The sequence below is a fragment of the Sminthopsis crassicaudata genome, chromosome 2 (genome assembly GCF_048593235.1).
Source record: "Sminthopsis crassicaudata isolate SCR6 chromosome 2, ASM4859323v1, whole genome shotgun sequence".
Classification (NCBI taxonomy): Eukaryota; Metazoa; Chordata; class Mammalia; order Dasyuromorphia; family Dasyuridae; genus Sminthopsis; species Sminthopsis crassicaudata.
This window is the reverse complement of record NC_133618.1, coordinates 302,163,504-302,451,861: the sequence shown is the minus strand read 5'-3', so window position 1 is coordinate 302,451,861 and position 288,358 is coordinate 302,163,504.

Genomic DNA, 288,358 nt, shown 5'->3' with positions numbered 1-288,358 from the left:
TAAGTTGACAATACTCACTAAACTAATCTATTTATTTAGTACTATACCAATCAGACTCCCAAGAAACTATTTTAATGACCTAGAAAAAATAACAACAGAATTCATATGGAAGAATAAAAGGTCGAGAATTGCAAGGGAAGAGGGGGGCGGAGCCAAGATGGCAGAGAAGAAACACACGACTCCGTGAACGTCCTCACTCCCTCGCAACCAATTAGATACATTACGTCTCAAAATAAGCCCAGGACTGACAGATACCACAAGGACTGGAAGCACAACTTACCAGCTGAAGAGAATCTGGAGTTTCAACAGAGAAGGTCAGTTCCCAGGGGAGGAAGAAGAGAGACCAGCACAGACGGTGGGGTAGTGGCACACTGCACCCATTGCGCTGGGAAGGGCTCTGGGATCAGAGAAGCCACTGAGGTAAAGGAATCTGGCACAGGCTGTTAGCTCTTCTCTGCTAATTATTTAGCAGTTCAGAAGAGAAAGCCAAAATATTTTAAAATTCAGATTAGATTTTCCCCTGACCCTGGAGGTGACTCAGCAGATCTCGGCACCAGGGGGCGTGGCCTCAGCTACCACCTGAGAATAGTTAAGAGATTGAGAAGTGGGTGGATACTGCCCAAGGCAACACACACTGCCTAGTTTAGCTGGAGGGAGTGGAACTCAGCTCCAGGAAGTCCCAGAGAAGCGGAACCTTTGAACTAGGGACCGAGGTTTCTGGCAGACACTTCCCAGTTTGAGCACAGGGGCTTTTTTCGTCACCTGCTGCAGACATCCATGCCCCACCCCGACACATAGACTAGGCTTTGTGCTGCCTTTACAGTTCAGTCTCAAATCTCAGGGAAGCCTCTAAAACACAGCGCCCTCCGCACAGCAGTGCTAATCACCTCTGAGGCACTTCCAGGGAGGGGGTGGGGAACTCTCTCCGAGAGCTCTATCTTAGCTCAGGCGCGGGGGCCGCTGCATCCATCCAGTCTGGGAGGAAGCTGGTAAAGAAGTAAATAAATAATTTCCTACCCCAGGGACAGACCCCAAAAGATTTTTTTAAGTATGAGCAAAAAAGCCAGAAAAACTATAGATTCCTTCTGCACAGAGAAAGAGCAGGTATCCAACCCCGAGGAAGTTAACAGCAGAGAGTCAGCAGATAACAACCTAAAGGGGAACGATTCCTGCCCCCCATCACATAACTCTCTCCTAGAAGAAACTCTTAAAAAATTGAGGGAGATTGAAGAAAAATGGGGAAAGGAAAGGGAAGCTATGATATAGAATAACAACATCCTGAAATTGGAGTTGGAAAAAATAAAGAATTCACAGGAGATGCAGGGAAACAAAATTTATGAATTAGAAAAGGTTAAAAAAACACAGGAAAGTAGGATTTCTGAATTGGAAAAGATAAAAAAGTCTCAAGAAAATAGAATTTCTGAATTGGAAAAAGAAAATAATTCTCAAAAAAACAAAATTAGGGAAATGGAAAAAAATTCAATAGAGCAAAATAATTCATTTAAAAACGAACTGTGAAAGAAGAAAATAACTCCTTAAAAGTCAGGATGGAACAAATAGAAATGAATGATTCACAGAGAACCCAAGAATCAGTCATACAAAACAAAAAAAAAAAAAATGAGAAGCTGGAAAACAACGTCAAATACTTACTGGGAAAATCTATAGACCTGGAAAATAGATCTAGGAGAGATAATCTGCGGATTATTGGACTTCCAGAAAACTATGACCAAAAAAAGAGCCTAGATTCTATTTTACAGGAAATTATCAAAGAGAACTGTCCAGAGATAATAGAAACAGAAGGGAAAGTAGATGTGGAAAGAATTCATCGAACTCCTTCTGAAATAGACCCTAAAAAAAGAACACCACGGAATATTGTGGCTAAGCTGCAGAATTACCACACAAAGGAGAAAATCCTGCAAGCAGCTAGAAAAAAACAATTTAAATACCAAGGTGCCACAATAAGGGTCACCCAAGATCTGGCTGCCTCCACATTAAAAGATAGAAGGGCCTGGAACCTGATATTCCGCAAGGCAAAAGATCAAGGACTGCAACCAAGAATGAACTACCCAGCTAAGTTTAGCATCTTTTTCCATGGAAGAAGATGGTCATTCAATGAAACAGAGGAATTCTATATGTTTCTAAGAAAAAAACCAGACTTAAACAAAAAATTTTGATCTACATCCACAAGACTGAAGAGAAACAGAAAAAGGTACACAGAACCCTTGAGAACTGTAACTCTGTTTTGAGTATATATAAAGTACTCAAGGATAATTTGATTTTACTGATATAAAAGAAAAAAAGGGGGGTGTAGTAAAGGGAAGGAGGTCGGTTCAGAAAAAGGGGAAGGAATGATAAAAAGGGGAAACTACATACCAGGAAGAGGCATAGAAAATACACCATATCTGAGGGAACTTAGTGAGGGGGAGAATCATTGTGTGAATCTTACTCTCATCAGGAGAGGCTCAAAGAGTAAATAATTAACATATTTGTTTTTTAGAGAATTTTCTCTCACCTCATTAAAAGGGTGGAGAGGAAAAGGGAAAAGGAAAAGGAGAATAAGTGAAGGGACTTGGAGGGAGGGGGGAGGGATCCTAAAAAAAAAAAAAAAAAAAAAAAAGAGGGAGGGTTGCGCGTCACAAGGGGGGTCTGTAAATTAAATATTGGGGAGGGGGATCAGGGGGGTCAAGGGAAAAAGCATAATCTGGGGAATAATACGATGGCAGGAAATACAGAATTAGTAATTTTAACTGTAAATGTAAATGGGATGAACGATCCCATCAAACGGAGACGGATAGCAGATTGGATCAAAAAGCAGAACCCTACAATATGTTGTCTACAGGAAACACACTTAAAGCAGGGAGATACATACAGAGTAAAGGTAAAAGGTTGGAACAGAGCCTATTATGCTTCAGGTAAAGCCAAAAAAGCAGGGGTAGCTATCCTTATCTCAGATCAAGCAAAAGCAGAAGTAGATCTCCTTAAAAAAGATAAGGAAGGAAACTATATCCTGCTGAAAGGTAGCATAAATAATGAAGCCATATCAATACTAAACATATATGCACCAAGTGGTATAGCATCTAACTTTCTAAAGGAAAAGTTAAGAGAACTGCAAGAAGAAATAGACAGTAAAACTATAATAGTGGGACATCTCAACCTTGCACTCTCAGATTTAGACAAATCAAACCACAAAACAAACAAGAAAGAAATTAAAAAAGAGAATTGCAAGGGAAGTAATGAAAAAAAATTAAATGAAGGTGGTCTAGCTGTAACTGTTCTAGAACTATATTATTAAGCAATTTATCTCCTCCTCTGTTAATCCAAGAAGCCTATATTTTTGGAGGTAGTCATCCATTTCACTTAAGTTATCAAATTTATTGGCATAAAATTGGGCAAAGTAATTCATTATTTCTCTAATTTCCTCTTCATTAGTAGAAAGATTCCCCTTTTCATTTGTAACACTAAAAATTTGACTTTCCTCTTTCCTTTTTCTGATCAGATTTACCAAAGGTTTATCTGTTTTATTGGCTTTTTCATAAAACCAGATCTTGGTTTTATTTATTAATTCAATAGTTTTTTTGAGGTTTTTTTTTTTTTACTTTCAATATTATTGATTTCTCCTTTTAATTTTAGTATTTCAATGTTTACTTTTTAGTTGGGGGGTTTTTATTTGGTGTTTTTATAGCTTTTTAAGTTGCAGGCCAATTCATTAATCTCTTTCTCTATTTTGTTCAAATAAGCCTCTAAAGATATAAAATTTCCACTTATTACCGCTTTATCTGCACCCCACAAATTTTGGTATGATGTCTCATCGTTTTCATTATTTTGGGTGAAATTATTTTTTTATAATTTTTTTCACAGTATATATGCATGAGTAATTTTTTTTATAATATTATCCCTTGTATTCATTTTTCCAAATTATCCTCTCCCTCCGTCTACTCCCTCAGCTTGATGACAGGCAATCCCATACATTTTACATATGTTACAATATAATTTAGATACAATATATGTGTGTAACTACCATTTTCTTGTTACACATTAAGTATTAGATTCTGAAGGTATGAGTAACCTGGGTAGATAGACAGTAGTGCTAACAATTTACATTCACTTCCTAGTGTTCCTTCTCTGGGTATAGTTATTTCTGTCCATCATTGATCAACTGGAAGTGAGTTGGATCTTCTTTATGTTGAAGATATCCACTTCCATCAGAATATATCTTCATACAGTATTGTTTTTGAAGTGTATAGTGATCTTCTGGTTCTGCTCATTTCACTCAGCATCATTTCATGTAGGTCTCTCGAAGCCTCTTTGTATTCCTCCTGCTGGTCATTTCTTACAGAGGAATAATATTCCATAACCTTCACATACCATAATTTACCCAACCATTCTCCAATTGATGGACATCCATTCATCTTCCAGTTTCTAGCTGCTTCAAAAAGAGCTGCCACAAACATTTTGGCACATACAAGTCCCTTTCCCCTTCTCAGTATTTCTTTGGGATATAAACCCAATAGTAGCAATGCTGGATCAAAGGGTATGCACAGTTTGATAACTTTTTTGGAATAGTTCCAAATTGCTCTCCAGAATAGCTGGATTCCTTCACAACTTCACCAGCAATGTATTATATTGTCCCAGTTTTCCCACATCCCCTCCAACATTCATTATTATTTGTTCCTGTCATCTTAGCCAATCTGACAGGTGTGTAGTGGTATCTCAGAGTTGTCTTAATTTGCATTTCTCTGATCAGTAGTGATTTGGACCACTCTTTCATATGATTGGTATAGTTTCAATTTCATCATCTGAGAATTGTCTGTTCATATCCTTTGACCATTTATCAATTGGAGAATGGTTTGATTTCTTATAAATTAGGGTCAGTTCTCTATATATTTTGAAAATGCAACCTATGTCAGAATCTTTAACTTTAAAAATATTTTCCCAATTTGTTACTTTCCTTCTAATCTTGTTTGCATTAGTATTGTTTGTACAGAAACTTTTTAGTTTGATGTAATCAAAATCTTCTATTTTGTGATCAATAATGATCTCTAGTTCTCCTCTGATCATAAATTCCTTCCTCCTCCACAGGTCTGAGAGGTAGACTATTCTTTGTTCCTCTGATCTATTTATTATCTCACTCTTTATGCCTAAGTCATGGACCCATTTTGATCTTATCTTGGTATATGGTGTTAAGTGTGGATCCATATCTAATTTCTGCCATACTAATTTCCAGTTTTCCCAACAGTTTTTTTTTTCCCAAATAATGAATTTTTATCCCTAATGTTGGTATCTTTGGGTTTGTCAAAGACTAGATTACTATAGATGTACCCTTTTTTGTCCTTTGTATCTAATCTGTTCCACTGATCTACTGGTCTATTTCTTAGCCAATACCAAATGGTTTTGGTGGCTGCTGCTATATAATAAAGCTTTAGATCAGGTGCACTTAGACCACCTTCCTCTGATTTTTTTTCATTAGTTCCCTTGCAATTCTCGACCTTTTATTCTTCCATATGAATTTTGTTGTTATTTTTTCTAGGGCAATAAAATAGTTTCTTGGGAGTCTGATTGGTATAGCACTAAATAAATAGATTAGTTTGAGGAGTACTGTCATCTTTATTATATTTGCTCAGCCTATCCAAGAGCATTGAATGTCTTTCTAATTATTTAAATCTGACTTTATTTTTGTGGCAAGTGTTTTGTAATTTTTCTCATATAATTCCTGACTATTCTTTGGTGGATGGATTCTCAAATACTTTATACTCTCAACATTTGTTTGGAATGGAATTTCTCTTTGTATCGCTTGCTGTTGCATTTTATTGGTGATATATAAAAATGCTGAGGATTTATGTGGATTTATTTTGTATCCTGCCACTTTGCTAAAATTCTGAATTATTTTTAATAGCTTTTTAGCAGAGTCTTTGGGGTTCTCTAAGTATACCATCATGTCATCTGCAAAGAGTGATAGTTTGATTTCCTCATTTACTACTCTAATTCCTGGAATCTCTTTCTCGGCTGTTATTGCGAAGGCTAGCGATTCTAGTACTATATTGAATGGTAGGGGTGATAGTGGGCAAACTTGTTTCATTCCTGTTCTTACGGGGAAAGGTTCCAGTTTATTTCTATTGCATATTATGCTTACTGACAGTCATAAATATATGCTCCTGATTATTCTAAGGAATAGTCCACTTAGTCCTATACTCTCAAGAGTTTTTACTAGGAATGGATGTTGGATTTTATCAAATGCTTTTTCTGCATCTATTGAGATGATCATATGTTTTTTTATTAATTTGATTATTAATATGGTCAATTATACTAATAGTTTTCCTAATATAAAACCATTTCTGCATTCTTGGTATAAATCCTACTTGATCATAATGTATTATCCTGGGGATGATTTTCTGAAGTCTTTTTGCTAATATCTTATTTAAGATTTTAGCATCAATATTCATTAAGGAAATTGGTCTATAATTTTCTTTCTCAGTTTTCAATCGACCTGGTTTAGGTATCAGTACCATGTCTGTGTCATAAAAGGAGTTTGGTAGGAGTCTTTCACCCCTATTTTTTCAAATAGTTTATATAGCATTGGGGATAATTGTTCTTTAAATGTTTGGTAGAATTCACATGTAAATCCATCTGGTCCTGGGGATTTTTTCCTGGGGAGTTGATTAATAACTTGTTCTATTTCTTTTTCTGAAATGGGACTATTTAAGCAATTTATCTCCTCCTCTGTTAATCTAGGAAGCCTATATTTTTGGAGGAAGTCATCCATTTCACTTAAGTTATCAAATTTATTGGCATAAAGTTGGGCAAAGTAACTCCTTATTATTTCTCTAATTTCTTCCTCATTGGTGGAAAGATCTCCCTTTTCAATTGTAAGACTAAAAATTTGATTTTCCTCTTTCTTTTTTCTGATCAGATTTACCAACGGTTTATGTATTTTCTTGGCTTTTTCTAAAACAAACTCTTGGTTTAATTTATTATTTCAATAGTTTTTTTACTTTCAATATTATTGATTTCTCCTTTTAAGGTTTTGTATTTCAAGTTTAATTTTTGCTTGGGGGTTTTTAATTTGGTCTTTTTCTAGCTTTTTATGTTTCAGGCCCAATTCGATAATCTTCTCTTTCTCTATTTTGTTCAAATAAGCCTCTAAAGATATAAAATTTCCCCTTATTACCGCCTTAGGTGCATCCCACAGATTTTGCTATGATGTCTCACCATTGTCATTATCTTGGGTGAAATTATTAATTGTTTCTATAATTTGCTGTTTCACCCAGTCATTCTTTAAGATGAGATTATTCAGTTTCCAATTACTTTTTGGTCTACTTACCCCTAACTTCTTACTGCATGTAGCTTTTATTGCATTATGATGTGAGAAGAAGGCATTTATTATTTCTGCCTTCCTACATTTAATTTTGAGATTTTTATGTCCTAATATATGGTCAATTTTTGTATAGGATCTATGAACTGCTGAGAAGAAAGTGTAATCCTTTCTATTGCCATTCAGTTTTCTCCAAAGTTCTATCACACCTAGTTTTTCTAATGTTCTATTTATTTTTTAAATTTCTTTCTTATTTGTTTTGTGGTTTGATTTGTCCAACTCTGAGGAAGTTAATAGCAGAGTTTCAGCAGATAACAGCCTAAAGGTGAACGATACCTGCCCCCCATCACATAACTCTCCCCTAGAAGAGACTATTAATAAGTTAAGAGAGTTTGAAGAAAAATGGGGAAAGGAAAGAGAAGCTATGATAGAGAATAACAACGTTCTGAAATTGCAGTTGGAAAAAATAAAGAATTCACAGGATATGCAGGGAAACAAAATTTGTGAATTAGAAAAGGTTAAAAAATCACAGGAAAGTAGGATTTCTGAATTGGAAAAGATAAAAAAAAATCTCAAGAACACAGGATTTCTGAATTGGAAAAAGAAAATAATTCTCTAAAAAAATTAGGGAATGTAAAAAAAAATCAATTGAGCAAAATAATTCATTTAAAAACTCAATTGGGCATATAAAAATGAACTAAAAACTGTGAATGAAAAAAATAACTCCTTAAAAATCAGGACGGAACAAATAGAAATGAATGATTCATTGAGACCCCAAGAATCAGTCAAACACAACAAAAAAAAAAAAAAAAAGAAAAGCTGGAGAATAACTTCAAATACTTACTGGGAAAATCAATAGACCTGGAAAATAGATCTAAGAGAGATAATCTGAGGATCATTGGACTTCCCGAAAACTATGACCAAAAAAAGAGCCTAGATTCTATTTTACAGGAAATCACCAAAGAGAACTGTCCAGAGATAATAGAACCAGAAGGGAAAATAGGCATTGAGAGAATTCATCGACAACCTTCTGGAAAAGACCCTAAAAAAAGAATACCACATAATATTGTGGCTGAGCTGCAGAATTATCACACAAAGGAGAAAATCTTGCAAGCAGCTAGAAACATAATTTGCTGTTTCACCCAGTCATTCTTTAAGATGATATTGTACAGTTTCCAATTACTTTTTGGTCTATTTACCCCTAACTTCTTATTGAATGTAGTTTTTATTGCATTGTGATCTGGGAAGAAGGCATTTAATATTTCTGCCTTCCTGCATTTAATGTTGAGACCTTTATGTCCTAATATATGGTCAATTTTTGTATAGGTTCCATGAACTGCTGAGAAGAAAGTATACTCCTTTCTATCACCATTCAGTTTTCTCCAAAGGTCTATCATACATAGTTTTTCTAATGTTCTATTTACCTTTTTAATTTCTTTCTTATTTATTTTGTGGTTTGATTTGTCTAATTCTAAGAGTGTAAGGTTGAGATCTCCCACTATTATAGTTTTGCTGTCTATTTCTTCTTGCAACTCTCTTAACTTTTCCTTTAGGAAGTTAGATGCTATACCACTTGGTGCATATGTGTTTACTATTGATATGGCTTCATTGTCTATACTACCTTTTAGCAGCATAGAATGATTTAAAAGGATTCCTTCCTCATCTCTTTTAATTAGATCAATTTCTGCTTTTGCTTGATCTGAGATAAGGATGCCTACCACTGCTTTTTTGGCTTTACCTGAAGCATAATAAATTCTGCTCCAACTTTTTACCTTTACTCTGTATGTATCTCCCTGCTTTAAGTGTGTTTCCTTTAAAAATATATTGTAGGATTCTGACTTTTGATCCAATTTGCTATCTGCCTCTGTTTAATGGGAGAGTTCATCCCATTCGTATTTACTGTTAAAATTACTAATTCTGTATTTCCTGCCATCATATTATCCCCAGATTATGTTTTTTTCCCTTGACCCCCCTTGAATCTTTTCCCCAATATTTAATTCATAGACCCCACTTGTGATGCACAGACTTTTCTTTTTACTATCCCTCCCCCTCCTTTTAAGTCCCTTCCCCTTTCTTGTACCTTCCCTTATTCCCTTTTTCCTTTTCCCTTTTCATCTTCCCCCTTTTAATGAGGTGAGAGAGGATTCTCTGAAAAACAAATATGTCAATTATTTACTCTTTGAGCCTACTCTGATGAAAGTAAGATTCACACAATGTTTCTCCCACTCTCTAAATTCCCTCATATGTGGTAGATTTTCTATGCCTCTTCCTGGCATTTAGCTTCTCTCTTTTTAACTCTCCTTCCCCTTTTTCTGATACTATCCCCTTCCCTTTACTATTTCCCTTTATTAAAAATATTATATCAGTAAAATCAAATTATCCATGTGGACTTTCTTTATATCCACAACAGAGATACAGTTCTCAAGAGTTCTTTTTACCTTTTTCTGCTTCTCTTAAGTCTTGTGCATGTAGATCAAAATTTTTGTTTTAGTCTGGCTTTTTTCTTAGAAACAAATGGAATTCCTCTGTTTCATTAAATGACCATCTTCTTCCATGGAAGAAAATGTTAAACTTAGCTGGGTAGTTTATTCTTGGTTGCAAACCTTGTTCTTTTGCCTTTCGGAATATCAGGTTCTAGGCCCTTCGATCCTTTAATGTGGATGCAGCCAGATCTTGCTTGACCCTTTTTGTGACACCTTGATACTTAAATTGTTTTTTCCTCGCTGCTTGCAATATTTTTTTCCTTAGTATGGTAGTTCTGCAGCTTAGCCACAATATTCCGTGGAGTTATTTTTTTAATGTCTTTTTCAGAAGGCATTCGATGTATTCTTTCAACACCTATTTTCCCTTCTGTTTCTATTATCTCTGGACAGTTCTCTTTGATGATTTCCTGTAAAATAAAAACTAAGCTCTTTTTTTGATCATAGTTTCCAGGAAGTCCAATGATCCTCAGATTATCTCTCCTAGATCTATTTTCCAAGTCTATAGATTTTTCTAGTAAGTATTTGACGTTATTCTCCAGCTTTTCTTTTTTTTTTTTTTTTTATTTTGTTTTTGTTTTGTTTTGTTTTGTTTTATTTGACTGATTCTTGGTTTCTCAATGAATCATTCATTTCTATTTGTTCAGTCCTGATTTTTAATGAGTTGTTTTCTTCATTCACATTTTTTATTTCTTTTTGTATATGCCCAATTGAGTTTTTAAATGAATTATTTTGCTCTGTTGAATTTTTTTTCCATTTCACTAATTTTTTTGTGAGTTATTTTCTTTTTCCAATTCAGAAATCCTACTTTCTTGATAATTTTTTTTATCTTTTCCAATTCAGAAATGCTACTTTCCTGTAATTTTTTAACCTTTTCTAATTCACAAATTTTGTTTCCCTGCATCTCCAGTGAATTCTTTATTTTTTCCAACTCAAATTTCAGGACATTGTTATTCTCTATCATAGCTTCTCTTTCCTTTCCCCATTTTTCTTCAAACTCTCTTAACTTTTTAATAGTCTCTTCTAGGAGAGAGTTATGTGATGATGGGCAGGTATCATTTCTCTTTAGAGTGTTATCTACAGACTCTCTGCTGTTAGCTTCTCTGGGGTTGGATACCAGCTCTTTCTCTGTGTAGAAGGTGTCAATCATTCTCTTCAGCTTCTTATTCATTGTCAAAAAATCTGTTGAGGTTTACCCTTGGGGTAATAAGTTTATTTATTTATTTACCAATTTCCTCCCAGACTAGGGGTGGGTGGGTGGGTAGAATTAAACAACCCTGTGCCTGAGGTAAGAGAGAGCTCTAGGAGAGAATTCCTCTCCCCACTCCCTGAAAATGCCTCAGAGGTGTTTAACATGGCTACTCTGTGAAGAGTGCCCAGTGAAGGACCGGCTGTGTGGCCTTGTGACTGCCCTGAGGGTTAAGGCTGAATAGTGAAAGTGTCACAAACCCCAGGCAATGCCTCCCTTGGGACTGTGGATGTCAGCAGTTGATGTTAAAAGTTCCTTTGCTCAAACTGGTAGTGTCTGCCAGGAAACCATGGTCCCTACTACAAAGGTTCCTGTTCTCTGGGAGTTCTGCTTCTCTGGGAATTCTGCTGCTGCTAGAATTCTACTGCTTTAGGCTGAGCCCCAAACTATGTGGATTATAGGCTGACTAAGGCTGTGTCCCAGCTTTTCAGGCTCTCAATTACCCCAAAGAGTAGCCCCAGGAAGCAGAAGGCATCTACACAGTCTTTGCAGCCCAGCCATAAGGAGATCTATTAGGTAACTTCCTTATTGGGGTGGATTTAGGATCTGGATTTATATTTTAAAGTGGCTTGATTTCTCTTCTGAACTTCTGTTTTATAAGCAGAGAAGAGCTTACAGCCTGTATCAGATTCCTCTAGCTCAGTGGCTTCTCTGATCCCAGAGTTCTCCCCAACCCAGTCGGCACAGTGTGTTAGCACCCAGTCCAACCCTGTCTGTGCTGTTTTTTTTTTTTTTTTTTTTTTTTCCTCCCCTTGTACTGACCTTTTCAGTTGAAATTCCAGATTCTCTTCAGCTGGTAAATTGTGCTTCTAATCCTTGTGGTTTTTATCAGTCCAGTGTTATTTTTGAGGCTGATTTAACTAATTGGTCATGAGGGAAGAAGGGAGCTTACAAATTCCCCTGTATCTTCTCTGACATCTTGCCTCCGCCCCTCCCATATGGATTATATCACAGAGTAAGAGAATAATTATCACATACTTCCCAGATCACAATATCTTGGAAGCATTAAAAACCATCCAAATTTCCAGAACTAATTCTGAACAGAGTAGTGCAATAAATCTTGTAATTTGGGACATGGCCTATCTCCTCTTTCTATGACCCTTGGCAGAAAGAAAGCAGTACCTTCATGCAAAATTCTATGTAAAATTAATATAAAATTGAGGGAAGAAATTACATAAAAACTTACCAAGGTAGAAATGCAAATTAAGACAACTCTGAGATACCACTACACACCTATCAGATTGGCTAAGATGACAGGAACAAATAACGATGAATGTTGGAAGGACTGTGGGAAAACTGGGACACTGATGCAATGTTGGTGGTGTTGTGAAAGAATCCAACCATCCTGGAGAGCAATCTGGAATTATGCCCAAAAAATTATCAAAATGTGCATACCCTTTGACCCAGCAGTACTACTATTGTGCTTATATCCCAAGGAAAAACTAAAGAAGGGAAAGGGACCTTTATGTACCAAAATGTTTGTGGCAGCCCTTTTTGTAGTGGCCAGAAACTGGAAAATGAATGAGTGTTCATCAATTGGAGAATGGTTGGGTAATTTATGGTATATGAATGTTATGGAATATTATTGTTCTGTAAGAAATGACCAACAGGAGGAATACAGAGAGGCTTGGAGAGTTTTATATCAACTGATGCAGAGTGAAACAAGCAGAACTAGGAGATCATTATTCACTTCAACAACAATACTGTATGAAGATGTATTCTGATGGAAGTGGATATCTTCAACATAGAGAAGAGCTAATCCAATTCCAATTGATCAATGATGGACAGAGAAGGAACACTGGGAAATGAGTGTAAACTGTGAGCATTTTTTTGTTTGTTTTTTTGTTTTTCTTCCCAGATTATTTTTACCTTCCGAATACAATTCTTCCTTTGCAACAACAACAAAATTCGGTTCTGCACATATATACTGTACCTAGGATATACTGTAAGATATTTAATATGTATGGGAATGCCTGCCATCTAGGGGAGGGGGTGGAGGGAAGGAGGGGAACATTTTGGAACAGAAGGGAGTACAAGGGATAATGTTGTAAAAAAAAAAAATTCCTATGCTTATGTACTGTCAAAAAAATATTATAGTTATAAAAAAAAAAAAAAAAAAAAAACTTACCAAGGTGGCAGGAAAGATTTAGAAACAAATTCGGAAGAACACAATGATCTCAAAATGGATATAAACAAAATCTTAAAGGAAAACAAAATAATTGTGATTTGGATAAATGTCCTAAAAATAATTCCATGAAGAGGGAAGATTCTGGGAAGATTGCAGAGTATGTTGGTAAATTTCAAGATCTCTTGATTTCCCCCACAAATAGAAGAAATTTGTACCTCAAGGTGAACATAGGTGAAAAATCAAGGGAAATTGGGCATAAGAGGAGTCTTCCTAATACTACCCAAATCTGAAGAAAGATCCAGTGATGAGAATTAACCTGTCTGAAATGCAAACACCTCCAGGCTAGTTTTGTCAAAATATCAAATGGGACATTTGGGCTAGTGGTGTGTGGCTGATGCCTCAGCAAGAACCACTGAGACTTTCACCTCCCTGTCTGTTTTTGAGTTGGGGTTTGAGTCCCAGAAGACTAAGTGAACCTCAGCTGATTGGGAATTCCAGATCCAAATATGCTGCTGAAATGACCATGAACAAAAAAGAACCAGACCCCAGTGAGTGCAGAAACATGGGGTAGGGATACTACTGGCTGTAGGTACATTCAGGAGGGTAGAGCTCTTGGTTTGGAGATCTTGCTGAGAGGGATGAGCTGATGGGAAGCTTGAGGCACCATACCCCATCCTATACTTCAAGTTGCTTCCACTAATATCTCTCATAAAAAAAACAAATGTCCTAGCAAAGAAGAAAGAACCATATCACTGAAACATATTATGGAAACAGGGAAGACTGAGGTTCATCTTTAGAGAAGGACATTTTATTAAAAAAAATCTTCTACTCCTAAGAATAATGTGAAATGGCTCCCTGTCCAGATTGAATTTATAGAAAAACAAAAAAAGAAATCAAATGTCAATGAGTGAGAAATATTGAGCAAAAAAAAATAAATAAAAAAATAAAAACCATCCAAGAAAAACAAGAAGCTCATGGGGGAAAAAAAAGCCTAGAAAAAGAGATGCAAAAGCTCAAAGATGAAAATAACAGTAAATAACAAAATAGATTATAAGGAATGAGAAAATGGAATAGAATGTGCAACATCTTATAAGAAAAATGACAGATCTGAAGAACAGATTAAGAAGAGAAAATATAAGAATAATTAGATTTCCAGAAAGTTGTGACCAAAAAGAGAACCTTGACACAAAAATGCATGAAGTAATACAATAAAATTATTCTAGAGTGATAGAACATGAGAGAAAAGTAGAAATAGAAGAAAAAAATTATCAGTCACCACCACAAAGAGATCCTTAGTAGAAAATGCACAGGGATATTATTGTCAAATTTCAAAGGCCCCAGATCAAAAAGAAAAATAGAATAGAAAAAAAAACAATTCAAATATGCTGGGACTAGCATTGTTTAAGACTTATCAGTAACTACAGTAAAAGACCACAGGTCCTATTGCTATCATATACAGAAAAAATTATCTATAATTTTAAATGAGAAAAAAACATGAACCTTCAAGGAATTGTAATTTTTCAGAAGTTTTCATCAGTCAGACCCATATTAAACAAAAAATTAACATATCAAAGCTAATATCAGATATCATTTTAAGAAACTCAGCATGGAAAAATTGTTTAAACATGAACAAATTGTATATATATTTTTTAACATGGGCAATGTATATTATGTGTTTAAGATTCACATTAACAATAAGGCTGCTCAAAGGAAAGATCATCAGATTTAAGGTAAAAATAGTAATCATGTTATATAAATGAGGTTCAAAGGAATTAATTAACTGGTTAACAGAGGCATTAGAAAGAAGAGGAGGGTTCATGGTTCCAAAATCTATTCATATCACTAATGGGTTCACTAGGCAACACTCCATATATACCATGAAGAGTATAGTGCCCTGCAAAATCTATAAAGAAAAAAAAAGGGGGGAAAGGATGTGTGGATGGGGAAGCAAAGTGTGAGGGAAGAAGACAAAAGAAGAATCTGTAGATGAAGGTAAGCTATTCCTTGCTAAGTAATAGCAAGACAAGTTATACAACAGAATTTAATCAGAGTCATTCAGGATGGGAAAATTGTTGTGTATGAGGGTATATGAGTGTGATAGTGTATATGTATATCTTTTCTTATGCATATCTTTTCTTAATTGCAGCTTGCTGTTAGGTGAGGGAAGAATGAAAGGGAGGAAAATGAATAAAATAAATGCAGCAGAGAACCAAAGAACAATTTATAAGGAAGTAAAGAAAAAAAAATAAACATTCACGAATAAAATTTCTTCTACATATATATATATATACATATATATATAAACATATATTTTATTGATCTGATAATTTGTTAATATATATTTTAAATTCTCCCTGATGTTCTGCTGGGCACATGACAGTGTTGTCTTCCATTTTGCTTTATTTTATTTGTTTTTCTTTTCTGTTATTCTTTTTTTCTTTCTTTTAAAATAATTTTATTTTTTCAAATGAAAAGCATTTTAAAAATAATAATTCCATGAAAACTGTAAATTTATTTTGAAAATCAAATAAGAGTAGCAGAAGGAAAATTAGGTTAAAAATGAGAGGAAGGGAAGAAAATTGGGAAAAGAAAATTGACAAACTGGCAAGAGATACAAAACTATTGAAGAAAATTAATTATAAAAATGCAAAAAAAATTCTGCTTAATAATATGTAGAAATGCTGAGTGTTTATAGGGATTTATCTTATATTCTACAACTTTTCCAAGACTGTTAATCATTTCTCCTCACTGTCATTTGTGTGGAGGATTAATTGAAGAAATGAAAATATTGAAGCAATGAGCTAAATTTAGAAGCTATTTTTAAAGCTCAGGTTAGAGTTGATGAGGACCTGAACTAGACTGCTTGCCATATGTATAGATAAAAAGACCTATATGCTAGAGAAATATATGCTATGTAAAATAGCAATAATGTTGATGATGATGATTGATGGTAATTATTACAATCTAGCAATTGGCTGTATATAGAGTAAGAATAAGTAAGAAGTGTCAGATGGCTCTAAGACTATAAACTTATTTGACTGGAAAGATGAGAGTGCCTTGACAAAACAGAGAAATGAAAGAGTAATGGATTTGAAAAGAAATATAAATTATATTTTGAATCTGTTGAGTTTGAGGTCAAAATCAACCAAAACCAATTGAAGGTACAATAGATGATCTTAGAAAAGTATCCTGGATATATAAACATCGCAATGATCCACATTGAGATTAAATAAGAGAACTCAAGATACTCTCTTCATGTATACTTCCATATAGGAAGTGTGATATTGATTGTAATGACAGAAATGCCACTCTTAGGAGTGCACAGAAAAATAGAAGTCCTATAAGAAAGAACAGTATCATCAAAACTACAAAAAAGAAAAAAAAAAAGGAAATAGATTGATAGAGACTGACAAAAAAAGAGGTATAGATAAATAATTTAAAGGATATATAAATAAGAAGATAAATCAATGCATGAATGAACAAAAAGAGTAAGAACAAGGTCAGTAATATCAAATGTGACAAGGTTGAAAAAAATTAAGACAGAAAAATAAAATGTCATTCAATCTTAGAATGAAGATATCACTGGTAATTTTAGAGACAGCAGTTTCACTTGAGTGATGATTTGAATAGAAACATATTTAAAAATTATTGCATAATGAGGAATAAGTTAGGGAGTAGAGGCAACAAGCATAGGGAATATTTTTTTTCCTTTCTAGGATTTTAGCTATTAGTGGAAAGACCTTTGAACTCCTTTAATGGTGTTAACTAAGTACATTGCCTTGTCTCAAGTTCTGGTCCATAATATCTGTAAGAATCCTAACACAATAGTGTATGTTTCCTGATCAGATAATTCATTCATTTCTCTGAGCTAGACTATTGGTTACCTCATAAACTAGATATGTTAATGCATATGTAAATAAAGCCACTCTTCTTATTTGCTATGCTGCTTAATTAAGTATGCATTGCTAATCTATATTTATTTAATGCTCACCAATGTATTTAATTTCATCAATTAAAAGGTACAGCAGGCTAAAATAATGTATATTTAATTAACACATACTATTGTCCTGTATTCCTCCCTTCATAGCAAAAATCTTAAAATACCTCATAATTATAGTAGTTTTCTAGTGTCTATTTATGTTAATGACTAGAGAGACTGCTTATATTTTTCTCATTTTTAAGTTAATATCTTCTGCTTTTATATGAATTGAAATCTTAATAGATCATTCATATAACTAGAAAGCCTCTTCTTGTAAGACAGGGGCTGGGTTGTGCTCTGAGTGGAATGTAGTCATTAAAGTCTATTCTTGTCAAAATTTTAAGGCAATTAATGTATATGAGTTACGGTTGAACAAAACTCATTTGGTCAAGTGAAGTTTCTATATACTTCTTTGTAATAATGCGTACTTTACAATGTTAAGTGTACTTTAGACTTGCCATATTTTTCAATATAGGCATATTATGGAATAATTCTTCCTCAACCATTCTGACATAATCAATAATCATAAAATTTTGAAACATCTTTATAGTGGTCAAAAACTGGAAACTGAGTGGATACTCAACAATTAGTCAATGGCTGAATAAATTGTGGTATATGAATGTCATAGAATATTATTGTTCTGTAAGAAATGACTAGCAGGATGATTTCAGAAAGGCCTGGAGAGACTTACATGAACTAATGCTGAGTGAAATGAGCAGAACTAGAAGATCATTATATTGTGATCCAGTAACTCTTGCCTCTTTTCTCTTTTTCCAGTGAGAATTTTGAGCTTTTAAGCTGGGGCATTCTCACCAACTGTCTCCCATCCCTGCAATTTTCTGTTTTCTTGTCTCAGTTTCCTGATTGCCTATAGTTCATTCAAGTCTCAGTCAAAATCCTACTTTTTACAATAAGTCTTTCCTGATCCTTTTAATACCTTACCTCTGATATTATTTCTAATTTGTCTTATATATTGATTATTTATTTATTTATTTTTATTACAGCATCTTATTTACAAGATGTATGCATGGGTAATTTTTCTACTTATGTATTTGTTATATTTTTACTAATTTTTAACTCTTACCAGTTACAATCTAATCTAATTTTGGTGAGAATGACTTGCCAAAACTTGTATAGGTCACAGAATATGATAGAACAGGGACTTGAATTTAGGTCCTCTTACTTCAGATATGGACTCTTTCTATTTTATTGTCTTTCCTTTCCACATAAAATCATTCTAGTTCAAAATCTAAGATTTTATGCCATGGTCAATGTTATAAATCATGTTCAACCCTTCAGGAATCCATTGGAGATATTCTTGGGCAAAGATACTGAAATGGTTTGCCATTTCATTTTCCAGTTTATTTTAGGGATAAGGAAATAAGGCAAACAGAGTTAATGGACTAGTCCAAGCTCACAAAACTGGTAAGGTGTGAAGCCAGACTTAAATTCAAAAAAATCAGTCTGACTTTGAAAGCTCCAGGCTCAGTGCTCCATTGGAACGTCATTGCCCCCCAAAATAGAGTAATTATTAAATACTTATTACATGTCAGGCTCCATACTAGATACTGAGGATTTAAATATAAACAAACAAGACAGTTTTACTTTACACTGGAATGGGGGACAACAATATATAAAAGAAGCTGGAGGAGGAGCAGAGAAAAGTTAGCTATTGAATAGGTGGGAAAGCTAGAGAGAGAGAGTTGAGATAGGAGTGAAGTGAGCATGAAATGATCTTGACTAGACTGGTGTTTCATAAATTGGGAAATTGAACTTCAAAGTGCTTGTTTTTCCTAGGGTGACAAACATAGTAATCATATCAACACCATTCTGAAATTGATAAAGGTAAAAATTAAGAAAAAATATATAAAATGGTGACCACATCAGACAATGTACAGAGCTTTTCTTAACAGTTCTCCACCTCTCTTCTCTAAGAAAGAAGAAATGTTTCATTTTCTGTTCTCTGCAACTTTCTTTCCCCCTCCCATTATTTTGAGTTACAATCCTCTAGGTAAACTATTCATTTTTTCAAGGTAATAAAACATTTTTGTAATGATGAAAAATAAAATAAGATCATCATAAAGCATCATATATAATGGGGACAAACAAGAGCCATTCCCAGTCAGGGATGAAACAAATTTGCACATTAACATCATTACTATTCAATATTGTATTAGAAATGCTAGCCTTGGCAATAAGAGAAGAAAAAGAGATTAAAGGAATTAGAGTAGATAATAAGGAAAACAAATTATTACTGTTTACAGATGCTAGGATGGTATTCTAAGAGAACCTTAGAGAATCAATTAAAATAATACAAGAAACAATTCATAATTTTAGCAAAGTTGCAGGATACAAAAGAAAACCACACAAAATATGAGTATTTTGTTATCTTACCAGCAAAATGCAGGAACAAGAGTAACAAAGAGAATTTCCATTTAAAATAATCTTCTGTGGTATAAAATATTTGGGATTTTATTTGCCAAGGTAAAGTCAGGAACTATATGAACAAAATGACAAAACGCTTTCCACACAAATAAAGTCAGATCTAATAAGTTGTAAAAACATCAAGTTCTCTTGGGTAGGCCAAGCAAATATAATATAAATGACAATGCTTCCTAAATTAATTTACTTATTTAGCGCCATGCTAATGCAACTAACAAGAAATTATTTTACAGATCTAGAAAAAATAGCAATGAAGTTCAACTGAATTAATAAAAGGTCAAGCATTTCAAGGGAATTAGTGAAAAATGCCAATGAGGGTGGCCTAGTTGTGCTAGACCTAAAACTAAATTATAAAGCAAGGGTCATCAAATTTGGTACTACCTAAGAAATAGAAGAGTTTATCAGTGGAATAGGTAAGGTACACCAGACAAAATAGTCAATAGCTATAGGAATCTAGTTATTGATAATTCCAAAGACCTCAACTTTTGGGATAAGAATTCATTATTTCACAAAAACTGCTGGGAAACTTAAAAACCACTACTGCAGAAACTAAGCATTGGTCTACACCTAATACCATATACCAAAGTAAGGTTGAAATGGATTCATGATTTACACATAAAGTGTAATATTATAGGCAAATTATAAGAACATAATATTCTTCTCTCAGATATGTGAAGAAAGGAATTTTTGACCAAAGAAAAACTGTAACTCATTATTAAACACTGAATAGATAATTTTGATTATATTAAGTTAAAAAGTATACAAAGCTAATGCAGACAAGATTAGAAGGGAAACAAAACTGGGAAAATATGTTTACATTTAAGGGTTCTGAGAATGGCCTCATTTCTAAAATATATGGAGAAGTGAGTCAAATTTATAAAAATTCAAGCCATTCTCCAATTGATATGGTCAAAGGATATGAATATACAATTGTCACATGAAAAAATTAAAACCATTTCTACTAGTATGAAAAGATGCTCTAAATGACTATTGAGCAGAAAAATGCAAATGAAGACAACTCTGAGGTACCACTACACATCTCTAAGATGAGCTAAGAGGACAGGAAAAAAATAATAATTTTTATTGGAGAGGATGTGGGAAAACTGGGACAGTAATACGTTGTTGGTGCAACTGTGACCTGATCTCACCATACTGGAGAGCAATTTGAAACTATGCCCAAAGAGTTATCAAACTGTGCACACTGATAAATCATCAACGTTTTTTATACATCACTAACAAAATCCAACAGCAAGAGATACAAAGAGAAATTCCTTTTAAAATAATTGCCAATAGTATAAAATATTTGGGAACCTGTCTGCCAAAGTAAAGTCAGGAAGCATATGAAAAAAAAAAAAAAAAACTACACAACATTTTCCACACAAATAAACAACTGGAAAAATATCTTGGATATTTTTCTTGGAACGATTGACAACATAACTTAATTTATTTATTTAGTATACCAATCAAACTCTCAAGAAACTATTTTACTGACCTAAAAAAAAATAACAATAAAATTTATCTGGAAGAAAAAAAAGTTAAGAATTTCAAGGGAACTATTATCTAATAGTATATTATAAAGCAGTGGTCATCAAACCATTTGGTACTAGCCAAGAAACAGATTTGTAGTTTAGTGGAATAGGTTAGTTTTATAGGGCAAAATAGCCAATAACTAGAGCAATCTAGTGTTTGACAAACCCAAAGACCCCAGCTTTGGAGATTATAATTTTCTATTTAACAAAAAAAACTGCTGGGAAAATTGGAAACTATTATGTCAGGAACTAGGCATTGACTAATACTTAACATTGCATACCAAGATAAAGTCAAAATAGGTTCATGATCTAGACATTAAGAATTAGTTGTAGGGACTTCCGGCCAAGATGGCAGGGTGGAGGCAGACAGCTGCTTGAGCTCCTCGTTTTCTCTCAGAACTTACTTCATGACAAGCCTCTGACTTAATGCTTGACCCAGAAAGAAATCCACAAATTATCACCAAGAGAAGACATCCTTGAAAGTCGCCAGAAAAGGTCTGTCTTTGCTCGGGGGAGGGTCAATCAGACTGGGCGCAGACTGAGGGCAGACAGCCAGAGCAAGACAGGCAGCTCACACAGCTCAGACCTGAGGGGGAGGGGTGTGATCTCCGCCGTTTCTGTGAAAGGGCTTTTGCCCCAGTGTGGATGCTCCGTCTTGGCAGCAAGCCAGGAGTGGTGAAGAGGGTGTAAACACCGGAGGTGAAGATTAAAACCCCAGAAAGCCAGCGTCTCTCAGAGCCCGGCCACCCCCAACCCCCACCTGGACTGACTCGGTGCGTTCTCGGAGCCTCAGAGCACAGACTCAGCGCAGCCATCACTGTTCTGTTAGTGGCTCTCTGCTGCCCTACCCCCAGTCTGTAGAGGAAGCCCATTAATACTATCCAGCCCCATCCCCCGCAAAACAGACCAATTGTTTCTCTTGTCAGTTTGTTTTCTTTGATTCCTGCTCTGACAAAATGAACAAAAAATTCAAAAGGGCTCTAACCATTGACAGCTTCTGTGTGGAGAGGGAGCAGAATTCAAATGCTGAGGAGACTAGGAACAGACTGTCCTCAGAGGAATCCCCTGGGAGGGATATAAGCTGCTCCTCAATACAAAAGAACCTCATAGAGGAAATCAAAAAGGCTCTCACAAGAGAGCTGGAAGAGAAATGGGAAAAGGAAAGGGAAGCTTGGCAAGAGAGCCTGGAGAAGTCATCCCATGCATTCAAAGACAGAGTGGATAAGGAAATCAAATCATTGAGAAACAAGATTAGTGAGCTGGAAAAGGTAAACAACTCCAAGGAAAACAGGATTAGTGAGCTGGAAAAAGAAATCAGCTCTCTAAAAAATAAAATGGATAAAATGGAAAAAAATTCCATAGAAGATAAAAACTCAATTGGACAATTACAAAGAGATATAAAAAAAGTGAGTGAAGAAAATACATCATTGAAAATTAGACAGGAACAAGTGGAAATGAATGACTCAAGGAGAAACCAAGAGGGAGTCAAGCAAAACCAGAGAAATGAAACAATTGAAAAGACTGTCAAGTACCTTACCAGAAAGACAACAGACCTGGAAAACAGATCCAGGAGAGACAATTTGAGAATAATTGGACTCCCTGAAAAATGGGAGGAAAAAAAGAGCTTGGACACCATTTTCGAGGAAATTATCAAAGAGAACTGCCCAGACGTTTTGGAAACAGAGGGTAAAATAGACATTGAAAAAATTCATCGATCACCTACTGAAAGGGACCCTAAAATCAAAACGCCAAGAAATATAGTGGCCAAGTTCAAGAACCATCAGACAAAGGAAAAGATATTGGAAGCTGCTACAAAAAAAAAATTCAGATATGGAGGATCCACAATAAGGATAACACAGGATCTAGCAGCGTCCACATTAAAAGAACGCAGGGCCTGGAACATGATATTCTGAAAGGCTAAGGAACTTGGTATGCAGCCAAGAATAACTTACCCAGCAAGAATGAGCATCGTTTTCCAGGGAAGAAGATGGACATTTAACGAAATAAATGAATTCCATCTATTTTTGATGAAAAAACCAGACCTACATAAAAGGTTTGATCTTCAAATACAGAAAACAAGAGATTTCTAAAAAGGTAAAAAGAAATCTTGAGAACTATATTTCCGTCAAAAAAATATGTAAAGAACATATGTACAATTTGTCTTAGAAACTAGTGGTGGAAAGGAGATTATATCATAAAAAAGTGTAAAGTGGTGGTACTACATCTCATGAAGAGGCAAAGGTAACCTATTAGATCTGAGAGAAAGAAAGGAGGGAGATGAACATAGCGTGTATCAATAGACATATTCGATTTATGGTGAAACTTCTTCCACTTCATTGAAAAGTGAAAGGGAAGGAGTAAGCTAAGGGGAAGGGAATACAGTAATTTCGAGGAAAAGGGGTAAAATAAGGGGAGGATCTTTAAGGTGGGGGAGGGATCCTAAAAAGGGAGGGCTGTGAAAAGCAAGTGGTGTTCACCAGTTTAATACTGGATAGGAGGGTAAAAGGGAAGGAAAGGGGAAAAGCATAAGCAGGGGTTAATAGGATGGCAAGCAATATAGAATTAGTCCTTCTAACCATAAATGTGAATGGGGCAAACTGCCTTATAAAGAGGAAGCAGTTAGCAGACTGGATTAAAAGTCAGAATCCTACTATATGTTGTTTACAGGAAACACACCTGAAACAGGATGATACATTCAAACTAAAAGTAAAAGGGTGGAGCAGAATCTATTATGCTTCAGGCAAAACCAAAAAAGCAGGAGTAGCCATCCTCATCTCAGATCAAGCAAAAACAAAAATTGATCTAATTAAAAGAGATAAGGAAGGGCATTATATCCTGCTAAAGGGAAGCATCAATAGTGAAGCAGTATCAATATTAAACATGTATGCACCAAGTGGTGCAGCATCTAAATTCTTTTTTTTTTTTTTTTTTTTTTTTTTTTTTTTTATTTTTATTTTTTTAATTATATATATATTTTATAATATTATCCCTTGTATTCATTTTTCCAAATTGCCCCCCCTCCCTCTATTCCCTCCCCCCGACGACAGGCAATACCATACATTTTACATGTGTTACAATATAGTCTAGGTACAATACATGTGTGTGAATATCATTTTCTTGTTGCACAATAAACATTAGAATCCGAAGGTACATGCAACCTGGGCAGACAGATATTAGTGCTAACAATTTACATTCGCTTCCCAGTGTTCCTTCTCTGGGTATAGTTATTTCTGTCCATCATTGATCAACTGGAAGTGAGTTGGATCTTCTTTATGTTGAAGATTTCCACTTCCATCAGAATACATCCTCATACAGTATTGTTGTTGAAGTATACAGTGATCTTCTGGTTCTGCTCATTTCACTCAGCATCAGTTGACCTAAGTCTCTCCAGGCCTCTCTGTATTCCTCCTGCTGGTCATTTCTTACAGAGCAATAATATTCCATAACCTTCATATACCACAATTTACCCAACCATTCTCCAACTGATGGACATCCATTCATCTTCCAGTTTCTAGCTACAACAAAAAGAGCTGCTACAAACATTTTGGCACATATATGTCTCTTTCCGCTCTTTAGTATTTCTTTGGGATATAATCCCAGTAGTAGCGCTGTTGGGTCAAAGGGTATGCACAGTTTGATAACTTTTTGGGCATAATTCCAGATTGCTCTCCAGAATGGCTGGATTCTTTCACAACTCCACCAGCAATGTATCAGTGTCCCAATTTCCCCACATCCCCTCCAACATTTGTCATTATTTGTTCCTGTCATCTTAGCCAATCTGACAGGTGTGTAGTGGTATCTCAGAGTGGTCTTAATTTGCATTTCTCTGATCAGTAGTGATTTGGAACACTCTTTCATGTGAGTGGATATAGTTTCAATTTCTTCCTCTGAGAATTGTCTGTTCATATCCTTTGACCATTTATCAATTGGAGAATGGTTCGGTTTCTTATAAATTATGGTCAGTTCTCTATATATTTTGGAAATGAGACCTTTGTCAGAACCTTTGTTTTTAAAAATATTTTCCCAATTTGTTACTTCCCTTCTAATCTTGTTTGCATTAGTATTATTTGTACAGAAACTTTTTAGTTTGATGTAATCAAAATCTTCTATTTTGTGATCAATAATGATCTCTAGTTCTCCTCTGGTCATAAATTCCTTCCTCCTCCACAAGTCTGAGAGGTAGATTATCCTCTGTTCCTCTAATCTATTTATTATCTCCCTCTTTATGCCTAAATCATGGACCCATTTTGATCTTATCTTGGTATATGGTGTTAAGTGTGGATCCATATCTAATTTCTGCCATACTAATTTCCAGTTTTCCCAAGAGTTTTTTCCGAATAATGAATTTTTATCCCTAATGTTGGAATCTTTGGGTTTGTCAAAGATTAGATTGTTATAGATGTACCCTTTTTTGTCCTTTGTATCTAATCTGTTCCACTGATCTACCGGTCTATTTCTTAGCCAATACCAAATGGTTTTGGTGACTGCTGCTATATAATATAGCTTTAGATCAGGTACACTTAGACCACCTTCCTCTGAGTTTTTTTTCATTAGTTCCCTTGCAATTCTTGACCTTTTATTCTTCCATATGAATTTTGTTGTTATTTTTTCTAGGTCATTAAAATAGTTTCTTGGGAGTCTGATTGGTATAGCACTAAATAAATAGATTAGTTTGGGGAGTATTGTCATCTTTATTATATTCGCTCGGCCTATCCAAGAGCACTGAATGTCTTTCCAATTATTTAAATCTGATTTTATTTTTGTGGCAAGTGTTTTGTAATTTTTCTCATATAATTCCTGACTTTTCTTTGGTAGATGGATTCCCAAATATTTTATACTCTCAACATTTGTTTGGAATGGAATTTCTCTTTGTATCTCTTGCTGTTGCATTTTGTTAGTGATATATAAAAATGCCGAGGATTTATGTGGATTTATTTTGTATCCTGCCACTTTGCTGAAATTTTGAATTATTTCTAGTAGCTTTTTAGCAGAGTCTTTGGGTTCTCTAAGTATACCATCATGTCATCTGCAAAAAGTGATAGTTTAATTTCCTCATTTCCTACTCTAATTCCTTGAATCTCTTTCTCGGCTCTTATTGCCGAGGCTAGCGTTTCTAGTACTATATTGAATAGTAATGGTGATAGTGGGCAACCTTGTTTCACTCCTGATCTTACTGGGAAAGGTTGCAGTTTATTTCTATTGCATATTATGCTTACTGACGGTCTTAAATATATACTCCTGATTATTCTAAGGAATAATCCATTTATTCCTATACTCTCAAGAGTTTTTAGTAGGAATGGATGTTGGATTTTGTCAAATGCTTTTTCTGCATCTATTGAGATGATCATATGGTTCTTATTAATTTGATTATTAATATGGTCAATTATATTAATAGTTTTCCTAATATTAAACCAGCCCTGCATTCCTGGAATAAATCCTACTTGATCATAGTGTATTATCTTGGAGATGATTTTCTGAAGTCTTTTTGCTAATATCTTATTTAAGATTTTAGCATCAATATTCATTAAGGAGATTGGTCTATAATTTTCTTTCTCAGTTTTCGTTCTACCAGGTTTAGGTATCAGTACCATGTCTGTGTCATAAAAGGAGTTTGGTAGGACTCCTTCATCCCCTATTTTTTCAAATAATTTATATAACATTGGGGCTAATTGTTCTTTAAATGTTTGGTAGAATTCACATGTGAATCCATCTGGCCCTGGGGATTTTTTCCTGGGGAGTTGATTAATAGCTTGTTCTATTTCTTTTTCTGAAATGGGACTATTTAAGCAATTTATCTCCTCCTCTGTTAATCTAGGGAGCCTATATTTTTGGAGAAAGTCATCCATTTCACTTAAGTTATCAAATTTATTGGCATAAAGTTGGGCAAAGTAACTCCTTATTATTTCTCTAATTTCCTCTTCATTGGTGGAAAGATCCCCCTTTTCATTTGTAAGACTATCAATTTGATTTTCCTCTTTCTTTTTTTTGATCAAATTTACCAAAGGTTTATCTATTTTATTGGCTTTTTCATAAAACCAACTCTTGGTTTTATTTATTAATTCAATAGTTTTTTTACTTTCAATTTTATTGATTTCTCCTTTTAATTTTTGTATTTCGAGTTTAATTTTTGGTTGGGGGTTTACAATTTGGTCTTTTTCTAGCCTTTTAAGTTGTAAGCCCAATTCGTTAATCTTCTCTTTCTCAATTTTCTTCAAATAAGCCTCTAAAGATATAAAATTTCCCCTTATTACTGCTTTAGCTGCATCCCAAAGATTTTGATATGATGTCTCATCATTATCATTATCTTGGGTGAAATTATTAATTGTTTCTATAATTTGCTCTTTCACCCAGTCATTCTTTAAGATGAGATTATTCAGTTTCCAATTACTTTTTGGTCTATTTACCCCTAACTTTTTACTGAATGTAGCTTTTATTGCATTGTGATCTGAGAAGAAGGCATTTATTATTTCTGCCTTCCTACATTTAATTTTGAGATCTTTATGTCCTAGTATATGGTCAATTTTTGTATAGGATCCATGAACTGCTGAGAAGAAAGTATATTCCTTCCTATTGCCATTCAGTTTTCCAAAGGTCTATCATACCTAGTTTTTCTAATGTTCTATTTACTTTTTTAATTTCTTTCTGGTTTGTTTTGTGGTTTGATTTGTCTAAATCTGAGAGTGCAAGGTTGAGATCTCCCACTATTATAGTTTTACTGTCTATTTCTTCTTGCAGTTCTCCTAACTTTTCCTTTAGAAAGTTAGATGCTATACCACTTGGTGCATATATGTTTAGTATTGATATGGCTTCATTATTTATGCTACCTTTCAGCAGGATATAGTTTCCTTCCTTATCTTTTTTAACAAGATCTACTTCTGCTTTTGCTTGATCTGAGATAAGGATAGCTACCCCTGCTTTTTTGGCTTTACCTGAAGCATAATAGGCTCTGTTCCAACCTTTTACCTTTACTCTGTATATATCTCCCTGCTTTAAGTGTGTTTCCTGTAGGCAACATATTGTAGGGTTCTGCTTTTTGATCCAATCTACTATCCGTCTCCGTTTGATGGGATCGTTCATCCCATTTACATTTACAGTTAAAATTACTAATTCTGTATTTCCTGCCATCGTATTATCCCCAGCTTATGCTTTTTTCCCTTGACCCCCCTGATCCCCCTCCCCAATATTTAATTTACAGACCCCCCTTGTGCCGCACAACCCTCCCTCTTTTTTTTTTTTGGATCCCTCCCCCCTCCCTCCAAGTCCCTTCACTTATTCTCATTTTCCTTTTCCCTTTTCCTCTCCCCCCTTTTAATGAGGTGAGAGAAAATTCTCTAAAAAACAAATATGTTAATTATTTACTCTTTGAGCCTCTTCTGATGAGAGTAAGATTCACACAATGATTCTCCCCCTCACTAAGTTCCCTCAGATATGGTGTATTTTCTATGTCTCTTCCTGGGATGTAGTTTCCCTCTTTTTATCACTCCTTCCCCTTTTTCTGAACCGACCTCCTTCCCTTTACTACACCCCCCTTTTTTTCTTTTATATCAGTAAAATCAAATTATCCTTGAGTATTTTTTATATACCCACAACAGAGTTACAGTTCTCAAGGGTTCTGTGTACCTTTTTCTGTTTCTCTTCAGTCTTGTGGATGTAGATCAAATTTTTTGTTTAAGTCTGGTTTTTTTCTTAGAAGCATATAGAATTCCTCTGTTTCATTGAATGACCATCTTCTTCCATGGAAAAAGATGCTAAACTTAGCTGGGTAGTTCATTCTTGGTTGCAGTCCTTGATCTTTTGCCTTTCGGAATATCAGGTTCCAGGCCCTTCTATCTTTTAATGTGGAGGCAGCCAGATCTTGGGTGACCCTTATTGTGGCACCTTGGTATTTAAATTGTTTTTTTCTAGCTGCTTGCAGGATTTTCTCCTTTGTGTGGTAATTCTGCAGCTTAGCCACAATATTCCGTGGTGTTCTTTTTTTAGGGTCTATTTCAGAAGGAGTTCGATGAATTCTTTCCACATCTACTTTCCCTTCTGTTTCTATTATCTCTGGACAGTTCTCTTTGATAATTTCCTGTAAAATAGAATCTAGGCTCTTTTTTTGGTCATAGTTTTCGGAAGTCCAATAATCCGCAGATTATCTCTCCTAGATCTATTTTCCAGGTCTATAGATTTTCCCAGTAAGTATTTGACGTTGTTCTCCAGCTTCTCATTTTTTTTGTTTTGTTTGACTGATTCTTGGGTTCTCTGTGAATCATTCATTTCTATTTGTTCCATCCTGACTTTTAAGGAGTTATTTTCTTCTTTCACAGTTTTTAGTTCTTTTTGTAAATGCCCAATTTCGTTTTTAAATGAGTTATTTTGCTCTATTGAATTTTTTTCCATTTCCCTAATTTTTTTTTTTTGAGAATTATTTTCTTTTTCCAATTCAGAAATTCTATTTTCTTGAGACTTTTTCATCTTTTCCAATTCAGAAATCCTACTTTCCTGTGTTTTTTTAACCTTTTCTAATTCACTAATTTTGTTTCCCTGCATCTCCTGTGAATTCTTTATTTTTTCCAACTCCAATTTCAGGACATTGTTATTCTCTATCATAACTTCTCTTTCCTTTCCCCATTTTTCTTCGATCTCCCTCAATTTTTTTAGAGCTTCTTCTAGGAGGGAGTTATGTGATGGGGGGCAGGAATCGTTCCCCTTTAGGTTGTTATCTTCTGAATCTTTGCTGTTAACTTCCTCGGGGTTGGATACCCGCTCTTTCTCTGTATAGAAGGAATCTATAGTTTTTCTAGCTTTTTTGCTCATACTTAAAAAATGTTTTGGGGCCTGTCCCTGGGGTAGGAAATTATTTACTTCTTTACCAGCTTCCTCCCAGACCGGATGGATGCAGCGGCCCCTGAGCCGGAGCTAAGAGAGAGCTCTGGGAGAGAGTTCCCCACCCCCTCCCTGGAAGTGCCCCAGAGGTGATTAGCACTGCTGTGCTTCAAGGGCGTAGAATAGTGAAGACTGCAGGAAGCCCAGGCTATGTGTCCGGGTGGGGAGTGGATGTTTGCAGCAGGTGACGTGAGAAGCCCCTGTGCTCAAACTGGAAGTGTCTGCCAGAAACCGCGGTCCCTAGTTCAAAGGTTCCGCTTCTCTGGGACTTCCTGGAGCTGAGTTCCACTCCCTCCAGCTAAGCTAGGCAGTGTGTGTTGCCTTGGGCCGTATCCACCCACTTGTCAGTCTCTTAACTATTCTCAGGAGGTAGCTGAGGCCACACCCCCTGGTGCCGATTCTCTGCTGAGTCACCCCCAGGGTCGGGAAGGGGGGGGGGGGGGAATCTAATCTGAGTTTTAAAATATTTTGGCTTTCTCTTCTGAACTGCTAAATAATTAGCAGAGAAGAGCTAACAGCCTGTGCCAGATTCCTTTACCTCAGTGGCTTCTCTGATCCCAGAGCCCTTCCCAGCGCAATGGGCGCAGTGTGCCCCTACCCCACCGTCTGTGCTGGTCTTTCTTATTCCTCCCCTGAGAACTGACCTTTCCTGTTGAAACTCCAGATTCTCTTCAGCTGGTAAGTCGTGCTTCCAGTCCTTGTGGTATCTATCAGTCCTGAGCTAATTTTGAGACTTAATTTATCTAATTGGTTGTGAGGGAGTGAGGACGTTCACTGAGTCGTGTGTTTCTTCTCCGCCATCTTGGCTCCGCCCCCTGTCAGCATCTAAATTCTTAAAAGAGAAATTAAGAGAGCTGCAAGAGGAAATAGATAGCAAAACTATAATAGCAGGAGATCTCAACCTTGCACTCTCAGAATTAGATAAATCAAACCACAAAATAAATAAGAAAGAAGTCAAAGAGGTAAATAGAATACTAGAAAAGATTGATATGATAGATCTTTGTCGAAAGCTAAATGGAGACAGAAAGGAATATACTTTCTTCTCAGCAGTTCATGGAACCTATACAAAAATTGATCATATACTAGGGCATAAAAACCTCAAAATCAAATGTAGTAAGGCAGAAATAGTAAATGCATCCTTTTCAGACCATAATGCAATCAAAATAACATTTGATAAAAAGCCAGGGGAAAATAGACCAAAAAATAATTGGAAACTAAATAATCTTATACTAAAGAATGATTGGGTAAAACAGCAAATCATAGACACAATTAATAACTTCACCCAAGAAAATGACAATAATGAGACATCATACCAAAATGTGTGGGATACAGCCAAAGCAGTAATAAATAAGAGCCGAGAAAGAGATCCAAGGAATTAGAGTAGGAAATGAAGAAATCAAATTGTCACTTTTCGCAGATGACATGATGGTATACTTAGAGAACCCCAAAGACTCTGCTAAAAAGCTATTAGAAATAATTCAGAATTTTAGCAAAGTCGCAGGATACAAAATAAATCCACATTAATCCTTAGGATTTTTATACATTACCAACACAATCCAACAGCAAGAGATACAAAGAGAAATTCCATTCAAAATAACAGTCGATAGTATAAAATATTTGGGAATATATCTACCAAAGGAGAGTCAGGAATTATATGAGCAAAATTGCAAAACACTTGCCACAAAAATAAAGTCAGATTTAAATAATTGGAAAGACATTCAGTGTTCTTGGATAGGCCGAGCGAATATAATAAAGATGACAATACTCCCCAAACTAATCTATTTATTTAGTGCTATACCAATCAGACTCCCAAGAAACTATTTTAATGACCTAGAAAAAATAAAAACAAAATTCATATGGAAGAATAAAAGGTTGAGAATTGCAAGGGAACTAATGAAAAAAAAGTCAGAGGAAGGTGGTCTAAGTGTACCTGATTTAAAGCTATATTATAAAGCAACAGTCACCAAAACCATTTGGTATTGGCTAAGAAATAGACTAGTTGATCAGTGGCATAGATTAGGTTCACAGGGCAAGATAGTGAATAAAAGTAGCAATCTAATCTTTGACAAACCCAAAGATCCCAAATTTTGGGATAAGAATTCATTATTTGACAAAAACTGCTGGGAAAACTGGAAATTAGTATGGCAGAAACTAGGCATGGACCCACATTTAACACTACATACTAAGATTAGATCAAAAATGGGTCCAAGATTTAGGCATAAAGAACGAAATCATAAATAAATTGGAGGAACATGGGATGGTTTACCTCTCAGACTTGTGGAGGAGGAAGGAGTTTGTGTCTAAGGGAGAACTAGAGACCATTATTGATCACAAAATAGAACATTTTGATTACACCAAATAAAAAGTTTCTGCCACAAACAAAACTAATGCAAGCAAGATTAGAAGGGAAGTAACAAATTGGGAAAACATTTTTACAGTTAAAGGTTCTGATAAAGGCCTCATCTCCAAAATATACAGAGAATTGACTTTAATTTATAAGAAATCAAGCCATTCTCCAATTGATAAATGGTCAAAGGATATGAACAGACAATTTTCAGATGATGAAATTAAAACTATTTCCACTCATATGAAAGAGTGTTCCAAATCACTATTGATCAGAGAAATGCAAATTAAGACAACTCTGAGGTATCATTACACACCTGTCAGATTGGCTAAGATGACAGGAACAAATAACGATGAATGTTGGAGGGGCTGTGGGAAAACTGGGACACTGATGCATTGTTGGTGGAGTTGTGAAAGAATCCAACCATTCTGGAGAGCAATCTGGAATTATGCCCAAAAAGTTATCAAAATGTGCATACCCTTTGACCCAGCCATACTACTACTGGGCTTATACCCCAAGGAACTACTAAAGAAGGGAAAGGGTCCTGTATGTGCCAAAATGTTTGTGGCAACCCTTTTCATAGTGGCTAGAAGCTGGAAGATGAATGGATGTCCATCAATTGGAGAATGGTTGGGTAAACTATGGTATATGAATGTTATGGAATATTATTGTTCTGTAAGAAATGACCAACAGGAGGAATACAGAGAGGCTTGGTGAGTTTTATATCAACTGATGCTGAGTGAAACGAGCAGAACCAGAAGATCATTATACACTTCAACAATGATACTGTACGAGGATGTATGCTGATGGAAGTGGATTTCTTCAACATAGAGAAGAGCTAATCCAATTCCAATTGATTAATGATGGACAGAACCAGCTACATCCAGAAAAGGAACACTGGGAAATGAATGTAAACTGTTATTTTTACCTTCTGAACCCAATTCTTCCTGTGCAACAAAAAATTCGGTTCTACACACATATATTGTATCTAGAATATACTGTAATATATTTAACATATATAAGACTGCTTGCCATCTGGGGAAGGGGGTTGGGGGAGGAAGGGAAAAAATCTGAATAGAAGTAAGTGCAAGGGATAATGTTGTAAAAAAATTACCCATGCATATGTACTGTCAAAAAAATGTTATAATTATAAAATAAAATAAAAATTAAAATAAATAAATAAATAAATAAATAAATAAATTACATGACTAAAACCAAAAAAAAAAAAAAAAAAAAAAAAAAAAAGAATTAGTTGTAAATTTGAAGAACACAGGATAGTTTATCTCTCAGACCTGTGAAGAAGGAAGGGATTTTTGACCAGAGGAGAACTAGAAATAATTATTTGATCACAAAATAGATGCTTTTGATTATATTAATTTAAATTGTGATATATGAATGTTATGGAATATTATTGTTCTGTAAGAGATGACCACCAGGATGATTTCATAAAGGCCTAGAAAGACTTATATGAACTGATGTTGAGTGAAATGAGCAGGACCAGGAAATCAGTATATACTTCAACAACAATACTGTATAATACTGTATGATGATCAATTCTGATGGATGTGGCCCTCTTCAACAATGAGATGAACCAAATCTGTTCTGATAGACCAGTAATGAATTGAAACAGCTACATCCAGTGAAAGAACTCCGGGAAATCAGTGTGAACTATTACATAGAATTTCCAATCCCTCTATTTTTGTCCACTTGCATTTTTGATTTCCTTCGCAGGTTAATTATACACTATTTCAAATTCTGATTCTTCTTGTGCAGCAAAATACCTGTATGGACATTATACATATATTGTATTTAACTTTCTTTGAGGGTAGAAGATTTTTTTTATTATTATTATTAAGGTATTCTCCTCTGAATATGAATCCTGGTTTCCATATATTTTTATGTTTCAATGATGGGATTCTTCTTAGCTGATTCATGTTTTAATAGGCCATATTAGTGTAAGCACCTCAAATCATGGGGTGCAGAGATGGTGCCTCAAACTTTCTTTCAGGTCTCCACTCTGACCAGGAGCCCAAACCAAGAGCTCCATCATACTGAAAGTGCCCACAGCAAGCAGCTTTCTTGCCCCACTCTCTCTCCATTTATGGTGTGGGGCAGGGCTGATTCCTTGTCATCCAGGGGTACATCTTGGCAGTATAGCTGGGCTGTCATTCCCAATCATCTGAGGTTAACTTAATCTTCCTGGGCTCAAACCCTAACTCCACAAATAGTGTGGGAAATGAAAGTCACTGGTGTTCCTGCTGGGACTTCAGTAACACACAGCTAATAGGAAGAGGACCCATCTGATATTTCTGTGAAGCTATCCCTGAGGTATTTGCACTTCAGACAACTCAATCCCCAACACAGGGCCTTTCTTTACATCTTCTCAGGTTGTATCTTGAGGACCCCCTATTCTGCTCCAAGTCTTTATTTTTTTTACATTTTCCCTGAGGCATAAATTTGTTTTATTTGTGGGAGAAATTAGGAGAGTTTGAAATTTACCAACATATTTCATCATCTTTCCCTTGTTTTTAAAAATAAAATATGTACAGGATAGACTCAAATTTACAAGAATACAACTCATTCTTCAGTGATAAATAGTCAAAAAATATAAACACACTCTTTTCAGATGATGAAATTAAAGAAATCTTTAGTCACATAAAAATATTCTAAACCATTATTGATTGTAGAAATGCAAATTTAAAAAACTCTGAGATACTACCTCACTTCTATCAGAATAACTAAGAATATAGGAAAAGATAATCACCAATTTTGGAGGGAATGTGGGGAATACTTACATTAATACATTACTAATAGTATTGTGAACTGATTTTCTTTTGGTGGTAACAAGTTTTAAATTGAAAAAAGATCTATCAGTTGGGGATGACTGAATATGTTATAGTATAAGAATGTAATGGAATATTATTTTTCTATAAGAAATGATGAGTAAGTAGGTAGATTTCAGAAAAGCCTGGAAAGATTTACATGAGTTGATACTGCATGAAATGAGCAAAAATCAGGAAAATATTGTACATTACAATAACTACAAGACTGTGATGATCATCTGTGATAAACTGAAAATAATACAATGGTACAAAATAATTCAAATAGACTTTGAATACAATTTGTGATTTGCATCCAGAGAAAGAAATATAGAGACTGAATGTCAATGGAAGCAAAGAGTTTCCTTGTTTTTCTTGTGGCTTTTCCCCTTTGTTATGATTTTTTCTCACCATGATTTTTTCCAAACTATGATTGGTATGGAAATTTTAAAAGTTTATTTTACATATTTTATCAGTTTGATTGCTGTCTTGATGAGTGAAGAGGCAAAAGAAGAGAAGAAGAAAAAAAATGAAACTCAAAATTTTACAAAAAATGAATGTTTTAACACCATCTTTACTTGCAATTGGAAAAAATAAAATACCATTTAAATAAAATGATTTTTAAAATTACTTCCAATGATTTAACAAGCAAATTTGCAATTTATTTTACTATTTTAGGATGTAATTCACCTTCATAGGTGAATCCTGCAAAGGATTACTTGCATTTATCTCAGTATACTGTTAAATTTATTGAGTATCAATTACCTATTGGCATTTTTTTTAGTTCTTTTTTTTATTATTACAGGAAATGAAAACAAATTAAAGTTCATAAATTTTATTTTGATCTAATCTCATTCATTCCAATACAGATACTTTGTTTTCCCACAATATAGTCTTCTCGGGGGAAAATCTTATTTTTCATTTGGTAGCTTAATTTAAGAAATAACTTTAGCACTCTTCACTCTGTTTTTGTCTTGCTATCTTTTTGTAACCATACTTTAAATCTGACTTTCATTCCACCTTTTGTGTATTAAAATTATTATTTCTTCTGTTTTATGAATATTTATGGCTTAAAAAGCATCACCTATGATTTGCCTATAGTAGATTGGACTCACGAATGTGTGTGTGTGTGTGTGTGTGTGTGTGTGTGTGTGTGTGTGTGTGTGTGTGTTTGTGTGTGTGTATGTGTGAGTGGGTGTATCTTTTGATCAGATTAGTAGATTTTATAAGAGATTGTTTTGGTCTGACAAAGGTTTTAAGAATATACCACAATTAAGCACTAGTCGAAATTTTGGGAAGAACATTTACATATGTAGTAGAAAAGTCAGTAGAATTCTGGTGTCAGATGACCAGAGTTTGAATCACAATTATGCCAGTTACTCTCTGACAACTCTGCTAGTTATTCTCTTATAAAAGGAATGTCTTAATTTTGCCTCATTAAGCGATACATTTATCATGATGAGAATGCTAAATTAGATAATGGCTAAAACCACAAGACTTAGATCTCTGCCACATAAGCTAAATCCCTGATTTTATAGATGAGAAAATTCAGTCTCCGAGAAGTTAAGTAACTTGGTCAGGTAACATAATTTTAAAACAGCATAGTCAGTATTTAAACATCATTCTTCTGTTTCAAATATGGCATTCTTTTTAATGTATTGTGATATACCTTCTTTCTTAATGACACTGTTAAATATAATAAGTGAAGTATTTTATTTAATAAAAAATACTTTTAAAGTTATATATGCCAGATATTGAAATAACAGGAACGACAATTTTTTTTAAACATTTTGGTAACAATTACAATATAAATATGTGTAGGAATGCATGCAGATGAAGCAGGCTATAACATATTTAAACTTCCTCCAGCAGTGGTGACCCTTTTCAAACCCAGATGTTTAAATGAGTGTTCAATGGGGGATATTTGGAATTATAAATATTTCCCATCTGCTGCTACCGTCTGGCTCTGCTCAAAAGTTATAAAATCATCTATAGGACCTTGGGATAGGAGGAGGCTCAATTTAGAGCTATAGGAATTGTGGTCACAAACGTTTCTCATAGAAAAGACTTTTACCATTAACTCAAAGGAATAAGGGAAAGTTAAAGCAATCTCTTATTTAATATTTTTTTGGATGGGACAAATTTGGGGCATAGTTTCAATTGAGAGGATTTAGCAATCTAGAAAATCATAAACAAGAATGAACTGCATTTAAATTTTCAACATGGAATACCTATGAGGATGCTGTACACACCAAAGAAAAAGAAAATATCTATATATTTTTAAAAAAATAATATTAGACACTTAGATAATGCTAACAATCATCCAAAAACTTATTCAAACCAATTAACAGCTTTAGCAAAGTTTCAGAATATAAAATAGAAACAAATTATTAGCCTTTCTATATATTAATGACAAAGCCCAGCAGATATAAAGAGAAAATCCATTTTAAATAATTGTAGACAAAATAAAATATTTTTTATTTTACAAGACAAGCACAGCAACTACATGAACACAATTACAGAACACTTATCACATAAAGAAAATCAGATATAAATAATTGGAAAAATGTCAAATATTCATGGACAGGCTGAGCTAATATAATAAAAATGACAATTCTGTCTAAATTGGTCTACTTTTTAAATTCCATACCAATCAAACTGCCAAAAATCATTTTATTGAAAAAGCAAAAATAATAACAAAATTTATGTGGAAGAACAGAAAAACAAAATGTCAAGAATGTTATGGAAATTAATGAAAAAATTACAAAGGATGGTGGCTTAGCAGTACCAAGAATAAAACTATATTATAAAGCAACAGTAATCAAAACCATTTTTTACTCACTATAAAATAGAGTAGTAGATCAGTGGAAGAGGTTAAATATATATGACATAGTAATCAATGCTTATTACAATACATCATTTGATCAATCCACAAACTTCAACTTCTGGGATAAAAACTCACTATTTGACAACAATTGTTGAGAAAACTGGAAAATAATATTCAGAAAGTTGGCATAGATCTACATCTCACACTCCATATCAAAATAAGTTCAAAATGGGTGCAAGATCTGGAAAAAGGGTGATAACATAAGCAAATTAAGAGAGCAAAGGATAATTAACCTATTTAGAGAATAGAGAACTAGAGAACATTATGAAAGGGAAAATGGACAATTCTGATTGTAATAAATTAAAAAAATATTGCACAAACAAAATGAAAAGAAATAAGAATAAAAGAGAAATACAAAGCTAGGAAAAATTTTACAGTCAAAGTTTCTGATAAAGGTCTCATTTCTAAAATATATTTAAAAAGGTGTATTGAATTTATATGAATACAAGTCATTCCCCAATTGAAAAATGGTCAAAGAAAATGAACAGACAATTTTCAGAGGACAAACTTATAGTCATGAAAAAATTTCTCTAGATTAGAAGAGTTAAGATTATATTAATTATTTTTCTCTGGTTTTACCAGGAACTTAATGATTGGAAATCAGTAGTACTAATTATACTAGAAAAATATGAGCCTTATCCATTTACTGATGAGGCTATGATTAGAGAAATGCAAATTAAAACAACTATGAAGAACCACCTCAAATCTCTCAAATTAGGTAAGGTGACAGGAAAAGATAGCAATAAACGTTGGATGGTACAGTAATGCATTGTTTTTGGAGGTGTGAAATGATCCAACTATTCTAGAGATCAAATTGGAACTATCCCCAAAGGGCTATATAATTCCTCTGATCCATGAGTGGTATCACTGGGTCTGTATCCCAAGGCCATCAAAAAGAAAGGGAAAGGGCCTACATGGGCAAAAATGTTTGCAACAGCTCTTTTTCTGATAGCAAGAACTTGGAAAATGAGTAAATGTCCATCAGTTCAGGAATGACTGAATAAGGTGTGGTATATGAAGGGAGTGGAATATCATTGTTCTATAAAAATGATAAAAACAAGCTGATTTTAGAAAGGCCTGGAGATATTTACATAAACTGATGTTGAGTGAAACAAGCTTAACCAGTAATACATTGTACACAATAACAGCAACAATATGTGATGATCACCTATGAAAGACTTGGGTCTTTTCAGTGGTTCAATGATTCAAGGAAATCCAAAGAGAGTTTTGTTATGTGATTTGAAAGAAAAGTTCCTATCCTCTCCTATCAGAACCGCTCCTATAAATGAAACTCTCAGACTCAATTAAAGTGAAAGTAAAATTTACTTATATGATGCAATGAATCGAATGCTTACAGTAACAACTAATACAGCAAGTAATACATAAAAACAAAAAAATAATGAGAATTATGATTAAAATAGCAGAGAAGGGAAGAGAATACATCACCAATTTGGAAGAGCACTAACACTAGATTTCACAGGCTAGGGAGTCCCAATATCACCAGCCTCTAGGTTCCAAATGGGAAAAAATGGTCCCAGACAGATCACAAGAATGTGGGAGAAGGCAGGGCTCCAACTGCGGGATTATCATCCCACACACTACCATCTTTATGGGTGAAACTCCAAATAGGGAATGTATTACCCACCTTTTATAGTGATTGGAACAAAGAAGGCTTTGAGCTAAGTAAAGACATCATATAAGATAGTAACATACCAACAAGGGCTCCAGATGGTTATAGTCAAGTGTTGTTTTGACAAGGGGACCAGCCCTTATCAACAGCAATTATTCCAAGGAGTGGCGAGTTCTTAGAATCACATATTTGGAGCTAAAACACCCGCAGTACATTCCCATCTCATAGGTTAAAAAATGGTATGTTGTAGGGGCAGAACCAAGATGGCGGAGAAGAAACACACAACTCTGTGAACCTTCTTACTCCCTCACAACCAATTACATAAATCAGCCTCAGTAATAGCGCTGGACTGATAGATACCACAAGGACTGGAAGCACGACTTACCAGCTGAAGAGAATCTGGAGTTTCAACAGAAAAGGTCAGTTCCCAGGGGAGGAAGAAGAGAGGCCAGCACAGACAGCCGGGTGCTAGCATACTGAGCTGATTGTGCTGGGAAGGGCTCTGGGATCAGAGAAGCCACTGAGATAAGGAATCTGGCACAGGCTGTTAGCTCTTCTCTGCTTGTGGTGCAGCAGTTCAGAGGAGAAATCAAGCCAAATTAATTTAAAACCAGACTGGATCTTCCCGGATCCCTGGAGTGACTCAGCAGATCTTGACACTGGGGGGTGGGGCCCCTAGCTCCTACCTGAGACTAGTTAAGAGATTGAGAAGGGGGCAGATACGGCCCAAGGCAACACACACTGCCTAGCTCAGCTGGAGGGTGTGGAACTCAGCTCCAGAAGTCACAGAGAAGCAGAACCTTTGAACTAGGGACCACGGTTTCTGGCAGACACTTCCAGTTTGAACACAGAGGCTTTTCATGTCACCTGCTGCAGACAACCACGCCCCACCGGGATGCATAGGCTAGGCTTTGTGTTGCCTTTACTGTTCAGTCTCAAACATCAGGGAAGCTGCTAAAACACAGCGCCCTCAAGGCACAGCAGTGCAAGTCACCTCTGAGGCACTTCCAGGGAGGGGGTGGGGAACTCTCTCCCAGAGCACTCTCTTAGCTCAGGCACAGGAGCCACTGCATCCATCCTGTCTGGGAGGAAGCTGGTAAAGAAACAAATAAATAATTTCCTACCCCAGGGACAGACCCCAAAAGATTTTTTATGTATGAACAAAATAGCAAGAAAAACTATACAATCCTTCTACACAGAGAAAGAGCGGGTATCCAACCCTGAGGAAGTTAACAGCAGAGAGTCAGCAGATAACAACCTAAAGGGGAATGATTCCTGCCCCCCATCACATAACTCTCTCCTAGAAGAGACTATTAAAAAGTTAAGAGTTTGAAGAAAAATGGGGAAAGGAAAGAGAAGCTATGATAGAGAATAACAACGTCCTGAAATTGGAGTTGGAAAAAATAAAGAATTCACAGGAGATGCAGGGAAATAAAATTTGTGAATTAGAAAAGGTTAAAAAATCACAGGAAAGTAGGATTTCTGAATTGGAAAAAATAAAAAAGTCTCAAAAAAATAGAATTTCTGAATTGGAAAAAGAAAATAATTCTCAAAAAAAAATTAGGGAAATGGAAAAAAATTCAATAGAGCAAAATAATTCATTTAAAAACGAAATTGGGCATTTACAAAAAGAACTAAAAATTGTGAAAGAAGAAAATAACTCCTTAAAAGTCAGGATGGAACAAATATAAATGAATGATCCATTGAGAACCCAAGAATCAGTCAAACAAAACAAAAAAAAAAAAAAAATGAGAAGCTGGAGAACAATGTCAAATACTTACTGGGAAAATCTATAGACATGGAAAATAGATCTAGGAAAGATAATCTGCGGATCATTGGACTTCCCAAAAACTATGACCAAAAAAAGAGCCTAGATTCTATTTTACAGGAAATTATCAAAGAGAACTGTCCAGAGATAATAGAAACAGAAGGGAAAGTAGATGTGGAAAGAATTCATCGAACTCCTTCTGAAATAGACCCAAAAAAAGAACACCATGGAATATTGTGGCTCAGCTGCAGAATTACCACACAAAGGAGAAAATCCTGCAAGCAGCTAGAAAAAAACAATTTAAATACCAAGGTGCCACAATAAGGGTCACTCAAGATCTGGCTGCCTCCACATTAAAAGATAGAAGGGCCTGGAACCTGATATTCTGTAAGGCAAAAGATCAAGGACTGCAACCAAGAATGAATTACCCAGCTAAGTTTAGCATCTTTTTCCATGGAAGAAGATGGTCATTCAATGAAATAGAGGAATTCTATATATTTCTAAGAAAAAACCAGACTTAAACAAAAAATTTGATCTACATCCACAAGACTGAAGAGAAACAGAAAAAGGTACACAGAACCCTTGAGAACTGTAACTCTGTTGTGGGTATACAAAAAGTACTCATGGATAATTTGATTTTACTGATATAAAAGAAAAAAAGGGGGGTGTAGTAAAGGGAAAGAGGTCATTTCAGAAAAAGGGGAAGGAATGATAAAAAGAGGGAAACTACATTCCAGGAAGAGGCATAGAAAATACACCATATCTGAGGGAATTTAGTGAGGGGGAGAATCATTGTGTGAATCTTACTCTCATCAGAAGAGGCTCAAAGAGTAAATAATTGACATATTTGTTTTTCAGAGAATTTTCTCTCACCTCATTAAAAGGGGGGAGAGGAAAAGGGAAAAGGAAAAGGAGAATAAGTGAAGGGACTTGGAGGGAGGGGGGAGGGATACTAAAAATGTTTGTGGCAACTCTTTTTGTTGTAGCTAGAAACTGGAAGATGAATGAATGTCCATCAGTTGGAGAATGGTTGGGTAAATTATGGTATATGAAGGTTATGGAATATTATAGCTCTGTAAGAAATGACCAGCAGGAGGAATACAGAGAGGCTTGGAGAGACCTACATCAACTGATGCTGAGTGAAATGAGTATAACCAGAAGATCACTGTACACTGCAACAACAATACTCTATGAGGATGTATTCTGATGGAAGTGGAAATCTTCAACATAAAGAAGAGCCAACTCACTTCCAGTTGATCAATGATGGACAGAGGTAGCTACACCCAGAGAAGAAACACTGGGAAGTGAATGTAAATTGTTAGCACTAATATATGTCTGCCCAGGTTACATGTACCTTCTGAATCTAATGCTTATTGTGCAACAAGAAAATGGTATTTACACACATGAATTGTATCTAGGTTATATTGTAACACATGTAAAATGTATGGGATTGCCTGTCATCGGGGGAGGGAGTAGAGGGAGGGGGGGATAATTTGGAAAAATGAATAGAAGGGATAATATTATAAAAATATATAATAAAAAAAGAAAAAAATGGTATGTTGTTATGGGTTAAGGAACAGTCAATGTTATGGGTTTAAGAAATGGTCAGGTTCTCATAGGAGAAGTCATATCCTACCTCAATTAGGTTCATATGGCTTACATGGGAATTAGGTTATTAGGCTCACATGGTTCAAATGGAAATCAGGTTCACATGAAGAGAGTCATGTTCTTTCAATGATTTGAAATGAACTTATTAATAATATAGAAATTTCTTATTCAACTTTGTATGGAAAATGCCATCTACATCCAGAAAAATAACTATGGAGACTTAATGTAACTTTTAATAATCTGTCCCATAAACTCTACTACTTCAACAAATATTTAAAGCAGCAGACTACATTCTAATCATAAATTTTCAGAAAAAAAAACTCAGAGTGCATTACTTTTGTAACCAAAATCAATGCAGATAAGATTAGAAGGGAAGCAATAAACTGGGAAAACATTTTTATAGTCAAAGATTCAGATAAAGTCCTCATTTCCAAAATATATAGAGAATTGACTCTAATATATAAGAAATCAAGCCAATGTCTAATTGATAAATGGCCAAAGGATATGAACAGACAATTCTCGGATGAAGAAATTGAAACTATTTCTAGTCATATGAAAAGATGCTCCAAATAATTATTAATCAGAGAAATGCAAATTAAGGCAACTCTGAGATACCACTATACATCTGTCAGATTGGCTAAAATGACAGGAAAAGGTAATGCAGAATGTTAGAGGAGATGTGGGAAAATAGGGACACTGATACATTGCTGGTGGAACTGTGAATACATCCAGCCATTCTGGAGAGCAATTTGGAACTAGGATCAAAAAGTTATCAAACTGTGCATACCCTTTGACCCAGCAGTGTTGCTACTGGGTTTGTATCCCAAAGAGATCTTCAAGAAGGGAAAGAGACCTGTATGTGCAAGAATGTTTGTGGCAGCCCTCTTTGTGGTGGCCAAAAACTAGAAACTATGTGAATGCCTATCAATTGCAGATTGGTTGAATAAATTGTGGTATATGAATATTATGGAATATTATTGTTCTGTAAGAAATGAACAATAAAATTATTTCAGAAAGGCTGGGAGATACTTACATGAACTCGTGCTGAGTGAAGTGAGCAGGACCAGGAGATCGTTGTATTAATCAACAACAATACTATATGACGATCAATTCTGCTGGATATGGCCATTTTCAAATATGAGAAGAACCAAATGAGTTCCAATAGAGCAGCAATGAATTGAACCAGCTACACCCAGCAAAAGAACTCTAGGAGATGATTATGAACCACTATACAGAATTTCCAATTCCTCTAATATTGTCCGCCTGCATTTTGGATTTCCTTCACAAGCTAATTGTACACTATTTCAAAGTCCGATTCTTTTTGTACAGCAAAATAACTGTTTGGTCATGTATACATATATTGTATTTAATTTATACTCTAACTATTTAACATGTATTGATCAACCTGCCATCTTGGGGAGGGAGAAGGAAGGGAAAATTAGAACAAAAGTTTTGGCAATTGTCAATGTTGTAAAATTACCCATGCATATATCTTGTAAATAAAAACTATTAAAAAAAAAACTCATTTAAAAACTCAATTGGACAAATACAAAAAGAAAGAAAAAAATGAAAAATTCATTAAAAATCAGACTTGAACAAATAGAAATGAATTTCTTCATGGGACACTAAAAATTAGTCAAGCAAAACCAACAAAATGAAAACATAGAAAAAAAAAAGTGTTAAATACCTGCTTGGGTAAACAATAGGTGTGGAAAATAGATCTAAAAGAGATAATCTAAGAACTATTATACTTCCTGAAAATCATGATGAAAAAAGAGCCTAGACACAATCAATTTTTCAGGAAGTCAGAAAAGAAAACTTTCCAGATGTTATAGAAACAAAAGGCAGACATTGAAGGTATTCATTGATTTCCTACTAAAAGACATCCAAAAATCCTAACTCCAAGAAATAGTGTGGCTAAGTTCCAGACTTATCAGACCAAGAAAACATACTACAATCAGTCAGATAAAAACAGCAATTCAAATAATGAGGAGCCACCATAAGGATCACTCAGGATCTAGCAGCATCCACATAAAAGGATCAAAAGGCCTGGAATCTGATAATCTGAAAAGCAAAGGTAAATAGTCAAGAATAAATTACCTAGTCAAACTGAGCTTTTTGAGCTTGTTTTTTTTTTTCTTTTTTTTTTCCTCAGGGAAGAAGATGGACATTAAAAAAACAAAACAAAACAAAACAAAACAAAAAAACAAAAACAAACAAACAAACAACAACAAAAAAAAAACAGAGTTAAACAAAAAGTTTGATCTCCAAATATAAGTCTCAAGAAAAGCACAAAAAGGTAAAAAGAACTCTTGAGAACTGTATTTCCGTTATGGATAAACATAAAGAGTACATGAATAAATTGGTTTTACTGTTATAAAAAAAAAAAAATGAACTAGAAGTGGAAAGGAAATTGTCCTAGAAAAAGGGAAAAGTGGATGTAAAAAGAGGGAAACTACATCTCACAAAGAGAATGAAGGGAGGGGGATGAACATAGTGTGATTATTAACTATCATCACATTTGGTTCAAAGAGGAAATAGTAGACATACTTGTTTTACATAGAAACTTCTTCCACCTCATTGGAAATTGGGAGGGAGGGGGGAAATGAAAAGTGAAGGGTTAGTGTAAATAGAAGGGAATACTGAAATAGTAAGGAAAATTATGAAGAAAAAGGCAGGGACTTCAAGGATCAGGAGGGATTCTAAAGAGGAAGTGCTGTGTGAGGCCAGTGGTGGTCATAAGTCTAATACTGGGGAAGGAGTGTAAGGGGGGAAGAAAAGAGTAAGGCATAATTTGGGGATATTAAAATTGCAGGAACTAAAGAATTACTAATTTTAATCATAAATGTCAATGGGGTAAACTCCTCTATAAAACATGGATGTATAGCAGACTGGATTAAAAGCTAGAATCCTACAATATGTTGTTTACAGAAAACACTTGAAACAGGGTGAGATATACAGAATAAAGGTAAAAGGCTGAAGCAGAATTGATTATGCTTCAGGTGAAGCCAGAAAAGCAGGGGTAGCCATCCTGATCTCAGATCAAGGAAAAGCAAAAATTGATGTAATTAAAAGAGATAAGGAAGGGCACTATATCATGCTAAAGGGTAGCATAGATAATGAAGCAATATCAATATTAAACATTAAGGCACCAAGTGGTATAGTATCTAAATTCCTAAAGAAGAAATTGAGAGGTGAAAGAAGAAAAAAACGGCAAAACTATAATAGTGGGAAATTTCAACCTTGAATTCCCAGAACTAGATAAATCAAATCACAAAATAAATAAGAAAGAAGTTAAAGAGCTAAATAGAACACTAGAAAAGTTAGGTAAAACAGATCTTTGGAGAAAACTGAATGGAGACAGAAAGGGGTACACTTTCTTCTTGGCACTTCATGGAACCTATACAAAAATTGACCATATATTAGGACATAAAGATCTCAAATTCAAATGCAGAAAGGTAGAAGTAGTAAATGCATCCTTCTCAGTTCACGATGCAATAAAAATTACATTCAACAAAAAGGCAGGGGAAAATAGACCAAAATGTAATTGGAAACTAAATAATCTCAACCTAACAATTATTGGGTGAAACAGACAATCATAGATAGACACAATTAATAATTTCACCCAAGAAAATGACAATGATGAGACAGCATACTAAAATGTATGGGATGTAGCCAAAGTGGTAATAAGGGGAAATTTTATATCTCTAGAGGCTTAGTTGCACAAAATAGAGAAAGAGAAAATCAATGAATTAAGCTCATAACTAAAAACGCTAGAAAAAGAGCAAATTTAAAAAAAAAAAACTCAATCAAACACTAAACTTGGCATTCTAAAAATAAAAAATAAAAATAAAAATGTAATTTAACATAAAAAATTATTGCATTAATAAATAAAACTTAGAATTGGTTTTATGAAAAAAACAACAAAATCGAAAAACCCTTGTAAATTTGATTAGAAAAAGGAAAGAGATAAATCAAATTATTAGACTTAAGAATGAAAAGAAAGAAATTTCTACTAATGAAGAAGAAATTAGAGCAATAATTAAAGTTATTTTTCCCAATTTTATGCCAATAAATTTGATAACTTAAATGAAATGGATAAGTGTTTTCAAAAATATAGATTGCCCAGATTAACAGAAGAAGAAGCAAATTCATTAATTAGTCCCATTTTAGAAAAATAAATAGAACAAGCTATTAATCAACTCCTTTAAAAAGTCCCCAGGACCAGATGGATTTACATGGGAATTCTACGAAACATTTAAAGAACAATTAACTCCATTGCTATATAAACTATTTGAAAAAATAGGGATTGAAGGAGTCCTGCCAAATTCCTTTTATGTCACAGACCTGGTACTGATACCTAAGCCAGGTAAAATGAAAGCAATTAGAAATTATAGACTAAGTTCCCTAATGGACATGGATGCAAAAATATTAAATAAAGGCTTAGCAAAAAGACAACAGAAAATCATCTCTGGGACAATACACCATGAACAAATAGGATTTGTACCAGGAATTCAGGGCTGATTTAATATTAGGAAAACTATTAGCATAATTGACTATATCAATGACCAAATTAACAAAAAACATATGATCATCTTAATAGATGTAGAAAAAGCATTTGATAAAATCCAACACCCATTCCCATTAAAAACACTAAAGAGTATAGGAATAAATAGACTTTTCCTTAAAATAGTCCATAACATCTATTTAAGACTATCAATAAGCATCATATGTAATGGTGATAAACTGGAATCATTCCCAGTAAAATCAGGAGTGAAACAAGGTTGCCTACTTTGACCATTACTATTTAATATTGTATTAGAAATGTTAGCTTCAATGATGGGTCATAGATCCAATGAGGGCCAAGGAAGTCCTTATTCTTGTTTGTGATAGAACAGGAAAGGTCCAGTTATAAGTGTGATAACTTCTGATATGTAGGAGCAAGGACATAAATAAGAAATTGTTTAATTTTAACACAGATAAAGTATTATTAATAATAATAAACACTTAGAACATATGTATCTAAATTCCCAGTGAGACCTATACAAACTTAGGGATTTCTCTCTCTCTCTCTCTCTCTCTCTCTCTCTCTCTCTCTCTCTCTCTCTCTCTCTCTCTCTCTCTCTCTCTCTCTCTCTCTCTCTCTCTCTCTCTCTCTCTCTCTCTCTCTCTCTCTCTCTCTCTCTCTCTCTTCTCCCTCCAATCACACATACCAAAGATATATTTATTAATAAAAGTGACAGAATAATCTTTCTTTCTTCCTAAATAGAAATGTATAAAATGATCCCATCAAGTTCATTCACCTTTCTTATTTCCTGATCTTATTTTTACCTAAGGATAACTCTATTGCTATTTTCAACCAAGACAATGCTTTCATGAAAATAAGAGTCTTCTAAAATCACTTATTATATGAAAGAAGTTTTAATTCACTATAAGCACCCAGTTGAAAATTATAAGAAAAACATATGAGTTATAGCTCAATGACAATTTTACCAGAGGTATCTTGCCCATCACATATTCTCCTACTGCCAATACATGTAATATCCCTGTTTTATCATTATAAGCTTAAGATATTTTTATATTAATAGATATTTAGCATAATGCAATTAATAATTCACAAAAGTGAATAGGATTTTTAAATTAGATGAAAGAAAAGTCATTTAAAATATTTAGATACTTCATATCAACAATTAGTATTTTTGTATTTTTGTGTATTTCATCATAATATATATGCTTTCATGTATTTCTAGAGAAGCATTAGGAAAATGTAAATATACACATATAACACACAGACACATAGATAGATAGATAGATAGATAGATAGATAGATAGATAGATAGATAGACAGATAGATAGAAATAGATGGAGATATTTTACTGAAGATACAATTTTTTTTTAATAGGAAGGAACACATTCCCAGCTAGCATAGCTATTTAAAACTCCCATGTAGGCAGAGCAGAACCAAGATGGAGAGCAGACACGTCTCTATGTGACTTCCTCTGAACTTCCCTCAAATTGTCAGCACATTAAACTTCTAAACTGGTCTTGGAGTGCCAGAACCCACAAATATTTGGAGTGAAACAAATTTTCTACTTCGGAAGAATTTCAGAAAGGCTCTGTTTCAATTGGGAAGGGAAAGAGGCTGCAGAGACCAGACCAGAGCACAGGGAGTCTCAGGCAGGGAGTTGAGTTGATAGCCAGGGTGTTGAGGCTGTCACACACCAGGAAATCTATTGGTAGGCTCTTATTCTAGTCTGTCCTGGTTACAAGCCCATGATTCAGCAGATTTGTTGTAAAATACCCAAAAGCAAATACAAAAGGCAAATTGTGAGTCACTGAGCCCCAGAAGAATGTGATTCTTGGCCATGTTTACACAGCACTAGAAGTCAGTCAACAAAACCACCCCAAACTCTTTTGCCTTAAGAGGAGACCCCAACCTTTAAAAATGAGCAAAACAGCAAAAAAGAAATCTGACCATAGACAGGTTTTATGGAGAAAAAGAACAGACCTCAAACCCTGAGGTGCCTAAAGACAAATCAACTCTAGATGAAGTACCAAAGGGTGATATGAGTTGGTCCCCATTTAACAAAGTTTTCTTGCAAGAACTCAAAAAGAATCTTAAAAGAATGTTAGAAGAAAAATGAGGAAAGAAAGTGAGATTTTTACAAGACAGTATCAAAAAAGAAAACCAGAAATTACCTGAATAAAACTCCTTAAAATAGACTTGGTGAAATGGGGAAAAAACACATATAACTCCTTTTAAAATAGAAATTAAAAAGAAACCAGTTCATTGCCAAAAAAAAAAAAAAAAAAAAAATCTGTGAATCGGAAAAAAAAAAAAAACATGCAATGAACAAAACACTTTATATAAAAGTGCAATTGGCCAAATGCAAAATGAGATAAAAAATCTAACTGAAGAAAATAATTCTTTTAAAATTAGAATTGAACAAATAAAAGGGAATAATCAATGAGATTTTAAGAATCAGACCAAAAAAAAAAAAAAACATAGAAGAAAATGGGGAAAAAACTGATATGGAAAATAGATCTAGGAGAGACAATCTAAGAATTATTGAATTTCTTGAAATTCATGTTGACTAAAAGAACCTAGACATTATCTTTCAGAAATCATTAAGGAAAACTGCCTAAATGTCCTAGAACCAGAGGGCAAAATAGCCATTGAAAGAATTCACTGGTCACCTCCTGAAAGAGACCTCAAAATAAAAACTCCAAGGAGCATCACAGCTAAATTTGAGAATTATCAAATCAAGGAGAAAATATTGCAAGCAGCCTGAAGGAAACAATTTAATATCGAGGAGCAACAATCAGGATTACCCAGGACCTAGCAGCTTTTCACATTAAAAACCAGAAACCAATATTTTGTTGTTTACAAGAAACTCATTTAAATTATTATGATACATTTAGAGTAAAGGTAAAATGATAGAACAGAATCTATTATGCTTCAGCTGAGGTAAAGAAATCAAGGATAGTAATCCTTAAATCAGGTCAAGCAATAGGTTCAATAAAAGAGATAAGGAAAGAAACTGCATCCTACTTAAAGATATCATAGATAATGAAGTAATATCAATAAGTGGTATAGCACCCAAGTTCCTAAAGGAGATATTAAGAGAGGTGAAAGAAGAAGAGAGATTAAAGGGATTAGAATAGATGAGGAAATAAAATTATCTCCCTTTGCAGATAATATGATGATATAATTTGAGAACCTTAGAGAACCAACTAAACTTACAAGAATTCAAAACTTTAGTAAAGTTGCAGGATACAAAATAAACCACATAAATTATCAGCATTTTTATATACTACTCACAAAATCAAACAAGAAGAGATACAAAGTGAAATTCCTTCTAAAATAGCTGTCAATGATATTAAGTATTTGGGAGTCTATCTGCCAAAGCAAATTCAAGACCTATATGAACACAACTACAATAAAGTTTTTCCCACAAATAAAGTCATATCTAATCATTTGAAAAAATTGATAGTGCTCATGGGTAGGCTAAGGTTATGTAATAAAAATGACAATACTACGTAACCTAATCTATATATTTAGTGCTATACATTTCAAACTCCCAAGAAACTATTTACTGACATCGAAATAACAACAAAATTCATCTTGAAGAACAAAAGATCAAGAATTTCAAGTGAATTAATGAAAAAAATGGAAATGAAATGAAGATGGGTTAGCTGTGCCAGATCTAAAACTATATTACAAAGCAGTAGTCATTAAATCAATTTAGCACTGGCTAAGAAATTGTCAATCAGTGGAATAGGTTAGATTCACAGAACAAAATAGTCAATAAGTATAGTAATCTAGAGTTTGACAAACCCAAAGATCCCAACTTCTCGGATAAGAACTCACTACTTGACAAAAACTTCGAAGAAAATTGGAAACTAGTATGAGAGAAATTAGGCATTGACCCACACCTAAATGCGGGATATAGGAGCCACCTGCCACCTGAAGTTCTGACTCAGACCTATAGAATGCATCTCTTCATATGAGGGGGTGATTGTTAGGATTACTAGGTGAGAACTCAGGTTGTCTGGATAGTGACAAGGTGAGAATTCAGGTTGTCTGGACAATTACAAGGTGAGAACTCAGGTTGACTTGATAGAAGGAGCAAGCTCATTGGCTGAAGTGGTTCTTCCCAGAAGCCCTTGCATTATCCCACGCCCATTCTCTGGGAGGATAAAAGAGACAACAGTGGGAAAGTTAGTCAGCCTGGAGAAGGATAAGAGCTGGAGGAGATTCAGAGCCAGGATTGAAGAAGAAGACTCTGCACTACGTCTGGCTTGACGCAGCTCTCTGCAGGAAGGGAAGTCGGCTCTCTGCAGGAAGGGAAGTCACTTCTCTGGACAAGAGTTAACAGCAACTGCCTGGAGACAACTTGAGTTCTCACCTAGTAATCCTAACAGGAGATGATAATACAAAGAGACTGAGAGGCAGTTGCTTTCTCTGACCTCTCTCCTCTTCCCTCTGCCTCCAATTTATTTCATTCCCTATCCATAAGCAACACCTGAGACAGTAAAGGCTGCTTTGCAACTACTTCAGATGTTATGACTCACAGTTGTGGAGGCTCTCAGAGAAGTGACCTGTCCCTTCATCTAAGCATGGTCCTTAACACAACACCATGTACCAACATAATATTGAAATGGGTTCATGATCTACATCTAAGAAGTGATTTTTATAATCAAATTAGAAGAACAAAGAATAGTTTACCTCTCAGATAGGTGGAGAAGGAAAGAATTTGTGGCCAAAGAAGAGCTGGAACCCACTATTAAACACTAAATAGATCATTTTGATTATATTAAGTTTCCCATATCACAAGTCTCTTTTGGAAGAATTCTAAGAAAGAATTATACCAAATGGTAGAGCATCTAAATTCTTAGAGGAGAAGCTGAGATTTCTTAATGGTTTAGCTTAAGAAGGAGGACTCCTCTGGTAACAAGAGCCATCTCCAGTTCTGATCCATATATGAACATTGGACTCAGATGGTTCTGGAGAGGAAAGTAATATGACTTTCCACTGCATTTTGTCACTTAAAATCAATTCACTTGCATATCATGGTATGACTTCCCTCATGTTATGTTACTCTTCAAAAGCAAAGAATAAGCATCAAAACATCAACAATAATGGTAATCTAATCTATCTATATCTATATCTATCTATCTATCTATCTATCTATCTATCTATTTATCTATCTATCAGTCTGTCTGTCTTTCATGTATTTCATGACTGGAGATGACCCTGGGATAGGAGTCAATATATTATACATATGTATATACATATATTATAGTGTATATACATACATATATATATATATACACACACATACATACAAAAACTTTATAATACATAATCTTTCTACATCATCTCATATTCAGCCATTCTCCAACTGATGAACATCTACTCAGTTTCCAGGTTCTTGCCACTACCAAAAGGGCTGCCACAAACATTTTTGCACATGTGGTTCCCTTTCCCTCCTTTAAGATTACTTTGGGACACAACCCAAGTAGAAACATAAAAGGGTATGCACAGTTTGATAGCCCTTTGTGCAGAGTTCCAAATTACACTCTAGAATGGTTGGATCAACTTTACCTACAATGTATAAGTGGTTCAGTTTTTCCACATCCACCCTAATAACAATCATTATGTTTTGCTGTCATCTTAGCCAATCTGATAGGTGCATAGTGATACCTCAAAGTTGTTTTAATTTGCATTTTTCTGATGAATAGTGATTTAGAGCATTTTTTCATATTACTAGAAATGATTTCAATTTCTTCAACTGAAAATTGTCTCTTCATATCCTTTGATTATTTATCAATAGGAGAATGGCTTGATTTATTATAAATTTGAGTCAGTTTTCTATATAATTTAGAAATGAGTCCATTCTCAGAACCCTTAAGTGTAAAAATGTTTTCCCATTTTATTGTTTCCCTTCTATTATCCTGTGGGACTTCATCTGGAGATGATTTGCCTTTACTGTTCTCAGAGTTTTGTGTCTGTTCTTCTCAGTCTATATAAAAACTATCCATGGTCAGAGTTCTTTTTGCATTTTTGCTCACTTTTTAAAGGTTGAGGTCTTTTCTTAGGGCAAAGGTCTGGTTGTCTCAAGCTTCCTCTACAGATGACAGAGACTTTACATTGTGCTGCGCTAGTGCTGCTGACTTTTTTGGAGTGCTATGTGTCTGTGGCCAACTCCTGTGTTATTCTGGGGTTCATAGGCTCACTATTTGTTTTTTGTATTTGCATTGGATTTCTCACAACTCCACTGAATTCTGCACCAGGAGAGAGTAGCCAACACTGCTGTATTTTGGCTAAGATACCCCTGGAAAATTCTCAGGCATGCAAAGATCGTACTGCCCTGCATCCCTATGCTATGCCTACACTTGGCCATCTTCCCCCCAACCCCATTCCCTGCACAATTGAAACAGATATTTTCTGAAGTTCTTCCAAAACTATTCAGCTGGAAATTTTTTACACTTGAAATATTTTTGGATTCTGTCACTCCAAAACTCCACCAGAGGCTTAATCTGATGTTGATCTGAGGTATGCCAGGAAGTGCTCAAATAAAGACCTGTCTACTATCTAACATCTTGGTTCTGCTTCCAACTCATTATTTTAAAAGAATTGTTCTCTTTAGTGGGTTTATTTTCCATTTGGCAATTTCTAATTTTAAGGAGGGCTTATTAAAGTAAAGTTTTGTGCTTACTTTTCTAAGCTGCTGACTTTTTTATCATAATTTTCATTCATAATTTTAATTTTCCCTATTTTTCTTCAAATTATCTTACTTGATTTTTAAAATTCTTTCTGAGAGTGAGACTAATTCATTTTCCTCTTTGAGGCTTCACATATAGGCATTTTGTCATCACTGTCCTGTTCTAAGTTTGTTTTCATCTTCCCTGTCAGTACAGTAACTTTCTATTTATTGTCAGTTCTCTTATCTATATTTTACTCCTTTTAGACTATTTTGTGACTTTTAAAGTTGTGCTCTGTTCCTGAAGGATAAAAGACACTTTACTGTTTCCTGTTCTGGGGTTAAGGACCTGGTCACTGGCTTTTTTATTTTGGAACCTGAGATGCTGGTGACTTACATGCTGTGCTGTGGTTCCAAAGCTTGCAATCTGACTTCCACATTGAAATTGGAGGCCTCATAGTTGTCCTGATGTGTTGAGTTTGCTGAGTCAGAACCAAGTGGCCTTGGTTGCTTATATGTGCTGTGGAAGATCCTTTTGCTTCCTTGCTTGCACTGTGCTGGGTTGTGCTCTCCCTTTACCCAAGAGAAATAGTCCTTTGCTGAAGTCCTTTTATGTTATTTTAATCTGGAAAACTGTTTTACTCTGTCTTATTGTGGGTCCTGTAACTACAGAATTTTTATATGGAGAAAATGTAGTGATTGAATTAAGAGTTTATTAAGCATTTATCATATGTAAATCACTGTAGATACACACAGAAAAGATCATAAAAATACTGTTAAGGAATGCACATTGATTTAAAGGAAGAGAACATATATATGGACCATTTCAGCTTGAAGTAAAATGTAAAGATATAGTAAAGTATAGTAAGAAAAGACATGATGATGGGTCTTTTTTAATGTAAATTCTTCTGATGAAGTATTTTGTGTTTCTGATATTAAACTATTTGACAGTGCAAAGAAATATTGTGACAAGATCCTTCCTTTCTGGATCTTCAAAAGATACAGCTACAGTTCCTATAGGGGCTAGTAAAAATAGCAATTGATCTGAAGCTAGTAATTCTATATTTGAATCTTTTCCAAGCTATATGACTTTGATAATTAATAATGATAGTTGACATTTATAAAGTGCCCTATAGTTACACATTACCTCATTTGATTCTTACAATACTTTTTTTAAGTTCATACCACATTTAACAAAGCTGAACATAGCATAGTACTTTGCACCCAATATGTGCTTAATCAATATTTAATAGGTGCTTATTGCAATTCCTTCATCTACTTGACCTTTAAATTCTTCAACTAATCTAATTGAATACACATTAATTAAGAAGCTTGCTTAAGTGAGGTGTTGTATATATTATAAAGATACCTTAAAATAGTCTCTATCAGGGTAGATAGATGGTACAGTGGATAAAGTACCAGCTCTGAAATCAGGAGGACTTGAATTCAAATCTGGTCTCAGACATTTAACACTTCCTAGCTCTGTGACCCTGGACAAGTTACTTAACCCTAATTGTTTCAGAAAAAATAAATAAAATAGTCTCTATCACCAAGGAGTTTACATGGCACAGTGGGAGTTGCAGCTAGGGATGTAGCCTGTAAATAGATAAGTATGCATATGATGATTTGAGATGGGGGAGAGAGAGAGAACACTAACAGAAACTCAATGTGATTATCTATAAAATAAACACATTACATTTGTAGCATAGATTAAAATTAGGAAGTATACTATTCAAGTTTCACATTTGATAAATGTTGGCATGAAATTCTGGGAAAATCACAACTCAGGAACTCCCAAAAATATAAAATTGAAACTGGTACCCTTTTGTGTTGGTAGAATTAATTTCCTTATTTAAAAGATCCTTGCTAATGCAATCACAGGTCTAGTTAAACAAGCAATAAAACGTGTGTGTGTGTGTGTGTGTGTGTGTGTGTCTTTGTGTGTGTGTATTACATGAGATAACTAACACACACATTGACAACTACATAGCATTATAGAAAGGCAAACTATTTTATATGCCAGTTGTCTCAGTGAAAGAATGAGTTATCTACCATTGAAAGAGGTAGTACAATATTCAGAATGTAGGAGAATTTTGAAAAGTTTAGAAAAGGAGAACTTTTATTCATATTAATATATATATATATATATTTGTTAATTATGGTCATATATAATTCAAGTCACAAATATCTGAAAAATGGCATTTCAAAGCACTGACATATTTCCATTCATTATATCTACTAGACACAGACAATGAATAGATATGTTTGAGTTAATATTATTCCTTGAGTGATGACTTTGGTCACTAATTACCTAGAAGGGGGATAAAGGAAGTTATCTCTTGAATTTTAGTTGTTTTCTGTTGCCAGGAAGGTTCATTGTCAGCATCTTACTGATGCCAATGGGATAATCCTAGGATGGATTAAAAACAAGCAAACAAACACAACAAACTATGATTCTGATACTTGACATAAATGCACATCAGACATTGCTCAGTAAAGTATATTTTCTTCCTGTTTTTTTTTTTTTTTAATTATGTGATTTTGGGACTTTTTCAGTGCAGAATTATCTGTACCATATCCTCTTACAATCACAAATTAGCCAATATGATATTACCATATTATATTTAAAAAAACTCATCTGACATAAAACCCAAAGAATTTGGCATAAAATGGTATACATTACACATGTAAAATACATTCTATAGGAAGGAAAATTAAGCCAGAAATCAAAAGAAGTAGTTTTTAAATTCTCCCACTGCAATCTATTATATAAGGAAACAATTTTTTTTCTGAGTTTGTTTTATTCATCTATAAAATGAGAATAATAATCCTGGGGACAACAGACTTAACAGTATTAATGTGAGGATTAAAATGAAATACTACAGGTTAACTTATCTTATTAAACCCAAAAGTTATATGAAATTTAATTATTATGTTTTTTCTCATCCTCTTTCTCTTTTTATCATCAACATTATTATTATTTTTCCAGACAATAACTAATCAGACACCCAAGGTTTTTGAATCTTGAATTCTTAGACTGGATCTGCTGAGTACAAAATTGAGAGTTTCTATCCAGAAAGCTTGAAGTAATGACAATAACAGTGGCAACAACAACAACAACTATCATTTTTCTCTGGAGCGTAAAAGTTTAGAAAAGGCATTATAAATATTATCTCATTAAATCCTCAAAATCATCTTGTAAGTACATCTGATTATTTTCTTCATTTTACAAATGTTAAAATTGAGTTGGTAAGTCATGTGAAACATTCAGTCACAAATCTTTTTGAGTCAAGTATTGGATGATGTCTTTCAGATTTCCATTTCAGTACTTTGTACAGTGAATCATCTATGTTCCCCCTGAAATTATATTGATGCCATATTGACATCAGTATATAACTTCTAATAAACACTCTAGATTAAGTGATCAATGATATGAATTTATTATAGTTAAATTAAGGTTATTGTCCAACAATCAGTGAATTCAAGTAAGATTATAGGAACTGTGACATTCATATTTCACCATTATAATTTTTTAAAATGTATTTTATAATTATAACTTTTTTTTGACAGTACATATGCATGGGTAATTTTTTACAACATTATCCCTTGCACTTACTTCTATTCAGATTTTTTCCCTTCCTCCCCCAACCCCCTCCCCCAGATGGCAGGCAGTCTTATACATTTTAAATATATTACAGTATATTCTAGATACAATATATGTGTGTAGAACCGAATTTCTTGTTGCACAGGAAGAATTGGATTCAGAAGGTAAAAATAACATTTTACACTCATTTCCCAGTGTTCCTTTGCTGGATGTAGCTGATTCTGTCCATCATTAATCAATTGGAATTAGATTAGCTCTTCTCTATGTTGAAAATATCCACTTCCATCAGCATACATCCTCGTACAGTATCATTGTTGAAGTGTATAATGATCTTCTGGTTCTGCTCGTTTCACTCAGCATCAGTTGATGTAAGTCTCTCCAAGCCTCTCTGTATTTCTCCTGTTGGTCATTTCTTACAGAACAATAATATTCCATAACATTCATATACCATAATTTACCCAACCATTCTCCAATTGATGGACATCCATTCATCTTCCAGCTTCTAGCCACTATGAAAAGGGCTGCCACAAACATTTTGGCACATACAGGTCCCTTTCCCTTCTTTAGTATTTCCTTGGGATATAAGCCCAGTAGTAGTATGGCTGGGTCAAAGGGTATGCACATTTTGATAACCTTTTGGGCATAATTCCAGAATGCTCTCCAGAATGGTTGGATTCTTCCACAACTCCACCAACAATGCATCAGTGTCCCAGTTTTACCACATCCCCTCCAACATTCATTATTATTTGTTCCTGTCATCTTAGCCAATCTGACAGGTGTGTAATGATACCTCAGAGTTGTCTTAATTTGCATTTCTCTGATCAATAGTGATTTGGAACACTCTTTCATATGAGTGGAAATAGTTTTAATTTCATCATCTGAAAATTGTCTGTTCATATCCTTTGACCATTTATCAATTGGAGAATGGCTTGATTTCTTATAAATTAAAGTCAATTCTCTGTATATTTTGGAGATGAGGCCTTTATCAGAACCTTTAACTGTAAAAATGTTTTCCCAATTTGTTACTTCCCTTCTAATCTTGCTTGCATTAGTTTTGTTTGTGCAGAAACTTTTTAATTTAGTGTAATCAAAATTTTCTATTTTGTGATCAATAATCATCTCTAATTCTCATTTGGTCACAAACTCCTTCCTCCTCCACAAGTCTGAGAGGTAAACCATCCCATGTTCCTCCAATTTATTTATGATTTCGTTCTTTATGCCTAAATCTTGGACCCATTTTGATCTAATCTTAGTATGTGGTGTTAAATGTGGGTCCATGCCTAGTTTCTGCCATACTAATTTCCAGTTTTCCCAGCAGTTTTTGTCAAATAATGAATTCTTATCCCAAAATTTGGGATCTTTGGGTTTGTCAAACACTAGATTGCTATTTTTATTCACTATCTTGCCCTGTGAATCTAGTCTATTACACTGATCAACTAGTCTATTTCTTAGCCAATACCAAATGGTTTTGGTGACTGTTGCTTTATAATATAGTTCTAGATCAGGTACAGCTAGACCACCTTCATTTAATTTTTTTTCATTACTTCCCTTGAAATTATCGACCTTTTGTTGTTCCATATGAATTCTGTTGTTATTTTTTCTAGGTTATTTAAATAGTTTCTTGGAAGTCTGATTGGTATAGCACTAAATAAATAGATTAGTTTAGGGAGTATTGTCATTTTGATTCTATTACCTTCGCCTATTCAAGAGACCTTAATGTCTTTCCAATTATTTAAATCTGACTTTATTTTTGTGGTAAGTGTTTTGTAATTTTGCTCATATAATTCCTGACTCTCCTTTGGTAGATATATTCCCAAATATTTTATACTATCAACCGTTATTTTGAATGGAATTTCTCTTTGTATCTCTTGCTGTTGGATTGTTTTGTTAATGTATAAAAATCCTGAGGATTTATGTGGATTTATTTTGTATCCTGAAACTTTGCTAAAATTCTGAATTATTTCTAATAGCTCACCATTATAAATTAAAAATACATAAAAATAGCCAACAAATCAAAAAATGGTTCATATGTTAACTTCAGAGAGGAAGAAAAAGAATAGAACCAATTTGTGGAAGATGAAGACAAATTGATTTGGTCTAGAGATAAACAAACACTTCCTAACAATTTAAAGTTGTCCAACTAAAATGATTATTCAAAAAATGCATGAGTACCTCCTTAACTGGTGGTCTTCAAATGGAGACTGGAAGCAGAAAAAAAGAGAAAAATAAATTCTCCATTAATTCAGCTTGTAAACGAGTATAAATTATTTTATATAGAAAATATGAACATGTATAATATAATACATACATATGCATATATACAACTATTCATATAGATATGCACATACAAATAGACAAATAGATCATTAGATGATATGTGCTGTGATAAGTGTTGGAAGTACAAAGAAAGGCATATGATTTATGAGCTCATAGATCTTATATTTTCAATTATTCCAATTAAGGTTGAACTAAATGCTATTAGAATGGATGAAAATTATGTTTGAAGACCTATACTACCTTCTAGATTTTATGAATTCCTGATTGATACTAAAATATTTTGATTGTAGGTACTGTGGATTTTTCTATTATATTATCCAATTATAGTTCTAAATCTTTATTTGGATTTGTCTATGCTATTAATTAGATTTAAAACTTACACTGAGTTATAAAGAATATCAACAATTAACCTATCCTCACTTGAACTCACTGAAGGCTAAATCAGAAGAAAGCAAAGATTTAGAGTCATGGTTCATGTTAACAATTCTAGAGAATAAGGAAGTCCTGACAATTTGACCTGGAGTTTGTCTCTTTTCACTAACTGTATGTTAGGGAGTTAAATGGCACTTAATTCAGCAAGGAACTAAGAAAATGGTATTCTTAATATTTTGATTCCAAATGCATCACAACTACTGAAGAAATGCTTCATAATATATTTGTCCTTGTTTTATATATATATATATATATGTTTGAATTCTATATAGTGGTGAATAATCATGAATATTAAGGAAGTCTAATCACAAAGCACACTTTTACCTCTTGTCTAAGAGATGATGAAGTAGATCAAGGGTGGGAAACATTTTTACTGCATATTTATGTATAACATTATCTATGGAGTGAACAAAATTATTAGCTTATAGAAGTGAATGAGTGGGGCATGATTGTATCTAATTTTCAGCCCATCATCAGCTAAAGTTGTCTTTATCAAATGAATCACATGATGCTAGGATATAGAACAAAAACTCTTTTTATTTTTTAACAGCATTTAAGGAATTCTATGTAAAACAAAACATGCCAAAATACTCAGTAAAAAGCTCATAACCTTAAGTAAATGTAGTGTATATGATATAGACAATAAAACATCTTTTCTCCCTCCACTTTTTGTAGATGTATAATCACTAATTCAAGTTTTAAATACCCGGGGTATATGGTGCACCCATGAGTCACCAATAAAATTTTGTCTTCTCTAATTCCACATACTACAATGCAAAGTATTATACCCAATGGACATTCAATAAATATTAATTGAAAATTATAATGATTATAATTCACTTGATATTTTGGCATTCTAAAGGAAAAGTACATGGCCCGTGCATTATTACATTAAGTATTTGCAATTCCAGAACATTCCCAATACAAGAAACCCCAGGGAAAATGCAGTTCCATAATATAATAAAATTGGAAATCAACTCAATTGACTTCTCAGTTTTTCACCATTTGATTCCTTCTTATACATTCTTTTTTAAAGAAAGAAAACCAGCTCTCAAAAATATAACATTTTTCTTAAGAATTCAGGGAGAAAATTAGAACAGTTCTAATATATGCTTCAGTATGTATTTATTTCACTAGCTAATCTAACATTTTTTGAAATTAATATGTCATATCATATAATGATGATTTCCGTTATGAAGAATTATCTTTGCCCTCTGACTTCCTTACTTACAAGCTTTATAAACTTGACAGGGGGTGGGGAAGTTGGGGGGAAGGAAGGGGAGAAATAATCTCTTTGTCTTAATTTATCTTATTCTTATAAAATAATGTTTTCTTTCAAATTTGCTTTGAGGAAAAAACAATGTTTCTGGTCTCAAACCATGAGGATTCTTCCCTGGAGGGAGTGTAGGAGCGTGGAAAAGAAGGCAAAATGTACAGCTTTTTACTATGCTTCTAGCTTCCTCTCTTGTTATTCCAAATTGTAAACATAAAGCTCAAGCAGCCTGATTATATTTAGAATGAGATTCTTGTGCTTCTTGAAATAAAGGAGTATTGGCCTATAAAGTTCTTGAATTGTAAACGTCTTCTCTAAGTTATCCTTCCAGAATGCGGTCTCAACTCAATCTCCCAGCCAGACTCTTTCCTTCCAGGCTGCTGTCCCAACTGGGTCCCAGACTCGACTACTCCCCAGACCCAATGCTGCCCTCTTTTATCCTCACAGAGATTGTAGTGAGAACTCAACAGGGCTTGTGAGAAAATACTTCAACCAATGAACTTGCTCCTCTTAATGGTGCAAACTTATTTTAAACTTGTAAACTCTATCTCATAAGATCAAAGGTGTAACCTCCCTTCAAAGGCCCAAACCAAAGGTATGAATTCTGAGCTAGAGAATTGCCCAGAAAACCTGAGTTATCACCTTGCAATCCTAACATCAGAAAATGCTTAATAGTAGTTAACCAAAGGTACCTTTTTTTTCACTAAATGGTCTTTACTAAGATAAAAAGGAAGGTTTAAATTGATTTTCACTAATAATAGCTTAAATATTTCTTGTTTTGCTTTTTTAAATTCAGTTTCAATTGACATGAATACCACATTCTTTAAGTATGAAAGTTCAATTTTAGGATAAATATAAATCCAATAATTAGCATTTCCAAATTATGTGAATTCCTGTTAAGTTAGATGTGAAAAAGTAATATACTTACTAAAAAATAAGTCATAGGGCTTAACCACAGTTAGATATTTATCTCAATGCTTTTAAGAAGACAACCAATGCTAACTACCTGCTAGAAAGGATAATTAGCTACTCTGCATCACCAAAATTCTGAAGTTGGCAAATTGTTTCATTCTTCTTGGGCAGAGGATTCAAGTGTTCTTAATAGATTCCAATTAGAACTCACTACAATAATACAATTTGGAAACTTTTAGGAAGATGTCAGGAAAATCACATACTCATAAGTGGGAGGCTTTTATAATCATCATACCTAGAACATCAGGAATATGATTTTTTTAATGTACATGTAATAACAAAATAGAGAAAAATTAATATCATACCGTATCATTTAATAATTAATATTGCTTTGTAAATCGACCATTTCCCCCATTTTATCAGACCTATTTCTCAGTTTAGCTAATTCTCATCCTTGGAGTAGTTGTTGGCTAACTAGTTTAAATGGGATCCTTATTGTTATTTGTATAAAAATATAGAATCATCTTGTGTTAGATCCTCCCCAAGTGACTAACTCTTCTGTCTCATTATAAAATTAGGAGTGATTCAGTATTTAAAGGTGAGACCAAATTAGAGAATGGAACATTTGAGCAATATTACTAGAGGTAGCTGAGTCCCATAAAAAGTCAACATTGTCAGAGAAGGGTTCTGTCTCCTGAGAATTGGTCCCATCTCTTATGTAGGAAATAATATGGAAGAGCTGAGGTAACTTTCTGCCTCCTCATTAAATTGTATAGAGATTGAGGTTCTCTAGATAGCATGGTGGATAAAACATCAGCCTTGTAGTCTGGAGTCCCTGAATCCAAATGTGACCTAACTGTGTTCTCCTTGATAAATCACTTAACACCAATTTCCTTGCAATAAAAATGCCTATGGATTATTTTACCTCTTCTCAGGAAGGTCCAAATGATGCATTGTCAAGTCAGTCAAAATGAAGACATTAAAAAAAATTTCTTTCTCTTTTTTAACCCAACTAGTTTTAGTTATCTCTGTCATAAAAGAAATTTTATAGAATTTTATAGAACTATTTCTTTCCATATTTTTACAATTAATTTACATAATATTGGAACTAACTATTCTTTAAATGTTTGCTACTTTTAACTTGTAAATTTATCTGGTCCTGCAGATTTATTCTTAGAAAGTTGATTAACAACTTCTTCAATTTTTTTTTTTAAATGGGACTAAATACTTTATTTCCTCCTCTGTTAATCTGGGCAATTTATATTTTTACATATAAATTTAAGTTATTTACATATATTTTTCATTTCACTTACTCATATTTGTTGGTATACAGTTGGACAAAATAATTTTTTAATTATTGTTCTAATATCTTGTTTATGGGTGGAAAATTCATTGTTTTCCTCTTTTATACTAACAATTTGATCGTCTTCTTTCCCTTTGTAATCAAATTAACTAAGGGTTAATGCATTTTGCTGGATTTCTCATAAAATTAAGTTAGTTTTGTTTATTAGTTCAATAGTTTTCTTATTTTCAATTTTGTGGATCTTCCCTTTTATTTTCAGCATTTGAAATTTGGTATTTAATTTGGGTTTTTTCATTTGTTTATTTTTTCTATATTTTTACTTACACAATCAATTCATTGATCTTTTTTTTCCTCTTAATTTTTTGAAATAACTATCTAGAGATATAAAATTTCTCCTAAAAATTGTTTTAACTGCATCCATTAAATTTGGCTGTATTGTGTGATTATTGTCATTTCTCTTGGATGAAATTTTCAATTGTGTCTATGGTTTGTTGTTTTACACACCACTCATTCTTTAGTATTAGATTATTTAGTTTCCAATTAATTTAATTATGCCTTGCACTCACTTCTGTTCTGACTTTTCCCTTCCCTCCCTCTGCCTCCTCTCCTGGATGGCAAGCAGTCTTATACATATTAAATATGTAATAGTATATCCTAGATGCAATATATGTGTGCAGAACTGAACAGTTCTATTTTTGCACAGGAAAAACTGCATTCAGAAAAAAAAAATAATCTGTGAAGAAAAACAAAAATGAAAAACAGTTTATACTAATTTCCTACACCCAGAGACAGGACTATTGGAACTTAGTGTGTACATAGCATTTTCACTCTTTCTGTTGTTATTTGCTTGAATTTTTGTTTTCTTTCTCAAGTTTATTTTTTCTTCTTGATTTGATTTTTCTTGTGCAGCAAGATAACTTTATAAACATATATACACATATTGGATTTAACATATATTTTAACATATTTAACATGTATTAGACTACCTACCATCCAGGGGAAGGAGTGGATTGAAGGAGGGGAAAATTTGGAACAGAAGGTTTTGCAAGGGTCAGTGTTGGAAAATTACCCATGATGTTTTGTAAATAAAAGTCTATAATAAAATAAAATAATAATAGCTTTTTATTTTTCAAAGTAAATGCACAGATTTTTTAAAACATTCAGTCTGTAAAAGTTTCTGTTCCAATTTTTCTCACTCTCTCCCCCCTCCCTTAGACAGCAAACAATTCAATAAAGGATAAACATGTGCAATTCTCATAAACATATTTCCACATTTATCATGCCACACAAAAGAAATCAGATCAAAAGAGGGAAAATGAAAGGGGAAAAAACAAGCAAATAACAACAAAAAAACAGTGAAAAAACTATGTTGTGATTCACATTCAGTCCTCAACGTCCTCTTTATAGATGCTAATGGGTCTCTCCATCACAAGTCTATTGGAATTCTTCTTAGTTACCTCAATGTTGAAAAGAACCAACTCCATCAAAGTGGCAAATTGCTCTCCATAAAGATTGGTGCACTTCACAATTCCACCAAGAATGTATTAGTATCTCAGTTTTCTCACATCCCTTCTAACATTTATCATCTTTTCCTGTCATCTTAGTCATTTAGAGAGGTGTGAGGTGGTACCTCAAAATTGTTTTAATTTTCATTTCTCTAATAAATAATGATATAGAGGATTTTTTCATTTGACTAAAATTGGCCTTAATTTCTGAATCTGAACCTTTTATCCTTAACCATTTATCAATTGGAGAATGTCTTGTATTCTTATAAATTTGAGTCAATTGCCTATATATTTTAAAAATGAAGTCTTTATCTTGCATGTAAATTTTTTCCCGTTTTTTGCATCCCTTCTCATCATGGCTTGCATTGGTTTCATTTATACAAAGCTATTTGGTCTTTATATAATCAAAATTATTTATTTTGCTTTTCATAATGTTCTCTAATTCTTCTTTGATCACAAAACCCTTATTCTTCACAGATATGAGAGGTAGTTTCTTTTTTTTTCCCCTAATTTGCTTACAGAATCAACCTTTTTGTATAAACCATGCACCCATTTCAGACTTATCTTGATATAGAGTGTTAGGTCTTGGTAATGCCTAGTTTCTACAATAATGATTTTCAATTTCCCTAACAACTTTTTGTCAAATAGTGAGTTCTGATCCCAGAAACAGGAGTCTTTGGGTTTACCAAATGCTAGATTACTGAAGTCATTGACAATTGTATTTTGTAAACTTAACCTATTCCATTGACCAACTATTCTTTTTCTCAGCCAGTACTTAATGGTTTGTATGAGTGCTCCTTTATGATATAGTTTTAGATCTGATATAGCTAGGACATCTTCATCAAAATTTTTTTCATTGAATGTCTTGAAATTTAGGACCTTTTGTTATTCTAGAATTTTATTGTAAAATGAAGGATACTTAACCCTGGGCAGTCATTTCATTTGTGAATGTCCTAGAGTTACTCTGCAACTCCTTATATTAATATTCTGTTAACTCCCAAGTGAACACCAGGTCTGCAAGTGACCCATGTGCTCACTATCAAGCTCCTTATCTCTTAACTATCCATCCATTTGGCTGGGTTTCCCCAGGACAAAGAAGCTGACCTCTTGCTGCAATTAAGAAGTAGATTTATTTATGTGTTGTCATTTTTGTTATAAGTTTAGTCTATCCGTGTATATTTTTCTAACTGATTAGATCTGATTTTATTAGTGTGGAAAGTGTTCATATAGTCCTTTATTTTTCCTTGATAGGTAGACTTCCAAGTGTTTAATATTACCTACAGTTATTTTAAATGGAATTTCTCTTTGAATATCTTGCTGCTGGACTTTGTTGGCAACATATAAAAATGCTGATGATGTCTGTGGATTTATTATGCATCCTGCACCTTGCTAAAAATGGGAATTGTTTCTAGTAGTTTTTTAGCTGCTTCTCTAGGATTCTCTAAATGCTAAATCATATCATCTGCAAAGAATGATAATTGTTTCCTCATTACCTATTCTAACTTCTTTAATTTCTTTTTCGTAACTTTTTTATTAATATTTCTAATATAATATTGAATACTGATGGTGTTAGTGGGCAAACTTGTATCACCCCTGATGTTACTGGGAATGCTTCTTGTTTATCTCCATTACATATGATTCTTGTTGATGGCTTTAAATAGATAATTCTGATCATTTTAAGGAAAACTCTTCTATTCCTATTCTCTCTGATATTTTAATAGGAATGGATGTTGGATTTTGTCAAATGATTTTTCTGCATCTATTGAGATAATCACATTTCTATTCGTTGGATTATTGATGTAGTCAGTTATGCAAATAGTTTTCCTAATATTGAAAAAGATCTACATTACTATTATAAATTTTACTTGGTCATGGTATAGTATCCTTGTGTTAACTTATTGTAATTGTATGAGCAATTGTAAAATATCTACCATTTTCTATAATGAATGTTGAGACAAAATTTTAAATAAAATATTAGCAATTACAATTTTTATTTACATAATCAATTCATTGATCTTTCTTTCCTCTATTTTTTTTTCAAATAACTATCTAGAGATATAAAATTTCTCCTAAAATTATTTTCATTGCATCCATTAAATTTGGCTGTATTGTGTGATTGTTGTCATTTCTCTTGGATGAAATTTTCAGTTGTGTCTATGATTTGTTGTTTTACCCACCGTTCATTCTTTAGTATTAGATTATTTAGTTTCCAATTAATTTTTGTTTGGGGGTTTTTTTTGGTTCTTTTTTATTTATAATTTTTATTGTATCATGTTCTGAAAAAAAAAAGCATTTAATATTTCTGCCTTTCTGCATTGGATTTTGAGGATTTATGCCCTAATATATTGGCAGTTTTTATATAGTTTCTGTAATCCTATACAACAGAAAAAAATAAATTTCTTTATGGATACATTTAATTTTCTCCAAAGATTTGTCATATCAATTGTTCTTTTTTTTTTTTTAATTTATTTATTTATTTATTTATTTATTTATTATTCATTTTTCCAAATTATCCCCTCTCTCCCTCTACTCCCTCCCCCCCGATGACAGGTAATCCCATACATTTTACATGTGTTACAATATAACCTAGGTACAATATATGTGTGTAAATACCATTTTCTTGTTGCACATTAAGTATTAGATTCCGAAGGTATAAGTAACCTGGGTAGATAGACAGTAGTGTTAACAATTTACATTCACTTTCCAGTGTTCCTTCTCTGGGTGTAATTATTTCTGTCCATCACTGATCAACTGGAAGTGAGTTGGATCTTCTTTTTGTTGAAGATTTCCACTTCCATCAGAATACATCCTCATATAGTATTGTTGTTGCAGTGTATAGTGATCTTCTGGTTCTGCTCATTTCACTCAGCAACAGTTGATTTAAGTCTCTCCAAGCCTCTCTGTATTCCTCCTGCTGGTCATTTCTTACAGAGCAATAATATTCCATAACTTTCATATACCACAATTTACCCAACCATTCTCCAATTGATGGACATCCATTCAACTTCCAGTTTCTAGCTACAACAAAAAGAGCTGCCACAAACATTTTGGCACATACAGGTCCCTTTCCGCTGTTTAGTATTTCTTTGGGATATAATCCCAATAACAGCAATGCTGGGTCACATATCAATTTGTCTAATGTTCTCTTTACTTCCTTTACTTCTATCTTATGTATTTTGTTCCAACGTATCTAGTTCTGAGAGAGCAAGGCTGAGATTCCCTACTAGTATAGTTTTGCTTTCTATTTCTTCTGGCATCTTTCTTAACTTCTCCTCTAGGAATATTGCTGTTGTACCACTTGGTGCATATATGTTTAGTATTGATATTTCTTCATTATCTATGGTAATCTTTAATAAAATTTACTTTCCTTCCTTATTTCTTTAAATTAGAATTATCTTTGGTTTTAATTGATGTAAGATCAGGATTGCTACCCCTGCTTTTTTTTTTAACTTCATTCTAAGCATAATAAATTCTGCTTCAGTATTTTACCTTCACTCAGTATGTATGTTCAAATGTGTTTCTTGTAAATAACACATTGTAAGATTCTGACTTTTAATCCAGTCTGCTATCCCCTTCTGTTTTATAGGAGAGTTCATCACATTGACATTCACAGTTAAAATAAGTAATTCTGTATTTCCTGTCATCTTTTTCACCCTAAGTTATGCTTTTCTCTTTCCTTTCCCCCTTCCCTTCTCCTCAGTAATTTGTTTCTGATCACTACCTCCCTCAAACAGTTGTCCTTCTTTGCAGTTCCTCCTTCTTTTTTATACCTTTCCCATACTACTTCTGTTTTTTCCTTCTATTTGCCTGTATTCCCCTTCCACTTCCTTATAAGGTGAGACAAGTTTCTCTGTGAAATCAAATATGTCTGATATTCTTTCTCTTTGAGTCAAATCTGATAAGAGTAAGATTCATACAATGTTCATTCCTCTCCCTTCTTTCCCTCAATTATTATAGGTCTTTTTTGCCTCTTTGTGAGATGCATTTTCCCTTATTTTCTCTCCTTTTTCCTCTTTTTTTTCCAATGTGATCCCCTTTCCATTTCTAGCTTCATTTTCATATTACCATAATAAAATCAAATTATACCTACACTCTCTAAGTATACCAATTATAGAAATACAGTTCTCAAGAGTTCTTTATTTTTTTAAATTTTTTATGCTTCTATTCAGTTCTGTATTTGAAGATCAAATTTTATCTTCACCTCTGGTCTTTTCACCAGAAATAGATGAAATTCACGTTTCTGTGAAGATTCATTTTTCCCTGAGAGACAATGCTCAGTTTTGTTGAACAGTTTATTCTTGGCTGAACCCAAAATATTTTTTTTTCCTTTCAGAATATCTGATTCCATGCCCTTCAGTCTTTTAAAGTGGAAGCTGCTAAGTCCTATGTTATCTTGATTGTGGCTACTCAATATTTGAATTGCTTCTTTCTGCCTGCTTGCAATATTTTTTCTTGGTCCAATAGTTCTGAAGTTTAGCCCTGATATTATCTGGATTTTTTATTTTGGGGTTCATATCAGAAGGTGAGGAGTGAATTGCTTCCATGGCTATTTTCATCATGGCTTTCAGAAATTCCAATAATCCTTAGATTGTCTTTCCTTGAATGATTTTCCAGTTCAGGTGTTTTTCCTAGGAGGTATTTCATATTTTCTTCTGTTTTTTTTTTCATACATTCTGGTTTTGTTGGACTAATTCTTGATGTCTTTTTGAGTCATTCACTTCCATTTGCTTAATTCTAATTTTACTGTATTATTTTCTTCAGTTATGTCCTTTTGTATTTTGCCAATTTGTAATGTCTGGACTAACTCCCTGGAGGCCTCAGGACCAGCCAGTTTCAGTATAAGTAAAAGTCGTTGGTCTTTAGGGGGAGAATTGAAGGAGACAGACAAATTGACACAGGCTTGCCACCAACCTTTCTCCTCCTCGTCCTGACAAAAAATGAGTCTGGCCTATCTCACACCACTCTAATACTTCCTATGATTATCTGTATACACCAAACATAGAGCCGGCACAGAACAGTGAGAAAGGTCATTTTTCCAAACATATGCTAATAGAATCATTGCCTGTTAGGATTACTAAGTGAGAACTGAGGTTGTCTGGATAGTGACAAGGTGAGAATTCAGGTTGGACAATTACAAGGTGAGAACTCAGGTTGACTTGATAGAGGGGGCAAGCTCATTGGCTGAGGTGGTTCTTCCCACAAGCCCTTGCATTATCCCACGCCCATTCTCTGGGAGAATAAAAGAGAGGACTCCCAGAGATAAAAAGAAGACTCTGAATTGCATCAGGCTTGACGGGGCTCTCTGCAGGAAGGGAAGTCACTTCTTTGGACAAGAGTTAACAGCAACTACCTGGAGACAACGGTTCACTACAGGAAGAAGAATCTGTCTGAAAGATTTGAGTAGACACAGCAGATCTCTTCCCAGAGAGCGATCCAGCAGCTTCTGGAGACGATAGCTCGCTACAATTGCCCAATAGGTAATTAGTCATAAGTGCTCCCTTGTCTGATTCAAGCACACCTTTTAAGAGTTTCAGCCCTTTACACCAATTGAATTGTTTTGTTTATTGTATTTTTTCCATTAAAAAAATCATGTTTTTCAATGAATTGGAATCTTTTTCATATCTATTTTGTAAGGAGTTATATACTTTTCCATTTCATCAAATTAGTTTTAAGGAGTTTTCTTCAGATAATTTGATTTTCCATTTCCATACTCTCTTGCAGAGATTTTATTTCCTTTCCCCATTTTTTTTAACTCTCCTTTAATACCCTTTTTTGAAGTCTTCCAAAAAAAGCCTTTTGAAATGGGGACCAGCTCATATCTCCTTTTGTGACTTCATCTTAATTTGATTGGTGTTTAGGAACCTCAGATTTTGCATTTTGTTCTTTCTCTCCACAAAAGTTGTTTATAGTCAGAGTTATTTTTTTTTATTTTTTTATTTTTTATTGTTCATTTTTAAAGGTTGATATCTACTCTTAAGGCAAAGGAATGACAGTTACTTAAGTTTGCCCTAAGGCCAATGTTTCTGACTGACTTCAGATACTGGATAATCCTGGCCAGGTGCTGAGTTCTTCTAAAGCTCAGCAGTTTGTAATTTGTACCTTCTATTTACTTTTGGGTGTTTTACAGCAAATCTGCTAACACCTGATTGCAAACAGGATGGAGTAGCATAAGATACTCACAGAAGTTTCCCTGGTGTGTGAAAGCTGCAAGCTCTGCCTCCCTGTCCCAGCTCTTTGCTCCAGCCTCCCTGTGCTGCCCTTGTGGGCTCAGCAGACTCCCTGCCTGTTTGAAACAAACCTGTTTTGAAGTTCTTCCAAGGTATCTTCTTCTGGGAATGTGTTATATACCAGATATCTGTGTGTTCTTTCACTCAGAATTCAGTTTAGAAGCTTAATCTATTGTTGATTTGAGAGAAGGTCAGAGGAAGTCACAGAAAATCATGTCTACTCTCTGCTATCTTGGCATTATCCCAACCATAGTAATCATTATATGTTGTATATTTGTTCATCTCTTTTGGCAATCTAATAATACTTATGGACTCTTTTTAAAAAAATAATGCTTTAAATGCAAAACATATGTACTATTAGAAAGAAAATTAATTATAATTTTACAAAGAATTGTTTCAGATGATGAACCCCCAAACAGAGAAATAATTTGATAAATGTCATATACCATTAGAGGCAAAATTAGGCATAACAATTGAATTTTTCCAAACACCTTAGTCCCAAGAAAGATTAACTTATTCATTAAAGTTATCTTTAGAGTGAGTTGTAAAATAGTGAGTTTTCTGTCACTGAATATTCTTAAAGAAAAGCTAAGTGATTTTCCAGTAGGAATGTTATAGCAAGAGCTCCTTCTTTGGAAAGAATGCTGAACTGCTGATCCTTATGGTTCTTTTCACCTTTTAAGCTTCTCTATTACATATGTAAGAAGAGAATGTATATATTAGTTGATTTCTAGAAATTCCTGAATAAATTGCTTCTTCCAGTTCCTCAGATAATGAACCAAAAAAGTATCAAAGCATGAAAAACTTCCAAAAAAGGAATGATTTCCTATGCTACTGAATAGTATAAGATCTATTTTGTTTGAATTCAGTTTTAATAATTTGTACGTACTTTTAAGTTTGGGCTAAGTTATAAATGAAGCATAAAAGTAAATCAAATGCTTTATAAAAATAATCATCTGAAAGCTCATTCTATGAAGCAAAGGCAAAAATTGTAAACATCTAAATGGACATTTACTGCCTACATGGCATAACTCTTCAATATCTAAATTGGAGTCAAAAAATCTGACATTGAGCTATGCATATATTAGGGAAACTGAAAAAAACGGTTGGAACTACACCCAAAATATTATGACTTACAAGTCTGTGATTTAGAGAAGTCTGTTTATTTGATGTTTTGTTTTTTGGTTTTGGTGCAAAGTAAACATCTATTGTCTTAAGTTTGACTTAAGTATGTGTATGAGTAGTCATATTTAACCTTCTGTATTGCCTAGTTACCTTTTTTAAAAGTATCACATAAACTTCCACATTTTCATCATATACTTGAATTTCTACATATACATATATATGTATATATATATATACATATATATGTGTATATATGTATATATACATATATGTGTGTGTGTGTGCAAAATGATTTAAATGATTAAGTGATTTTTCTGACAATAACTTCATTATTCTCCATTACATTTTATTTCCGTCAATTGTGAGGTGGTAAGGCTATGGTCCACCATAGAAAAATGTGATTTTTTTGTTATTAATACATTCAGTAAGGACACTATCGATTTATATACAGGTGATTCTTATAAGGCTTATATAGCCACATATATAAACAAACACACATACACAAAGAGAGACAGAGATAGAGACAAAGAGATAGAAACAGACAAAAAGTTACAGAGAGACACAGAGATAAATGTCAGGAGTAATTGATATTTATTCATTTTCTTTTTTGTCCCACTATTAACAGAGGATCAAGGTTTTCCCAAATCTTTAGCATCTTGCTATGTTTTCAGGTCTTGGCTATGGATTTCTTAATGCCCTTAAAATTTTGTTACATCCAGCATAGATTTCTGATGCATAAATAAATCTACATTTACTCCCATTGACTCACCCTGACACACACATGCACATTGAGATATATACAGACATGGGGACAGCTAGGTGGCACAGTGGATAGAGCACCAGCCTTGAATTCAGGAGGACCCGAATTCAAATCTGGTCTCAGACACTTAACACTTCCTAGCTGTGTTACCCTAGGCAAGTCACTTAACCCCAGTCTCAGAAAGAAAAGGAAAAAAAAAATATATATATATATATACACACATATATACAGACATGTATGTTAATATATAAAATGCATATATGCATGCATATATATGTATGCATATATATGCATGTATGTGTGGGCATACACATGTACATATATACATATCCCTACACACATAAAACACATATTATATATATGAATGTTTGTATATGTATATGCATTCCTTGCTTTATTCTTTTTAATATTATCTCTAATGTATTTTTTCTATTTATTCCTGTACATCCCAGAGTATAATATCACCTTATTTAAATATAATTTTCAGTATGTCACATACCTTCTCTTCATCTATTTGCTATCACATCCATTCTCTAACTCAACCAGGTTTGAAGGCTCTCTCTTTATTAGTGAAACCCTAGTTGATTTTTTCTTCCCCTCCTCTATAACATATGACTTCCCCTTTAGTATATCTGTTACTATTTACCTATAATCTATCAATGTCTATCTTTCTTTCTCTATCTGTGCATCTATCTACATATGTACATCTGTATCTATTAATCAATCTAAACTTTCCTGATTTTACTATCCTTGTCTATCTTTTATTTTCTCAGATGCTGCATATTTACAAAAGTTTAATTTTTTTCAAAAGCTATTTATTCTTGGGTTTTTTTTTTAAATTTCTGCTTTTACTGAAATGTTCTGGCAAAAAAATAATAATAGTGGTAGTATCAATGACTCATCTATCTATTGATTTAAGCTTTGCAGAATGCTTTAAATGCATGTTTTCATTTGATCTTTATATGAAATGTGCTTTGACAATAAAGTCAGAAGTCATAGGGTCAAATCTCCATTCAGATCTTTGTTCCTTATGTGAATTTGGAGAAGTACTTTACTTTTTCCCAAACCTCAATTTAGTCATTTCAAAAATAATGTACTGACTGTTTCCTAATGTCCATTCTATCTTTAGTTATATGAAGCTATGAAATCTGTGAAACAACTAATTTTAAATGAAATATTTACAGATGAAGCTTACTGAAGCTAAGATATTAGGTAACTTACTCTGAATTTTATTTTTATGTCCTTTGATATTGAATGAATAAAATTTTCATTTTACAACATTGCCATGTCTGAAGCTAAGTGTCTATGTGATTATAATCAAGTCACTTTGTCTTTCTGAAATTAAGTCTCCTCATTGCAAAATGTATTAAACAAAATACCACTAGATTATATCTAATCTCATAGGGCTCATAGGGCATACAGTATCAAATGAGAAAGCATGTGTGTGTGCATATGAGTGTGTGTTTGTATAAAAATTAAGATTCAATATCAATGTTGGTTTTTTTAGTTGTGTGAATTATATGCCTACTTGGAGAGTTAATATCAGCATATATAAAGTTACTGATAATAATTTTCTGAGAAATTTTATTGAATTTTCTGATCAATAAATATGTAAGCCAAAAGAATCAGAAATAATACATATATTTGAAGATATATTTGAATTATTTGGCATGATTAGAGCTTCTGACCTGAATTGCAAAAGTTGATAGTAGGCAATTCATTCAACAATAAAATTTAAAGAAAGCATTCATAGTATGTCTTAAAGTAAGACATATTATGCTTGGTTTCCCTTTCCTTTCCTCTCTGTATTATTGCAGAAATTTTCAGAATCATGACTAGGGATCACTGCAGAAGTTTGCTATTACATTTAGTTTGCCATTTATGGTGCAAGAGAGAGAAAATTATGTCATGGGAAGAAGTTCTCCTCATTTAATTAAATATTGGAAATTACTGAATATTCATTTACCCAGATTTCTGAGTACCTGAGTTCTCTAGTTAATTGATTCTTTAAGATAATTAATTTCCAATATGAAATATATTTAAAATTATAACAAGAATATAACCATAAGGTATATTTATAAATATACTTTAAATCCCAATTTTTATTTAAAAATATTGTTTCATAGAGAAAGCATTTAGGGAATATATCATAACAGTGCATCCCACAACTTTCACTTTTGGTTCATATGATGCATCATTGTTTAATGAAATGGCCCTTCAGAAATTAACCAATGTACAGCTGCTCAAGGATTTAGTAAAAATTACAGCTACCATTTTAAAATAGCATTTTACTTTTTTATTTACATGTAAAGACAATCTTCAATACTGATTTTTTTATTATAGCTTTTTATTGACAAAATATATGCATGGGAAATTTTTCAACCTTGACCCTTGCAAAAACTTCTGTTTTTTCCCTCCTTCCCTCCACCCCCTCACCTAGATGACAGGTAATTCTATACATGTTAAATATGTTAAAGTATATGTTAAATACAATATATCAACATTGATTTTTGTAAGTTTTTTGAGTTCCATTTTCTCTCTCTCCTTCCCTCTATTTTCCCCCTCCCCGAGACCACAAGCCATCCAACACAGATTATAGATGTGAAATCATATAAAAGTTATTTCTATATTAGTTATGTTGTGAATACAGCTACCATTTAAGAATTGGGAATTACTTTAATTTAGTACTTTATTTGATTTTTTTCAAAGACTCTATGATGTAGTAGTTATTATTACCATTTTACAAAGAGGAAATTGAGGCTGAAGGAGGTTATTGTCTAGTAATTATATAATGTAAAATTTGAGTGGAAATATAATATTTTTACTCCGTCTATCATTTTATTTACTGCACTAGCAAGCTAGCAATAATATGACTGTTGAGATGTTGCTAAGCACAGATCTCTAGTTCTTAGAAGAGCTAAAAGCTATGTTGAGTGAAACAAATATACAATACCAACAACAAAAATGAGGAGGATAGGGAAGAAAGGAATCTTTATGGGATGATTAATACTGAAAAGCCAGCAAAGAGGCTGGCTGAAGAATTGAAATATAACAACAACAAATAAAAAAAAAGAACTCCTGTAAAGTTGACTCAGGAAATTAAAGAACTTTGGGAGATATGTAACAAAAAAAGAACATTTCTACAGTAACAAAAATTATAAGTACAGATAAGAATAGTATTGACTAAGATCCCCTATGAGTGCTTGAAAAGTTTAATAAAATGAAACTACTCAATATTTTTCAAATCACCTCTTCATATACTTTACCTTTTCATTATGAATCTCAGATTGATGCTATCCTAACACATATCTTAAGTCTTATTTAAGGTCATTTGAAATTGTTTAAATTTCTCCTGTTATGTCTTCTTAGTTCCTTGGTTTGTAAATCTCTTGAGAGGATTCTTTGGAGTTGAAAACCTATACAGATTCTCTCAAAAACTTCACTGTGTGCCTAGTGATTTGTTGAGATGAATCATGTGGTATAAAGATGGTTCTGTAATTTACTAGAAATTCCTGCACCCTTGATCTTTGAAACAGTTCCTAAGAGATGGCACTACAAAGGCACTTGTGTGATGCCAATGACAATTAGATACTTCCTACATTAATCTCTCAATTTTAATTCTTATTCAAGTCTCTTTTGCTAGCCTGTGCAAGTAGCAATAGTGTGTTCTAAAAATAAATATAATTTCCTTATTTTGTCAGTGTTTTTATTTTTTCCTTTTTTGGAGGGAAATTGGGCATTATATTTTACAATGGTCTGACAAAATATATAAATTTCTATAATGTTAGCTTAAACATTTCAATTAATAGGCTGAAAGTAAGAGGGGGGATATGAAGAGAAGGGCCTGAAGCAAAAAGAAAAAAAAATCCATTTTTTTTTGAGGCAATTGGGGTTAAGTGACTTGCCCAGGGTCACATAGCTAGAAAGTGTTAACTAACTGTGACCAGATTTGAAATCAAGCCCTCCTGATTTAAGGGCTGGTGCTTTATCCACTGATATATGCTTGGGTAACATTGACAATTGCCAAACCCCTTGTACCATTTTTCCCCCTTCCTCCCTCTCCCAGATGGCAAATATGACAGAGTATAAATTAAATATGATATATGTATACATGATCAAACAGTTGTTTTGCTGTACAAAAAGAATCGGACTTTGAAATAGTGTACAATTAGCCTGTGAAGGAAATACAATATGCAGGCAGACAAAATTAGAGGGACTGGAAATTCTATTTAGTGGTTCATAATCATCTCCTAGAGTTCTTTTGCTGGGTGTAGCTGGTTCAGTTAACTACTGTTCTATTGGAACTGATTTGGTTCATCTCATTATTGAAAATGGCCTCATCCATCAGAATTGATCATCATATAGTATTGTTGTTGATGTATACAATGATCTCCTGGTCCTGCTCATTTCACTCAGCATCAGTTCGTGTAAGTATCTCCAGGACTTTCTGAAATCATCCTGTTGGTCATTTCTTACAAAACAATAATATTCCATAATATTTATATACTACAGTTTATTCAGCCAATCTCGAATTGATGGACATCCCTGCAGTTTCCAGTTTCTAGCCACCACAAGAGGGATGTCACAAACATTTTTGCACATACAGGTCCCTTTCCCTTTTTGAAGATCTCTTTGGGGTACAAACCCAGTAGCAACACTGCTGGGTCAAAGGGTATGCTCAGTTTGATAACTTTTTGAGCATAGTTCCAAATAGATCTCCAGAATGGCTGGATGTATTCCATCAACAATGTATCAGTGTGGCACTGATTTCCCACATCCCCTCCAACATTGTGCATTACCTTTTCTTGTCATTCTAGCCAATCTGATAGGTGTGTAGTGGTATCTCAGAGTTGTCTTAATTTGCATTTCTCTGATTAATAATTATTTGGAGCATCTTTTCATATGACTAGAAATAGTTTCAATTTCTTCATCCAAGAATTGCCTGTTCACATCCTTTGACCATATTTATCAATTGGATATTGACTTGATTTCTTATATATTAGAGTCAATTCTCTATATATTTTGGAAATGAGGCCTTTACCTGAACCTTTGACTGTAAAAATGTTTTCCCAATTTATTGTTTCCCTTCTAATATTATCTGCATTGATTTTGCTTGTATAAAGACTTTTCAATTTGATATAATCATTCTTTATTCCTAGGTCATGAACCCATTTTGTCCTGACCTTGGTGTACGGTGTTAAGTGTGGGTCAATGCCTAGTTTCTGCCATATTAATTTCCAATTTTCCCAACAATTTTTGTCAAACATTGAGTACTTATCCCAAAGGCTGAGGTCCTTGGGTTTGTCAAACACTAGGTTATTAGACTTATTGATTACTTTGTCCTTTGGACCTAACCTATTCCACTGATTAACTAGTCTATTTCTTAGCCAATACCAAATGTTTTTGGTAACTGCTGCTTTATAATATAATTTTAGATCTGGTACAGCTAGTCCACCCTCATTTGATTTTTTTTTCATTAATTCCCTTGAAATTCTTGACCTTTTGTTTTTCCATATGAACTTTGTTGTATTTTTTCTAGGTCATTAAAATACTTTTTTGGGAGTCCAATTGGTATAGTGCTAAAAAAATAGATTAGTTTAGGTGGTATTGTCATCTTTATTATATTTGCTCACTCTATCCAAGAGCATTTAATATTTTTTTTCCAATTAGTTAGATTGGACTTAATTTGTGTGGAAAGTGTTTTGTAGTTGTGCTTATATAGTTTCTGATTTTCCCTTGGCAGAGAGATTCCTAAATATTTTATACTATTGGTAGTTACTTTAAATGGAGTTTCTCTCTGTAACTCTAACTGTTGGATTTTGTTAGTGACATATAAGAATGCTGATGATTCATGTGGGTTTATTTTGTATCCTGCAACTTTTCTAAAGGTGTGGATTAATTCTAATAGCTTTTTAGTTGAATCTTAGGGGTTCTCTATGTATACCATCATATCATCAGCAAAGATTGATAATATGGTTTCCTCATTACATACTCTAATTTCTTTAATCTCTTTCTCACTCTTATTGCCAAAGCTAACATTTCTAATACAATATTAAATAGAAATGGTGATAGTGGATAACCTTGTTTCACCCCTGATCTCAATGAGAATGGTTGCAATCTTTCCCATTATATATAATGCTTATTGATGGTTTTAAATAAATGCTACTGATTATTTTAAGGAAAAGTCCATTTATTCCTATACTTTCAAGTGCTTTTAATAAAAATGGATGTTGTATTTTATCAAATGCTTTTTCTGCACCTATTGAGATGATCATATGATTTTTGTTAATTTGATTATTAACATAGCCAATTATACTGATAGTTTTCCTAATATTGAACCAGCCCTGCATTCCTGGTATAAATCCTACTTGAATGTATGATCCTGGGGATGATGATTTTCTGTAGTCTTTTTGCTAATATTTTATTAAGATTTTAGCATCAATATTCATTAGAGAGATTGGCCTATAGTTTACTTTCTCAGTTTTCAACCTACCTGGTTTAGGTATCAGTACCATGTCTGTGTCATAAAAGGAATTTGGTAGCACTCCTTCACACCCAATTTTATCAAATAGTTTATATAACATTAAAGCTAATTGTTCTTTGAATATTTTGTAGAATTCACCTGTGAATTCATCTGGTGCTGGAGATTTTTAAAAGGAATTAATTAATATCTTGCTCTATTGTTGTTTCTGAAATGGGACTATTTAAGCAATTTACTTCCTTCTCTGTTAATCTGGAAAGCCTATATTTTTTAAGGTAGTCCTCCAATTCACTTATGTTATCAAATTTATTGGCATAAAGTTGGGCAAAGTAACTCCTTATTATTTCTCTAATTTCCCCCTCATTGGTGGACATTTCCCTGTTTTCATTTTTAAGACTAACAATTTGATTTTCATCTCTCCTTTTTCTAATCAGATTTACCAAAGGTTTATCTATTTTATTTATTGTTTTTTTTTTCATAAAACTAACTCTTAGTTTTATTTATTGGTTCAATAGTATTTTTACTTTCAATATTATTAATTTCTACTTTTAATTTTAGAACTTCAATTTTAGTATTTGATTGTGGGGGTTTAATTTGGTCTTTTTCTAGATTTTTAAGTTGCAAGCCCAATTCATTGATCTTCTCTTTCTCTATTTTCTTCCAGTAAGCTTGCAAAGATAAAATTTCCCCTTATTACTCCTTTAACTGAATACCACAAATTTTGTTATGATGTATCATCATTGTCATTATCTTATGTGAAATTACTAATTGTGTCTATAATTTGCTGTTTCACCCAATCATTCTTTAAGATGAGATTATTTATTTTCCAATTACTTTTTGATCTTTTTACCTCTAACATCTTGTTGAATATAGTTTTTATTGCACCGTGATCTGAAAAGAAAGTCTTTACTATTTCTGCCTTCCTGCATGTAATTTTCAGATCGTTTGTCCTAAAATACAGTCCAGTTTTGTATAGGTTCCATGAACTGATGAGAAGAAATTATACTCCTTTCTATCACCATTCAGTTTTCTCCAAAGATCTATCATACCTAATTTTCCTAATATTCAATTTACCTCTTTAATTTCTTTCTTATTTGCTTTGTGGTTTGATTTATCTAATTCTGAGAGTGCAAGGTTGAGATCTCCCACTATTATAGTTTTGTTGTCTATTTCTTGCAACTCTCTTAGGAATCTCTCTTTAGGAAGTTAGATGCTATACCCCTTGGTGAATATATATATTTAGAATTGAAATTGCTTCATTGCCTATGCTACCCTTTAGCAAGATAGTTTCCTTCCTTATCTCTTTTGATTAAATCAATTTTTGCTTTTCCTTGATATGAGATAAGGATGGCTACCCCTGCTTTTTTGACTTCACTTGAGGCATAATACATTTTGCTCCAGCCTTTTACCTTTACTCTGTATGTATCTCCCTGCTTTAAATGTGTTTTCTGTAAACAATATATTGTAGGGTGATGACTTTTTATCCAATCTGCTATCCTTCTCCACTTAATGGGAGAGTTCATCTCATTCACATTTACAATTGAACTTACTAATTCTGTACTTCCTGCCATCATATTATCCCCTGATAGTGCTTTTTTTCCCCTTAACTCCCCCGAACCCCTTCCCCAGTATTAAACTTATGAGCCCCACTTATGTCACACAGATCACCCTCTTTAGTATCCCTCCCTCCTCCCTTTAAATCCCTTTCTCTTTCTTGTCCCTTTCCTTATTGCTCTTTTCCTTTTACCTTTTCCTCTCCCCCTTTTTAACGAGGTGAGAAAGAATTTTCTGTAAAACAAATATGTCAATTATTTTCTCTTTGAGCCAATTCTGATTGGAGTAACATTCACACAATGTTCCTCCCCCTCTCTAACTTCCCTCAGATATGGTAGGTGTTCTTTGCTTTTTTGTGGGATGTCGTTTCCCTCTTTTTATCTCCCCTTTCCTCTTTTTCTGACACTATCCCCTTTCCATTTCTACTTCCCCTTTTTTTGTTATATCCTTAAAATCAAATTATACTTGTAGTCTTAATATATATTCATAACAGAAATAGAGTTTTCAAGAGTTCATTTTACTTTTTTCTGCTTCTCTTGAGTCCTATGATTGGAGAGCAAATTTTTTGCTTAGATCTGTTTTTTTTTTCCTTAGACACATATGTAATTAATCTGTTTCATTAAATATCCAACTTCTTCCATGGAAGAAAATGCTCAACTTAGCTAGGTAGTTTATTCCAGGCTGCATTCCAAGTTCTTTTGCCTTTTGGAATTTTGGAATATCAGATTCCAGGCCCTTTGATCCTTAAATTTAGAGGCAGACAGATCTTGAGAGAACTTTATTGTGGCACCTTGGTATTTGAATTGTTTTTTCTTGGCTTTTTGTAATATTTTTTCCTTAGTTTGATAGTTCTGAAATTTAGCCACAATGTTCTGTGGAGCTGTTTTTTTTTTTTTTGGGGGGGGGGAGGGGGGTTCAGAAGGTGTTTGATGAATTATTTCAATGTCTATTTTACCTTCTGGTTCTATTACCTCTGGGTAGTTCTGTTTGATGATTTCTTGTAAAACAGTATCTAAGCTCCTTTTTTCATCATAATTTTCGGGAAGTCCAATAATCTTCAGATTGTCTCTCCTATATCTGTTTTCCAGGTCTGTCGTTTTGGCAAGTAGATAGCTGACATTTTTCTCCAGATTTTCTTTCTTTCTCTCTTTTTTTTTTATTTTGCTTGACTGATTCTTGGTGTCTCAATGATTCATTCATTTCTATTTGTTCAGTTATGATTTTTTAATGAGCTATTTTCTTTATTAGCTTTTTAAACTTCTTTTTGTATGTGTCCAATTGAGTTTTTTAATGAGTTGTTTTGCTCTATGGAATTTTTTTCCATTTCACTATATTTGTTTTTTAGTGAGTTATTTTCTTTTTCCAATTCACAGATCCTACTTTCCTGTGATTTCTTTATCTTTTCCAATTCCCTAATTGTTTCCCTGCACTTCCTGTGAATTCTTTACCTTTTCCAATTCACATTTAAGGAAGTTGTTTACCTTTTGTAATTCACATTTTGGAACATTGTTATTCTCTGGCATAGCTTCTATTTCCTTTCCCCATTTTTTTTCCTAATTCTCTCTTCAGAGTTTTAATAGTTTCTTCTAGGAGAGTGTTATTTGGGGTATTGTCTAAAGGCTGTCTGTTGTTAGTCTCCTCAGGGTTGGAAATCTGTTCTTTTTCTGCATATAAGCTGTCAATCGTTTTCTTTATTTTTTTGCTCATTTTTTTAAAGCCTTCAGGGTCTACCTTCAGTATAAGGGAAATTACCAGCTTTCTCTGCAGAGCAAGGATGGGTATATGGACAGAAATGCCCTCTCAATGGGCTGCAAGGAACGGCAGAGCTGCAGGAGGGCTCTGGGAAGAGCTCCACAACTGAGTGAGTATTCTTGGGTATCACTGGCCAGGCTGTATAAGTGCTCTGTGAGGAGCCCCGCTGTGAGGATTAGTGACCACCTTGGGGCTAGAGGTTAAGGAGTAAAGGTATAACTGCACCTCACACAAACGCCTTCTTTGAGTACTTACAGTTATCCTGTCCCTCACTGCACCTGAAATGTCTCTACCTGGGGAGTGCAATCTGGCTGGGGAAATTCCACTACCCCCGGCCAAGCCTCTCACTATACAGATGAGAGGCTGCTCCGAGCTGTGCCCCTGCTGTGTGTGACTCTCTCCCACCACGAGCCCCTTGCTGCAGAATGCCACAAAGATCTGTGTTATGGTCTGCACTAGGGCACTTCTGGTCCTGGGTGAGTGCAGCCAGATCCTCCCAGGCTTTGGTGTCCCTCAGAGTACCCTCTACCCCAGACTCCAACTTCTCTGCTGGTCCACTACTCTGCCACCAAAGCAAAGCAGCCAGGCTACAGCAGAGAGCTCTATGTAAATTTTCCAACCACAGAGGCCTCCCCGCTCCTGTTTCTCTCCCTGCTCTGTGCCGATCCACTCTCAACACCTCTGGTCAAACCTTTTCTGGTGATATTCCAGATTCTCTTCCATTGGTAAGTTTTTGTATTTCTAATCTTCGTGGGTTTTACCCATCAAGCACTGTTTTTGAGGCTGAATTAAATAGTTGGTAGATAGGGAATTAGAGATTTTAGAATGTTCTGTTTTGCTTCTCTGCCATCTTGGCTCCGCCCCTGAAAAAAATTCTTAATGAAAATTCGGTAATGCCAAACAAAATTGAATGCCCTGTCATAAGGTAGATGACAAATTCAGAAAAGCTTTCAGGAAAGAATTCTAAGGAGGACCAAAGTGACAGCAGAATTTGTAACCTTTGACCTTATATAATTGGTCATCAATATTTGACTAAAATCAAGAAATAGGGTGTTTGAGGAAAACTGGCACCTAAGTTATGAGCATCTGCGAATTTTTTTTAAAAGAAATATTCATCCACCTTTGATGTCTACCTTATCTGTGAGTCTATATAGCTATACATAGTGCAATGGTTATACCCCAGCAAAAGATAGCAAATCAGCAGAGGGGTTAAAAGAGGTGAAGGCAATCAAAGAACCTCAAGATCATTGGTGAGTTGGGGGGAATGTCTGTGCCAAGCATGGGAATACTTCCCTGGTGGAATGAGATAAGAAAAATGTGTTCTAAACGTCATGAAAATGTGTGGAACAGAGGTTTTAAAGCTATTAAAACTTGGTTACACTTCAAAAACATAAAAGTCATCTATGGCATCTTAGGCCATTACCAGTCATCTTGATTTTTGTCCTGTCACTGGCTCTGGCAAAAAGAATAAGGCTGAAAAGTTTACATAACTCTGCCTCACTTAAATCCAAGTTATGCACATGATACATAATCCACTGTTTTATTGCAATATTGTGATGCTTATTGAACCCTTCAAAAACGAAGAACAAACAACAACAAAAATGAAGAAATTCAAAGAGTTTACCAAGTGCAGAATGTAATTTAGCAGGCAAATAATTTGTTTGATTAGAATAAAGCCAGGGATTTTTAAGACTCTCTGATATAACATTGTAATCCTACATTATAATTATGTCCTTAAGGATTTGGGGCTCAGAGTAGTGCAACTGTTAAATAGCAATATTTCTACAATAGCACAAAACTGAAGAAAAATCCTAATCACAAAAAAGAGAATGAGAAGGATATTCCCAATTATCTGTGATTCATGCGCTGGCGTCACACAAATATGAATACATATTCTTTATGTATAGATATGCATACACATAATCTGAAATGTTTATTACAGAGAGTAATTAATATTCTGCTATTCTCTAGATATGTAATCTTAAACAAGTCATCTCATACCTTCCAGTTTTATTTTTCTGATTAGTAAAATGAGAGAAACTAAAATGCCCAAATGCCTGAAAGACATAAAATGCAACTTAGAGGTTATCTAGATCAGTCACATCATTTTACAAATAGATAATTGAAGCAATGAGAGATTATGTGACTTAATTATCAAACTCATTTAGGTAGCAAGTAGCAGTCAATGTGTGAATCTATAGATTTCTACTATTGATTATATAGACACAAACACATACACATATTCACATATATATATGAATGCATAAATTTACATTAAAGGCATAGTTATTTGCACATATATATCCATATATAAATATGCATACATGTATGTATAGACTTTTTAAAAATCTAAAACATAATTAATTATGTTGGTATTTAGCAGGTTAAGCTTGAAGTTCTCTTTATGAAGTTTCTGATAATAGAAAAATTCTAATGATGAAATTCAATTTTGACTATTATGCTATCCCATTATACACATTTGTCTTTAATGACACATTTGAAGTATGTTACATATGAAGTTACATATAAATATAAATAAATAAATATATATATATATGAAGTTAGTTACATGAAATTAACTTTAATATTTTTGGGAATAAGTACTAAAAACCAACTGTATCTTATATTATGAAATTATCCAATAGAATGAAAATATAATATTTGAGAAGACTTAAGCTATGGAAGTACTTAATAGTTTAGGATCTGTTTCAAGTGGCTTTCAATTTTTATTAGATTCTGCAAATTTCCTTTTACTAATGTCCTTTTGTTCTGATTTCTAATATTTTCCTTATTCAGTAATTATGGGACCCATGTTTCTTCTTTTCTTTTCCAATAGAATATGCTTTTAGAGGTACTTTGTTTTTTGCCCTTGAAGGTTTTCAAGTAGAGAATAGATGATTACTTGCCTAGTATATTATGTACAGGATTGATTTTCTGAATACTGAAAGATGTTCTAATTTGTAACCCCCCTCATTTTTCTTCCTGAAAATTAATGATATTCAGCTAGTCATTCCTAGTTCCTGAATTACTTATTCAATTCCTAGTAACACTGTAACAAGTCATATATTATATCTTCAAAATTCTTTAACCCTTATGTATCAAATTAAGCAAATTGAAATAGTTTCCTAACATTCACACACATGATAGCATAGTTGACATCAAACTAATTGAAAGCTTAATCCCTTAGCAAAGAGGTTCTCAAACCTGATCTTTCCCCTTCTGTCAGAAAGTAACCAGTAAGAAACAATCAAAATGACATCACCACTAATTGAATTGCTAAGATAACATTCTACAATTTAATATTAACACTGATGGATGCTTCTTTTTTAAATTTTTTTATTAATTTTTATAATTATAACATTTTCTTTGACAGTACATATTCATAGGTAATTTTTTTTACAACATTATCCATTGTACTCCCTTCTGTTCCAAATTTTCCCCCTCCTTTCCTCCACCCCCTTCCCTAGATGGCAGGCATTCCCATACATATTAAATATCTTATAGTATATGCTTGGTACAATATATATGTGCAGAACCGAATTTTGTTGTTGTTGTTGTTGCAAAGGAAGAATTGTATTTGGAAGCTAAAAATAATCTGGGAAGAAAAACACAACAAAACAGTGCTCACAGTTTATACTCATTTCCCAGTGTTCCTTTTCTGGATGTAGCTGATTTGGTCCATCATTGATCAATTGGAATTGGATTAGCTCCTCTCTATGTTGAAGATATCCACTTCACTGATGGATGCTTCTGATGGTGCTTTACATTGGCAAGATTGAGATTTGTTTTATAGGACTGATGAGTATGACCTTTAAAATAATGTAGTTGCTATAAAAAGGAAGGAAACTATAACCAGAATTTATTGGCTACAAAGTCACTTCCCAGAAAGTCATCTGATTACAATCAAAATGACCCACCAAAATGAAACAGTTTACCTGTGATCAATTTAATGTGGTAGTGAAATGCTAATTATGAAGGGAAACACATTCAAGGTTTGTGTTATTGTCTATAAAACCTATAAGGAATTCAAAATTTAGTGCTGTGTAACACATATGGATAAACAGATGTCTGAAAAATTATTTTTAAAAAACAGGACTTTTGCTTACAAAATACAGAATTGGGACAGTGTGATTGGAAAGCTAAGAAGGGGTTATTTATGATTCAATAAGCTCATGTGCAGTAATTGGATTCTTTCCCAACAGCATATTAAAAAAGACTCAGTAAAAATGTTTATCAAAAAAAGGTATAAAAGGATAACTTATTTCTTCTCATAAAGTATTTCCATAATTTTCATAAAAAGGAAAAATCTACCTTAGTTCTCCCAATATCATCTTCTCCCTTCCTCCAACTTCTAATTTGCCTTATTTTTATTGAAAAGCAAAAGAGATAGGGGTAACTTGCATCAAACACCATTCAAAAGCAATTTTAACCTCTACCACTCTTGTCACAAATTTAAAAATCAAATCTTTAAGATTAATGAAAGAAATAAGATGTTAAGGAGGGTTCTGTGAAGATGGCTGAGTAGGTTGGTAAATTTCAAGTTCCCCTGATTTTCCCCACAAATGGAACAAATTTGCCCCTTAGGGAAAACATAGACTTTTGAAAAGTGAAAAACACTTGGGGCAGAATGAGGGTCTTCCTTTTATAACCCAAGAAGATCTGAAGAAAAACCCTGGGACTGGAATTAAACTGTCTGAAGTACAAACACATCTGGATTATTTCAGAGGAAACATCAACTGGGGAAGCCATGAGCTAACTGGTTTGGTTAGATTCTCAGCAGGAACCACAGAGGTTTTTACTTCCGGGTCTGTTAGTCCAGTAGTAGAGGTTTGGATCCAGAAAGACAGAGTAAAAATCATTTGATTGGGAACATCAGGCCCAGCTAGGATGCTGAAACCTGGCTCTGAACAAGAACTCACCTAGTGAGTGTACAAGCAGTGGGGCAGGGATGCTGCTGACTGTGAACACTTGCAAGAGGTTAGAATTGGAGTTTGGAGTTTCTGGTCAGAATGGACAGCTAAAAGGAAATTTGAGGCACCACCCCCACTCCACAATTTGAAATGCCTACATTAATATCTCCTATTTTAAAAAAATGAACCAGCAAAGAAGAACCTCATCATTGAAATATATGGAAACAGAGAACATCAGGGTTCATCTTTAGAGGAAGACGCAAGTAAAATAAACAGTTTCTACCCCAAAAGGTAGCATGCTTCCTGCCTCGAGAGAATTTATAGAAAAAAATCAAAAAATAATTCAAAAATAAAACGATAAATATAAAGGAAAAATTAAGAAAAGAAATAAAACCATTCAAGAATAACAAAAAGATTATGAAGAAAAAGTCAAATTAAAGATCAGCTTTAAAGAAATCAATATGGATAAACTGAGCAAAAGCTAAAATAGCAATCATGTTATATAAATTAAATGAATAGGAAGAACTGACAGAGGCATTAGAAGAGGGAAGAGAGCTTTTAGTTCTAAATACCTAAACCCATCAGGAATGGTTTCAATAGACAACACGACATATATATATATATATATATATATATATATATATATATATATATATACGATGAAGTATATAGCACCTTCATAATTTATAAAGAAATAAGGGGGTGAGGATAAATGGTTAGGAAAGAAATAGTGAAGGAATAAGACAATGAAGGAATCTGTGGATAGAAGGAGGTTAAGTAATAGTAAAAAAAAAAAAAAAAAACAGTTATAGAAGAGAATTTAATTAAAGAGTCATCAGGTAGATCTAGAACTATATTATAAAGCAGCAGTCACCAAAACCATTTGGTATTGGCTAAGAAATAGACTAAGAAATAGATCAGTGGAATAGATTAGGTTCACAGGACAAGATAGTGAATAAAAATAGCAATCCAGTGTTTGACAAACCCAAAGATCCCAACTTTTGGGATAATAATTCATTATTTGACAAAAACTGCTGGGAAAACTGGAAATTAGTATGGCAGGAACTAAACATGGACCCACACTTAACACCACATACTCAGATAAGATAAAAATGGGTCCATGATTTGGGCATAAAGAATGAGATCATAAATAAATAGGATAGTTTACCTCTCAGACTTGTGGAGGAGGAAGAAATTTGTGACCAAAGGAGAACTAGAGATCATTATTGATCAGAAAATAGAAAATTTTGATTACATCAAATTAAAAAAAAAAGCTTTTGTCCAAATAAAACTAATGCAAATAAGATTAGAAGGGAAGTAACAAATTGGGAAAACATTTTTAAAGGAAAAGGTTCTGATAAAGGCCTCATCTCCAAAATATTCAGAGAATTAACTCTAATTTATAAGAAATCAAGCCATTCTCCAATTGATAAATGGTCAAAGGAAATGAACAGACAATTTTCAGATGATAAAATTGAAACTATTTAGTCTCATATGAAAGTGTTCCAAATCACTACTGATCAAGAAAACTCTGAGATACCACTACACACCTGTCAGACTGGCTAAGATGACAGGAAAAAATAATGATGAATGTTGGAGGAGATATGGGAAAACTGGGACACTGATGCATTGTTGATGGAGTTGTGAAAGAATCCAACCATTGTGGAGAGCAATCTGGAATTATGCCCAAAAAGTTATCAAACTGTGCATACCCTTTGATCCAGCAGTCTTACTACTGGGCTTATATCCCAAGGAAATACTAAAGAAGGGAAAGGGACCTGTATGTGCCAAAATGTTTGTGGCAGCTCTTTTTGTAGTGGTTAGAAACTAGAAAATGAACGGATGCCCATCAATTGGAGAATTGTTGGGTAAATTATGGTATATGAATGTTATGGAATATTATTGTTCTGTAAGAAATAACCAACAGGATGAATTCAGAGAGGTTTCAAGAGACTTCCATCAACTGATGCTGAGTGAAATGAGCAGAACTAAGAGATCATTATACACTTCAACAGTGATACTATATGAGAATGTATTCTGATGGAAGTGGCTATCTTCAACATAGAGAAGAGCTAATCCAATTCCAATTGATCAATAATGGACAAAATCCTAGCAACACCCAGTGAAGAAACACTGGGAAATGAGAGTAAACTGTTAGCAGTTTTTGTTTTTCTCCCCAAAATATTTTTACCTTCTGAATCCAATTCTTCCTTTGGAACAACAACAACAACAACAACAACAACAACAACAACAAAATTCAGTTCTGCACATATATATTGTACATAGGATATACTATAACATATTTAATATGTATGGGAATGCCTGCCATCTAGGGGAGGGGGTGGAAGGAAGGAGGGGGAAATTCAGAATAGAAGGTATTACAAGGGATAATGTTGTAAAAAATTACCTATGCATATGTACTGTCAAAAATGTTATAATTATAAAATTAATAATTTTTAAAAGAGTCATCAGGTATAGAAAAACATGTATGTATATCTGAGGTAGATATGTGGGTGATTGTGTGCATGTATGTGTATATATATATACACATACACACACATACCACACATACATACATACATACACAACAAACCATTTGGTAGTGGCTAAGAGATAGACTATTTGATCAGTGGATTCACAGGAAAAAATAGGGTACAACTCTAGAAATCTAGTGTTTGACAAACCCAAAGATCCCAACTTTTGGGATAAGAATTCATTATTTGACAAAAACTACTGAGAAAACTGGAAATTAGAATGGCAGAAACTAGATATGGACCCACACTGAACTATACCAAGATAAAATAAAAACGGGTCTATGATTGAGGCATAAAAATGAGATTATAAATAGATTAGAAAAATATAGGATAGTTTACTTCTCAGACTTGTGGAGGAGGAAGGAAGTTGTGACCAAAGGAGAACTAGAGATAATTATTCATTACAAAATAGAAAATTTTGATCATATGAAATTTAAAAGCTTTTGTACAAATAAAATGAATGCAAACAAGATTAGAAGGGAAGTAACAAATTAGGAAAATATTTTTACAGTTAAAACTTCTGATAAAGGCCTCATTTCCAAAATATATGGAGAACTGACTCTAATTTATAAGAAATCAACATTCTCCAATTCATAAATGGTCAAAGGATATGAACAGACAATTTTCAGATGATGTACTTGAAACTATTTAGACTCATACGAGTGTCCCAAATCACTATTGATCAGAGAAATGCAAATTAAGACAACTCTGAGCTACCTCTACACACCTGCCAGATTGGCTAAGATAACAGGAAAAAATAATGATGAATGTTTGAGGGGCTTTGGGAAAACTGGGACATTGATACATTGTCTGTGGAGTTATTAAAGAATCCAGCCATTCTGGAGAGCAATCTGGAATTATGCCCAAAAAGTTATCAAACTATGCATACCCTTTGATCCAGCAGTGCTACTATTGGGCTTATATCCCAAAGAAATGCTAAAGAAGGGAAAGGGACCTGTGTGTGCCAAAATGTTTGTGGCAACCCTTTTTGTAGTGGCTAGAAACTGGATAAAGAATAGATGCCTGTTAGGATTACAAGGTGATAACTCAGGTTGTCTAAACAATTCGAATTTAAACCTTTAGTTCAAACCTTTAAAAGGAGTTTACACCTTTAGACTTCTGAAAAGGAGTTTACATATTTAAAGGAGCTTACACCTTTAAAAGTAGCAAGTTCATTGGTTGAAGTATTTCTCACAAGCCCCTGAGTTCTCACAAGCACATTCTCTGCAAGGATAAAAGAAGGCAACATTGAGTCTAAAGGTAGTTTAGACTGGGATATAGAGTTTGGACGGCAGTATGGAAGGATAGAGTCTAGATTGGGAGAAGAACAAGACTTCCAGGAAGAACTTCAGACAAGCTTGAGGAGATTCAGAGACAGGATTCAGGAAAAAGAGGATTTGATATTCTACCTTCACTCTGTCTGGAGGCTCCAGAAGCCTTCCAAGAAACCTGCTCTCAGAGGAAAAGATTATAGAAAAAAGAAATCTCCTCCCAGAGAAGAATTAAAACTAAGAGACGACAGAACTTTACAATTTGGCGCCCAACATGGGTCCAGGACTGTTTCTGAGCCCTTCAGAGGAGCTAGCCTGGACCTTCACAGATGCTCATCAATTGGAGAATTGTTGAACAAATTATGGTATATGAATGTTGTGGAATATCATTGCTCTGTAAGAAATGACCAGCAGGATGAATACAGAGAGGCTTGGAGAGACATACATGAACTGATGTTGAATGAAATGAGCAGAACCAGGAGATCATTATACACTTCAACAATGATACTGTATGAAGATTTATTCTGATGAAAGTGGATATCAACATAGAGAAAATCTAATTCAATTCTAGTGGATCAATGATGGACAGAATCAGCTATACCCAGAGAAGGAACACTGGGAAATAAGTGTAAACTGTTTGCACTATTGTCTTTCTTCCCAGCTTACTTCTACCTTCTGAATCCAATTCTTCCTGTGCAACAAGAAATTTGGTTCTGCACACATATATTGTTTCTAGGATATACTATAACATATTTAACATGTATGGGATTGCCTGTCATCTAGGGGAGGGGGTAGAGGGAAGGAGGGGAAAATTCGGAATTGAAGTGAGTGCAAAAAATATATAATTATGAAATTAATTAAAATTTTTAAAAAATAAAAGAAAAATAAAGTGAGAGCCAGAGACGGAGACAGAGGAAAAAAATCCTAAAGGAGTATTATAGTAAATGTATTATATTACATTATAATGTATTTATAGTTAATGTAGTATTATAGTTTGTTTTTTTCTGGACTGAAATCCAAAATTAAGAGTTCTATCTTCCTGCAAAGGAGAATGACATATTTCTTCTATTTAATCCAGAATGAAAGAAGATGAAATTTATAAAATTATACAATCAAAATGTAGATTTAATAGTATAGAAAACAAAAGAAAAAAAGAAAAATAGTTTAAAATGTAGAGTTCTCAAAAGTGAGAGATGCTGCGTGCTATATAGTTTTCATGGAGGTATTTAAAATGAAATTTCAAGATTTGTCAAATTCTGAAAAAGGCAAAAAATTTGCTTAATATTTGGTCCATAACATCTGTGATCCTCTCTAACTTTATATTTCTATAATTCTATGTAAAACTTTAAAAGAGTATACAGATTTGAGCTAGTATCATTCAGATTTCTTAATTACTTGATTAAAGATCCATCTTCTCAGTTTTCCCTAAGGACTAGAATATAATCATAAACAGATGTAAAATTATATTCTTATAAGATGTTGTCACTTTGTCCCATTACTCTTTTTAATTTTCCTCTTCTCTTGATTAAAGTATTTCATGTAGACTCATAAATTTTGGTTTCTTGGAGTAACTGACAGAACCACGAAAGCTTGGTATCACATTCATATTCTAGATAAATTGACTTCATATTAGAAGTTCACAATTTTAATGGTAACATTCTTATATGTGACATTGTATGTCTTCAAAACGATGGTATTGACAGGATTCTGGAAATGTGACAGAGTACATTAGAAAATTCCAAACTCTCCAGACTTTCCCCACAAACAAAACAAAAAGCATCTTAGTGAAAATGTGGAGTTGTTAAAAAAATATAAGTATTAAGACAGAACAGTGATCCTCTGTGATAATCTGAACAGGTCCAAAGAAACATACTAGCACTGAAGTTTAGCTTTTATGTTGTATAAATACTTCAAGCCTACCTCCAATGCAACCCAATGAGTCTTGGAACTAGCTATTTTGGGAGATAACTGCTCCAGCCATAGGAATTTTCACTTCCCAGGTAATTTGGGAAGACAGGCATCTAAGTAAGGGAAGGTTGAAGGGACCTCTAATGATAGGGACTTCAGACCCAGCAGTGTCTCCAATATATGGCCCTTGGTGAAAAGGAACCAGTCAGAGTGAGAAGGAACATGCCATGTGAGGGCAAAAGCATTTAAGCAGGAATTCTGCTTAATAAGGGCCTTTGTAGGAAGGCAGAGTTGCTAATTTTGGATTCCTGTCCAGGAGCAAAAACTGATGGAGGACCTAAAGTCAGAGAAACCATTCCTCCATACTACAGAACCAGAGATGATGATATTTACCCATCTGCTATAAATAAAAGAAAAGAAAAGAACAGACAATGGAGAAAGAACCCAACCATAGAAAGTTACTATGGGAATAGAAAAGGCCAAAGGAGGATACTGAAAAAGCAGAAGCTTCTCCTATCCCAAAGAATAATAACATTAAATGGTCATCTGTCCAAAAAAATTGAAAGAAGTCAAAACATATTTTACACAATAGATTTTTATTTTCAAAATATATGCAAAAATAGTTTTCCACATTCACCATTGCAAAATCTTGTGTTCCAGATTTTTCTCCTTCCTTTCCCTTCACCCAGTCCCCTAGAAAGCAAGTTAACCAATATATGTTAAATATGTTCAATTATTTCTATACATATTACTGACCATATTTATCAGGTAAGACAAGAAAAATCAGATCAAAAATGGAAAAATGAGAAACAAAAAAAAAGTAATAAACAGCAACAAAAAAGGCAAAAATACTGTGCTATGATCCACATTCATCCATATTTTTTGGATACAGATAGCTCTCTCCATGACAGTATATTGAAATTGGCCTGAATAACCTCAAGTCCATCAAAATTGATCATCACATATAATCTTATTGTAGCTGTATACAATGTTCTCTTGGTCATCCTCATTTTACTTTGCATCAGTTCATGTAACTCTTTACACTTTTTTCTGAAAACATCCTGCTGATCATTTCTAATAGAAGAATAACATTCCATAGCATTCATATACCATAACTTAATAAACCATTCTCCAACTGATGGGCATCCACTCAGTTTCCAGTTCCTTGGCACTACAAAAATGACTGCTGCAAAATTTTTTGCACATAAGTGTTGTTTCTCCTTTTTATGATCTTTTTGGGATAAACATCCAGGAAAGAAATGCTGAATAAAAAGGTACACACAGCTTGATAGTCCTTTGGACATAGTTTCAAATTCCTCTCCAGAATGGTTGGATCAGTTTGCAAGTCCAGCAACATGTTAATGTCCTAGTTTTCACACAGTCTTTCCAATATTTATCATTACCTTTTCCTGTCATCTTAGCCAATTTGAGAGGTATATAATGATACCTCGGTATTGTTTTAATTTACACTTCTCTGATCAATATTGACTTAGAACATTTTTTCACATGAGTAGATATGTTTTTTGTTTTTTTTTTCCATTATATATATTTTTATAATATTATCCCTTGTATTCATTTTTCCAAATTATCCCCCCCTCCCTCTACTCCCTCCCCCCGATGACAGGTAATCCCATACATTTTACATGTGTTATAATATAACCTAGATACAATACATATGTGTAAATACCATTTTTTTGTTGCACAATAAGCATTAGATTCCAAAGGTACATGTAACCTGGGCAGACAGATATTAGTGCTAACAATTTACATTCACTTCCCAGTGTTCCTTCTCTGGGTGTAGCTACCTCTGTCCACCATTGATCAACTGGAAGTGAGTTGGCTCTTCTTTATGTTGAAGATTTCCACTTCCATCAGAATATATCCTCATAGAGTATTGTTGTTGAAGTGTATAGTGATCTTCTGGTTCTGCTCATTTCACTCAGCATCAGTTGATTGATGTAAGTCTCTCCAAGCCTCTCTGTATTCCTCCTGCTGTTCATTTCTTACATAGCAATAATATTCCATAACCATCATATACCATAATTTACCCAACCATTCTCCAACTGATGGACATCCATTCATCTTCCAGTTTCTAGCTACAACAAAAAGAGCTGCCACAAACATTTTGGCATATACAGGTCTCTTTCTGCTCTTTAGTATTTCTTTGGGATATAATCCCAATAACAGCAATGCTGAGTCAAAGGGTATGCACAGTTTGATAACTTTTTGGGCATAGTTACAAATTACTCTCCAGAATGGCTGGATTCTTTCACAACTCCACCAACAATGTATCAGTGCCCCAGTTTTCCCACATCCCCTCCAACATTCATCATTATTTGTTCCTGTCATCTTAGCCAATCTGACAGGTGTGTAGTGATATCTCAGAGTTGTCTTAATTTGCATTTCTCTGATCAGTAGTGATTTGGAACACTCTTTCATATGAGTGGATATAGTTTCAATTTCATCATCTGAGAATTGTCTGTTCATATCTTTGACCATTTATCAATTGGAGAATGGTTCGATTTCTTATAAATTAGGGTCAGTTCTCTAAATATTTTGGAAATGAGACCTTAGTCAGAACCTTTGCTATTAAAAATATTTTCCCAATTTGTTACTTCCCTTCTAATCTTGTTTACATTAGTTTTGTTTGTACAGAAACTTTTTAGTTTGATGTAATCAAAATCTTCTATTTTGTGATCAATAATGATCTCTAGTTAGCCTCTGGTCATAAATTCCTTCCTCCTCCACAATTCTGAGAGGTAGACTATCCTCTGTTCCTCTAATCTATTTATTATCTCACTCTTTATGCCTAAATCATGGACCCATTTTGATCTTATCTTGGTATATGGTGTTAAGTGTGGATCCATATCTAATTTCTGCCATATTAATTTCCAGTTTTCCCAACAGTTTTTTTGCAAATAATGAATTTTTATCCCTAATGTTGGTATCTTTGGGTTTGTCAAAGATTAGGTTGCTATATATGTTTCCTTTTTTGTCCTTTGTATCTAATCTGTTCCACTGATCTACCGGTCTATTTCTTAGCCAATACCAAATGGTTTTGGTGACTGCTGCTATACAATATAGCTTTAGATCAGGTACACTTAGACCACCTTCCTCTGAGTTTTTTTTTTTTTTTTTTCATTAGTTTCCTTGCAATTCTCGACCTTTTATTCTTCCATATGAATTTTGTTGTTATTTTTTCTAGGTCATTGAAATAGTTTCTTGGGAGTCTGATTGGTATAGCACTAAATAAATAGATTAGTTTGGGGAGTATTGTCATCTTTATTATATTCACTCGGCCTATCCAAGAGCACTGAATGTCTTTCCAATTATTTCAATCTGACTTTATTTTTGTGGCAAGTGTTTTGTAATTTTTCTCATATAATTCCTGACTTTTCTTTGGTAGATGGATTCCCAAATACTTTATACTCTCAACATTTGTTTGGAATGGAATTTCTCTTTGTATCTCTTGCTGTTGCATTTTGTTAGTGATATATAAAAATGCTGAGGATTTATGTGGATTTATTTTGTATCCTGCCACTTTGATGAAATTTTGAATTATTTCTAATAGCTTTTTAGCAGAGTCTTTGGGGTTCTCTAAGTATACCATCATGTCATCTGCAAAGAGTGATAGTTTGATTTCCTCATTTCCTACTCTAATTCCTTGAATCTCTTTCTCGGCTCTTATTGCCGAGGCTAGCGTTTCTAGTACTATATTGAATAGTAATGGTGATAGTGGGCAACCTTGTTTCATTCGTGATCTTACTGGGAAAGGTTGCAGTTTATTTCTATTGCATATTATGCTTACTGACTGTCTTAAATATATGCTCCTGATTATTCTAAGGAATAGTCCATTTATTCCTATACTCTCAAGAGTTTTTAGTAGGAATGGATGTTGGATTTTGTCAAATGCTTTTTCTGCATCTATTGAGATGATCATATGGTTTTTATTAATTTGATTATTAATATGGTCAATTATATTAATAGTTTTCCTAATATTAAACCAGCCCTGCATTCCTGGAATAAATCCTACCTGATCATAATGTAATATCCTGGAGATGATTTTCTGAAGTCTTTTTGCTAATATCTTATTTAAGATTTTAGCATCAATATTCATTAAGGAAATTGGTCTATAATTTTCTTTCTCAGTTTTCGATCATCCTGGTTTAGGTATCAGTACCATGTCTGTGTCATAAAAGGAGTTTGGTACTCCTTCATCCCATAATTTTTCAAATAATTTATATAACATTGGGGCTAATTGTTATTTAAATGTTTGGTAGAATTCACATGTGAATGCATCTGGTCCTGAGGATTTTTTCCTGGGGAGTTGATTTTGTTCTATTTCTTTTTCTGAAATGGGACTATTTAAGCAATTTATCTCCTCTGTTAATCTAGGGAGCCTATATTTTTGGAGGAAGTCATCCATTTCACTTAAGTTATCAAATTTATTGGCATAAAGTTGGGCAAAGTAACTCATTATTTCTCTAATTTCCTCTTCATTGGTGGAAAGATCCCCCTTTTCATTTGTAAGACTAACAATTTGATTTTCCTCTTTCTTTTTTCTGATCAAATTTACCAAAGTTTTATCTATTTTATTGGCTTTTTCATAAAACCATCTCTTGGTTTTATTTATTAATTCAATAGTTTTTTTTTTACTTTCAATATTATTTTTTTCTCCTTTTAATTTTTGTATTTCAAGTTTAATTTTTGGTTGGGGGACATATGGTTTTAATTTCATCATCTGAAAATTGTCTGTTCATAACTTTGTATATTTTGCAATTGGATAATACCTCATATCCCTATATATATGAGTCAATATTCTATATATTTTAGAAATAAAGCCTTTATCAGAACCCTTGAAAGTATTTTTTCATTTTTCTGCTTCCCTCCTTTATTGTCTGTATTTGTTTTGTTTTACAAACATTTTTAAAATTTTATATAATCAAAATTTTCCATTTTGCATTCCATAATGTTCTCTAATTCTTCTTTGGCCATAAATTCTCTTTTTTCCCCTCAGATCTAAGAGGTATACTATCTTCTATTCTCATAATTTACTTATAGTATCATTTATCATGCCTAAATCATGAACCCATTTAAATGTTATCTTGGTACAGGGTGTTAAGTGTTGATCAACGTCTAGTTTCTCTCATACTATTTTCCATTTTTTCCCAGACATTTTTTATCAGTTAGTGAGTTCTTATACCTCCAGAAACTGGAGTCTTTGGATTTATATAACATTAGGTACTATTGTCATTGACTATTGACTTATGTCTTGTGATCCTAAATTATTCTACTGTTCAACTACTTAATTTCTTAGCTAGTACTAAATTGTTTTGATGGCTGCTACTTTATAATATAGTTTTAGATCTGGTACAACTAAACTATCTTAGTTTGAATTTTTTTCATTAATTTCCCTGAAATTCTTGATCTTTTGTTCTTCTAGGTGAACTTTGTTATCATTCTTTCTACCTCTGTTAAATAATTTCTTGGCAGTTTGATTAATTTGGATAGAATTGTCATTTTTTTATTATATTATCTTGGCTTATCCATGAGCACTTGATATTCTAACAATTATTTAGATCTAATTTTATTTGTATTGAAAGTGTTTTGTGATTGTTTTCATGTAATACCTGACTTTGTCTTGGCAGGGAAACCCTCAAATATTTTATATTATTTACAGTTATTTTAAATGGAATTTCTCTTTTTATCTCTTGCTGCTAGAATTTATTGGTAACATATAAAATGCTTATGGTTTATGTAAATTTATTAAAAAATGATTTTAAAAATCAAATGAAGTAGTCACAATAGCAGAAGCAGTAACTATAGAGGCAACTAGAGATGGTAAGGACATCAGAAAACTGATTAAAAAGAGATTACAGGGCATTTAGCAGACACTGAGTGGAGATAGTCCTGGTTGCGAGCTATATTGTCCATAAGAAGTTCTGGATCATCATTTTAGGATGAAGAGAAGAATTTGTGATTGATTATGAGGATGCTTGGTCATAAACAATTCTGGGTTTTTCCTCCAGGACCAAGAGTAACATTAGTACTTGTGGTTAAAGGGGACCAGGCACATGAACATAATAATGTACATAACATTAACAGCATACTGTGATGATTGTCTATGATTGAGTTCACTCTTTTCAGCAGATTGATGATTCAGGGAAAATGCAAAAGACTCATGAAGGAAGATGATATTCATGACTAGATAAAAAAATGCTGGACTCTGAGTGCTGACTGAGGGATATTTTTCACTTACCTTATTTTTTTCATGTTTTTTTTTTTCATTTTGATATTTTTTTCTTTCACAAATTTGACCAATATGGAGCTATATTTTACATGATATCCATGTATAAACTAATTCAAACTACCTACCATCTTCAAAAAATAAAAAAGAGGAAGAAAGAAGGAAATTTTGGAATTCAAAATCTTGTAAAATTCAATTTAAAAAATGTTATTGATGTCTAACTAGGAATAATGAAATATTATTTAAAAAATGTATTTCAAGAAGAAAATAATGCTGATTCAAGGAGGGTAGATTTAAGGAGTTAGTAGTTAGAAGCAAAACAATGGTGAGAATGACAGGGTGAAAGAAAAGAGAAAAAGGCCATCAGGGATAGAATATGATGGAAGAAAATACACAATAAGTAATTATGACTATGAATGTGAATGGTATGAACTCTCCTTCCAAAATGGGTGTGAATAGTAGAGTAGATTAAAAGCTACAATACATTGTTTATAAGAAACACATTTGAAGCAGAAAGCTACACACAGAGTAAAGGGGAAAAGCTGGAGTAGTATATGTTTTGCTTCAGAAAAAGGCAAAGTTAAAAATTGTGATCTCAGAAAAATCTAAAATAGGTCTAAATAATAGTTTAGATAATGAAATATTACATAATCAACATATATGAGCCAAATAATATAACAACCAAATTCTTAGAGATGTTCTTAGAGATGTTAAGTGAGTTTCAGTAAGAAATAGACAGCAAATACTAGTGGGGGAATCTCAACCTCTCCCCTCAGAATTAAATCTCTCTAACCCAAAAATAACAAGAAAGACATTAAGGAAGAGAATATAATTTGAAAAAGTTATATATGATAGACCTTTGAAAAAAATTAAATGGGGGGGGCGGAGCCAAGATGGCGGAGAAGATACACACAACTCTGTGAACCTTCTTACTCCCTCACAACCAATTACATAAATCAACCTCAGTAATAGCGCTGGACTGATAGATACCACAAGGACTGGAAGCACGACTTACCAGCTGAAGAGAATCTGGAGTTTCAACAGAAAAGGTCAGTTCCCAGGGGAGGAAGAAGAGAGGCCAGCACAGACGGCCGGGTGTTAGCATACTGAGCTGATTGTGCTGGGAAGGGCTCTGGGATCGGAGTAGCCACTGAGATAAGGAATCTGGCACAGGCTGTTAGCTCTTCTCTGCTTGTGGTGCAGCAGTTCAGAGGAGAAATCAAGCCAAATTAATTTAAAACCAGACTGGATCTTCCCGGATCCCTGGAGTGACTCAGCAGATCTTGACACTGGGGGGTGGGGCCCCTAGCTCCTACCTGAGACTAGTTAAGAGATTGAGAAGGGGGCAGATACGGCCCAAGGCAACACACACTGCCTAGCTCAGCGGGAGGGTGTGGAACTCAGCTCCAGAAGTCCCAGAGAAGCAGAACCTTTGAACTAGGGACCACGGTTTCTGGCAGACACTTCCAGTTTGAGCACAGGGGCTTTTCATGTCACCTGCTGCAGACATCCATGCCCCACCAGGATGCATAGGCTAGGCTTGTGTCGCCTTTACTGTTCAGTCTCAAACATCAGGAAAGCTGCTAAAACATAGCGCCCTCAAGGCACAGCAGTACAAGTCACCTCTGAGGCACTTCCAGGGAGGGGGTGGGGAACTCTCTCCCAGGGCTCTCTCTTAGCTCAGGCACAGGAGCCACTGCATCCATCCTGTCTGGGAGGAAACTGGTAAAGAAACAAATAAATAATTTCCTATCCCAGGGACAGACCCCAAAAGATTTTTTAAGTATGAACAAAATAGCAAGAAAAACTATAGAATCCTTCTACACAGAGAAAGAGCGGGTATCCAACCCTGAAGAAGTTAACAGCAGAGAGTCAGCAGATAACAACCTAAAGGGGAATGATTCCTGCCCCCATCACAGAACTCTCTCCTAGAAGAGACTATTAAAAAGTTAAGCGAGTTTGAAGAAAAACGGGGAAAGGAAAGAGAAGCTATGATAGAGAATAACAACGTCCTGAAATTGGAGTTGGAAAAAATAAAGAATTCACAGGAGATGCAGGGAAACAAAATTTGTGAATTAGAAAAGGTAAAAAATAACAGGAAAGTAGGATTTCTGAATTGGAAAAGATAAAAAAGTCTCACAAAAATAGAATTTCTGAATTGGAAAAAGAAAATAATTCTCAAAAAAAAATAGGGAAATGGAAAAAATTTCAATAGAGCAAAATAATTCATTTAAAAACGAAACTGGGCATTTACAAAAAGAACTAAAAACTGTGAAAGAAGAAAATAACTCCTTAAAAGTCAGGATGGAACAAAAAGAAATGAATGATTCACAGAGAACCCAAGAATCAGTCAAACAAAATAAAAAAAAAATGAGAAGTTGGAGAATAACATCAAATACTTACTGGGAAAATCTATAGACATGGAAAATAGATCTAGGAGAGATAATCTGCAGATCGTTGGACTTCCCGAAAACTATGACCAAAAAAAGAGCCTAGACTCCATTTTACAGGAAATTATCAAAATAATAGAAACAGAAGGGAAAGTACATGTGGAAAGAATTCATCGAACTCCTTCTGAAATAGACCCTAAAAAAAGAACACCACGGAATATTGTGGCTCAGCTGCAGAATTACCACACAAAAAAGAAAATCTTGCAAGCAGCTAGAAAAAAGCAATTTAAATACACCAAGGTGCCACAATAAGGGTCACACAAGATCTGGCTGCCTCCACATTAAAAGATAGAAGGGCCTGGAACCTGATATTCCGTAAGGCAAAAGATCAAGGACTGCAACCAAGAATGAACTACCCAGCTAAGTTTAGCATCTTTTTCCATGGAAGAAGATGGTCATTCAATGAAATAGAGGAATTCTATATGTTTCTAAAAAAAAAAAAACAGACTTAAACAAAAAAATTGATCTACATCCATAAGACTGAAGAGAAACAGAAAAAGGTACACAGAACCCTTGAGAACTGTAACTCTGTTGTGGGTATATAAAAAGTACTCAGGGATAATTTGATTTTACTGATATAAAAGAAAAAAAGGGGGGTGTAGTAAAGGGAAGGAGGTCGTTCCAGAAAAAGGGGAAGGAATGATAAAAAGAGGGAAACAACATCCAAGGAAGAGGCATAGAAAATACACCATATCTGAGGGAATTTAGTGAGGGGGAGAATCATTGTGTGAATCTTACTCTCATCAGAAGAGGTTCAAAGAGTAAATAATTGACATATTAGTTTTTCATAGAATTTTCTCTCACCTCATTAAAAGGGGGGAGAGGAAAAGGGAAAAGGAAAAGGAGAATAAGTGAAGGGACTTGGAGGGAAGGGGGAGGAATACTAAAAAAAGGGAGAGCTGCGTGTCACAAGGGGGGCCTATAAATTAAATATCAGGGAAGGGGATAAGGGGGGTCAAGGGAAAAGACATAATCTGGGGATAATATGATGGCAGGAAATAAAGATTTAGTAATTTTAACTGTAAATATGAATGGGATGAACGGTCCCATCAAATGGAGACAGATAGCAGATTGGATCAAAAATCAGAACCTTACAATATGTTGTCTACAGGAAACACTTAATGCAGGGAGATACAGAGTAAAAAGGTTGCAACAGAGCCTTTTATGCTTCAGGTAAAGCCAAAAAAAGCAGGGGTAGCTATCCTTATTTCAGATCAAGCAAAAGCAGAAGTTGATCTAGTTAAAAGAGATAAGGAAGGAAACTATATCCTGCTGAAAGATAGCATAAATAATGAAGCCATATCAATACTAAACATATATGCACCAAGTGGTATAGCATCTAACTTTCTAAAGGAAAAGTTAAGAGAATTGCAAGAAGAAATAGACAGTAAAACTATAATAGTGGGAGACCTCAACCTTGCACTCTCAGAATTAGACAAATCAAACCACAAAACAAATAAGAAAGAAATTAAAAAAGTAAATAGAACATTAGAAAAGTTAGCTATAATAGACCTTTGGAGAAAACTGAATGGCAATAGAAAGGAATATACTTTCTTCTCAGCAGTTCATGGATCCTATATAAAAATAGACCATATATTAGGATATAAAGATCTCAAAATTAAATGTAGGAAGGCAGAAATAATAAATGCCTTCTTCTCAGATCACAATGCAAAAAAAGCTACATTCAGTAAAAAGTTAGGGGTAAATAGTCAAAATAGTAATTGGAAACTGAATAATCTCATCTTAAAGAATGACTGGGTAAAAGAGCAAATTATAGAAACAATTAACAATTTCACCCAAGATAATGACAATGATGAGACATCATATCAAAATCTTTGGGATGCAGCTAAAGCAGTAATAAGGGGAAATTTTATATCTTTAGAGGCTTATTTGAAGAAAATAGAGAAAGAGAAGATTAACGAATTGGGCTTACAACTTAAAAGGCTAGAAAAAGACCAAATTATAAACCCCCAACCAAAAATTAAACTTGAAATACAAAAATTAAAAGGAGAAATCAATAAAATTGAAAGTAAAAAAACTATTGAATTAATAAATAAAACCAAGAGTTGGTTTTATGAAAAAGCCAATAAAATAGATAAACCTTTGGTAAATTTGATCAGAAAAAAGAAAGAGGAAAATCAAATTGATAGTCTTACAAATGAAAAGGGGGATCTTTCCACCAATGAAGAGGAAATTAGAGAAATAATAAGGAGTTACTTTGCCCAACTTTATGCCAATAAATTTGATAACTTAAGTGAAATGGATGACTTCCTCCAAAAATATAGGCTTCCTAGATTAACAGAGGAGGAGATAAATTGCTTAAATAGTCCCATTTCAGAAAAAGAAATAGAACAAGCTATTAATCAACTCCACAGGAAAAAATCCCCAGGGCCAGATGGATTCACATGTGAATTCTATCAAACATTTAAAGAACAATTAGCCACAATGTTATATAAATTATTTCAAAAAATAGGGGATAAAGGAGTCCTACCAAACTCTTTTTATGACACAGACATGGTACTGATATCTAAACAAGGTAGATCGAAAACTGAGAAAGAAAATTATAGACCAATTTCCTTAATGAATATTGATGCTAAAATCTTAAATAAGATATTAGCAAAAAGACTTCAGAAAATCATCTCCAGGATAATACACTATGATCAAGTAGGATTTATTCCAGGAATGCAGGGCTGGTTCAATATTAGGAAAACTATTAATATAATTGACCATATTAATAATCAAATTAATAAGAACCATATGATCATCTCAATAGATGCAGAAAAAGCATTTGACAAAATCCAACATCCATTCCTACTAAAAACTCTTGAGAGTATAGGAATAAATGGACTATTCCTTAGAATAATCAGGAGCATATATTTAAGACAGTCAGTAAGCATAATATGCAATAGAAATAAACTGCAACCTTTCCCAGTAAGATCAGGAGTGAAACAAGTTTGCCCACTATCACCATTACTATTCAATATAGTACTAGAAACGCTAGCCTCGGCAATAAGAGCCGAGAAAGAGATTCAAGGAATTAGAGTAGGAAATGAGGAAATTAAACTATCACTCTTTGCAGATGACATGATGGTATACTTAGAGAACCCCAAAGACTCTGCTAAAAAGCTATTAGAAATAATTCAAAATTTCAGCAAAGTGGCAGGATACAAAATAAATCCACATAAATCCTCTGCATTTTTATATATCACTAACAAAATGCAACAGCAAGAGATACAAAGAGAAATTCCATTCCAAATAAATGTTGAGAGTATAAAGTATTTGGGAATCCATCTACCAAAGAAAAGTCAGGAATTATATGAGAAAAATTACAAAACACTTGACACAAAAATAAAATCAGATTTAAATAATTGGAAAGAAATCCAGTGCTCTTGGATAGGCCGAGCAAATATAATAAAGATGACAATACTCCCCAAACTAATCTATTTATTTAGTGCTAAACCAATCAGACTCCCAAGAAACTATTTCAATGACCTAGAAAAAATAACAACAAAATTCATATGGAAGAATAAAAGGTCGAGAATTGCAAGGGAACTAATGAAAAAAAACTCAGAGGAAGGTGGTCTAAGTGTACCTGATCTAAAGCTATATTATATAGCAACAGTCACCAAAACCATTTGGTATTGGCTAAGAAATAGACCGGTAGATCAGTGGAATAGATTAGATACAAAGGACAAAAAGGGAAACATATATAGCAACCTAATCTTTGATAAACCCAAAGATACCAACATTAGGGATAAAAATTCATTATTCGGAAAAAACTGTTGGGAAAACTGGAAATTAGTATGGCAGAAATTAGATATGGATCCACACTTAACACCATATACCAAGATAAGATCAAAATGGGTCCATGATTTAGGCATAAAGAGTGAGATAATAAATAGATTAGAGGAACAGAGGATAGTCTACCTCTCAGAATTGTGGAGGAGGAAGGAATTTATGACCAGAGGAGAACTAGAGATCATTATTGATCACAAAATAGATGATTTTGATTACATCAAACTAAAAAGTTTCTGTACAAATAATACTAATGCAAACAAGATTAGAAGGGAAGTAACAAATTGGGAAAATATTTTTAATAGCAAAGGTTCTGACTAAGGTCTCATTTCCAAAATATATAGAGAACTGACCCTAATTTATAAGAAACCGAACCATTCTCCAATTGATAAATGGTCAAAGATATGAACAGACAATTCTCAGAGGAAGAAATTGAAACTATATCCACTCCCATGAAAGAGTGTTCCAAATCACTACTGATCAGAGAAATGCAAATTAAGACCACTCTGAGATACCACTACACACCTGTCAGATTGGCTAAGATGACAGGAACAAATAATGATGAATGTTGGAGGGGATGTGGGGAAACTGGGACACTAATTCATTGTTGGTGGAGTTGTGAAAGAATCCAGCCATTCTGGAGAGCAATCTGGAATTATGCCCAAAAAGTTATCAAACTGTGCATACACTTTGACCCAGAAGCGCTACTACTGGGATTATATCCCAAAGAAATACTAAAGAGCGGAAAGAGACATATATGTGCCAAAATGTTTGTGGCAGCTCTTTTTGTTGTAGCTAGAAACTGGAAGATGAATGGATGTCCATCAGTTGGAGAATGGTTGGGTAAATTGTGGTATATGATGGTTATGGAATATAATTGCTATGTAAGAAATGACCAGCAGGAGAAATACAGAGAGGCCTGGAGAGACTTAAAGCAACTGATGCTGAGTGAAATGAGCAGAACCAGGAGATCATTGTACACTTCAACAACAATACTGTATGAGGATGTATTCTGATGGAAGTGGAAATCTTCAACATAAAGAAGATCCAACTCACTTCCAGTTGATCAATGATGGACAGAGGTAGCTACACCCAGAGAAGAAACACTGGGAAGTGAATGTATATTGTTAGCACTAATATTTGTCTGCCCAGGTTGCATGTACCTTCGGATTCTAATGTTTATTGTGCAACAAGAAAATGATATTTACACACATGTATTGTACCTAGACTATATTGTAACACATGTAAAATGTATGGGATTGCCTGTCATCGGGGGGAGGGAAAAGAGGGAGGGGGGGATAATTTGGAAAAATGAATACAAGGGATAATATTATAAAAAATATATATAAAAAAAAAAAAAAGACTTCAGAAAATCTTATCCAGGATAATACACTATAATCAAGTAGGATTTATTCCAGGAATGCAGGGCTGGTTTAATATTAGGAAAACTATTAATATAATTGACCATATTAATAATCAAATTAATAAGAACCATATGATCATCTCAATAGATGCTGTAAAAGCATTTCACAAAATCCAACATCCATTCCTACTAAAAACTCTTGAGAGTATAGGCTTAAATGGACTATTCCTTAGAATAATCAGGAGCATATATTTAAGACTGTCAGTAAGCATAATATGCAATAGAAATAAACTGCAACCTTTCCCAGTAAGATCACGAGTGAAACAAGGTTGCCCACTATCACCATTACTATTCAATATAGTACTAGAAACGCTAGCCTCGGCAATAAGAGCCGAGAAAGAGATTCAAGGAATTAGAGAAGGAAATGAGGAAATCAAACTATCACTTTTTGCAGATGACATGATGGTATACTTAGAGAACCCCAAAGACTCTGCTAAAAAGCTATTAGAAATAATTCAAAATTTCATCAAAGTGGCAGGATACAAAATAAATCCACATAAATCCTCAGCATTTTTATATATCACTAACAAAATGCAACAGCAAGAGATACAAAGAGAAATTCCATTCCAAACAAATGTTGAGAGTATAAAGTATTTGGGAATCCATCTACCAAAGAAAAGTCAGGAATTATATGAGAAAAATTACAAAACACTTGCCACAAAAATAAAGTCAGATTGAAATAACTGGAAAGACATTCAGTGCTCTTGGATAGGCCGAGTGAATATAATAAAGATGACAATACTCCCCAAACTAATCTATTTATTTAGTGCTATACCAATCAGACTCCCAAGAAACTATTTCAATGACCTAGAAAAAATAACAACAAAATTCATATGGAAGAATAAAAGGTTGAGAATTTCAAGGGAACTAATGAAAAAAAAAAAACTCAGAGGAAGGTGGTCTAAGTGTACCTGATCTAAAGCTATATTGTATAGCAGCAGTCACCAAAACCATTTGGTATTGGCTAAGAAATAGACCGGTAGATCAGTGGAACAGATTAGATACAAAGGACAAAAAAGGGTACATCTATAGCAATCTAATCTTTGACAAACCCAAAGATACCAACATTAGGGATAAAAATTCATTATTTGGAAAAAACTGTTGGGAAAACTGGAAATTAATATGGCAGAAATTAGATATGGATCCACACTTAACACCATATACCAAGATAAGATCAAAATGGGTCCATGATTTAGGCATAAAGAGTGAGATAATAAATAGATTAGAGGAACAGAGGATAGTCTACCTCTCAGAATTGTGGAGGAGGAAGGAATTTATGACCAGAGGAGAACTAGAGATCATTATTGATCACAAAATAGATGATTTTGATTACATCAAACTAAAAAGTTTCTGTACAAATAATACTAATGCAAACAAGATTAGAAGGGAAGTAACAAATTGGGAAAATATTTTTAATAGCAAAGGTTCTGACTAAGGTCTCATTTCCAAAATATATAGAGAACTGACCCTAATTTATAAGAAACCGAACCATTCTCCAATTGATAAATGGTCAAAGATATGAACAGACAATTCTCAGAGGAAGAAATTGAAACTATATCCACTCCCATGAAAGAGTGTTCCAAATCACTACTGATCAGAGAAATGCAAATTAAGACCACTCTGAGATACCACTACACACCTGTCAGATTGGCTAAGATGACAGGAACAAATAATGATGAATGTTGGAGGGGATGTGGGGAAACTGGGACACTAATTCATTGTTGGTGGAGTTGTGAAAGAATCCAGCCATTCTGGAGAGCAATCTGGAATTATGCCCAAAAAGTTATCAAACTGTGCATACACTTTGACCCAGAAGCGCTACTACTGGGATTATATCCCAAAGAAATACTAAAGAGCGGAAAGAGACATATATGTGCCAAAATGTTTGTGGCAGCTCTTTTTGTTGTAGCTAGAAACTGGAAGATGAATGGATGTCCATCAGTTGGAGAATGGTTGGGTAAATTGTGGTATATGATGGTTATGGAATATAATTGCTATGTAAGAAATGACCAGCAGGAGAAATACAGAGAGGCCTGGAGAGACTTAAAGCAACTGATGCTGAGTGAAATGAGCAGAACCAGGAGATCATTGTACACTTCAACAACAATACTGTATGAGGATGTATTCTGATGGAAGTGGAAATCTTCAACATAAAGAAGATCCAACTCACTTCCAGTTGATCAATGATGGACAGAGGTAGCTACACCCAGAGAAGAAACACTGGGAAGTGAATGTAAATTGTTAGCACTAATATTTGTCTGCCCAGGTTGCATGTACCTTCGGATTCTAATGTTTATTGTGCAACAAGAAAATGATATTTACACACATGTATTGTACCTAGACTATATTGTAACACATGTAAAATGTATGGGATTGCCTGTCATCGGGGGGAGGGAAAAGAGGGAGGGGGGGATAATTTGGAAAAATGAATACAAGGGATAATATTATAAAAAATATATATAAAAAAAAAAAAAAGACTTCAGAAAATCTTATCCAGGATAATACACTATAATCAAGTAGGATTTATTCCAGGAATGCAGGGCTGGTTTAATATTAGGAAAACTATTAATATAATTGACCATATTAATAATCAAATTAATAAGAACCATATGATCATCTCAATAGATGCTGTAAAAGCATTTCACAAAATCCAACATCCATTCCTACTAAAAACTCTTGAGAGTATAGGCTTAAATGGACTATTCCTTAGAATAATCAGGAGCATATATTTAAGACTGTCAGTAAGCATAATATGCAATAGAAATAAACTGCAACCTTTCCCAGTAAGATCACGAGTGAAACAAGGTTGCCCACTATCACCATTACTATTCAATATAGTACTAGAAACGCTAGCCTCGGCAATAAGAGCCGAGAAAGAGATTCAAGGAATTAGAGAAGGAAATGAGGAAATCAAACTATCACTTTTTGCAGATGACATGATGGTATACTTAGAGAACCCCAAAGACTCTGCTAAAAAGCTATTAGAAATAATTCAAAATTTCATCAAAGTGGCAGGATACAAAATAAATCCACATAAATCCTCAGCATTTTTATATATCACTAACAAAATGCAACAGCAAGAGATACAAAGAGAAATTCCATTCCAAACAAATGTTGAGAGTATAAAGTATTTGGGAATCCATCTACCAAAGAAAAGTCAGGAATTATATGAGAAAAATTACAAAACACTTGCCACAAAAATAAAGTCAGATTGAAATAACTGGAAAGACATTCAGTGCTCTTGGATAGGCCGAGTGAATATAATAAAGATGACAATACTCCCCAAACTAATCTATTTATTTAGTGCTATACCAATCAGACTCCCAAGAAACTATTTCAATGACCTAGAAAAAATAACAACAAAATTCATATGGAAGAATAAAAGGTTGAGAATTTCAAGGGAACTAATGAAAAAAAAAAAACTCAGAGGAAGGTGGTCTAAGTGTACCTGATCTAAAGCTATATTGTATAGCAGCAGTCACCAAAACCATTTGGTATTGGCTAAGAAATAGACCGGTAGATCAGTGGAACAGATTAGATACAAAGGACAAAAAAGGGTACATCTATAGCAATCTAATCTTTGACAAACCCAAAGATACCAACATTAGGGATAAAAATTCATTATTTGGAAAAAACTGTTGGGAAAACTGGAAATTAATATGGCAGAAATTAGATATGGATCCACACTTAACACCATATACCAAGATAAGATCAAAATGGGTCCATGATTTAGGCATAAAGAGTGAGATAATAAATAGATTAGAGGAACAGAGGATAGTCTACCTCTCAGAATTGTGGAGGAGGAAGGAATTTATGACCAGAGGAGAACTAGAGATCATTATTGATCACAAAATAGAAGATTTTGATTACATCAAACTAAAAAGTTTCTGTACAAACAAAACTAATGTAAACAAGATTAGAAGGGAAGTAACAAATTGGGAAAATATTTTTAATAGCAAAGGTTTTGACTAAGGTCTCATTTCTAAAATATTTAGAGAACTGACCCTAATTTATAAGAAATCGAACCATTCTCCAATTGATAAATGGTCAAAGGATATGAACAGACAATTCTCAGATGATGAAATTGAAACTATATCCACTCATATGAAAGAGTGTTCTAAATCACTACTGATCAGAGAAATGCAAATTAAGACCACTCTGAGATACCACTACACACCTGTCAGATTGGCTAAGATGACAGGAACAAATAATGATGAATGTTGGAGGGGATGTGGGAAAACTGGGGCACTGATACATTGTTGGTGGAGTTGTGAAAGAATCCAGTCATTCTGGAGAGCAATTTGGAACTATGCCCAAAAAGTCATCCAACTGTGCATACCCTTTGACCCAGCAGTACTACTACTGGCCTTATATCCCAAAACAAATACTAAAGAGTGGAAAGAGACCTATATGTGCCAAAATGTTTGTTGCAGCTCTTTTTGTTTTAGCTAGAAACTGGAAGATGAATGGATGTCCATCAGTTGGAGAATGGTTGGGTAAATTATGGTATATGATGGTTATGGAATATTATTGCTATGTAAGAAATGAACAGCAGGAGGAATACAGAGAGGCTTGGAGAGACTTACATCAACTGATGCTGAGTGAAATGAGCACAGCCAGAAGATCACTATACACTTCAACAACAATACTGTATGAGGATGTATTCTGATGGAAGTGGAAATTTTCAATATAAAGAAGAGCCAACTCACTTCCAGTTGATCAATGATGGACAGAGGTAGCTACACCCAGAGAAGAAACACTGGGAAGTGAATGTAAATTGTTAGCACTAATATCTGTCTGCCCAGGTTACATGTACCTTTGGAATCTAATGTTTATTGTGCAACAAGAAAATGGTATTTACATACAAGTATTGTATCTAGACTATATTGTAACACATGTAAAATGTATGGGATTGCCTGTTATCAGGGGGAGGGAATAAAGGAAGGGGGAGATAATTTGGAAAAATGAATACAAGGGATAATATTATAAAAATATATATAATAAAAAATTATTAAGTAATAAAAAATATATATATATAATTAAAAAAAAGAAAAAAATTAAATGGAAATAGAAAGGGATGTACCTTTATCAGTAGCACATGGCACCTACACAGAAATTGAGCATGTATTATGGCATAACAATTTCAGTCAATAGCATAAAGACAGAAATAATAAAGGAATCCTTTTTCAGATTATAATGCAATAAAAATAAAAATGAAGGGCTAAATTACTTGGAAACTAAATAACTAATTCGAAGGAATGAGTGGGTCAGACAACATATTATAGCAACAATCAACAATTTAATCAAGTGAAATAAAGCTAATAAATCAATATACCACAATACATGGGATACAGCCAAAATAATCCTTAGGGAAAATTCTATATATCTTAATTCTTTTATCAATAAAATATGTCAAGAGGAGATTAATAAATTGAGCATGCAGATGAAAACAAAATCTAGAAAACGAAAAATTAAAAATCCCCAATTACATACCAAAGTAGAAATTCTTAAAATCAAAGAATAAAATTGAAAGTCAGAAAACATTTGAACTAATAAATAAAAGTAATGTTTTATAGCAAAAAACTCCACAACAATAAAACATAAATTTTGCTTTATTCAGGAGAGAGAGAGAGAGAGAGAGAGAGAGAGAGAGAGAGAGAGAGAGAGAGAGAGAGAGAGAATAAAACCAAATTACCACTATCACAACTGAAAAAAACAGAAAAGGGTGAATTCACCATCAAAGAAGAAATTAAAGCAATATTTAGGATACATTTTGTCCAACTGTAGGCTGCTAAATCTGACAATCTAAGTTAAATGGATGAATATTTACATCTTTATCTACCCATATTTATTTATTTATCTATCTAAGTTACCCAGATAAACAGAAGAGAAAATAAAATACTTAAATTAGTCCAATAAAAGAAAATGAACAAGCTATCAAGGAACTCCCTAGGAAAAATTCTCCCATGTCAAATGGATTTATAAATGAATTCAACCAAATATTTAAAGAACAATTGATTTCAATACTATTTAAAACTATTTTCAAAAATAGGTGGAGTCCTGCCAAATTAATTTTATGACCAAACATCATCTGGAAATATAAAAGATCAAGAATATCAAGGGAATTTAGGGAAAAAAATCAAAATAATGTGCCCTACCCATACCAGATCTAAAACTATATTATAAAGTGGCAGTCATCAAAAAAATCTATTACTGGTTAAGAAATAGAGTTGTGGATTAATGGGCTAGTTAGGTACACAAGATACAGTAATAAATTACTATAGTAATCGATTGCTCAATAAACCCAAAAGATTCCAGCTTCTGATACAAAAACTCATTATTTGACAAAAACTATTGGGAAAACTGGAAAGTAGTATGGCAGAAAGTAGGTGCAGATCAACCATTCACTTTGTATACTAAAATAAGATTGAAATGGATACATGACTGAGGGATAAATAATAATGCCATAAGCAAATTGAGGGAGAAATGAATAATTTTTACCTATTAAGTCTATGGAGAAAAGAATTTGTAATAAAACAAGAGATAGAAAACTTCATAAAATGCAAAATAGATATTTTGATTACACAGAATTAAAAAAGATTTGCCCAGACAAAAACAATACAATCATGATTAGAAGGAAAGAAAAAAGTGAGGAAACAAGTTTTACAGTCAGTGTTTCTGACAAAATTCCTGTTTCTTAAACATAAAGAGAACTGAGACAAATAAAAACACAAATTATTCCCCAATTGATAAATGATCAAAGATTATAAATAGGCAATTTTCAAATGAAGAAATTAAAACTATCTATAGTTATGAAAAATGCTCTATATCAGTATTGATTATAGAAATGAAACTTTAAAAACTCTGAGGAGTCACTTCATTCTTAGGAATTAAACTGGCTAAGAGGACAGGAAAAGAAAATATTAAATATTGAGGAGATGTGGAAAAATGGTGACACAAATATATGGTTGGTAGAGTTGTAAACTGATTTATCCATTTGGGAAAGAAATTTGGAACTATGCCCAAAGGATATAAAACTTGTCAATACTCTTTGATCCACCAATACCACTACTCAATCTGTATCCAAAAGAAATCACAAAACTGGGAGAGGGTCCACATGTACAAAACTATTTATAGCAGCTTTTTCCATATGAGCAAAGAATTGGAAATTGAGAGGATACCTATTAATTACAGAAATGTTGAACAAGTTGAAGTATATGAATGCAGTTTAATTATATTATACTGTAAAATATTACAAGCAGAAAGATTATAGAAATTTCTTGAAGAAAGACTTACATGAACTGATGCCATGTGAAATGAGTAGAAACAGGAGAATATTGCACACAGCAACAGTAACAATGTGCAATGATCAACTATGAAAGACCAAGATCATTTAATCAATATAATGGTCTAAGACATTTCAAAAAGACTCTGGGTGTTGTCCAAATATAGAGAAAGAACTGTGAAGTCTGAAAACAGGTTGAGACATACTATTTTTGTGTTTATTTTTTCTTTCTGGGTGGTCCATACTCTTTTTTCTGATTTTTCTTTCTGAATATGAATAATGTAGAAATATGTTTAATGTGATTGTACATGTATAATTTATATCAGATTGTTTTTTAACTTGGTAAGGGGAAAGAAAAGGGAAAAAGGAAAGAGATAAAAATTGGAATTCAAAATCTTATACAATTAACATTGAACACTATATGTGCATTTGAAAAAATTCTATTAAATGGGGGAATTTTTTAAAAATGAAATAATCCTATAATCCTAATAAATCTTCCTTTTTTCTTTGATTCCAAATAAAATTGTGTGGTTAAAATTGTTTATAAGGCATAAAGTGCAATGGTCCGGGCTAGCTCCTCTGAAGGGCTCAGAATTAAGTCCTTGTCAGGAGAAGCAAAAGTCCTTGCCCCATGTTGTGGGCGCCAAATTGTAAAGTAACTGAATTGTAAAGGACTGGTTGTCTCTAAGTTATCCTTGGGGACTGCTGTCTCAACTCAATCTCCCAGCCAGACTCTCTCTTTCCAGCCTGTCCTGCTAACTCTGTCCCAGACTCGAATAACTCCTTGCCCTCCTACCCTCCTCTTTTATCCTAGCAGAGATTGTAGTGAGAACTCAATGGGACTTGTGAGAAAATATTTCAACCAATAAACTTGCTTCTTTTAAAGGGGCATGTGAGAACTCAGGGGCTTTGGGAAAAATTACTTCAACCAATGAACTTGGTCCAAATAAAAGTTGTGTAAACTCCTTTTCAGAACTCCTTTTAAAGGTATAATCTCCTTTAAATATGTAAACTCCTCCTCAGAAGTTCAAAGGTGTAAACTCCCCCTAAAGGCTGGAACTAAATGTGTGAATTCTGAGCTAGAGAATTGCCCAGACAACCTGAGTTCTCACCTTGTAATCCTAATAATACAGTATTAGCCAATGTATAATATGGGTATTTTTTCTATCCAGAATATTTGTGGGGTTTTTTCTACTTTATATTTTTTCATGTATTTTCTATCCTGTCATATGTGTCCTTTAAAAAAAATCTGAAAGATTTTTATTTATTCTAATCTAATCTCAATTCATTATTTGACTTCAAGTTTGCATTGTTCTTTTAAAACTTAGGAAACTTCAGTCAACCAGCTGACTGATCCAACATAGCACTTCTATTTTCCCATTTTCTTTAATTTAATTGAAAGAAAATATCTACTCGCTGTTTGATATGGCCTCATATAAAATCATTTGTCCTGTAACTTATGAAGCAAGAAGTTTGATACTTTTTTGATGAACATATTAAACTATTTTAAGGCATTAGTCATTAAAATTCCTTTAAAGAGGTATATTTATGTGGCAAATATTCATTTACTATTTAAGATATAATAGTCCATTTTCCATTAAGTAAGAAAAACCATGTGTTTTTTTTTCTTTTTTCTTTGCAGATTAATTTTTTGTGACATGAAAATCATCATCAGTCTCATTAGATTACATTTGAATGAAGAAGCAGTGATGCAAAAGCTGCAAATTTCTGAATAGAGATGGTATATTAACTCATGTTTGATATGATGATGATTGTGCTTATTTTTATATATTATATATTCTTGTCTGTCTCCATTCAGTTTTCTTACTAGATTTATCATATCTAAGTTTTCTAAAATTCTATTTACCTCCTTAACTTCTTTCTCATTTATTTTGTAGTTTGATTTGTAAAATTCTGTCCCCCCTATTATAGTTTTGCTATTTATTCCATCTTGCAGCTCTTTTAACTTCTCCTTTAGGAATTTAGATGTTATGCCACTTGGCATATATATGTTTAGTGTAGATATTATTTCATTATCTATGGTACCCTTTACGAAGATATAGTTCCTTTTCTCATTCCTTTTAATTAGGTTTTTGTTTTTTGTTTTTGCTTGTTCTGGGATCTGGATCATTACTCCTGCTTTTTTTTTTTTTTTTTTTTTAATTAATTTCACCTGAAGTATAATAGATTCTGCTCCAAACTTTCACATTTACTCTGTATGTATCTTCTGCTTGATATGTGTTTCTTTTAACCAACATACCATAGGATTCTGGCTTTTAATCTAGTCTGCTGTTTCCATCATATGGGAGGGTTCAATCCATTCACATTTACAGTTAAAATGACTAATTCTATATTTTTCACCATCTTATATGCACCTAATTATGCTTTTCTATTTCCTTTCCCTCTTATTTTGCTCATCTCTAGTATTATGCTTCTGACCACCACTTCCCTAAAGTAGCTCTCTATTTTATAGCCTCTCCCCCTTTTTTATTCCTTTCCCCTACTACTTCTGTTTTCCTTTTTATTAGCTTCCCCCTTTCCTTTCACCTCTTCCCTCCCACTTTTCTATAATGTGAGATAAGTTTGTTTGTGAAACCAACTATATCTAATATTCCCTCTTTGAACCATAGATGATAAGAGTAATATTCAAACTGTTCATCCCCTCTCTTATTTCCCTCAATTATAATAGGTCTTCTTTGCCATTTCCCGAGATGTAATTTCCCTCACTTTACCCCATTTTCCTCTTTTTTAGTACAATCATCTTTTGACCTTTAGTTCATTTTTTATATTATCACAGGAAAATAAAATTATGCCTAAACTCTCTCTATATAACCATAAAAGAGATATAGGTCTCATGAGTTCTTTCATTTTTATTTTTTATATTTCTATTGGGTTCTGTATTTGGGAATCAAATTTTCTGTTCAGCTCTGATTTTTCATTAGAAATTAATGAAATTCACCTATACAGTTGAATGTCTATTTTCTTCTCTGAAAGATAATGTTCAATTTAGCAGGATAGTTTATTCTCAGCTTCATTCCTAGTTCCTTTACTTTTAAGAATTTCAGATTACAGGCATTTTGATGATTTAAGGAAGATGCTGGGCCCTGGGTAATCCTGATTGTGGCTTCTAGATATTTGAATGGTTTAATTTCTGGTTGCTTTCAATATATTTCTTTAGTCCAATAGTTTTGAAATTTAGCTAGAATATTCCTTGGTGTTTTTATTTTGGTGTCTTTCAGGAGGTGATTGATGAATTCTTTCAATTATTATTTTTACCTTCTGATTCTAAGACATCAGGGCAATTTTCCTGGAAGATAATGTCTTGACCCAACCTGCGGGTCTCGAACTAGGGGGGTCTGAAGCCCCGTGCCAACCTGTAAGCAAAAGGTGGTAAGGCGACAACCTGGGAATGGGTGAAGAAAGCAGGAGGCGGAGACAATTCTGTGTTAGGCAGAAACGCTCATTTATTAGAGGGAAATACAAGGTTTATATATGTTTCCAGAGTATAGGTTTGAAAAAATAGTTCTGTGACTAATTAGGGGGACTTTTAATGATTAAAGAACATCTGGTGGTAGATATGTGTGTCCTTGTGATGTTTTATGGCAGGATGTGATGTGTGATGTTTTATGCTCTCAGACTAAGAGAGAATGTTTTATTGCTAGAACCTGGGCTTAATGATCTTCAAGGCAGGATGTTCTCATGCTTCACTATATTGCTTATCAGTTCTTTGGTATTTGGGGTGTGGGGCAAGAGGCTCCAGCAATGTCTAGGATTTTTTTCATCTAGGTTTTCAGAAATTACAATAATCCTTAGATTGTCTCTCCTAAATCTATTTTCCAGGTCAGTTTTTTTTTCCCAAATAGGTATTTTACATTTTCTTCTGTTTCTTTGGTTTTGCATGACTGATTCTTGATGTCTCAGTGTGTCATTCATTTCTATTTCTTCAAAATTTTGGTGAATTATAGTCTTCAGTTATCCTTTTTAGTTATTTTTCTATTTGACAAATTGAATTTTTAAGTTTTTTTGTTGTTGTTCTATGGGTTTTTTCCCATTTTACAAATTCTGTTTTTTTAAGTTGTTTTCTTTTGCCATTTCACAAATTCTATTTTTCAAGGAGTTGCTTTCTTTCTCCATTTTGCCAATCTATTTTGTAAGGAGGTATATGCTTTTTCCATTTAACTAAATCTATTCTGAAAGTTTTCCTCAGATACTTTATGTGTTTTCTTTTCCGAATTCTTTTGTAAAGTTCTCATTTCCTTTTTCATTTTTCTTCTAGCTTTATTTTAAGATTGTTTTCGAATTCTTTCAAGAGAGCTTTGTGAGATGGACTAATTTATAACACCCTTTGGAGTTTTTTTCTTGAGTTTATCTGCTTTTAGCATCATAAGGATTTAAAATTTGTTCTCTTTCTACACAAAACCTACCTATGATCAATGTTCTTTTTGCTTTTTTGCCTATTTTTTGAAGGCTGAGTTCTGATTTTAAGGCAAAGAGAAGATTGTCCAAGCTTCCTCTATAGGTGACAGTGGCTGTGCTGGGTAACTACTGACCTATTTCTTGTGCTAGATGAGTGTGGCCAGGTCCTGTGAAATTCTGGTATTTAGGAGCTCACTATTTATCTTTTGCTTTTGGGTTGGATATCTTATAACTAGTCTGTCAATCTATGGGCTTGCAAACATGACAGAGTAGCCTACACTGCTGTATATTCCTCTAGATAGAATCTCCAGCATGTGGAATCCACACTGCCGTGGAACCATGTGCTGTCTGTTCTAGGTGTCTATGCTTGGCCTGCCTTAGCTCAACTTGTCTGTGCTTGACCATTAGGGTCAGAGATTTATGTTTTCTTTCACAACTTGATTTTTATAGAAATATTTTGCCTATCTTCACATGTGGTTTCTTAATTGTGGATAGGGATAAGGAACTCATCGATCTTTAAAAAAATGTAAAAAATTGTTTTCACTTACACTGTGAAAAATATTAAATAAATATATAAGTTAAAATATATTAATGTTCAAATGAATGCTAGAGGTCATGAGTCAGAAAGGCCTCCAAAGTTTTAGGAAAACATAGGTTGCTCCCTTATATTCAAGAGATTGACTGAGAGGAAAACATAAAATCTAGCCAGGATAGCGTCATATAAAGCCAAAAAGTTTGTGACTGTTATAAGTGTATCTTCATCTTTTACTATATAAGTTGCCTTATTTAATTTTACTATAAGACTCTGAGGCACTTAGTCCAATATTATTATGCTCATTTCATACTTAAGAAAAATGAATTTCAAAGATGATAACTGACTTGTCAAAATTAGTAAGTGGTAAGAAATAGAATAAGCTATTAACCAACTCCCTAAGAAAAAATCCCCAGGACCAGATGTATTTACATGTGAATTCAACCAAACATTTAAAGAACAACTAACTCCAATGCTATATAAATTATTTGAAAAAATAAGGATTGAAGGAATGCTAACCAAATTCCTTTTATTACACAGACATGGTACTGATACCTAAACCAGGTAGGCTGAAAACAGAAAGAAAATTATAGACCAATCTCCCTAATGAATATTGATGCTAAAATATTAAATAAAATATTAGCAAAAAGACTACAGAAAATTATCCCCAGGATAATACACAAAGACCAAGTGGGATTTATACCAGGAATGCAGGGCTGGTTTAATATTAGGAAAACGATTAGTATAATTGACCATATTAATAATCAAATTAACAAAAAACATATGATCATCTCAATAGATGCAGAAAAAGCATTTGATAAAATCCAATATCCATTCCTACTAAACACACTTGAAAGCATAGGAATAAATGGACTATTCCTTAAAATAATAAGGAGCATATATTTAAAACAGTCAGTAAACATCATATGTAATGGCAATAAACTGGAACCTTTCCCAGTAAGATCAGGAGTGAAACAGGGTTGCCCACTATTACCATTACTATTTAATATTATACTAGAAATGCTAGCCTCAGCAATAAGAGCTGAGAAAAAGATTCAAGGAATTCAAGTAGGTAATGAGAAAATCAAACTATCACTCTTTACAGATGACATGATGGTATACTTAGAGAATCCCAAAGACTCTGCTAAAAAGCTATTAGAAATAATGCAAAACTTAGCAAAGTTGCAGTATACAAAGTAAATCCACATAAATCCTCAGCATTTTTATACATTACCAATACAATCCAAGAAGCAAGAGATACAAAGATAAATTCCATTCAAAATAACAGTTGATAGTATAAAATATTTGGGAATATATCTACCAAAGGAAACTCAGGAATTATAATTGCAAAACACTTGCCACAAAAATAAAGTCAGATTTAAATAATTGGAAAGACATTAAGTGCTCTTGAATAGGCGAAGGTAATAGAATCAAAATGACAATACTCCCTAAACTAATCTATTTATTTAGTGCTATACCAATCAGACACACAAGAAACTATTTTAATGACCTATAAAAATAACAACACAATTAATATGGAAGAACAAAAGGTCGAGAATTTCAATGGAAGTAAGGAAAAAAAAATCAAATGAAGGTTCCTCGCTGTACCTGATCTAGAACTATATTATAAAGAAGCGATCACCAAAACCATTTGGTATTGGCTAAGAAATAAACTAGTTGATTAGTGTAATAGACTAGATTCACAGGGCAAGACAATGAATAACTATAGAAATCTGGAGTTTGACAAACCCAAAGATCCCAACTTTTGGGATAAGGGTTCATTATTTGACAAAAACTGCTAGGAAAACTGGAAATTAGTATGACAGAAACTAGACATGGACCCACACTTAACACCACATACTCAGATAAGATCAAAATGGGTCCATGATTTAGGCATAAAGAATGAGATCATAAATAAATTAGAGGAACATAGGATAATTTACCTCTCAGACTTGTGAAGGAGGAAGAAATTTGTGACCAAATGAGAATTAGAGATTATTATTGATCACAAAATAGAAAATTTTGATTATATCAAATTAAAAAGCTTTTGTACAAACAAAACTAATGCAAGCAAGATTAGAAGGGAAGTAACAAATTGGAAAATTATTTTTACAGTAAAAGGTTCTGATAAAGGCCTCATCTCCAAAATATATAGAGAATTGATTCTAATTTATAAGAAATCAAGCCATTCTCCAATTGATAAATGGTCAAAGGAAATGAACAGACAATTTTCAGATGATGAAATTGAAACTATTTTGACTCATATGAAAGAGTGTTCCAAATCACTATTGATCAGAGAAATGCAAATTAAGACAACTCTGAGATACCACTACACACCTGTCAGACTAGCTAAGATGACAGGAACAAATAATGATGAATGTTGGAGGGGATGTGAGAAAACTGGGACACTGATGCATTGTTGGTGGAGTTGTGAAAGAACCCAATCATTCTGGAGAGCAATCTGGAACTATGCCCAAAAAGTTATCAAACTGTGCATACCCTGTGATCCAGCAGTACTACTACTGGGCTTATATCCCAAGGAAATACTAAAGAAGGGAAAGGGACCCGTATGTGCCAAAATGCTTGTGGCAGCCCTTTTTGTAATGGCTAGAAACTGGAAAATGAACAGATGCCCATCAATTGGAGAATGGTTGGGTAAATTATGGTATATGAATGTTATGGAATATTATTGTTCTGTAAGAAATAACCAACAGGATGAATACAGAGAGGTTTCGAGAGACTTCCATCAATTGATGCTGAATGAAAGGAGCAGTACTAAGAGATCATTATACATTTCAACAATGATACTATATGAGAATGTATTCTGATGGAAGTGAGTATCTTCAACATAGAAAAGAGCTAATCCAATTCCAATTGATCATTGATGGACAGAATCAGCTACACCCAGAAAAGGAACACTGGGAAATGAGAGTAAACTGTTAGCATTTTTTGTTTTTCTCCTCAGATCATTTTTACCTTTTGAATCCAATTCTTCCTTTGCAACAACAACAACAAAATTCGGTTCTGTGCATATATATTGTACCTAGGATATACTATAACATATTTAATATGTATGGGAATGCCTGCCATCTAGGGGAAGGGGTGGAAGGGAGGGGAAAAATTCAGAACAGAAGGGAGTACAAAGGATAATGTTGTAAAAAATTACCTATGCATATGTACTGTTAAAAATATTATAATTATAAAATTAATAAAAAAAATTTTAAAAAAATTAGTAAGTGTGAAGCCACAATTGTAAACCAGATCTTTCAAAAACAAGTTTCTTTCCTTTTCTAATACATCATGTTGTCTCTCCCTCTAAATAAAATGATTATTAAATCAATATTTATGTATTTATGTACATCTGTCTAAAGACACATGAAAATAAATGGGTATATAAAATAGTTATATAGATACATATATATGTGTATATATATGCATATAATTGTGTATGGTTATATATCCTGCATTTATAGATATGCATATATATTTGTACATGCACACTCATATATACATGTACACAATAACCATTGAATGTATACACATATGATTGCAATATGTATGGATGAACATGAGTATGTATGGGTTACATACATGAATATTTATCTTTTGTTTATACATACATACTAGCATGATCAGAGGATCAAAATTATTTTATAATTTTTAAAATCCTCAGAACACAATTCCAGACCACACATTTCACTCACCCTGGGGTGAAGGAATCTTTATCTATTCCTGTTGCATACTAATGGACCAAACTTAGACTGAAATTTCCATAATGTGAAATTGTAAAAAGGCAATATTCTTCCAATCAGTCCTCATATGTAAATATCTGGGATGATGATTAAACATTGAGTCTAAAATTTGCTATTGCTCAGAGAGAGCTAGTGATGCTGTCATCAGCTAACTTATGTAATTAAGCAGTGCCTGGGGTGGGAGGGGCATACTATGGAAACTGTGATTAATTTTTTTTTCATTAATGTAATAAAAGCAGTATATGCTTTCCTGATTTTCCAGGAAGGCAATTTATGTTCTGCATATGATCTTTGAATCCATGTGTTTAGTTCATTTCCCAATATATCTCACTCCATCCTCCTTTAAACAAAACAGGATAAAATTGATTTCTTCTAATTCCAGTTGTAATAAAGTCATGTCATTCTTTTCTTTCCAGTTTTCTTACTCCTTAGTCTAAAAGTTAGTTTTTCTTCAATTCAGTGACACTAACATGAATATTCTATGAACAAAACATTCTGCCTCATGGCTCTGGAATTTTTTTTTTTTTGGATTCTCTGTTTTATAAGGAATGTTATTCCTCTTCCATTACAACCACTGACATCTCCGACTTCCTTTAAGTCCTTACTAGATGCTAAACTTCTACAAAAATTTTTCTCTAACTTCTCTTAATTCCACAGATTTTTCTCTTTTAAGTATTTCCCAGTTATTCTATGCATAGCTTGCACACATTTCTTTTCACATTGTCTTTCTTATTAGATATTAAGTTCTTTGAGAATAGGGGCAATTTTGATTCTTTTTGTATCCCTGGTATGTGCTACAGTGTCTGGGATATATCAGGTGCTTATTAACTGTTAATTAAGTGATTTTTTAACCTTTAGTGATTTTAGGTTTATAGATTACATTAAATTACAAAAATAGCTCTTGTGAATAATAAAGATTTCTATGACTTCTTCATGAATTTTGGGGATTATTCTGTCACATATAGATTTGATAAAAGAAAGGAAGATATTCTGCTTTCTGATTTAATTAATGACACCTACTCTGTAGTTGAATTGTGTTAAAAACTTCATCCTCTCAATGCAGTAAGGAATATTGCACCGGAAAGAGCATGTAAGAAAGAGGCAATGTCCCTATTTGGCACTTTTTAAAAATACAGTTTATTATGAGTATGGATCCAATCAAAAGTCAATCATGGCAGAAAAAAATGAAGAAAATTGGGGTACCTTCATTTTAGGAGATTTGGAGTTATAGAAATTAAGATCTATTATATATGGAAGCACTTGGGGTAGTCATAGCTAATATTTCATTCTTTCAGTTCTCTTTGGATTTGACTTCAAATTATCTCTAGACTTACTTTCCCTTTCACCTTGTTTTTCAATTTCCTTTTATATCTTTTTTCCTCCTCAGTGAGGGCAGGGTTTTCTTTTTTTTCTGCTTATATTTACTTTTCTAGATCTTAAAACATTGTATCTGACACATAATTGAAATTTCATAAATACTTGTTGATTTGAGAGATGTTGATTTCCTGAGGGCAGAGAAAATAGGTATTTTCTTTCCCCTCTACCACATCCTCTTTTCAAGTCAAATTATTTTTGAGCTGTAGCAAGGATGTGAAGATATGAATAAATATATATAAATATATATTCTGATTCTTATCATAATCATCTAAAGCTATTTTAACATTCTTTCTCCTCAACCTGATATTAAATTAAAGAAAAATAAATGAGCACATAGAAGCCTTCCTTTCTTTCATGGATTTAAGTTCGTTGATTTTGATGGCATGCTGTGTATAAGGGAAGAACCATGACACATGCCAAAGAGAAACATTTTTTAAATTTCTTTCTTATATGTTTCATATATACAATCTAACAAAAATATTAAAAGCAAAACAACAACAAACCCTAAACTTGTGATGAATTTCTTTATAAGAGCCCTCATATTTAGGACTATGCATAATTATGATAATTACATAATTTTTAAAACCCTGGGTTACTCATGCAAGGGGTTATTTTCTCCCTTTATCCTTTTAGTATCTATAAAAATATTTTACTGAGAATTTCATATTTATAATTGTATCTCAGTAGATAGAAATGTTGGTTTCATTGATATAAGGAAGTATTTATGCTGAATTATTTTAACCAGTGTTGATCAACACTTTAGAATCTCAGGGAGTAGACTGAAACGTTGGTAGATTAAGTGACTTGGCCAGATTCATATACTAAAAAGTGTTTAAAGTGAGATTTAAACTCAAGACTCTTTGAATTAAAGAATGAACCTCAAACCACTGTATCAAATTTCTGGCAGGTTAAGATGCACATCTATCCTAGGTTTCCTAGCCAAGGTGAATATAAAATGAAAGAAATGGGCATGTGTCCTAAAGTATAACACACAGTCCCTTGGCCTATTGAATTATGTGGTGCTCCTACATTTATATTTACTAAAGTAATTCCAAAGGAATATTATAATAACAACAACAAAATAATATCTAAAATCTATTTAACATCTATCATGTGCCAATTGCAGTACTAGGAATTTTACAATTATTATCTCATTGATCTTCAAAATAATCTTAGGAGATAGATGTTATTTTTATTTTTAATTTATGAGGAGGAATATTGGCAAACAATGCTTACATGAATTTTTCAAAGTTACATGACTCCTAATTGATAGAAGGCACCTTTAAATTAAAGTCTTCTTCAACTCAGTACCAACACTATCTAGCAGTCTATCTATCGATATATATAACCATTTTGGTTATATATGAGTATTTTACAGAGAATGTGTTCCACAAAGTAATTAACCTTATTAAAATGAAGATGAATGAGAGGAAGGATAAAGGACTTTTAGAGGAAAGGAGTATTATTTATTCTATCTTTCAAAGCCAATTCATATCATCAAAATGAGTTTTCTTTTAGTCTGAGTTCAATTCCATGCAATTTAAATGCTCATTGAGCACTTGCAATGGTCTTAGCATTAGATTTTCTATTTGTATATATTTATTGTAGGTGCCAGTATACTAAGATATTTGATTATATTCAAATTAAAGAATTTGGAAAATGGGAATAAGTGTTAATGAGCCTTTGCCAAAATATTTGTATTTCTTCTCACCAAGCCTGTTTCTATTATGGGACTTCATGTGAAAAGTAGAAAAGAAACAAAGGTGAAATTTATTTTTAGAGGTCAGTTACTGTTACCCTAAACATCCAAATCAGCATAGTATAAAATTACATGATTTTATTATATTTCTGAGCAGATTAATCACCTGTCTTTTCTGTTCATACTCTGTCTTGACTCTTTCAGTTAACATCCTGAAAAGATTCTGAACCGTCTCCCAACATTGCCTACTTTTGTTATTCTGCTGCAAAATTTCAAAAGACTATATGTATTTTATTTTCAAAAGAATTAGGATTCATAAAATGGAGGACAAGCATACTGAGTTAAACCCCTCAAAGGACCTCCATGTGATCCTGCTACTAATTTCAAGATAGATGGTACTATATGGTATATATGCTGGCTAATAAAACCCCTCTCAAATTATAACATGACAGACTATTTGGCATGTATACAATTGTTCACAGCTGTACTCAAGATGCTTCAAAATGAGAAGCATCATTTCTACTAGTCCAATGTATACTGTCACCAAACAATATTTGTCTAATCCCTATCTGTCCAATTACTTCAGAACATAAGAAGTGCTTACTGAATAAAAATGAAGCTGAAGAAAAAAAAAATCACATACAAAGCATGGGAAATCACAGATTACAGAGACTGATATATATCCTGTTGTCCTCAGAATACATTTGAATCCATTTGTGCAATTTGATATGGCTCTAATTAATTAAATCTGTATTGCTGTCAGAGGATTTTGGAGGCAGATCAAAGATAGAGAAAAGGCAGTGACTTACTTGAGGTCTCACCAAAACCTAAGAACCTTTAAATAATGCCAAAAAAACCAATTCTTGGATAGGCAGAACCCACAAAAAAAAATGGAGTATAATAAAGCTCTAGACAAATACAACTTAGAATATCAGCAATAAAGGTCTGGCACACCTGGGTGAAAGTGGAGCACAGTCTAGCTCAAGCAGTGTCAGTAGAGACTAATCCCCATAAAAGCAGGAACAGCTGTTTCTGGAACTCTCAGGTCACAGAGGGTAAAAAGTTAAATAACTGGTCAAAAAAAGATTACAGGGAAATCTGTACTGGCACTATAGTAGGAATATATATATCAATCATATATAATAATAATCATAATATATAGTAATATGCAATGATATAACAATAACATAATCATCATATATAATAATAATAGGAATATATAATATCAGGTACAAAATATAGGTTAAATATTAATTTATACTAATTTTGCATAAAATTCGGTCATCTTGGTACTGTGAAAATGGTCTGTTTTAGTCAGTTTCATTCCTGGAAAAAATGTCTTTATGATATTGCCTAACCATAATGATAGAATTTTCCCATATTCTGAAACATCTTTCTTATGCAAGGGATATAAAAAGAGTGGTAGAAACATTGATGTTTTAATGGATTGAATTTTCTATATCAGCCACATTGGGTGACATTTCATATAATCACCAACATTGTGAGCCAGAAGGAATATCAGTAGCAATCTATTTTAGTCCATGCATGAATAAATCTCCTCTCTGTCACCCATCCCAAATCCTCTCTATAATGTATCAGCCAAAACTGATTTACTTTTACTTGTACTTTGGACAGTTTTAATTGTTATTATTTCTCATGATCAAGATTAAATTTTGCTTCAATGGGTTCTACCAATTAATTGGTAGACTTCAGAAGAATAAGTTTAATTCTCTCTCATGACTCAATTCTCTTCAACTTGAGGAATACACTTAATTTAAACATTTAAAGACAAACAAAAGAAAAAGGAAACAAAAAAAAAATCCTCCTTCAAGTCTCCTCTTCTGTAAACTGATTCTGGTAAAACCCTCAATAAAACTTTATAAGACATGAATTAAAAGACATTTCTTTTACTGGTTGTCCTGCTATAGAAAAATTTTCAGCTTTTCTTTCTTAAACTCCAAAATTATCCAACATCGAATGTAATGCTACAGATGTTGTTTTTATATGTATAGAATAAAATGGTTCTGTCTTCTTCCTATTCCTGGAAACCATATACCTTTTAACGTAGCCCAACATGAAATCATCATTTTGGCTACTTTTTATATAGAGGTTACAAAACACCAAATGCCCAAATTCTTCTTCTTCTTCTTTTTTTCTTTTCTTTCTTTTTTTTTTAATAACAGCCCTCTAAACATAACTTTCTTCTCATATTAGTGAGATTGATTTACAATTCATTAAATAAATTAACAGATACAAATTTCTTTCCAAAGCAAAACATTTAATGCCAGTAATATTATGGGATTGAGCCCTGTGCTCTAGAGTACTCATTCCTTGTTTTTATTATATCTTGAATAAATTATCCCTATACCCTCAGCCATTTTTAGCATCTTGCTTTATTCAATTTCCTAAGCTTTGTTCAGTTGTGTATGCTTTTATCCCATCTGTTGGTAAGACTATTAAATAGAATATATGCTAAATATTCTTGGCCTGCTACACTTGACACTTTACCTTATCCAATCACTAATGAATCCCTCTAAATATTTGCTTATATAATCAATATCTCTTCATTATGAACTGATGCAGAGTCAAAAAAGCATAGTTAAGTGAACAGTACACTCAATATCTACACTAATGTGAATTGCAACAAAAACAACTACAAGCAAACTAATTAAAATAAATATAGTAAATTTGGAAAAGAAAAAACAAACAAGAAGTATGGTCTTGAGCAAAAGATAGGCAAAGACATTTTTTTCTTAAATGCTCACAGAGATAGGATTAGCCACAGCAATGAAATATACATCATGTCAAAAATTATGTTTTTTTCAGTTTTACTTATTTTTTTTCTCTTCTGTCTTGAAAAATGTTATATTGCAAATTTCTGCGCCCAAAAAGAAAAAAATATATATATGGAAAAATTTATACTATGTAAAAAAAAATATATCAGTGAAAATTAAGTTTTAAAAACTGTCTTTTCTCATCTTTTTCCCATTTTTCAAATTTTTCATTTTTCAAAGTTTTAGACCTTATTTTACTTTTTTATTCTTTTAATTGCTTGATCAACTTCTATTCCATTTTATTTTCATGTTATCTTATATCAGGATAAAGTTTTCTACCTTATGTCTTTAGTTATTAATTTATCTTCCATATGGTATAATTTCATTATTTATCTATTTTCCTAGTTTTTCGCCATTTCTTTTGTCACAGTCCCTTTGTCTTCCTGGAGCTCCATGCATATAGGGAGGTGAGTGGGAATATTTCACTTTTTTCTTTACTTCCTTCTGAAGGAATGTGTCTTTAGCATAATGTCTGAGAGGTAGTAGAAGATTAATAAATAATTATTGATTTTTAAACTAATGATATTACTAATAAAGGGAACTTCTGTTAAAGAACTCCTTATACCAATATAAACAACTAAGCTATGAGAGTTGTTTAGAATTGTAAATGGTTAAATATTTTTTCTAGCATCACACAATTAGAATGAGGCATAGATAAAAACATAAATGCATATTTTCCTGATTAAAAAAAAAAACCTTCTATTGTATGCTTGGTTTTCTTGATCATTGAAGGGTTACTTTAAATTGCTAGAATTTTATATTGGAATTTTTTTACCTATATAACTTCATTGATTTAGGAGTTTTCCTCACTTTTCTTATATCTCAATCCTCACTTTTTGTATATGAATTAGATCAGGTTCTATCTCCTCCAACTATCTTGCATGAGGATGGTTGAGCTGAAGCCATGTACTAAGTGCAGCCCAAATAGCATCCCTAGTTTGCAGCACTTCTGAATAGCATACCTTGGTCTTCCACAATACTGGTCTAGGAAAGGAACTCACTCTTCAGTTATGATCAGGCTCCTCAATATTAATTAATTTACAGTTATTCCCTCTGATTTCTGGAAGCAGGAAGACCTGTCTTTATATCTTATCTCTCTACAGGAAAAAGGAATCTAAGAAGAGAGAGAGTAACAGACAGAGACAGAGAGACAGACAGCTTGTCCGTGTTTGTGTGTGTGTGTGTGTGTGTGTGTGTGTATTATGCTCTTCTGAGTCTGGATCACTGGACCTATTCCTCTTTTGAGACTCTGATTTACTGTAATAAATGGTCAGAAAATACCAGACTTCAGGCCATTATTTCCTGGACAACAAATTTCCTGGAAGCATTTTTTTGTCTGTCCTTACATTTCTTTACATAACTACCAATTTCAAATTGGCTTTGTTTACTGATGAGTTCCTAAAATATCTTGAAATGAAAAAGAAATAAAAAAGGCTTTATCTATAACAACAATACCACTGTACTGGCTATTTATTTTGTTTCACTTTTATTTACTCATGAATTTATGGAGTGTATAATTTACTGATGCCAGGAACAATAGTCTCAAATTGTTCTTCTGTCTTCAGATCTACTTGGGTCCTCTGACTGGGATATCTACAGGAGTCTTGTCACTTTTTGACACTGTCCTAGAATAAATGAAAATATTCATGAGTGTTTATCTTTGGAAGATTTATTTCTTTTTTATTTCATCAGTCAGGAAAACTTTTGTTCAAATCCAATCTCAGACATTTTAATATACATTAGATTATAGATGTTTTCATGTCCTGATCCTTTACTAATTTTTAGAGGGAATGGTTATTCTCCTCTGTGATGCTGTTGTGACTACATGGAAGCACAATGTCGTTTCTTCTGCTAGGGCCAAATTTACTCTTCTTTTCCTAGGAACTAACCTTTACAACTTGTGCTTCAGCTAGTTAAAGGTTAAGCAATAAAACAAGTTATGAAAAAGAGACAACTTCTGCCAACTGCTTCCTTTCTCTCTCTCTCTCAATAGAGTAAATACCAGCACAAGGACAAATACTAAATATCATATGTCAGAGAGGGTGAAGAACCATGGTATTTATTTTGCAATTTTAAAAAATGTAAAGAAATCCTTTTTGAAATTGTTTACTTAGGCTCTTAAACATTGATGAAATGGTAGGAATTGGTTATGATAAATGTAATATTTATATATTTGCATTCCTATTTCTTGAATGATATACATATAAACACACATACACATAATATGAAATATCCATACATATTTAATGTAAAATGCTGCATATGTACATATATAAACTATTTGTATAATTATATATTATATAATATTGGATTAATACTTTTGTCTGTGTTACTCTAAAAAGGATTGAATTGGCTTATAGAATCAAATAGAGCATAAGCTAAGAAACATAAGTAATAAATGAAACAAAGACTTAAACTGAAAGCAGAAAGAGTGAATAATTTCAGGGACACAAAGATAATAAAAAATCAAATAAATCTATTTCTAAGTTTAGTGACAGCTAAAATAAGAAAAATCATGATTTTTATTCTTTTTGACAAACAAAAGCGTATTAAAAAAAGATATTTTACAAAAGAAAAATTTAGCACATATTTATTATCTCCATTCTAATGTAGAATAGCAGAGTATAAATAAGAATAGAATAAAATAGGTCAAAAGAGAGTATACTAGAGCAGGATTCACTATGTAAATTTTCATGTTAGTGATAATCTTTTCTAACCACATCAACATAGATATAAGGAAACTGTTAGGGTCCTGTTGTCTCTAGAAATTGTGGATCTTTCTCTGGGAGGAGATCTCTTTTCTATTAATCCTTTTCTCTGTGAGCAGGTTTCTTCAGAGGCTTCTGGAGCCTCCAGCCAGAGGGAAGATAGAATCTTGAATAATCTTCTTCCTGAATCCTGGCTCTGAATCTCCTTGAGCTTCCCTAACGTTCTCCCAGGGAAGTCTTGTTCTTATCTCAATTTAGACTGTTGTTCAGACTCAATGTTGCCTCTTTTTATCCTCCCAGAGAATGGGCTTGTGAGTACTCCCAGGGGTTTGTAGGAACTCCTTCAACCAATGAACTTGCTCCTTTAAAGTATTACTTCAAAAGCATAAACTCTTTTCAGAAGTTTAAAAGTGTAAAGGTTTGAGCTAAAGGTGTGAACTCTGAGCTAGAGAATTACCAAGTACCAACTTGCCACTAAAAAAGAACCTAACAGGAAACTGATTCAAAAATCAAAGAGTGATACCAATTAGCATTCAAGTCAAATCTAAAATCCAGAAAGCCTGGCAATTTGGTAAATATATTATTTGTTATGTGAGAAAAATTCAATGTAATATTGCATCAACTAATTTAGTTGCAATAATAATATTATGAAAATGTTAAGATTATCACAATGTAAACTTATAAAATGTAGCATTAATGTCTTTCAGTTAGTTATAATAGACATATCTCAATCAATTTAAGATTGCATTTCTTCTTTTTGAAAAGTAGGGAAATCCTGGAAACAATAGGTAGAAGCTACAAAAATTCAAATTTATAAATGGGGGAAGGAGAAAAATATTCTAATTATGAGAGTTATAAAAAGAAAGAAAGAAGGAAGGAAAGAAAGAAGGAAGGAAGGAAGGAAAGAAAAGAAAAATTAAGGAAAAAGAAAAAAGCAACATATGCTGCCTTGAAAGGTGATGAATTGCTTACTATTTTAGGTCACTGAACAGGTGAAAGACCTCTTATCATCTATGACACTGTAGTGATTACTTTCAATTATGGGTTGTACTAAATAATGAGGCATCCAGGGGATGGATATGGGTATAATGCTGGACTTGTAATCAGGAAAATTTTGTTCAACTCTAACTTCAAACTCTTCAATATGCATTAGATAAACCAAATTTTCATCTTTTAGACATGAACAACTATAAGATGGAATGGTTAGTCCATTCTATGATAATATTATTTTCATCATGAAAATCCTGAGAGATAAGTACTCATCAATTTTGGTTTTATTTTAATGATAACAAAACTGAATTCAAGAGAAGTTAAATTACTGCTAGAATTATACAATGGGTATTTCAGATCTATAATTCAAGACCTAGTATTTTCTGACTCCACATGTGACAGTCATTACATTATACAGAAAATATCTTATAACATAAAAAAGGATTTGATACAGTTGAGCAGAACACAACTTTAAAATATCAAAAGTGAAAAAAAGCAAAAGTGAAAAAAAAAAAAAACTAATGAAAATTTCTCTAAAGGGGGAAATCCTTTAAATGCTACTATTCGCATATGACATTGTGCAGATCAAACAATTGATCTATCCATACATACAACTATCTATATATAAATCTAGAATATGTATATAAACATAAAAAGTGTGTGTATGTGTATCTTCATTTGCTTAACTAAAGAGATTGCTTAATTTAAATGAACTAAATGCGTAAAAAGAAAACTCTGTTAATAATTACCATTACTTTCTACTTAAATAGACATTACAGGCTATGAATAGCATACAAAATGAAAAGGAATAAAAGTTTTTAACCTAGGAGTGACATTAATAACCTTTTCTATGATCTTTGCTGTCTACACATTTACTCAAGTTGTAGACCATGCTTTTATTAAATGGCAATTTAATAATGCTAAAACTTTAAAGTATTTACCAATGTACTGAAGCCATAGGCTAAATGTCCTGGTCCCTTTTGATGCCATTTCTTTCCCAGGACCAGATGATTATGCTATTATTGTAAAATAATAGGGGGAATTGGACAAAACTAAAGAAAACAAAATTAAATAAATAAAACCACGTTCTTCTCTCTTCATTTTATACCAGGGGGTAAAACAGAAAATTCAATGTCAAAAAAACTTTGATGCAAAGATCATCCTATTGAGCCAAAGAAATTCAAGTATTCAGTTGCCATAGAGTAATGAAACAATCTTTTGAGTATTTTAATTGAATATTTAATATGAAGTCGAAAGAATACATGGAAATAATGGTTAAACCCAATTGCCTTAGGAAAAGGCACTTAGGTAACATTTAATAAAAGTTTTTTTTTTTCCCTTCATCTATTCATTTCTTACAAGACTGAATGAAATAGCTCTTCTCAAGAAGTTAACATGGGACAAATATGCTTATCTAAATATTTATAAAAACAGATCCAAGGTAATTTCAATAAGAAATATTAGCAGCAGGGGAGACAGGTGGCACAAGGAAGAAAGAAAGAAAGAAAGAAAGAAAGAAAGAAAGAAAGAAAGAAAGAAAGAAAGAAAGAAAGAAAGAAAGAAAGAAAGAAAGAAAGAAAGAAAGAAAGAAAGAAAGAAAGAAAGAAAGAAAGAAAGAAAAAAACATTAGCATCTAGGTCAATAAGGAAAGGCCTTGTTTAGAATGAATTACTTGAGGGGAATAAGGGCAATTTGATCATTAGGGATAGCTACTCAAACACCAAAACCACCTTGATCAAGATCTTCTCTCTTTTTTAAATTATTAATTTAATAATTATAATTTTTGGACAGTACATATGCATGTATAATTTTTTTTTATCAGATTATCCCTTGTATTCACTTTTCCAAATTTTCCCCTCCTTCCCTCTATTCCCTCCCTTAGATGACAGGCTATCCCATACATATTAAATGTGTCACAGTATATCCTTAATACAATATATGTGTGTAAAACCAAATTTCTTGTTGCCCAGTAAGAATTGAATTCCGAAGGTATAAGTAACCTGTCTAGAAATATAATAGTGCAAGCATTTTACATTCAATTCCCAATGTTCCTTCTCTGGGTGTAGCTGTTTCTGTCCATCATTGATCATTGTAACTGAATTTGGATCTTCTTTATTTTGAAGATATACACTTCAATTAGAATATGTCTTCATACATTATCATTGTTGAGGTGTATAGTAATCTCCTGGTTCTGCTCATTTCACTCAGCATCAGTTCATGTAAGTCTCTCCAAGCCTCTCTGTATTTACCCTGCTGGTCATTTCTTAGAGAGCAATAATATTCCATAACATTCATATACCATAATTTACCCAACCATTCTCCAATTGATGGGCATCGATTCATTTTCCAATTTCTAGTCACTACAAAAAGACCTGCCACAAACATTTTGGCATATATAGGTCTCTGTCCCTTCTTTAGTATTTCCTTGGGATATAAGCCCAGTAGTAGCACTGCTGGATCAAAGGGTATGAACAGTTTGATAACTTTTGGGGCATAGTTCCAAATTGCTCTCCAGAATGGCTGCATTCTTTCACAACCCTGCCAACAATGCATCAGTGTCCCAGTTTTCCCACATCCCCTCCAACATTCATCATTATTATTTACTGTTATCTTAGCCAATCTGACAGGTGTGTAGTGGTATCTCAGAGTTGTCTTAATTTGCATTTCTCTGATCAGTTGTGATTTGGAATACTCTTTCATATGAGTAGATATAGTTTCAATTTCATTATCTCAAAATTGTCTGTTCATACCATTTGACAATTTATCAATAGGAGAATGGTTTGATTTCTTATAAATTAGAGTCAGTTTTCTATATATTTTGGAAATGAGGCCTTTATCAGGACCTTTAACTGTAAAAACAATTTCCCAATTTGTTACTTCCCTTCTAATCTTGTTTGCATTAGTTTGGTTTGTACAGAAGCTTTTTAATGTGGTATAATCAAAATCTTCTGTTTATAAATTCCTTCCTGCTGTAAGTATTACTGGCTCAGGCTGAGCCCTGAACTATGTGGTATAGAGACTGCCCTGGGCTGTGTCCCCCACTGTGCAGGTTCTTAACTGCCTCAAGAAGAAGCCTTGGACACCAACAGGCCGATGCACAACCATGCTGGGATTGGTGTTGGGTCACTTATGGTTTGGGGTTCTGTTTTTTTTTTTTTTTTTTAATGACTTTGATTTCTCTTCTGATCTGCTGTTTTACAAGCAGTGTAGAGCTATCAGCCTAGGTCAGAGATCTCAGTCTCAGTATCTATTCTAACCCCAGAAGTCTTCCCAGCCTGTTAGGCACAATGTGCTAGCCTTTAGTCTAACCCTGTCTTTGCTGGTCTTTTTTTTTCCTCCCTCCGAACCAACTTTTTCTGACTAAATTCCAAATTTTCTTCAGCTGGTAAGTTGTGCTTCTAATCCTTGTGATTTTTATCAGTCCAGCATTATTTTTGAGGCTGAGTTAGATAATTGGTATTGAGGGTAAAACGGAGCTTAGAAATTCGAGCGTATCTTCTCTGCCATCTTGGCTTTGTCCCCAAGATCTTCTCTTATATAGTGATTAGATTGTCAGACAAATGCTGTCCCCTCTCTGTCTTACCATAATGTCTTGCTCTTTTAGTTTAGCTATTTTACTTGTCAAATGAGATCACAGTTAATGAGGATAACTGGTTCTTTTGACAAAGAAGTTGCTTCCTTGCATGATATATCAAGAGAGGTGGTTCATGGGTGTTCCTGTACCCTTTCGGTATTTGTTTATTTTTGTTTTATTTTCAAAATACATGCATAGATAATTTTCAACATTCATGCTCACAAAATGCTGTCTCCCAAATATTTCCTCCATTCCCCTCAACCATTATTCTAGATGGCAATTAATTCAATATATATATTTAAAATGTGCAATTCTATTATATGTATTTTCACAATTACTATGCAGAACAAGAAAAATCAGATCAAAAAGGGAAAAAAAAGCAGTAGGAAAATAAAATTCAAGCAAACAACAAAAAGAAAGAAATTACTATATTGTGATCTACATTTAGTCCCCACAGTCCTCTCTCTAGGTGCATTTGGATCTCTTGAACCCAAGACCAGTGGGATTGGCCTGATTCATGTAGATCAGAATTAATCATTATATAATCTTGCTGTAGTGATGTACAATGATCTCCTGGTTCAGTTCAGTTCACTTAACATTAGTTCATGGATGTCTCTTTAGACTTCTTTGAAATCATCCTGCTGATCATTTCCAATTGAACAATAATATTACATAGCATTCACATATCATAATGTATTCAATGATTCTCCAATTGATGGGCATCCACTCAGTTTCCAATTTCTTGCCACTACAAAAAGTACGGCCATAAACATTTTTACACAAATGGGTCACTTACCCTCCTTTATTATCAATTTGAGATTGCCCAGTAGAGGCAATGATGGATCCAAGAGTTTGAATAGTCTGGTAGCCTTTTGGGCATAGTTCCAAATTACTCCACAGAAATGAATTCTTTCACAGCCACCAGCTATGTATTAGAGTCCCAGGTTTCCCACATCCCCTCCAACACTGGTCATTTTCTTTTCCTGCATCTCAGTCAATCTGAGAGTTGTGTAGTGGTAACTCAGAACTGTCTTAAATTATATTTCTCTGATAAAGTGATTTAGAACATCTTTTCATTAGACTAGAAATGGTTTTAATATCTTCATCTGAAAATTGCCTGTTCTTACCCTTTCACTATCAATTGGAGAATTCCAATAAATTTGAGTCAATTCTCTCTATATATTTTAGAATTGAGGCCTTTATCAGAAACCTTGAATGTAAAAACATCTCTCAGTTTATTGCTTCCCTTCTAATGCTATCTGTATTGGTTTTATTTGTATAAAACCTTTTTAACTTAATAAAATCAAAATTATCTATTTTGCAACAAGTTATACTTTGGCCACAAATCCCTTCCTTTTATAGATTTGAGAGGTAAATTTGATAATAATAATAATTATTTTAAATTAATTTCTCTTTATATCTCTTGCTGATTTATGTGTATTTATTTCATGTCCTGAAATTTTGTTAAACTTGTGAATTGTTTCTAGTGTTTTTTTTAGCTGATTCTCTAAGTATACCAATATATCACCTGCAAAAAATGATTATTTGTTTTTTTCATTGCTTTCTGTAATTCCTTTAATTTCTTTTTTTTTTCCCTTATTATCTAAGCTAACATTTCTATTGTAATATTGAAAGGTAATGGTGATATTGGGCAAACTTATTTCACCCTTAATCTTATTGGGAATGGTTTTAGTTTATCACTGTTACATATGATGCTTCCTGAAGGTTTTAAATAGATGCTACTGATCATTTTAAGGAAAATTCCATTTATTACTCTCTTTGGTAGTGTTTGTAATAGGAATGGGTATTGGATTTGGAGAAATATTTTTCTTCATCGATTGAAATAATCATATGACTTTTCTTAGTTTGGTTATTAACATTGTCAATTATGCTAATGGTTTTCCTAATATTGAACCACTCCTGAATTCCTGGTATAAAGTTGATTTGGTCATCTTGTATTAAGGGAATAACTTGATGTGATTTCTTTGCTATTATTTTATTTAAGATTTTTGCTTTAATATTCATTAGGAAAATTTTCTTTCTTTGTTTTTATCCTACCTGGTTTAGATATAATCACCATATCTGGGTCATAAAAGAAAGTTGATAGGACTCCTTTCCCTATTTTTCCAAATAATTTGCATAGTATTGGAATTATTTTTTTAAATGTTTCTTAGAATTCATATGTAAATTAATTTGGTCCTGGAGATGATTTTTTTTTATTATAGCTTTTTATTTACAAGATATATGCATGGATAATTTTTTGGTAAAATTAACCTGAGAAGGAAATCAAAAATGCAAGTGGACAAAAACAGAGGGATTGAAAATGCCATGTAGTGATTTACACTCATTTCCCAGAATTCTTTTGCTGGGTTTAGCTGGTTCAATTCATTACTGTTCTATTGGAACTAATTTCTTTCATTTCATTGTTGAAGAGGGTCATGTCCATCATTATATAGTATTATATAGTATTGTTGGTGAAATATATAATGATTTCTTGGTCCTGCTCATTTCACTCACCATCAGTTCATGTAAGTCTCTCCAGACCTTTCAGCAATCTTCTTGCTGGTTATTTCTTACACAACAATAATATTCCATAACATTTATGACCACAATTTATTCAGCCATTTTCCAATTGATGAGCATCCATTCAATTTCCAGTTTCTAGCCAGTACAAAGAGGGCTGCCAGAAACATTTTTGTACATACAGGTCTCTTTCCTTCTTTAAGATCTCTTTGGGATATAATTCCAATAGTAACATTCAAAGGGTATGCACAGTTTGATAACTTTTTTGATCATAGTTCCCAATTGTTCTTCAGAATGGATGGATGTATTCACAATTCCACCAACAATGTATCAGTGTCCCAGTTTTCTCACATCCCCTCCAACATTCAACATTATCTTTTCCTGTCATCCTAGCCAATCTGACAGGTGTGTAGTGGTATCTGAGTTGTCTTAATTTGCATTTCTCTGATTAATAATGGCTTGGAGCATTTTTTTATATGGCTTGAAATAGTTTTAATTTTTTCATCTGAAAATTGTTTGTTCATACTGGAGATGATTTCTTAAGGAGTTGATGAATAGCTTGTTCAATTTATTTTTGTTAAAATGGGACTATATATATATATATATATATATATATATATATATATATATATATATATATATATATATATATACACATACATTCATTCATTCATTTTACTTGCATTATCAGATTTAGTGACATATGGTTGGGCAAAATAGCTCCACTATTCTCTTCATTGATGGAAAGTTATCCTTTTTCATATTAGATACTAACAACTGGATATTCTTATTTCCTTTTTCTAAACTAATTAACTAAACATTTGTCTATTTTGTGTTTTTTCCCATAAAACTAACTCGAAGTTTTCTTTATTAATTTTCTTACTTTCAATTTTATTAATTTCCCCTTTTATTTTCAGAATTTCACATCTGGTATTTAATTGGGAGTTTTTAACTTTTTTTTCTTTTTCTGGCATTTTAATTTGCATGCCAAATTCATTCATCTTCTCTTTATAATAAGCATGTAAGCATCTAGAGATATAAAACTTCACCTAAGAATTCTTTGGTAGCATTCCATAAATTTTGGTATGTTGTCATTATTGACATTCTCTTGGATGAAAGTATTGATTGTGTTTATGATTTATTGTTTCACCCACTCATTCTTTATGATAAGATTATTTCATTTCCAACTAATTTTTGGTCTATTTCCCCCTGATCTTTTATTGCATCATGATCTGAAAAAAAATGCATTTACTATTTCTCTTTTTCTGGATTTATTTTTGAGGTTTTATGCCCTAACACATGGTCCATTTTGCATCAATTCCATGTACTGCTGAGGAAAAAAGTATATTCCTTTCTGTTTCAATTCAATTTTCTTCAAAGTTTTATCATACCTAATGTTTGAAAAATTCTATTTACCTTCTTATCATCTTTTTGTTTATTTTGTGATTAAATGTATCTACTTCTAAGAGAGCAAGATTGAGATTTCCCACTTTTATAATCTTGCAGTTTTTTGTTTTTTTGGGTTTTTTTTGTTGTTTTTTGTTTTTTCTTTTGTTGTTGTTGCAGCTGTCTTAGCTTCTCCTTTAGGAATTTAGATGTTATACAACTTGGGGCATATATGTTTAGAATTGATATTACTTCATTATCTAAGGTACCCCTCAGAAAGATATAATCTCCTTTCTTATCTCTTTTAATTAGATGTATTTTTTTGTTTTTGCTTCCTCTGAGATTAGGATTGCTTCCTCTGTGTGTTTGTTTGTTTTTTTCTTTTTACTTTAGTAGAAACATAATAGAATCTGCTCTAGTCTTTTAACTTTACTCTTTATGTATCACTCTGATTTAAATATGTTTCTTGTAAACAAAATGTTGAAGGATTCTGGTTTTTAATCCGGTTTGCTATCAGCTTACCTTTTATGGGAGAGTTCATCCCATTTACATTGGAATGATTCACATAGTTAAAATGACTAATTCTGTATTTCCAACTGTCTTATTTTCCCCAAATTCTACTTTTCTCTTTTCTTTCCCCCTTTTCCTTCTCGCTGTATTTTGTTTCTGATCACCATCTCCCTCAAACAGAGCTCCTCTTTTACAGGCCCTCCGCCTCTCTTTTATATTTCCCTGTATAGTTCTATTCTCCTTTTCCCTTTCCCCTTTCCTCTTCTCTTAAGGAGGATGAGACAAGTTTCTCTGTGAAACTAAATATGTCTAATATTCTCTCGGCCAAATCTAATGAAAGATTCATACAATGCTCATTACCCCATTCTTTTCCTCAATTGTAATACATTTTTTTTTGCTTTTTTATGAGATGTAATTTGCCTCATTTTAACTCCATTTTCCTATTCTCCCAGTATAATACCCTTTACACCTCTAGTTTCTCTTTTCCATCATCAAAATAAAATAAAATTCTCTAATTAAACATATTATCTTTCCATATAGGGATGTACAATTTTTAACTTTTAAAATAAAATTATTTATTTTTATTTACTTTTTACTTTTTATGCTTCTCTTGATTTCTGTATTTGATGATCGAATTTTTTGTTCACCTCTGCTCTTTTTATCAGAAATACATGAAATTTGCCAATTTTATTGAAGGTCCATTTTTTCCACTGAAAGCTAATGCAGAATTTTGCTGGATATTTTCTTGGCTGCAATCCAAATTCCTTTGCTTTTCAGAATATCAGATTGCAGGCCCTTTAAATTAATAATCCTGATTTTGGCTCCTTGGTATTTGAATTGTTTCTGAATGCTTGCATCATTTTTTCCTGGATCTGATAATTTTGAAATTTACTTAAGATATTCCTTGGATTTTTCATTTTGGGGTCGCTTTCAGGAAGTGTGTGGTGAATACTGACTTCTTTCTTGTGCTGGGTAGGTGTGGTCACGTCCTAGGATATTCTGGGGCCATAGGCTCACTATTTGAATGTCTTACAGATAATCTGCTCATCCAATTACTTCTGAACCAGTACAGAGTAGCTAATGTTTCTGTATTTTGGGTAAAAGCCTTCAAGTAGATTCCCAACACATGGATGCCACACCAGACACTATGCTGTGTTTGCATTGAGCTACCTTCCCCTGTGATTGATTGAAACAGACCTTTTTCTGAATCCTTCCAAAATATATTTTTCTGAAATTTTGTTACACTACAAGTATTTGTGGGTTCTGTCAGTCCAAAACCAGTTCAGATCTGAGGGACACTAGGAAATCCTAAGATAAAGGACTAGTCTACTCTCCACCATTTTGGATCCACCGTCCCCACCACCACCACTTAGAAATTTTAATAATGAAAGTAGGTCTACTCTTCACAGTGATTTATACCTTTAGTTGTTTGTATGAGAACTGGGTTAGATATAGTTATAATAAATTTAGGGGGTGAGGGGACCTTAGTTATTACCAAAGATCTTAGGCACAAGGTCCTAATATATTTTTAGTCACAGGGACCTAATCTATTTTCACCAGTTTCAAGGAAAATGATGATCAAGGTAGTAGCAGTGGTTTAAATTTACTGATATCCATTGCCTTTGAAATTTCTATGAGGGCACCTTGCTGCGTTAGTTCTGTATCTCCAGGCCATAGCATATTACATGACATATTTTTGGCACTTAATAAATACTTACATATTAACCTAATTGATGTTGGATAATAAAATTATTGTTCTGGCGTAGGTCAGAATAAATGAATTCTAAGGACTTTGATCCTCTCTACACCCCCAAACAACCCTGATCATGTAATTTTGTTATTTCTTCATTTGTCTATTTGAATATAATTGCAATGTTTTGCTAAAAAACAACCCTAATGAATTCTCTGAACTTGAATTTGACAGATATGTCTCTAAATGAGCCTATGTGAAAGTATATGTTTCAGTAGAATGGGATTTTTATTTTAAGCCCTTTGAATTCCTTCCTCTCCCCCAAAATATAAAAATACATTTCTCTATTCTTTAGATGAAGGAAAATTCATGGTGTGTGTGTGTGTGTGTGTGTGTGTGTGTGTGTGTATGTGTGTGAATGTGTTTAATAACCACTCTCAGTTTTAAATGCTCTTTCTTTCTTTTTCTTCCCTGAGAATAAAATACCCATGATCATTTATTTTGAGAAAGTTACAACTCAGAATATTTGACCAGTTTATAATTGACATCTGCACTTGAAGTCAAATAGTTTTTGTGTGATTTAAATTATCACATTTTCTGGAACATTTAGGAGTCACTAATGTGTATCCTGGGTTAGTCAGTGCTTTTTAAAAAATATCAAATCCTGAGAAAGGATTAAAGACAATGACATCAGTTGTAGGAGAACTATACTGCCTTGCTGTAAGTAAAAATCACAAGTGAGTGAGGTAAATACTGTGTTTTTGACTTTTAAGAAGCAGAAAGAGAACATTCTCAATATCTTCATTTGTTCCCCTCTGCATTTATTTTTTTTTTTAATCAGCTGGATGCTTCTCTCAATTTGAGCCAAGTGCTACTAAATAGTCTCCCTCATCGAAAAATAGTATACAACATAAAATGAAATTGAATTGATTAACTTGTTTATGGAAAAATATGTTCAAAGAACTTGTGTTATTTGAAGGTTGTTTATACAGTGTTTTCTCTGCACTCATCAACTCTCTGAGAATACATATTTAATGAATTACAGGTTCTGTTTTAGTAGAAGGTGGGATACTATCACAGATCCATGTTCATATTTCCTTTGAATAAAATTAAAAGTCCAAATCAATTGGTGAAGGAGACTAGGTCTGACCATCCCAGATCTTTAAGGGAAAAGCAGTATTCCATGTGTATCATTTTAGTGACAGTGAAATGATAATCTTTTGACCAAAATAAAGTGATCCATAATTCAGAGATTAGAGATTATTGGTCTGTCATTACCTTATTAATTTTTGTCAAATTATGAAACATGTTCAAAATAATATTTCCCAAAGTATCAGAGTTCATTACTTGGAGAAAAAATATTTCTACCATGCCTGAGACTCTACTAAAAGTTATATGTGATAAATATCTATTTACCTGAATAATCTCATGCATACTAACCCATGCATTATTTTTCACACAATCCCTCACACTTTTTGTAGGGATAGGATAGGGTATGAGGGTGAGAATAAACTTAATAATAAAAATGTATTCTATTTCTGTGTAAGAAAACATATTTTATTCTAGTAAACTATTTAGAGTCAGAAATTATATTAGGCAATAAAAATACATAGACCCCAAACAAACAAACAAAACAACTAAATAATGGTCTCTTCTCAGAAAACTTTTGGGAAAGCAGAGGAAAAAAAAAAAAAAAAAAAAAATATATATATATATATATATATATATATATATATATATATATATATACACATACACACAAAATTATTTTGATAGCTAGGACATTAACTACTTTTGGAATAAAGATAGACTTCCTACAGGAAGTGGGACTTGAGTTGATATCTGAATGTGAAATGTTATATGGTGTAATTGAAGAGATATTTATAATTTATAATTTATAATTCCTGAGTTTCCCTTGGAAGACAGATTTAAAATTATTTATACTATCTATACTATACTATACAAAGATTTTATACTATCACTTTTGTTACTACAAAAAGGGTTGGCATAAACATTTTTGCAGATGTGGGTCCCTTTCCCTCTTTTATGATATCTTTAGGATGCAAACCCAGTAGAAATACTGCTGGATCAAAGGCTATGCACATTTTGATACTCTTTTGGGCATAGTTTTAAATTGCTCTCCAGAATGGTTAAATCTGTTCACAACTTTACCAACAATGTATTACTGTCTCAGTTTTTCCACATCCCCTCCAACATTTGTCTTTATCTTTTCCTGTCATTTTAACCAATCTGAAAGGTGTGTAGTGGTACCTCAAACTTGCCTTAATTTGCATTTCACTGATCAACAGTAATTTGGAGCACCTTTTTTATTTGACCTGGTTTGAATTTCTTCATCTTAAGATTGTTTGTTCATATCATTTGACCATTTAACAATTATAGAATGGCTTGAATTCTTATAAATTTGAGTCAATTCTCTATATATTTTAGAAATAAGGTCTTTATCAGAATCCTAAAATGTAAAACTGTTTTCCCAATTTATTGCTTCCCTTCCAATCTTGTTTGCACTAGTTTTGTTTGTTTAAAAAAAAACACAACTTTTTTAAAATTAATATGATAAAAATTATCTATTTGATGTTTAATTATAAGTTACAGTTCTTCTTTGAACACAAATTCCTTTATTCTTCACAGATCTGAAAGGTAGACTATCCTTTGTTTTTTCTAATTTGCTTATATTACTCTTTATGTCTAAATCATGAACCCATTTTGACTTTATTTTGATACATGGTGTTAGATGTGAGCCAATGCCTTTTTTTTTTTCCATACTACTTTCCACTTTTCCAAGCAGTTTTATTCAAATAGTGAGTTCTTATCACAAAAACTGGTGTCATTGGGTTTATCAAACACTAGATGGCTATAGTTATTGACTATTTTGTCCTGTGATCCCATTCTATTCCACTGATTGACAATTTCTTAGTGAATACCAAATGGTTTTGATGACGGCTACTTTATAATGTAGTTTTAGATCTGACATATCTGGTCACCTTCATTTTAATTTTTCTTTTCATTGATTACCTTGAAATTCTTGAACCTTTGTTCTTTCAGATTAATTTTGTTGTTATTTTTCTAGGTCAGTAAAATAGTTTTTGGGAGTTTGATTGGTATAACATTAAATAAATAGATTACTTTAGGTAGTATTGTCAGCTTTATGACATTTGCTTCGCCTATGTCAAAGCATTAGATCTTTTTCCAATTGCTTAGTTCTGACTTTATTCATGTGGAAAGTATTTTGTAGTTTTGTTCCTATAATTCCTAAGTTTCCCTTGGAAGACAGATTTAAAATTATTTATACTATCTATACTATACTATACAAAGATTTTATACTATCAACAGTTATTTTAAAGGGAATTTCTCTTTGTATCTTTTGCTGTTTGATTTTCTTAGTGATATATTAAAATGCTGATGATTTATATGCATTTATTTTGTATCCTGCAACCTTAGCTAAAGTTGTGGATTATTTCTAATAATTTTTAGTTGATTCTCTTGGGTTATCTAAGTATAACATCATATCATCTGAAAAGAGTAATAACTTGGTTTCCTCATGACCTACTCTAATTCCTTTAATCTCTTTTTCTTCTCTTATTGTCAAAGCAAGCATTTCTAGTAAAATATTGAATGATAATGTTGATAATGAACAACTTTGTTTCACCCATGATATTACTGTCAACATTTCTAGTTTATCCAAATTACATCTGATGCTTGTTGATGACTTTAAATAGATAATATTGAGTTAGGAGATCAGAACCAAGATGGCAGAGAACAGACATCACTATGTGACCTCCTCTGATATTCTCTCAAACTAACAGCAGATTAAGCCTCTAAACTGGTTTTGGAATCAAAGAATCTACAAATATTTGGAGTATAACACATTTCTAGAAGAAGTTACCTTGGAAGAACTTCAGAACAGGTCTGTTCAAACTGACAGGGGAACACTCTGAGAGATCGAGGCAAGGAATTGGGGTGGGGAATCAGACTTTTGCAGCCCTGGCAAACTTCTGGGAGCCTCTTAGGCTATTTTGTCCTGGTTTTAAGCAGGTGGTTTGGCTGATTTACTACAAAAAGCATATTCTAAATCATTGAGCCCCAGAAGAATACAGGACCCAAACAGGATTATCCAGCACTGGAAATCAATCAGTGAACTGCCTCAGGGCAAATTAAAGGAACTGCCATTCATTTGCATTGAACAGACTTCAAAGCTCAAAAAATTAATAAAAAACAAAAAGGACTCTCACCATAGACAGCTTTTATGGAGAGAGAGAAGAATAGACCTCAAATGCTGAGGTGCCTAAAGGCAAAGTACCTCCAGATGAAGACCTAAAAGAAAATATGATTCTTCTCTAAAGCATAATGTTCTCTGGCAGCAGGTTTCTTGAAGGACTTCTGAGAGCAGCCTTAGTTTCAGTTCAGAGTAATAATTACCTCAAATGCAGCCAGGGATTAAAGTCCAAATTCTTTATTTTCTCTTTCCAAGAATTGTCTCCTTCTTTGTGCTGGGTTAGCTTTCTTACAGGCCTGTCTCTCTCCTTGGTTTCAAGAGCTCTTGTCCCTAGCCTTTTGTCTCTGCCAGCTTCTGCCTCTAGCTTCCTCCAAATCTCTGGCCAGAATAAAGGTGGAATATAGAATGAATCTGACTCCGCCTCTTAGAGTGGGCTTTTCCTTTAGTGGGCTCCTCTTTATATATGCTTTCTTAAAGGTGTGAATCTTGTGGAACTCTAATAAGTACTAAGTACATCTAGAGAAATATTAAGCACCCTGCTAAACAACCATTATCTTTATCAATTCCACTGATTTAGCACCTTGTAAGAATTCTAACATAAATCCATTTGGTACTAGGGAGGTTTCTTAGAGAGTTGATTAATATCTTGTTCAATTTCTTTTTCTAAAATGGAACTATTTAAGTAATTTATTTCCTTCTCTGTAAATCTGGGTAATCTATATTTGCATAAGTATTCATTTATTTCAGTTAGATTATCAGATTTATTGGTATATAGTTGAGCCAAATAGCTTCTAATTTTTTATACTATCAATTTTATTTTCTTATTTCATTTTTCTAATCAAATTAGCTAAAGGTTTAACTATTTTGATGTTTTTTCATATAACTAACTTTTAATTGTAGTTCATATTTTTCTTTAAATTTTATTGAAATATCCTTTTTATTTTCAGAATTTCAAATTTGTTATTTAATTGAGGATTTTATTTTTTTTTAGCTTTTTCAGTTTTATGCCCTATTGTTTTTATCTTCTTTCTCTCTGTTTTATGCAAGTAAGCATCTAGACATACAATTTCCCTGAAGAACTGCTTTGGTTGCATCCAATAAATTTTGGTACATTGTTTTATTATTGTCATTGTCTTGAATGAAATTATTGATTGTGATTATGATTTGTTTCATTTACTCATTTTTAGGAGTAGATTATTTATTTCCTAATTAATTTTGGTTTATTTTTCCCTGGTCCTTAATTATATGTACTTTTATTGCATCATGATGTGAAAAAGAAGCATGTAATATTTCTTCCTTTCTGATTTGATTTTCAAAATTTTATGCCCTAATACAGGGTCAAGTTTTGTGTAGGGTCCATGTACTACCAAGAAAAAAAAAAAGAATATTCCTTCCTGTCCCCATTCAAATTCCTCCAAAAGTCTATCATACCTAACTTTTCCACAATTTTATTTACTTCATTAACTTCTATCATTTATTTTATAGTTTGGTTTATCTTGTTCTAATATAGCATGGTTGCGTTCCTCTACTAGCATTGTTTAGCTGTCTATTTCTTCTTGTAGCTGTTTTAACTAATCCTGTAAAAATTTGGATGCTATACTACTTGGTGCATATGTTTATTATTGACATTACTTCCTTATCTATGATATCCTTTAGCAAGATTATCTCTTTTAATTAGATCTATTTTTGCTTTTGCTTGATTTGAGATCAGGATTGCTACCACTGTATTTTTGTTGTTGTTGTTGTTGTTGTTGTTGTTGTTTACTTCATCTGAAGTGTAATAGATTTTGTTTCAGCCTTTTATTTTTATTCTGTATGTATCACTTTGCTTTAAATGTGTTTCTTGTAAGCAATATATTTACATTTCTGGGTTTCATTCCAGAGTGCTATCCATTTCTGTTTTGTGGGAGAGTTCATCCCATTCATATGTATAATTAAAATGACTGTTTATTTCCTGCCATCTTGTTTTCCTCGTCACTCTTTACTTTGCCCATTTTCCTCTTGTTTTAATTCTGACCACTATCCCGATCAAACAGCACTCCTATTTTATAGCCCTTACCTCTTTCATATCCCTTTTCCCTTCTTTTGTTTTCCTTCTATTAGTCTTTCCCTTTCCTTTCCCCTTTGCCCTCCTACTTCCCTACCAGATGAAACAAATTTCTCTATCAAACTTATGTCTGATATTTTTCTTTGAGTCAAATCTGATGGGATTAAGATTCACAAATATTCATTTTCCTCCCCTGTTTCCCTCAGTTGTAACAGATCTTTTTTTGCTTCTTCATGTGATATGATTTACCCCATATTACCTCCCCTTTTCTCTTCTTCCAGTACAATCATTTTTCCATTGTTTATATCATTATAGTATAATGCAATTATACCTACATCTTCTAAGTATACTCCTAAGAAAGATACAATTCTCAAGATTTAAATGCATAATCTTCCCATATACAAATTTAAATTTTTAACTTTTCAAAAATCATAGATTTTTTTTTTTCACTTTTTTATGGGTTTATTGAATTCTCCATTTGAAGATCAAATTTTCTGGTCATCTATGGTCTTTTTATCGGAAATAAATAAAAGTTTCCTATTTCACTGAATGTCCATCTTTTTTTCCCCTGAAAAATAATTTTGCTGGATAGGTGGTTCTTGCCTGCAGTACAAGCTTCTTTGCCCTTCAAAATATCATATTTAAGACCCTTTAATCCTTCTAAGTGGAAGTTCCTAGTCCTGGGTAATCCTGATTGTGACAACTCGATATTAGAATTGTTTCTTTCTGGATACTAACAACATTTTCTCCTTGATGTGATAATTCTGAAATGTAGCTATGATATTCCTTGGAGTTTTCATTTTGACATCTCTTTCAAGAGGTGATCAGTAGATTCTTTCAAAGGCTATTTTACCCTCTGGTTCAAGGACATCATAGCAGTTTTCTTTGATGATTTCTTCAAATATATTGTGTAGGCTTTCATGATGGTTTGCAAGTAGTCCAATAATTCTTAGATTATCTTACCTGGATCTATTTTCCAGAACAGGGTTTTGTTTTGTTTGTTTGTTTGTTTTTTCCAATGAGATATTTTACATTTTCTTCTATTTTTTTTTCATTTTTTGGTTTTATTTATTTGATTCTTAAGGTTTCATTGAGTCATTCATTTAAATATGCTCAATTTTATCTTTTAATGAATTATCTTCTTCAATTAACTTTTCTATCTTCTTTTTCATTTGGCCAATTGAATCTTTAAATGAGTTGTTTTATTCATTGATATTTTTTTTCCATTTCACAAATTCTGTTTTTCAAGGAGTTGTTTTTTATTTTCATTTCACCACATATTGTTTTTTAAAGCAGTTATATTTTTCCATTTCACTAAAACTATTTTTAGGAGTGATTTTCTTCAGACAATTCCTGTTTCATTTTGCAAAGCTCTCATTTCCTTTTTCCCTTTTTCTTCTAAATATCTTTTAAGATCCTTTTTGAATTTTTCCAACAAAGCCTTGTGATATGGTTATCAAATCATATCAGCCTTTGAGATTTCATCTCTAGATAGTTTGCCTTTAGTGTTCTCAGAGTTTGAGGTCTGTTTTTCCCTATCTCCATAAATGCTGCCTATGGTCAGAGTTCTTTTTGCTTTTTTATAAATTTTAAAGGTTGAGATTTGCAGTGTTGCTGGCTTTCTTCCCATGTTGTGTGGGCATCCAAATCCCACATTATGTGGGGTTCAGTGGCCAACCTTTTGCCTTATATAGTTGTGTTGTAGGTCTCTCTAGTTTGCTGATCTACTGTTTTGAACAAAGACAGTGTAGACAGCACTGCTATATCCCAGTAGATTGATCTGTTGGGCAGAGGCCCCTCTACCCTAGGTCCCAGCACTGTGTCTGCACTGGGGAGACTTCCCTGCCTTCTCTCCTCTATTGAGACAGACATTTCCTAAAGTTTTTCCACAGTATCTTCTGCTGGAGATTAGTTATACTTAAAATATTCTGGGGTTCTATCATTCCAAAACCAGTTCAGAGGCTTGATCTGGAGTTGATCTGAGGGAAGCCAGGAATAGCTCAGGCAAAAACCTGTCTACTTTATCATTTTGTCTCTGCCCCTCAATAATGCTTAAATAGTTTTGTTTTTATCATTTTCCCCCAGGTCAATTGTTTTTTCAATGAGGTATTTCCAATGAAGTGTTGAATTTTCAGCTAGGAAACACTATTAATTAAATAATTACTGACTGTTGCAAAATTTAAAGGAAAAAAAAAACAGTCTTACAAAAGAAATATGGGAAATATATTTTTCCCATTTTTTTTTTTGTATTTGTTTTTGTTGGTTGTGTTGAATTCTCTCGGAGTCCTTAGCTTCCACTACTCAATTCAAATTTTGAAGGAATCATTTTGTTCAATAGACTTGTTCTTTTTTTTTTTCCATGACAACTAAGATCTTATTGAAATATTCATGAATATTGCATAATGGACTGTTTCTGTTTTACTCTTTAGATTTACTTTTAGACTTGGGGAAAACATATATTCAACTTCAACATATATTAAGTGCCTCTTACATTCTAAATACTAAGTGCTAGGAATATTAAAAACCAGAGGGATAGTCTTTGCTTTTAAAGAGCTTACAATCTAATGGAAGAGTAGGGGAACAAGATGTGAAAGGAAGTTGAAAAGTAGATGTTAGGAACTAAGATCGATATTCACATATGATGGTGTTATTTGGAATGAAATCTCTCAGAGACATAGATAGAAAATTGAGTTACCAGTAAGGTTGTAAGCCCTCTATAAAGGAACATTTTAGAAGGAGTTTAGTAATTCACCTTTTAGACCTTCATTAAGATGGAAGGGAAAATGAGGATATTTCAGAAGCTATATAGCATCCAACTTAGAGTTCCCTTAAGGTGATCAGATTTCAAATGATTAGCTTTTTCTGGGAAGTGGTATGGGGCATTTTGTTTTGTGGAATTAAAACCAAGCAGATGGGCTAATGGAGAACAGTTTTACCAAGAGAGTTGAGTGTTCTACAAAGAAAGTCTTCCAAATAAATTCAGGATCGCAAACTGCAGTCCTCTACTCATAATAAAGAGGCAATAGAAGATGAATTGAGAAGGTACAGAATAACAAACTCAGCCACCATCTTTGTTCATACTTTAGCAAAAAATTTAGCAATCAAATTCAACAGGTATTTAGTTTTATATTTTGGGAGGGGGGCTAGATTTTTTGTCCCCTATTCTATCTTTTCTTTTCTTTCTTTCTTTTGATTGTTTTTGGTAAGACAATTGGAGTTAAGTTATTTGTCCAATGTCACACAGCTTAAGTGTCAAGTGTCTTAGACTAGATTATCTTGCTGTTGTTGTTGCTGTTTTTAAACTAGGATAATAAACTTTTGTTTAATGTAGTTTTCATTTATAATTTCTTGAAACATGGATCTGAAAAACCAGGATTTGGTAAAGCCCATTTGGATTCACATGCAACTAGGTGACTACATCTTTAAACCCAAATTACTCTGGCACTAACTGATTGTTAAATAAAAGGTCCTAGCCCAACCTTCTGTTGCTCGTTATTTGGGTTTTGATGGCACAGAGTGAGTATAAATAGGAATTGTTTAAATTCTGGCAAAATATCATCTTTTCCCTCAATTTGTATCTGTCCCTTAACTACTAAATGGCTATTGCCACAGGTAACTGAGTCTTAGGAAAAACCTTAGCTTTAAAAAAAAGCTCAGTTCTCCCACTGCATCCAGGGCCATTTCTTGCCATTCTGTCCCATATTTTGACACTAAACTTTCATGACTCTGGAGGATAGAATGAGGCTTATGATTGCACAGTTTTGCTTTACTTAAGTCCAATTCATTGGCAAATCAAGATATGATACTCCTGAAATCATTGGTCTTCTTCCAGAAAGACAACAAAGGAATTAAGAATACACAGTTCATGATCTCATCAAATAGTCAAAAGAGGAGGGCAGATGCTTATTACAAAATGTTTGTCCATAGCATCTTTGTATTGCTATAGTAACTTTCTATCTTCATTGGCCCCATTCAGTAGGTTTCAATTTGTAAGTGCTTGCTTCTCTTAGTGCCACTGATGAGATCTCAAGTTACCTTATCCTTTCTTTGAGATGGAAATTTCCTTAATCCATTCTGAGACCATCTCCTCAATTCTCCTCTGAGTTTATCTTTCAAATATTCTTTCTAACTCTCCCCTAACTTTGTCTCTCCAGTTTTCCCTGACTTTGTCCTTAAAGTATACTCTCCCCTGACTTTGTCTTTATCTTTCCAGCATTTCCTCGAACTCTTCTATGATTTTATCTTTCAAACATTACCCCATTTTATCCCTAAAGTATCTCCCAACTCCTCCTGAATTCCTACAAAACAACCCTTATCTGTCCAACACTCTCTCCTGGTTTCTCTCCCCTTCCTTCTGTCTATAAAAATCTTCCCTTCCTAAAGTATAGCACAAAATCATATATGGATTTTGTCCTTGATTTTACTTATCATTAAAAGTACCTTTTGGCAGAGAGAATGTCCATTGTGATTTGTCACAATCTTTGTGCCTCAGCTTGGAATATTTGTTCTCCAGAACATCATCTTATGTCCTCATAACAAATGAAACATTTGTCTTTGTTAGTATGACGTCTAAGCTTTTGACCTAAACAGTTTCCAAATATTTTTTCCTCTAGATCACTAGCAAAGTTTTAAAATTAAGCAAAATGAGATAACAGATTTCCACTATTAGAGAAGAATTTCAATATAAGAAATCATATCTGAATGAGATTCATTCCTTTTAGATTTACCAATGCAATTTCTAAAAATAAAAAGCTTTAATTTTTATGAATTTCCTAGTATCCAATTGAATAGAATTAAATGGATGTATTTTTTTCAGATTGCCAATTTAATCAAGCAATTGAATCTAATTAAGAAAAATAAATTAACTAAAATGTTATTTTGTGATTAACCCCTCCACACAACCCTCCCAGCTTAATTATGGAAATTTAGCCAGCCCTGCAAGAAAAGGAGCTTGGGGCAAAGAAGAGGGAAGTATGCAAATTTATTATTACCACTATTCTTCAGAAGAAAGATTTTCATTCTAAAGAAATAGTAGCCTGATTTTATAATAACTTGACGGACAAGAATGTCTATTGATAGTTAAGTGATAGTTATTATGTATGTAAATTAGAAGAAAGAATCCTCAGAATTCCTTATAAAAGTGATATATTGGCATAATAGTAAGAATACTAAATGGAAAGGAGCAGGGGTGAAAATGGGTTTGAATCTTCCTTCAAACACTTATTAACTGTGTGACTAGTGCAGATTTCTTAACTTAACCACTGTTTCCTTTTCTATATATCTAATTACAATAGTATTTCAAACACTTGCTTATCAGCATCAAGATAATATGCAAAACAATGATTACAGAATGCTTTGTTGACCTAAAAGCTCTATTGTTATTCCAAATATTGAATTTCAGGCAAATTTATCATGTTTTGTTAAATATATATAATTAATTAATTATAATTAATTAAATATAATTAATAACATATATGTATATATATACATATATATGTATATGTATATAATTTTGAGGCACCTAGATGTGGATAGAATGCTAGAGTCAGGAAGACTCTTCTCCCCTGACTTTGTCCTTATCCATTAAGTATCTCCCCAACTTCTTTCAGATTCCTTGCAAACATCCCTTATTTCCTCAACTCTCTCTTGAATTCTCCTATTCCCTAGCTTCTGTGATCCTGTGCAAGTCATTTTACCTCAACTCTCTCTTGAATTCTCCTATTCCCTAGCTTCTGTGATCCTGTGCAAGTCATTGCCTCAGGTTTACCATCTGTAAAATAATCTGGAGAAACAAATGACAAGCTGTTGCAGTATCTTTGCCAAGAAAATCCCAAATAGGGTCACAAAGAGTCAGAAGCAACTGAAAATAACTCAACAATCACAAAATACTTCATTTCATAGGATAAAAGATCTGAAACTGAAACTGAAAAAAAAATCTGAAATTTTAGAGGTTCTTGAAGTTTAAGCCCTTCTTTTATGGATGAAGAAACTGAAACTTAGATAGATGAAGTCATTTGACAAATCACATAAATAAAAGTAAAACCATGAATATAATAAAGATTTTATAATGCCAAATCCAGCTCTTCTATATTTCACTGCCTCAAATTAGATGGGCTTAGGTGAAAGAAATAATACTTTCTTATTTTTCTTTAGGCTGAATTAGAAAGCTATAGGACTAGAAAATATCACAAAGCTCCAATATGAACAATTTGGTAGAGGGAAAAAAGGATAAAAATCATAACATGAATCTGGAAATTATAAATTAATGAGTTTAGCTTACTAGAATCAAGTGAACAAACATTTCAGTGATTACTATGTGTAAGACAATAACTTAGCAAATTCTATAGTGGGTCATCAGAGTGATGACCATGTAGAAAAAGACACAGCAATTACAAAGAACCTGATTGACTTCATGGAATAAACAAAATTAAAAAAAAAAAAAAAAAAAAAAAAAAAAACAAAGCCGGAAACAGGTCATGCCATACTATCCTAAAACAGAGACCAGCACTATGGTTTGGCATCAAAAATTAGATTGATTTGAACTGGTTGAATGGATGAATTTAAAAGCAAAAAGCATTCATGATTTAGTATTCATTTGGCTTCAATAATGAAATACTCTAGGAATCTGAACTTGATTCTCTGTTATGTATGATAGTCAGACAACATTTGAAATTCATGTAATGGATAACATGACTAAAGAAGGATTTTGATAAGTTGGAAGATGACCAGTTAAATTTCCTGGAAGAGACTCAAAATAAAATAGAGCATGGGAATTTGCATTCATTTATTTGAAAAAATGTGAGAATATGGGTTGTACTTCTGCTTATCACCAAACAGAACAAATTGAAGGTGGGAGAAGGCTTAGGTACCATATCAAGAAAAAAATTCTAAATCTTGAGATATTCAAAAATTAAATGGACTTGCCCTTGGGCCTTATCTTATTTGGGTCTTGCAACAGAGATTATGGTAACATTTATAGGTTATTATGACAAAAAATTAAATAAAAGAATAAGGAGTGTTATACATTCTCTTTTACAAAATATAAGTTAAAATGACAAGTCTACCTGTCTTAACTTACATATCCAGTGCCATACCAACCAAACTATTAAAATATATTATATAGAGGTAGGGAAAAAATGACAAAATTAATTTGGAAGAACAAAAAGAGAAAAAAATCAAAGAAACCATTTTTTTTTTAATGTGAAGAACGGTAACTTACATATACCATATCACCAACTGTATTACAAAGCTAGTAATCTTCAAAAAATTTTGCTACTAGTTAATAAATAGAGCTGTGGATTAATGAAATATGTAGGCACTCACTACACAGTAGTAAAAGACCAAAGTAATCTAATACTTGTTAAATGCAAGGACCTAAGCTTTTGAAACAAGAACACATTATTTAACAAGAACTACTGGGAAATCTGGAAAATAATTTGGCAGAAAGTAGAAATAGACCAACATATTATACCTCAGGGTAAGGTTAAAAAAGGTGCATTGTTTAGACATAAAGAGTGATGCTATAATAAAAATATCATTACATGGAATAGTTTATCTGTGAGATATATAAGCTAAAGAAGAATTTATGACTAAGTAAAAAATAGAGAACATTATAAGATGTGAAATAGATAACTTTTATTATATCAAATTAATAAAATATTTGACATAAACAAAATCAATGCAACTAAGATTAGAAGAAAAGCAAGCAACTGGGTCAAAATTGTAACACATTTGTTTGATAAAGGCTTTTATTCTTCAGATATATAGAACACTGAGTCAAATTTATAAGAATACAAATCATTGCCCAATGACAAATGGTCAAAGAATGTGAAAAGAAATTTTCAGAAGAAAAAATTAAAGCTGTCTACAAATCATTAAAAAAAGTAATCTTAATCATTAGCAATTAGAGAAATGTACATCAAAACAACACTAAAATATTACCTCAAACTTATCAAATTGGTTAATATGACAGAAAAGGAAAATAACAAATATGAAATGGGATGTGGAAAAATTGAGACAACATGCATTCTTGGTGGAGTTGTGAAATCACCTAACCATTATGGATAGCAAGTTACAACTATCCACAAAAGGTTATGAAAATCTTGCTCATCTTAAAAATAACACTATTAAACTAGGTTATATCCCAAACTAATAAACACACAAAAAAAGAAAATTATGTATATGTAAAAATATTTATAGCAGCCCTTTTTTGTGTTAACAATGGATTGAAAATAAAGGGGATACCCATAAACTGGGGAATAACTGAACAACTTTATTGTACTATATAATAAATGATGAGCTGGTAACATTTGTAAAGAACCTGTAAAAAATTTAGCAGGCACCTAGATGTTGTAATGATTATAGTACTGGATTTAGACTTTAGAAGAGTTCAAATTCTACTTTCAAAGCTAACAACTCTGTTTTCTTAAAACAACAGTTTTCATATTATAAAGCAGCAGTCACTAAAACCATTTAGTATTCGGCTGAGAAATAGACTAGTTGATCAGTAAATAGGTTAGGTTCAAAGGACAAAATAGTCTATAACTATATCAATCTAGTGTTTGACAAACTCAAAGGTCCCAACTTTTGGGATAAGAATTCACTATTTGACAAAAACTGCTGGGAAAAACTGTATATTAAGTATGGCAGAAACTAGGTATGAACCCACACAACACCCTACACCAAGATAAGATCAAAATGGGTTTATGATTTAGGCATAAAGAATGAGATGATAAATGAATTAGAGGAACATAAGATAGTTTACCTCTCAGACCTGTGGAGGAGGAAGGAATTTGTGACCAAAGAAGAACAACAGTTCATTATTGATCACAAAATAGAAAATTTTGATTATATCAAATTAAAAATCCTTTGTACAAACAAAACTAATTCAAACAATGTTAGGTTCTTACTAAGTGCTAATGAGATAATGAGATATTAGGTTCTTATTAAGTGCTAAGTCGGTACTTGACAATTCTCTAGTTCCAGCCATGACTGGGAGTTTTACTTGTAAATTTCTGGGGAAGAGCTTGGATGCTTAAGAGGAGCAAGTTAATTGGTTAAAGTAATTTTTCCCAGAAGCCCTTGAATTATCCCACACCCATTCTCTGGGAGGATAAAAGAGGGCAGCTCTGGAGGAAAGAGGGAGTTTTGTCTGGCCAAGACTTGAGGCTGCTCTCTGCAGGAAGGAAAGTCGGCCCCTCGGCGCCAATTTGTAATGTGCTGTTGTCTCCAGAAGCTGCTGATTGCTCTCTGGGAGGAGATCTGCTGTGTCAACTCAAATCTCTCAGACAGATTCTTCTTCCTGTAGAGAACTGTTGCCTCCAGACAGTTACGGTTAACTCTGGTCCAGAGTAGTGACGTCCCTCTTTTATCCTCCCAGAGAATGGATGTGGGATAATGCAAGGGCTTCTGGGAAAAATTACTTCAACCAATGAACTTGCTCCTCCTAAGCATGCAAGCTCTCCAGAAATTCACAAGTAAAACTCCCAGTCATGGCCAGAACCAACTTAGCACTTAGTAAGAACCTAATATCTCATTATCTCATTAGCACTTAATAAGAACCTAACAAAACAAGATTAGAAGGGAAGCAATAAACAGGGAAAACATTTTTATAGTTCAAGGTTCTGTTAAAAGCCTCATTTCCAAAATATGTAGAGAATTGACTCTAATTTATAATAAATCAGTGTATTCTCCAATTGATAAATGGTCAAATAATATGAACAGACAATTTTCAGATGATGAAACTGAAACTATTTGCACTCATATGAAAGGGTGTTCCAAGTCACTATTGATCAGAGAAATACAAATTAAGACAACTCTGAGATACCACTACACACCTGTCATATTGGCTAAGATGACAGGAAAAAATAGTGACGAATGACAGAGGGATGTGGTCAAACTGGGACACTGATGCATTGTTGGTGGAGCTGTGAATGGATCCAGTCCTTTCTGACAGCTATTTGGAATTATGCTCAAAAAGTTATCAAATTATGCATGCCCTTTGATCCTTCAAATATTGGGCTTATATCCCAAAGAGATATTAAAGAAGGGAAAGGGATCTGTATGTGCCAAAATGTTTGTGGCAACCCTTTTTGTAGTGGCTAGAAACTGGAAAATGATTGGATGCCCATCAATTGGAGAATGTTTGGGTAAACTGTGGTATATGAATGTTATGAAATATTATTGTTCTGTAAGAAATGACCAGCAGGATGAATACAGAGAGGCTTTGAGAGATTTACATGAACTGATGCTGAGTGAAATGAGGAGAACCAGGAGATCATTATATACTTCAACAACAACATGAGGATGTATTCTGATGGAAGTGGATATCTTTGACAAAGAGAAGATTTAATGCAGTTCCAATTGATCAATGATAGACAGAATCAGATACACCCAGAAAAGGAACACTGGGAAATGAGTGTAAACTGTATGCATTTTCCCCCCCAGGTTATTTTTACCATGTGAATCCAATTCTCCTTGAACTGTTCAATTCTGCAAACATATATTGTATCTAAGATATACTTTAACATGTTTAACATGTATGAAACTGCCTGCCATCTAGGGATGGGGGTGGAGGGAGGGAAGGGAAAAATTGGAACAGAAATGAATGCAATGAAAAATGTTGTAAAAATTATCCATGCATATGTTCTGTCAATAAAAAGCTATAATTAAAAAAAAGTTTTCTTAAAATTAAAATGGAGCAATAATAGCTTCTAATGCACAAGTTTATTGTGAAGACCAAATAAGATTATACACACATGTATATACACATGTGTGTATGTGTATACTTGCCCATATAAATATGTGTATATGTATGTTTTGCAATCATTAAAGTGTTTACACATATATTAGTTGTAATATTTGTATATTATATTAATATATACGCACATATATACATCAATAAGTACATATGTATTGTGTGTAATAAAAAACTAGCACTAAGTACTGGTCATATAAAGTGGAAACAAGATACTAATTCAACTGGAAAGTGAACACAATATACATTTCATATAATATAGTCATCAGTACTACCTGATGGATCATTTGTTATTTAGTCATTTTCAGACATGATTGAACAACAAATGATTTTCTAAGCAATAGTAAGACCTAGGAAACATTAAACATAGGAAAAGTATCTTGGCTTAGAATGAGAGATTTAGTGGACTGATTCTCTTCATATTTGTGAATTATTTGTTCCATCATTAATTAATGATTTGGAGTAGCTTTTTTATATTTATACATAGGAAATTACATAGCTATCTGAAGATATCTTATATAAAAATTAACATATGGGAAAAGAGATTTCTCCAGTTTAATAAATAATCTTTAATGAAGTGGGTGGGGATTCAGATTTAACATATTAATTAAGAAGATGTTGCCAATTTCAAGAATTACTGAGAAAATGTGAGAAGAGAACAATTATCTTCAAATTTGCACTGAGAATACATGAAATAATGAATCAAGTATTAAACTGAGGAATGGAAGTTTGAGATGGTTGTTGAATAATACAAGTAAGAGATACTCATATAGCATACACATGAGAGTCACTAGTCTATAAAACATATTGTATGTAAGGAATAGTCTATAAAATCTTACTAGACAGGAATTTTCCCAAAACTTTAAAGATTTAACCTGTTCTAAAGTTTGCTACCCATGATTTCTACCACAATGATGTTGTGGAAAATCATTTGTTTCCTCGTAAGTGGTGGGGGAATAGTATTTTGTAGGACATCAATGCCAGAGGAAAATTGTCATTTTAAAATATATTTTACTAAATTATATTAGCAATGTAACAACTATGTAAATTTAGAGTTAGAGCTTTATACAATCATTGTATCAATATTTTAACATTTTATGTTTTGATGTGTCCCAATCGGTCACCTTATGCAAAAGTGGGACAAAAATATGGGGACACTTTACTATTTCATATGCTTATTTCTTAAGTAATTCTGCTCTGACAGGCTATTTGTTCATTATATTGATTATTTTTACTTGAGTATTTGTGCAGGGCAATATCCCAAGTTGCTTTCAAGTTGAGATTTCATTATAGTCTTTTATTGAGTAATCTAAATTCAGAATTCCTCACAACATACTCTGTAGTGTCCAATTCCTTCAAATCTGGAACATATTAACTAGCCAACATCTCTGTCTCTCTATTTCCCTCTGCCTCTTTTTCTCTCTCTGTCTCTGTCTCTCTAGGTCTTTTTATATCTCTCTGTCTCTGTCTCTCTTTACCCTTTTGGTCTCTCTTTGTCTCTATCATCCCTTCTCTCTCACTTTCCTCCTTTTCCAATATATTTATATATAGAACAACAACAACAACAACAAAAAGATAGACAAAAAAATGACATGTCTCATTATTTGCTAAACTAAGAGTTAATAGAGGTATGGCTGATGAATTTAAATTCAACATCTGGTTCACTTTTTCACTAGTCCAACACACAAATAACACAAAACAAAGAGGGATTCAGTGCACCTATGTTGTCATTTGATCTAAGAAATAAAAAAAAACAAAAATATGTAAGATAAATGGGGGGAGGGGAAGACATTTTCTCATATGTAGAATAAAAATGGTGAGATTGTAGATATCTATTTTTTCTTTTTTTCCCTTACAAAATTTACTTTCTCTTTTTAAATTTTATTTTATTTTTAATTTTTTTACATTTTTTATTCATTTTATAATTATAACTTTTTTTTTTTTTTTATTCATTTTTCCAAATTACCCCCCCTCCCTTTATTCCCTCCCCCCGACGACAGGCAATACCATACATTTTACATGTGTTACAATATAGTCTAAGTACAATACATGTGTGTGAATATCATTTTCTTGTTACACAATAAACATTAGAATCCGAAGGTACATGCAACCTGGGCAGACAGATATTAGTGCTAACAATTTACATTCCCCTCCCAGTGTTTCTTCTCTGGGTGTAGCTACCTCTGTCCATCATTGATCAACTGGAAGTGAGTTGGATCTTCTTTATGTTGAAGATTTCCACTTCCATCAGAATACATCCTCATACAGTATTGTTGTTGAAGTGTACAGTGATCTTCTGGTTCTGCTCATTTCACTCAGCATCAGTTGATTTAAGTCTCTCCAACCCTCTCTGTATTCCTCCTGCTGGTCATTTCTTACTGAGCAATAATATTCCATAACTTTCATATACCACAATTTACCCAACCATTCTCCAACTGATGGACATCCATTCATCTTCCAGTTTCTAGCCACAACAAAAAGAGCTGCCACAAACATTTTGGCACATATATGTCTCTTTCCGCTCTTTAGTATTTCTTTGGGATATAATCCCAGTAGTAGCGCTGCTGGGTCAAAGGGTATGCACAGTTTGATAACTTTTTGGGCATAATTCCAGATTGCTCTCCAGAATGGCTGGATTCTTTCACAACTCCACCAGCAATGTATTAGTGTCCCAATTTCCCCACATCCCCTCCAACATTTGTCATTATTTGTTCCTGTCATCTTAGCCAATCTGACAGGTGTGTAGTGGTATCTCAGAGTGGTCTTAATTTGCATTTCTCTGATCAGTAGTGATTTGGAACACTCTTTCATGTGAGTGGATATAGTTTCAATTTCTTCCTCTGAGAATTGTCTGTTCATATCCTTTGACCATTTATCAATTGGAGAATGGTTCGGTTTCTTATAAATTATGGTCAGTTCTCTATATATTTTGGAAATGAGACCTTTGTCAGAACCTTTGTTTTTAAAAATATTTTCCCAATTTGTTACTTCCCTTCTAATCTTGTTTGCATTAGTATTATTTGTACAGAAACTTTTTAGTTTGATGTAATCAAAATCTTCTATTTTGTGATCAATAATGATCTCTAGTTCTCCTCTGGTCATAAATTCCTTCCTCCTCCACAAGTCTGAGAGGTAGATTATCCTCTGTTCCTCTAATCTATTTATTATCTCCCTCTTTATGCCTAAATCATGGACCCATTTTGATCTTATCTTGGTATATGGTGTTAAGTGTGGATCCATATCTAATTTCTGCCATACTAATTTCCAGTTTTCCCAACAGTTTTTTCCGAATAATGAATTTTTATCCCTAATGTTGGAATCTTTGGGTTTGTCAAAGATTAGATTGCTATAGATGTACCCTTTTTTGTCCTTTGTATCTAATCTGTTCCACTGATCTACCGGTCTATTTCTTAGCCAATACCAAATGGTTTTGGTGACTGCTGCTATATAATATAGCTTTAGATCAGGTACACTTAGACCACCTTCCTCTGAGTTTTTTTTCATTAGTTCCCTTGCAATTCTTGACCTTTTATTCTTCCATATGAATTTTGTTGTTATTTTTTCTAGGTCATTAAAATAGTTTCTTGGGAGTCTGATTGGTATAGCACTAAATAAATAGATTAGTTTGGGGAGTATTGTCATCTTTATTATATTCGCTCGGCCTATCCAAGAGCACTGAATGTCTTTCCAATTATTTAAATCTGATTTTATTTTTGTGGCAAGTGTTTTGTAATTTTTCTCATATAATTCCTGACTTTTCTTTGGTAGATGGATTCCCAAATATTTTATACTCTCAACATTTGTTTGGAATGGAATTTCTCTTTGTATCTCTTGCTGTTGCATTTTGTTAGTGATATATAAAAATGCCGAGGATTTATGTGGATTTATTTTGTATCCTGCCACTTTGCTGAAATTTTGAATTATTTCTAGTAGCTTTTTAGCAGAGTCTTTGGGGTTCTCTAAGTATACCATCATGTCATCTGCAAAAAGTGATAGTTTAATTTCCTCATTTCCTACTCTAATTCCTTGAATCTCTTTCTCGGCTCTTATTGCCGAGGCTAGCGTTTCTAGTACTATATTGAATAGTAATGGTGATAGTGGGCAACCTTGTTTCACTCCTGATCTTACTGGGAAAGGTTGCAGTTTATTTCTATTGCATATTATGCTTACTGACGGTCTTAAATATATACTCCTGATTATTCTAAGGAATAATCCATTTATTCCTATACTCTCAAGAGTTTTTAGTAGGAATGGATGTTGGATTTTGTCAAATGCTTTTTCTGCATCTATTGAGATGATCATATGGTTCTTATTAATTTGATTATTAATATGGTCAATTATATTAATAGTTTTCCTAATATTAAACCAGCCCTGCATTCCTGGAATAAATCCTACTTGATCATAGTGTATTATCTTGGAGATGATTTTCTGAAGTCTTTTTGCTAATATCTTATTTAAGATTTTAGCATCAATATTCATTAAGGAGATTGGTCTATAATTTTCTTTCTCAGTTTTCGATCTACCAGGTTTAGGTATCAGTACCATGTCTGTGTCATAAAAGGAATTTGGTAGGACTCCTTCATCCCCTATTTTTTCAAATAATTTATATAACATTGGGGCTAATTGTTCTTTAAATGTTTGGTAGAATTCACATGTGAATCCATCTGGCCCTGGGGATTTTTTCCTGGGGAGTTGATTAATAGCTTGTTCTATTTCTTTTTCTGAAATGGGACTATTTAAGCAATTTATCTCCTCCTCTGTTAATCTAGGGAGCCTATATTTTTGGAGGAAGTCATCCATTTCACTTAAGTTATCAAATTTATTGGCATAAAGTTGGGCAAAGTAACTCCTTATTATTTCTCTAATTTCCTCTTCATTGGTGGAAAGATCCCCCTTTTCATTTGTAAGACTATCAATTTGATTTTCCTCTTTCTTTTTTTTGATCAAATTTACCAAAGGTTTATCTATTTTATTGGCTTTTTCATAAAACCAACTCTTGGTTTTATTTATTAATTCAATAGTTTTTTTACTTTCAATTTTATTGATTTCTCCTTTTAATTTTTGTATTTCAAGTTTAATTTTTGGTTGGGGGTTTATAATTTGGTCTTTTTCTAGCCTTTTAAGTTGTAAGCCCAATTCGTTAATCTTCTCTTTCTCAATTTTCTTCAAATAAGCCTCTAAAGATATAAAATTTCCCCTTATTACCGCTTTAGCTGCATCCCAAAGATTTTGATATGATGTCTCATCATTATCATTATCTTGGGTGAAATTGTTAATTGTTTCTATAATTTGCTCTTTCACCCAGTCATTCTTTAAGATGAGATTATTCAGTTTCCAATTACTTTTTGGTCTATTTACCCCCTAACTTTTTACTGAATGTAGCTTTTATTGCATTGTGATCTGAGACAGAAGGCATTTATTATTTCTGCCTTCCTACAATTTAATTTTGAGATCTTTATGTCCTAGTATATGGTCAATTTTTGTATAGGATCCATGAACTGCTGAGAAGAAAGTATATTCCTTCCTACTTGCCATTCAGTTTTCTCCAAAGGTCTATCATACCTAGTTTTTCTAATGTTCTATTTACTTTTTTAATTTCTTTCTTGTTTGTTTTGTGGTTTGATTTGTCTAAATCTGAGAGTGCAAGGTTGAGATCTCCCACTATTATAGTTTTACTGTCTATTTCTTCTTGCAGTTCTCTTAACTTTTCCTTTAGAAAGTTAGATGCTATACCACTTGGTGCATATATGTTTAGTATTGATATGGCTTCATTATTTATGCTACCTTTCAGCAGGATATAGTTTCCTTCCTTATCTTTTTTAATGAGATCTACTTCTGCTTTTGCTTGATCTGAGATAAGGATAGCTACCCCTGCTTTTTTGGCTTTACCTGAAGCATAATAGGCTCTGTTCCAACCTTTTACCTTTACTCTGTATGTATCTCCCTGCTTTAAGTGTGTTTCCTGTAGGCAACATATTGTAGGGTTCTGCTTTTTGATCCAATCTGCTATCCGTCTCCGTTTGATGGGATCGTTCATCCCATTTACATTTACAGTTAAAATTACTAATTCTGTATTTCCTGCCATCGTATTATCCCCAGATTATGCTTTTTTCCCTTGACCCCCCTGATCCCCCTCCCCGATATTTAATTTACAGACCCCCCTTGTGATGCGCAACCCTCCCTCTTTTTTTTTTTTTTTTTTTTTTTTTTTTTTAGGATCCCTCCCCCCTCCCTCCAAGTCCCTTCACTTATTCCCCTTTTACTTTTCCCTTTTCCTCTCCCCCCTTTTAATGAGGTGAGAGAAAATTCTCTGAAAAACAAATATGTTAATTATTTACTCTTTGAGCCTCTTCTGATGAGAGTAAGATTCACACAATGATTCTCCCCCTCACTAAGTTCCCTCAGATATGGTGTATTTTCTATGTCTCTTCCTGGGATGTAGTTTCCCTCTTTTTATCACTCCTTCCCCTTTTTCTGAACCGACCTCCTTCCCTTTACTACACCCCCCTTTTTTTCTTTTATATCAGTAAAATCAAATTATCCTTGAGTATTTTTTATATACCCACAACAGAGTTACAGTTCTCAAGGGTTCTGTGTACCTTTTTCTGTTTCTCTTCAGTCTTGTGGATGTAGATCAAATTTTTTGTTTAAGTCTGGTTTTTTTCTTAGAAACATATAGAATTCCTCTGTTTCATTGAATGACCATCTTCTTCCGTGGAAAAAGATGCTAAACTTAGCTGGGTAGTTCATTCTTGGTTGCAGTCCTTGATCTTTTGCCTTACGGAATATCAGGTTCCAGGCCCTTCTATCTTTTAATGTGGAGGCAGCCAGATCTTGGGTGACCCTTATTGTGGCACCTTGGTATTTAAATTGTTTTTTTCTAGCTGCTTGCAGGATTTTCTCCTTTGTGTGGTAATTCTGCAGCTTAGCCACAATATTCCGTGGTGTTCTTTTTTTAGGGTCTATTTCAGAAGGAGTTCGATGAATTCTTTCCACATCTACTTTCCCTTCTGTTTCTATTATCTCTGGACAGTTCTCTTTGATAATTTCCTGTAAAATAGAATCTAGGCTCTTTTTTTGGTCATAGTTTTCTGGAAGTCCAATAATCCGCAGATTATCTCTCCTAGATCTATTTTCCAGGTCTATAGATTTTCCCAGTAAGTATTTGACGTTGTTCTCCAGCTTCTCATTTTTTTTGTTTTGTTTGACTGATTCTTGGGTTCTCTGTGAATCATTCATTTCTATTTGTTCCATCCTGACTTTTAAGGAGTTATTTTCTTCTTTCACAGTTTTTAGTTCTTTTTGTAAATGCCCAATTTCGTTTTTAAATGAATTATTTTGCTCTATTGAATTTTTTTCCATTTCCCTAATTTTTTTTTTTGAGAATTATTTTCTTTTTCCAATTCAGAAATTCTATTTTCTTGAGACTTTTTTATCTTTTCCAATTCAGAAATCCTACTTTCCTGTGTTTTTTTAACCTTTTCTAATTCACTAATTTTGTTTCCCTGCATCTCCTGTGAATTCTTTATTTTTTCCAACTCCAATTTCAGGACGTTGTTATTCTCTATCATAACTTCCCTTTCCTTGCCCCATTTTTCTTCGATCTCCCTCAATTTCTTAAGAGCTTCTTCTAGGAGAGAGTTATGTGATGGGGGGCAGGAATCGTTCCCCTTTAGGTTGTTATCTTCTGAATCTTTGCTGTTAACTTCCTCGGGGTTGGGTACCCGCTCTTTCTCTGTATAGAAGGAATCTATAGTTTTTCTAGCTTTTTTGCTCATACTTAAAAAATGTTTTGGGGTCTGTCCCTGGGGTAGGAAATTATTTACTTCTTTACCAGCTTCCTCCCAGACTGGATGGATGCAGCGGCCCCTGTGCCTGAGCTAAGAGAGAGCTCTGGGAGAGAGTTCCCCACCCCCTCCCTGGAAGCGCCTCAGAGGTGATTAGCACTGCTGTGCTTTGAGGGCGTAGAATAGTGAAGACAGCAAGAAGCTCAGCCTATGTGTCCGGGTGGGGAGTGGATGTCTGCAGCAGGTGACGTAAGAAGCCCCTGCGCTCAAACTGGAAGTGTCTGCCAGAAACCGCGGTCCCTAGTTCAAAGGTTCCTCTTCTCTGGGACTTCCTGGAGCTGAGTTCCACTCCCTCCAGCTAAGCTAGGCCGTGTGTGTTGCCTTGGGCCGTATCCACCCACTTGTCAGTCTCTTAACTATTCTCAGGAGGTAGCTGAGGCCACACCCCCTGGTGCCGAGTCTCTGCGGAGTCACCCCCAGGGTGGGGGGGGGGGGAAATCTAATCTGAGTTTTAAAATATTTTGGCTTTCTCTTCTGAACTGCTAAATAATTAGCAGAGAAGAGCTAACAGCCTGTGCCAGATTCCTTTACCTCAGTGGCTTCTCTGATCCCAGAGCCCCTCCCAGCGCAATGGGCGCAGTGTGCCCCTACCCCACCGTCTGTGCTGGTCTTTCTTATTCCTCCCCTGAGAACTGACCTTTCCTGTTGAAACTCCAGATTCTCTTCAGCTGGTAAGTCGTGCTTCCAGTCCTTGTGGTATCTATCAGTCCTGAGCTAATTTTGAGACTTAATTTATCTAATTGGTTGTGAGGGAGTGAGGACGTTCACTGAGTAGTGTGTTTCTTCTCCGCCATCTTGGCTCCGCCCCCTTCAATTATAACTTTTTTTGACAGTACATTTGCATGGGTAATTTTTTACAACATTATCCCTTGCACTCATTTCTATTCCGAATTTTCCCTTCTTCCCTCCATCCCCTCTCCTAGATGGCAGGCAGTCCTATACATGTTAAATGTGTTATACTATACTCTAGATACAATATATGTGTGCAGAACTGAATTTCTTGTTGCATAGGAAGAATTGGATTCAGAAGGTAAAAATAACCAGGGAAGAAAAACAAAAATGCAAACAGTTCACACTCATTTCCCAGTGTCCCTTCTCTGAGTGTAGCTGATTTTGTGCAATTGGAACTGAATTAGATCTTCTCTTTATTGAAGATACCCACTTCCATCAGAATACATCCTCACACAGTATCATTGTTGAAGTGTATAATGGATATCTACTTTTTTTTAAAGTCTTATGTCTTTTGTGAACCAGAATGGCATGCAATTCCAGGGAATTTCAAAGAATAGACAAGAAGCACTTGTGAAGGCTAAGTGACATATTTGGACTAACATTTCAACTACACTAAACTCTAGCTCCAAATGTACTACAAGGATAGAAGCAAATAAAACTGGCATATGGGGTGGCAAACAGTTTAGGGAACATTTGTCACATAGTTATAAGGCTATAATTTCAATATCTCTTACCTTAGGAACAGAAAAAAATGTTCATGATGGCTCACATTTCCTCTGGCAGATAAAGCAGAAGTGAATAGGAAGAATCATTTAAAAAAAAGAATGAGAAAAGGGCTCTGGTGAACTCAAGTATTTAACAAGAATGATTCAAGAAAATAGAATCAATCCTCAATATAAAGGGGGAATGAGGAGAATTATAATTGAAATAAAGGTTCAATAATTATGTAAAATACATAATTAAGTGTTATGCCCACATAAATAGATATCAAATGAAATCAATATACAATTTAAAAAATTAATGAAAGAATAAAATTTAAATAATGTATACATATGCTATCACATATATGTATATGTATATATATGATGTGAAACATATATTACACTATAAATATATTATACAATATTAATAAGATCAGAAGTTTCTTTCCTTATATCTTCTAGACTAAATGGGGAAAATTTGTGGTTTAGTGGATGAGAACACTGTGCCTGAATTCAGAAAGACCTGAGTTCAAATTTACCTTTAGATCCTTTCTAGCTGGGTCAATCTAGGCAAGTCATTTTGTCTCTTTCATGGGTTCATCATCTACAAAATGGTGATAATAATACCTCCCAAGGTCCTTTAGAGGATCACATGAGATACTTATTGTAAGGTATGTAGCATAATACTGGACACATAGTAAGCATTATATAAATACTAGCTATTGTTATTATTTTCTTAATTTAATTGTCTTTTTCAGATTCAGAAGACATTTTCTGTTCCTTTTCTTCCTCAACAGCATTTTATTTCTCCAAATATATGTAAATATTGCATCACTATTCATGTTTGTAAAACTTTGTGTTCAAAATTTTTCTCCTGCCCTCCCTCCCTTTCTCCTTCCTCAAGACAGTGAACAATTTGATACATATTAAAATTGGGCTATGCTTTTAAATATATTTTCTTATTTATCAGGTTGTATGAGAAAAATCAGACCAAAAGGGGAAAAAATGAGAAAAAACAAACAAAAGCAAACATAAATATTCCTTCCTTCCTTCCTTCCTTCCTTCCTTCCTTCCTTCCTTCCTTCCTTCCTTCCTTCCTTCCACACTTCTCTCCCTTCCCTTTTCTCTTTTTTCTTCCCTCTCTTCCTCCTCCCTTTCTCTCTCCCTCCACCTCTTTCCCTTCCTCTCTTTCTTCCTCTTTCCTTTCCTTTGTATTCCTTTTTTGCTCCTGTCCTGTCTCCCTTACTCCTTCCCTCCCTTCTCTCTCTCTGTCTTTCATTTTTTCCTTTCTTCCTTTCTATCTTACAAGAGTCAATTCCCTTCATTCAACATTAATAACACAGGGTCATATGTGACAGTTCAAAGAACTTATAAAAAGTGTTAGCAGCACATCAGCTGAATTTCTGAATAGGAAGCATACTTTCCTGATGACCTGTATCTTAGAGTATGGTAATAGCAGGTGCCTAAACTAGCATTTGGAGTACAGTTTGGTAAATATAAATCATGTAGCTTTATTATTTTTACAGTCAAAATGAGGAGGATGTATTGTGTTTCTTTAGATATGCTTTACTCTATTAGGTGTGCTAGAAAACAGATTGAGGTGGGAATAGCTAAATTAATTTTAAAAGAAAAGAACACTTTCTCTCTTTATTCCCCCCAAATAGTGAGAATTTCCACATACATTTACAAAATATGATATATATCATTCCATGATAAGTAATGGACTTTCTACTTGATCCCCTCTTTATGTACTAAAAATTCTCTACTTAAGGAAAACAGCTGAATATATTTTGCTACTGTTATTTATGTAATTCTGATTAATTTCAGTAAAGTGGCTTTTTGTGTCACATATTGCTTATCAGAAGCAGGACTCCTCAGAAAGCCGGTTCTTTATCTTTATCTACTACTCTGTATAGTTTTTCATTTCAAAGAATAAAAATCCTTATAATTAATTAAAAGTATATTAATAATTATGATCAATTAATTATTCAATAATAGGTTTCTTATTCTCCATAAATCTAAATATTATAAAGTTTTTATGAAAATTATCTCCTACTCTTAAGTGTTTTTAACTGAAAAGAAATTAATTGTTTGTTTCATCTTTAAATTGATAGAAGAGGGGCAGAGCCAAGATGGCAGAGAGCATGACTTTCTGTGACCTCCCCTGACCTTCTCTCAAATCAACAGTAGATTAAGCTTCTAAACTAATTTGGAGACACAGAACCCACAAATATTTGGAGTACAACACATTTCCAGAAGAAGATACTTTGGAAGAACTTCAAAAAAGGTCTCTTTCAAATGGTCAGGGGGACAGTCTGCAAAGCCCAGACCACACCACAGGGAAACCAGGGCAAGGAGCTGGGACAGGAGTCAGAGAGTTGCAATTCTACTTACCTGGGAATCTTCTGTGAGCCTCTTAGGCTCTTCTGTTCTGGTTGCAAGTGAGTGATCTAGCATATTTGCTACAAAAAGCAAATTGTAAATCACTGAACCCTGGAAGAATGATGGAACTAGCAGCAATTATCTAGAATCAGAAGTCAATCAGCAGAACTGCTTTAGGGCAAACTAAAACAACTGTTACTCCTCTGCATTAAGAGCAGATCTCAAACCTTTAAAAAATGAAAAAAACAAAACAAACAAACAAACAAAAAAAAACAACTCTCACTCAAACCAGCTTTTATGGAGAGAGAGAACAGACTAAGGTTCCTAAGGGAAAGTCAACTTCAGATGAAGCCCAAAAAGGAGATATGAGCTGGTCCCCATTTCACAAGACTTTCTTGTGACATTTCATAAAGGATCTTAAAGAAAATTAGAAGAAAAAATGGGGAAAGGAAATGAGATCTTGCAAGAGGAGATATGACAAGTATATAACTCCCTACAAAATGGACTTGATAAAATGAAAAAAGTATATAACTCCTTACAAAATAGATATGAAAAAGATACTGAAGAAAATGATACACTAAAAATTAGAACTGAAGAAATGGAAGTTAATAACTCCATAAGACTTCAATAATAAGTCAAATAGAAACAAAAAATGAAAAAAGTAAAAGAAAATATGAAATGCCTCCTAGGAAAAAATAACTCACCTGGAAAATAGATTTAGGAGAGACAATTGAAGGATTATTGGACTTCTTAAAAGCCATGATGAAAAAAAGAACCAAACTTTCCTGATGTCTTACGAGTCAGAAAGCAAAATAGTCATTGAAATAATTCACCAATCACCACCTGGAAAATTAAAATCTCAAGAAATATCATGGCTAAATTTCAGAACTATCACACCAAGGAAAAGATATTGTAAACAGCCAGAAAGAAACAATTGAAATATTGAGGAGCTACAATCAGGATTGCCCAAGACCTAACAGCTTCCACCTTAAAGATTGAAGGGCCTGGAATCTGATATTCTAAAAGGCAAAGGAACTTGGATTACAACAAAGAATAAGTTATCCAGCTAAAAGAAGCATTATTATTCATGGAAGAAGAAAGAAATTCAATGATATAGGTGAATTTCATCTATTTTTGATGGAAAGACCAGAACTGAACAAACAAATTGATCTACAAACACAGAACACAAGAGAAGTATAAAAAGGTAAAAGAGAAAGAACTCTTGAGAACTATATTTCTGTTAGGTATACACATAGAGAGTGCAGGTGTAATTTGGTTTATTATGGCAATATGAAAAAGAGAAGCTAGAATATTAAATGGGACTGTCCTGGAAAAAAGAGTAAAAATGAGGTAAAATAAGTGAAATTGTATCTCACAAAGAAGCAAAGGAGACCTGTTATAAAATTGAGAGAAAGAAGAGAATGGGATGAGCATTATATATATATATATATATATATATATCTTACTCACATCAGATTTGGATCAAAGAGAGAATATTAAACATACTTTGTTTCACAGAGAAACTTTTCTCACTTTATAGAAAAGTGGAAGGGAAAGGGGGAAAGAAAGAGGAAGTCTAATAGAAATAAAACAGAAGTTGTAGGGGAAAGATGTAAGAAAGGGAAAATATCTCTAAAGGAGGGGATGTTTGAGGGAGGTGATCATTAGAAGTAAAACAGTGAGGAGAGGAAAAAGGGAAAGGAAAAAGAAAAGCATAGGAGGTTAAAATAAAATAGCAGGAAATACAGAATTAGTTATTTTAATTGAGAATATGAATGGGATGAACTCTCCCATAAAAGGAAAGCAGGTAACAGACTGGATTAAAAGCTAATATCCTTCTATGTTGCTTACAAGAAACACATTTAAAGCAGAGTGATATATCCAGAATGAAGGAAAAGGGCTAAAGCAGAATCTGTCATGTTTCAGGTGAAGTAAAAAAAAAAAAAAAAAAAAAAACAGAGATATTTAAGGGTTCTTATAGTTATCATTTCTAAAATATATAGAGAATTGCCTCAAATTTATAAGAATTCAAGCCATTCTCCAATTGATAAATGGTCAAAGGATATGAACAGACTTTTTCAGATGAAGAAATTAAAATTGTATCTAATCATATGAGAAGGTTCTCTAAAGTGCTATTGATGAGAGAAATGAAATGAACAAACAATTCAATGGCCAAACAAAAAAAGGAGCTAAAAAAGTAACTGAAAAAAGTGATACACTAAAAATTAGAATTGAAGAAATGAAAGTGAATAACTCCATAAGACTTCAAGAATTAGTCAAATAAAAACAAAAAAAAAATGAAAAAAGTAAAAGAAAATATGAAATTCCTCTTAAGAAAAAATAACTCATCTGGAAAATAGATTTAGGAGAGATTGGCTAAGTTGACAGGAAAAGATAATGATGAATCATCAAGAGGATATGAGAAAACTGGGACACTAATACATTTTTGGCAGAACTGTGAATATATCCAACCATTCTGGAGAGCAATGTTGAACTATGCTCAAAAAGTTATAAAAATGTGCATACCCTTTGATCCAGCAGTGTTTCTATTGGGCTTATTTCCCAAAGAGATATCAAAGGATGGAAAGGAACCCACATGTGCAAAAATGTTTCTGGCAGCCCTTTTTGTAGTAGCAAGAAACTGGAAACTGAATAAATTCCCATCAGTTGGAGGATGGCTAATTAAGCTATGATTATATGAATGTTATGGAATATTATTGTTGTATAAGAAATGATCTGGAGGATGATTTTAAAGAAGCCTACAAAACTTTCATGAACTGATGCAAGATGAAATGAGCAGAACTACACAGCAATATCAATATTATACAGCAATCAATTCTGATGAACGCATCTCTTTCCAACAATGAAATGATTATTGCCAGTTCCAAAGATCTTATTATGAAGAGAGCCATCCACACCCAGAGAGAGGGCTGTGTGAACTGAATGTATATCATACCATAATATTCTCCTCTTTTTGTTGTTGTCCATTTGCATTTTTTCTTACTCATTTACTTTCCTTTTTAATCTGCCTTTTTTTTTTTTTTTTTTGCAGCAAGAGAATTTTATAAATATATTTACATGTATTTTAACATGCGTAACATATATTGGATTTTTTTGCTATCCAGGAGAGGTATTGGGGGAAGGCATAGAAAATATGAAATACAAGGCTATGTAAGGTCAATATTGAAAAATTATCTGCGCATATGTCTGGAAAGTAAAAACTTAAAAAAAAATAAAAAAATAAAATAAAAAGAGAATCAAAGATAATATCTATGATGTAAACCTGTTTAACTGGAAGGATGATAGTGTCCTCAACAGTAACAGACAAGTTTAGAAAAAGGGATAGTTATGAGGGAACAAGAAATTCAGTTTGGAAATATTGATATGCCTATAGGAAATACAGTTTAAAATGCCAATTGGTAGCTGGTGATACTAGATGTGAGATCAGAAAAGAAGTTATGTTAAATAGATTGAATATTACCTAAGTAGAGATAGTAATTGAATCTATGCAAAGTTTTGTGGATCACCAAATGAGGCAAGGAAAAAGTGAAAATTACTCAAGCTTTAACCTTTAAGGGAAATATATGATTAATTAGTTGTGACCTGGATAATGATCAAATAAATAAAACTAACAATGACACAGTGAGAAAGTCAAGAAAGATCAATGTCATGAGAAACTAAAGAAAAGCAAGCATAAAGGAGTATGTTATTGAGTGTTTAAGGTTAAAGAGAGATTTGTTGAGACCTGAGAAAAAGTCACTACATGAGGAAATCATTGGTAGCTTTGGAAAAAAGAAGTTTTCACTTGGATGACATAATTAGAAGTCAGAGAGTATGGAAGAGACTGAGAAGAGGAGAAATGGAGTTAGCAATTGTAGAATACTTCCTCAAAGATATTACCTATAAAATGGGAGGGGGAAGAGATATGCATTAGAAATCAGTAAGAGTGAATGCATAAGAAATTTTGTTTGTTTTGTTTTAGGATCAGGGGGAATATGTCACTTTGGCAGAGAGTAGACAATCATTTTTTCTCTCTCTTAAAAGATAAGAATGACAGCTATGTCAATAAATCTTTTGGTGGAAAAGTGTATTAAAAGAGGAGAAGAAAAACTAATGTGTTGTAATATATATGTATAATAAAGCATAATAGTGAGTTATATAAATTGTTCTTCTAGTTGTACTTGATTTACTAACCAGTTTTCTCTGATGCTGTTCCTTTTGTCATTTCTTATAATGCAATGATCTTCCTCTAGTGAATATGTCTGACTCAATCTCCTAAAGCCAATTGATTACATTTAACTGTCCATAGCCCTAGGCGATATTCTAAGGCATTTAGATTCTCTTCTTTAATGATATTGGCTTAAACTTCCACTGGTTATTTTCCCCACACTGTTAATTACATTTAATCAGTTAATATCAATACAATCTTTCAACATGATATTTATTTAAAACATTCAGCAAGAAAAAAATTCAAAAAACCCCATGTCACTACCATATTGGAGGCAATATCTTTCCTATCATTACTCAGTGTCTAAGATTATACTCAGATTTAGCTAGATTTCTACTTATTATTGGTCGTACCAAGTAACATCTCAAATTCAAATTGCTGCTGGTTGATTATATAACTACCAAATTTTGTTTTATTCCTATATTCTATACATATTAATAATATTATTTCTTTTCTGGTGTTGGGACTTCAGTATTCTTGGGTGCTCACTCTCCTGATCTTTCAAAATTCCTAAGGTTACAGTTCTAATCCCTTTAGCAAACATAGAAAAAATTAGATGCAATAGGGACAGCAGCCTTTTTTAGAATTCCATATAACTGTCACAAGAAGAAATATTATTGTACAAAGGACACCCTCTTTAAAGGACCTAGATCAACAGGGAAGAGCTAAGGAGCAAAAAAAACAAAAACCTTTTGAAATTGCTCCCAGTTTTTTCTATTCTGCTGATCAAAAATGTATTTTTCTAATAATATGGTCAGCAAGTTAGAATGAGAGAATATATATTCATACTCATGTCTCCATAAGAAATAATATCTGGAAGAAATTGAAACTATTTCTAGCCATATGAAAAGATGCTACAAGTCATTATTAATCAGAGAAATACAAATTACGACAACTCTGAGATATTACTACACACCTGTCAAATTGGCTAGAATGGCAGGGAAAGATAATGTAGAATATTAGAGGGGATGTGGGAAAACTGGGACAGTGATACATTGTTGGTGGAATTGTGAACACATCCAGCCATTCTGGATAGTGATTTGGAACTGTTCTTTTTTTTTTTTTTTTTTTTTTTTTTAATTTTATTAATTTTATAATGATACATTTTTTGGACAGTATATATGCATGAGTAATTTTTTTTATAACATTATCCCTTGTATACATTTTTCCAGATTTTCCTCTCCCTCCCTCTAGTCCCTCATCTAGATGACAGGCAATCTCATACATTTTACATGTGTTACAGTATAACCTAGATATAATATATGTGTGTAAATCCAATTTTCTTGTTGCACGTTCTGAAGGTATAAGTAACCTGGGTAGATAGACAGTAGTGCTACTATTTTACATTCAATTCCCAGTGTTCCTTCTCTGGGTGTAGTTGTTTCTGTCCATCACTGATCAGCTGGAAGTGAGTTGGATGATTTGGAACTATGTTCAAAAAGTTATCAAACTGTGCATACCCTTTGACCCAACAGTGTTACTACTGGGCTTATATCCCAAAGAGATTTTAAAGAAAGGAAAGAAACCTGTATGTGCAAAAATGTTTGTGGAAGCCCTCTTTGTAGTGGCCAGAAACTGAAAACTGAGTGGATGCCCCTAAATTGGAGAATGGTTGAATATATATGGATGTTATGGAATATTACTGTTCTATAAAAAATGACCAGCAGGATGATTTATGCCTGGAGAGATTTACATGAACTGATCTTGAGTGAAATGAGCAGGACCAGGAGATTATTATATAGTCAGCAAAAACATTGTATGATGATCAATTCTGATGGATGTGGTACTCTGCAACAATGAGATGAAACAAATGAGCTCCAATAGAACAGTAATGAATTGAACCAGTAAAAAAAACTCTGGGAAATGAGTATGAATCACTACATAGAATTCCCAATCTCTCTATTTTTGTCTGCCTGCATTTTTTTTTCCTTTACAGTTTAGTTGTATACTATTTCAAAGTCCGATTCTTTTTGTGCAGCAAAATAACTGTATGGACATGTATACATATATTGTATTTAACATATACTTTAACATATTTAACATGTATTGGTCTACCTGCCATCTGGAGGAGCAAAAATTGGAACAAAAGTTTTTGCAACTGTCAATGATGAAAAATTACCCTTGTATATATCTTATAAATAAAAAACTATAATAAAAAATTTTAAAAAGAAATAATATCTGAAGACAGTTGTTCCATATATCCTTCTTGAATGCTATTTTTGTTTTCTGATTTTTTTTTCAATGAATTCTTTACTGTAGAAAAATAGGAGACATGGTGAGGATACTGAGAAGGTGGTGGAGTAAGTTGTTAAATTGCAAGAAGCTCTCTCAATTTTCCCCACAAATAGAACAAATTTGCTCCTCAGGGCAAAACATTGGTCAAAACCCAAGAATATTTGGGGCAGAACAGGGGTCTCCCAGTATAACCCAACAAGATCTGATTAAAAACTTCTGGCTGGGACTATTTGAAATGCAAACACCTCTGAACTATATCTGCAGAAACATCAAGTGGGGATCCTTTCCACTATCTGGCTATGGCTGCAGTCTCAACAGGAACCACAGATATTTATACTTCCCTAACTCTGAAATGGGATTTGAGTCTGGGAAGACAAAGTGAACCTTGGTTCATGGGAAACACAGGTCCAGCTATGCTACTGAGACACATCCTTGGGAGAAAAGGAGCTAACACCTCGTGAGTATAAAGGTAGTATGGGCAGGGGCACTGTGGGCTGTGGGAAATTGCAGGAAGGTGGAACTCTTGGTTTGGGGTTCCTAATCAGAATGGAGAGCTGAAGGGAAACTTGATTAACATTCAGAGGAATATACTGTAGTTAAAAAAAAAAAAAAAGAAAAGAAACCTTCTTCCCCAAAAGGTAATATGAAATGGCTCTGTTACCTGAGAGAATTTATAGAAGAACTCGAAAAAAGAATTGAAAAGTCAAATGAGAAAGTTTGAGGAAAAACTAAAGGAACGAATTAAAATTGTCCAAGAAAAGCAAGATTATGAAAAAAAGTTAACCAATTGGAAAATGAGATATAGAGTCTCAAGGATGAAAATAATTCTTTGAAAATTAGAATCAAGTTCAAGGGGTAGAGCCAAGATGGTGGAGGCAGGAAGTTGCTCAATCTTTCACATTTTGCCGATCTAAATCAAAGTCTCTGAACAGAGTCTGACTGAATGAAGCAACTCTCCAGCTCAAGATAGACTGGCAAATCTTCAATAAAGGTCAGTTTCACTGAGGTGAAAAGGGGGTTAATTCCAGGTCAGATATATTTGGAAAGGTCTTAATCATATCAAATCAGCAACTAAGAAGTTCAGTATCTTTTCCTTGGTGCAATAGTTCTGATATTTAGCCACAATATTCCTTGGAGTTTTCATTCTGGGGCTCCCTTTCAGGAGATGATCAGTGAATTCTTTCAACTGCTATTTTGCCTTCTGATTCTAAGACATCAGGTCAGTTTTTCTTTTATGATTTCCTGTAAGATAATGTCTAGGTCCTTTTTTTCATCATGACTTTCAGGAAGTCCAATACTGTACAGATTCTGTCTTTTTTCTAAGTGAGTTATTTTACCTTGCATGTATTTTATATTTTTTTTCTATTTTTTTCTTTTTCTTTCTTTCTTTTTTTTTTTTTTTTGTTTTGTTTGATTGATAAGTCTTATGGAGTCATTCACTTCCATTTGATCACTTTTAATATTTAATGCATTACCTTCTTAAGTTACCTTTTTTAGCTCCCTTTGTATTTGGCCAATTTAATTGTTTTGTTAATTGTTTGTTTTTTTTTTTTTTTCCATTTCACAAATTCTATTTTTCACCAAATTGGTATCTTTTTTTATATTTATTTTGACTCCTTACAATTTGGTGAAAAATAGAACAAAATAGATATGAAAAAGATGCCAATTAAATGAAAAATAGAATTTGTGAAAGTCTATTTTGTAGGGAGTTACTTGCTTTTCCCATTCTTTCTTGCAAAGATCTCATTTCCTTTCCCCATTTTTCTTCTAACTCTTTTAAGGTCTTTTATGAAATCTCCCAAACAAGCAATGTGAAATGCAGACTAGCTCATATCTTCCTTTGGGGATTCATACGAAGTTGATATGCCTTTAGGAACCTTGGGATTTGAGGTCTGTCTTCTCTCTCCATAAAAGTTGTCTATGGTGAGAGTTATTTTTGGATTTTTTTTGCTCATTTTTAAGGCTTGAAATATGCTCTTAAGAAAGGGAGCTCCAGCTGCTTTAATTTGCCCTGGGGCAGTTCTGCTGATTGATTTCTGGTGCAGGGTAACTATGGCTAGATCCCACACTCTTCTGGGTCTCCGTGGTTTATAATTTGCCTTTTGTAGCAAGCCTGCTAGGTCACCCATTTGCAACCAGGACAGAGTAGCCTAAGAGGCTCATAGAAGATTCCCAGATGCATGGAAGCTGCAAAACTCTGACTCCCTGCCCTAGTTCTTTGCCCTGGTCACCTTGTGATATAATCTGGGTTCAGCAGACTGTTCTTCTGCCCATTTGAAACAGATTTGTTTTGAAGTTCTTCCAAGGCATCTTTTCGTGGAAATGTGTTATATTCCAAATATTTGTAGACTCTGTGACTCCAATTTAAAGGCTAACTCTACTGTTGGTTTAACAGGACAGAGGAAGTCACAGAAAGTCATGTCTGCTCTTTGCCATCTTCACTCTGCTCCTCCTCCAATTTTAAAGCTCTAAGTTAATGTTTTCCTGTGAGAAGACATTGATAAATGTGGAAGAGGTGAAGTGAAGGAGCTCTTAAGGGATGTTCTCAGTTTAACAGTGAAATAGGATATGGTCATCTGCATAAGTAAGGGGAAAGTGATTTAGGAGTCTATTAAAGGGCCAATAATCCTCTTAGACTTGTTTCAGAATTCTTATTTTCTAATTCTCCAATTTTTTTTCTTTATTCAGTTCATATTCATATACTTGGTAGTTAACTGAAATCTATAGTTCTTCATCTATTGAAGTTATAAAGATTAAAAATAACATTGTTCCCATATTTCCTTTTGCCTATTTGTTCCTTCTGAACAATTTCTCTTTTTCCTTAGAAGGGACCCAATATTTTCTACTTCATTAAATCATTAATTCTAAATCCTAGAAAAGTAATAATGTGTTGATAAAATCTTCTTTTGTCATAAATAAGAAGGGTAGGATTCATGGTTCACCTCTTAAGTTTAATATTTTTGTTAGCATTAAGTAGAAAATAACATTATTCAGCTTCATAAAAAATTATAATATAAATATGTAAATAATAATTGCATTAGGTTTTTTGACTAATGTTAAAGACTTAGATAAAATCTTTGAGTTGTATCTTTTAATATAGGCTCTTAAGGAAGATAAAGTTCAGACATAATAAATCTTTAATGTTCATTCCTCTATTTCTCTCTATTGTTCTCTCTATTTTTCCTACCACTATTCTGGCAGTGGCACCTCCTGACTACCATAGTGACACTAACTAGGTAATATGGTAGTAGAACTAGGGAAATAAGAAACTGATGTTCAAGTAATGACTTCACAACTTAGAAACTTTTTTTTTTTTATCTTATATAAATCATAACCTCTGTGAATCTATTTTTTTTAATTCTGTAAAAGGAGGGAATTGCATTAGTTGATTTGCAAAGTTCTTTCCAATTCTATATTGGAAGCATAGACTTGTTTCAGCACACTATAGACAGCTTACAGAATAATTGCAATACTTTCTCATCAAAATGAAGTCAAATTGCATTGATTTTAAAAGTGTTAAGCACTGTTCTAATTCGTCAAATGTACCTGTTACTATAAAAACAATATTCCCTTCTTTCCGTTCCCCTACTGAAAAGTTCTCATACCATGTTGTTTTTTCCTCAGTCTATCTCATTTGATTTTTTGAAGTCCTTTTTAAGTTCTAAAAATTCTTTCTGAGAAGATAGACATTTAATGTTACTTTTTCAATCTTCCTTGTTCCTATAGTAAGTTTCTATGGTTCAATCCTTTCTTCTTTGCCTGATAATTTTTTTTTTTAAATAAGAACTATTTAGTATAAGCACCTCTAATTTTAGGGTGCGGGGATGGTGCCCCTAATTTCACTTCAGTTCTCCCTTCTGACCTGGAACCCCAAACCAAAATGTTCACTTTTTTGCAAGCACCTGTAACCAGCAATATCCATGTTCCATTGCTTATGCAGTCCCTGGATATTTTGATTCCTTTTTGTTTAAGGTCAACTCTCTGCAGTACAGATGAGTGTGACACTCCTAATCAGGAGAGGTTTCCTCAGTCTTCCAGGACTCTACTTCCAACTCCTCTACATACCAGAGGTGAAAGTTCCTGTGATTGTAGCTGAGGCTACCTCCAAACCAGGATAGCCCCAGCCCTACCCACTTTGCTGTTTCTGGAGAGCTGATTTGGAAAGTTTTATTCTTCAAACTCATTAAACACTAGTTCTGAGGTCTTTCTTTTATCTTCATCAGCTGACCCAGGAGGGCTCCTGATTTGCCCCATGTCTTATTTGTTTTTCACTAGTCTATATTCAGCCTGAAGTGCAGTTTCATTCTGTATGTGGGGGAATCTGAGATCTTGAAATATTTTTTGAAATACTTGGCCATATTCCCAGAATCCTCCATTCATTTATCATTTCCAAAGAAGGCCAACAATAAGGATTTGGGATGGATTTAAATAAGGAAGAGTTGAACAGTTATCAGATATTTTCTCTTTCTGAATCACTGAAGTCCAGTCAAGGAAAAAAGTTAAGATGACTAGCAAAGGGCCTAAGATGAAGTAAATGACTTTGAAATCTTCAATGCCTGACCAAGCCCTTATGGACCAAGTTCCATAGCTGCTACTTTAATTGTTTTCATGATCATTGGTGCAGGCCTGGTTTATTCCATCTCCTGAGATAGTTTAGAAAACATTATCACAGTGCATGCTATAGTTTCTTTTTTTTTTAAATTTACTTTTTATTTTATTTTATTTTATAATTATAAATTATATATATTTATTATATTATAATTATAACTTTTTTTTGACAGTACATATGCATGGGTAATTACAGGTGTGTAATGATATCTCAGAGTTGTCTTAATTTGCATTTGTCTGATCAATAGTGATTTGGAACACTCTTTCATATGAGTGGAAATAGTTTTAATTTCATCATCTGAAAAGTGTCTGTTCATATCCTTTGACCATTTATCAATTGGAGAATGGCTTGATTTCTTATAAATTAAAGTCAATTCTCTGTATATTTTGGAAATGAGGCCTTTATTAGAACCTTTAACTATAAAAATGTTTTCCCAATTTGTTACTTCCCTTCTAATCTTGTTTGCATTAGTTTTGTTTGAGCAGAAACTTTTTAATTTGGTGTAATCAAAATGTTCTATTTTGTGATCAATAATGCTCTCTAGTTCTCCCTTGGACACAAACTCCTTCCTCCTCCACAAGTCTGAGAGGTAAACTATCCCATGTTCCTCCAATTTATTTATGATTTCATTCTTTATGCCTAAATCTTGGACCCATTCTGATCTAATCTTAGTATGTGGTGTTAAATGTGGGTCCATGCCTACTTTCTGCCATACTAATTTCCAGTTTTCCCAGCAGTTTTTGTCAAATAATGAATTCTTATCCCAAAAGCTGGGATCTTTGAGTTTGTCAAACACTAGATTGCTATTTTTATTCACTATCTTGCCCTGTGAACCTAACCTATACCACTGATCAACTAGTCTATTTCTTACCCAAAACCAAATAGTTTTGGTGACTGTTGCTTTATAATATAGTTCTAAATCAGGTACAAGTAGACCACCTTCACTTAATTTTTTTTTCATTACTTCCCTTGAAATTCTCGACCTTTTGCTGTTCCATATGAATTCTGTTGTTATTTTTTCTAGGTTATTTAAATAGTTTCTTGGGAGTCTGATTGGTATAGCACTAAATAAATAGATTAGTTTAGGGAGTATTGTCATCTTAATTATTTTCTCTCAGCCTATCCAAGAGCACTGAATGTCTTTCCAATTATTTAAATCTGACTTTATTTTTGTGGCAAGTGTTTTGTAATTTTGCTCATATAATTCCTGACTCTCCTTTGGTAGATATATTCCCAAATATTTTATACTATCGACTGTTATTTTGAAGGGAATTTCTCTTTGTATCTCTTGCTGTTGGATTGTGTTGTTAATGTATAAAAATGCTGAGGATTTATGTGGATTTATTTTGTATCCTGCTACTTTGCTAAAATTCTGAATTATTTCTAATAGCTTTTTAGCAGAGTCTTTGGGGTTCTCTAAGTATACCATCATGTCATCTGCAAACAGTGATAATTTGATTTCCTCATTTCCTACTCTAATTCCTTGAATCTCTTTCTCAGGTCTTATTGCCGAGGCTAGAGTTTCTAGTACTATACTGAAAAGTAATGGTGATAGTGGGCAACCTTGTTTCACTCCTGATCTTATAGGGAAAGGTTCTAGTTTATCACCATTACATATGATGTTTACTGAAGGTTTTAAATATATGTTCCTTATTATTTTAAGGAATAGTCCATTTATTCCTATACTCTCAAGTGTTTTTAGTAGGAATGGATGTTGGATTTTATCAAATGCTTTTTCTGCATCTATTGAGATGATCATATGGTTTTTATTAATTTGATAATTAATATGGTCAATTATACTAATAGTTTTCCTAATATTAAACCAGCCCTGCATTCCTGGTATAAGTCCCACTTGGTCATAGTGTATTATCCTGGGGATGATTTTCTGAAGTCTATTTGCTAATATCCTATTTAAGATTTTAGCATCAATATTCATTAAGGAAATTGGTCTATAGTTTTCTTTCTCAGTTTTCAATCTACCTGGATTAGGTATCAGTACCATGTCTCTGTCATAAAAGGAATTTGGTAGGACTCCTTCAATCCCTATCTTTTCAAATAGTTTACATAGCATTGGAGTTAGTTGTTCTTTAAATGTTTGGTAGAATTCACATGTAAATCCATCTGGTCCTGGGGACTTTTTCTTAGGAAGTTGGTTAATAGCTTGGTCTATTTCTTTTTCTGAGATGGGACTATTTAGACTACTTACTTCTTCCTCTGTTAATCTGGGCAAGCTATATTTTTGAAGGTATTCTTCCATTTCATTTAAGTTATCGAATTTATCGGCATAAAGTTGAGCAAAGTAGCTCCTAACTATTGTTCTAATTTCCTCTTCATTAGTGGTGAGTTCACCCTTTTCATTTTCAAGACTAACAATTTGCTTTTTCTCTTTCCTTTTTTTAATCAGGTTTACTAAGGGTTTGTCTATTTTGTTGTTTTTTTCATAGAACCAACTCTTAGTTTTATTAATTAATTCAATAGTTTTTTAACTTTCAATTTTTATTTCAATTTCAATTATTAATCTCACCTTTTATTTTTTGAATTTCAAGTTTTGTGTTTGTCTGGGGGTTTTTAATTTGTTCCTTTTCTAGCAATTTTAGTGGTAAACCCAATTTGTTGGCCCTCTCTTTCTCTATTTTATGCAAGTAGGCCTGTAGAGATATAAAACTTCCCCTTATTACTGCTTTGGCTGTATCCCACACATTTTGGTATGATGTCTCATTATTGTCATTTTCTTGGGTGAAGTTATTAATTATGTCTATGATTTGCTGTTTTACCCAATCATTCTTTAGTAGAAGATTATTTAGTTTCCAATTATTTTTGGTCTATTTTCCCCTGGCTTTTTATTAAATGTAATTTTGATTGCATTATGGTCTGAAAAGGATGCATTTACTATTTCTGCCTTACTGCATTTGATTTTGATGTTTTTATGCCCTAGTATATGATCAATTTTTGTATAGGTTCCATGAACTGCTGAGAAGAAAGTATATTCCTTTCTGTCTCCATTTAGCTTTCGCCAAAGATCTATCATATCAAACTTTTCTAATATTCTATTTACCTCTTTGTCTTCTTTCTTATTTATTTTGTGATTTGATTTATCTAATTCTGAGAGTGCAAGGTTGAGATCTCCCACTATTATAGTTTTGCTATCTATTTCCTTTTGCAGCTCTCTTAATTGCTCTTTTGAGAATTTAGATGCTGCACCACTTGGTGTATATATGTTTAATATTGATACTGCTTCATTATTGATGCTGCCCTTTAGCAGGATATAATGCCCTTCCTTATGTCTTTTAATTAGATCAATTTTTGTTTTTGCTTGATCTGAGATGAGGATGGCTACTCCTGCTTTTTTGGCTTTGCCTGAAGCATAATAGATTCTGCTCCACCCTTTTACTTTTAGTTTGAATGTCTCACCCTGTTTCAGGTGTGTTTCCTGTAAACAACATATAGTAGGATTCTGACTTTTAATCCAGTCTGCTAACTGCTTCTTCTTTATGAGGCAGTTTGCCCCATTCACATTTATGGTTAGAAAGACTAATTCTAATATGCTTGCCATCCTACTAACCCTTGCTTATGTTTTTCCCCTTTCCTTCCCTCTTACCCACCTACCCAGTATTAAACTGGTGTACACGACTTGCTTTTCACAGCCCTCCCTTTTTAGGATCCCTCCCCCACCTTAAAGATCCTCCCCTTATTTTACCCCTTTTCCTCAAAATTTCTGTATTCCCTTCCCCTTAGCTTACTCCTTCCCTTACACTTTTCAAAGAAGTGGAAGAAGTTTCATGAATATGTCTATTGATACACACTATGTTCATCTCCCTCCTTTCTTTCTCTGAGATATAATAGGTTACCTTTGCTTCTTCATGAAATGTAGTACCACCACTTTACACTTTTTTATGATATAATTTCCTTTCCACCTCTAGTTTCTAAGACAAATTGTACATATGTTCTTTACATATATATATATATATATATATATATATATATATATATATATATATATATATATATATATATATATATATATATATATATATTTGGCAGAAGTATAGTTCTCAAGATTTCTTTTTACCTTTTTAGAAATCTCTTGAGTTCTGTATTTGAAGATCAAACCTTTTATGTAGGTCTGGTTTTTTTCATCAAAAATAGATGGAATTCATTTATTTTGTTAAATGTCCCTGGAAAATGATGCTCATTCTTGCTGGGTAAGTTATTCTTGGCTGCATACCAAGTTCCTTAGCCTTTCAGAATATCATGTTCCAGGTCCTGTGTTCTTTTAATGTGGACGCTGCTAGATCCTGGGTTATCCTTATTGTGGATCCTCCATATCTGAATTGCTTTTTTCTAGCAGCTTCCAATATCTTTTCCTTTGTCTGATGGTTCTTGAACTTGGCCACTATATTTCTTGGCGTTTTGATTTTAGGGTCCCTTTCAGTAGGTGATCGATGAATTTTTTCAATGTCTATTTTACCCTCTGTTTCCAGAACGTCTGGGCAGTTCTCTTTGATAATTTCCTCGAAAATGGTGTCCAAGCTCTTTTTTTCCTCACATTTTTCAGGGAGTCCGATTATTCTCAAATTGTCTCTCCTGGATCTGTTTTCCAGGTCTGTTGTCTTTCTAGTAAGGTACTTGACATTCTTTTCAATTGTTTCAATTCTCTGGTTTTGCTTGACTACCTCTTGGTTTCTCCTTGAATCATTCATTTCTACTTGTTCCAGTCTAATTTTCAATGATGTATTTTCTTCACTCACTTTTTTTTATATCTCTTTGTAATTTTCCAATTGAGTTTTTATCTTCTATGGAATTTTTTTCCATTTTATCCATTTTATTTTTAGAGAGCTGTTTTCTTTTTCCAGCTCACTAATCCTGTTTTCCTTGGAGCTGTTTACCTTTTCCAGCTCACTAATCTTGTTTCTCAATGATTTGATTTCTTTATCCACTCTGTCTTTGAATGTATGGGATGACTTCTCCAGGCTCTCTTGCCAAGCTTCCCTTTCCTTTTCCCATTTCTCTTCCAGCTCTCTTGTGAGAGCCTTTTTGATTTCCTCTATGAGATTCTTTTGTATTGAGGAGCAGCTCATATCCCCCTTAGGGGATTCCTCTGGGGACAGTCTGTTTTTAGTCTCCTCAGTGTTTGAAGTCTGCTCTCTCTCCATACAAAAGCTGTTAATGGTTAGAGCTCTTTGAATTTTTTATTCATTTTGTCAGAGTAGGAATCAAAGAAAACAAATTGACAAGAGAAACAATAGTCTGTTTTTGGGGGGATGGGGTTGGATGGTATTAATGGGCTTCCTCTACAGACTGGGGGTAGGGCAGCAGAGAGCCACTAACAGAACAGCAATGACTGTACTGAGTCTGCGCTCTGAGGCTCTGAGAACTCACTGAGTCAGTCCAGGTGGGGGTTGGGGGCGGCTGGGTTCTGAGAGACGCTGGCTTTCTGGGGTTTTAATCTTCACCTCCAGTGTTTACACCCTCTCTGCTGCTCCTACCTTGCTGCCAAGACGGAGTATCCACACTGGGGAAAAAGTCTTTTCACAGAAAAGGCAGAGATCGTACCCCTCCCCCTCTGGTCTGAGCTGTGTGAGCTGCCTGTCTCACTCTGGTTTGCCTGCCCTCAGTCTGTGCCCAGTCTGATTGACCCTCCCCCAAGCAAACACAGAACTTTTCTGGCGACTTTCAAGGATGTCTTCTCTTGGTGATTATTTGTGGATTTCTTTCTGGGTCAAGCATTAAGTCAGAGGCTTGTCATGAAGTAAGTTCTGAGAGAAAATGATTAGCTCAAGCAGCTGTCTGCCTCCATGCCTCCATCTTGGCCGGAAGTCTCTAATTTGGTTATTAATATGGCCACTTATACTGATAGTTTTCCTAATATTGAACCAGCCCTGCACTCCTGGGATAAATCTTACTTGATCATGGTATATTATCCTGGGGATGATTTTCTGTAGTCTTTTTTGCTAATATCTTATTTAAGATTTTAGCATCAATATTCATTAGGGAGCTTGGTCTATAATTTTCTTTCTCTGTTTTCAACCTACCTAATTTAGGTATCAGTATCATGTCTGTGTCAGAAAAGGAATTTGGTAGGACTCCTTCATTCTCTATTTTTTTTTCAAATAGTTTATATAGCATTGGGGATAATTGTTATTTAAATGTTTGGTAGAATTCACATGTAAATCCATCTGGTCCTGGGGATTTTTTCTTAAGGAGTTGATTAATAGCTTGTTATATATATATATATATATTTTTTTTTTTTTCTTTTTGTGAAATGGGACTATTTAAGCAAATTACTTCCTCCTCTGTTAATCTGGGAAGCCTATATTTTTGGAAGTAGTCATCAATTTCACTTCGGTTATCAAATTTATTGGCATAAAGTTGGGCAAAGTAACTCATTATTTCTCTAATTTCCTCTTCATTTAATGGAAGTTCTCCATTTTCATTTTTAAGACTAATAATTTGATTTTCTTCTTTATTTTTTCTAATCAGATTTACCAAAGAGTTATCTATTTTATTGTTTTTTTCCTAAAACCAAGTCACAGTTTTATTTATTAGTTGAATAGTTTTTTTTTTATTTCAATGTTATTAATTTCTTTTTAATTTTAGTATTTCAAGTATAGTATTTGATTGTTTTTGTTTTGTTTTGTTTTGTTTTTGATTTGGTCTTTTTCTAGCTTTTTAAGTTGCAAGCCCAATTCATTGATCTTCTCTTTCTCTATTTTGAATAAATAAACTTCTAAAGATATAAAATTTCCCCTTATTACCACTTTGGATGCATTCCACAAATTTTTTTGTATGTTGTCTCATTGTTGTCATTCTCTTGGGTGAAATTATTAGTTGTGTTTATGATTTGCTGTTTCAGCCAGCCATTCTTTAGGATGAGATTATTTAGTTTCCAATTACTTTTTTGTCCATTTACCCCTAGCTTTTGGTGAATGTATTTTCATTGCACTCTGATCAAAAAAGAACACATTTACTATTTTTGCCTTTCTGCATTTAATGTTGAGGTCTTTATATCCTAATACATGGTCAATTTTTGTGTAGGTTCCATGAACTGCTGAGAAGAAAATGTACTCCTTTCTATCTCCATTCATTTTCTCCAAAGATTTATCATACTTAATTTTTCTAATATTCTATTCCCCTATTTAACTTCTTTCTTATTTGTTTTGTGCTTTTATTTATCTAATTCAGAGAGTGCAAGGTTGAGATCTCCTACCATTGTAGTTTTGCTGTCTAATTCTTGAAAATCTCTTAACTTCTCCTTTATGAATTCAGATGCTATTTCACTTGGTGCATATATCTTTCATATTGATATTGCTTCATTGACTATGCTACCCTTTAGCAAGAAATAATTTCCTTCCTTATATTTTTTTTAATTAGATCAATTTTTGCTTTTGCTTAATCTGAGATAAGGATGGCTACCCTTGCCTTTTTTACTTCACCTGAAGCATAATAGATTCTGCTCTAGCCTTTTACCTTTACTCTGTATATATCTCTTCGCTATAAATGTGTTTCCTGTAGACAACATATTGTAGGAGTCTGACCTTTGATCCAGTCTGCTATTTGCCTCTGCTTTATGGGATAGTTTATCCCATTCACATTTACTAAATCTGTATTTCTTGCCATCTTATTATCTTTATATTATGCTTTTCTTTTTCTTACCCCACCCAACCCTCTTTTTCCAAGTATTAAACTTATGGGCCCCACTTGTGTCACACCGCTCATCCTTTTTAGGATCCCCTCTTTGAATCTCTTCCCCTTTCTTGTAACCTTCTCTTATTACTCTTTTCCTTTTCCCTTTTCCTCTCCCCCTTTTTAATGAGGTGAGATTAAATTCTCTGTAAAACCAATATGTCAATTATTTTCTCTTTGAGTCAACTCTGATGAGAGTAAGATTCACCCAATGTTCCTCCCCCTCTCTAAATTCCCTCAGATATGATAGTTTTCCTTTGCCTCTTTGTGGGATGTAGTTTCCCCCTTTTTATTTCCCCTTTCCCCTTTTTCTGACACTATCCCCTTTCCATTTCTACTTCCCTTTTTTACGTTATATCAGTAAAATCAAATTATACATGTAGTATACTGTATACTTTTAGTATACAGTTCTCAAGAGTTCATTTTACCTTTTTCTGCTTCTCTTGAGTCCTATGTTTGGAGATCAAATTTTTTGTTTAGATTTTTTTTTTTTTTTTTTTTTTTTCCCTCAGAAACAATTTGATTTCATCTGTCCATGTTCTTCCATGGAAGAAAATAAATCAGTTTAGGTGGGTAGTTTATTCTTGGCTGCATTACAAGTTATTTTGGTTTTTGGAATATCAGATTCCAGGCCCTTCAATCATTTAATGTGGAGGCAGCCAGACCTTGAGTGATACTTATTGTAGCACATCAGTATTTGAATTGTTTCTTTTCTTTTCTTTTCTTTTCTTTTTTTTTTTTTTTTTTTTTTTTTTTTTGTTGTTGTTGTTTTTTTCTGATTGCTTGTAATATTTTCCCTTAGTCTGATAATTCTGAAATTTGGCCACAATATTCCTTGGAGTTTTTTTTTTTTTTTTTTTTTTTTAGGGTCTTTTACAGAAGGTGTTCGATGAATTCTTTCAATGCTTATTTTACCTTCTGGTTCTGTTACCTCTGGGCAGTTCTCTTTGATGATTTCCTGTAAAATACTATCTAGGTCCGTTTTTTTTTTTTTCATAATTTTTAGGATGTCCAATAATCCTCAGATTATCTCTCCTAGATCTATTTTCCAGGTCTGTCATTTTTTTCCAAATAGATATTTAACATTTTTTTCTAAGTTTTCATTTTTTGGATTTTGCTTGACTGATTCTTGATGTCTCAATGAATCATCATTCATTTCTATTTTTTCAGTTCTGATTTTTAACTTTTATTTTCTTCATTAGCTTTTTTTTTTAACTTCTTTTTGTATATGTCCAAATGAGTTTTTAAATTAATTGTTTTGTTCTATGGATTTTTTTTCCATTTCATTAAGGTTTTTTGTTTTTTTTGTTGTTGTTGTTATTGTTGTTGTTATTGTTTTTTTAGTCATTTTCTTTCTCCAATTCACAGATACTACTTTCTTGGGAATTCTTTATCTTTTCCAATTCACAAATCCTACTTTCTTGTGATTTCTTTACTTTTTCCAACTACAAATTCTGTTTCCCTGCACCTCCTGGGAATTCTTTACCTTTTTCAATTCACATTTCAGGAAATTGTTACTCTCTTACATAGCTTCTCTTTCTTTCCCCATTTTCCTTCTAACTTTTTTTTTTCCAGACTTTTAATAGTCTCTTCTAGGAGAGCATTATTTTGAGTATTATCTCTAGGCTGTTTGGTATTAATCTCCTCAGGGTTGAAAACCTGCTCTCTTTTGGATAGAAGCTATCTATTGTCCTTTTGATTCTTTTATTTTTTTTATATGCATTTTTTAAAGCCTGTATGGTCTGCCTTCAGGGCAAGGAAGTTACCAGTTTCCTCTGCAGAGCAAGGATAGGTGCCAACAGGCTGCAAAGAGCAGTGAGGTATGAGAGTGCTCTGGGAAATAGTTCCCCACTGGAAGTAATTCAGACCTGATTAGCATGGGCCAAGCTTTTGAAGTGCCCAATGAAGAGCCCCAATGTGGGGATTAACGACTAAGCTAAAGCTAGAGGCTGAGCAGCAAAAGTGTCGCTGCCCCAAGCCAAAGTTTGCCATAAGGCTGGTATTAGCAGCTAACCAGCGAATAGCCTCACACTGACTGGATGTGTGTCTACCCAGGGAAGCACAGTCGTACTGTGAAAGTTCTATTACCCCAGGCTAAGCCCCTCACTGTGCAGATTAGAGGCTGCTCTGGGCTGTGTCCCCCTATTGTGCAGATTTGTAACTGTCCTGAGGAAAAGCCCCATACTGCAGAATGGGGCTGCACAGCTGTGTTATGGTTTGTGCTTATACACTTCTGGTTTTTGGTAAGTATAGCCAGGTTCTGTTAGTTTCTGGCATTTTTTTTAGAATACTCTCTGCCTTTGGCTTTAATTTCTCTGTTGATCTGCTGTTTTGCAACCAAGGTAGAGCAATCAGCCTATGCCAGGTCATCTCTGTACTTTTTCTAACCACAAAGGCCACCCCCTCCCCTGGTCCTCTCAGTTTGCTAGCCTCTCCTATTTCCCTGTTAGTACTGCTCTGCTCTGGTCCCTCAGGACAAACCTTTTCTGACAGACTTCTAGATTATATTCTGCTAATAAATTGTACTTCTAGTCTTTGTGAATTTTACCAGTCAAGCGTTATTTTTGTGGCCGAATTTAATAATTGTTTGTGAGGGTATGAGAGGAGCTTGGAAAGTCACATGTGCCTTCTCCACCATCTTAACTCCGCCCCCTGAAACACTATTTTTCTATAAGAAAAGACAAGTATGACCCTTTCAAAAATAACAAAACAAAGCTGAAAAGTATTATGTGTACTTATACTACATGAATGGAACAGAACCAGAAAAAAATTGTACATATTAACATCAATATTGTTTAACAATTAACTATTAATGACTTACCTATTCTTAATAATACAATAATTCAAGAAAATTTTGAAGGACTAAGGATAAATAATGGTATCTACTGTCAGACAAAGAATAGACTTCATAGTTCTTTCTCTGGATGTAGAGAACATTTTCCATCATGAGTTTTTTTTGGAATTCCCTTGAATCATTGTATTGCTGACATAAGCTGTCTATCATAGTTGATAACCACACAATATTGCTATCTCCTGGTTCTGCTCATTAATTCAGCATCAGCAAAGCAAACTTTTTTTACCTTTTTTTTTTTTATTATTATTCTTGGCTTTGGGGGACTTTCTTTTTCTTTTGCAATATGGTTAATATGGAAATATGTTTTGCATGATTATATACATATAGTTACTATCAAATTGCTTGCCTTTTCAAGGAGTGAGGGAGAGAATTTGAAATTCAAAATTGCATTAAAAAAAGTCAAAATATTTGTTTACATGTAATTGGGAAGAAATAATATAAAAAGTACTTTTTAAAAAAACCAAGTTGGAGAGAAGACCAGTACCTAAGGATTATCAAATGAGAGCTCTGTATATCAAGAAATCATAAGTCTATTCAAGATCTTCCTAGATTGTGCAGTGCATTAAATTACGTGCTGAATTTAGTGTCAACGAGACCTGCATTCAAATCTGACTTCACATTCTTAGTAGCTATGTTACTCTGAGCAAGTTACTTATTTTCTTCCTATTTAATTTTCTCATTGTAAAATGAGGATAATTTATCTCACTATTGTTGTGAAGAAGAAATTAAATATTTGTAAGCACTCTAAAACCTTGAAGTATAATATACATTCTAGAATTATTTTCATTTTATTTTTAAAAAGAGGAGAATTTATCCAGTGTGAAGTCTTCTTTGGATGTTTCAAGCCTCGCTCTCCATATATAGATAAATATAGAAATAGATAGATAGATAGATAGATAGATAGATAGATAGATAGATGAATGATAGATATAGATAGATACATGCACACACATTTGTATGCAGTGTGCACTGTATATATGTACACTTACACATGCATGTATACAGGCAGGCATATATGTTTATGTATATGGGTATATGAATTTGTGTTTATGTGTGCATATATGGGTGTATATTTATATGTGTTGTGTTTTCATTATTCCTTTAATATTCCTAACATTTTTAATGCTATTATCTTTTAATTCAAAAGAATTTCATATCATTTTAAATCTTTTTACACTATTAGCATTTTAATATTTGAGGGAAACTATTGAATTTTAAGTCTTATTTAATTGCATTTTCTATAATATTATTGAGCCATCTGGCATGTCCCCTCTGACTTTCCACAGGTTGACACTCATATACACACAGAAGAGGAGCTCTCTTTTAGAGGCAAAACTCCATTGTCCTCAATTCAAATAAAGCATACAAAAGAAAGTCTGACCATGAATTTCTTCTCAGTTCTCATTCTCCATTATTTTGAGAGGACAGCAACTGTAGCTAACAAGATTGAATCCCATCATTCTTATCAGTCCCAGCCAAGAGAGTAGGTCTAGAGTTTGTTTCTTCTTTTTATCAACTCATCATCCCATTGTTCTACTTCTGTTCTGGGGTGGGAGTTAAAAGAAAGATCAAGGTATAACTTAAGGTTTATCATGTCATTCTAAAACTCTTTTTAAGAATGAACAGTATGTGACTAGAAAATCTAATAATTACTTTATTCTTCCCTTGCACCAACCATTGTGGATTAGTTCTTCCTAGCAACCAAATTATAAATCCTTTCTCAGAAATCCTTATTTCTTACAAAACTCAATTTAAAAATCTTTCTTCTATATACCATGTCTTGATCTTGGTATATCCCCCCTATCCCCATCAATATGATTTTATATTTATCTTGTATGTGGGTAATATATATTCACATATATACACATTGCTTTCTTAATAAAATGTAAGCTCTATGAGGTCATCTACTATTTCAATTTTGTATTTTCTATTTCCACATAATAAGAGCTTTATAAAAGTTTTGGGGTGGATTTTCCCTCTCCAACTTCCCTACTTCCATTCCCACATACTCACATCTTCTCCCCATCTCCCACTTTCAGGCACTTTATGGAGAACATGGAATCTACAAGGCAGTAGAAAAACTCATAGCAAATCCACTGGGAAATCCGAGTTCTCACCTTCTGAATCCTCTCTCAAAGTCATAACTTAAATATATATACATCATGAGCACTTGCTACAGTAAGTTCTCCTATCTTGTTCAGAAATTCATATATGTTCTACACATTTATCATATTGGGCAGCATTGCACATGGTTCTTAAGTAATAAAAGTCATTCACAGACACATTCTATTCTTCCACAGTCATCTCAATCTTTACTGCTAATTCTACAGTGAAGCATATCAATTGTTTTCTTTTTTCTTTTATATTTTTTCTCAATTACATAAACAGTAATTTTACATTTCTTTTATTTTGAATTTTCAATTCCAAATTCTCTTCTTCTCTCCTTCCTCTTCCCCTTCTTTGAGAAGGCAAGCAATGTGATATAAATTATACATGTACAGACATACAAAATAATAGAAAACTTCAAAAACCAAAAGAAAAATAATGTAAAAAAGAAGAAGAAATTATGTTTTGATTTGGATCCATTGTAGCTCCTCCCATCCAGATGCTACTGTTACCAGCCACGTCTAATTTAACCAGGCCTTTAGAAGATCTCTGGCCACTGTCTCACACAGTGGTTTTTTAACCAGTCTTACCTCAATCAGATTCACAGAGTTCCCGAAGACAGCTGCATGCAAGCTCAAGATCTTTATTCCATGTGTTCACATCCTGCCCCTACCTGACCTCCTACTGACTCTTAGTGAACTCCCCAATGAACTCCCAATGAACTCATAACAAACTCTACCTACTTCCTGGTACCCACTGCTTATAGGGTCTAAGCCAATTAGAGGAGGAGGCATCTCCCATTGATGATGCTATTTCAATGCGACCAGAGCTTCTGCTCACGAGGCAGTCCCCACTGTTCACAGAAAACCGTATCTGGGAATCTCAGGCTTCAGGGCCCTTGTATATTCCTGATTGCACTTTCTGAGATTCTTCTTCAGCCCCTTATAATCCATCAATCACTTCTCTGGAAGTAGATGACATTTTAAATGATTAAGAAATTCAGAATTTTCTCAGATCATGTATTACTGAGAACAGCTAAGCCAGTCATAGGTGATCATTGTAGGATATTGCATTTATTATATACATTGTTCTCATGGTTTTACTCACTTCCTTTTCCTTTAAGCTTCAGAGCTAATAGTGAAATTGTTTGTTCAAATGCAATTCATTGTTTTATAGTCTATTGATCATAGCTCCTAATTGCTCTCCAGAAAAGTTGTACTAGTTCACAACTCTAGCAACAGAGCATTAGTGTCCCAATATTTCAACATCACCTTCAAAATTTATCTTATTTTTCTGTAATATTAGCTAATCTGATAGGAAGTGATATATCAGAGTTACTTTAATATGCATTTATCAAATCAATAGATATTCTGGGATTTTTTTTTCCATTATGACTATAGATACCTTTGATTTCTTCTAAAAACTGTCTATTCATATTTTGTTTTATTATTGTTAATCTGTTAAAGAAAAGCACATTCTGGGTGAATTAAAACAAATATTTTCAATTATTGAATGATTATATAATGAAACAAACAGAACCAGGAATACTTTGTACACAATAACTGCAGGAACGTGCAATGATAAACTATGAAAGATGTGGTTCTTCTCAGTGATTCAGTGATGCAAGAGAATCCTAATAGATTTTGGATAGAAGATGCTACCTGCATACAAAAAAAAAAAAACACTATGGATATTGAATGGATATTGAATATAAAACTTCTGATCTTCTGGGTTTTTTCCTCTTCCATAATTTTTCCCATTTGTTCTGATTTTTTTTTCTCCCAACATGTTCTTAAAGCAATGTGTATAAAAAATAAATAAATAAATAAATAAATAAATAAATAAATAAATAAATAAATAAATACACTTTTAAAAGGGCTGGGGGAGGGGAGGAGATCCACCAGACTGAGAGGCTTCAACTTTATAAGAGTAGAATTATTTTTTTTTATGTTCTTATGTGAAAAAAGAAACATTTGAAATTCAGGGATAAGTCAAATTTGGGGATAATTTTGTCATGTTTAACAAAAACAAAAACAAAAACAAAAACAAAAACAAAAACAAAACAAAACAAAACAAACAAACAAAGGAACAAACAAAAACAAATCCTTTGATAGCAGGAGGGATTGGTAGGGAAAAGCCTTTAGTTACTAGCCCTCTCACAGAATGTTTTAATGGACTAACCTTGTTTCTGTGACCTAGAAAGTGATAAATGAGAGGATGGTGATTCAGAGAAAATTTGTAAAACTCTACTCCTGATAATCCAGATTCCAAAATAAACCAAATAGTAATCATAACAACTCATTTTTGTTTTCTTCTTCTAATCATCTCATATTTAAATGAGCTTTTCTGAATTCCTGAAAAATCTATCTTTTCTTGGTATCAGAATTATCATGATAGCTACCTTAGTGCTATCTTTTTCATTTTCTGTTTATTACACCAGATAATTTCAATAATAAGCAAGAATTGTTTGATGGTACATGTGTGAGGAGATGATTTATTTCCAGTGCCTTCTATAGTATTTTATAGAGTAAGCAAATAATAAATGTATAAATCAGGTACAAATCTGGAAGACTTCTAATTTCAAAGATTTGACTGTTCTTCATCAGAGCTGGCTGTAATGACTACAAACATTTATCATTTTTTAATATTTATTTTAACTATTACTAGATAATATTATGATTTAAAGGAATCTTTTCTTTGTACAAGCACTATGCCTATCACAATGTGCTCTGAAGCTATATACAGTTATAGTATCTAAAATATTTGAGGATAGTGGTTTGAATTCAATTGTCTCTTCTGTCTCATAACTCTTTAACCCAAGTGGCTTTTCTCTAATTTATTTTCAAAGGACTTTTGTCTCTTCTTTTAAAAATCTCATTTCATTATAATCTTCTTTTTATAGGTAAAAGGGAAATCCTAAGAACCTTAATTAATTTTAGATTCTTCCATGAACTATTACTAACATAAAATACTATAAAACATGATATATTGTTAGGATTACTAAGTGAGAACTGAGGTTGTCTGGACAGTGACAAGGTGAGAATTCAGGTTTTCTGGACAATTACAAGGTGAGAACTCAGGTTGACTTGATAGAAGGAGCAAGCCCATTGGCTGAAGTGGTTCTTCCCAGAAGCCCTTGCATTATTCCACGCCCATTCTCTGGGAGGATAAAAAGAGACAGCACTGGGCGCAGAGAGCAGATCGGCCTGGAGAAGGATAAGAGCTGGAGGAGATTCAGAGCCAGGATTCAAGAAGAAGACTCTCTGCATTACATCAGGCCTGACGGGGCTCTCTGCAGGAAGGGAAGTCACTTCTTTGGACAAGAGTTAACAGCAACTGCCTGGAGACAACGGTTCGTTACAGGAAGAAGAATCTGTCTGAGAGATTTGAGTAGACACAGCAGATCTCTTCCCAGAGAGAGATCCAGCAGCTTCTGGAGACGACAGCACGTTACATTTGGCGCCCAACGTGGGGCAAGGACTTTTGCTTATCCTGACAAGAGGAGCTAGACCAGACCTTCGCAATTTGGCACCCAATAGGAACAGACACGGTCCTGATTCCAGTGAAAAAGCCTCCCATCCAGATCTCAGTCTCTCTGACCCAGAACCGTGAGTAACGAGGAAACTTTGTTAAAGATTAAGTGAGTGTGCTAATAGATAAATAAGGAACTTGTTAAGGGCTAAACCAGCAATCTCTTATAGTGAAATGGGGCAAACACCTTCTGTTCAAGGAAAATGTTTAGAGAGCATCATCAAGGTTATGAAAAGCCAAGGCTTGATTATAATTTTAGAGGAAATTACTGAACTTTTAAGAACTGTGAAGGTCATATGTCCTTCTTTTTCTCTGGAAGAAGAATTGGATCCAGATGAGTGGAGATTAGTAGGAGAGCAATTAGGTGAACACTACAATTGTCTTTGTGACATTTTACCCTTTGGTTCCAGACCAAACTCAGTTTCCAAAGATACAATTCATACCTACAATTTAATCCAAATGGCTTTAAACAATGTTATTCTAAAGGAAGAGATGAAGGAACAAAATGGGGAGGTGTCAACTAAACTAGGTGAAAAGGATGAATCAGATAACAATGAAGTTAAGTACAATTCTGAGCAACAGCAACAGGAGCACCTCCCATCTCCTCCCTCAATTAACCCTTCATGGGTGGAGCAAGAAGAAGGAGAGGAAGAGGCAGAAACACAAACAGAATTGCCTGTGAAGCAGCCTAAGCCTATGACAAGATTAGAAAAAGCATTGGTTAAAGCTAAGAGAGAAGGACAGGATATAAGTGATTTTATACATGCATATCCTGTGATTGAAAATATTGATTCTGTAGGTCATAAAATGAAAAGATATGCACCTTTAGATTTGAATAAAATTAAGGATTTGAAAAAAGGTTGTACCCTTTATGGGGCTACATCAGCTTATGTCAAAATGTTACTAGATGGTTTGTCTTATGAAGTCCTAACCCCGAATGATTGGAAATCCATAGCAAGGACATGTCTGGAACCTGGAGAAAATTTATTATGGCTTGTGGAATTTCATGAATTATGTAAAATTCAAGTCAGATGCAATTTGGAATTAGGAGTTAACACACAATTCACTTTTGAGCACTTAGCTGGTGAAGGTCAGTATGGAGAGAATTCGGAACAGATTAATTATACCATGACAATATATGAACAAATTGCTAAGGCTGCAATAAAAGCTTGGGGTGTCCTTCCTGGACAGAAAGATCGCAGAGAGGCTTTCACTAAAATACAGCAAGGTCCCAATGAACCTTTTGCAGATTTTGTGGGACGTTTGCAAACTGCTGTCAAAAGAACTATTGGAGAAAATTCAGCTACAGAAATAATGACCAGACATCTGGCTAAAGAAAATGCCAATGAGATTTGCAAAAGAATTATATGGGGATTAGACAAAGATGCTCCTTTAGAGGAGATCATAAGACGCTGTGCTACAGTGGGAACAAATGCTTTTTACACCCGGACAATGATGAATGTGGAAAGACAGGGTCCCTCATGGCAAGGGCCTTCTAGAGAAACTCGGCGATGTTTTCAATGTGGAAAAATTGGACATCTAAGAGCTCAGTGTAGGTATGGAGATACAGTGAGAAGACAGGGTGAGAGAAGACCTAAAACCCCATGTCCAAAATGCAACAGAGGACTCCATTGGGCATCAGAGTGTAGAATAATTCAGGGAAATGGGATGAGGGGCCCAGGTCCAGGGCCCCAGGCAAAAAAGACTTGGGGCATGATGGCAGCTGATGTTACACCCAAAGAACCTTTAGAAGGCCAGGACTCTGATTTAATCAACCAGAAGAAAAGCAATCACATGGCAGAAAGGGATTACCCAATCAGTCAACCAAAAGGCAATCATATTGCAAAAATGGATTACACTTGGGGAGAATACAGGCCTTTTAAACCAACAGGGCTGTGTCCAGTGCAAACAATTCCAATGTAATTGCCAGATGATGAGAAGAGATTTAGAAAGTGGTAAATAGAAGGTAATTAGATAGGTTAAATGCCTGGGAGAGAGGGTTTGCTTGTATTTCTTCAGCAGGAGAAGGAATCAGATGGGTGCCAACGAGTCATATTCGCCTTGTCCATCAGAGAGAGACAGAAAAAGAGAAAGACCTCAAAATAAAGGAGAAGATCTAAGAAACATCTTACACCGAAAGAGCATGGCTAATAAAAAGACTGTTAAAGAACTTTAAAAACCAGCAGGAATCATTGGACTTCCTCACACAAGATGAGACTAATGGACAATGGACTTATGGACATTTATAAATTTTCAATTTATGATTATGTTATATACTTCTAGCATGTGTTACGTTACTATGTTACTATGTACTTATGTAATTTATGTAATTATCTGTAATACTTCCCATATTGATGGATTTATGTTTCAAGGTCATTTATGTAATTATGTGTAATACCTTCCATATTGATGGATTTATGTTTCAAGGTCATGACTGTCCTATGTTCTAAATCAAAAGAAAGGGGGAGATGTTAGGATTACTAAGTGAGAACTGAGGTTGTCTGGACAGTGACAAGGTGAGAATTCAGGTTTTCTGGACAATTACAAGGTGAGAACTCAGGTTGACTTGATAGAAGGAGCAAGCCCATTGGCTGAAGTGGTTCTTCCCAGAAGCCCTTGCATTATTCCACGCCCATTCTCTGGGAGGATAAAAAGAGACAGCACTGGGCACAGAGAGCAGATCGGCCTGGAGAAGGATAAGAGCTGGAGGAGATTCAGAGCCAGGATTCAAGAAGAAGACTCTCTGCATTACATCAGGCCTGACGGGGCTCTCTGCAGGAAGGGAAGTCACTTCTTTGGACAAGAGTTAACAGCAACTGCCTGGAGACAACGGTTCGTTACAGGAAGAAGAATCTGTCTGAGAGATTTGAGTAGACACAGCAGATCTCTTCCCAGAGAGCGATCCAGCAGCTTCTGGAGACGACAGCACGTTACAATATATCAACATAGTTAATTTTCATTCTTTTTGCCCTCTCATTACTCAATTGATGCCAATTCTTCACAAATCACCTTCTTCATGGGCTGCTCCCTTATCTAAATTACCTAGATCACCTGTTAGGAAACCTTTGAGGAACTCTCTTGCTTCCTTTAATTAGAGAAGTGCATCTTCAGGTTAAATCTCATGCTTTCCAAATATACTTGCATTTTCAATAAATGAAAAGTACATTTATTGTGTCAAAAGTTATGTTCATTCAGTTATTTTCTTTTAAACCTGGCGGCCAAATGGAGGTAACTGTGTTTTAGTGTTAACCTTTAAAAGGATTTGAAGACATGGTACTTTGAATAATGATTCTGTATTCTGATAATTGCCATCAGATTCTACATAATTACTTTCAGAAAGGAAAACAACAGTCTATTTTTCTTGTAGTTAAAATTATTCCATGCTTCTGCCAATATAATAGAATAAAGAATTTATGTTGGAAGAAACTTCAACAGACTTAGTCAAATCCATATCTGATAAAATTTTTTAAATGTGTCTTACTATAATAGACACATTTTATATAAATTGGATAACTTCACTCCTAATTACTATATTATATATTATCACATCTGATGGAGTTACAAAAATTTAATTTCTTATTTCATGAATTTCCTTTTTTTTTTTTTTTTTTTTTTTTTTGGTGAGGAAATTTAGAGACAAATAGATTTAAGTTATTTGCCAAAATTGCATTATGGGCTATCTCATAAAAATCAGGGTAGAATGTAAGTGTCTTAATGCCAGTTTTCTTCCAAATATGCCATAGTGCCTCTATAATTACTTTATTCTCTATTTGTCACTTCAAAAGGAAAATTTGAAACAATCAATTTAAAAATAGGAAGAAAACTTTTACAATCTGACTTGCTCTTGTTGAGTTCTTCTCATAGCTCCTTTTATGTATGTATTGATAGCAGTTAGTAAATTATAAGGAAAAGATAGCTCCTCTGCATTTTAATTTGTAGGATCACATCTTAAATATTGTGTTCTGTTCTGAATGTCTTGTGATTGGAAAGACAGCAAATAGAAGAAGTTAAGTAAGAGAGCAGGACACTTAAGTTCATGCCTTAGAAGGACTGGGTGAAGAAACTGGAAATGTTTAATTCAATGATGACAAGAGTGAATAGAAAACAAAAACTTTCAAAAATATGAGGATTTTCATATAGGAAAAAGGCATATATGTAACCTCTTTGAGGACAAGGATTACTTTTGCATTCCTATACATAACTAATGTTACCTCAATACCTGGGATGATTGATAAATATATATTAACTGTTTACCTTACACAGTGTTAGTTACCTCCTAGCAGCATATGAGCAAATTGCTTCTGCTGCTATCAAAGCATGGTACACCCTCCAGGAGGACAAGATAAATGGGAAGCCTTCATTAAAATTCTACAAGATCCAAATGAAACTTTTGCTGATTTTATGGGATGTCTTCAGACAGCTGTCATATGAACCATTGGTGAAAATGCAGCAACGTAAATTATAAGACAACTTGCTAGAGAAAATGCTAATGAAGTTTGTAGAAGAATTATACTAAGATTAAACAAAGATGCTCCTTTAGAGATCATAAGATGCTGTGCCACAATGGGCACAAATACCTATTATACCCAAGCTTTGATGCAGACTTTTCATGATTTTAGCTTCTAATATTATCAGCTCTTTAAGGAACTGCAAGAGAAAATGAGAAAGCATCCAGTTAAGATTTATATCCTGCATGTCCATTCTCACAGTGGACTTCTAGGTCCTATTTTTTATAGAAATTCAAAGGCAGATACCCTTCTGACTATGTTAGCCAATACTCTGTTATTTCCTGCACCCAAGAATCTCATTCTAAATATCATTAGGTCACTCGAGCTTTACTTTGCAATTTGGGATAACAAAAGAGGAAGCTAGGAGCATAGGAAAAGCTTGTACAGCTTGTTTTCCTTTCCACACTCCTATGCTCCCTCCAAGGAAGAACCCTCGTGGTTTAAAAACCAATGAAATTTGGCAAATGAATTTGACCCATTATAAATCCTTTGGTTGTCTGTCTTTTTCCATGTCATAGCAGACGCATTTTCAAGATTTACTTTTACAATACCAGCAGCACAAGAGACTGCCCAAGAGATCACTGAATTCCTTATACAAGCTTTTGCAATTATGGATGTGCCACAAGCAATAAAAACAGATAATGGATCTGTATATACTTCTAAAGATTTTGTCCACTTTTGTGTACAGTTTCAGATTTTATACACCACTGGCATACCTTTTAATCCTCAAGGACAGGCAATAATAGAGAGGAAAAACAGAGAGATCAAGATACTTCCCCAAAAACTAAAGAAAGGGGGAGCCACGGGTAACCTTAGGGAACTTTTGAGTTTAGCTCTTTATACTATTAATTTTTGAATTTTGATAAAGGTGCACTGGCTCAGGCAGAGAGGTTTTATAACCTGCCAGAAGGAGAGTGTCCAGAGCGAGCAGCTCCACTATCTTTAAATAATCTCCAGATGATGTGGAGAGATCCAGAAAGTAGTGAATGGAAGGAACCAGATAGGTTAACTGTTTGAGGGAGAAAGTTTACTTGTATCTCTACAGATGGAGAAGGAATCAGATTGGTGTCAACGAGACATATACACCTTGTCCATTAGAGAGAAAAAACCCTTGAAACAAAGGAAAAAACCCAAGAAACATCAGGTGGTTCCATCACTGACTGTGCCCCCCCACTGAAAGAGCATGGCAGTTATGGCAATTGACTCATGAACATAAAAAATTGTAGATGAGACTGTTGTGGGATTCAAAATCTGCAGGAAACATTGGATTCCCTGACATATGAAGTAATGGACCATAGATTATTTTTGTTACATCCAAGAATACTGATAAAGGCATATCTCCTTGCTTTAATAGGAAAATAAATCTCAGATTTTACTATATATCACCAATCCTCCCAAATTATAAGATAACATTAATTACTAATGTCATATATTTCTTCTTTCTTAATTGTCATTTTTTAAGTATGATAAAACAATTATACACATATTGAAAACATCTGGCATGCTATTAGGCATAAGTAACAAAAGGTTTTGCAAGTTATATTTCTTAATGGATTCCATCTAAATCATCTATGATGACTGTGCCATTAACTTAGAGAACAGACAATAAGCATATTTGATTTAAATGACTAAAATTTATACAAATTCAAAGGCCTAGAAACTGTCTTAAAGTCCAAATAATAGATTAGGCATCTTATATTGTAAGGCTTAGTTGACTTGGAACAAGGAGGAAGTAGAAAACTATTTTGTCTCTATTTTCAGAAATACTCAGTTATTTCCAATATATATAGTTCTTTCAAACATTAGAGCTGCATTAGACTGCTATATAGCATGAAGAAGACAATTTTGATTTTTACTAAGATGTCTATACATACTTTCATTTGCTAATGTGCCCTCCCAGAGCATTTGGGTAGCACTTGAAAATAACGCATTTCCATGTCTTAAAGAGAACATGAAATTATTTCTGTTTTATTTTCATGAAAATTTAAAAATGCTTAGTAAATTTGGAGAGTGATTGAATTTTCTACTTGATGCTTCTTAATTGTCATTTTCTGATTTAATTAATTTTTAAATGACCATAAATATCTGTTTATGTTCTTTGATTTGATTCATAGCTCAACCTTAAAAATATAAATTAAATTTAAAATAACATTTCAACCAGCTTCAACCCAAACATTACAAAACGGCTAAAACTGGAAAGAAAATATTGAAAATTAGTCCATTTAGAAATCAATATGCTAATGTGTGCTTATTATTGCTTCTGTTTATATGGTAAATTACCTTTTATGAAGAATTGGAGCATGAGGGAAGAGTTAAAAGAGAAACTTTATGCATAGTAGATGCTTAATAAAACATGAGTACAACAAAGAATCAACTCTCCAGCAAAACTAAGCACTATCTTTCAGGGGAAAAGATAAACATTCAATGAATAAGGGCTTTTTAATCATTTCTGATAACAATCTGATCTGAAAAGAATATTTGATCTCCAAATATAAGACAAGAGAAACATAAAAAAGAAAAGAAGAAAAATATTTGGATTTAAAAAAAAAAAAGCTTTTTTGTTTTTGTTTTTTTCTGGTTATATATATGTATTAATTTTAGTACACATTTTTTATAAATCATATTTGGAGAGGAAAATCAGAATAAAAGGTAAAACCATGAGAGGATAGAAAAACAGAAGAAAATGGGAGGGGGAAGTTAACATGGCATATGTTGATTTACATTCATTCTCTATAGTTCTTTATGGATGCAGATAATATTTTCCATCCAAGGTTTATTGGGATTGTCTTGAATAATTGAATCACGGAGAAGAATAAAATCTTTCGTAGTTCATCATCACACAATCCTTCTGGTACTGTGTGAAATGTATTTCTGGTTCTTGTTTTGTTCAGCATCAGTTTCAGGCTTTTCTAAAATCAGTTTGTTCACCATTTTGTATAGTACAACAATATCCCATTACATTTAGATGTTATAAGTTATTCAGCTATTCACTAATTGATGTGCATCTAATCATTTTCCAAATGTTAGCCACCACAAGAAAGCTGCCACAAACATTTTTGCACAAGTGTGTCCTTTTCCATCTTTTAAGATTTCATTGAGATGCAAGACCTATTAGTGGCACTCCTGGATAAAAGGGTTGGCACCTTTATATTGCCCTTTTAACATAGTTCCCAATTGCTCTCCAAAATGGTTGAATCATTTAATATCTCTATCAACAATACATTAGTGTCACAGTTTTCCCACATCGCTTTGATTATTTATCAATCTCTTTTTTCTGTTATCTTAATCTGAAAGGTGAAGTGGTACCTCAGAGTTGTTTTAATTTGCCTTTCCCTAATCAATAGTGATTTAGAGTGTTTTTATATGAACATAGAAATCTTTAAATTTATCATCTGAAAATATTCATTTTCTTTGACCATTTCTCTTTTGGGAAATGACTTTATTCGTATAAATTTGACACAATTCTTTATGTATTTTAGACATGAGATGCTTATCAGAAACACTGGCTATAAAATTTTCCCCAGCTTTATACTTTAATTTTAATCTTGTTTGTGTTGGTTTTCTTTGTGCAAAACCTTTTTACTTTAAATGTAATCAAAGTTGTCCATTTTGTCTTTCATAATGTTCTTTAGTTCTTCTTTGGTCATAAATTCCTTCCTTCTCCACATATCTGATAGGTAAATTTTAGTATGGGGTGTGAGATGAAGGACTATGCCAAGTTTTAACCTTAGTTTCCACTTATCCCAGCAAGTTTTGTGAGTTTTTATCCCACTTTGAAGTTAGGCGCTTATTGAATAATAGATTATAGATAGGCTTTAATGATCATGCATTAATTAATCTATTCCACTGATGCATCATTCCATTTTTTAGACAGTACCAAATACAATTTGACAAGGCTTCTTCTTTACATATATTTTCCACATAGTTTACCTAGTATTGGAATTATTTTTTCTTGAAATGTTTCATGGAATTCTCTTGTAAATTCATCTGCCCCCTGAAGCTTTTTTTTTCTTAGCTAGTTCATTGATAGTATGTTCAATGGGCCTATTTAAGTAATGTATTTACTCTTCTATTAATCTGGGACATTTATATTTTTGGAAGTCTTAATCCATTTCAATTAGATTGTCAGATTTAATGACTTGACAGCTGAGCAAAATAGCTGCTAATTAATTTTTATTAAATATTTTTTTTTACTTTCAAAATATATGCATAATTTCAACATTTATCCTTGCAAAACTCTGTCTCTCAAATTTTCCCTCCCTTTCCCTGCCCCCTCCTTTAGACAGAAAGTAATCCAGTATATATTAACATGTTCAATTTATTATTCCACAATTATCATGCTGAAAAAGAAAAATTAGATCAAAAAGGGGAAAAATGAGAAAAAATTTAAGCAAACAACAGAAAGAGTGGTAAATACTATATTATGATTGTATTGTATTGTGAAAATACTATGTTGTGATTCACATGTCATCCCCAAAGCTCTCTTTCTGGATGCACATCACCTTCTTCATCACAAGACTATTGGAACTGGCCCAAATCATCTCATTGTTGAAAAAAGTCATGTCCATCAGAATTGATCATCATACAATCTTGTTGATGCTGCTATGCTCAGTGACCTCTTGATTCTACTCACTTCATTTAGCTTCATGTAAGTCTCTCCAGGCCTTTGACATCATGCTGCTGATCATTTTTTATAGAACAATAATATTACATAACATTCGCATACCATAACTTATTCAGCCATTCTCCAACAAATGGGCATCCATTCAGTTTCCAGTTCCTTGCCACTACAAAAAAGGTTTTTTTTCACTTGTGAGTCCCATTCCCTCCTTTATGATCTCTTTGGAATATAGACCCAGTAGACATACTGCTGGATGAAAAGGTATGCATAGTTTAACATAGCTCCTAATTATTGCTTTAATTTCTTTTTCATTGGTACTAAGATCACCCTTTTCATTTTTGATGCTGATTAATTTTTGTTTTTCTTTTTCCTTTTTCCAATCAAATTGACTAAAGGTTTATCTACTTTTTCATTAAACTAACTCAGTTTTATTATGAGTTTCAGAATTTCCAAATTGATATTTAATTGTGGGGATTAATTTGCTTGTTTTCTAGCTTTTTTAGTTGTATATCAATTCATTGATCTTCTCTTTCACTATTTTTTCACATAAATATTTAGAGATTTATATATCCCATAGTTTTAGTAAGTTGTCTCATTATTGTCATTTTTTTTGGATGAAAATGTCAATTGTTCCTATGATTTGGTTTTTGACCCACTCATTTTTTTAGAATTAGAGCATTTAATTTATAATTTTTTGTTTTATTTTTTTCTGACCCATTGTTTAATATGTTTTGTTGCATCAAGATCTAAAAAGAAATCATTTACTATTTCTGGCTTTCTGCATTTGATTTTGAGATTTTTATGCCCTAATTCTTGGTCAATTTTTATGTAGGTGTCATGTACTACTGAGAAAAAAACCTTTATTTCTTTCTGTTTATATTAAGTTTTCTCCAGTGTTTTATCATATGTAAGTTTTCTTAGGATTCTATTAACTTCCATAGTTTCTTATTTCTTTTGTGGTTACCAACTTCAAGTGGGGGAGGTTGTTTATTGTCTATTTCTTCCTGTAATTAGCTTAATATCTTCTCTAAGTATTTGGATGCTCTACCATTTGGGATACATGCATTTAGTATCAATACTAATTCATTGTCTATAGGACCATTTAACAAGATATAGTTACATTACATCTATTTTTGCTTTTGCTTCAAGATCATTATCCCTACTTTTTTTTTAATTTCAGATGAAGTATAATAGATTGTACTCCACTCTTTTACCTTTACTCATTTCGTATATATCACTCTGCTTTAAAATTTTAAATTTCTGATAAACAAAATTTTGTAGGATTCTAGCTTTTAATCCAGTCTGCTATTTGCTTCTATTATATGGCAGAATTCATCCCATTCACATTCACAGTTAAAATTATTAACTCTGTATTTTCCATCATATTATTTTCCCCAAGATATACTTTTATCTTTTCTTTCCCCCTTTCCCTCCTCCCCCATATTTTGCTTCTCACCAGCACCTCTCTCAAACAGCCATCTTTTTTTACTACTCATACCTTTTCCCTTCTACTTCTATTCCTCCTTCTTTTAGCCTCCCTCTTTCCTTTCCCCTTTCTTCTCTTAGTTCCTTAAAAGGGGTAAGACAAATTTCTCTGTAAGATAAATATACATGATATCCTCTCTTTGAGCCAAATCCAGTGAGATTTAGGTGCATACAGCACTCATCCACCTCCCTTCATTCCCTCAATTATAATAGGTCTTTTTTGCCCCTTCATGTGATGTAATTTACTTCATTTTACCTCCCTTTTTCTCATCATCCAATATAATCCCCTTTCCACCTCTAGTGTCTTTGTATATCATCACAATAAAATCAAGTTATATCTACATCCGTAAGTGTATTCATAAAAGTGAGTTAAACTTATCTTCCATATAGGGGATGTAAAGTTTTAACTTTTAAAAGAAACAGATTTCTTCTTTCCTTTTTACCTTTTTTATGCTTCCCTTGAATTGAGTAATTGAAGATCAAATTTTCTGTTCAGCTCTGATATTTTCATTAGAAATAAGTGAAATTCACCTAATTCTTTAAATGTCCATCCTTTTTTCCCCCCTGAATTATAATGCTTAATTTTGCCGGGTAGTTGGTTCTTGCTGTAATACTAGTTCCTTTGACCTTTTGGAATATCATATTCCAGGCTTTTCCATCCTTTAAAGTGGAAGCTACTTCATCCTGGGTAATCCTGCTAGTGGTTCCTTGATATCTGAATTGTTTCTTTCTTGCTTGCCTATTTTCTCCTTGATCTGATAAGCCTAAAATGTAACTACAATATTCCTTGAAGTTTTCCATTCTGGCATCTCTTTCAGGAGGTATATGGTTAATTATTTCAATGGCCATTTAACCCTCTGATTCTAAGAAAACGGGGCAGTTTTCCTTTATGATTTCCTGAAAGATATTGTCTGGGCTTTTTTTTTTTTCTTTTCTTTTTTTTTCATTATGGCTTTCATTTCATGTCCATTAATTCTTAGATGGGCTTTCCCGGATCTATTTTCCAAGTAACTTGTTTTTCCCATGAGGTAGTCTACATTTTCTTCTGTTTTTTTTTTTCCTTTGATTTGAGTGATTTTTGATATCTCACTGAGTCATTTGCTTCCATTTGTTCAATCCTAATTTCTAGTGAATTGTTCTATTCAGTTAGCCTTTTTTATCTCCTTTTGCTTTTGGCCAATTGAACTTTAAAATTAGTTGTTTGTTTATTTTTTTCCAATTTCATAAATTCTGTTTTTTCAGTGAGTTGGATTTTTTTCCATTTCATCAAATCTATTTTATAAAGAGTTATATGTTTTTTCCCTTTCCCTAAATCTATTTTTAAGGAATTTTCTTTAGATAATTTCTGTTTCATTTCCCAGACTCTTCTACAAAATTCTTATTTCTTTTCTCCATTTTTCTAACTCTCTTTTAAAATCTATTTTTAATTCTTCCAAGAGAGACTTGTGAGATAGAGACCAACTTTTATCACCCTTTGGGGCTTCATCTGTAGATGACTTGCCTTTAGTGTCCTCAATGTTTGAGTTCTGCTGTTCTCTGTCTCTATAAAAGCTATCTATGGTCAGAATTATTTTTCTTTTTTTGCTCATTTTTAGAGGTTGAGGTCTGCTCTTAGGGAAAAGGGGAGATTGTCCCAAGCTTTCTCTACAAGCAACACCTTCACATTTGCACTGGGATTGGTGCTGCTGTCATCTTTCCTGTGCTGGGTGAGCATGGCTGTGTCTTGCCTTATACTGGTGCTCAGGAGCTTTTATTTGCCTTCTGTAGTTGACTTGGATGTCTCACAACCAATCTGCTGATCCACTGGCTTCTGAACCAGGATAGAGTACCCAATGCTGTATTTTGGCCAAGAGGCTCTTGATATATTCCCTCAGTGTGTTGATACCACACCACACTGTGTCTCTATGCAGGGCATGCATTTGACTACTGCCCTGCAACCACCTACCTGATTGAAACAGACTTTTTCTGAAGTTCTTCCAAAATATCTTCTGCTAGAAATTTGTTGTACTCCAAACATTTGTGGGTTATGTTACTCCAAAACCCATTCAGAGGCTTCATTTGATGTTGATCTGAGGGAAGCCAGGAAGAGCTCAGACAAAGAATTGTCTATTTTCTGCCATATTGGCTCCACCCCAATCCAATCATTTTATAAAGTATTTTGAATCTATATACAAAAATTTATTAAACGGTGTCTACCCTTTAACTAAGAGATACTTCTATTTTTTTTTCAAAAAACCAACAAAGAAAGAAGAAAAAGAAAGAAAGAAAAAACTCTACATATTGCTATATATTACTTTATGGTGAAAATAAAAACTAAAATGGCTTCCATAAATTGAGCATGGCAAACTAATTATCATATGACTATAATGTAATTATTTTATGCTCTAAGAAATGATGAAAGACAAAATTTCAAATAAATCTGGGAAGAATTATATGTGATGATGCATAAATAATTCAGTAGAACCTGGAAAAAATTACACAATAAACATAATCTTAAAAATAAAAAAAACACTTCAAAACACTAAAGAACTCTATACAAAGACAAATCACAAAGTACCAATGAGGAAACACACTATCTCCTGATAGAGAGATAATAAAGTTATAGCCCTTCAAATTGTTAGGCAAACAATCTATCAAAGGATTACTTTGTAGGATAATTGGAAATGCTCATGATAAACATTTCTTTTTAAAGACAGTTTTATGTATGGTACAAGCATATTAAAAAATTCTTACAGTGACTTGTAATAGAAGGGAGCATGCTGAATTATGGGACCCTGCCTAGAGGGGGTTCCGAGGTTACCTAGATCCTTGATGCACAATAAGTTTTCTGCCACATTGCAGAACCAACCTTGTTGAGCAAGGAGCATTAATTTGTCATCTTGAAACAGAGGCATTTTCCATCCAAAGATCTCTACTGAGAAGAACCAAGTCTTTCAAAGTTGATTATTGAACAATCCTGCTGTTATTGCATACAATTTATTCCTGGTTGTATTTATTTTTGTTTAGCATCAGTTTATGTTAAGTTTTTCAATCCTTTTTTAAAATCAGCTTTAAAATTCATCATTTTTTTTACAGAACATTAATACCTTCACATCCCACAACTTATTCATCCATTCCCCAATTGATGGGCAGCTATTCATTTTTCAGTACTTTACTTTGCACATGTGGGTTCTTTTTCCTCTTTTGCATGTAGATCCAGTAGTGGCATGGCTGGGTCCAATAATATGCACAATTTTATAGCACTTTCAACATAGAAACACATTGCTCTCCAGAATGATTGGATCATTTTACAACTGCATCAGCAATTTCATTAATATATTGTTTTCCCTCTTCCCCTCCAACATTTTTCATTATCTTTCACTGTCATCTTAACCAGTCTGAGAGGTGTGAGGTGATACTTCAGAGTTGTTTTAATTTGAATTTCTCTAATCAGTAGTGATTTAGAGCATTTTTTCATATGACTATAGATGGCTTTATTTTTTTTACCTGAAAATTGTTCTTCTTTGGTCATAAATTCCTCCCTTCTTAAAAGATCTAATAAGTAATTTGTCCCTTATTCTCCTAATTTGCTTATAGTATCATTCTTTATGCCCAAATCATTTACCCGTTTTGGCCTTATTTTTCTATGGGGTATAAGATTTAGGTCTATGCACAGTTTGTGACATATTATTTTCCAGTTTGTCTAGAATTTTTTGTCAAATACTGAGGTGTTAAGTACTATTTTTATCCCAGAAGCTGGAGTTTGGTAATTTATGAAATACTAGATTACTCTAGTCATTGATTATTGTGTTATGTGTATTTAACCAATTCCATTCATCTACCCCTATATTTCTTAACCAGTATCAAATGATTTTGATGACCAGATTTAGGTCTGATACTTCCTTTGTATTTTTTTTTTTATTAATTTCTTTGATATTCTTGAGCTTTTGTTCTTTGAAATGAATTTTGTTATTTTTTTCTTAGTTTTATAAAATAATATTTTGGCAGTTTGATCTGTATGTCACGGAACATGTAAACCAATTTAGGCAAAATTGTCATATTTATTATATTAGTTTGGCCTACCCATGAGCAATTATATTTTTCTAATTTTTTAGATTTAACTTTATGTGATAAGTGTTTTGTAATTGTGCTGTAATTTACAATCTTAAGGAATAGTTTGAGAATATTGAGGGGTTAAATGATTTTTCTCTTTTACATACTTATTTTATGTCACAAAATATGTGGTTTAGTGGATTGGAGGATTACCTTAGAATGAGGAATGCTCCTCACATTAATAATGAGGTATCAGAATTCATTATGGGGGCAGCTAGGTGGTGCAATGGCTAGAGCACCAGCCCTGAATTCAGGAGGACCTGAGTTCAAATTTGGTCTCAGACACTTAATACTTCCTAGCTGTATGACCCTGGGCAAGTCACTTAACCCTCAGAAAAAAGGGGAAAAAAAAAAAAAAGAATTCATTATGTTTTCTGACTTCTCCAAAGTTACAAGTGATGCAATTAAGACTAGTAAACAGATTGTTCTGATGCTCAAGTTATGGCGATTTTCCCTATTTATATAGTAATCTAAATTAAGAATGTGTGTGGGGAAAGTAATAGATAATAAATCTGAATAGAAGGGATAAGTTATAATTGTAAAGGTCTTTGGATTTTTGCCTTGATGATATTTTTAAACAATTTCCTTACAGATTTCCTCATGTGGGAAGCCATGGATTTTTTCCTTCCATTCCTTCAATCTTGAGTAAGGATGACCATATTTCTAAAAATCAGAAAGCTATAATGAGAAATGTAGTCATTGTTTGGCTCAGAAGTATTTAGAGTATTTTCCCATCAATTAGTCAAGCTACAAACATGCTTTTTGTCTGGCTTTTACAAGTATTATATTCATTAAAAGAAAAATAACAGCAGGGGCATTCTCTTGAATTGAATCGATTTAATAAAGCGTGCCTATTGTTGATAGCTAATGTGGGGTGCTTCACTTTATTTGAGTCATGTATCTTGGGAACGATTTAAAAAAGTGTGACTTAAATTAAATCACTATAAATGAGTCTGAACATGGATAGCTCTAAGAATGCCATGTGATAATCAAGCTGTTTGTTTCAGAAAACACATAACGAACACTAGCAGTACAGGGAAGTGATGAATTTTAAATGAGGGGTTGTTGCAGATTTAAAGCACTTCACATCATTTCTTTGTGTTGTTTATTGCTGTTATTCATATTTGTTCTTTTTGAAATAAAAATATTTTTCTAATAAGAACATCATTTTTATAATAGAGTAAATGGCATGATTTTTGACATTTTATATATGTGTGTACAATATGCATATATAGTGTATATAAATATCCATATAAATATCTTAGCAACATGACAAAAGTATTATAATTGTACATGCTCTTTAAGTACCTTTTATTCAAATAGTCTTTAAAGTGAGATTTATTTCTGGCAACCATAACAGAACTTACATATTCAAAAAATAATGAGTTCATATTTGCTAAGTAGACACACTGAAAGATGATATTCTTAATCCAACATCTCTCATTTCTCAAAATAGTTTTGAATCAATGCCTGCCCTGTGCATTGTACATAGTAGGAGCTCAAAAAGTATTTTAAAGGCCACAAAAAATTACACTCATCACATAATAGTCAAACTTTATTTTTATACCAAATAGCATCTAACAGTTCTATAAGTCATTTTAAATAATATAGTAGGCTCTGAATGAATGATAAATAGAGAAATAATGTAGCCATATGTTCAAGTTGAAGAGAGCCAACTGCTACTTGAAGTTCATTGCAGACTGCAAAAGAAGCCAGAGAATATCTTCTGATTCAGATAATTTGTTAATTGTGTGATTAGCAAAGTGACTTTAGGAACGTGCTATGAAATGAATGAAGAAGAAAGCAAAGGAGAATAGAGTATTAATGGAGAATCATCAGCTGTATAAATTAGAATTTAATTAGGGAGAAATAATTATTTAGAAGCAGAGGTGATGACAATCACTGTATTTTATGAATGGCTGGCCAAGTGAGCAGGTCCATATCTCCAGCAGTTTAAGGAGTCAGAAATTCCTCTCAGTGAAGATATCTGATGTTTGCATTGATTGAAAAGGTGAAATCATGTTATGAAGTGAGAGAAGAACTTTATACAAATATGCCATATATTTGGAACTCAATCCTAAATGAAAAAGTTAAAAAATGTTATGATTCTCATTAGAATGCTTGTAGTTTCTTATAGGGTTTTTTTTGAATGAAGAAAATTTTCAATGGAGGTTTTAAGTCTACAAGTTTGTCACATTTCCTTATAGACATAAATCTCAGTACTTGCAACAGATTCTTCATCTTCCAAGGAACATTTAATGAGTGTGATAAATATACATTTGCCTAAAAAGACTATTACAAGGAAAACCCAAGGAAACTACTTAAAAGTAGTCAGAAGAAGCATTAAAAGGACACTTTTAAGGTCTGGCTGAATAACTTTGGAATTAATTTCATGACATGAGATACTAGCAAAGAACCTCCCAATCTGGTGCACCCACATTAAAGAATTTGCTCTATAAACAAAGCAGAATTGTCATAGCTAAAAAAACAAACAAACAAACAAAAACAGAGAATGAGGAAATTTAGAGACATCTCCACACCAATTATTCACATGGATTATTTGTGCTAGATCTGTGATAGAACATTCAAAGCACATACTGGTTTGAGCAGTCACAAACACCCTGAAACTTCAGTCTAATATAATGACAATATTTTGGTTCTCTTTGAGACAGAAAGGCAATAAACAGTAAATTTGCTATACTTTTGAACAGACTATTGGAATTTTTTTTCATTTTAAAGGATAGAATATAATCATCAAAGCCTATTTTAAAGAGGAAAAAGACATCTAGGGAACAGCAAAAACAAAAGAAAACAAACAATTACAAAAAACCTTTCACAAAGTGTCCACAGACACTTTTAATAAATTGAGTTATGAAATGCAAAAAATTAGTCTTTTAGTCATGGAAGTTTAATAAAGACAATCATGGGAAGTGAGAGTATTCTATAATTGATAAGAAGGATATCTAATAGTTTTTTTTTCATGTTTTGCTTTGATATTTTTTCCTCAGCTATGAAAGTAGAAGAACACTTTACCCTCCTATAATTCTGGTTTGACTCTGCATGTTAATGTAAAAATTAACCCTTTTTGTTAAATCCTCCCAAATAGATGTAGCTTAATTCTGAAAGATTTTGGTACTAGTGGAAAAATAAGAGGAGTGATTGAATGAACTCTTTCTCTCCTTGGATTTTACAGGTTTATACACTTCCCCCTCTGAATGCTCCCTTGCTTAATAATTTGCTTTCTCAAGTACTATCCACTCTCCCCCATTGTCCTACCCGGACATGCTTTTATTTATTAACTCTGGAATCTCAACAACCACTAGCTCCAATCAAATTTAAAAGGATCCATACCCATTTCCAAGCACTCTCTTAGCTGTCTAGTAGAAAATATAGGGAAATTTATTTTTCTCTTCCTCTACATCCTCAAGAATTCTGTTTTGTAATTTTCTGCCCTTTTTATAAGTAAGTTGTTGAATTATTGGGAAAGTACAAACTTTATAATCAAAGAACCCAAGTTGTATCCTGGTTTTGATATTTATTAGTTGTAGAATACTTCCTCTAACCAATTTTTACTACTGAAATAACTTCGACCTACATATAATAACATGAAAATGTTATTCCTACTAGATAAGCTTTAAATATAAACTCTCATTCCAATGTAATGAAACCATTACTAAGAGAGTTCATTTTATAAATATAAATTTACATACCTTATTCCATTATAGTCATAAATAATAGATAAGGAAAATCTATAATAATGAAATCCAAATAATGTTTGATAAATATGAAAACATAAAACATAATATAATGACATAACCACACATATTGATTTTTAAAACAAAAATCTATTTTAAATAAAATATATTTTATAGTGATTATTTTATTCTAGAGAGATACATAGTTAAGTAAACAAATCATTTGTTAAGCACTTACTATGTTCAAGGCATTGTTCTAAGTTCATGGAATAGAAATACCAATAAAAATACAGACAATTCCTACTCTAAAGGATGTTACTTTCTAAATGGGAAGATAACATATGAAAGGTAGCTGAAAAGTAGATGAAAAGGTATAAATACACAGCTTTGGAAAAGATAGAGTCTGAGTTATAGAGTGTGGAAAATGAGAGTTCAGAGAGTCTGAGTACTGGAATATGAAGTATGAGAGTCTAGAGAGTCAGGAGTAAAGTTGAACAAGAAATGGGCATGACTGACCCTTTTTTTCAGTGGAGTTTCTGAGGAAATAATTGCTAATCAGAAAAAGTGGCTACAGCGGTTGAGGCATTTCCAGTATAAGAAGACAAATGGGATAGAGATGGGAAAATAAGAAGAGTCAAGAGCAGAGATCTGTTATGCGTTGTTTTATTATTGCATATGTCTAGAAAATAAAATAAAGTATATAAATAAAATAAAGTATATAAGTACATCAGCTAGAGTTCAGAGGCTTGGTTTCATGTGTTTTTGCAGAGAAACTGAAAAAGCTCAAGTATCTTCCTGGCTTCATCATATCAACTTCTCATCAGAGATTACAGTAAAGGAGAAGATGGTAATAAATGATGCCAGAATTGTAAGGTGAAGAGAAGATTTTCTGATCAATATGTCATCTTAAATTAAGACCACCTTAGTTCTCATATATTGATTTCAACAAAAATCAATTTTTTTTTACCATACCAAAAATGTACCATGCCATCCAATGAGAAACTACATTAAGTGATATTTCATTCCAGAAACTGTAGAGAAACATGAACCATAAATTATATGATGTCAAGAAAGGTAGATATTAATGCAAATACAGGGCAGGGCAAGTACAGGCAAACTAGTCAGGAACATCTGAGAGAAAGCAGAGATAGGCCACAGAGAAACATATGTTACAAAGTTTTGTATCCAAAAGCAGCAAGAGTGGGAAGAACTCACCAAAGAAGTTACAAAAGGTTCAGAAATATCTGGAATTCTCAGAAATTATAGACATTTTACAGCTATCAAGAAAGAGAAGCAGAAAATAATTCAATACACTAGAGTTCAAACCAGGAAATGTCAGGACTTACTGGGTTCTGTAGTTTGTAGAATTTTATCCTCAGACTCCATAAATAGTCCTAAAGATTCAGCACATTAAATGTCAAACATTTGCTAAAGTTTACACTTCAGGGATGCAGGAACATAGATGACTCAATACTAGACCAATAAAGACTAATCACTCTACCAAAGAATAAAAGAAGATATCCCTGAAAACCATGATAACATCAACAATAACTAAAAAGCAAAACCCTGGATATTATATTTTCAGACAGCTTATCTTAACTTGAGTTGACACATGATGACTGACCAGCCTTATTACAACCAGAGGTTAAAGAGATAGGAAAAAATTAATTGATCATCTCTTGAAAGAAATCCCAAAAGGAAAAGATTGGGAAAGATGGAAAGAATTTTGAAGTACAAAGAGGTGGAATCAAACAGGCTCAGAAAATTTGACTTCAACATTCTCACTTAAGTCTGAGGCAATGTTGACTGAGAGAGAAAATGTTCAGAGGTATGTTTGTGAAGATTATGCCAATAAGTGTATTTGGGAAGAATAAAAATAGCATTATTGTAAAAATTAAAAAGAAAAATACCTGATATCATAAAGTTGTAGTAGTTCCATATGGCACTTCCTTAACTTTTAGAGTAGGAAAAAAGAAATCAGAACTGTAGAGAATAAGTGAGGCATATAATAAGGTCCCAGATGAGGTACTAAAGAAAAGAGATGGATGAATACTTTGCTTTTCAAAAAAAAAAAAAAAAAGAAAGAAAGAAAAGAAAAGAAAAGAAAATTTAAATTATGATAATCATAGGACACTCAGTTTGATATAATTTTCACATCATATGCTAGAATTAATTTCTATTATATATATATATTATACTATATACTATTATATATATATAATATACTATATTATATATATATATATATATTATACTCTCAATTACATGTCAAAATAAGTTTTTAATATTTTTTAGAGTTTCAAATTCCAAATTCCATCCTTTCCTTCCCTCTCCCCTCTCTAATGTGGAAAGCAATCAGATATAGGTTACACATGTACAATCATAAAAAACATTTCCATAACAGTCATTTTGTACAAGAAGACTCAAATAAGAGAAAAACAGCAGACTTCAAATATCTAAAGATATTTGAAAAATCTCACTTTTTACTAACTACTGGCCAGTATTATAATCTTTATATGTTACATGACATTCTCCTTCAAAAAGTTTTCAGAGTCAGGGAAAAAGATCTCTAGGACAAGACTTAAAGGGGAGGAAGAAAAAAAATTACAGAATAATTTCGTTGTGGATTTCAAAGAAATAGTTTTACATAGAGTTACAGTTTCACATGTGATATGTTTCTATTATTATTATTATTAAATTGTTCTATTCCAAATTTAAAATAAAATAATTTTTTTAAAAAAGAATAAGGAAATATTTTAAAACTGTTAGTTTTTTTTGTTTGTTTGTTTGTTTGTTTTTTCTCTATCTGATTCAATCACTGAATTAAGACAGTACAATACAGAGCTATGAGTAGGGTGTTGGGCTTGCAATCCAAACTCAAACTGTTTAATCTTAGGTGAATCACTTAATCTGTATATCCCCAATGCATCTATGATGTAGGATTCTAATCTACGATTTAGGTACTAATTTATAAATAGGTCAAAGTCTGGCTGGTAGATGCATTTCCCTCCACTGATGAAAATGTGTCTATTGTGCATACATAATCATCTGACTTTTTTTTGCCATGATATTATATCTTTCTTTTTATGATCTCCTTTCTCTAGAATAAAACTTCTTCGAAGGCAGGGGTGATTCCATTTTTGTCACTCTGTCCTTAGACTCTAGTGAGTCTAAGGGCTCTAATTGTAGGTCTCTCTAAAGAACTTTGAATTGATGGTGTGACACGGGAGATTCTGGCACAGGACTACCCAGCCTGCATGTTTCAAAAAAGTAGCTGTACTCTATGAGCAGAGCAGAATTACAGGAACCCAAAAGACAGATGATGTGTACAAATGTTCACATGGACTATTTCTGCATAATCTATGATAGAAACTTTTGAAATTTTGTTGACCCACTCAGCTATGATCAGCCAACTATCTACAAAAGACAACAATCAAGCAACAAAGGAATGAACACTTGTCCATCCAGTAATCCCTCACCTGAACATAGTGCATTGACTGGATGTGTCAATATACTCTGTTCATTTTCTTTGTGTATTTATGATTTTAACTCATAGCTATCTGCTATCTTCTCATATCCATGTGCTTGTCATATTCTCATTCTATTCCTACTCATGTCCAATTTCTAAGTATATGTTTGACTTCACTTACTGAATTATTGATATTTTGGAGTTCTTTACCCTATACAGGACATGATGCTATTGAAAGAAATAACATCTAAAAATTGTACAAAGATTTAATTTTAAGTCAATAATTTCAGCTTTGATCCCAAGAATTGCTAAACATGTAAATGATAGAAAAAGGTAACACACACACACATACATATACATATATATATATATATATATATATATATATATATATATATATATATATATATGTATATGTATATACACAGACACACCCACAATTATCCTTTTACTCCCAAAAAGAAGAACCAGTATCTTTTAATGAAATTTGAGGAAGATAAATTTGGAAATAATAAAAATTATAATTTTCTAATGTGTAAAACATAGACAAGTTGCCTCAGGAAGAAAAAGTTTTCATACCATAGAGGTACCATTTCAAACCATAGAGATAACCATTTGCTAGATATATTTTTAAAGGGGAGATTTTTTTTAGAAGATTTATATCAACATCTTTCATTTTCTACTTGATTTCCCTTTGCATTTTTATACTACTTTTTCAAGAAAAAATGAGGTGGGGGGACGGAGCCAAGATGGCAGAGAAGATACACACGATTCTGTAAGCTCCTTTCTTCCCTCACTACCAATCAGATAATTTCAGCCTCAAAAATAGCACTGGACTGATAGAAACCACAAGGACTGGAAGCACAATGTACCAGCTGAAGAGAATCTGGAGTTTCAACAGAAAAGGTCAGTTCCCAGGGGAGGAAGAAGAGAGGCCAGCACAGACGGCTGGGTGCTAGCACAGACGGCTGGGTGCTAGCATACTGCGCTGATCGCGCTGGGAAGGGCTCTGGGATCAGAGAAGCCACTGAGATAGAGGAATCTGTCACAGGCTGTTAGCTCTTCTCTGCTTATAAAACAGCAGTTCAGAAGAGAAATCAAGCCAATTTAAAAATTTAAAGCCAGAGACTGGACCTTCCTTGACCCTGGGGGTGACTCAGCAGATCTTGGTACTGTGGGTGAGGCTGACTTAGGCTTTCACCTGGGAGTAGTTAAGAGACTGAAAAGTGGGCATTAACTGATAGTGCCTTGCTCAGCTGGAGGCTGTGGAACTCAGCCCCGGGAAGTCCCAGAGAAGCGGAACCATTGAAATAGGGACTGCAGTTTCTGGAAGACACTTCCAGTTTGAGCACTGGGGCTCTTCACATCACCTGCTGCTGACATCCACGCCCCACTGGGACGCATAGGCTGGGCTTTGTGTCACCTTTACTGTTCAGTCTTAAACCTCAGGGAAGCCGCTAGGACACAGCGCCCTTACAGCACAATTCTGCTAATCACCTGTGAGGCACTTCCAGGGAGGGGGTGGGGAACTCTCTCCCAGAGCTCTCTCTTAGCTCAGGCGCAGGAGCCGCTGCATTCATCCAGTCTGGGAGGAAGCTGGTAAAGAAATAAATAAATAATTTCCTACCCCAGGGACAGACCCCAAAAGATTTTTAAATATGAGTAAAAAGCAAAGAAAAACTATAGATTCCTTCTACACAGAGAAAGAGTGGGTATCCAACCCCAAGGAAGTTAACATCAGAGAGTCAGCAGATAACAGCCTAAAGGGGAACGATTCCTACCCCCCATCACATAACTCTCTCCTAGAAGAGACTATTAAAAAATTAAGAGAGTTTGAAGAAAAATGGGGAAAGGAAAGAGAAGCTATGATAGAGAATAACAACATCCTGAAACTGGAGTTGGAAAAAATAAAGAATTCACAGGAGATGCAGGGAAACAAAATTTGTGAATTAGAAAAGGTAAAAAAAAATTACAGTAAAGTAGGATTTCTGAATTGGAGAAGATAAAAATGAATCAAGAAAATAGGATTTCTGAATTGGAAAAAGAAAATAATTCTCAAAAAAAATTAGGGAAATGGAAAAAAATTCAATAGAGCAAAATAACTCATTTAAAAACGAAATTGGGCATTTACAAAAAGAACTAAAAACTGTGAATGAAGAAAATAACTCCTTAAAATTCAGGATGGAACAAATAGAAATGAATGATTCATTGAGAACCCAAGAATCAGTCAAACAAAACAAAAAAAAATGAAAAACTGTAGAATAACGTCAAATACTTACAGGGAAAATCTATAGACCTGGAAAATAGATCTAGGAGAGATAATGTGCGGATCATTGGACTTCCTTAAAACTATGACCAAAAAAAGAGCCTAGATTCTATTTTACAGGAAATTATCAAAGAGAACTGTCCAGAGATAATAGAAACAGAAGGGAAAGTAGATGTCAAAAGAATTCATCGAACTCCTTCTGAAATAGACCCTAAAAAAAGAACACCAAACAATAGTGTGGCTAAGCTGCAGAATTACCACACAAAGGAGAAAATCCAGCAAGCAGCTAGAAAAAAACAATTTAAATACCAAGGTGCCACAATAAGGGTCACACAAGATCTGGCTACCTCCATATTAAAAGATAGAAGGGCCTGGAACCTGATATTCTGTAAGGCAAAAGATCAAGGATTGCAACCAAGAATAAACCACCCAGCTAAGTTTAGCATCTTTTTCCATGGAAGAAGATAGTCATTCAATGAAATAGAGGAATTCCATATGTTTCTAAGAAAAAAACCAGACTTAAACAAAAAATTTGATCTACATCCACAAGACTGAAGAGAAACAGAAAAAGGTAAACAAAACCCTTGAGAAGTGTATCTCTGTTGTGGGTATATAGAAAGTACGCATGGATAATTTGATTTTACTGATATAAAAGAAAAAAAGGGGAGGTGTAGTAAAGGGAAGGGGGTAGTATCAGAAAAAGGAGAAGGAGTGAGAAAAAGAAGGAAACTACATCCCAGGAAGAGGCATAGAAAATACACCATATCTGAGGGAATTTAGAGAGGGGGAGAAACATTGTGTGAATCTTACTCTCATCAGAAGAGGCTCAAAGAGTAAATAACTGACATATTTGTTTTTCAGTGAATTCTCTAACACCTCATTAAAAGGGGGGAGAGGAAAAGGGAAAAGGAAAAGGAGAATAAGGGAAGGGACGTGGAGGGAGGGGGGAGGGATACTAAAAAAAGGGAGGGCTGTGCGTCACAAGGGGGGGTCTGTAAATTAAATATTGAGGAAGGGGTTCAGGGGGTCAAGGGAAAAAGCATAACTTGGGGATAATATGATGGCAGGAAATACAGAATTAGTAATTTTAACTGTAAATGTGAATGGGATGAATACTCCCATCAAAGGAGACTGATAGCAGACTGGATAGAAAATCAGAACCCTACAATATGTTGTTTACAGGAAACATACTTAAAGCAGGGAGATACATTCAAACTAAAGGTAAAAGGGTGGAGCAGAATCTATTATGCTTCAGGTAAAACCAAAAAAGCAGGTGTGGCTATCCTTATCTCAGATCAAGCAAAAGCAGAAGTTTATCTAGTTAAAAGAGATAAGGAAGGAAACTAAATCCTACTGAAAGATAGCATAAGTAATGAAGCCATATCAATACTAAACATATATGCACCAAGTGGTATAGCATCTAACTTTCTAAAGGAAAAGTTAAGAGAATTGCAAGAAGAAATAGACAGTAAAACTATAATAGTGGGAGATCTCAACCTTGCACTCTCATATTTAGACAAATCAAACCATATAACAAATAAGAAATTTAAAAAGTAAATAGAACATTAGAAAAACTAGATATGATAGACCTTTGGAGAAAACTGAATGGTAATAGAAAAGAATATACTTTCTTCTCAGCAGTTCATGGATCCTATCCAAAAATTGACCATACATTAGGACATAAAGATCTCAAAATTAAATGTAGGAAGGCAGAAATAATAAATGCCTTCTTCTCAGATCACAATGCAATAAAAGCTACATTCAGTAAAAAGTTAGGGATAAACAGACCAAAAAGTAATTGGAAAATGAACAATCTCATCTTAAAGAATGACTGGGTGAAACAGCAAATTATAGAGACAATTAATAATTTCAACCAAGATAATGACGATGATGAGACATCATACCAAAATCTGTGGGATGCAGCTAAAGCAGTAATAAGGGGAAATTTTATATCTTTAGAGGCTTATTTGAAGAAAATAGAGAAAGAGAAGATTAACGAATAGGGCTTGCAACTTAAAAGGCTAGAAAAAGACCAAATTATAAACCCCCAACCAAAAATTAAACTTGAAATACAAAAATTAAAAGGAGAAATTAATAATATTGAAAGTAAAAAAAAACTATTGAATTAATAAATAAAACCAAGAGTTGGTTTTATGAAAAAGCCAATAAAATAGATAAACCTTTGGTAAATCTGATCAGAAAAAAGAAAGAGGAAAATCAAATTGTTAGTCTTACAAATGTAAAGGGGGATCTTTCCACCAATGAAGAGGAAATTAGAGAAAGAATGAGGAGTTACTTTGCCCAACTTTATGCCAATAAATTTGATAACTCAAGTGAAATGGATGACTTCCTCCAAAAATATAGGCTCCCTAGATTAACAGAGGAGGAGATAAATTGCTTAAATAGTCCCATTTCAGAAAAAGAAATAGAACAAGCTATTAATCAAATCCCCAGGAAAAAATCCCCAGGACCAGATGGATTCACATGTGAATTCTACCAAACATTTAAACAACAATTATCCCCAATGCTATATAAATTATTTGAAAAAATAGGGGATGAAGGAGTCCTACCAAACTCCTTTTATGACACAGACATGGTACTGATACCTAAACCAGGTCGATCGAAAACTGAGAAAGAAAATTATAGACCAATTTCCTTAATGAATATTGATGCTAAAATCTTACATGTTAGCAAAAAGACTTCAGAAAATCATCTCCAGGATAATACACTAAGATCAAGTAGGATTCATACCAGGAATGCGGGGCTGGTTTAATATTAGGAAAACTATTAGTATAATTGACCATATTAATAATCAAATTAATAAAAACCATATGATCATCTCAATAGTTGCAAAAAAAGCATTTGACAAAATCCAACATCTATTCCTACTAAAAACTCTTGAGAGTATAGGAATAAATGGACTATTCCTTAGAATAATCAGGAGCATATATTTAAGACCGTCAGTAAGCATAATCTGCAATAGAAATAAACTGCAACCTTTCCCAGTAAGATCAGGAGTGAAACAAGGTTGCCCACTATCACCATTACTATTCAATATAGTACTAGAAACGCTAGCTTCGGCAATAAGAGATGAGAAAGATATTCAAGGAATTAGAGTAGGAAATGAGGAAATCAAACTATCACTCTTTGCAGATGACATGATGGTATACTTAGAGAACCCCAAAGACTCTGCTAAAAAGCTATTAGAAATAATTCAGAATTTTAGCAAAGTGGCAGGATACAAAATAAATCCACACAAATCCTCAGCATTTTTATATATCACCAACAAAATGCAACAGCAAGAGATAGAAAGAGAAATTCCATTCCAAACAAATGTTGAGAGTATAAAGTATTTGGGAATCCATCTTCTAAAGAATACTCAGGAATTATATGAGAAAAATTACAAAACACTTGCCACAAGAATAAAGTGACATTTAAGTAATTGTAAAGACATTCAGTGCTCTTGGATAGGCCAAGCACATATAATAAAGATGACAATACTCCCCAAACTTATCTATTTATTTAGTGCTACACCAATCAGACTCCCAAGAAACTATTTTAATTACCTAGAAAAAATAACAACAAAATTCATATGGAAGATTAAAAAGTAGAGAATTGCAAGGGAAGTAATGAAAAAAAAAAAAAAAGCCAGATGAAGGTGGTCTAGGTATACCTGATCTAAAGCTATATCATATAGCAGCAGTCACCAAAACCATTTGGTATTGGCTAAGAAATAGATCAGTCGATCAGTGGAACAGATTAGATACAAAGGACAAAAAAGGGTATATCTATAGCAATCTAGTCTTTGACAAACCCAAAGATACCAACATTAGGGATAAAAATTCATTATTTGGCAAAAACTGTTGGGAAAACTGGAAATTAGTATGGCAGAAATTAGATATGGATCCACACTTAACACCATATACCCAGATAAGATCAAAATGTGTCCATGATTTAGGCTTAAAGATTGAGATCATAAATAGATTAGAGGAACAGAGAATAGTCTACCTCTTAGATCTGTTGAGGAGGAAGGAATTTATGACCAGAGGTGAACTAGAGATCATTATTGATCACAAAATAGAAGATTTTGATTACATCAAACTAAAAGTTTCTGTACAAACAATACTAATGCAAACAAGATTAGAATTGAAGTAACAAATTGGGAAAATATTTTTTAAAAGTAAAGATTCTGACAAAGGTCTCATTTCCAAAATATATAGAGAACTGACCCTAATTTATAAGAAATCAAACCATTCTCTAATTGATAAATGGTCAAAGGATATGAACAGACAATTCTCAGATGATGAAATTGAAACTATTTCCACTCATATGAAAGAGTGTTCCAAATCACTACTGATCAGAGAATTGCAAATTAAGACAACTCTGAGATACCACTACACACCTGTCAGATTGGCTAAGATGACAGGAACAAATAATGATGAATGTTGGAGGGGATGTGGTAAAACTGGGACACTGATACATCGTTGGTGGAGTTGTGAAATAATCCAGCCATTCTGGAGAGCAATTTGGAACTATGCCCAAAAAGTTATCAAACTGTGCATACCTTTGATCCAGCATTGCTGTTATTGGGATTATATCCCCAAAGAAATACTAAAGAGCAGAAAGAGACCTGTATGTGCCAAAATGTTTGTGGCAGCTCTTTTTGTTGTAGCTAGAAACTGGAAGTTGAATGGATGCCCATCAATTGGAGAATGGTTGGGTAAATTATGGTATATGAAGGTTATAGAATATTATTGCTCTGTAAGAAATGACCAGCTGGAGGAATACAGAGAGGCTTGGAGAGACTTACATCATCTGATGCTGAGTGAAATGAATAGAATCAGAAGATTGCTGTACAATTCAATGCTGTATGAAGATATATTCTGATGAAAGTGGATATCTTCAACATAAAGAAGATGCAACTCACTTCCAGTTGTTCAATGATGGACAGAAATAACTACACCAAGAGATGGAACACTGGGAAGTGAATGTAAATTGTGAGCACTACTGTCTATCTACCCAGGTTACTTATACTTTTGGAAGCTAATACTTAATGTGCACCAAGAAAATGGTATTTACACACATATATTGTATCTAGGTTATATTGTAACACATGTAAAATGTATGGGATTGCCTGTCATCGGGGGGAGGGAGTGGAGGGAGGGAGGGGATATTTTGGAAAAATGAATACAAGGGATAAAATTATAAAAAAAAAGAATTTATTAAATCAGCTCCTGGTAGGCATATGTAAAAAAATAAATAAATTTTAATATTTCTGACAAAAAAAGAAAAAATGAGGGAAATTGTTATGCAAAATTAATTATTTTTTGACAATCTAAAACTACATACAATTTTCAACACATGTACCTTCTATAAATATAATACCTCTACAAATGAGTGAAGAGAGGTATCTTCTCTGATCTCTCCTTTTTTTTTTGCGGGGGGCGGGCTTATTCTTTGTAAATTTGTATAATGTATTTTTTTCTTGTTGTTGGTTTTAGGAATTTTTTGAGATCCTTCTAGCTCTAATATATCCCTTTTTTTTTTTTTAAAGCAGGAGATGCAGGTTTACAATACAGTTTGTATTCTAAACTATTTTATTCTATTGTATGTCTCCACAATTGGAAAATTAAATTTGAGATGCTATTATGGAATAAGTTGGTTTTGGAAATCAAAAATATACTCTTGCTACATTCCAAGATTAAAATATATAAGAAGAAAGAATGAGGGAGACAAATAATATGAGATCTTAAGACAGTGCCCATGCTGTTGCACAAAGTTTTGTTCTTGGTTAATATACTTTCTCCTTCCTGTGTTTCAGGATCTTATAGGAGAAAGCATTGATTGCAATATTATTTCTAGATCACTATGTGTGAATGTTTGTTTTCTGTGAATAAGAATGCTAATTATACATTAATTACCCAGGCTTTTTTGTGGCCATTGCCATGTATTTGTAAGAGAGATACTAATTTGGAAGAAGGATGAAGGAAAAGATAGTGAATTTGAAATAAACCAAAGGAAAATGGCCTCAAGCATAAAATTCATATCTTTGGCTTTTTTAGTACATTTCTCAAAACACCTGAGTTCACTGAGCTGCATATATAATTAACATGATAATATGTTATGGGTCAGAACTCTGAACTTGAAACAAGGTACTAAGTGGAATTAATGAGACAATGGTTATCTAGTTTAGCATCATGCTTAATAGTTCTCTAAGTTCAGTATGATTTTTTTAAAAATTTCAACAAATAATGGTTTCCTAGTGATATAATGATTGATTTATACTCAGTGTAGAGCATATAAGCTAAAAGCTTCAGCCAGGTAGATTCAGAGATTTAGAGGCAGAGAGGACAAATGACTGGGGGCAGGAGTTCAAGCTCTCAGAATCAAGGAGAGAGATTCATTTGATCTTTGGTCAGGCTCCTGGTGTCAGGCTCTACTCTTGCATTTCTCCACTGAGACGAAGGCTGGTCTGAAAGGCTCTCCAGAAAGCTGTTCAGCCCCAGGAAGTAGGTAATAATAGATTTGGACTTTAATCCTTAGCTACTCTTATGGTGATTACTGAACTGAAACAAAGGCTGCTTCCATAGACCCCAAGAAAACCAAACCAAGAACACTACATTTTGACACAAAAACATTACAATAATGCTCATAATATTTGATTTCTCTTTTCATAAATCATATTTTCAGAGAAGAAAGCAGACATATACTAATTTTAATCATTGGTGTTAAACAGTTAATGTTTCATCAACAATAATAATACTAAGCTATTTCTATTTGGGAAAGATTATATAATTAATTTATTTCCAACTATAAATATATGTTATGTTTCTGTGTATACTCATATATATAGGCAATACAGCTTGGCTGATTATCTATAATTAGATGTCTATATCCCACCTCATTTACAACCTTTAGGTTATAGTAGCATTGATATATTTCTTCTTTAATATCAACTGCTTAAATTCCCACTAGCTACATTTACAATTGTTACCAACAGTGAATTATTAGTTCTTTTTTTTCCCCAATTACTTACATACAATCAGTTTTTATAAAGGAATATTTAATTTGAATATATTATAATAGCAATAGTACAGACTTGCCCCTCAAGACTGGGTTTAGGGGGACAATGAAATCAGACTTTAACAATTTATAGATCGGCTCTCATCCAAACCTTGTGCAAATATGGCATTACTGCTAAATGAATACTTTGCCCAACTATCACTCAGTTGGGTTCCAAAGGTTACTTTTTTTCTCCAAAAACATTGATAATCTGTGGCTGTAAAATTTGTCATGGACTTGAACTCTCAGTATCCAAGAATTCTAGTGATTCTCTCAATTTTTTTTCAAATTTATAAAACCATATTATCAGATTTCCTTTACTTAAAAGAAGAAAGAACAACTAAGAGAACTAAGTATGGTATTGGCTAGTCACTTACAGGTTTTCATTGCAGAAGTGGAGGGGACTCCAAACTCTTCCTTTTATATTATTGTTTCTCACTGAATGTTATCAGTGAAGGAGCAAAATCAAAAGAAGAGTTGAAATTAGCAAAAAAAAAAAAAAAAAAAAAAAAAAAAGCAGAAAAAAATGATGATTCTTTGGTTAATCCCAGTATTAATCATACCTATTCCCTTAAACATTTTTTCAATGAATGATGTGGTTTATGATTTTTAAAATTACAAATATACATATACATATATATATATATATATATATATATATATATAAAGAATTGAAAAACTTAACAATTTTCTCATGAACAGTCATGGAACAATATATATTATAATTATTCTTATTATTCATTGTGAAACTAAGAAGGAAAGATGTTAAAAATCAATTAGTTTTTTGGATTAAAGTTTAAAAAAAAAACAAGGAAAAGGTAGCTATTTCTTGGAGATCCAGAATTGCAAAATAATTCATAAAGTAAGAAAGCACATGATTATGATATGGAAAGACTACATAAAACATTAAAAAAAAATTTTTGATTGGGGTGAATTGAGAGTGTGAACATAGAATTTATTCTAAAAAGTAAATTAATTGTAAAATAGAGACAACTATTATTATCAGTAATTATTCTGAATGTTAAAAATTGAAAAGAAAACATACACAAGTAAGATTTAGTAAGGCTAGAGACAGGGGGGATATGATGCAAGTAGCTTAAAAGGTATTGGCATGCTTTTGAGTTAGGTAATATCTCTCCAATCTTCAAAAGCTTTTACTAAAGTATCTGTATATATAATCATTTATTTAAATGCATAAGACCACAAATATATATGTATATATATATATATATATATATATATATATATATGTATATGTATATGCATATGTATATACATATGTATATGTATGTATGTATAAACATATATGATTATATAAGTGAAAGAAGTAGTATGGACAAGTAAACTTTTATGAGTAAGAGTGTTTTTCAATCAGTCTGATTTCAGGAAATGCTACAGTAGGTTTTACTAGATCTATTCTAGATGATAACCCTAGCTATATCTATAATTCTGTCTTTAAACTTGAGCAAGGTTTACATTCACACATCTCTATCTATCTACATATATATGTATGTATGTATGTATGCATGTATATAAATATCTTTCAATCCATACAATTTACTAACTTATTTGACGTTTTGAGAAAAATAGGTTATTTCACAATCATACATAAGAAAATCAAACTGATACTGTGCATATGAAAGCTCATTAAATTATTTGGCGTTGACAAATTGATTTGCTCTAAAGCCATCCCAGGAGTTTGCTTTGACAGATGTCAGTTGATGGACATTTGAACAAGAGTATATGAAATACCATATCTTACTTCCAGTGTCAGTTGGCACATTGCTTTCTCATACACTCTATGTTTCTATTAAATGAGGTTAGAAACAAAGCCTTCTATTTACTGAGAAAACTGCTTCCTGCATGAAATGGTGAATTAGAACCATTTATTCTGTCAATCATTGCCATCAGTTCAATTAACAACACCCACAAAATGAATTTTGAGTCCTATTCACACAGAGTTCAGTCTGACTCCACAAGTTGCATCATTCTTGTAAATCCTCTGAACATATTTGAAAAGATAAAGAAATTTTTTTCTTAAATTAAGACTTCTTGTACAGGTTGTGGATTCTGAGATGCTGAATCTTGTATCCTATAGATTCTTGGTAGAATGTCATTTTCTAGTTTAAAAAGAGAATGGTTTAAATAACTTAAAAAAAAAACCTTTATGAACATCAAAGCAATGTTTTCATTAAATACAAATGAAAATTAAATTTATTTGTGGGCAGTTCTTAAATTATAAGATATTTTAAAATGAAGGAGAAAAAGCCTATACACTGAATACAAAGAAATTTAAGTGACACATATATTTCAAACTTAAATTTAGAATTTTCATGTTCAAACCATATTTATGAGTCTTGAGAATCATTATCTTTGAGATTACCAAGAAATTATTAAAAAAAAAAAAAAGAGTTAAAGAAAGTCTTTAAGGAGGATGAGGAGGAGGAGAAGGAACAAGAAGAAAAAGAGGAGGAGGAGGAAATAAATAATAATAAGAAGAAGTTTGTGTTGATAGAGTAGATGAGGATGAATCTGTATTGACCCAGGATTACGATTTTTGGGTAATGTAATAGAGTGAAAAAAGATTATTGAACTTTTTTCAGGACATGTGGGTTTCTTCACTGTGGTTGTCAATTGGCAATTATATTACTATAGGCAAATAAACTAATGTCTTAGAATATCATTATTTTCCTCTATTAAAAAGTAAATCAAAATAGCTGGTCTCAGTATTAATTTGTAACCAATCATAAAGCAAGTGTTTTCTTAGTCTTAAACCATCATAAAAATATAATTTTCTTAAAAATAAAACAAAACAAATAACAATTAAAAAAAACTTCGAAATTGTGTCATGCATACAAACACAAGGGTGGTGTTCCTTTTATTCTCCTAAAAAGTGTATGGTACATTGCTAAATCTACAACATTTTTGGCAAGATAAAGAAATTTCTAGGATAAAAGGTAAATAAATCCTGTTGTGCATTCTAAATATGGCAGCATCAATATTTTTCATTCCTCCCATCATTTATTATATTATTATTGTTATTATTATTATTATTATTTTTTTTTTTTTTTTTTTTTTTTTTGCGGAAGTAATTTGCTGAGTGTTAAGTGAATTGCCCACGGTTACACAGCTAATAAGTGTTAAGTGTCTGAGGCCAGATTTAAACTCAGGTCCTACTGACTTCAGGTTCAGGGTTGGTGCTCTATCCACTGTGCCACCTAGCTGCCCCCCCATTCTCTTTTTTTTTAATTGTTAAATTAAGAATCAATCACAAAATTAAATATTCTGGCATATAAAAAATAAGAAACTTTGTAGGGAATAATTTTTTATAGTTTGTTTTTAAATTAATATATATATGCTAAATTTTATAACAAATCTATATATTGTATCCCTTCCCTTACATCACTTTGGTTGACTTTTATATATTTACAAAATTTTATATAGTTACTTTTGATTATTTGTCACAATACACTAGACTACTAACCATATTGCCCACCACCCCTACTCTGAGTAGATGCCTCACTTACAACAGATACACATATTTCAGTATAACAAATCAACACTATAACCATGTCTTATAATATATGTCTGATAATAGCTGATGAATATTTCATTCAGGAAAAATGTTTTCACTTAAATTTTTTCAAAAAAGTGTTTTTGTAGTTCATGATGAGGAGAAATTGAGGCTCTAAACCCAGATGGATCAGCTCTTTTTCTGGTGTCTATCTCTCTCTCCTTCCCCAAAGTAACCAAGGGCAGGTCAGGATGGCACATGAATTCACTATCAATGCTGTATTAAAACAAAGTCTTTATTTATAGTAAAGGGATAGGCAGGCATTTGGCCTCCAGAAAGGCCAAACTGCTTGGCAAGGACGGGGACTCCAGAATAAGTTGGCGGGCCCAAGGCAAGGATAAACCCAGTGCCAGGATTACATTTTTAGAAATTCCTTTTAGAAATAACCAGGGTCATAAAACAACATTTGCACAGGATTGTTTTCCAAGAGGTTCCAGAGATATTTGTAAATAAGACAGGAATTTCATTTGTGTCTCAAGTTATCTCCTTTAATCTTTCCTAAGACAGGAATTTCATGTATCTTGGGCTATCTCTTTTTGACCTTATCAGTTCACATACATTATTCTACTTATTTTATCTCACTAATTGGCTTCTCATGTCCTTCTTAATTTTTATTTTGGGTGATCACCAAAAGTTTTTCCCTTGGTATTCTTTGACTTTAATGTCATTTGAGAGAGTTCATGTATTCTTTTACTTTTATCTATTTGCTATGTTGTTCATATCTAATACCATTTGTGTTTTTCTAGGCAAAATATTGGACACCTTGTCTTTTTTTTATTACTGTTTATTTTACCAATAAGAAAACTGAGGCAAATAGGGTTAAGTAACTTCCTCAGGATCACACAATTACTAAATGTCTGAGGCCAGATTAGAATTTAAAAAGGTTCATTTTCCTCTTTCAAAGGCTATCATTTTATTCACTGTATGGTCTCTTTGTCCATTTTCAATGGCTATCTCTGACTTAATGAGATGCAAATCACAGAATCTACAGCTGGTAAAAACCTCAGAAGTTTTCTAATTCTCTCAAGACTGGAGTCTTCCTCTGGAAAATTTTAAAGTGGTTATTCTTCCTTTATATGAAGTCCTTGATTAATGGAGAACTCTCTATGTCCTTGGATAGTCGATTCTACAATTAGACAATCCTTATAATTAATAATTATTTTCTCATGTAAAGAGAAGAGATTTTGTTCTATAATTTCTTCATCATACCTGCTATGGCCAATCAGATTAAAATGCCCATACTATAAATACTAGAAAATAGTTATCAGTTTAGAAGCTACTTGGTGAAGTGAATGAGTCATGTTACAGTCTTTTTGTTTGTTTTGTTTTGTTTTGTTTGTTTTTTTAATTTATTTTCTTCTCTCAAGATGTTTAAATTCTAATGGGGGAGGACATTGAATAAAGAAAGAAAGAGAAGGACAGTTCCTTGGAGATAAATCAGCAGTTTATTATGGAAATATTAACAATGACATTTATCATCAAATACAATTTTTATATTGTTCACTTGCCAAAGGAAAACAGTGATATTGTTCTGACTAATTTGAAACTTCAAATGATTATTTGGTAACAAATGTAGATTCAGAAGATACCTCAGAGGCCACCAAATATGAATATAATTCTATATAATCTATATAAATATTAATAAAATAAATATAAAAAATCATCATACAAATGAAGTAATTGTGGCTCAAGAAGGTTAAATAATTTGTGTAAACTCACATAAATTTTAGCCATTTGAGATAAAATTTTGAATTCACATTTTCCTGACTTCAAGTCCAAGGGCCTATTCACTATTCCACATGTTATTAACAACTAGGTTTTCTTTCTAGACCATCTCTTATTTATATAAAGAAAATAATAATAATAAATAAATAATGATAATACTTCTCAAGGTCTATCTTGTGGCTTATTTGCACAATGACAATTTTCTTGCTAACCCTCTTTCATTTTCTTACTACTACTTCCCTTTCTTGACATTTTTCTCAGCATATGAGTCTGTTACATAAACAGGCTTTTTTGCTATGTCCATATAGATTGATAAATAAGTAAATGATAGATATGTTATAATATAGATATATATATAGATACACACATAAATAGATACCATAAAAAATTAACTTTTTACAAAGGTTTCTTTTTGTATCCTATCTCAATTCTAGGCACATAGTAAGTGCTATTTAACTTGATTCAAAATTGTGATTTCACATTCTACCTAATTCCCAACCTATCAACAATATTAATAATCATAACTGTAATTATAATAGTGATTGTAATGTTCTCCTTTGGTTTTCTGGAGGTCTTGAAGTAGCCTTCATTTCAGTAGAGTAATCACCACAAGAATAGCCAGGGATAAAGTCCAAATTCTTTATTATCTCCTTCAAAGTCTAATTTCTTTGCCTGGGGCTTCAGCTAGCTTTCTGGAGGTCCTTCAGACAGGCCTTGGTCTCAGTGGGGCAAGCAGGAGGACAGGCCAGCCACCACGGTAATGTGAAGTAGAATGAATGAATCTGGCTCTCCTTGGCTCTGAGTCAGTGTCTGGCCCTTCTGAGTCTCTCTCAAACCCTTTTGATTCTATCTCTGGCTCTGACAGGCCTTGGCCTCAGTGGGGAGAATGAAGGAGGAGAGCCTGCCACTATGGTGATGTGAGATGAAGTGAGTGAATCTGGCTCTGTGTCTGAGGCCCACCTTATATGCCCTAAACTAAATATAAACCAATCATTATATCACTAGAAAACCATTATTTGTTGTAAAATTAAATCAAGCATACTGAACTTAGAGAACTATTAATCACCAAGCTAAACTAGATAACCATTGTCTCTTCAATTCCACTGATTTAGCACCTTGTAAGAATCCTTGTTTTAAGTTCAGAGTTCTGCCCCATAACATCTTCCACTTGCTTTTATTTTAGAAATAGGTTATGCCCTTCCCGATTTCTCAGGGAGATGAGAACCCCCAAAAGAAGGTGATTACACTTTCCCTGACTCCTCAAAAAAAGGGTGAAAGCACCAAAAAATGACATGATCACGCCCTCCCTGATATCTCAGGAAGGGAGATGAAAACACCATCTATTGTCCATTACTTCATGTATCAGGAATCCAATGATTCCTGTAAGTTTTAAAGTCTTGCAATAGTCTCAACTTGTTTTAGGAAATCCAATGATTCCTGCAGATTTTGAAGTCCTGCATCAGTCTTATCATGTCTCAGAGAATCCAATGATTACTGCTGGTTTTGAAGTTCTACAACAGTCTTATCAACAATTTGCTGATGATGAAAAAGGAAGTCTGCTCCAGAGACCACCAGAAAAACAAACAAGTGCATCTCATACTCCAACACTAGTTTATTGGTATGTTTAATTTCCCTTATCCTCTGTAGTATTTGTTATGTTTTTTATAATGATAATTATAATGATATAATGATGATGTTTTTTATAAATATATCTGTGATATATTATATATGCATATGTATTATGCATCATATATACATATATTTATACCATAAATCATATATGTGTGATATAAGTATAATGGCATCCTCAGAGTTATTTTAAATCACATTTTCCTATTCAATATTGGTTTGGAACTATTTTACGTGATTATATATATAGCTTTGATTTCTTCTGAAAACTGCCTGTTCAAAATTTTTGACCATTTATTAATTTTATTTTTTAAATTTTTGATTAATTTCTGTATTTTGTAGATAATATTGTAGAAATAAAGTAATGTTTATAAATGTATATAAAGGTAGTATAAAAAGTAGTATATAAAAGTATATAAAGTATATAAAAGTAAAGTAAATAAATGTAAATTTTTGACATCATTTTATTTTCCATGGTGTTTTTTATTTATTTATTTTAGGATGATATAATATTTATTAAAATAATGCTGAGAGTTAATTTAAAAAGCAGAAAATCAAAGAATTAAAATCAAAGCTATGTAAAATACCAACTAAAATCCAATTGTGTTTAATATATTCATTCAGCAGCTAAGTAAAAGTCTAAGAAAGATAATGCTCTCAATATAATAAAGTAATGCAAAATAATTGGCAATTTTTAGTTATCAAAATTATGGGGTTTTCATTTTGTATCCTTTGCTCAATCATGAAAAATATTCTTGAATGTTACATAGCATATATAAAAGCAAGATAAAAATACATTATAAACTTGCAAAAATGGCTGTAAAATATTATTTTATATATTTCTATTAGATAATAGTTTAGTTATGGTACATAGATATCATGAAACTTCTAAGACACTAAGAAATAAACAAAATACATATTAGCTATACAGATGACACACCCATCTATCTACTGAAAAAAATTACATAATACTGTTAGAAAAAAATCTTAAAATTGCATATTTAATAAAATAAATGTAACAAAAAGGCATGGTGCATTTTAGCAAAATATAATTTCCATGATTATTCCTTTTAATTAATTCTATTTTAGCTTTTGTTTTATCTCAGTTCATGATTATTATTTCTGCATTTTTTGTTTCACCTAAAGTACATTAAATTCTATTTCAGTTCCTTATTTTAAGTCTATGTCTATCTTTCTGTTTCAAGTATATCTCTTGTAAACAACACATTGTTGAATTCTGGTTCCTAATCCAACACTCACAGTAATGCTTGCTATGAATTTCTCTGCATCTTATTTTCTTTTATTTATCCTTCTTACCATTTTGTCTTGTTTCTCCTTAAAAAAAAAACAAAACAAACAAAAAAAAAACTTTGTTTTGATTCTGAACATTACATCCGTTAATTTGTTCTTTCTTTGTCACACACACCCAATATCCCTTGTATTCTTCCCTTCTTATTTCCTTGTTGGATAAGGTAGATTCCTATGCATTAGGTGAGTTTGCTTTGTAAACTAGCATGTTTCTTGCCTTTGAACTTTTTGTAAAAGTTGGCCTTTGCCCTCCTGGAGGTGGGAAGCACTGCCCTTAGCTTCAGAGTTTTTCATGCTGCTCATTTCAGAGCTATTCAGGAGGTATGCTTATTTTCAATGCTTCCAAGATGGGGGTAATCTAGGAATAAATACGGTCACTATAAATATGGTCATTACTTTCCTGGTTGATGTTCTGAATTTTACCCAGGAAGGATCCCAGCACTAGTGCTGCTCTCAGCCTTTAAATGGTAACCAGGATCCTTGCTTCGTTGTGACCAATCAATAAAAGTTCCTCTCTGTCCTGGAACTGTTGTGTACAACCATATGTAGAGCAAAAGAATAACAAATCAGCAGCAGTGCAAACAAAGGGTTTTTTATGATCTCTGAACAGTTGTTGAACACAATTATTTTTCTTCCTGGAATGATAGCAACAGAAGTTGCAGTAGCTGCAGCTGCTGCTGATGCTACCTCTGTAATAGCAAAACAGCCCATTAGAGACTCCAAGATCTGCAGCAGGTGCTGCACTCAAGGGTGTCCCTGATTCCATTGTCACAGACTCTTTTGAACTGATCTCTTAAATTGTTTAGGCTGGGGAAGGGGGATGTTTCAAATGTATTCATTCAGTAGCTAATTAAAACAACTATCTCAATATAATAAAGTAATATAAAACATTTGGCAATGTTTAGTTATCAAAATTGTGGGTTTTGCATTTGAGATCCTTTTTTTAATCATGAAAAAGTATTTTTGAATGTAATGTAAAATATATATTCCTTTTGTTGACCTACTCCTCCAAATTTTGATTTGAGAAATTATTTTTAAGTTGTTTAAAGGGGAATATTAGCAGAGTTCAACTGGGTTATTTCCTCTAATCCTCCATTTGACAAACTCCAAGACACACTTTTTTATCCATTCCCTTCATATTCTTGTCTTTTTGGTCTTCTAAAATTATTTTTTGGAAAACCAATGGGCATAACACTGATAAATTAATTTAAGTGGAATTGTCTTTATTATATTGACCCAAACTACCCATGAGCAATTAATATTTCTCTAACTGTTTAAATCTATCTTTTCCTTTAAAATTTATTGAAATAGTCTGTCCAGGTCTTTTGTTTAGTCATGTGTTTTTTTTTCAGTGAATATAATGATCCTTCAAAGATTTCCTATTTGGCATAGTTAGCAGCTTAATTGAATTTCACCTTAAAAAAAAATTGTTCATGATATCTCAGGGAGTCAGCAATTTCTACTTCTTTTCTTCCTTCTTTCTTTCCTTCCTAAATTCCTTTCTTCCTTCCTTCCTTCCCTCCTTCCTTCTTTTCTTCCTTCCCTCCTTCCTTCCTTCCTTCCCTCCTTCCTTCCTTCCTTTTTTCCACTTTCTTTTCCCTTATTTTTCTTTTCTCCCTTTATGTCTTTCTTTTTTTTTCTCCCTTTCTTTATTTCATTTATTGAAGGAATCAGTTACACAGGTAGAGTTTTTTGTACTTTTGTTTTATGATATTCATTCTCCTTCTAATGTTCTGTGTTCTGGAGCTCTGTCCTTTAATATTTGTTTAATTATTTGTTTTTAATAGTTTCATTTTCCATTTCTTGCTTTATTTCTTTCAGAGCCTTTTAAAAGTCTTTCAAGACAAACTTTTTTTCTTCTTTTACTGAAAAACTCTACTTACAGTTGTAAGACTATTTTCTTTTGGATATATTTTTGGTTCTTATTTTTACACCACACTATTTCTTCATTTTGTACAGTATATTTTTCTGTTTATTCATAGTTTCAGGCTTTTCTTATGGGAAAAATATGGCACAGAAAGAGGCAGAAGCAGAATTTTGTTTGATTTATAGATAGTGGATCTGACTTTACAACTTAGTTTTGTTACTTAATCTGTATGTAGGGAAAATCATAGAATGTCCCTGTGCCTATGCTTTCTAATACATAAGATAAGAGACTAGGAACTGATAGCCTCTGAAAAAAATTTCTAGTATAAAAACACAATTTTGTATTACCTCTTTCAGTAAAAAAGCTTAATTCCATCAACACAACCAGTTCTACACTAAGATATATCTAATGATGGACTTCTGGGGGCAGAGACAAGATGGTGAAGAGCAGACACTACTTGCCATGACCTCCTCTAACCTCTCAAACCAACTGCAAACTAATCCTCCAAATTGGTTTTGAAGTCAAAGAATCCCAAAATATTTAGAGTACAATATATTTCTAAAAGAAAACACCCTGGAAGAACTTCAGAACAAGAATGTTTCAACTGGGCAGGGGGACAATCTGCAGAGCACAGATGGCAGCATAGGGAGATAGGGCAATAACCTGGGACAGTGAGTCAGAATGTTGGAGGCCCATGCACTTGGAAATATTCTGTGAGCCTCTTAGACTACAGGATAGCATGGACATTCCTAGAGGAGAAGATAAGAGAGATGTAAGAAGAAATAGATAGCAAAATTATACTAGCAGGGAATAGGAACCTTGCTCTTTCAAAACTATATAAATTGAACCACAAAATGAATAAGAATGAAATTAAGGAAGTACAGAAAATGTTAGAAAAGTTAGGTATCATAGATCTTTGGAGAAAATTAAATGGAGACAGAAAATAGTTTACATTTTTCTTAATAAATGACCATCTGTTAGGTCATAAAAACCTCAAAATCAAATGCAGAAAGGCAGAAATAGTAAATGTATTTTTTTCAGATCATGATGCAATAAAAATCACATGCAATATAAGGTTGAGGAGAAACTAGACCAAAAAGTACTTGGAAACTAAATAATCTCATCCTAAAGAATGAATGGGTGAAACAGCAAATCATAGACATAATTAATAATTTCATCCTAGAGAATGACAACAATAAGATAACATACCAAAAATTGTGGGATGATGAAGCCAAAGTGCTAATAATGGAAAATTTTATATTTCTAGATGCTTACTTGCATAAAATAGAAAAAGAGAAAATGAATAAATTGGGCTTACAACTAAAAAAGCTAGAAAAAGAACTAATTGAAATACCCCAAATACCAAACTTGAAATTCTAAAAATAAAAGGAGATATTTAATAAAATCAAAAGTAAAAATCTATTGAATTGATAAATAAAACTGAGTTGGTTTTATGAAAAAAAAACAACAAAATAGATAAACCTTTAGTTAATTTGATTAGAAAAATGAAAGAGGAAAATCAAATTGTTTGTCTCAAACATGAAAAGGGAGAACTTTCCACTAATGAAGAGGAAATTAGAGCAATAATATGGAGTTATTTTGCCCAACTTTATGTCAATAACGTTGATAACCTAAGTGAAATGGAGGAATACCTACAAATATATAGATTGCCCAGATTAACAGAAGAGGAAATAAATAGTCACATTTTAGAAAAAAAGAAATAGAACAAGCTATTACTCAATTCCTTAAGAAAAAATCCTGGACCAGATGGATTTACATGTAAATTATGCCAAACATTTAAAGAACAATTAACTCCAATACTATATCAATTATTTGAAAAAATATGGAATTAAGGAGTTCTACTAAATTCATTTTATGACACAGACATGATACTGATACCTAAACTAGGTAGGACAAAAACAGAGAAAGTAAATTATAGACTAATCTCCCTAATGAATATCAAAGCCAAAATCTTAAATAAAATATTAGCAAAGAGATTACAGAAAATCATCCCTAGGATAATATACTATGACCAAATAGGATGTATACCAGGAATTCAGGGTTGATTCACTATTAGGAAAACAATTTACATAATTGACTATATTGATAACCAAATTAACAAAAAACAAACAAACAAACAAAAACCATGATTATCTCAATATTTGCAGAAAAAAATGCTAAAATCCAACATCCATTCCCTATTAAAAACACTTGAGAGTATAAGAATAAATGGACTTTTCTTTGAAATAGTCAATAACATCTATTTAAAACCATCAGCAAGCATAATATGTAATGGGGATATACTGGAACTATTCTTAATAAGATCAGGTATGAAGTAAGGTTAACCCATATCACTATTATGATTCACAATTATATTAGAAATGCTAGCTTTGGAAATAAGAGAAGAAAAAGAGATTAAAGGAATTAGAATAGATAATGAGGAAACCAAATTATCACTCTTTGCAGATAATATTATGGTATACTTGGAGAACCCTAGATAATCAATTAAAAATCTATTAGAAATAACCCACAACTTTAGTAAAGTTAGAGGATACAAAATAAATCCACATAAATCTTCAGCATTTTTATACATCACTAACAAAATCCATCAGCAAGAGGTACAAAGAGAAATTCCATTTAAAATAACTGTTGATAGTATAAACTATTTGGAAATCTATCTGCCAAGAGAAAATTAGAAACTATATGAGCAAAACTACAATACACTTACCACACAAATAAAGTAAGATCTAAACAAGTGGGGAAAGTGCTCTTGGATAGGTTGAGCCAATATAATAAAGATGACAATACTACCTACACTAATTTATTTATGTAGTGCTATACCAATCAACCACTGAAGAAACTAGTTTACTGACCTAGAAAAAAATGACAACAAAATTCATCTGGAAGAATAAAAGGTCAAGAATTTCAAGGGAATTATTTTTTTAGAAAAGTAAATAAAGGTGGTATAGCTAATCTAAAATTGCATTTTTTACTAGCTAAGAAACAGAGTAGTTGATCAGTGAAATATATTAGGTTCACAGGACAAAATAGTCAATGACTACAGTAATCTAATGTTCGACAAACCCAAAGACCCCAGTTTTTGGGATAAGAATTCTATTTGATAAAAAAACTGCTGGGAAAATTAGAAATTAGTGTGGCAGAAACTAAGCATTGACCCACACCTAAAACTATATTCAAATATAAAGTCAAAATGGGTTCATGATCTAGACATAAAGAATGATGTTATACATGTTTAACATGTATGAGATTGCCTGCCATCTAGGAGAAGAGTTAGAGGGAAGCAAGGGAAAAATTGGAACAGAAGTGATTCCAAGGGTTAATGCTGAAAAATTACCCATGCACATGTTCTGTCAATAAAAGCTATAATAATAATAAAAAAAAAGAATGATGTATAAACAAATTAGAAGAACATAGGATAGTTTACATCTCAAATCTGTGGAGGATGAAGGAATTTGTGACAAAGAAGAACTGGAGGTCATTATTGATCACAAAATAGATAATTTTGATTATATGAAGTTAAATATTTTTATACAAACAAAACTAATGCAGATAAAATTAGAAGGAAAGCAATAAACTGGGAAAATATTTTATATTGAAAGGTTCTAATAAAGGCCTCATTTCTAAAATGATGCCTTGTTGGTGGAATTGTCAATAGATCCAATCACTGTCTTCAACATTTATTGAAAACAGGAAACAATAATGTTGAATGTTGGAGGGGATGTGGGAAAACTGGGACACTGCTACATTGTTGGTGGAATTGTTCACTCATCCAACCATTCTGGAGAGCAATTTGGGACTATGCTAAAAAAGTTATCAAACTGTGCATACCCTTTGATCCAGCAATGTTTCTACTGAGTTTATATCCCAAAGAGATCTTAAAGGAAGGAAAAGGACCCACAAGTGCAAAATTGTATGTGGCAGCCCTTTTTGTAATGGCAAAAAACTGGAAACTAAGTAGATGCCCATCAATTGGAGAATGGCTGAATAATTTATGGTATAATAATGTTATGGAATGTTATTTTTCTATAAGAAAAGATCATCTGGAGAGACTTACATGAACTGATGCTAACTGAATTAAGCAGAACCAGGAGATCATTATATCCAAAAACAACAAGACTATACAATGATCAATTCAGATGGACATGGTTCTCTTCAACAATGAACTAATTCAAACCAGTGCCTGTTCAGTGATGAGGAAAGTCATCTACACCCAGAGGACTGAAGAATGGTCATTAAATTTGGTGATTAAGAGATCATTGGTAATTTTGTTGAGGGCAATTTCCACTAAAATGATGAGCTCAGAAATCAAAAACCAAAATTAGAAAGAGATTGACACCACAAAATGAACAAGGAATAAGCTAGAGAAGTAATGGGTTCCTAGAAAATCTAAATATGATAGAGCTCTGAAGAAAACTGAATTGGTACAGAAAGCAATACACCTTATTCTCCACAGTGTATGGCATCTACACAAAAAAATTGACCATATACTAAGCATTAAAACCTCACAATTAAATGCAGAAAGACAGAAATAGCAAATGCTTCCTTTGCAGACCAAAATGCAATAAAAATTATATTCAATAAAGGCCAGGATAGACTAAAAATCAGGTGTAAATTAAATATTCTAATTCTATAGAATGAGTGGGTCAAACAACAATTCACAGAAACAATCCATAATTTCATTCAAGAGAATAACAATAATAAGACAATATACCAAAATCTATGGAATGCAGTCAAAGAAGATATTAGGGGACATTTTATTTCTCTAAATATCTACATTAATAATAGAGAAAGAGTAGTTCAATGAATTAGGTATGCAACTACTAAAGCTAGAAAAAAAATTAAAAACCCCAATTAAATACCAAATTGGAATTTCTGAAACTTAAAGGAGAGATTAATAAAGAGAAATTAAGAAAACTATTGAAATAATCAATAAAACTAAGAATTGCCTTTATTTTAAAAAAATCAACAAAATAGATAAACCTTTAATTAGATCCAAAAAATAGAAGAAAAGAAACTCAAAAAACAGCTTCAAAAATGAAAAGGGTTATATTACCACCAATAAAAAAGAAATTAAAACAATAATTAGGAGCTATTTTGTTCAAGTCTTTGAAAGAAACTCTGAAAATGAGACATTATGAATCAATCAAACAAAACTTTAAAAAAGGAAAGAAAGAAAATATAAATTATCTCATTGGAAAAACAAATGATTTGGAAAAATGGATCTAGGAGAGACAAATAATTAGCTGGTTTCCTGAAAACTATGATTAAAAAAATAAGCCGAGACAACATCTTTCAGGAAATCAAAAAGAAAACTGCCCTGATGTCCTAGTACCAGAGGGTAAAATAGCCATTGAAAGAAATCACTGATAGTTTCCTGAAAGAAAGTCCAAAAGGAAAACTCCAAGGTAGCTAAATTTGAGAACTATCAAATCAAGGAGAAAATATTGCAAGCATCTAGAAAATCAAATGTTGAGGAACCACAATCAGGATTACCCAAAATCCAGAATCTTCCACTTTAAAAGACTGAAAGGCCTGGCATCTGAGATTCCAAAAGACAAAGGAAGTAAAGGAGTAAATTACATCTTGTGAAGAGCAAGAAGAACTATTATAATTGAGGCAAAATGAAAACAAAAAGAGATTAAAGGAATTAGAATAGGTAAGGAGAAAACCAAATTATCATTCTTTGCAGATTATACAATGGTATATTTAGAGAATCCTAGAGAATCAACTATAAGAAACAATTAAAAACTTTAGCAACATTACAGGATAAAAAATAAATCTACATAAATCATCATCATTTTTATATATTACCAACAAAGTGCAGCAGAAGAGATACTAAGGGAAATTCCACTTAAAATAACTGTTTGATTATATAAAATATTTGGGAATTTACCTGCCAAGGAAAAGTCAGGAACTATATGAACACAATTACAAAACACTTTCTATACAAATAAAGTCAGATCTAACAACTGGAAAAATATTAAATGCTCAAGAGTAGGCCAAGTGAATATAATAAAAATGACAATACTACCTAAATTAATCTACTTATTCAGTGCTATATCAATCAAACTCCCAAGAAATTATTTTACAAATCAAGAAAAATTAATAAAGTTCATTTGGAAGAATAAAAGATCAAAAATTTCAAGGGAATTGATGAAAAAATGCAAATGAAAGGGTCATAAAAAATTTGTAACTGGCTAAGAAATAGAGTAGTTATCAGTGAAATAAGTTAGGTTCACAAGACACAATAGTCAATGACTATAGTAATCTAATGTTTAATTAAACTAAAGATCCCAGCTTCTGGGATAAGGACAAAAATTTGACAAAAATTGCTGGATAAATTGGAAATTAGTATGGCAAAAAATAGGCATTGACCCACATCTAACCAGCATAAGATTTAAATGGATTCATGATTTAGATATAAAGAGTCATATTACAAGCAAATTAGAAGAACAAAGGATTGTCTGACTTTTAGGTCTGTAGAGAAGGAAGGAATTTGTGGTAAAAGAAGAATTGGAATATCTTGTGAATTGAAAAATGGATAAATTTCATTATATAAAATTTACAAACAAAATCGATGTATATAATATGAAGCAATGAACTGGGGAAAATTTACATTCAAAGGCTCTGATAAAAGCTTCATTTCTAAAATACATAGAGAATTAACTCAAATTTGTAAGAAATCAAGTCATTCTCCAATTGATAAATGCTCAAAGGATATGAACAGATAATTTTCATATGAAAAAATTGAAACCATTCCTAGTCCTAGGAAAAAGTGCTTTAAATCACTATTGACTAGAGAAATGCAAATTAAGACAACTCTGAAGCATCACTATACACTTCTCATTTTGGCTAAGATGACAGGAAATAAAAATGATGAATGTTGGAGGGGATGTGGGAAAACTGGGACACTAATATATTGTTGATGGAGTAGTGAAATGGTTTAACTATTCCAGAGAGAAATCTGGAACTATGTCCAAAGGGCTATCAATCTGTGCATACCCTTTGATCAAGCAGTTGTATCTATTGTTATCTTAAGAAAATCATAAAAGAGGCAAAAGACCCCACAGGTTCAAAAATGTTTTAGGTAGCCCTTTTTGCAGTGGCAAGAAATTAGAAACTGAGTGGATGCCCATCAGTTGGCGAGTGGCTGAACGCATTATGGTATAGAATTTTGTGGAATATTATTGTTCTTTAAGATATGAGCAGCAGGATTAATTTAGAGAGTCCTGAAGAGACTTATTTGAACTGATGTTAATTGAAATGAGCAGAACTAGGAGATCATTGTACAAGGCAACAGCAAGAATATATGATGATCAATTCTGATGGACATGGCTCAACAATGACCAATAATTCACCTTGGCAATGAGGTGAATCAGGCTGTTTCCAATGGTCTTGTAATGAAGAGACCCATTTGCACTCACCCAGAGTGAAGATTACTGGGACTGAGAGTGGATCACAACATAGTATTTTCATTCATTTTACTGTTGCTTGCTTGCATTTTTTTTGTCTTCTCATTTTTTTTTCTGTTTTGATTTGATTTTTCTTGTGCGAAAATGTATACAGAAGAATTACACATATTTAACATCAATTTGATACTTGCCATCTAGAGGAGAGGGTGGAGGAAAAGAAGAAAAATTAGAACACAAGATTTTGCAAAGGTGAATGTTTTGAAATTCTAAAGCTTTCACAATAGTAAAGAAAGTGAATGAGTCATTAATAAAATCCTTAAGAAAAACATTTCTAGGACCAGATAGATTCACAAGTGAATTCTATCAAACAGTTACAAAACAGTGAATTCCAATACTATGCATAAAAAATAAGACGAGTACTGTCAAATCCCCTCTATGACACAAATATGGTATTGATACCTAAACTAGGAAGAAGAAAAATAGAGAAAAAATTACAAACCAATTTCCCTAATGAATATTTATACAAAAATTTAAAATAAAATATTAGCAGAGTGATTTCAGCAACTTATCAGTAGGATAATACATTATGACAAGTGGGATTTATACCAGGCATACAAGGTTGGTTCAATATCAGAAAAACTATTACTACAATCAATCATATCAATGCCAAAACCAAGAAAAATCATATGATATTCTCAATAGTTGCAAAAAAAAACTTTTAACAAATTATAGCACATATTCCTATTAAAAAACATTAGAGAACTTAAGGATGAGGGGATCTTTACTTAAAATAATAAGCAGTATCTATTTAAAACTTATAGCAATTATTATTTATAATGGAGAGCATTCCCAGTATTCCCATCCAAAGGCAAAAAAGGCTACCCATTATCACCATTATTATTAAATATTGTACAAGAAATACTGTCTTTTGCAATAATAAAAGAAAAAGAAATTTAAAAAATTAGAATAGACAATGAGGAAATAAAACTCTCACTCTTCATAAAGAATATGATGATATACTTAGAGAATCCTTAAAACATTATCCAAAATCCTACTATTAACAATTCACAGCTCTAGCAAAGTTGCAGAATATCAAATTATATTACTGACAAAGCCCATCAACAAGATATAGAAAGAGAGATTCCATTTAAATTTGCTATAGATAAAATAAAATATTTGCATGTCTACCAGCCAAGACAAACTGAGGAACTATATGAACGCAATTACAAAATACTTCTCACACAAATAAAGTTAGATCTAAACAATTGGAAAATATCAGTTGTTCATGGCTGGGCCAACCTAATATAATAAAAGTGACAAGTCTGCCTAAATTGGTCTACTTTTTGAGTGTTATAGCAATCAAACTTCCAAAACATTATTTTATAAAACTAAAAAAATAAATATATAACAAAATTTATCTGGAAGAACAAAAGATCAAGAAGATCAAGGGAATTAATGAAAAAAAAATTATGAAGAATTGTGAATTAGCAGTACCAAACTTAAAACTATATTATAAAACAGCAGTCTTCAAAACCATTTGATATTGGCTACAAAATAGAGTGGGGGATCAGCAGAATAGATTAGACAAAATAATCAAGGCTTACAGAAATCTAGTTTTTGATTAACCCACAAAACCTAGCTTCTGGAATAAGAACGCAATATCTGACAAAATTTTCTGGGAAAACTGAAAAATATCATTTCAGAAACTGGGCATAGACCTACATCTCACACCTCAAAATAAGGTCAAAATGGATACATGATTTGGACATGAAGGATGATGCCATAAACCAATCAGGAGACTAGTGGATAATTTACTTATCAGATTTTTTGGAGAAGAGTGGAATTTATGACTAAAGAAGACCTAGAGAACATTATAAAAGGCAAAATAGACAACTTTTATTACATTAAACTAAAGAGTTTTTGTGCAAAAAAACCCAACAGAAACAATATTTTAAGGGAAGTACAAAGCTGGGAGAAAGCAATCTTTACAGCCAGAATTTCTGATAAAGGTCTCGTTTCTAAAATATGTAAAAAAAACTGTCTCAAATTTATAAGAATAAAAGACATTCCCCAATTGATAAATGGTCAAAGGATATGAACAGACAACTTTCAGATGATGAAATTGAAGCCATCTAGTCATGTGAAAAAAAATCTCTAAATCACTATTGATTAGATAAATATAATTAAAACAACTATGAGATACCACCTCACACTTTTCAGTTTGACTGAGATGACAAGAAAAGATAATGATAAATATTGGAGGAGATGTGGGAAAATTGGGACACTAATGTGTTGTTAGTGGAGTTGTAAAATGATCTAACCACTCTGGAGAGCAACCTGGAACTATTCCCAAAGGGCTATAAAACTGTGCATATTCGTTACTAGGTCTGTATTACAAGGAAATCATAAAGGAGGGCAAAGGATCTTCATGAACAAAAATGTTTTTAGCAACTCCTTTCGTAATAGCAAAAAATTGGAAAATGAGTAGATGCCCATCAACTGGGTAATAGATGAACAAGTTGTGGTTTATGAAGGTGATGGAATATTACTGTCCTACAAAAAAATGATGAGCAAGCTTATTTTAGAAAGGCCTGGAAATATTCACATGGATTGATGCTGAGCAAAGTAAGAGGAACTAGGAATACATTGTATACAAAAATATCAAGGTTTTGCAATGATCAGCTATGAAAGACTTGGTTCTTTTTTTAGTGATTCAGTCATTCAAAGCTATTCCAATAGACTTTGGATAGAAAATGCCATCTGCAACCAGAAAAACAACTAAGGAGTCTGAATTTAAATCAGCACATGCTATGTTCACTTCTTTTTTCTGTTTTTTATTTTTCATGTCTGCCATGTTTTTTTCCTTTTCCTCTGATTTTTCTCTCCCAACATGATTCATAAAGCAGAGTGTGTTTTAAATAATTTAATAAAAATATTTTTAAAAGAAAGTATTAAAAAACAAGGAAAAAATTGAGTGAGATGAAAATAGAGGTCCTAATTGCAGATGACTTTCTCAAGAACATTAAAAAGGAAAGGTAGGAAAGCTATTAACATAATAGCTAGTAAGAATGAAAAATATTTTGTGAGTTAGGTGTGTGTGTTTCTGTGTGTGTGTGTGTGTGTGTGTGTGTGTGTGTGTGTGTGTGTGTGTGTGTGTGTGGAGAGGTGTTTAGAGAGGAAATTTCCTCTGAAAATTCTGGGATGAAATGGAAGAGATGAAGGAAGAGAGTGAGGTTAAAGTATATGAGTGATGTGAAATGAGGAGGGACAAATAAAGAATTCTTAGTGAATAATCTCAACTATTTCAACAAACTGTGAGATTAAGACATTTTCCTGAAACAAGAGAAAAGGGAGATTTCAGGAAGGTTGAAAATTTTTAGAAAAAATAGAAAATAAAATATGAGCAAGACAGAGGGATTGATTAAAAATACTTAAAAGAATTGACTTGCCATAGTGAAAACCCAGTAAGTGACACAGTAGAGTGTCAGGTTTGTAGTAAGGTTTCCTAAATAAAAATTGGCTTCAGGCATTTTCTAACTGTTTGATTAGGCACTTAACCTTATTTGCATCAGATTTCTCATCTGTAACATAAACTGGAGAAGGACTTGGTAAACTGCTCCAGAATCTTTGTCAAGAAAATAACCAATGGTATCAGTAATAGATATGACTTAAACAATTATACAACAAAAATATGAATTTATAGTTATTCTTGTGGGCATGATTAAATACTTTTCTTTAGCATCAGGTTTGTTGAATAGCATGTGAATAGGAGCAAAAGGGAGTAGATGGTAGGAGTAAATTAAGAATGAGATTTGGAAGGTCAATATCAGTGATAGATTAAGGGACCAATAACCACAAAAAAGAGAAAAAGATGATTTGAACTTCACCAAGGATCAAGTGTTTATTCGGTCAATATAGAGTGTTTTTTTTAATATCTATGTTTAAATAGTTACATTAATCTTTTTCTTTTAAAAAAATTCATTTTGGGGGCATTAATAATACCAAGGTTTTTGTCCAATGCTTCAAAAATTCCACCAGGTCTAGTTCCCAAATAATTTGGTATGTGAGGAGGCCTGTTGAAGAAACAGCTCCACGTAAAGAGAGGAAATATTGATGAGTAGAATTTAAAAAAAAAAAAAATTTAGACCTAGGGAGGCAGAATTAAATGGCAAGAGGATGAGAGAAATAGAAAACAGCAACTACTGATCAGTATTAAATTTTGACAGTCCTGAATAATGTTATAGTGGAATATGAAAATTATTTTAAAACTTTATCATAATGCCTAGATGATTAGGAAATGATGGAAGGCATGGGGAAATCTTACTTTACTCAGTCTATGGTAATAAATTCCATTTAATTTGTGTTTATATCATTCTGGCCCAGTCTAAACTTGACTGAGAGAGCTCTGGTTTATACTTTGCCTAAGTATGAAAAACAAATGAACTTGCTTGACTCTTTGGCACTGTCCCATTTATTTGAAGCTCATCTATGACTTTCTCTTCCTTCATATCTTCCTCTTTAAAAATATACACACACTGAACAAATGAGTCTAATGTAGATGTTATGATTTCAAGAAAGATGTGAGATAAGTCATACAACACAATTCTAGGCATTGGCTTTAAAACTTTTTCATAAAATTTTCTTTAAAAGAATGTTTATCAATTATCAGGTATGAATGATTTATTTCCTTCTTTCCTCATTTCTTTAGATTCTGTTTCAAACCCTATTCCTACCCCATGAGAATATTTAGTCAAAAGTTGTATTCACAAATGCAGTGTAAGTTTTGTTTATAATCTTGATCCCACAAATATTTAAAAATGAAGTACTAGAGCTAAATAATAACAGTATAAAAATTTTGAGGCTTAAAAGTTTCTCTGGGAGTAGGAGGGGAAGAGGAAGAACCACAGGAGGAAACAGACAGTTTAAGTGCACAATTTGTTACTTATTTATGCTTGAGAAATAACAATTAGACAACAGATCCATGTCTTTGTCCGTGACACTAATTAGTCCAGTCCCCAGAGAGAAAGGCACACACACAGAACAATGAGCAAATGATTTTTCAGCCCTCCTAGAAATTAGTCACTTTTAATCTCTAGGGTTTTGTTTTATTATTATTTTCTTTCTTTTTTGCAGAGGCTTTGTTGCCTTGACATCCACACTCAAGAGTTATTGGTATCAAACCAAGCTGTATAAAAAACTATCAAGCCTTTCTCTGTTTCTGCACAGTTCAAAGCAGAGTTGGCTGCCAGCCAGCAGTGAAAGATGAGCCTTACCCCTTAGCGGGTGCCTGAATAGCATTGAGTGTTTAGAGGACAGTCTGGGCTGAGAAAAACAAAAAAACAAAAAACAAAAAAACCAGGCAACTTTTCAGACCCTGAAGAAAGAAAGTTATATGTTTCTTCACAGACTTTGACCTTACTCCCAATCCACAGGGAGCAAAATGAGTCTCAGTTTCTTCATTTGCAAAAATGACTTACTAATCTTCCTTAGTAAGCACAATGAGAACAGAAATATATATTTTAGAAAAGGAAGCAATCCTATTTTAAATGAAAGGATTAATATTCTATCCTTCTTAATGGGTTAGTAGGGGGTAAAGAATTTTATAGTATGCCTTTCCTACTAAAGAGCACCTTCACTTTTCTGATCATGTCCAAATACAAGAGAAAGGAATTCACATTTCAACCTCTTTACTTTGGTTCAACTTCCTTTCCTTAGTCCAAAATGATTATGGTAGGTAGAATAGAGAATGTGAATAGAATAAAAGGATATCAGAAAAGATAAAGCCAGCTTTTTATACATAGAGTACACGACTTTTTAAACACACTTTATCAATGACTTTTTTAGTAATTAGGATAGGTGTTATTATGAGGCAGCTGAGTAAAAGAGAGAAATTTCTTGAAGTCAGGAAGACAAGTACAGTGCCTTTTTCATGCTCTCACTTACTATATAACTCTGGATAGATTATTTAATCCCTCAAAATCTCAGTTTCTTTATCTGTAAAATGGGGATAATAATTACATCTGCTTCTTTTTTAATTTATAGAATAAAGTAAACATCTCTACAATTATGATAAAAGATAATTGAACTTGAAATCACAAATAGCATAATTTGCTTTTCCTTTTAAATATATGAGAAAAGTTATCATGCATATAAACTTTTTTTTCTTTTTCCCTCTCCCCTGAAAGATGGCTACCTTTAAACACAAATATATACATAAGTGCAAAATCATTCTATACACATTTCTCTTTATCAGTTTTTTGTCTGGATGCAGATAATATCTTCCTTCCTAAATCCTTTGTAGTTATTTTAGGAATTTATAGTAGTCAAAATGATTTTTAATTCAAATTCATTCTTAAAACAATATCACTTTTAAAGGTAGTTTCAAAGATAAAATGTACTTTGTAAAGCATAAACCCCTATATAAATGTTATCTACTGTTATTGCTTGTATAACCATAATACTACTAAGGTTAATGATGACAATAATAATAATAATAATAATCCATATGCTATAAAATACACATATACTCAAATAAATATGTAATAATAAGTATGTTGTTGTTGTTACAAAACCTGGAATTGAAATCAGGGAGAACTTATTTCAAATCCCACTTTGAAAAATTACCAACTTTGTGGCATTGGTAAGTCATTTATTCACACATACTTAATTTTTTCAGCTGTAAACATGATCAGATTTATGATAACTGCCTTTCAGGCTTGTTTGGGGGGAGATATTTCTGCTCTAAGTAGCCCAGTAGATAGAGTCCTGGGCCTAAAAGCAAGATGACCTGAATTTAAATCTGACCACAGATTTAAATGTATTACCTGTACAATCCTGAGAAACTCTCAACTTCTGTTTACTTCAGTACCCTCAACTATAATATGACAATATAATTAGTAACTAACTCCCAGGAGTGTTATGAGAATCAAATGAGAATATATGTGCATCATAGATGCACATATTAAGTACTTACTAAGTATTTGTTCTTTTATTTGTGATATGCTTTTTTAAACTTAAAGTGTTAGGGGGCAGTCAAGATGGTGGAGAGGACATATGCACCTTCATAAACTCTCCTTTTCCCTCATTCTATTTTCACAATATTCAGCCTCAGAATTAGTGCTTTACTGTCAAAACTTAGAAATATTGGGTGTATAACACTTTTCCAACAGAAGATATTCTCAAAATTCTCCAGAAAAGGTTTGTTTTTGCTCAGTGCAGGGACAGAACAGGGGTAAGCCAGGCATGGATCTCAGGAAGGCAGAGAGAACCTGGAAACAGTTCATGCTGAGCGGACTGGAGGGGGATGGGGGTTGGTCTCTGCTGGTAGAAAATCTGTGGGGAGAACTTTAGCACAATGTGAGCTACTTTGCCCTGGCAGCATGCCAGTAGATCAGCAGAGAAGCTAAAAACACAGGGGGTAAAAATTATAACCCCAAAAGCTAGAGTCTCTTGGGACTTGGCCACACCCACCAAGCAACCAGAGTGACTCAGACTGATCCAGGGGCAGCCACAGTAGGTGGTCCCAGCATAGTCCTAGTAGTGGCCTTTCCACTGCTGCTGATTCCAGGACCTGATTTCAGGTCCAGATGCAGCCAGAGAATTCTGTCCCATTGCCTCTTTACTGCTACTTCCTGTTGTTTATAGAGGCAGCTTGGAAATACCCAACTGCCCCAGAGAAGCAGACCATAAGATTTTGTTTGTTTTTTATTTCATAATAAGCAAAAAACCAATTGATAGCTTCAATATGGAAAGAGAGCAGACTTCAAACCCTGAGGAGACTAAAAAAAGTTTGTCTCTAGATCCAAAGGAGGATGTAATCTCTCATAGAGAGTTCTCATAGAAGAAATTTAAAAGGGTCTTAAAAGAGAGTTAGATGAAAAATGGAGAGAGGAAAGGAAAGCTTTGCAAAAGGGTCAGGATAAATCATTAAAAGAGAGAATGGATAAATAAATCAAATCCCTGAAAAACAGAATTTGTGAATTGGAAAAGATAAACAATTCCCAGAAAAACAGAATTTGTGAATTGGAAAAAGAAAATAATTCTTTAAAAAAAAAAAAAAAAACTGGTTAAAATGGAAAAAAAAATTCCATAGAACTAAACAATTCATTTAAAAACTCAATTGGGGACTTCCGGCCAAGATGGCGGCGTGGAGGCAGACAGCTGCTTGAGCTCCTCGTTTTCTCTCAGAACTTACTTCATGACAAGCCTGTGACTTAATGCTTGACCCAGAAAGAAATCCACAAATTATCACCAAGAGAAGACATCCTTGAAAGTTGCCAGAAAAGGTCTGTGTTTGTTCGGGGGAGGGTCAATCAGACTGGGCACAGACTGAGGGCAGACAGCCAGAGCAAGACAGGCAGCTCACACAGCTCAGACCACAGGGGGAGGGGTGTGATCTCTGCCATTTCTGTGAAAGGGCTTTTGCCCCAGTGTGGATGCTCCGTCTTGGCAGCAAGCCAGGAGTGGTCGAGAGGGTGTAAACACCTGAGGTGAAGATTAAAACCCCAGAAAGCCAGCTTCTCTCACAACCCAGCCGCCCCCAACCCCCACCTGGACTGACTCAGTGCGTTCTCAGAGCCTCAGAGCGCAGACTCAGTACAGTCATTGCTGTTCTGTTAGTGGTTCTCTGCTGCCCTACCCCCAGTCTGTAGAGGAAGCCCATTAATAACATCCAGCCCTATCCCCCGCAAAACAGACCAATTGTTTCTCTTGTCAGTTTGTTTTCTTTGATTCCTACTCTGACAAAATGAACAAAAAATTCAAAAGGGCTCTAATCATTGACAGCTTCTGTGTGGAGAGGGAGCAGACTTCAAATGCTGAGGAGACTAGGAACAGAATGTCCCCAGATGTATCCCCTGGGAGGGATATAAGCTGCTCCTCAATACAAAAGAACCTTATAGAGGAAATCAAAAAGGCTCTCACAAGAGAGCTGGAAGAGAAATGGGAAAAGGAAAGGGAAGCTTGGCAAGAGAGCCTGGAGAAGTCATCCCAAGCATTCAAAGACAGAATGGATAAAGAAATCAAATCATTGAGAAACAAGATTAGTGAGCTGGAAAAGGTAAACAACTCCAAGGAAAACAGGATTAGTGAGCTGGAAAAGGTAAACAACTCCAAGGAAAACAGGATTAGAGAGCTGGAAAAAGAAATCAGCTCTCTAAAAAATAAAATGGATAAAATGGAAAAAAATTCCATAGAAGATAAAAACTCAATTGGACAATTACAAAGAGATATAAAAAAAGTGAGTGAAGAAAATACATCATTGAAAATTAGACTGGAACAAGTAGAAATGAATGACTCAAGGAGAAACCAAGAGGGAGTCAAGCAAAACCAGAGAAATGAAACAACTGAAAAGACTGTCAAGTACCTTACCAGAAAGACAACAGACCTGGAAAACAGATCCAGGAGAGACAATTTGAGAATAATCGGACTCCCTGAAAAATGGGAGGAAAAAAAGAGCTTGGACACCATTTTCGAGGAAATTATCAAAGAGAACTACCCAGATGTTTTGGAAACAGAGGGTAAAATAGACATTGAGAAAATTCATCGATCACCTACTGAAAGGGACAATAAAATCAAAACGCCAAGAAATATAGTGGCCAAGTTCAAGAACCATCAGACAAAGGAAAAGATATTGGAAGCTGCTAGAAAAAAACAATTCAGATATGGAGGATCCACAATAAGGATAACACAGGATCTAGCAGCGTCCACATTAAAAGAATGCAGGGCCTGGAACATGATATTCCGAAAGGCTAAGGAACTTGGTATGCAGCCAAGAATAACTTACCCAGCAAGAATGAGCATCGTTTTCCAGGGAAGAAGATGGACATTTAACGAAATAAATGAATTCCATCTATTTTTGATGAAAAAACCAGACCTACATAAAAGGTTTGATCTTCAAATACAGAACTCAAGAGACTTCTAAAAAAGGTAAAAAGAAATCTTGAGAACTATACTTCTGTCAAAAAAATATGTAAAGAACATATGTACAATTTGTCTTAGAAACTAGAGGTGGAAAGGAGATTATATCATAAAAAAGTATAAAGTGGTGGTACTACATCTCATGAAGAGGCAAACGTAACCTATTATAATCTGAGAGAAAGACAGGAGGGAGATGAACATAGTGTGTATCAATAGACATATTCGATTTATGGTGAAACTTCTTCCACTTCATTGAAAAGTGAAAGGGAAGGAGTAAGCTAAGGGGAAGGGAATACAGTAATTTCGAGGAAAAGGGGTAAAATAAGGGGAGGATCTTTAAGGTGGGGGAGGGATCCTAAAAAGGGAGGGCTGTGAAAAGCAAGTGGTGTTTACCAGTTTAATACTGGATAGGAGGGTAAAAGGGAAGGAAAGGGGAAAAGCATAAGCAGGGGTTAATAGGATGGCAAGCAATATAGAATTAGTCCTTCTAACCATAAATGTGAATGGGGCAAACTGCCTCATAAAGAGGAAGCAGTTAGCAGACTGGATTAAAAGTCAGAATCCTACTATATGTTGTTTACAGGAAACACACCTGAAACAGGATGAGACATTCAAACTAAAAGTAAAAGGGTGGAGCAGAATCTATTATGCTTCAGGCAAAACCAAAAAAGCAGGAGTAGCCATCCTCATCTCAGATCAAGCAAAAACAAAAATTGATCTAATTAAAAGAGATAAGGAAGGGCATTATATCCTGCTAAAGGGAGCATCAATAGTGAAGCAGTATCAATATTAAACATGTATGCACCAAGTGGTGCAGCATCTAAATTCTTAAAAGAGAAATTAAGAGAGCTGCAAGAGGAAATAGATAGCAAAACTATAATAGCGGGAGATCTTAACCTTGCACTATCAGAATTAGATAAATCAAACCACAAAATAAATAAGAAAGAAGTCAAAGAGGTAAATAGAATACTAGAAAAGTTTGATATGATAGATCTTTGGTGAAAGCTAAATGGAGACAGAAAGGAATATACTTTCTTCTCAGCAGTTCATGGAACCTATACAAAAATTGATCATATACTAGGGCATAAAAACCTCAAAATCAAATGCAGTAAGGCAGAAATAGTAAATGCATCCTTTTCAGACCATAATGCAATCAAAATTACATTTAATAAAAAGCCAGGGGAAAATAGACCAAAAAATAATTGGAAACTAAATAATCTTCTACTAAAGAATGATTGGGTAAAACAGCAAATCATAGACATAATTAATAACTTCACCCAAGAAAATGACAATAATGAGACATCATACCAAAATGTGTGGGATACAGCCAAAGCAGTAATTAGGGGAAGTTTTATATCTCTACAGGCCTACTTGCATAAAATAGAGAAAGAGAGGGCCAACGAATTGGGTTTACAACTAAAATTGCTAGAAAAGGAACAAATTAAAAACCCCCAGACAAACACAAAACTTGAAATTCAAAAAATAAAAGGTGAGATTAATAAAATTGAAAGTAAAAAAACTATTGAATTAATTAATAAAACTAAGAGTTGGTTTTATGAAAAAACCAACAAAATAGACAAACCCTTAGTAAACCTGATTAAAAAAAGGAAAGAGAAAAAGCAAATTGATAGTCTTGAAAATGAAAAGGGTGAACTCACCACTAATGAAGAGGAAATTAGAACAATATTTAGGAGCTACTTTGCTCAACTTTATGCCGATAAATTCGATAACTTAAATGAAATGGAAGAATACCTTCAAAAATATAGCTTGCCCAGATTAACAGAGGAAGAAGTAAGTAGTCTAAATAGTCCCATCTCAGAAAAAGAAATAGACCAAGCTATTAACCAACTTGCTAAGAAAAAGTCCCCAGGACCAGATGGATTTACAGGTGAATTCTACCAAACATTTAAAGAACAACTAACTCCAATGCTATGTAAACTATTTGAAAAAATAGGGATTGAAGGAGTCCTACCAAATTCCTTCTATGACACAGACATGGTACTGATACCTAAACCAGGTAGATCGAAAACTGAGAAAGAAAACTATAGAACAATTTCCTTAATGAATATTGATGCTAAAATATTAAATAAGATATTAGCAAATAGACTTCAGAAAATCATCCCCAGGATAATACACTATGACCAAGTGGGATTTATACCAGGAATGCAGGGCTGGTTTAATATTAGGAAAACTATTAGTATAATTGACCATATTAATAATCAAATTAATAAAAACCATAAGATCATCTCAATAGATGCAGAAAAGGCATTTGATAAAATCCAACATCCATTCCTACTAAAAACGCTTGAGAGTATAGGAATAAATGGACTATTCCTTAAAATAATAAGGAGCATATATTTAAAACCTTCAGTAAACATCATATGTAATGGTGATAAACTAGAACCTTTCCCTGTAAGATCAGGAGTGAAACAAGGTTGCCCACTATCACCATTACTATTCAATATAGTACTAGAAACTCTAGCCTTGGCAATAAGAGCCGAGAAAGAGATCCAAGGAATTAGAGTAGGAAATGAAGAAATCAAATTGTCACTTTTCGCAGATGGCATGATGGTATACTTAGAGAACCCCAAAGACTCTGCTAAAAAGCTATTAGAAATAATTCAGAATTTTAGCAAAGTCGCAGGATACAAAATAAATCCACATAAATCCTCAGGATTTTTATACATTACCAACACAATCCAACAGCAAGAGATACAAAGAGAAATTCCATTCAAAATAACAGTTGATAGTATCAAATATTTGGGAATATATCTACCAAAGGAGAGTCAGGAATTATATGAGCAAAATTACAAAACACTTGCCACAAAAATAAAGTCAGATTTAAATAATTGGAAAGACATTCAATGTTCTTGGATAGGCCGAGTGAATATAATAAAGATGACAATACTCCCCAAACTAATCTATTTATTTAGTGCTATACCAATCAGACTCCCAAGAAACTATTTTAATGACCTAGAAAAAATAACAACAAAATTCATATGGAAGAATAAAAGGTCGAGAATTGCAAGGGAATTAATGAAAAAAAAGTCAGAGGAAGGTGGTCTAAGTGTACCTGATTTAAAGCTATATTATAAAGCAACAGTCACCAAAACCATTTGGTATTGGCTAAGAAATAGACTAGTTGATCAGTGGCATAGGTTAGGTTCACAGGACAAGATAGTGAATAAAAATAGCAATCTAATCTTTGACAAACCCAAAGATCCCAAATTTTGGGATAAGAATTCATTATTTGACAAAAACTGCTGGGAAAACTGGAAATTAGTATGACAGAAACTAGGCATGGACCCACATTTAACACCACATACTAAGATTAGATCAAAATGGGTCCAAGATTTAGGCATAAAGAACAAAATCATAAATAAATTGGAGGAACATGGGATGGTTTACCTCTCAGACTTGTGGAGGAGGAAGGAGTTTGTGTCCAAGGGAGAACTAGAGACCATTATTGATCACAAAATAGAACATTTTGATTACACCAAATTAAAAAGTTTCTGCACAAACAAAACTAATGCAAACAAGATTAGAAGGGAAGTAACAAATTGGGAAAAAATTTTTACAGTTAAAGGTTCTGATAAAAGCCTCATCTCCAAAATATACAGAGAATTGACTTTAATTTATAAGAAATCAAGCCATTCTCCAATTGATAAATGGTCAAAGGATATGAACAGACAATTTTCAGATGATGAAATTAAAACTATTTCCACTCATATGAAAGAGTGTTCCAAATCACTATTGATCAGAGAAATGCAAATTAAGACAACTCTGAGGTATCATTACACACCTGTCAGATTGGCTAAGATGACAGGAACAAATAACGATGAATGTTGGAGGGGCCGTGGGAAAACTGGGACACTGATGCATTGTTGGTGGAGTTGTGAAAGAATCCAACCATTCTGGAGAGCAATCTGGAATTATGCCCAAAAAGTTATCAAAATGTCCATACCGTTTGACCCAGCCATACTACTACTGGGCTTATACCCCAAGGAACTACTAGAGAAGGGAAAGGGTCCTGTATGTGCCAAAATGTTTGTGGCAGCCCTTTTCATAGTGGCTAGAAGCTGGAAGATGAATGGATGTCCATCAATTGGAGAATGGTTGGGTAAACTATGGTATATGAATGTTATGGAATATTATTGTTCTATAAGAAATGACCAACAGGAGAAATACAGAGAGGCTTGGAGAGACTTACATCAACTGATGCTGAGTGAAACGAGCAGAACCAGAAGATCATTATACACTTCAACAATGATACTGTACGAGGATGTATGCTGATGGAAGTGGATTTCTTCAACATAGAGAAGAGCTAATCCAATTCCAATTGATTAATGATGGACAGAACCAGCTACATCCAGAAAAGGAACACTGGGAAATGAATGTAAACTGTTATTTTTACCTTCTGAATCCAATTCTTCCTGTGCAACAAAAAAATTCGGTTCTACACACATATATTGTATCTAAATTATACTGTAATATATTTAACATATGTAAGACTGCTTGCCATCTGGGGGAGGGGGTTGGGGGAGGAAGGGAAAAAATCTGAATAGAAGTAAGTGCAAGGGATAATGTTGTAAAAAATTACCCATGCATATGTACTGTCAAAAAATGTTATAATTATAAAATAAAATAAAAAATTAAAAAAAAAAAACTCAATTGGGCAAATAGAAAAGGAAATTAAAAAAGTAAATGAAGAAAATAATTCATTTAAAATCAGACTTGAACAAATGAAAATGAATGACTTGAAGAGATAGCAAGAATCAGTCAAGCAAAATAAAAAAAGAAAAAAAGAAAAAATAGAAAAAAAAAAGTTAAATACCTACTTGGGAAAATGGCACACCTAGAAAATAGATCTAGGAAAGATAACCTAAGGATTATTGGAGTTCCTGAAAATTATGATTGAATAAAAGAGTCTAGACACTGTTATTCAGGAAATTATCAAAGAAAACTGCCCAGATGTTATAGAAAAAGAGGGTAAAATAGACATCAAAAAAATTCATCAATCACTACTGAAAGAAATCCCCCCAAAAAACTCCAAGAAATATTGTGGCTAAATTCTGGAACTATCAGACCAAGGGAAAAAATACTACAAGCAACCAGAAAACAAACAATTCAAATACTGGGAAGCCACAATAAGGATCACTTAGGATATAGGAGCATCCACATTAAAGGATCAAAGGGCCTGGAATCTGATATTTGGAAAGGCAAAATAACTTGGTATGCAGCCAAAAATAACTTACCCAGCCAGCTGAGCATTCCCACTCCCCCAGGGAAGAAGAAGGACATTCAATGAAATAGGTGAATTCAATTTATTCCTGATGAAAAAAAACAGAGCTAAACAAAAAGTTTGACATCCAAATATATGATTCAAGAGAAGCATAAAAAGGTAAAAGAACTCTTAAGAACTGTATTTCTGTTATGGGTATACACAAAGAGTACATATATAATTTAGTTTTACTGTTATAATATAAAAAAGGAACTAGAGCTGGAAAGAAAATTGAATGAGAAAAATGGGAAAATGGAGCTAAAAAGAGGGAAAGTACATTTTACAAAGAAGCAAAGGAAACCTATTATATCTGAGGAAATTAATGGAGGGGGATGAACATAGTGTGAATCTTAACTCTCATCAGATTTGTCTCAAAGAGAAAATATTAGACATATTTGGTTTACATAGAAACTTCTCCCACCTCATTGAAATGTAGGAGGGGAAAAACAAAAAGGGAAGAGTTAGGGTAAATATAAGGGAATACAAAAATAGTAAGGATTTTTTTTTGAGGAGGTACTTCAAGTAGGAGTGAGGGATTCTAAACAGGGAGGGCTGCATGAAGCAATTGGTGGTCATAAGTCTAATATTGGGGAGGGGAGGAAGAGGGAAAGAAAAGAGAAAAGTATAATTTGGGGATAATAAGATGGCAAGAATTAGTAGTTTTAACCATAAATGTGAATGGGTTAAACTCCCCCATAAAGCAGAGGCAAATAGCAGACTGGATTAAAAGCCAGAATCCTACAATATGTCGTTTACAGGAAACACACTTGAAGCAGGGTGATATATGCAGAATTAAGGTAAAAGGCTAGAGCAGAATCTACTATGCTTCAGGTGAAACAAAAAAAGTAGGTGTAGCCATTCTGATCTCAGACCAAGAAAAAGAAAAAAAAATTGATCTAATTAAAATAGTTAAGGAAGGGCACTATATCTTGCTAAAGGGTAGCATAGATAATTAAGCAATAAAAATATTAAACAAATATGCACCAAGTGGTATAGCATTTAAATTCCTAAAAGAGAAGTTAAGAGAGCTGCAAGAAGAAATAGAAAACAAAACTATGATAGTAGGAAATCTCAAACTTGCATTCTCAGAACTAGATAAATCAAACCACAAAATAAATAAGAAAGAAATTAAATAGGTAAATAGAATATTTTAAAAATTAGGTATGATAGATCTTTGGCGAAAGCTAAATAGAGACAGAAAGGAATATACTTTCTTCTCAGCAGTTCATGGAACCTATACAAAAATTGATCATATACTAGGGCATAAAAACCTCAAAATCAAATGCAGTAAGGCAGAAATAGTAAATGCATCCTTTTCAGACCACAATGCAATCAAAATTACATTTAATAAAAAGCCAGGGGAAAATAGACCAAAAAGTAATTGTAAACTAAATAATCTCATCCTAAGTAAAAAATATGGAATGAAGGAGTCCTACTAAATTCCCCTTATTACAAAGACATGGTGCTGATACCTAAAAAAAGTAGGATTAAAACAGAGAACGAAAATTATAGAGCAATCTCCCTAATGAACATCAATGTGAAAATCTTAAATGAAATCTTAGCCAAAAGATTACAGAAAATCAGCTCCAGGATAATACACAATGACCAAATAGAATTGATAGGAGGAATGTAGGGCTGGTACAATATTAGGAAAATTATTAGCATAATTGATTGGATGAAACAGCAAATAATAGACACAATTAATAAATTCAGCCAGGAGAATGACAATAATGAGACTCCATACCAAAATGTGTGGGATTCATCCAAGATAGTAATAAGGGGAAAGTTTATATCCCTAGAGGCTTATTTTCAGAAAATAAAAAAAGAAAAAAATCAATGAATTAGGCTTACAACTAAAAAAGCTAGAAAAAGAGCAAATTTAAAAACCCCAATCAAACACTAAATTTGAAATTCCAAAAATAAAAGGAGAGATCAATAAAATTGTAAGTAAAGAAAACAAACAAACAAAAAACATAGAATTAATAAATAAAACTGAGTTGATTTTATTAAAAAAAGTCCAACAAAATAGATAAACTCTTGATAAATTTGATTAGAAAAAGAAAGAGGAAAATGAAATTATTGATCTTAAGAATGAAAAAGGAGAAATTTCAACTAATGAAGAGGAAATTAGAGCAATATTTTTTTCATTTACTTTGCCCAGCTTTATGTCAACAAATTTGATAACTTAAAAGAAATGTAGGAATACCTTCAAAAATATAGGTTGTCCAGATTAACAGAGAAAGAAGTAAATTGGTTAAATAGTCCCATTTTAGAAAAAGAAATAGAACAATCTATTAATCAGTTCCCTAAATAAAAATCCCCAGGACCAGATGGATTTATATGTGAATTCTAGCAAACATTTAAAGACTAATTAACTCCAATGCTATATAAAGTAAAAAATATGGAATGAAGGAGTCCTACTAAATTCCCCTTATTACAAAGACATGGTGCTGATACCTAAAAAAAAGTAGGATTAAAACAGAGAACGAAAATTATAGAGCAATCTCCCTAATGAACATCAATGTGAAAATCTTAAATGAAATCTTAGCAAAAAGATTACAGAAAATCAGCTCCAGGATAATACACAATGACCAAATAGAATTGATAGGAGGAATGTAGGGCTGGTACAATATTAGGAAAATTATTAGCATAATTGACTCTTATCAATAACCAATTAACAAAAGCCATATGATTATCTCAATAGATACAGAAAAGTATTTGATAAAATCCACTGCCATTCCTATTAAAAAGCACTAGAAAGTATAGGAATAAATGGACTTTTCCATAAAATAGTCAATAGCATCTATTTAAGACCATCAGTAAGCATTATATATAATGGTAATAAATTGAAACCATTCCAAGTAAAATCAGGAATGAAACCAGGTTGCCCAAATTCACAATTACTAGTCAATATTGTATTAGAAATGCTAGCTTCTGCAATAAGAGATGAAAAAAGAAATTGAAGGAATTAGAGTAGGTAATGAGAAAACCAAATTAACACTCTTTGCAGATGATATGATGGTATACTTAGAGAACTCAAGAGATTTTACCAAAAAGCTATTAGAAATAATCCACAACTTTAGCAAAGTTGCAGGACACAAAATAAATCCACATAAGTCATCAATATTTTTATACATTACTAACAAAATCCAACAGCAAGAGATGCAAAGAGAAATTCCATTCAAAATAACTGTCAATAGCAGAAAATATTTGGGAATCTATCTGCCAAGGGAAAGTCAGGAACTATATGAGCAAAACTACAAAACACTTTCCACAAAAATAAAGTCATATCTAAACAACTGGAAAAATATTAAGTGCTCCTGGATAGATCAAGCAAATATAATAAAAGATGATAAACGTAAACTAATCTATTTATTTAGTGCTGTACTAATCAGACTCCCAAGAAACTATTTAATGACCTAGAAAAATAACAATAAATTTCACCTGGAAGAACAAAAGTTCAAAAATTTAAAGGGAACTAATAAAAAAAAAAAAAATCAAATGAAGGTGGCCTAGCTGTTCCTGATCCAAAACTATATTATAAAGCAGTGGTCACCAAAACCATTTGTTTTTGGCTAAGAAATAGACTAGTTGATCGGTAGAATAGGTTCACAGGACAAAATAGTAAATAACTATATCAATCTAGTGTTTGAAAAACTCAAAGACCCCAGCCTTTGGGATAAGAATTTATCATTTGATAAAAATTTCTGGAAAAATCGAAAATTAGTATGGCAGAAACTAGGCACTGGCCCATACTTAACACTGTACACTAAGATCAGATCAAAATGGGTTCATGATCTAGGCATAAAGAATTACATTATAAATAAATTAGAAGAACATAAGAATACTTACCTGTCAGACCTGTGAGGAGGAAGGAATTTATGATCAAAAAAAAAAAAAAAAAAAAAAACTAGAGGTCATTATTGATCACAAAATAGAAAATTTTGATTATATTAAATTAAAAAAAAAAACCTTACAAATAAAACTAATGCAGACAAGGTTAGAAGGGAAGCAATAAACTGGGAAAACATTTTCACAGTCAAAGGTTGTGATAAAGGCCTCATTATCACGATATAGAGAGAATTGACTCTAGTTTATAAGAAATCAAGCCATTCTCCAATTGATAAATGGTCAAAGGATTTGAATACACGATTTTCAGATTAAGAAATTGAAACAATTTCTATCCATATGAAAAGGTGCTCCAAATCACTATTGATCAGAGAAATGCAAATTAAGACAACTCTGAGAAACCACTCCACACCTATTAGGTGGCTAAGCTGACAGGAAAAGATAATGATGAATATTTGAGGGGACACTGGTACACTGTTGTGAATGGATCCAACCATTTGGGAGAGCAGTTTGGAACTATACTCAAAGAGTTATCAAACTGTGCATACTCTTTGATCCAGCAGTGTTACTAGTGGGCTTATATCCCAAAGAGATATTAAAGAAGGAAAAGGAACCCATATGTCCAAAAATGTTTGTGGCAGCCCTTTTCATAGTGGCTAGAAATTGGAAATTGAATGGATGCCCACCAATTGGAGAATGTCTGAATAACTTGTGATATATGAATGTTATGGAATATTATTTTTCTATAAGAAATGACTAGCAAGATGAATAGAGCGAGGCTTGGAGAGACCTACATGAACTGATGTTAAGTGAAATGAGCAGAACCAGGAGATCATTATACACTTCAACAACAATATTATGTGAGGATCAATTCTGATGGACATGGCTCTCTTCAACAAAGAGAGGATCCAAATCAGTTCCAATTGATCTGTCATGAACAGAACCAACTACACTGAGAATGAACACTGGGAAATGAGTACGGACCAAAACATAACATTCTGCTCTTTCTCTTAGTGTTTCCTTGCATTTTTTTTTCTTCTCAGGTTATTTTTACCTTCTTTCTAAATCTGATCTTTCTTGTGCAACAAGATAACTGTATAAATATAAAAACATATATTGTATTTAACATATACTTTAACTTATTTAACTTGTAGGGGACTACCTGCCATCTAGGGGAAGGAGTGGGAGGAAAGAGGGGAAAACTGGAAAATAAGTTTTTGCAAGGGTCAGTGTTGAAAAATTACCCATCCATACCAAAAGCTATAATATAAAATTAAGTTAAAAAAAAAAAAAAAAAAAAAAACAAACTTAAAGTGTTACATTAATGAGAGTTTTATTGTTAATCCCTGATAATGCAAAACTTAATATTGTTTCGTAAGAACAAGAACTCCTCCAAAAATTGTTCTATTTAATCTAAGCTATCATCGTTATTTCTTTTGCTGACTCTTCATACACTCTTTTCTTCATGCCAAAAAAAAAAATTATCACAGGAATATAATGTGGGAAGTTGGAAATTTGGGTTTTATAGCACATCTAATTTTATTTACTATGGAGATAACAAAGTAAGTTGTTTATGGCAGATAAAATATTTTGTATACTTAGAAATGTTGATATTACCAATCATTTCATCATTGGGTATAGTCAGAGAAGTACTTTTTTAATCTTATTTTCTTTCAGGACCTGACAAGGAAATTGGATTGTCTTTTTGTTATTCATGGGTGTGCAGAAGAAGTCTTGGGAGATTGGAAAGCTTGTCCTGAGAATTCCAGACATGGAACTAATTTTATCTTTTGCAAACAAAGTCAAAGCTTTACTGTAGGTCACTAGTTGAGAATATCAGAAGAAATAACCATATAGAGAATCTTGGCAAAAAGAATCACTTAGTTGGAAGATCCTTTTCTTTTCACAGTTTCATTGTTCAATGCCCTAATCCCAACTTTTGCCTCAATCCCCTCTATCCTTTCCCCTCAAAGTAGATTTAGAACTTTACTTTTTATTACTCAATTCTTCCAATTAACCTTTAACCCACACTCAATGTTTATGGCCACTGCCCTTTTCCATGAAAGAATTCAACCAGCAATGTGGGTAAAACCTTTTGTCAGCATGCTATCTCACAGCCATCTCAAGCTTATGGTTCCCTTCAACTATTTTCTCTATCCAATTACCACAAGTTTTAAGAGACCTTCTCTAACATTCTTGAGAAATATAAAATCCATTTATATGTATACATCTAAAAAACAGCTAAATTTTATGTAGTCCTTTAAAATTTACAAATCCCTTTCAAAATTTTATCTAATTTGATCCTCACTACAAAACTGGGAGCAGGTATTATTGTCTTCATTTGGCAGATAAAGAAACTGATGCAAACAGAGGTTGGTTTGTCCAGAGCCACATTACTAGCAAACGTCTTAAGGCCAGATTTGAACTGAAATCTTCCTGAGCTTTTCACTCACACTCTATCCACTGTACCACCTGGGAGGAAGCTGGTAAAAAAATAAACTTCTTACCCCAAGGGAAGATCCCAACAGATTTTTAACAATAAGTAAGTAGCTAAAGAGAACTATTGACACCTTCTACACAGAGAAAGAGCAGGTATCCAACCCCGAGGAAGCTAACACCACACAGTCTCCAGATAACACCCTAAAGGGGAATGATACCTGCCCGCATCACATAACTCTCGCCTAGAAGAGACTATTAAAAAGTTAAGAGAGTTTGAAGAAAAAATGGGGAAAGGAAAGAGAAGCAATGATAGAGAATAACAATGCCCTGAAATCTGAGTTGGAAAAAATAAAGAATTCACAGGAGGTACAGGGAAGCAAAATCTGTGAATTAGAAAAGGTTATAAAAAATCACAGGAAAGTAGGATTTCTGAATTGGAAAAAGAAAATAACTGACAAAAAAAAAGTAATGAAATGGAAAAAAATTCAATAGAGCAAAATAATTCATTTAAAAACTCAATTGGGCATATACAAAAAGAACAAAAAAATGTGAATGAAGAAAATAACAATTAAAAATGAATGATTCATTGAGAAACCAAGAATCAATCAAACAAAACAAAACAAAACAAAAAACAAAAACAAAAACAAAAAGAAAAGAAAAGCTGGAGAATAACCTCAAATACTTACTGGGAAAATATATAGACCTGGAAAATAGATCTAGGAGAGATAATTTGAGGATCATTGGACTTCCTGAAAACTATGATCAAAAAAAGAGCCTAGATTCTATTCTACAGGAAATCATCAAAGAGAACTGTCCAGAGATAATAGAAATAGAAAGGAAAATGGGCGTAGAAAGAATTCATCAAGCACCTTCTGAAAAAAGACCCTAAAAAAAGAACTCCCCAGAACATTGTGGATAAACTGCAGAACAACCAAATGAAAGGAAAAAATATTACAAGCATCTAGGAAAAAACAATTCAAATATCAAGGTGCCACAATAAGGGTCACTCAAGAGTTGGCTGGATTCACATTAAAGGATCGAAGGGCCTGGAACCTGGTATTCCGAAAGGCAAAAGATCAAGGCTTGCAACCAAGAATAAATTACCCAGCTAAGTTTAGCATTTTCTTCCATGGAAGAAGATGGTCATTTAATGAAATAGAGGAATTCCATTTGTTTCTAAGAAAAAAAAAAAAAAAACAGACTTAATCAAAAAATTTGATCTACATGCACAAGACTGAAGAGAAGCAGAAAAAGGTAAAAAGAATGTTTGAGAACTGTATCTCTGTAGGGGATATACAGAAAGTCTGCATGGATAATTTGATTTTACTAATATAATATTTTAAAAAAGGAAGTAGTAAATGGAAGGGGATAGTATCAGAAAAAGGAGAAGGAGAGATAAAAAGAGGGAAACTACATCCCAGGAAGAGGCATAGATAATCACCACATCTGAGGGAATTTAGAGAAGATGAGAAACATTGTGTGAATCTTACTATCATCAGAGTAGTCTCAAAGAGTAAATAATTGACATATTTGTTTTTCAGAGAATTATCTCTCACCTCATTAAAAGGGGGAGAGGAAAAGGGAAAAGGAAAAGGGGAATAAGGGAAGGGTACAACAAAGGGGAAGGGACTTAAAAGGAGGGGGAGGGATACTAAAAAGGGAGGGCAGCCTATAACAAGTGGGGTCTATAAATTAAAATATTGGGGAAGGGGTTCAGGGGGATAAAAGGATAAAAAAAGCATAATCAAGGGATAATATGATGGCAGGAAATACAGAATTAGTAATTTTAACTGTAAATGTGAATGGGATGAACTCTCCCATTAAATGGAGGCAGATACCAGACTGGATCAAAAGTCAGAACCCTACAATATGTTGTTTACAGGAAACACACTTAAAGCACGGAGATACATACAGAGTAAAGGTAAAAGGTTGGAGCAGAATCTGTTATGCTTCAGGTAAAGCCAAAAAGCAGGGGTGGCCATCCTTATCTCAGATCAAGCAAAAGCAGAAATTGATGTAATTAAAAGAGATAAGGAAGGAAACTATATCCTGCTAAAAGGTAGCATAGACAATGAATCCATATCAATACTAAACATGTATGCAACAAGTGGTATAGCATCTAACTTCCTAAAGGAATAGTAAAGAGAGTTGCAAGAAGAAATAGACAGCAAAACTATAATTGTGGGAGATCTCAACCTTGCATTCTCATAATTAAATAAATCAAATCTCAAAACAAATAAGAAAGAAATTAAAGAGATAAATAGAACATTAGAAAAACTAAATATGATAGACCTTTGGAGAAAGCTGAATGGTGATAAAAAGGAGTATACTTTCTTCTCAGCAGTTCATGAAATCTATACAAAAATTGACCATATATTTGGACATAAAGATATCAAAATTAAATGTAGGAAGGCAGAAATAGTAAATGCCTTCTTCTCAGATCACAATGCAATAAAAACTACATTCAATAAGAATTTATGGGTAAATAGACCAAAAAGTAATTGGAAACTGAATAATCTCATCTTAAAGAATGACTGGGTGAAACAGCAAATTAGAGAAACAATAATTTCAGCGAAGGTAATGAGGATAATGAGACATCATACCAAAATTTGTGTGCTGCAGCTCAAGCAGTAATAAGGGGAAATGTTATATCTTTAGAGGCTTATTTGGATAAAATAGAGAAAGAGAAGATTAATGAATTGGGCCTGCAACTTAAAAAGCTAGAAAAAGACCAAATTAAAAACCCCCAACCAAAGACTCAACTTGAAATACTAAAATTAAAAGGAGAAATCAATAATATTGAAAGTAAAAAAACTATTGAATTAATAAATAAAACCAAGAGTTGGTTTTATAAAAAAGCCAATAAAATAGATAAACCTTTGATAAATCTGATCAGAAAAAGGAAATAGGAAAATCAAATTGTTAGTCTTACAAATGAAAAGGGGGATCTTTCCACCAATGAAGAGGAAATTAGAGAAATAATAAGGAGTTACTTAGACCAACTTTATGCCAATAAATTTGATAACTTAAATGAAATGAATGACTACCTCCAAAAATATAGGCTTCCTAGATTAATAGAGGAAGAGACAAATTGCTTAAATAGTCCCATTTCAGAAAAAGAAGTAGAACAATCTATTAATCAACTTCCCAGGAAAAAATCCCCAAGACCAGATGGATTTACATGTGAATTCTACCAAACATTTAAAGAACAACTAGCCCCAATGTTATATAAACTATTTGAAAAAATAGGGGATGAAGGAGTCCTGCCAAACTCCTTTTATGACACACACATGGTACTGATACCTAAACAAGGTAGATTGAAAACTGAGAAAGAAAACTATAGACCAATCTCCTTAATGAATATTGATGCTAAAATCTTAAATAAGATATTAGCAAAAAGACTTCAGAAAATCATCTCCAGGAAAATACACTGTGATCAATTAGGATTCATACCAGGAATTCAGGGCTAATTTAATATTAGGAAAACTATTAGTGTAATTGACCATATTAATAATCAAATTAATAAAAACCATATAATCATCTCAATAGATGCAGAAAAAGCATTTGATAAAATCCAACATCCACAAGATGTAAGAGATACAAAGAGAAATTCCATTCCAAACAAATGTCGAGAGTATAAAGTATTTGGGAATCCATCTACCAAAGAAAAGTCAGGAATTATATGAGAAAAATTACAAAACACTTGCCACAAAAATAAAGTCAGATTTAAATAATTGGAAAGACATTCAGTGCTCTTGGATAGGCTGAGCGAATATACTAAAGATGACAATACTCCCCAAACTAATTTATCTATTTAATGCTATACCATTCAGACTCCCAAGAAACTATTTTAATGACCTAGAAAAAAATAACAACAAAATTCATATGGAAGAATAAATTGTCAAGAATTTCAAGGGAATTAATGAAAAAAGTCAGATGGAGGTGGTCTAGGTGTACCTGATCTAAAGCTATATTATATAGCAGCAGTTACCAAAACAATTTGGTATTGGCTAAGAAATAGACCAGTCAATCAGTGGAACAGATTAGGTACAAAGGACAAAAAAGGGTACAACTATAGCAATCTAGTGTTTGACAAACCTAAAGATACCAACATTTGGGATAAAAACTCATTATTTGAAAAAACCTGTTGGGAAAACTGGAAATTAGTATGGCAGAAATTAGATATGGATCCACACTTAACACCATATACCAATATAAGCTCAAAATGGGTCCATGATTTGGGCATAAAGAACGAGACCATAAATAGATTAGAGTAACACAGCATAGTCTACCTCTCAGACCTATGGAGGAGGAAGGAATTTATGACCAGAGGAGAACTAGAGATCATTATTGATCACAAAATTGAAGACTTTGATTACATCAAACTAAAAAGTTTCTGTACAAACAAAACTAAAGCAAACAAGATTAGAAGGGAAGTAACAAATTGGGAAAATATTTTTACAGTTAAAGGTTCTGATAAAGGCCTCATTTCCAAAATATATAAAGAACTGACCCTAATTTATAAGAAATTAAAACTTTCTCCAGTTGATAAATGGTCAAAGGATATCAACATAGAATTCTCAGATGATGAAATTGAAACTATATCCACTCATATGAAAGTGTTCCAAATGACTACTGATCAGAGAAATACAAATTAAGACAACTCTGAGATACCACTACACACCTGTCAGATTGGCTAAGAGACAGGAACAAATAATGATGAATGTTGGAGGGGATGTGGGAAAACAGGCACACTAATACATTGTTGGTGGAGTTGTGAAAGAATCCAGCCATTCTAGACAGCAATTTGGGACTATGCCCTAAAAGTTATCAAATTGTGCATACCCTTTGATCCAGCAGTGCTACTACTGGGCTTATATCACAAAGAAATACTAAAGAGGGGAAAGGAACCTCTATGTGCTAAAATGTTTGTGGCAGCTCTTTTTGTAGTGTCTAGAAACTGGAAAATGAATGGATGTCCATCAATTGGAGAATGGTTGGGTAAATTATGGTATATGATTGTTATGGAATATTATTGCTCTGTAAAAAATGACCAACAGGAGGAATTCAGAGAGGCTTGGAGAGACTTACATGAACTGATGCTGAGTGAAATGAGCAGAACCAGAAGATCACTATACACTTCAACAACAATACTGTATGAAGATGTATTCTGATGGAAGTGGATATCTTCAACATAAAGAAGATCCAACTCACTTCCAGTTGATCAATGATGGACAGAAACAACTACACCCAGAGAAGGAACACTGGGAAGTGAATGTAAATTGTTAGCACAACTGTCTATCTACCCAGGTTACTTATACCTTCGGAATCCAATTCTTAACGTGCAACAAGAAAATTGGATTTACACACATATATTGTATCCAGGTTATACTGTAACACATGTAAAATGTATGGGATTGCCTGTCATCTAGGGGAGGGAGTGGAGAGAGGGAGGAAAAAATTTGGAAAAATGAATACAAGGGATAATGTTATAAAAAAAATTTACTCATCCATATGTACTGTCAAAAAAAAATTTTTATAATAAAAAAAGAAAAAAAAAGTCTGTACTCCCCCTTATCTCAAGTCCCACATTAACAATTTATAGTCTTAGAGCAAGTGGCCCTCAGTCTTCAATGAACTAGAGGTGAAGTTCGCAACTAAGGGGATTGAGGCAGAACAGTTAAAGAAACTGAGGCAGAACAATTTAGGGAAACTGAGTCAGGACAATTAAAGTGAGTTGTGGCACAACATTCCACACACTCTTTCTCTCTTGAATAAACCAAAATAAAACTCGAAATGAAAAAAATGCACGGACAAGTCTCTCCCTGATAACCCCAGAGTTAACAATTGTATAAAGGCTCCCTTGTTGCAAGCATGTCAGGTCCTCTGCACTTGGGGCATTATCTCAGCCAAAGAATCCAGTTAGAGGTGGACAGTTCACTATGATTTAGGTGGTCTGCAATCATCTGTGCACTTAACTCAGTCTCTGCTTTTAGAGCAGCAGGGCTCAAGGCTCATTCAGAGGGACATCACTCTCCAAAGGAGAAGGATGAAGCTTGGAATAGCTTTACCTCTCCCCGCCCAGAGGAACAAACAGAGCTGCAGAAAGGATCAAGTTGCAGAGCAGATTATGCACAGTTAGACCATCAAGGCTGGCAAACCCCAAACTTTTAGATGCCTGATATGAAACTACAAGGTCCTTTGAGATTGCTGAAATACTAAGAAACTTGGGTTACAGGTCAAGAAAAACAAGGTCAGAGAGATTGCCAGTCCTAAGACAGATGTCTGATTTCTGGTTGTTTCTAAAAACAAAACAAAACAAAAAACAAAAACAAAAACAAAAAACAAAAACAAAAACAACAACAAAAAAAAAAGCATTCCAAGAACTGAGTCTGCCAGGGCAATTCTGACAGAATAGGGGTTCAAAGCTAAGGCATCTGAACTAGTGAGATAGAGAGTGGGATAGAAGTGCCTAAGGCAAAGTGAATAGGAGTTAGGAGTTCCCATCCTTTCAGGTATTTTGAGAATAATATACCATTTTCCCCAATGTTCCATCTCATCCCACCCCCTTTTTTTTCTCATGGAAAGGAATTATCAAATGACTATTCCACATCTAAATCTCAAGAGTAAATCAAGATCCCTATACATAACAGACTAGCACAGTAGTGTTTCCTAAAAATCCCTCAAACATAACAGCTACAGTTACATATTCTTAACAAATTCCATCCCAAATATTAAACACACAGTAACAGATGACCCAGTCAAGATCTAACAGTCAGTCATCAACCATTCCCAAAGTCCCCTATTTCAGTCCATCAGGTGTGAGAGGATAAAGCTTCTCAGTCAAAACTGCATCCTGATGAAGCTCTCAGTCCATGCAGAGGGTGGGTGTGCCATGCTGACAATCAAAGCTGATCAAGCTGATCTGGGTTGCAGAAGCAAGTCAATATCTGTGATTTGACACAAATCTCACAGATAAAAGTTAGAATATTTTGAGATAAAAAGACTGGTCCACCAGTCTGCTGCAAAATGTGAAGAGCCAGCAGATTCCTATGTGAAGAGATGACTGCTTTACAGGACAGGCAAATAGTTGTAGTCACAAGTCGTAACATTGGTTAGGTCTGGTAGACCACTGCTAATTGTCCTCTTATCAGTTAGAAACCTCAAAAAACAAAACACAAATACCCAATAACAGACAGATGACCAGGCTAAATACTCATTTGCTTAAGCATTTAGGATACAATGATTACATATAATCAGACTGAAAATAGCAAGGTATGACATAATTGAGTTGCATTAACAATTCTATTGATCATTGCTCTGACCATAAAGGTCAGTTACAGGAAGAAAAATTGCAAGAACATAACTATAGCATAACATAAGCAGCACATACAGGATAAAATAGCTTTAACGCAGTTTTATTCCAATCAGTTGTCCCACTAACTGTCAGAGGGTGGAGCTTTAAAACTCCCAAAGAGCATTAACTAAGTAACTATAAGCCCAAGAAATTTTATCTCCAATAACAGATTCCATTAACCTTATAGTGATAAAAGCAAGAAATCTGTCCCAATAAGTACACAACTTCCAGGTAGATGTTTCATAAGTGAACCTTATATATACAAATCAGTTTGCTTTTAAAGTACCCAATATATAGAAAAATATCCCAAATAGCATATTTTCCACAACAGAAACATTTTCAAAAGGACAAAGAAAAAAAAAAACAAACTATTATTTTTAGAGGCTCTTTAAATAACTTCAGGATGACCAAATACAATCAATTTAAAACTTATATAGAATGTCCAAATATCACATAAGAGAATCTGAAAGATTCTTAAAAATAGCAATTAAACTTTTAGAAATAATTCTGCCAAAGTATGGATGACATTTATGACCATATTCCTCAAACAAGAAAACCATTATGTATCAAGAAAGAAATATTCAGTCAATTAACCTAAAAGTAAGCCTGTCCCTTTAAATCACAGTTTGCTGCACTGGCAGTAATTTGGTTAAAAAAAAATGCACAGCAGGAACACATTTAGGGGTCTGAGGGGAGGAGAGGATTTCATATGGTCACCCTTCCTCTACTCCTGAACTCCTGGACAAAAATTTCTTCATGTTCCCCACTCAATTTCTTACATGGGAATCTTTCTCAAGATTTAGCCCATCAGTTTATCTACTTTCTCCCAATATCAAGTTTTCCTTCCAAGTAGTTTCCCAACTTACTCCTTCTCTCATGCTACATACTTAACAATCTCTAACAACTTTCTCAACTAGATGCTGCAATGCTAAAGTAGCAGGAAGCATTGTGGGGAGGGGGAGTTGCTCTCTCTCCCCCATTTCTTTCTGCTACCCAAAATTTTCTCTTACTTCCTAAAATCATGCAAACCTTTAATTGTTCCTACAAATCAATCCTTCATAAATCACCTGCATTCTTCTTTCCAGTTCTCTTCAAAACTTTTAAGATTCACAATATAGTGAATAGCTAGATAACTCCATAAAGCATAACTATGTTAACAAATAAACTGAATCAAACAAAACATCCTTTTTTTTCTCTGCCTGAGTGCTTGTCTGACCACAATTAGCATCTCTCTTATCTGTCCAGACAGAGCTAGAACTGTATTGCTCTTTCCCTTCCTCTTTAGTAACAGAGGTATCAATATTCAAACACATTCCAACATCTTATACTTAAAATAAATAAATCTAGCACGCAAAGGCAGCAGCAAAATTATATTTCCATAATATCAGAATCATCCCCAATATTCCTAATCAAATGTTTGTTTGTTTGTTTGTTTTTTCTTGCTGAATTTCAATCAGATAAGGTTTTATTTCCCTCTACTTTAGCAGGCTCTGAAAACCGCTTTAAGGGAAACACTTTCCTGTCAGTTTAAAATGGCCAAGTTCCATTTATTTATAAATTAGTACAACAGCTTAAAAAGTTTAAAATCACAAGCAAATTTTCAAATAACCAATTCCCAAATTTCTTAATCATTGTTCTTAAAATTAACAAAGCTTTTAAATCAGCAAAACAGACTAGGGGCTTTTTTCTAGGACCCCCACCTTTGGAGAGAAATTTGTTTCACTTTGAATATTTTTCCCTCCCAGAATCCAAATGGAGCTTCTCTAAACTTCCAAGCCCCGTTTAGTGCATTTCTCTGCCTTCACAGAGAATGCCTAGATATTCCTCTCAAACTTCTTTTCTTTAAATGTTAGCATACTGCTCTTCTACATTTTTTTTAACTTTCCAAACTTTCAAATCCCTTTCAATCTATGTTTTTATTTCTTCCTTTCTCTCCTTTTCTCCCTTTTCCCCACAAGACTGCTACACTTAGAGAGAGAGAGAGAGAGAGAGAGAGAGAGAGAGAGAGAGAGAGAGAAAGAGAGAGAGACAGAGAGAGAGAGAGAGAGAGATTTTTTCAAGCTTCTTTCCTTGCCTGAACCACTCTTGAAAGAATTACTTCTATGAATGAATTCCACTTCAAATAATCCACTGATATTCTTCTAAGCTGAATTATTATCTCTTAAAAGGTTGCTAATTTTAACACAGACAAAATCAAGCAGCAACATATTACAGACATATCAGAACTCTATTTTCACTTTTTACATTTTTTTTAATTCTGTTGCTTTTGCTTATGAATTAGTGTGACAGATCTTAAATCTTTAACAGGGCTCTTCAACCAACAGACAATCAATCATACAGGGCACACAGGGCAAGAACCACAACCAATAGAACAGACAGACAAATCACACAGAACACCCAGGACACAGACTGCAACCAACAGAACAGATTAATCACACACAGATAAAACACAGAACACATATTACAGGGAACCAGATTAGACCAGACCCTCACACAGCATCCTGTGGAGGTCAACAAGGGTTTTGATGTTGCATCCAACTTAGCCACTTGTTTCAGGAGTACTCACCAGACCAGAAGACTAGGCTGCAGGATAGTCAGGCAGCTGCAGGGGCCCCTCAAGATCTTATTAACCAGAACTGGTTTTTAGGATGCTCTGTGCCAATTTTGAACCAAATTCGAAATTTGGGTCTTACTCGCCTTGTCCGCAGAAAGAGATTTATGGAAACTGGGGCTGAGGAACATTTCTTGGTGGCCACCCCCTAGGACCCATGACCTCTTTCACCCTCCAGGGAGAGGGACTGGCTGTCAAACTGAGCCAAATGCTTATCTCGGTGGAACCTTCAAATGAAATGGACTGACACGAGATAGACAGCTTGTACCAGATTATTCAATTTAAAGCATCATTTTTAGCTGCCTGGCTGGTGACTGACCCCACTAGCCAAGCTAGTAGAGAGCAGCCCCGAACCTTTAGTGAGGTGCCCTTTTAAGCCCATTTGCCACATTCTGGTACAGCCTTGTGGTTACAATAGGGAAATGTCTGGACGAGAGTGAGCACACAATGGAACCTGTTTTGCAATGTTGTCTTGACTCTGTTAGACACACACTTCTCGGAAAGTCTGGGGTCTCATGAACTGGGGAATGGGGCCCAGTCTGAACATAATGCTTCCCTTAATTTAGCTTAAGCCTATAAGCCTGAGGCCCCTTGACCCAGGGATGAGGGGGCCAGTCTTTTGTCCATTTCACCATCATCTATGTGATGCAAGACAAGTCACATAATTCTTGGTGTCTCAGTTTTTCCATTTGTTAAAAGAAGACTATTTGTCCTGTTAACAGATAATTTGCATGAATTTATTTATAAAATAACAAATTTAAATAACATTGTCATGACATATTCTATGGGTTTGGTCTAACTTTTGTTTTTACATATTTCTCTCCAAGAGCAAAGCTATACCATGCATTTAACTGCTTCAGACACTTGCAAATGTAAACATTTTTTTGGTGAATATGATAAGATAAACAATAATTAATATATTAGGAATAACATTGAATGATCCTAATAAAACAATAAGTTACACAACTCTAAGAGATTAGTTTTAAAGTTTCTGTTTGTAGTTATTTATACTCTTGACATGCATTTAATTGAATGGCAATAATTCTGGAAGATTTTGTTTTTCATTCCCTTTTTATGTTCTCTTTTTCTAAATTGCTCTCAGCTCAACTCCACAAAAGTAGATGAAATGTCACAATCCTTAGGATAGTAAGTGCTGTAGCTGTAGAAATCTCAATATCTCCCTTCCCTATCATCCCAACACCAAGAATCTTTATCATGTTAAAATGTCAAGGTCAATATAAACAATAAAATAACAATAACTAATTATAAAATAGGTTAATATAAACAATAATTAGAAAATTGGGCAGAAAGAGCAGATAACTCACATTTAGAATACTTAGAAAAGGGGTTAATATTAACTTACATAATGATAATGAGATTATTAAAATTAAACCTAAAATTTGGCCTTCACTCAGAAATAAGTCCCAGAAAAAAAAATTTCATAGTTTGAAGATATATTTTTAGTGAACATCTAATCAAAACCATAACTTATAAGACTGAGCTGATGTTCTTTCTTAAAAAATCAAACTCCAAGATACATAAGGAAATAAAAATGAGGAGAAGGAGAATAAGGAGAAGGGAGAGGACAAAGAGCATGAAACAGAACAACATACTAAATGGAAAAAAAAAAAACACAACTTTTTTTTTTTTTTAAGAGATAGCTATGCATCTGTCCATGTGGACTGTTTTCCATTTTTGAAGAGGACCAATGATATCACAAGGTGATATCTTGAATCATGGGAATTGGATTTAAGTGAGATAGAGTTATACAAAAGCATCCAAAAGTCATCAAAGTCCAGCAGCAAGATTAAAGTCTGGATAACTGGCAATGGCCTGAGCATCTTCAGTGTCTAAATATGCTCTAAAAATTCTACTCAGGAAAATCTTCAGGCTTGATATATACATCCCCAAAACTCATGAATAGTGTGAGGCCTATCAATTCCCCTCAACCTGTCTTGGTTTATCTACTGAGATAGTTTTCCCCCATCAGGGTTTGATTACTGTACAAGCTATAGCTTCTTGGAGGCACAGGTGAAAAGTTGAATGACAAGTAGACACCAAAGTTGGAATAATCCTAAAAGGGTTCAGCAAGTCCTCACACCAGAAAGGCTAGTCTTTGGACACCTCTTTATTGGAAGAAATAACTTTTATGAGAGGAAAAAAGCTATGAGAACTGTTATAGTCAGCAGTCATGACTCAGGGATACTCAAACTTTTTTATTTGTAACCCCTTTTTTGCCCAAGATAAATTTTACATGACATCAAGTATATAGATAAATAAAATAGGTCTATACCTCAAACATTTAGTGATAATCATAATTTTGCAACCCCCACACTCAGTTGTCATTCAGACCCATATGTGGTCATTACCTGTGGTTTAAGAAATTTTGCTCTAGACAATAAGTACAGTCAACAATTGCTCCAGTCTTTGAGATTTGTCCTAATTGGCAATATTCTAGACTTCTGATAGTACTTCTGATTTTTTTCACATACAGTTGCCAATTTTATCCTCTGGTCCAATGTCAGCACTGAGTAATGAGTTGTTTTCTAAATTGTGTTAAAAACTAATTATATTTTCTTTATATATTTATGCTAAAGAAAGAGTTGTTTCAACTGAAGTATTCTCTTCTAGTCCTTTTGTTTTTCCATGTAGTAAATATAAATGAAACAGTAATATTGGGCGGTTTTGTTCATTAAGAAAGTCATCTCATGGTTTTTCTTTCACTATAGTATTTTACAACTTGTATAAATTCAGGCACACAACCACTCCCAGTCAATTAAAAGAAGTCTTCTGTTAAATTAACAGTATCTTTTGAAGTTTTTTGCTTCTCCATTCTCTGCCACTGCTCAAGCTCTACTATTTAACTGCAGAAATGATATAGGATTCTACCTCTTATTTCAATGGTAGGGGAACTCCAGAAATAGGGAAACTCCCTTCATTAATATAGCTTAGCAGCTTTTCTTATGCCTTCTAGCTTTTCTGGCTACTGTCAATAGTTTCAGCCAAGATGTAGCCTTCCACATAAAGATTTATCAAGACCTCTATAAATTCAATGCCTTTCTCTGTTACTATCCCTAGTGTGTCTGGCATTTCACTTGTTTATGTATGGTTGGTTAGATGATGTCTTCTCCTCTGAAAGCAGTTCTATGTTTTGACTCTTTTATCCCCAAAACAGCCTGTGAATCTGAGATACAGTCAAGTATGGATCAATTCTTTAGTGCTTGTGATAAATTTGACCTAATCGCTAAAACTAGGAAACATTAACTACCACCACACCATCCATATGAAATCATTGGTGACACCAAATTGAGTATTGAATACTTTGGATAAAGAAAATAACTCACCTTAACAATATATTTTTCAGGGATGTAAACATTGATAATGAGGGGCACACACATTACCAGGATTAAATCAGTATTTGGGAGACTCCAAAGGAAAGTGTATGAGAAGAGATATTAGATTTTCTACTAAACAGAATGTCTATATACCCATTATGATGACTTCATTGTTGCATGCCTGTGAAACCTGGCAGCATACCAGAACCATAGTATGAAGCTGAATAATATCCATCTAAATTGTCTTAGCAACCTTCTGAAGATTAGCTGGAAGTATACGGTACCAGACTATGAACTCCTTTTTCAAGTTAAACTGCCAACCATTCAAACCCTACTGCAGATGAGCTGGCCACGTTATTCAATGAAACAAATGAAAATGAAACAAAACAACCAACCAATCTCTGATCCTTATTGTAGTTACTGGCACATAGTAAAAACTTAATAAATGTTTGTTCACTAATTATGGACAAGTCTTTAAAGTCTTAGAGAATTTCCTAGAGCAGTGAGAGATTAAATAACTTGCTAACAATCATGCCCAGTATTTGTCAGAAACAAGATTTGAATTTAGGTCATATCAGTTTTTAGGTAAGTTCTTTACCCCAGTACATAATTTATCATTTGGCTTATGATGTAGAAGTGTTATTTTTAAATCCTTTTCAACTCCAAACATAATTTTTGCCAAAATATTGAGTGCTTCAATTATAAAGAATGAAAGTGTATCAATGGTGTTAGCAATTGCTTGCCTTCATTCCTTACAGCAACAGAATTGTTTTTCTCTTTACTAGGTTGTGCTGTGTTTCTGATCCTCAGTTCTACATAATTATTGTGTTAGCATCAATGAGTTAGTAGTCTGAGTTTGAGCATTAAAATGTATTTCAAACAAGCCTATGAAACGAGATCAAGTAAAATATATTTTGAGGAAGTTCACTGTCAAGTCAATTAATCAACAAAGCATTCTTTTTTTAATTTTATTTTTAAAAAACAATTGAAAAAAGAAAAGAAACACAAAATAAAACAAAAATAGAACATTGTGATATGACCAATGGAACATCAGGAAGGATTCAAAATATATAACAACAAATTACCAGATCATATATATATATATATATATATATATATATATATATATATATACACACATATATATGTATATATATATATGTATATATATATATGTATATATATATATATATGTATACATATATACATATATATATGAAATCATATTCGTGAATGTCTATTTTTTTAACTTCCTTGTAAATTATTTGGATCTCTGTTGTGCACCTTATTTACTTTATTGTTTTCCCCCTTTCATCCCTCTCTACCTTTAAGCAAGATATAATTATATGTATATTTTACTTACATATACATTTGTAGAAATATACATACATACACAAACGCTCACATACACACATCTCTCCTATCCCTGCTGAGTTTTTTATTGAATTCTGCTCCATAACTTGCTTTGCTATTACTCAATCTCCTACTCAAGGATCCCTCTTTTGTCTCCCTCGCTCTTTGTTTCCCCATCCATCCATCCTCCCCCCTTAATTCTTTATAGATTTTGAGGACTCTATACCCTTTATGATATATTTGGGAACAGATTCAATAGACATATAGCATTGTCTGTTGAGGCTATTTAGGATGTGAGTAAGATTTCAGAACTACAAGCCTTCCTTCCCCTTCTAGTAACTCTATTCATCCTCTACACCTCATTTATATAGCATGACTACTATTTTTACCTTAACTCTGCCACTTTTTTTTAGATATAGATATATAATTTGCCCACATTTAAAAAGTTTGTCCATATTGAGCACCTTAAAATTGATCTTTCATATTGGCTCTTATATGTTAAATATTTTTGTTAAGTTAGGGTTTGATTGACAGAACATTCTGAAAATTTGCAAGTTCATTGAATTCCCATTTTTCTCATTCAAAATTATATGTAATTTTACTGGTTATGATAGTTTTGACCACAGGCTTAATTGTTTTGATTGTCAGTAGATATAATTCCAGAATCTATGGTCCTTTATTGTGGCTACTGCTAAGTCTTGTAAAATTTTAATTGTAGCTCCTGCATATTTGAATTATTTTTTTCTTGTTTCTTGAAAAATTTTCTGTTTGATCTTGGGGTTTAAAAATTTAGCAATACTAATTTTTGTGTGTCTTCCACAAAGGATCTCTGAGATGGTGATCAGTAGATTTTTTTTTTAAATTTCTACTTTCCCCTTTTGTTCTATCACTCCAAGACATTTTTCTAAGTTCTCTTTTTGGTCACAATTTTCTGGCAGTCCAATTATTCTTATATTTTCTCTTCTTGATCTGTTCTAAAGATTTTTATTTTTCTCATTCTGTTCTATTTTCCCATTCTATGTAATCTGTTTTGTTGTTTCTTGATCTTTCAGAACTTCACTAGTTTCCCCTTGCCCAAATCTAATTTTCAAAGCATTATTTTCATTTTTGAGACTCTGTACCTCCTTTTTTAGTTGGTTACCTTTTTTTTTTTCATAATTTTGTTTTTCTTGGAAAGCTTACACACACACACACACACACACATACATATATATAGATATAGATATAGATATATATTTTAGTTTTTCCTCAATGTCTCTCATTTTATTTTTAAATTATTTTTTGAGTGTTTCTATAAACTCTCTTTGGGTTGGGAGCCATTTCCCATTACTCTTTGGGATAGAAGCTTTTTTAAACTAAAGTATCCTCCTCTGAAGATGAAACCTGGTCTTCCTTGTTCCTATAATATGTTTCAGTAGTGGGGTTCTTTCTTCTTTGCCAATTCATCATTTTCTTTTAAATAAGAGGTATTAGTGTAAGTACCTCTAATCATAGAGGGGAATCCTGCCTTAAGCTTCCCTTCAGCTCTCCCTTTTGACCATGAATACCAAAGCAAGAGCTCCTCCTTCTTGCAAGAGACCACAACCAGCAGTATCCCTGAGACACTGCTTCTGCACTCAGCAGGTTCTGGTTCCTTCTCACCCAGGGCCACATCTCAGCAATACAGTTAGGCCTAGAATTCCTAATCAGACAAGGTTCATACTCCCCAACTCAGACCCCAACTAGATAAATAGTCTGGGAGGTGAAAGTCTCTGTGTTTCTGCTGAGGCTCCAGTCACACTCAGCTCCACTGAGGGGTCCCCACTTGATGTTTCTGTAGTGCTAGGCCAGAGGTGTTTGCACTTTGGACAGGTTAATCCCTAGGCCAAGGTTCTTTCTTCAGATCTCAGGTTTTTCAGAAGGACCCTTATTCTGCCCAAAGTATTTTTGATTTTTCATCAGTCTATGTTTACCACAAGGCACAATTTTTGCTATTTGTGAGGATAATTGGGAAAGCTTGAAATTTACCAGTGTACTCCACCATTTTCCCAGAATCCTCTGCTAAATATTTATTAAGGATATATTACGTGTCCAGCACTGTTCTAGAGAGTGAGTATACAAAAAAGGCAAAAGAAGTGTCTGACCTCAAGGAGTTCATAATCTTATGAGGCAGACAACTTGCAAGCAAATATAAACAAAGCATGTGATGTATAGAACAAATAGGAAATACTTAACAAAGGGAAGTCACTAGAATTAAAAGATATTAAGAAAGGATTCCTTTAAAAGGTGAGATTATATTTGGGAAGGCAGGGAAATTAATAGAGCAGAGGAAATGAAGTATTCCAGTCATGGGTATGGCCAGAAAGAAAGCTCAGAAAAGAGAGATGAGTGTTGGTCATGGAAAGATCATGAGGCCAGTGACACTGAATTGACCTGGGACCTATTTTTTGCCAATCATTGAGAACTAGGTTGATTTTGGTATAAGTCATTGTCCTTAAGATCAAAAGGTTTGAGGATGAAAATCTATATTGCTTTGGGCCAAGGTTGTTTGTGTCTGTCCTTTTAGAAGAGCACTAATGATATCAGGCAGGTGATGCCATAACATGTAAGCACATTAGGTTTAAGTGAGGAAAAGTTGTACAAAGTCCACAAATATAGTTTTTAGGCTTACAGAGCAATCTGCTCCCAATGTGAAAGTTTTTTTTTCTTTAAAAAATATATTTCCTAGAAAATATTGTCTTCCTAGCTGTGTAATCCTGGGCAAGTCACTTGTCACTTAACCCCAGCCTAAAAAATAAATAAACATTATATATATATATATATATACACATACATATTGTGAAAGATTTTCAAATATCTCCAGATTTAGAGCAACGTACTAGGAGCTATAACTCCTCAAAGAACTGTGGTTTTATATCTATGGATGATAAATTATGGTAGAAGTGATATGGGGCAAGTCATTTAAGCCCTATAAGCCTAAACTTTCCTCATCTGTAAATCTTGTATGAAAAGGATGCTTCCATTTTTGTTTCCATGAGATTTCACTATGTAACATATTGAGACTTTTGCATGGAACTGTTTGTGCCCTGTAAAAATATAATATAATTAATAACATATAGATAGCATATAATTAATTAATTATAACATATAAGTTAATTAATAACATATAGATAAAGACTAAATAAAAGGAAATTAAATCAAATTAGCCTGGATGATATAATGTTATTAAGTGAATTCCCCACGAATCAAAGTTTTCTTAGTAGACAAAGAAAATTTTGTACATAGATTTCTCCAATGTTAATTCAAGGCAAAATTGTGAAGTTTTTTTTTTCCACTTTGCAGATTACAAGGAATCAAGCAACTAACAAGTATTTATTAAGCACCAGCTATTTGCCAGATTTCATGGTAGACAGTGGACATAGAAAAACAGATGCACACAAATGAAATAATCTCTACCCTCAAGTACCTTTTCTTTAACACTTCTATATGAAGAAATGCATATTAGAATTTACTAATGAAAGAATAGATATTGTGTAATTAAATTACATTTTAGTCATGGTTCATAAGTATCTATATTTATCTATCCATCTATCTATCTATGTATCTGTGTGTCTGACTGTCTGCCTCTCTAATATACCTCATTAAAGAAAAGTGAGGGAGAAATAGCTGGGAGAGGGAATTTCAACCTAACTAGACAATCACTCCTACTTCATCTAGAAATAAGATTGATCCTTTTACTGAAGTTGAGCTGCCAATTTATTGAAAAATATTAAATGTGTGTGTATAGATATATTTATTTATTTGCTTGTTTTTGTTTTTGTTTTTGTTTTTTAATTTCAACCTGTTGTTTCAACAAACAAACAAAACCTTGAAATAAATACCATAGATAAACAGGTTACTCCATTCACAAAATTTTAAAATATGTGTTCTTAAATTGCAAAATATCTCTCTAAGTAAATGTTTCTTTTGATCACTTTGATATGATGTACTGATGTGTAAAGAGAAGTATTTTTATTTTTATAAAGAATACAATCCATAGTATCCCTTCTCCACCTGGCAAAAAAAAAAAAAAAAAAAAAAAAAAACCCACAAATATGAGATACTTTTATTTATTTTTTGTCCACTTGCTACATTATTTTGAGAGAATAAATAAAATGTGTGAATGCAAGTAGTCCAATGCAATGAGCTATGGTCTTACAGTCAGATGATTTGAATTTGCATTTCTACTTTATTTCATTAAAATATATACACGCATACACACATATACATACACATATATGTATGTATATAT